A 264560-nucleotide genomic window follows, 5' to 3' on the forward strand; every position below is an offset into this window, starting at 1 on the left:
AAGCATAATTCCACTTTTTGAAAGATCCTTACTCATATATTTCTATAAATATGTAGGATAAAGCACATTTCTTGTTCATTAATGTGTGCGCAGGTTCTCAGTCATCCAGGTCATAGCTCTCTGTGAATGTTGAATTTAGGGAAACTGCACTTGGATCTGTAGATTCTTAAAGATGTTCCACCTCATTCAAAAGGCTTCATCAGTGTTTATTTAGTTTATGAATAACTTCCCTTTTAGTTACATCAAGGCACTTTACATTTTGAGCAGGTCTAAACCCAACTCTCTGAAGCAGAGTGTGAATTGCCCTTCCCTTTGTTCGCTTGACACAACAGTTTTTCTCAAACAAGTGATTTGAGATTTCAGGAAATACACTTGTTTTATTTCTTAAAGAGTTTTCTTGAAGAGTTCATTGAAACGATGTATCTCGCACTCATGTCTGTTCTTTAAATATAAGACCTGAGCTTTCAGTCAGACCGATTAACGTTGATGTAAAAACTAGGAAAACAGAGGAAACAGCTGGCCAGGCTCAGTCCAAAGAAAAGAAAAACTTCTGAATCTCACTTATTAATACAGAGGGTCTGATTTGTTTTTAAACAGTAAGTTTTGGTTGGTTAGTTGTTGACAAGATTATTTATTGTGAGGGAGCAGTGGCTTCATGGAGTCTACTGTTTATCAGACATTACAGTCACATTGGGGAAAAAAGCATTCTCCTCCTTCTCCTCAGTTTAGCAGTAAACTTTAGGACCTCTTGGTATTTTCATTTTCTCAGCATTTTCAAACATTCCTGTGTGATTTGCCTTGGAAATGGAATATTTCCTGACCAAACATAAAAATGGGAATTAATAGGGGTTGTTTTCCAGCATTGGGTTTGCAGCTGTGTTTTGCTGTGGCCAAGCCAAACAGCTGAGGAGCTACTAGGCCCAGGTGCACAACAGGGGGTTCCAGACGTAAAATGCACTCTGCTGCCTCCAAATACGAGGTGCAGACAGAAACACTGTCTGGTTGTTACTGATACAATAACACTGGGTGAGCCACTTGGAATTTCTTTCATAAGACATAACAGAAACAAATGGAGAAAACCAAGGGCTAATTAATGTCATTTTAGTTGTATATTTTTATTTTAACACACTTAACCCACTGCAGATTATGATAGTGCCAAATGAAGCAAAGTGGGAACAAGTAACCAGATTGGCCTTGGATGTCAGTGGCAGCCTGCCTGGCTGTGAGGAAAGTAGTAATCATAGAACATGTCAGTTTTCTGTCTCTCAGGACACTGCTGTTCTTTTCGTGACAGGGCATGCACAGACATCCGAACATTTTCACCCTGTAATCAGTCTGTTAAACACTCTGAGAATGTGATGGGACAAAAAATTAAATAAAAACTTGCTCATTTATACATATATGCTGGACATGCCAAGTATAACATGGTTGAAACACCCAAGCATAATTTGACTCATGAACTCACACAGAAAAAGCAACTAGGAAGCCAAGAGCAGTGCTGAATTTAACCTTTCCCTGTTTTGGGGTGACATTTGGAATATGCTAATTAAATCTTTTCAGACTAAAGTGACACTATTATTATTACTATGAAAGTGCCCTATTTGTGAAAGGGGAACATGATTTTTACACATCAAAGTCTGACGAGCCTCTTCTTTGTCTCTCCTAAAGGCTGAGTACTTAAAGTTTTGGGTGTGTTAATGATAAAAGCCGGTCATGTAGCTTAATCTTAACTTAATTTCTGGGGGTCGAGCTGCAAAGCTGGTAATGTGAGTAATTTGACCAAGAGAAAGAGTACTCCACCCAAATTGGTAAAGTACATGACATCAAAAGAGAGGTGCTTGATACAACAATCACAAAATCACAGAGCTAACTGTTCTTACATCAAACATCTCACAGCAGGATTCATCCAAAATTTAAATCAAAATGAAATCCTCAATTTCTTTTACTATTCTCTGCCATTCTTGCCCTCGATGAATGGAAAAATGCCTTGCACTGTGTGCATATCAGGAAATGACTTCACACACTTAGGTATGGGCTTTATTCATTTAATTTATTAAGATGCTACATAGTCCAACCAGGTTGGGTTGTTTTTATACACCAGAGACTACTTGACTTGGAATATTAATCTTGTTCTTAGATAGACTTATTTATTTATTTATATACATACAAAACAGTTTCCCGACTGCTTACATTGATCACGGCGATGGTCAGAGACTGCAGGACAGGTTAGTGTGTGTACAACTGGGCCTAGTTCCTTTTAATATTCACACGTAATTGGAAGTATTTTCTTTGTTCTGATACTCCAACCAGGATTCAGTGAACAAGAAGAACTTCCTCTAAGTGTTGTGTGACCCAGGCCTGATAATTTAAGATTGGACTGTAGCTCAGGTTTGCTCTGCCCTCATTCAAGGCAGCAAGTCATCCTCAATCCAGCAACTACAGAGATACAGTATAAACACACGCTCATGTTTATTTTCATCTCTTGCCTGTCAACAGCCAGATCTGTTGTCTCCGACTCAGCTTATAATGAAAAGCTGGTGGATTTTTATGTATTTTAGCAAAGTGGAATACACTCTTGCTTACTCATCTTATGTAGATGCACTGAAATAAAATGTAACCGACTGCTTTTTCTTTCAAATAATGCAAAGTAGTATGAAGGTCTTCTGTTTTTTCCCTTCAATGTGCAAATTTGGAGATGAAACAATTTGAGTATGTTTTTCCTTTTGTTTATTTTTGACACAAAAATAACCATTGGCTCTGGAACAGTACAATGCCATCATGGGATCCCCTCAAGGCTATAGCTAGGCTGTATGATTTATTTCCCTCTTGCTTGAGGAAAAATATATGTTATACGCTGCAGGAAGATCAAAGGGGAAACACACTTAGCCGTAGTGCATTAAAAATGAACACAACTTCAAATGCAGTGAGGATATATTATTAACAAGCAACAGATAAATGCTGAACAAACAGCAAAAAACTGAGCAAAGGCCTGCAGTGGAGTTCATAAAAAACAGAACGATGAACAGCAGCAGCCAGCTTTAAACATTTGCTGTACCTCAAATCAGATATTTCACACTAACACTTGTAGTACTGATGTACTGTATGAATTTCAACAGGGGAGGTCTTAAATGAAAGAGTGCCTCTATTCCTCTATTTGTCGTCCAACCAAATTTCTGGCATTTTTTTGTTTTATGTATTCTGGAAATTAGGCTCCCATTGCAGCCAGGACTTCGGACTTTTTTATTCTCTGGAAAGATTATCTGTCCATCCATTGTCTATGCCACTTATCTGTCAGGGTTTCCAGGGGGTTGAAGTCAATCCCAGCTGACATTGGGGCAAATGCAGGTTACAACCTGGACAGTCTATCAACGATTCATGCTCAGACTAATTAGTCATCAATTGACCTAGTTCGTTACACATGTGGAGGGAAACCACACAGGCACAGGAAGAACAACCAAATTCAACACAGTAAGGTTTATATCCACGACCTTGCTGTGAGGCTTTCACTTTTTATCTACTGCATCACTGTGGTGTCCTGCTGTATCAGGATTGTAAAAATTCTCAAACTTAAAGCCGTGCCTGAACCTTCCTCCACAGTTTTACAAATGCTGCAGAGGTTTTTGGCTTCTAAATCTTTGCCTGGGATTTCCTAGGTATTTTCCGATCCTGCAAACGGAAACTCTGGGTCTTTACCCCTCTGTGTCCTGAAGTAGCAACAAATACAACGGCCCATTGCTGTTTTTAATGCACTGTACATGCCCGTTGAGTGAGGCATGTGTTTTGAAGGGAAAATAGTCTGAGCTCAAACAAAAGTTCAGCCAATGATCATATTTATTTGGTCTGACCCCTAATTGATGCAGGTGTTGGGTCCTCCTTCTTGGCCTCCATTTCTTTGCCCCTCACCTACTACATGGCAGTGTAGTATGGAAGTACACGATTTGAGAAACAGCACTTGAGTTGGTGACATACATCTGACCTAACGAAAGAGAATGTCAACAAATGTATGGCTCAGTAGGAAAATATAAGACAACAAGGTCCCTTTGTTAGGACACAGCAACAGAACCTTGGAGATGCCAGGAAACCACAAAACCGTTTGCCTCTACGTGCCCCTTCTGTCCATTTGTTGTGTTTCACTATATGTATGCATGCTCTGTGTGATTGTGTACGTATATTTCTTAATGTACTGTGTGTACATATATACCTCCTTGGCCTGAGAATAACTTGCCCAAACAGGTCACAAGGCAAGACTTTCATCTGGAGAAAACTTACAGAAACAGTCTAATCTTACAAATCTCAGTTCTCATTTCAGGTAGTTGCAATATTCTTAAATGCATCAACCCTAACAACTACAAAAATCTTAAAATCATAAAAATGCAAGAAAACAGAAAAGAGCGAAACAGAAAATCAGAAAAAGTAGTTGTGCAAACCTACAGCCAAATGACATATTATTATTATAACCATTATAAAAGCAATTAAATTAGATTCAAAAGTCCAGATGCAACACTCTGTGTGAACGCATGCAATCATACATCCCCCTCTGACAACTGGGGATGTGGTGAACACCGAGTGACAGGTGGCAGTAAGGTAGACTGAAAATAAAAAGGACACAGGGAAAGAAAATACCTAAGGTATAGTTTCATACACTGATCAAAGTTTAACAATCAAAGACAAGTTGATTTTTTTCAAAGCCTCTGATTGGAGTAGTCAGTTTGATAGCCCTGTGTGAAACCCCAAGTTTGTGGATCATCTCTGGGAACTCCCTTCCTTAAAAGGGGATTTAGCTGGAAGGAACACCTGGATATATTGTACAGTTAGGGGGTGGGGAAGGGATTTCTGTATACATACGTATATATAAGATCTGGCCTCCATCATTTAGAAAAAGAAACAACAATACACTAAAATGACATTCACACAATTGCAAACTGACTCAATCACACCAACACTCCCTCGCCGGTGTTAGAAAATCCATTGGTCTGAATCACGAGCATTAAGTCATGTTTCCATTACCCCTCACCCACAGAATCAGTAATCTGTATACATGAACCTTCGGGAAGAGGGCCAGAATGATTATGTGATGATTACGTAGAGGCAAGACCTTAAACAGTAGGTTTGTTCATAAGATAATTTTTCTTTTTTTTCTCATACATTACCTTTGAATTTTTTTTAACATAAATTAGACTGAATCAAAACTTGTACCACCCCCCACCCAGCGGATATGGCGTTTTCTGATCCAAACTCCCAAAATCTATAATTAGTTTTCATCCCCCAATAACATGCTGCGGCCAACCGAACTTCTCTGAGCTCTACAAGACCAATTTGCCCACAATAACTCCCACCACAAAGAAAAGTATGATGAGGGCCACTGTGCGGGTGTTCAGCCCTTCCTCTTTCTTCATACCAACTGAGGAGTGCTGAGATGACATCACGTTACTCTTCCTCATCCGCAGACCATCGTCCTCCTGAAAGGGGGAAGGAGTGAAATGGAAATAGCGATGAAAGAAAGGAAGTGTGTGAGTAGAGGAAGAGGGGTGGTAGTGGTAGGAGATGAAATAAGAGAAGACAGACTGTCAGTTTGCCAATCAATCAACAAGATGAAACTATTTATTTATTAGCTCAAAGAAATAGGATCTGCTTAAATCTTCATCTGACCCAAACCCCTAAGGACTGCAGAAGGCGCCAGGCTTTAACGCACTTCATTTCCCAGCAGCGGGTGGGGGTGGGGGGGCTCTGTTAGTTTAATCTAAGCCGCAAGAGCAGCCAACAGTCGTTCTGCCTCTGGCAAGAACTCATGAGGGGAGGAGGTGGTGGTGTTTGAGGGGCTGTCTGTGATCTGTGTGCATGTGATTCATTTCCAACCCAACCTTAACAAAACCTAATTTTAAACCTTAATTCATTGATTGGTATGATTTACGGCACACCCATCGATCTACACAACTGCTTCATGATCAAACTCTGGTCTGACACTGATTATACTGATTATAGATATGAGCAGTTACACTTAATATGAATCTCAATCTTGAGTTAGTGCCTCTGCAAAGGGTGGAGGACGCTGCATTTGGAGCCATTTGGAAGAGCAATTTGTGTGACTCAAATTTCCACTTAACTGGCTTATCTTGATTGTGACCATCAATTGGTGCAAAAAATAATCAAGAAACACACATGAGACATGACTGATTGAACTAAACCACATGTTACAAGATTCAATATATTAGAGGGAAAATCCATTCACTTTTTTTCCCATATTTATAACATGTTGCCAACCAGAAAAATCAAATAATTAAGGAAATGAAAATAGTTCCTAATTACCACCTTAGCTGATTATCAATTATCACATATTTTTTTCAAGATTCCAACAATGTGGTAGTTTTAATCAACTTCTAGGAAATCTAAATAAAGCACACAAAATGAAAAAGGTCACTTTGTCTCCAGGCCTTTTGATTAGTCATTGTCTCTTTCTTTGAAAGGCTAGTATACATTTTGGGTCAGTGTAAAACATGCTGACCCAAAGTTACAGAGGCACAAACACGTTAGAAATATTTTTGTGTCCTCCCTCCTTTTAAATGAGATTGTACCTTTGTGTTGGGCCCTTCCGCAAGTCTGAGTTAACTCTGCTTCGACAACTGCTGCAAGGATTTGGGATCCCAAAATTGTTTGCACAGAAACAGTTGACTTTTCCAAAGCAATGAATAAATTTGAAAGGTTTTTGAAAACTTGAGTACATTACAGACCAAAACACAGTGATATCAAGGCCAGCGGGTGGGGTGGTGGGATTGATCTAGGACAGTGGGTGATTTATTGATCAGTGACAACATAAGTCACTTATTTTGTAGTAAATAAAAAAAAAAAAAAAGTTGATTTCATAATTGCTTCCTGGGCCATCTTTTATCTAACAGACTGCATATATTTGAAGATAGCTTTAACAGCTTGAACAGCTGGAATTGATTCATCAGCAGTTCACCTCCAGTAAACAAACTCTTCGGGGGAAATCCTGCATATTTCTGAGAGGGGTACACGTGTCTTTAGTCAATCACTTAAAAAAGAAAATGAAGCCAAATGAATAACAGAAAAATTAACGGACTGTTTTTTGAATTGTCCCACTTACCCTTATTTGTTTGTTTTCTTCTCGTAGCCTCTGAGCCTCCATCTGCAGCCTCTTACACTCCTCCATGATCTTCTTTACCTCCCCATCATCAAGGGTGGAACTCAGTGACTTCACAGGCAGCGCAGACGACTCAGACTTCAGCAAGCTGGACGACATCATCTTATTGGATTCCATGTCGTGCTGTAAGTGGGTTACAAGGCCACCAGTTATAATGTAAAATCTTGGACTGTTATTGCTGAAATGTTTCTATAGTATCTGAGCAACAGACTTGACTGGCACTCATACATTTGGAGACTTGCAGACTTTCCTGTACTGTAAAATCGCTTGTATAAAAAAACAACATGCTTTATACAAGAGACACATCAAAGTCCAGCATTTAAAATGCACTGAGGATCATTCAACTGCACAAGACCTCTCAAAAACCAAAGGCAGAGAACAAGCATAAAAACTGTGTGCGCAGTGATACTAATTTGAGCAGAAAAGCTTTTTTATTACCCCAGCAGGTGTCCGGACATAATATTAACGAATTATGTTTTCACCATAGCCAAGCCCTAAATGAACCCAACCAAATGTATAATTTAAGTATAAAAACTTTTCACGACACGTTTTTGTCATGTGCCATTTTAGTAACCCTGTATTTTTATATTAATACTTTCAGGGCTGTCTTCACTTGTTTTGTACATTACTCCACTTATTTGCATACTAATTTAATTCCTTATATATATATATTTTTTTTTTTTATTTTAATGGTCACCCATAATGGGTTATGCACTTATGCTGAAGATAGCATCCACTGTTTGGTGGGTTTTTAGTATTCTTGTGTTCAAAGATATATGTGCAATGCTTCCTACGTAGGATTTCATTCATCCCCCTTAAGCTTTAAATACGATGTTTTAGTCTTTGAGCTTTGAAGGATGCCTCCTGTTTGTGCCAGAACATCAGCTTATGGAAGAAAGCCTGTGCTGCATAATGATAAAATGTACCTCAATCTCTTTGCAAGGTTTTATGCTTGTTCAGTGCCTTCTATCTCTGCTTGTAGACGAGTTCATCCAGGGGTGCCTTTCATAATTGTTTTAAGCTGGTTTCTATCAGCATTATCAGTCTAACAGACTCTGTGGAGCACAGTTCTGACTGAGAGCCATGTGTACGTGTCACAGAGCACATAATGAATTGAAAACAACTACTCCAGGTACTTCTCCCTCCTGGTGTTCATGCAGCTGGTAGGCTCGGCTTATTACATGACAAAATAATGCTCCTACAGTTGAGTGGGGTATGAGAGGAATTGTTACAATAATAAACCTTATGTGAGACTGAACAAAGTGACACTGGTGGGTTGCCAGTGCCTGAGAGTCAAGAACCCAAAAGTTAAGGTGGAAGAAATTACAAGGTAGCATAGACAGGATGGAAAAGATGGAAAAATTAGGAATAAGAGAGAAAAAAGAAGATCCATGACTAAATGATTCTGTCTAAATGATGCTTAGTTTGGAAGTATTGTGTCTGTAGCTACAAGAGAAATCAGTGAGAGGAGAATGAGCATATACTTACCATTTTTTCATTTTCCACTGGCATTTCAAAAACACACCTCAGCTTGGAGTCCATCAGCTCTTCTGGCTTGGCCTCCTTCCACTGGGTTCAAGAGATCAAGTTAAAAAGGAAGAGTTCGATGTTTAGTGAAAAATTCAAAACCAAAGTGGTAGGTTGTAAAAGTTTCTGCACAGCATTTAAAATAACTGATTACAGAATTTATTGATTTATAACTGTAATATAATATTAATACTAAGAATGTTAGTATATGTACGTTTTCATTCTCAAAGGGGGAAAAGATAGCATTTCTAGATAAAATAATAATGAATTATAATAAAATTGTGGAATAATTGAAAACACCTTTTAATAGGCATGTGAGCACAAAGTGCTCTGTTCTGTTTGAATCCTGTACCAAATTGAAATTTTTATGGAGGAAAAAAAATTCTAAATGAAGGAAACAGACAGTATGCACACATGATAATAGTGACTAGTCAACTTAATATTTTTACCAACATGCACTGTCATTAGTGAGAACTGCCTTCCCCTTTGTTCTCTGGCTCTAAAATTTGGACAACAACAATGGACAGAAGTTTACAGCCAGGAAGACTACAGTCTGTTATGCTCCTCTTGAAACCCAACATCAAAAGCCTGCTTTGCTTTTAAGTCTTTTTACACAATACCCCAATGGGGCTCAGGCCCTGCTTCAGTGCAGTGTCTCTTTTTTAACCATTGCTCAGGTTGTCCATGTGCGTCATGTTGAGGTTAGTATTACGTAAAACTACTCGTACCTACTATCAGTGTCAGACCTCAGGGTTCGATGCTTGTGAAGCAGTTGCGCAGATCAATCCATGTGTCAAAGAGATAGATTAATAATGGTTTAAATTTAGGTTCATACCAAATTCTTAAGACCATTGTTAGTGACTCACTGTAAGAGGGGGGTGGGGGGTTTAGTTACTGTGTTTCAGCAATGCAATGGAGATTCTCATTCAGGCTGGAAGCTGTCCATCAATCATTTTTTTGTTACAGTTAAAGTGACCTGATAGAGTTTTCGTGATGTTGAGGGTGAATCTTGGTGTTTGCCTGTTTGAGACTCATGTGTAAGCACTTTTCAGCTACTGTAGATATCACTACTAATGGATATTAAAGGCATATAAGCAATAAAACTATTTAAAAGGCTCCTGCAGGCACAGTCCACCAGTGCGTCACTTGTTAACAGATGCGTATCATCTCTTGACAGCTGCAACCATGTACAAAAAAAGTTACAGCTAATGTTACTGATGGTGGCAGGTGAGAAAAAAAATTTAAATAGCTTTATGAATTACTTTTTAAATCCCTATAGTTTTGTCTTTCTTTTCAAAAGTTGCAGATACAGTGATAGAAAATGATCTAAAGAAAATGAGACGCACTCACCACTCCCTCCATGTCAGTCATGTCAGGAGGTGCTAACATGGACTGCACCATGAACTTGTGTTTGCTCTTCTCGTTGGGGTCGTAGTCAAAAGGCTGCAGCATAACTGAAATACAAGATGATCGATGTCAGCATAGGAAAGAAAACATATCTCTTGGACACCTGAAGTAAAGATTTTTCCAAATTTTCTCCTTTTCTTTCTCCTTTGTTTTATTGATTAGTTTTTTTTTTTCAGACTCCTCTTTAATATTTTGGGGAAAAAAAAGCTGGGAGGTAAATCATTATTTAACCAACTTGATTAAGCTACAAATTAGGAGTATTAGAAAATATGGAGATGATAAATGACAAAGATTATGCATGGTATGATCAGAAAGCCCAACCACATAATTTATATAATCTTTTTATTTTGTAATCACTCCCCCAGTCTAATTTCTCTCCATTTTAACCCTCATCATCAGGAGGCTCAGGACAAGTGTTCTTGTCATCATTAGTGCAGCAGGCACAAAGAAGCACAATGTGATTCCTGGGTGTAAACTCGAGAATAAAAAGAGATGGAACGAAAAGCCAGCAATTTGGCCCTTACTTCTTCTTTGTCACGAACTTTCCATCGTGTTCTCTTTCTCAACTATCTTTCTCTGTTGTTTATATTAGAGAAGAATTACTGAGTATGAAATACCTACGTATTTGTCAAACTGTAAACTAGGGCCTCTATAGCTACAAGAATCTTGTCTTGCCCCTGCTGTTTGGGACAAAAAAGGGGAGGAGATGATTTATTTCAATGTTCGTGTTACCATGACAGCGAAACACTGACAGATCTACAAATTCCCAAAGGGGTAATCTTGCTAACAGCTTCCAACCCTGCCCTTTTCTTTTTAACATTACATATCACTCTAACAAAAAGCAGGTGTGGAGTTGGAATACTACTTTAACCAATCACCACATCAGTCACTTCAGCCCATGGTGTGTTATTTGATGTCATTCCAATGACTGAGAAGGTATTTTAGAGCTACAATGATGATTTACGATCATTTTTTTCTCAGTGTCCAAGTCAAATGGGCTGGAAGTGCAGAGCGGCTGAAAATGTCGACTGATGGGGGATCTTTTTGTCCTCTTTGAATGACGGTGTAATTCAAAGGCATATTTTGACATCATTGCCAACTATGGTCGCAGCGCTGGCATGATTCTTTGACTCGAAACAAATGACCTCCTAATTCCAAAGCCGACGTTGCTATCAGGATAGTTTTCATATATGGCACATGCCAATTCTCCCCAGAGAGGAAAACCTCAGAAATGTAGTGCACCATTACAGCAATCAGGGCAGTTCAATATCGCAAACCAGAAACAGACGGCACGAACAGATTGAGAACGTCCTGTTTCAGTCAGACCCAATTTGCACAACCATCTACCTTAGAATCCAAGGGGACAATAATAGAGGATGGAGGCCGGAAAAGTATATACGTTCTAAGAGTAACATAAAAAGGTCCTGAGCCAAACCCAAAGGAAAAAAAACCCAACATTGCCAGAGTGGGGGAAAAATGATATAAATTATCTTTGATTTGCAGCCTTTGAACTCACCTTAACAAAAAGCTACTTCTGTTACTGTTGTGATTTAGTATTCTGACTGAGCAATTATTAATAATACTCACAAAGGATAATGGTAGTCAACATGATGGAGAAGCAGAATGGTAAATTGCCTGCTTACTTGTTGATGAATGGAATTTAGGGTGAGGAAGGGGACTAAGAAAACATTCCCTTCCTGTTACTAATTAACTATGACACATGAGACAAGACCCTCACAACAGAATTGCCACAAATTAATTACCCTGAAGAGCTCACAGAGGTTGAAGCTGCAGATTATTTATAGCGTTGTTTATTTTATTAACTGATCAGAGTGAAAAGAAATGCGGCTTTCTGTATGAAATGATTAACTGTTTAATCTATAAAATGTCAGGTCATATTATTCAGTGTCCATAACTATTTCCTAAAGCTCAAGGTGGTAAATCTATAAAAAATCTATAAAAATGCAAATGTGACAAAACATGATTACATTTAAGAATTTAGATCCACAGAAGGTCTGGTATTTTACCTCAACGTTTAATTTTAAAGATATTTTTGGATTACTATAGATTTATCTTCTATAAGGTGATTAATTGATTATTCAAAAGACTTATAAATTAATTAAATAATTTCTGGTTTTTGGAGGTGGAGGGGGGGTTGTCAAACTGAATGAACTTACTGCATTGTTATTGTGGAGTTTTTATATGCCCTCACTTTGGGAACAATAACCAGTGTTCACCATTTCACTTATATCTTCAAAGTATTATGTAACTTGGCTTTTATAACAGAATAAAGCATATAACCAGACACTTAAGCTGCGTTTGACTATAAAGACATAATAACAGGAGTTAAATTTGAGCACTGGGACACATGACATGAAATGAGACATGAAAAGACACACGACACCATGTGGCTCAGAATTTGCGACTTTTTCACACCCTTCAGAGGAGCCTTGTGCGTAAAAGGGTGTTCCCTGACTACTGTGTTTGGTATTATTCAACACAAAAAACTTGGTCAAAGATCAGCTAACCTACTGAGAAAATATAGCGTGGGAGCAGGGAAGAGAGTGAAGTCAACCATAGCTGTCAAGAGACAGACCTGGGGGGGAATACTGGAGAACATGTAAGAGCAAACAGGCTTCCCTGGGTAGAAGGACCTGCCACTCTTTGGTGTATTCCCCAGGATCCATCTTATTCAATATAATTCAAATGTAAAAAGGGACTGACTATATACCACCACGTGTATTCCGAGGTAGGAAATAGCCCATCATTGCCCAGTATGTCCCTCCATCACAAAAGGAAAGTACTACTACTTGGATATCAAATCCTGTGATAAGAATGGATGTGATAGTACACCAATTTTACTCTAGCAATCATTCATTCATTCATCTTCAACCGCTTATCTACTTCAGGGAGGTATTGGAGCCAATTCAGCTTACTATATCATGGTATAACATATTTACAGCAACAATGCCATCATCAATTTCTTTTAATCTAACCTTCAGCGCCAGCCTTCAATAAAAAGGTTTATTTTGGTCAGTGTGTTTTTAATCAGTCAAAAAGCAGGACCAGAAAACCAGGCTTCTTGTTTATCTGGTTCCAATTACTCTCCCCATGACTTGCTATGCTAACATTAGCTTATTGTTGTGCGGGTAGACAGCTCATATGTGGGTGCAGAGTCATAAATATCATTGAAACAGTGCTACAGTGTGCATGAGTGACAAGCAGACTTCCTTACACATGAGCTTCAACTGTTCATAGCCTGAAGCATTGGCAAATTCACCTTATTAAAGTCAGAGGATTAATAAAGTCAAGTACAAATGGTCAGTGCAGAGGATTCTTGGGCTCTTTGTATAGGTGCATATACAATCCGTCCAATTGTGAGCCACAAAACAAACATTTGAGCCAAATTCACTGCTCTGTTTGTTTGCTTTGATCAAATTCAAAGAAATAGTGCTTTTAAATAATTTTACAACAATTTAGCTCTAATTGTAGTATATCAGTATAGTTATCAGTTTATTGTGATGTTTCTCGCCATGGCAATTGAAAATGTAACAGCAACACAAGACCAGTTGTGAATATTGGAATAGGCCATTTACATGGCACATTTTTTAATTATTTAATTTTTAGGCGGTACAAATTTTTGCTTTCTGGCTCCAATGACAGTACGTCACAAATCTGTCAGACAAATGTCTGACAAGTTTCCAGAAGAAGCTCAATATTTGTGGACATAAGGATTTTTTTAAACATTCATGGCACATATTTTTCCACTGGATGCTGCTACATAACATCAATCCAGCTCAGCAAAATTTCTGTGGTCATGGCTAAATTCAACATATACAGTTACAGCTGGGTTGAGCTTCAAAAGCACAGTGTCTATCCTCACCCAAGCCAGCAGATGACACGTGTAGGGTTTGTAGCTATCCTGTGGCAGACAGCTGCCTCTCACCTCAGTGAGAGTGCATGTCTAAGTAGCTTTTGAGCTGCTCAAAAATCACAGGTCAGAAAGAATACAAACTGGTCTATAGCAAGTCATAGGTCTCAGTCTGACAATACTTTGGCGCAAATGCTTCAGTATGGATGTTGTTTTCTGGGATGGACAACTTGTGCTTTCAGATTATCTTTATACTGAATATTCAATTCATTTAAAATGCTGTTAAAAAGCCAAGCCAAGAGGAATTTATTTCATTCTGACATCTGTTGAAAGATTTTAATCAATTAGTAGTAGTACAAAGACCAGGAAGAAAGAACAAGACTTTTTTTGCCAAGTGGCGCTCTCTTAAAAGCATACATATCCTTGAGATTCCCCATTTCCCTCCATATAAAAAAAATCTGTTGCTTGAACACTGCATTTTGAAGCCCACTTCCTCAGTATCTATTGGCTTTCAGTCTTCTGCACAGCGTTTTCTAGTGCGTTGCTGTATTTTACCACCACCTGACAATCAGTGGACTAGTGTGAATCCATGGGCAGGATTGCAGCGTACTATGTGTGCGCACAGGCCAAACTGTGGTGCAGTCACAAAAAACATTGCTCCACTGCTCTACTAGTCATCAAAAAAACTGCACAGAGTATTTAAGTCATAAAGGGTTGTGGAAAAAAAAAAAAGGTGTCTCATGTTGTTATGATTTAAAGGCCCTGCTACGCTCATATTGGTGAGACCTCTGCTCAGATTAAAAGTGGTCAGACAAATATGAATTCATTATTCGGCTCTGCCAGTATGCTGCTTGTTTCATAGCAACAAGCCTGGGAAACAGTTGAATGTACTGCAAATAAGGTGGCAGGTATGACATTCAATTTCCATCTGTGGCTGATAATAAAACAGCAGCAGGTAGTGTGAATGTATTTTGAACAAACTCGAAGTCAAGGTAGTGTCTTCGCCAACTGTATTCAGCCACAAGTCGTATGAAATATATCTTTTTTGGTGTGTACTGTTTACATTCCCCCTGGTGCACACTGTACTGTACTTTGTGCGCCGCATAGAGCAGGTCTTACTAGATTGTATAATTTGCATATTTAACTCAATTCAGTAAAAAATATCCTAAGTTGCACAGACTTTGAAGCAATTTAATAGAGACACAATAAACGAATAGGAGATTAGATGTCAGATGCCTGCAATATAAGAACTCACAACCCTTTGTTACCATGTGAAGTGCACTTCTTTATAAATATAAGGTAGACATACTTTCATATACTCAGCGAGCACTTTTGACTACATTGTCAGAAAAACAGTCCTCTTTTGGGACTCAAATCATTGACCTTTCTCGGGTTAATTTGGATGAAAAATAGTAGCAACTGAGAGAATGGACTGTGCTGATTTGTCACCCACTGCTGACAGCAAGCCCCAATGACACAGTTTGCAGTATTTGACACCTGATAGGAGAGATTGTAAAATGAGTCTGTGGCTGTAAATGGTAGAGGAGGTGCTGGGTGGAAACATTAGACTGTAACTGTCTCCCTCCAAGTGTATAACAGAGACTAGTTCACCTTTTTTGATTACAAAGAGTCATTCTCACATATCCTTATTCTTATTCTACTTAATTAAAAAAAATCAAACCACAGATACCCACAGCAAAATCAACCAATGCTTGTCACAGTTTTTCTGATCTATAATCACATAACCTTGATGTATAAAAAAAGGATGCGCATATATAAGAAGCTGTATTAAACTAATGTTTTGTATTTAATGTGATAAAATTGATGAAGTAACTTTGATTAATGTTCTAAAAACATGCTAATTGTTTCAGCAAATCCTGATCAACAATATTTTCATACTGCAGTTTCCTCATTTATCACCTGATACATTGATTGAGGTCCCTGCATCGATGATTCCACTGTTTGGCCGTACACAGTACCGGCGCGGTGCTGTCGTCTTAACCTTGAAACACACATTCCTGTCTGTAGGGTTTGAGAGCTTGAGATTTGTGGTGACCACGTCCGAGAATGGACCTGTGAAGAGAGGAGAGAAGGTGGACACTTAAAATGTCTGTTTCTGATAAGGCTGTCTTTGGGTAAAATCACTGACTTAACAACAACTGAAATAAATAAATACACAACTTTAACTATACAAGTCACAGAAAATAGCAACCACAGTAATCACATTTAAAATTGGACGGATACTCACTCTCACTAAAGACTCTTCAAGAGCCTTGATCTCACAAAATAGTTTGAATGTCAAATGGTAAAAGAAAATGACACATAAACATGACTAATGGAAGTGCCACTGGCATATAAACTGTAAAAAGAACATAATATGTGTAACCTCTGCGCTGAGAAGATAACATACCATTCAAAGCAAATGAGTTTCCCTTAGTGAACCATCATATACTGCTGCAGAGGAAGCACCAGGAAAAACCCGGAGAAATCAAAAATTAACAGCTAACCTCGGGCAGACACAGCTCTTGACATCAACATAACAAGCAAGAACGTAGAGTAGGACTGTCACTTTATTGAGCAGATGTAACTGCAAAAAATGTATTATAGCATGTAAGAAAGGGGAACCAGTAAACTTTGCTCTTTTCTCTGGAAAGATTTATTCACTACCAAATATTTGTGATATACTTTTTGAGTGTAAAAGGTGTAGCACTTACTAACACTTTTCTGTCATGGCAGTAGATCAAAGTTAGAAAAACCTGAAAAATGATCAATACTCAAAATACTCTGGTACTGTGTGTACCAGGCTGAAAGAGGCTAATCAGTGATTTTTAAACCATGTGAATGTTAAGCTAAATTAGCTGAAATAACAGTGGGCAGGGACTATCAAAATATGGGACATGTATGCTAACACATTAAAATGTGGTCTACCATTTTTATTTTATTTTTGTTTTTACTAAATGTGACTTTAATAATGACAAATTGTGGCTTTCCAGCATTTGGATTTTCTTCCAAATATTTCTTTATTTGATCTGACATTTGGATAAACATGGTTTTACTGCCAATTCAACTACTGCAGCTTTTTAATACATTTGACTTGAAGCTGTCCTCAAGATAAACATTTCCAGTCTGTTTCTTAGATTCACATCTCAAATATTATGTCTCAGTAACATGGCTTTGTGAGGAATGGGCTTTGTAAATGTATGAAGTATGCAAACTAAGCCATCTGTTTTTTCTATTTTAATGAACTTAACTCTTGAGATTGATGTAGATAATTGATGTCTAATCTCTCCTCTTCATAAAGAAAAGCTGTTCTAGTATCATTTTATGAAGAATAACCTTTAATGCCATGAGGAGTAAACTGTAGAAACCTAAAAATCACAGACTTCACTGACTGCACGATCATGAAAAAATTAGCTGATGCAGTCCAGCTTCAGCTAATTACAGCTATCATTGGTAATGCAGGACACATCCCTGTGAGGCTCTCACAAGGCCAGATGCATTAAGCTGCTGTGCAGATTTGTCAATAATGCAGAAAACTTTTACAACATAAGCCACAGCAGAGTAACACTGTGCCAAACCTTATCCGTCCATGATGTAGGAATAGACTGTCAATGTAATTTTTTTTAATGAGCTAAGTAACTTGAAATAAATTTTAAGGGTGGCTACTTCAACCGTGACTCTAAGTCTGTATTTTGACATATTTCTATGGTTTCGCTTAAAGTCCTTAAAAAGCAATAAACCTTTGTGGACTGTAGTTACATCCAATTAGTATCTAATAATTTCTGTTGGTTTTTAAAATGATATGGTGGTCAAGGCAATGCTTGATTTTGAGTAATGTCTGAGGTTGAGGGAATAAAGAGAAATGAGGACATGAAGGAGGGGAAAGTGGGGGAGGCATGGGAATAACCGATGAATTCACATACAGTAGCTGTCTCAAATCACCCATTTGGCCCTGCTATTCATAACTATATTAAAGTCTCTCGGAACAGGATAGGAATGCACCTATGAAGTGAAGCTAGGTAAAACTGATGTAGTCTATTCAACAGTGATGGTTATAATGTCCAGTTTTTATTCAAACTGATTCAGAGCTCTGCCTGAACCGCAATAACAAATATATTTACAAGTATTCTTAATTGGGGGAGCTTACGAATTTTAACTGTCTGCCGGTCACAAATAGACACACGCACGCTAGCTCTCTCGTATGCATGTAACTTTTTCGTAACATGTAATTTGATTGGTTTGATACATAAGTTACAGCTTTGACAGCTCTCCCAGCCATGGCATAGCAACGCAGCAGTTGATGGTGGATGCTGCTTACAGTATTTTTATTTCTGCTTGGGGGGGCTTAACCCCCCCTAGCCCTCCCCTCCCGCCATCGGTGATCAATGCATGTTCCCATCTACTGCTGTTGTGTAAATGTTACAAACTAGTTCATTGAAATGAATATCCAGCATAACAGATTATCTTGCCAGCTGACATTAAAACCACAATTGTAAGAGTTACCTTCATGTTTAATTTAAGTTGCACAGTCCTATGCCACTCCAAATAGATGTGATATTTGTCTGTCTGCTGTTATTTTCAGTCTCTTCAGTGGAGCACAAACTTCAGTTAACCTACAAATGAACTTTTCCACTTAAACTAAGCGTATTACTGACCTAACTTTTACAATATTTCAATTTGAATTTCCAGCATTTCTGATTTTGTTTTTAAATTGAAGATGAAAATGACAGTTGGATAGAAACTCAATTACTGACATAGAATAATAATTTTAGTCAATATGAAAGCAGTTGCTAGGAATGGTTGTTGTTTTTCAGGCCAGTTGAATAAATATGTAGATTTTAGACTTGTTATTCCTATAAGCTGATTTAAAATAATCTATGCAGCTGATTTCAGTCTTATCCACATGTAAGCCACCAATGAGCACTGTACCAGACGCATTTGAATTGCGGAATATGATATTAGATATGGGCAGCCATTCAGAGGTCCAAAGGAACCAGATAGACCACAAAATATAGTTATTGCACTTGCATATTATATCTGCCATAAGATCAAATCAAATCAGATTTATTTATATAGCACCAAATCATAACAAAGTTACATCAAGGCACTTTACATATAAAGCAGGTCTAGACTGAACTCTTATGGAATTATTTAAAGAGATCCAACAGATCCCTCCATGAGCAAGCACTTGACGACAGTGGCAAGGAAAAACTTCCTTTGAGAGGTAGAAACCTCGGACAGAACCAAAATCGGAGGCGGGGTGGCCATCTGCCATATACCCAACCGGTCTATAGCAGCATAGCTAACGAGTAAATTAACTTTGACTTTTTAACTATAAGCTCTGTCATACAGAAAAGTTTTAAGCCTGGTCTTGAAAATTGCTAGAGTCCACCCCCCGGAATGATACTGAAAATTGGTTCCATAGAAGAAGAGCCTAATAACTGAAAGATCTGCCTCCAAATTTACTCTTGGAGACTCTAGGAACCACAGGTAAACCTCTATCTAGAGAGCGGAGTGGCCTACTATGATAGTACGGAACTATGAGCTCTCTGAGATATGTTGGGGTTTGGTCATTAAAAGCTTTATATTTTAACAGAAGGATTTTAAATTCATTTCTGAATTATACCAGCTGCCAATGAAGAGAGGTTAACACAGGAGAAATGCGATCCCTTTTTCTAGTTCCTGTTAATATTTGTGCAGCAGCATTCTGAAGAGATAAGAGAAATATAAGAGAAAACTGCACCTCAGCCAACACCAGTGTCGCCAGGACCCCTGACTCTTCTCTCACATTATCTGTATGTGACACAGATTGCCTCACTCATCACATATTCTAAGTCCTACAAATTCAACTGTATAGGTACTCCCACAGAAAACCAGTATTATGCGTCATTCATGTATTTCTGGTGTTACTGACGACAGTTTCTTTATTTACAGGCCACTACAGAGAATACATAGAGAAATGCATCCAACTGGCTAACTGGTAAGTGTTAGTCACTCCTGTCTTTTTCCACTAGCTCTTGTGAAAGCAAAGCCAATTCCTAGTTAAGTGTCGAACAACGACATATTAATGTATGACTTACAGAACTTAGAGAGCAGTGCCAATACCACACATTTTATAACAGTCAGACTTATGACTGATATTTTAAAAGGTTTCCTTTTTAGACTTTATAGTATTGTTAAAAACATACTAAATAAATATGTTTCATGAATTACACTCCAAAATTAACCCTATGTTTTTGTAACTTTCTTGCTGGATAATAAGATCTGTAGTTATTATACACACGAAAACTAGAGAGCAATATAGGCTGATTTAAGTTTTGAAATGTTGTTTGTCTGGTAATGTTTTTCAAGCTGCTGAAGCAGTGAAAATATTTTTAGGGAAAGCACAACTCCTGACTTCTTAGGTGTTGACAGCAAAGCCAACATTTGTTGAACAAATTCTATTTATCCTAATTGCATTTAAACTGGTGGTCTGATACAATATTCCAAACCTCACCGCTTAGTAAGGGCAAGTTTTCTCATCCATCATAGTTTGCTTATGAAACAAAAAACAAGGTCACAACAGCAGCTACTATATTGACGATAAAGCCTGCAGTTTAGAGAAGTACACTCATGTGCTGCATAAAAACACAGAGCTATTTTGGAATTAGCACATATACCAGATTGAAGATAAAGTTTCAGCTAAGCAAACATCCAGAGCAACTGACACTTCCTTACCCGTTGAGCAAAAACAGAGAGGAAATTCAGACGATCACAAGCTTGGCTTGACATCTAAGGGTCTTTAATGAAAGGAACTCACGCCACTGACTACTGTCCACCTGATCTACTACTTCCTGAAAGTTTCTCGGTACACTGTCCAACTCACGAAAACCACAATTGGAAGTAAAAAATACAATTTGGAAGAGTTGATATTTGAAACTGTCGTCTTTAAAGGTGGGATTTTATAAAGAGCACATAAAACAGAGGTAGCTGGGAGAATTTTGTAAAGATTTGTTAATATTACCCCAGACGAAGATGAAATTTAATAAAATGTGAAAACGTCCAGAGCCTTATATTTGACAGTACTAGGTCCACATATCGTCTAAGCCAAGGCCTGTCAAGTTGCTATTAACAGAACTACTGCTTATTTCACACTGCATGCCTCCAAATTACTTGGGGCCTAAGTATACACATGATTTGGGGTATTGTTAACTAGTTCCCGCTAGACACATAGTTCCCCAATGTCTTAATAAGACAATACATCTGATTAGATGCTTTATCTTTGGCTATGTAAAGTACTCTGTTTACAAGTCCCCTGGTTTCAAGCTAATTTTCTGGAATCTTTCTGAACAATTTCCTAAAAACTAGTTTGCATCATTCAGCTGTAAATGTATTTAACTGTTTCCAAGAAAAGCCTCACAATTTGGTCCAAATTTCAAGGGAAATGGAAAAATTCCCTGCAAAAAAAAACTGCTGCAGATATTTAGTCTCCATATATTATATTTGAGTTTATAAGTGTTAGGTAGGTAGGAAGTAGTAATATTCTGTTAAGCTAATGCAACAGGACACCTGACACATGCAGCCAGTCAAAACTTTCACCACAAGTCAGTGCACAAGATATATTAAACTTCAGGTAACCATAGCAACAGCGCTCATGCTGAGATAGCCGGTATTGTTTGGTTTTTTTTTTTTCCTACTGTCAACAAATCCCATGAGAAAAACTGAATCAACAACACACTGATCATACTGCCTGTGTATCCAGAGCCTGATATACTATAATATTCCAAATGGAAGTATATAGTTGGACATAGCTGTCCAAAAACAGTTTGCAATATATGATTGAGCCACATGCTACATCAGTCAATCCTACAGCATTATGGCATGTGAAATGTCCGCTGCACATGGATGACTTGTTTTATGTTATGCAACTCACAAGCTCTTTGTGGATTGATACAGTAACCATTTGTGTGATATAACTCAGATCGTAAATTCATCAACACACAGGCAACTTTACCAAACAACCCCTTCAGGTGTTGTAAACTGTTATAAAGGGATCTAAAACGTGCACAGGCCTGCAACTAGGGCTGGGCTATATGGAGCAAAATCCTATCACGATATATTTCATATCAGTCGATATCGGTATATCATGATATAATAACTATCAAATAACTATTTCTGTCAAATTTAAAGGTTTTTTTTTTTTATTCATAAGTGAGATGTGAAGATACCACATTAATATTATATTAATGTATATATTAAATATTATTTATTTTCTGTCAGAAGTTAAACATATGAAATGTACTACAAACCTTGTAGAACTGTATTTCAAATAAATTAAATTATTATATAATAAAGTAAAATCTTAATTCTGACCAGTCAGAGGCTTCAAGTGTTACAGGAGAACACAAATAATTCGACAACTGAATTCTTTGGTAAACTACAAAAAAATAAAATAGGGTATACAAAATAAAAAAGTCTCAATTCTGACCAGTAAAAAGCGCAACACAATTTGTAGTGCACACTACCCTGCTTCTTGTCGGACTTTAAATAGCCAAAATATCCCCACACCACCTAATTCCTTGGACCTTTACTCTCAACAATGTCCTCATCTTTTGAGCCTTGGGCTGTGTCTGTTGGGCTGTCTTCTTCAGGGATGCTGTCGTTCGTGTTCGTGTTTTCACCTATTTCGCTCCCACTCCTAATGTACTGCTGGGCAAAACATAAGCACGTGACCTTATGTTTAAGCCGGCTGCATCACCTACTCTCTCTATGTGTGTGTCAACCTAGCCTGACATGGCTGTAACTCTATTCCACCTGCGTGATTGGCCCAGCACGGCGCTCTTCTCATTATCATTGGCTGTTTGTGTTGTCTGTCAAAACATGGATGGAATGAGTTCTATCGACCATGTCTTATATTTCTATCGAGGATTAAGTTATTTTGCAATAATTGTTGTTATCGTTTATCGCCCAGCCCTACCTGCAACTATTAACCATATTTACTATCTATTAATCTGTTATTTATTTCTTCTATTAATCTTTGAATCTTTTAATATGGCAAAATTAATGCCCCCCCCACATCTACCAAAACCTGAGGTTATGTCTTTTAATGTCTTGTTATTGCAATTAATAGTTCGAAAACCCCATAATATAGACTGGTTGCTGAGCAACATCATCTGTAAGGTGTACACACAAGGCATGGGGTAGAAAATGACCCAAAGTTACTAAGAGCTTATGAGGAGATCAACATGAAAGGTTTTGTTTGTGCCTATTACTGCACTCATCCCAAAGGTGATGAGTGGAAAATGCTCATTATCTCCAGAAGGAAAATTCCAGGTTATCTCAGAAAAGCAGAATTATTTGTTAGTGCTAGTGATCCTGTCACAGCTCTGGATTTTATGGAGGCTGTAGATGGTCTCAGACTGTAACCGAAGGAATAATACCAGTTTTAAGGTAAGACTGTTCAGGCTTCAGTTACTGTATGTTGACTACACTTGTGTGTCTATGAAGTAATTTTAGATTTTCAATTTGGGGCTTACTGACACTGGTGTCACTGATTCCTATCAGAGATAGAAGATTGGCTGCTTAGGATGATAAATGTATCATGCTGTAAGGCTAATCATTTTCAAGAAAAATAAAAGTCAGGTAGAGTCTATTTTCATGATCCTGGGTGGCTGATCAATAATATTTATGAAATCTTGGTCCGGCAAGGTTTGCCAGGGGTGACGCTCTGCCTATTTACACTGCAATGATCTCTGACATGAGTCATTTATCATATACCCAGTGTCTGGCTCTCAGACAGCATGAAATCATGCAAGCGTGTCTGTAAGTTTAACCTGCGCCAATGATTTTGGACATACACAGGTTCTTTCTCTTCATATGTGGAGCTAACTGTGAATAGCAAAAAAAAAATATATATATATATTTCCCTAAGGAAATGCTGTCTTCAGATGTGTTGCCAGATAGTTTTAAATGTACAGATATTCAGTTGACAAACTGTCATCAATAGATGACAGCTTTGTTTTAGGTAAAATATAAGAGCCATTTTTGCTCTAGCACTAATAACCATAACAAGTAAATGATTACAACAACAAAAAGAGAAGTATCTGCAGATTATTTGTTGCAGTGATGTTTCCCTGACTCATTTATGATAAATAAAAGTTTACTGTCATTCAAGGCTGTCCACGAAACAATCAATAACTCCGTGATAACTATGTCACTTCTTATTCCTAAATGCAAGATAAAATATCTCAGTTTGTGTCACGATGTCTGTGAAAATCTGGTACAACTTCAATTGTTCCATTTGTGTTTATGTAACATTATTTGGGCCTTGAGCAACGTGTCATCTAGCAGCCAAATACCGAGCTGTGCCCAAATGTCCATGAGCGACCATCGAGCCCAGACGATCAACACGTCGGTGACCTGTCAGTGTAACATATTAAGCTGCAAAAGTTGCTGATCTTTCAGCTGTCGCCTGATTAAATGACAGCTGGCTGTCCAACAGAGCAGAGAGCTAATATCAGCTAGCCAAACCTGCTAGGGATGTTGCAGCTGCAGGGCAATGAGAGATTAGTAATTCACGTGGCAGGTATGTTATGACACGGTTGTTATTATTACTATTTCCCCGTGGGCACACATCCCTTTGGCGTGAATTTGGAGCCTGAGATAGAGGAGGCAAAACACATGCATGGCAGGGCCTGGATAGCTTAGCCGTGGGAAGCTAATCCTGCTAGCTAGCTAGCCAGCTAGCTAGCTGTCAGTTGACCCGCCGTCCTCTCTGAGCGGTCTCACTCTTTCCACTTCAGACTGATATTATGAAAATGTGTATTGCAGCTTCTGCACCCCCGGTTAGGTTACCGTAATATTGGCCTGCCCCCCCAGTTCTTAACCCTGCTGGGAGAGGCGGTCCCCCCCCTCCTCCTCCTCCTCCTCTCCCGGCCCTCCCCTCTCTTACCTCTGAATTTCAGTTCGTGCTGAGGCTCCAGGAGCAGAACCTGTTCCGGCCTGGCCATATCCCAACAGCTGGAGCGGGCTTATCGCGCTGCAACCAGTTCCCGTCGGCTTTCCCCCCCTCTCTGCTCTCCGACGTTTTGTTTTGAGCGCGGCAGCGTCCGCAGGAGTTATTCTATCAATGAATTAGCGGGTTGGATGTCCTGGTACTTGTCTCTCTCTCCCCCCCCCACGTTGGTCGGCGGTGCTACTCGAGCTGCTAACGGCTGTTGTGATGCAGCAGGAAGGGAGTGAGAGACAGCCCGGTGACGTCACTGCCTCTGCAGCGAGAGAGAGAGAGAGAGGGGGAGAGAGAGAGAGGGAGAGAGAGAGGGGGGGGGCTTTCAAAAGTGTACTTACTTGGGTTCATTATCATTACTCATTCACCCTAGCTCCCACTCTGTCATGTCAGGTGTAGTTATGAATCCTTAATTATTGTGTGTTTAAAGGTTAACAGCCCTATTTCCCATCAACCGTGCACATTTATTTGGAGAGTAAAAACTACCAACAGAGACAAGGAGGACAAGGGGTAGCGCATGGTTCTGCATCTCATGGATCACACTCAGAGAGGCTATATTCACCAAACTGGCAACTTATCTAAGATGTGTGGAACAAGGTATCCTGCCAAGTAATTTAAAAACACTAAGTGTACTGAGGAGAGTTGGTGATGTTTTGAAGACACATTAGCCCTACCAAATATAGATTTCATTTAAGCTTTTTCATCTTATGCACTTCGTAGAAACAATTTTACTTTCCCCACTCTTCTTACAGAAGAGGAGTGGAGAGGTTATCAAAAAAAGTACTGCCTTCTCAGCACAATTCAAAATGGAGTGAAAATCCCTCTGCCAGTCAAATGCACATCTCAAGTGTCATATTCACATATATATTTAGGTGGTTGGTGGCCAGCTGACTAACACAGCCAATCACAAACAACATTGTCACTGTATCCCCAAGGAAAAAGTTAATAATCACACACACTCTGGGGCCTAACTCCAGGCAGTGCAAAATTACACACACATACACACACTGCATGTAAGACAAGAAGAGAGGGGGCAGCTTTGTCAGCTTTTTATGAGTAAACAATTGACAATTCCCTTTTTACACATTCAGAAATACAATGCAAACAAATGTTTTCAGGCAACATAGTAAAAAGCTAAATATGGTAACTACAGTGCTGATGGTAATACTGCAAATGATGAACAAATATATTGTGGTCACACAACTGGCTTGGAATAGAATATAGTCATTGACCTGTGTGCAATTTGATGGTATTTATCTATGGTGAAAAATATACACAATATAGATTAATCACATTCCCAGGGCCAGCCCAAGACTAATGGTATTCTTCAATGCAAAACTGCTACACACATTCCATGCCTTCAAATCAGGGAAAAACATGTATCATTATAATATAACTTCAAATATTTTTAGGCATATTATGTGATTAGTACATTAAACCATTATATTACATCAACAATAAAAAAAAGGATAATAATGTATGATGTAGTTTTAACATTATTCTGCATCACATTCTCTGTAACATTAAGAACTGAGCAAACAGTCACAACCCAAAACCGCATCATGGGACATTAAGAAAGTCTGAAACATTTACAAGAATGTTTCATCAAGTTATTTCACAGAAATATTAACAGACTGCAGACAGAGTGTTAGTTAGAAATAAGAGCGGATTAATATGAACAGCCAGTCAAAGTGCAGCTGTCCAAGTACCAGAGTAATTCCCTTCTTAATATGATTGCTGAACTTTAATGAAGACGAGCTTGAGCTGGCATAATGATATTGTGCCAGGTGAATTATCCAAGACAACAGAATGAATTAAAAGTTTAGGTTTTGAGATATGATTCCACTCCAGGTTTTCCAGGGAGTTGGTTAGCCCCATTGCACTTCTCATTTTGATCATGTCTGAGCAAAACTGACATCAAATAAGCGTAAAATTATGTCAAAAGAAACCTTAGAAACCTAACCATTATTGTCTGATGGAGACTGTTGACGGAAGTGGAGGTTTCGCTGTGTGAATGTATTACTCTGTAGCTGTTTTCTCAGATTAGGTCACATTTTACCTTTGTCATAATAACTACTATTGCACTCCATTGGAAAACTCCTGAAAAATAGGCAACGCTGCTTAGCACAGTACTCATCAATAACATCTGCATTTAAGATCCTCAAAGGCAAATAAAGTTTTGCATTGACAGAAAACACACAATTCATATTTATTAATTTGCAGATGGCAGTCTAATTAAGACCACATCTGTATTTTTGGCAACTTTGAAAATAGGTCTGGAGGCTGGATAGGCTCAGCATGAATTACACCAGGTCCATAAGCCAGTTTAGGCTTGTGGATCAATTGCTAGTACAGTTCCATTAAACTATCTTAAGAAGTAAATAAGACTGCACTATGGTGGGGTAAAGATCAATGACGCATAAGTATTTTTTTTATATATATATATATATATATGGGATGTGATGCTAGAGCTTAGTGAAAGCTGTAATATACTGTATCATAATTGGAATCTGGCCCTTTAGTAACAGCTTGGAACAAGACAGAAGAAGTAAGAGGAAGGAGAGTCATAAAGCAGATCTTGGAACAATTCATAGCAGAATGGAGAGTAAGGGTCATTAAGGGGTCACCATGTCAATACAATGCCATCTCCAACTACAACAAATGATGACAAGAGATTAAAGCTCTAAAATCCGAGTTTCCCCCGAATTAGGTTGTTTTCATCACAGGCTTGGTAGTAAAAACTTCATAACTTCATATGTCTGAGCCAGTGCTGATTATATGGTGGGCGGGGAGAGGGGTTATACATGAAATAATTAAAAGAATCTGGCAAGACCTCACAAAAAAAAAAAAAAAAAACTGCCTCCCTTGTAAAACTGCTGTTAAGTAGCAGGAAAGGACTGAAGAGAGCCGAGTTCACCAGTGAGCAGTTAAAATGAGATTAGAGAAAAATGCTGCTAAAGTAATACTTGGAAACAACTGGCAGGATGCTATGTGTACTAAAGGGTTCTTTATATACCCAAGTCTGTTCATAGATCTTCTGCAATCAGTGGAAATGTGGAACACATGAGAGGAGTTGGAACTGTTCTCATGTAATCAACTTTAAGAGTACCATTAGAGTCAGCAGTTTCTGCCCTGATTGAAGCACTGACATGAGGGGATGTGGACAATTAGGTCACTCTTATGACAGAAATAATACAAGAGATTTGAGAACAGCCATGATCATAATATGTTTCTAAACAAAAAAGGGAAATAACAACAGTTTGTAATTAAAAGAATAGTTTGTGTCATATGCTTTATGTTCGAGAGTTCAATGATAACAAAACCCCTTCAAATGTGATGTGATTAAATAGGACAACCAGTAGCTGGTTATCTTGGCCTTCCATTATATACTAGGTTAGCATAACTCCGCCTTCATCTTTAGTTATGCTAACCAACTGCAGACTCCAATGATATAATTACCTTACAGACATAAGAGGCTACTTTGCAAACATGCTCTCATTCTTAGCAAAAATGCAACTATTCCATCATTATAAAGGCAGTTGATTCCCACACCTTTCATTTCCCCATATTTGACAGTGAGATTGTGATTTACCTCTAAAAATAAATTTGTTATTTTGCATTGATGACAAGCGAAATCACTCAGTGTATTTATAATCAAGCATGCACCATTCCTCGTGAGTTCATCCTTTCAACAACATTGAGATGAGCGATTGGTAGATACACTGATAATTAGCAGAAATGTATGATTAACGAGAGACACATTAGCTATAAAAGTAGAGACTTCACATACTTGATAAAGGTGAGAAGAGGTCTTCAAAAGAAAAAATGTCAATAATCAAAATAATTTGGTGAGGATTTAACAAATTGTCTGGCTTCTTTTTCGTTGAAAGAAAATCGATTTCTACCAATTTAAAGTACAAATGACTTCTGAATGAATCTGATGAATCTCTGGCTCTAAGTTCCTCTGATCATCCTTGGGCTATAATAAATGAAAGAGTGGTGTGCATTATAGAAGCAAAACTATCTGTATTGGGATCTTTCACAGACACATGAATGTATTTATAGAAGCATTTTTGCCAATGCTCAGTGAACAGGAAGCACTTCTCCTGCCTGAAACTTTCAGAGGATACAGGATGATTTGCTCAGGTGCTGTAAAAATACATTTGCTACTATTATCTGATGCACAAAGGCATCAGTGGTAGCAAAACTTTTGAGGAGGCTGAAGCTGGCCAGGGATACAGAATAAGCGAAGGTCGGGTCAGAGGTCACGTGGGGACAATCAGTGGCATCATCAGCAGCACGTCCTGCGAGACTCTGATGCCTGACGTCCCAGCTTGAAACTTTTTCCTGAAGCTCCTCCTGCTGCATCTGCAACAGGGATGCGCCTACCTGTGAGACACAAGTGCGTACATAGATAATGTTTCCAAGCCTTGAGCTTCAATTCTATCTATTTTATACCATTTTCAATATCGATATTAGAATGACATCACAATTTGTCATTGAACTGCTCATCAGTAATTCAAGACTCCAAAGAAATACTATAAACACTTGGCACAAAAGGAAATGTAACCATAGAATTTTAATGTTAACATGATTTTTGTAGACTGATTACTAAACTTACTAAAAATATACGATATGGATCAGCATGAAGCACATACTATATGCAAGTATTGTGTAATAGGAAAGGGATGGAGTTCTTGTTTTTAAAAGACAACTCAAGCCTATCAGTTGCCCCTGCTGGTGTATCGGCTGTTCATGCACCAGTCTCTGCAGATTTTTGTTCTAAACTTAAGGTCTGTGATTAAGTGCTCCAGGAATATCTGTAGTTATACCCACTAATAAAGAGTTTACCTGCAAAAGAAGAAAACAATTGTTTATGCTGAACAGTGATTAATTAGTACTGTAAAAATATCGCACAGGTCAATAGGAACCTTATGAGGTGGCGCTCAATGGCACACTCACTTATCTCTATAAAGACCTCATTGATGTTAATGGCGTTCTTGGCGCTGGTTTCTACAAAGATGGCATGGATAGAGTCAGCATAGTCCTTGGCATCTTTCTCGGTTACCTCCCTGTGAATACAAGAGGTAGTTCAAAGTTATTATGAATTATGCAGGCATAACCTGTTATCAGATTATTGTTTCTCTACAGTGATTATGTGGAAAATTACCTAATTTCACAGATGATGATGATATGGAGGATAATGAAAAACGTATTTTACGATTCATCCTTTACCACTGAATATGAAAACCTATTTTTCCAATCAACAAACTACAACTTACAGCAAGCCAATAGTCATGATGATTAAAAATTAAAAATTAAAACAAATCATCTTGAAGTTATTATTTTATGTCCTATTTTTCACCAGCTTATTTTTCACTGAATTCAACGTCTTATAAAAAAAAAAAATTTCTCAAGTTGTCAGTGAGATGGTCCAATCATACTGCTAAATATCAATATACAATTGAACTCACCTGGCATCGGACAGGTCACATTTATTGCCAGCAATAGCAACCACTATGTTTGGTGGACCATGCTGGCGCAGCTCCTTTACCCAGTTCTTCAGTGTTTGGAAGGACTCCTGGTGATACAAGGAAACAAAATTTTTCACTAAGGGCACCAAAAAACAGACAGAACATAGTCCATCTGGTGAAAGTTTAAACAAACACTTTGCAATATGGGGGTAATGCTTATTTGCTCTATTACAGAGAGTTAACTGGGAATATGAAAATCACTTCAAGAGCTTTAATGTGAACATGAATTTGAATTAATTAACCATTAACCATTTCACCTTGCTTAGAATAAAGTCTGCAATCAAGGGTAAATAGTTAGCCTGTCTATGGTCAGAAGTAATAAAATCTGCCCTCATTACTAGAGTAGTTTGTTTAATTGATACAAAAACAGATGTGTAAAATTACAATTGAGGTTATGGACAGGAATGTTTCTTTATAAACCTGTGAAATGGTTGACCTCCACTAAAAGCCCAAATTTAAAATTTTCAGCATAAGAATAAATTGTCAAACTCCAAATGCACCAAATTCAGACACGCCAAAGCCATAATCGAACAATAATAATATTAAGCAAGAACCTCAGGAGAAAAAGTAAACAATACCTCTTTTGTAATGTCATAAACAATGATGGCTGCTGCTGAACCTCTGTAGTACATCGGTGCCAGCGCACGAAACTATAAAAAGGCAGAGAAAGAAAGGAAGTGATGAGTAATGTCCTGTAGTAAATCTGCGAAAGAAGAGACACATCAGGAATTTCAAAAACACTTCCCTCAAAGACAATCTATTGTGACTCATCTTTGAAGAATGATTATCTTGATTTATTTCCAATTTGAATTTTTTGGAGAGCACTAAAATATAATCTCTGTGGAATTGCATGATATATTTTTATACTCCATAGATCAGGAAGCAGTTTCAAGGCTTTTCACAGACTGATGCTAATCCATTACTTAGACACGGACTGTGGTGATCACACGCACTGTGTTTCACTCGAGTTAATAACTGCAAATAAGCGAAACAAAAAATATGCAAAAAAAAAAAAAAGACACCAAGCACCATTTTACAAAACCAGAGGTCTGGTGTTCTGAGCCTATAAGCCATGCAGTTTTGTTTAAAAATGAAGTATGGTGAGTCTTTCCACCAAGACCTCACATGTGGGAGCCATCAAGAGAAAGATGAGCAGAATGTGTCAAAATCTGTTAGCGTTCTGATATTTATGGAAGACTATACATCTGATCTCAGCCCAATACAACACAAAGCCCAGCATAATCAGAACAATGTGTGCTAAAATGTCTGCGTCCATAGCTGCCTGGGAGGGTGGGGGCTCTCTACTTAGGCGGGTTTTGGTATTTCTTCTGGTAAAATACTTCCCATTGAACAGTGAAGGGGGCTACAACAATTAGCCTACTAAAATAGTATTTTATTATTCAAATAACCAGACCATTCTTTTAACAGTAGTGATTACTAAGACAACTGTGATTATTCACTCAAATATTCAAACACAAATATTTAAGAATTGTATATATTTTCTGCTACTTCATTGCATTTACCTGACAGTTCCAGCTACTAGTTGTTTTACCGATTTGTAAGACATTTGATCTGTATATGAACATAATATTATGAATGAGGCATTAAGGTCAGTATTTATATGATTATTATATACTATATATAATATCATAAATAAATTTATATTAATATAGCTTTTAAATAAGCCATTCTGCTGTATGATATTTATATTTGTGATACTTTCCTTTCAAAATACACATACAACTTAATGTACTTTTAAACCACAGTATGACTTTTTCTGTCTAACTCCTAATAATAACAACAAACCTTGATGCAATTTGCTTAGTTATGTCTTATTTTATTTGCTGCTTCTGAAACATATAGCATATATGCATATAGAAGGCTGAAACAGGGCTCTTAACAGGCTAATAAAACCATATTTCATGTAATAACTGATGAAACTTATTTCAAAACAATCAATCCATCTCTTGCTTTAAAATCGACCTTCACTTGGAATAACCCTGCCTTCCCGCCAACTCTATTTTCCTTTACAATACGATGGAATAAAATATCCATCTTGGAGTGACACTGTTACCTCAGGAAAACACACATTCCACATAATTATAGTTGTTACTGGCCCCAAGTCCACCAACGGGTATCCAACTTGGGATATTTGGCAGAGGCACTAAAAAGAGTCTGTTTCATTGGCCAGTGACGGGCTGCATCATCGCCAGTCCTGTGTGGTCTTGCTGTGCCTTAACCCAAAAAGCAATCACAGCAAGACCAGACATCTGGCCACACAGCAGCCGAGAAAACAGCCCTAGTGATGCCCTGTGAGTCCTGATTAATTGCTGAAACCATTAGCTGAGTTCATAAGGGGGGAAAAAACCCTTCTCTTCCAGTAGGAAGCAAGGTTTGCTTTGCTTGTTTTCAAGGAGAGAGAGAGAGAGAAGCAAAAAAAGGGGGGAGTGGGGTGGGGTGGGGTGGTTGGATGGGCCGTTGACAGCTGGGCTCAGACGTACTCGTAAGGCCTCATGTGGTCCCGAGATATGGAGTATGAAAATCACAAAGCTTTTCCTCATCGCCCTGTTCTTTCCTTCCATGTGAATCAGCTCTCTACTCCACATTCTCAACTGAGGCCAAAACTCAGTAGAAAAAAAGCCATGAAAGACTTCAAAATACCATAGCAGCTTTGTAGGAAAACACACATACACACACACACACGCACGCACGCACGCACACCCACACACAACCTAGCAAAGGAATGTTTTTACTTTTTCTCTCACAGATGTGAACCACTTGGGAGTGAAAGAAGTTGATTGATGGAATAAAAAAGGTGAAAAAAAAAACTAAAACAAAAAAACCTAATAACAGAATCACAGGGGGGGAAAAAGAGGAAAGTTTGAGGTGGTGTGGCTGTGACTCTGAGACGAGACACAGTAGCAGCACATGCCAGTGGCTTTAACCAGCTTTTGCTTCCTCCTCTCATCTTGTCTTTAAAGAGGGCAGCATTGATGTCCCCTCAAGGCCAAGAAGGAGCCATGGGTCCTGGGGTAGGACATAGAGACAAGCAGCACCTTATCACTCCTCTCTAGTGAGGACGACAGCAGGGATCAAACATTATTACCACAGGGGAATGGTTATGTGGAAAAAGAGAGGGACATGCGAGGAAAGAGATGTGGAGGGCTAATGCAAAGACAAAATGTCTGGGGCTTTATGTCGATATCACAGCCTTGAACATTAAAGCTTCATTCAGGCACCAAAATGTGTCCTGTTCCTTGCATAACATTTAATCTGTCTGAGTGTGATTTCAGTCCAAAACCTTTGTGGGTGGTTTTTCAAAAGTTTTTCAAAACAGATGTCTATAGATCTACATTCCAGATTCCAGAAAAGGGTTACCTAGACATGATAATTACTGATGAATGACACATTTAAGAGTGTATTAAACATAAAAAGTATACCAAAGAAAAGCAATGACACACATTTATGTGTGACTAATCATGTAAGAGTGCAGTGAGAAAGAGGAAACAAGATAGAAAGGAGAAGGTGACTAAAATGACAAATACGGACTCACAAATATTTCCCTACTATTTTAACACAGTAAAAGCTCTTCTGGCTATAAAGAACGAAAGTCCACCTCTCCACATGTCATCTAAACTTGTGAACTCCTGAAACAAAAGCACTAAAAGAAGTAGACTATTGACTGGAGGGGGGGGTAGTAGTTTAACTATAGAAAGGTAAATGTTGCCCCCTATCAGAAGTAATGAATAATTGCACTGTTCATCTTCCCCCTACCATCCGGGGATTGGTTAACGAACATGTCGGAAGCATTGTCACTACTTGTAATCAATGACTCACACTCATTTATTACTATATAAAAAACCTGTTAACTGTGGTAACAAAATACACATAAATCCTCCTCAAGTTTATTATCTGCCACCTCGTTAAAGACAAGGTCCAATACCTCAGTGGAGATTACTAACCCGCTCCTGTCCTGCAGTGTCCCAGATCAGGAACTTGTGTAATTCATTTTGGTATTGCACAGTCTTGGTCATGAAGGATGCTCTGGTGAAGAGAAATATTTCAAGAAAAATGACAAACCACCACCGCCTCCCCACCCCTCAAATAAACAGATTTAATTCATTTTCAAGAGTTGGAGACAGCAGCAAAAATATCACATCTTCATTTGGATCATTGGCTTAAGATTTCTTTTTAAGTGTCCCAGCTTTAGTATACCAATCCAAATTAAAAGCTGGTTTATTTATGGTCTGACATTGACTAAGGCGCATTATAACATTTGGTTTAGATTATTAAATTTGATTTTGATTTTATTATTAAAAAAAAGATTAACAAAAATATATTTGTCTGTACTCTTCTCATATCTGTCAGTGTCAGTCAGTGTAATGGTGATGTTTGCATTTTACAATATTCATAATTCTGTACTGCTAGAAAGCTAAAACTGGTCAATAATATTGGCCTGAGCTATTAGGTTTAGTGTCATATAAGACGAAAAAGGTGTAAATGAATTGCATTTGGCAATTACATTGGGGAAAAAAGTATTTCAAAGCACAAATCAAATGAGATAAAGGATATAAACATATGTCCAACATGGGAGAGAAGAAGAACTTACCCAATCGTTGGGTTGATGTTTGGGTCAAAACTGTCTTCCACAAATCTCCAGACAATACTTGACTTTCCAACACCAGTATCCTGCGGAGACAAAATACAGATTTACTCTGCAGAGAATTACTTAAGCTTATGGAACAGTCAGAAACAGTTACCAAAAATATGATCACAATGACAAAAACATACTCTCTGGAAATTAGCATAGCCATTATTGCTTTTTGTGGCTTATCTGCTTGAAATGACTTGCCAATTAAACAGGACACATATATTTACATTATATGCAACGTTTTCTTTTTAATTTCATAACAGACAGAGAAAAGGAGGTTGCTTTAGGAATCGTTCAATACACAAATGGAAGAGAAAAGGATGTCTTACTAAATTCTTATACGCAGGCCAGACATGTTTGGCTATGACAAATTTGTAAATAAAAACTTACACAAATGTCAAACTATACATGACTTTGAGCTGCTATCTCTGTTTTAATATGGCGGTTCTAGTTCAGGAAGTTTCTCCCATCTGCATTCAGGATTTTTGGAGCTCAGTGACCAAGACAGGGAAATTGGAAAAGAGGTGAACGGGATTTAAATACTTTCTACATACACTTTAGATAAGGAGTCTGTTTGTAATCTGTACATGTATGAATGTGTTAAAATGCAAAAAAAAAGACAGTCAGTTGTTTGAAAGTACGATATATTTACTGTCCTTGTCGGTGTTTTGATCTCAAGTGTGACCTTATGTAATGTAGCCCATGTAAACAAACAACCTGATGGAGGAGCAATGAGACTCCAATGATGATCCAGGGACAATCATGAATTAGAGACATTGACGTTTCGGTTAAAGTCCACACTGACTTACCCCCAGGAGACACACTTTCAGCTCTCTCAGTGCCATATCGATCTCCTCTCGGTCAAAATCAGTTTGTTGTGATGATGACCATTGACAGTTTTTTTTTTTCCCTTCTATCTTCACTATTCTTCAGGTGGGCTGTTTACACACAACTTTGTGTCATCGTGATGAAAAGCTGCCACACACACGTCACAGATTGTGTATTAATTCGCGTTGCTGGCGTTAAGACATCCAATATCCCGTCGTTTTTGCCATATTGTGAGTTACAGTGAAGAAGCTAACTAGCGAACAGCGAAGCCTGCAGATCGTTCCGTCTCCATCTTGAACTGCGTGGTCACGTGACCGCTTGGCTCCCCCCCCTCTTTTTAATGTGTGTGTGCGTGTGTGTTTGCGTGTTTGTGCGTTTCGAGGCACACAAAGCCCACGGGCTGTTATTTGTGTCCGATTTTGTCCAATTCGAGTCATCACAAGAGATAAACAGGTTTGACTGACCAAGTTGTACGCAGAATAAACGGCCGGCGAAAACCAGGAAGTGCTCTCAGGAAGTAGTTTGCTGCCGCCTTTGAGTGACAGCTGTGCGGTGACAGCCCTCACCGGGACGGCGGCCCCGCACAGCCGAGCCGAGACTCAAGATGGCAGGTAATGGCACTTTTTAAACTATGTTTTTCCTCTCTGCTTTTACGCACCTCTGGTAATCTTAAGGACATTTTATGTCAGCCGGAGTGGATACGGTGCCCGCGTCACTGCGTTTGTGCTGTTCCGAGGCGAAGTGTTAGCTTCAAGTCCGGCGAAAGGGCTGGACGAACCGTGTTAGCAGGACTTAGCACCGCTATTAGCCAGCTAGCTAACCTAAGCTACTCAGCGGTATCGAATTGGGGGGCCTTTGGGGCTACATTTAAAGTACACAACCCCCGAGTAATTGTTGTTAAATGTGTAAATCACCCCTATGTGCTGTACTTGGATAACATCGCTCGCCCTCGGTGGCGTTTATTGTCGAGCTGTTGTCATAGCCAATGCTAGCGAGGTGATCAAGCTAACGGCTAGCCAAGTTGCTAAAGTCATTTCAACCATAAGCTGGTCAAATCCTCCTTCGTACCATAACAAAGAAGAGATGTTGTTCTCTGCCAACATTTTCTTTGCTGGTGCTATTAAAGCAATCGAACCTACATTTACTCAACTCACAATTACCACGTTGAATGTAAGAAAAAATTCAAGATGGGAATTGTTTTTGTATTTGAGCCACATTGCCTTGCTTGTCCAGCTGTAAACACAGGCACTAGCCGTCCCACCACATGTTTTTCCTTGTGGGACTTATTTCTAGGCTTTTCTTCTGACTTCGTTACCATACTGCTCTATTTGGGTACAAATAATTAAAGAAGCCTTCGTTTTGTGTTGGCGTGTAATGTTATTAATCAAATTTGATGTCAAAACTTGAAATTCAGCACATCGTATATATATTTTTTTCTGTGTCACAATAATGGGGGTCATTTCAACTGCACTAGATGTGTTTAAGTGGGGCTTAGTATTTGGTATTTGCTTTGTAGTTTTCAGTTTTTTCTCCCTGTTTTCATTGACATCAGTGTTGTAATTTGCAACCCATTATTCAGTTTGAAAAGAAAAGGAATCAACAGTTACTTTACGAACAGATATTTTATAATTGTGAGCTGCTCTTCTTTCTTAGTTTATAGTTTTGTTTGGCTAGAAAAAACAACATTTGTTTTTGACATGCCTTGTAAAAATCTGATTGTGGGAAATGTGTACTTTTTTTCTTGACAGATTTTAGCCTAAAGAGGGATCTCCTTTGTGACTAATTCACATAATGAAGCAAGAATATAATTCTCTTGTGTCAAGAGGATTTTGAGGGAGATTGGCTTTTATTCTCTTTCAAGTGAACATGGAAATAAAAACACATATTAAAGGCTTAACAGCCCTCGATATCCCGGCTGGAGATCTCAGAAAATCATTGCTATATCATTTACAGTCGAGTTCCTCCTGTACACATCACCGCTATAGTGTGCTGCAATTGTGTTTAAGTTTGCATAGTGATTAATCGGCATGACCACAGTGATTTATTGTCAGTGTTATTGACAGAGACTTTGTCCTTTCTTAGTAATTGTAATCTTGCAAACCTGCAAACTCGGAGCTCCTTTCATTTTGTTGGGCAGGCTTCTATGGTGACAGAGGTATGCTGACAGATGGTCCACCTTGGGCCCTTGTCTCTCTAATTGTCTTATTATTGCAGGTCTATCTTTATACTTTGAAGATGGCCATGATGATTTGGATGACTGTAAGTATTCCATTCATTTTAATTTTCTAACAACATCAACAATACTCTGATTAAAGGATTAATTTCTTCATTATGTGGTATTAGGAGCTTTGTTTTCATTGCCTTCAGTGCGAGGGTATGTATAGCAGTGTCATCTTTCAGGGCAACCCCATTCCACCATGTGAAATTTAAACCTGTCAACAGTGTTTCAAGGTTTTATGCCATGCTATTATTAGCAGTTTCATGAACCAGCAGTCCCCGTTGTCTGCATTAACCAGGGTGATAAAACTGCATTTAGATCCAACTGAAAAGCCAGCATGTATTTATAGATGGACCATTGAATGGAATAATCAGTTAACTTTAACCTCTGTTTTATCCACATTGGAGGTTCTACACTCCTGATATTTAGTGTTCCAGTATAGTTAACATGACTATAACTACTGTTGCACATCTGTCACTAACCTTTACAAATGTTTTGTTCTCGAAGGCATTTTAAGTGTGTTTTCCTATCTCTCCCTCTTCACAGTTGGATTTGATGACTATGGTTCAGAGTGTGACGGCATCCGCATCACAGCCTTTCTTGATGCGGGACAAGACAATCTAACTCCTCTTGGGAGGCTAGAGAAGTATGCCTTCAGCGAGAATGTTTTCAACAGGTAAAAAAAACTTTTATGAGACAACTAGAGGACTGTACCTCCAAATGAGATTAGTGGGTTATTAAGTTTGTTTTGACTTTAAATCAGGTTTTATAGGATCACAAAGTTGATTCACTTTATCACAGTGTCACATGGTTAATGTGCTCCAGAACAGGTTAACCTCAGAAGGTCAAAAGATCTTTACATAGGCTGACAACAAACTGGTCCACTCAGTGGGAAAATGAATTCTTATTTTCTTTATTCTTACAGGGCCTTACAGGCACAAAAAAAGTTCAATATAAACTGGCAATGGAAAGAGCAATAGCCACTATTAGCGATGTCATCTTCTCAAACTAGTCTCTCAAACATGGCACTGAATTCACTATTTAAAAGGCCACCACAGTCACCAGATCTAAATCCAGTAGAGCACCCTTTGGATGTGGTGGAATACGAGATTAGCGCCATTGGTGTGTAGCCGACAAATCAGGTGCTGCTGCTTGAATATGGACCAAAATTTCTCTGGATAGTTTCCAGGACCTTGTTAAATCAATGTCACAAGGAATTAAGGCAGTTCTGGAGGCAAAGGGATTCAACACAGTAATAACAAGATGTGCTTCATAAAGTGATCAGTGAGCCTTTACTTGTATAGATGAGTAAATAAATTTTACTTTTCCAGTATTCATGTGTAACAGATAGGATTGGTTTATCACATGAACTACCTAAATAATAACTAAATAATTATCTCCATGATTCCTGACAATGGAGATCACTGCAACTTTGAATGAGATAAGGAAACTTTTTAAAAAGTAAACTGTGTTTTTTTTTTTTTTTTTTGGACACATAATTACAATTGTCAAACATTTTAATCTGACTAAAAATATGCTTTTCAGGGCTTGGTTCCTTTCTGAGGCTTTCCCTCTACATAAAACCCACTTCCTCAATTTAATAAAGTCATGTTTAATGTGTGCATTAGATGCCAGAGTGGTTCTTTAATAGTTTCATATTTGCTGTCAAAGCTATGTCTGCTTTGTGAAAAAAGACAATATTATACCACACCCCAGCAATTACAGCAACAAGGAAACATCTGCAACAATTTGAACTTGTAAGAAGGAAACATCTGTGAACTGGCAGAGTGGTGTCACTTGATGAGAGGCTTTAGCTGAATAATTATCAGATTAAAGTTCCATCTCATTTTAAAGGCGTTAAGTATCAGGTGGCAGCGCAGCAGCTTAGTGGTTAGCACTGTTGCCCCAAGAAGGTCACAAGTTCCCGGCCTGGAGTTTGAATGTTCTTCCTGTGCTTGTGTGGGTTTCCTCCGGGTACTTCGGTTTCCTCCAACCATCCAAAGACAACATGTTTGGGTTAATTGGTGACTATAAATTGTCTGTAGGTCTGAGTGAGGGAGAGTCTCTGTCTGTCTCTGTATGTTTTTCCTGTTATGGACTGGCAACCTCTCCAGAATGTATCCCACCTTCACCCAGTGTGAGCTGGGATGGGCTCCGGCACCCCCCACAACCATGAAACGGATAAGCAGTAGAAGACGAATGAATGAATTAATTAATGTATAAGTGTCAGGGGACCGCTTACTGAGAATATTATACAAAGGCTTAGTAAAGTTCAAATTTGTCTAGTTGATTTATTTGGTGTGTACCAGTTCTAAGCAGGAAATCTATCATTTGCACTGATTAAAGAAAGGTTGTTAGAATGTCCTTTCAGTTGCGGTTGTGTAATTCAAATTTGTCAGGTTTTTTTTTTATACATATTTGTTGATTAATTGTGTCATAAACCACAAAAGCAATTGAGATGGTAGACTGGCACAAGGCACAACCTCAAGTCATCTCTGGGCATGTTTTTCTCATCTGGACAACTGTCTGCATTCCTGTGTATTCACTAATCACATACCTGTGTTAACTCTCTAGTCTAAGAATGCAAAAAGTCTTCAGGGAAGCTGTGGGTGGATGATGTCTGCCTGAACATGGCATTAGGTTGGCAGCAGTAGTCCCTATTTACAACAGGTTTACATGAGAATTTCTGTTATGTATGGAGTTTAAATATAGTAGGTTTCTGAGCAATTAAATCAGAGTTCCTATGCAAACATTTAATGCTACTGTTACCTCCACACAAGCCCCTGTTATCATGCTTTTCATACTCAGCTTTGCAGGGATCCAGACCCCCTGTCATTCACAAGTACATTTGTGTAATGTACCTCACAGCTCTGTCGGTGTTCTGTGTTGTATTGTGTGCTCTCATAGGGAGTGGCAGGAGAGCTACTAACTTGAAGTCCCTGTTGCTTTCTAGGCAGATTGTCGCTCGTGGCCTGCTTGATGTGCTCCGAGAATTCAGTGACAATGAGAATGACTTTATCAGTGTCATGGAGACAGTTGCTAGAATGTCAGAAGATGGAGGTAGATACATTTTTGTTTTCATCTTTAGCTAAATCGTCCAACACATTTTAGTTTAATGTTTGTACTTTGAATAAGTATCATTAATCTAATTTTGGATTGAATCTCTACTTGGTTGTAAATACATTAATATTTGCACTTGCATTAATTGTATAATATGGTGTGTATACTCAGAGCCAACAGTGCGAGCAGAGTTGATGGAGCAGGTTCCCAACATTGCTATGTTTTTACACGAGAGTCGGCCCAACTTCCCAGCTGCTTTCTCAAGATATTTGGTACCAATTGTGGTCAGGTATCTCACAGATCCAAATAACCAGGTAGGCTCAAAATGACCTATTTTTTTTTATGTACTTTAAACATCTTAGATAATTTTATAAAATAAGAATATAGATAAATAAGTGTCGGGGGAAAAAGTGAAAACTAAAACTGACTTTAAATTTGCTTTCGTCTATTCAGGTGAGGAAGACGAGCCAGGCAGCACTGCTTGTGCTATTGGAGCAAGGCCTCATCTCTAAAGCTGACATGGAGACCAAAGTATGTCCAGTTCTGCTGGACCTCACAGAACCCAGGAGTGATGATGACTACAAAATCGAGGCTGTTGCTGTAAGAATATTCACTTGTATATTAATTTCTTTGTGTTTATATTTCATTATTATGACACTTAGAGGGAAATGTCTTTAAATACAAGCTGGCTTTACACTTTATCCTTAATAAGCTCAGTGTAGCAAGATAAGCACATTTTGAATTTAAAGCACATATTTTGAATTTAGTTTTCTGCAATATTTGTGTGCTACTTTACCACTAATACAATTCACCCAATTCAAATCAAGTTTTCTCAAATCCAATTAAGCCTCTTGAAACACAGAACATCCTACATCATTCTCACACACCAGTTACTACATTCACTCCCTCTCTTGCCAAAATACTCCCTGATTGGATTTTTTTGTTTTTGTTGGCCTTTTTGTTAAAAGCATAATAGTGCATATCATCAGTGCATCATAGTTCTGTATTTGAAGCACACTCTGAGCTGTAATGCCACAAAATATATGTGCTTTTCTTGCAGATCATGTGTAAAGTTGTCACCATGTTGAGCAAAGACACAGTGGAACATCTATTACTACCCCGTTTCTGTGACCTATGCAGTGATGCCAGACTCTTTCAAGTCCGCAAGGTAACAACCTCCAAACCATGTTTACATTCACCAACTTCAAGCTCAAGATGCTGTAAATAGTGTTAACTTACTTGATAATGAACCTGGAAGATGTTCTTTCAAACTGGTCACCACTGAGTCAACACTTACTTGAGCAAGAGTTTAATGGTTGTTTTGGACATTCGATGAGGATGAATTAAATAACTGTGTTTGCTTTAATTCTGTTTTGCACATCAACTTAGCCCACACCGCACTGTTGTTTTCTGAGGAATTTTAATTCTCTTGAGTAACTGGTGCAAGTTGGGGGAAAAGTTTTATTTAAAACTGCATAGGTTGTCATACATGATGACCAATTATTTTTATTTTATTTTTCATCTGGCAGCTTTTTTCCCATCAAGTAAACCCAAACTTTGAGATTCATTATTATTTTTTGTCATTCAAATAAATCTGTGAGAGAACTGTAGTGTGGTAAGAATGTACAAATACTTGTTTCATTCAGAAACCCATTATAATGTTTACAAACCATTTTTTAATGAAATAAAGAAAACGAAGATGGTTTAGAAAACATCGATTGTTCTTATATTTCTAATGCCCAAATACTAGTAAAAAAAATTGCATTTAATAAATTAATTGATTTTAAAAACAGTGACACTTGCCGAATTTGGTGCTGTACACAAAAAAATGCAAAACAGTCATGTCCTCTTGACACGCCATATAAATCTGGAACTAACTTTGGATTTTTTCTAATGTTGTAAATATATTTTGTATAAGTTTTATGAAATTAAGTTTGATAATGTTTGTATTATTTCTGTTTTACAGGTCTGCGCTGCAAATTTTGGAGAGTTTTGTTCTATTGTGGGTCAAGAGGCCACAGAAAAACTACTGGTGAGAGACTTAAGACTCATTTTCATGGTGTTTACTAATTCATTCACAGTTCAAACCCAATGCTTATGTTAAGCTCCACTCAATTTTCTTTTTATTAATTTTAAACATAGATGCCCAAATTCTTCGACCTGTGCTCGGACAGTTTGTGGGGCATCAGGAAAGCCTGTGCTGAGTGCTTCATGATGGTCTCCAATTCCACCTCTCCAGAGGTGCGACGTGCAAAATTATCCCCTCTGTTCATCAGCCTCATCAGTGACCAATCACGCTGGGTAAGACGGACATACAAATTATCAACAACGTACACAAACAGACATGCTTATCAGACCAACTTTTCTGTCTGCCTTCCTTTGTACTGTTGAAAATAGGACAGTTATTGCTCAATTCTTTAAAATTAAGTTAGTTGTCCTCCTTACTGAAAGCATCCTTTTATTCCAAGTCTTGTGCTGTTTGCTTTGCTAATGTGGCTGACAATTTCACATTTTTTATTACTGTGAAGTGAAGTGTTAAAACAAAATTTACTGGTATGGAAGAATGGAAAATCTCAAACTTTTAGCATTCAACTGGCAGAATTGCATGATTTCATACTTGTTGCAAGAATCACAAAAAAAAAATATGCTTTAATCAATGTTTTGGTCTAGAAATCTCTACAGAGAACATCTATCCATGTTCAGGAAACTCCACATGCTGAAATGAGTTATTTGTTAGCCAGTGCACTCTGACAGACATGTCTGATCTTTTACTCTACACTTTGTATAGTATCTACACAACTGTGTATGGTACCCTTATCCACATCTGGGTATTATGTAGGACGAGCTCTGTCCCTGATGACAAAATTTACCAAATCAAATTTGGCTGATTGACCTAACAGCTAATACACTTCTCTGTAGTCACTCTTCAGCTGACTTTGTATTTCCCCCTGTACTTGCAGGTGCGCCAGGCTGCCTTTCAGTCTTTAGGACGTTTCATCTCCACCTTTGCCAACCCCTCTAGCACAGGCCTTCACTTCAGAGAGGATGGTGCCCTATTGGAGGTTCCCAGGTATACATCAGAGGGGTAAGACAACTCTGCCTCCCCACCACTGCTGCAACAGATATTAGAGAAGACATGACATTTCTCTTATAGTGTGTTCAAATTAAAGTGTACATGCTCTGTGAGTATCTTGGGTCAAATTTAAGTGAACATAATATATTTAATGTGCTTTACCAGTTTAGACAATGATTACAGCAATATGCCGTGGCACTATGCAAGTTTGGCACCAACACAACTAGTGTGCAAAATTAGTTTGAACAAGACTGACCAGTTTTGTCCTTTTGTTTACAGGTGTATTTGCATAAACAAGGAAATACAAGGAATCGCAAGTTCACATTGAAGCATTTAGTGAAGCCACTTTATAGAGAGACAAATTTAACCATAAATGATTAAATTTACACTTTGAATTGCTGTGACCAATATTTACAAAGAGGCTAATAAAAAGTACATAACATCCTATTTCTTTTGTTGTGTCGAAGATATCAGTAATCATTTCTGTAAATTCTTTCACTATCATTTCAGTGACTGCTCCTTAAAGTCCCTGAACTGCTCAGACGTCAGTGGCTGTCACACAGACAGAACCATCGTTCACACACCTCCCAACCAAGATGGCCGTGCCACGCCATCCCCAGAGCATGTGTCATCAACTGATGGTGAGGACATGCATAACTTTGATGACAACCACAGTTCAGCTCCTGGAGAGATGCGTGGTCGTTTCATAACCACCAACAGTCCTACAACTACAAACAACGCTAAGAATGCAAAGGACACAGAGCAGACAGACGAGAACTTTAACTCTTTCCACTACTGGAGGTCTCCTTTACCTGACATCAGCGGGGAACTGGAGATGTTAAGTTGTCAAACATCAGAGGAAGTGATAGAGAAGGAGGAAAGGAAAGAGGAGGTGGAGGAACCTGATGATATTTGTCCCGATTCATGTCATGGCAAAGCAACAAGTGACCAGATCCAGAAGGTTTTGGACTGTTTGCAACCACACCTGGATGACCCTGATGTACAAGGTGAATACACAGTCAGAATATTAATATAATAAATATAAATAATATAATTAAATGTGATTGATTCCTTTTAATGTGTACTTAATTTTGCAATACATTAGTGTATAGATCAAGCTGTGAATGTGTGTCTACCTCCAGCTCAAGTTCAGGTGCTGTCAGCAGCTCTGAAGGCAGCTCAGCTCGACAGTCCACCAGACAACAGTCCGACTGAACCACAGCCGGAAGAGCAGCCAGAAGAGCAGCCGGAAGAGCAACCAGATAGCGACACTGAAAGCACATCTGTGGAAGGCAAATCTTTGGTGGTTCAGTCAGAAAGTGAGCAGAGCCCCACAGAAGAGGAGCCAACAACGGAAACTCCTTTAACTTCAGAGTCGAGCCCCGTCCAGGAGCAAGGAGACGAAGAGACACAGACAGAGCCCCTGGAGGACCAGGAAGAGTCTCGTCCTGACTCTCCTGTTCTAGTAGGAAACTATTCATATTATTGCAGTGTTCAACTGCTGTAAAATATATGGCTCCACAGATGCAATCGATAGCTTCATAAATTTACTCAAGATAAAACTATACTTGAGTTGTGCACTAAGTAACTACAGAGTTTGCTTTCAGTGATGACACTACAGTACTAGATGAATGTGTTGTACGTGATCAGGCAGAATCGTATTTTAAAGCCCCTGAAATTGGCTCCAATGTATTCCCAAATAAATTAAGAATCGTGCCAAGTTTATGGGAAAGAAAAGTTGATCCTAATTATTTATGAACATTTTAAGCTGGATGAAACTGAATAAAAAAAAAAAAGAAATTCCAATCAATTGTGACCTTTGCATTTGCACCTGTGATCTGTCTCTCAACTAATGGTCTGCGTTGATATTTGTATTCTCGTCAGGAGTCTGAACTGATTGAGAGTGTGGAGGAGGAAGGAAAAGAAGACTTGGCTCACAGCCCAGTGTCTGAGGATAAGCCTAAGATCCAGGTCAGTAAACACAGTGCTCACACATCCTTAAAAAAATGTATTTGGTCCTTCCCCAAGTTATTGACTCATTCGCATATGAATTGCTGGACCCTCTCTCACCATGCATCTCCCTCATTGTCATTTGGTCATCACTTCTTAATGCTCTGTCTCCAGAATGTAATTCCCCAGCAGCTGTTGGATCAGTACCTCTCCATGACGGACCCTGCCCGGGCCCAGACGGTGGATACAGAGATAGCTAAACACTGTGCCTTCAGCCTGCCGGGGGTTGCTCTCACTTTGGGACGACAGAACTGGCACTGCCTCAAAGACACATATGAAACGCTTGCTACTGATGTACAGGTAAGCAGAGAAATATACATGAATGAAACATTTCTCCTGACGTGATGCGTTAGATCCCCCCAACAACTCAGACATGAACACTGGTTAAGTTACACAATCAAACGTGTTGTAGGGGTGATGTGAGAAAAGGGAAATGTCAAGAGGGAACTGTTTCTTCACTTCAGACTGCAGCAGCGACAGCATGACGGCATTCAGTCAAACTGGTCTTAGTTGCACTAAATATCCCAGCTGGCTTGGCAATATTCCAGCAGATCACTACCAGTCACTGAGGGATCCAGATAAATGATCTGTTTCTGAAATTTAAATGCAACAAGACGATGTTGCTTTGTTCATGGTTGACACCGTAACACTTGTGTTTCTCCCCCTCCTGCTTCTCCCCTTTCAGTGGAAGGTGCGTCGTACACTGGCTTTCTCCATCCATGAGCTCGCAGTTATTCTGGGAGACCAGCTCACGGCAGCTGATCTCGTCCCCATCTTCAATGGTTTCCTCAAAGACCTGGACGAGGTCCGCATTGGTGTACTGAAACACTTGTATGACTTCCTCAAGGTATGAGTTACAGATTTGTCTACTACTGTTCCAAATGATGACAGTTTTTGGTTAAAGTTAGTTTCATTCTGTATTATCGAGCACAAAGCGAGAAATTTTGTTTCTCACACATTGTCCCTAGGAAATACAGTTGTGAATATAATAATAAAAATAGCTCAGCTGCAAAGATGACTGTGATATTTTGTAGAAAATTATGGTTGTTCTGCATTTAACAGGCACTAAATACCTATGTAATTAACTGGTTCATGTGTATCCTTTTGCTGTAGCTACTGCATGCAGACAAGAGGAGAGAATATCTGTACCAGCTGCAGGAGTTCATGGTGACAGACAACAGTCGCAACTGGAGATTTAGATACGAGCTGGCAGAGTATGTTTCCTTTTCCTCTTCCAGCCCAAAAGCAAATTGTCAATAATTAAACTAACTAGCTGTCAGTGTCCTGCTCATCAACAGAATAGCAGGACTGAATTCTTCTCTTGCATTGGTTTGACTTAACGCTGCAGTAAATTTACATTTTAAATCTGTCCATAATAGAATGTATTTGTTTCGCTTCTTATTTTGGTTGTTTGCATTAACCCTTTCAATTATGTCTGCCTTCTCTCCCTTCAGGCAGCTGATCTTGATCATAGAGTTGTACAGCCATTACGACGTGTATGACTACCTCAGACAGATAGCGCTCACACTCTGCTCTGACAAAGTCTCAGAGGTCAGGTGGATCTCATACAAACTGGTAAGTTAACAGCAGATTGTGTGATTTTTGTAATTACTGCTGTAGGGAACATCTGGAGAGGAAACAAATGTTGGCAGCTCACATCAGATGGTAGGATCAGCAAAATACACAGGGAAGCCTAAAACAAAGGGAAAGGGGCCACACAGATGGATGATAATCAGTATGTGTTATTGTGAGATAAACTAATTCCCAGGCAGGTGGTTGTGTTTGATCATCTTAGCTTGACTACAAAGGCACTGATGAATAGTTATGGCGTTACATAGAGGGCACATACTATGTTCTCATTTGTTCAAGGAGGAGTTTGCCATTTAGTTAAAATTTGTGTTCCTGGTAAAAAGAGTCATTTTTACTGAGACTGGAGGGAGCAGCTTGTCAATACAAAAATAAAAATAAGAACACTGTAGCATTTTCTTGCAGACTTCAATGCGCTACAAGTTACACCTCTGACTGTTTTACCTGCTGTGTTCCAGGTTGTAGAGATCCTCCAAAAGCTGTATGCAAGTGGTGCGGATGATCTGGGCCTGAACTTCATCAATGAGCTCACTGTCAGGTTCTGCCACTGTCCCAAATGGGTGGGGAGGCAGGCCTTTGCTTTCATCTGCCAGGTCAGCTGTGGTCATTTCATTGCTTGGCACAAATTGATGAAAGTTTAGTTTTGCATCATCTCCCAGCCTGTTTTTCTCTTCCTTAAATGTCTGATTGTGCACTATGCTCCTCTACAGCATTAAAAGATGTTTTTTCTTACAGGTTTTTTTTTTTTTCTGTAATGACCATTAGATGACAGTGACATGAAATTATGACCATTGTATTGTCTGGCATGGGAAAGCCAACCTGTATGAGTGACTGACTTGTATCCCCTAACACTTTAGGCCATAGTGGAGGAGGACTGTATGCCCATGGACCAGTTCAGCCAGCACCTCCTGCCCAGCCTGCTCAGCCTCTCTTCAGACCCAGTGGCTAATGTGCGTGTGTTAGTGGCCAAGGCACTACGACAGAGCGTCATGGAAAAAGGTAAAATGGGAATAAACTCAGAGATTGATGTATTAAAGAATATGATTGGTACTTAATTTTATTTATTTATTTAGAGGGGCGGTGCGTTAGGATGCAATTTAGCTGTTTCCCCTCTTTTTCTTGTTTTTATGCGGCCCTAAGGTAATCGCCTTCAGGCTCTAGGAACATACTTAACACAGACGTTTTCAGTGTATTTCTGGAAATGTTAAAAATATTCCCTTTAAGCAAAACAATGCAACTTCATTCTGATCAACGGCCCCTGCAACCACAGGAAGCTGTTCAGGATGTTGGTACATGCCATGGTTAGTGTATTCTTGCTTTGTTATATTTGCTCCATCCCTTTGGCACTTACACGAACCCCTTTGTTTTTGCCGATACGTTTCTATATTAACTAACAGAGTTTTGTGTTTGGTTTGCAGCATTTTTCAAGGACCCAGGCTGTGCCTACTCTGACGAGCTGGAAGAGACAGTGATGGCTCTGCAGTCTGACAAGGACCGGGACGTTCGCTTTTTTGCCAGCCTCGACCCCAACAAAGGCTTGATGGACACTGCTCCTTTGATCTAGCCTCAGTGCCCAGTACCTGTTACAGCTGCCTGTCTACCTACCTGTCTGTGTGACTGACGCACAGTCAGCGCAACCTGCAACACCAGCACCCGACCAGATCCCTAACCAATCACCTACTGGGCAGACCAACGACCACTTGAGATTCATGCCAGATTAAAATCTTAAAATATGGGCATGCTCAAACACAGCCCAGTCTCTGGTTGGGCACTACGAATAGCGCACATTACTTGCTTCCCTGTCAAGAGTTAACAGGAAACGAGGAGGACTCAAGAGGTCGGCTGCATCGCTTTGTGGGAGCTGCCGTATTTTCGCCTGAACTTTTTCCTTACCCTCCACACTAACGACATAGACTCAATCCTTTCCCAATCACAGACTTGTAAAACTACAACGGGCTCTTTCTCTCCAAAGCTCACTGTAAACTTGATTATAAAATTGCTGAATTGATTTTGATTTGTTTTGTTTTTTATTTTTATTCCTTTTTGCTTCTTTTTGTGGATTTCTTAACGAACAAGCAGGCGAGGCCTGCCAGACTCTGACGTGTGCACTAACTCAGGGGGACTCATTTGAACCTAAACAGCATTATTAGCTAACATGAAAAAGCAGCAGCTCCTGGATCCCTGGTGATATAACTACAGCTGTCTGAGCAACAGACCAGCCAAATCAAGTAGCTCTGCTCAAGTCTCTCGCCTCATTTCCTCTCAAATGCCTCTCGTCTCAGACGTCCTTTTTCTTCTGAGATGTCCTCTGGGTTATTGTCTGTTTCCCTTCTACCTTATTGTGTTTTCCTCTATATTTTTCACCTGGCCTTAATGGGCCACTGAAACCACTACTACTGCATAGAAGGAACAGTGATTCTGCCACTCAGCATAACTCTTGATTAAAACCATATCTTTGACATTTTTTTTAAATACCTTAATAAACTGTTGACCAACACCCACTCCCACCCCCCTCCCTTCCCCAAATCTGTGTCTGTTTACCAAAAATGTGACACAACGCGTCTCCCGAACTGCAGGAGACTAATGAAATACCTCTGTGTGGACATCACTGGCCAGTGTGTCCTGCATGTAGAGACGTCTTCAGTTCAAAGAGGTGCAGAATGTCCTCAATTTTGGTGATTCTGTGGTGTTGACTGAAACATCTTAACAAGGGCTCACATTGATGTGCCGTGGGGTGACGTAAAACTCAGAGACAAGGAAGAAAGCAAGCACACTGTTGGATTATGCATGCCCCCCCTGTTCTCCCTCCCCTTGTGTATAGTCTATTCCAGCTCCTTAAGGTTGACCTCCTGATATGAATTATGTGACCATGGTAGCTTTCAGTGGATCTGGCTGACCAGTTGTACAGTAGGATATAGGAATGGCTGTATGAGGAGCCTGAGAGGTGACTGATAACTCATTAATTCCCTGTATTGGTGGAATGATTAATGTATGAGGTTTCTCAATTTCTTTCTACTCTTTGTACAGCTTAAACCTGTGGAAAATGGTTTGTGTTTATTAAACCAAGGCCAGTTTAGCCATTTTTTTTTTTTTTTTTTTTTTTTACCCATCGAGATGTGTGAATATTGGGAGCAGTCACCAAGTCACTTTTTGTAGTCTTGAGCTTATTTTTTTCCTCTGTAAAGTGTGAACCCTTACACACACACCCCTTTTTTCCATAGACATAACTTGAGAACTTAAGCTGATTGTGGTGTGTGCTGTGCATCTCAAGTCTTTCTTCCTTCGAAAGGAGAGGCCACTGCGGTAATGGCAGTGTCTACTCATCTCAACTGTCTGCAATTTGTGTCCATCTCATTTTTTATGTAGTAGAACAGTTAATATATACATTTTATGAAAATTATTTTTCTTTTCAATTATGCACCATTGTTCAAAGATTTTATATCCTAACTTTACAAAATTTACAACCTTTGTAATATTCAATGGTTTCTTTAAAAAAGACATTTTATGTAATGTTATTTTTAGTATTCTGTAATTAAAATGATGAAAATTAAGATTGCTCTGCTTGCGTTTGGGTTTTCTTTTTTGCTTTATCGACCACTGGTTCAATCCCTCCAATACCGAAGGGATTTGCTGCTTCATCATGAAAAATGTTTTATCATTTAATCTGCACCGATTGTACATTCATTAAGTGAACACTTTAGTTATTTTATTTACTAAAACATTTTGTAGAGACAGATAAATCAAAGATTTTTAAGACATTTCATATTTTACCTTAAAATAGAAATAAATTGTGGTACAGGCACAATTGAAGTTACCTCTCTTTGAATTTTGACTGATTACTTTCTGACACACAGAGGGAAAGTTAAGTTATTTCAATTATAGATAATTTTTCTTTATGCATAAATTAAAAGTTGCTTACATAAAATACAATAAAAAAAAAAATAATAGTGTTTTATCTCCAGATCCCATCTTCACATCTTTAATGTGTTTTTTTTTATATATATTTAAGAATTTGAAAGCAGTCACTTAACATTTTAGCTGTTAACGTTATTTTACCAAATCGATGCAGAATAATGTCAGTCAGCTTCTTCCACGTTCCCTCACTGTAGCCCACATTTGTCTTACTGATCATCTCCCAGCAGCAGATGAACACAACACTTTCCTTCTGAAGAGCAGCAGTTTGCGGTCCCATGCAGTGCTGCCCAGACTCTGGATGAGCTCCATGCCACAGTGTTTCTCCAGGTGTTCCCTGGCATGTTCTGCAATGTCCCCGCGAATTTTAAGGGTCTTAAAATGTTCAAAGTCTGAGCGTCCCAGCTTCCTTAGCCTCCTAGCTGCAGAGCGGTAGCACTTCCAAGGCTGAGCCTCCAGCAGGAGGTGTTGGCTGATCGAGGCCAGGCGAGAGAGGAGCTGCAGCAGGCCTGAGTCTCCATGGTTTAAATGGACCCACATGGTGACAGCCAGGCAAAGACTCAGGTGGAAGTGGGAGCAGCTGTGCTGGCTGAGGTAATCGTGCAGCTGGTTAACGTCTGTGGTGATATCCAGAGGGATGAAGGAGATGTTGTCGGGCAGAGGGTTGGTCTGCTGAGCCTGCTGAATAAGGACCTCGTCCAGGTCGAAGCCCAGGAGATGAACATTGCTCCTCTCTGACCCTTCTCCACATAATGGCTTCTGCACCAGATGCTTGTAAAAGGCCACGCTCAAGTCCTGCACAGACAAAATGAGGACAGCTCTTATCACCATGGTAATTTACAGGAAATTACTGAGAAAGACTGCTATTGACACACAATGTATGTGTCTGTCTGTGAGTCTTTTAAATTTGTCCTGTCAACTCTGCTTCAGGCTTTGCTTTAATAATTATCATAAACCAATCAGAGGCTGCGTACAACAACGAACATTCTTACTGGATGAAATGCTCAATCATTTCATTTATTTATGTCTTTTTAGAGGAAAAAGAAATCAAGCCTCAAGACTGTTTTCATTCAAAAATGTTCCTTAAAAATGAAAAATCGAAACTGTTGAAATAAAGAACACCTTTCTTTTAGGGAAGGCAGGATTTAACCTTGTAGAGTGTGTATGTGTGTGTCTGTCTCTATAACGGGGTTGACAGAAGTTTCTGTCCGTTTTCAGTATAAATACGAATAATTTTACAGGTTGAAGTTCTGAAAAAAATCCAGATGTTAATGGGCCATAAACAAAAACAGTCGACTGCCAACAGAAATGTGACGAAGCTCGAAGCTCTCAGGATTGAGAAGTATTTTCTGTCAGCTGTGTCCCGGAGTCACACACCCCTGAATTACATCCCACGTCCAGGATCAGCGTCGTCCGGCCGCCGCTGGGACTTAAATCCTGAAGAAGTGTGTTCGGGATCAGACTCAGCCGGTTCTCCGGAGGATTGAAGGTGTAATAATTTATAAAGTTTCCGTAGGGAGCCGCTCCTGGATCATTTATTTCGGCGGAGTCCTCATTCATCGAACATGTTGCCATTGTAATCGGTCCGTCTTCGAAAAGCTTCCGGGTGGAAACACCGGCAGTCGTTCAACTTTGGACTACAGTGTGTGGAGCTTTTATCTGAAAAAAAGAGGCGATGAAATTAAAACTTAACCTATCAGGTATAACAACCAGAAGTTTTCCTAATTTACTAACGATAAGCGACTGCGCTCTCGGAAAATAGTCTTTTCTACCTTTTGCTATGTTTTATTTTTGTTAGTTTTGGGCAGTTAGCGGCTAATAATAATAATAATAATAATAACAATAATAATATAAATGTCTATAGATGCTGTGGATCAGCTCAATAGGTGGCGCTCTGCACTTTCATCCTCAGATTTGTGATGAGGAGAAAAGCCCCCTCCGGCTTGCCGTACCTTACGAAAGTTGAAGGCAGTTAGCTTGGGTGCTAACTTCAGATGTCGGTGTGCAGACGCTAAGGACGAACCGAGGGCCACCTTTCTTTGTTTGACGCTTTAAAATAAAAAGGTAAGACAATTCACAAGTATCGGCTCCGGCAGGAGAAGTGACGAACACCGGAGTGTTTTATAAGCCAGTGAAAGAAGGCGCTCCGTGTGCTGAAGCTGGGTGACCGCAGCTAGCTTGTAGAGCTGAAGGTGAAATGTTGAGCTAACAGAAACTGAACTCATAAAACATCCGTTTGCTCTGAAGTCTGACAGGTTAACATCAGCCTGACATATTTTAATGTTGGATCAAACAGTCTGTTTAACGGTAGACATCGTAATTGAAAAGAAGCACATTTTTTCTGATCCTCCATGAACCCACGTTTCCTAATTTAGTCGTAACATATTGGAGATGTTGTAAAATCTGTGCTGGACGTTTGAATTATTAGTCAGAGGCTTTAGACGATATTGTGTCCGTCAATAGAGAGAGGAGGGTCAGTGAAATGTGCTGAGTGGTTTATCTGTTTCTTGGTTTGATTATGATTCTGTTTAAATGTGTAAGCAGTATTTCATTACTTTTCCTACTACACGACTTCTTACTGGATCTTATGAACAACATTTAGTTTTAATGTTTAATGTTTTATTATATATATTTAAAAAAGATCTTGTAAATTTACTGTATGAAGGACGATCCCCTCTGAAATATAGTAAAGTGCAAGTAAATGAGCATAAAACATGAATGTCACCTAAATACCTAAAATATTATTTAAGTACAGTAGTACTGGTGCATGATGTGGCTCAAACATGGTTTATATATTAGCATGTTGATGTCATAAGACAGTAGAAAATTTATTTAGTTTATGGATAAAGTGACCAGACAAAATGTCTTGGCTAATCTAGCAAAACCATGTAGATTTATTTATCTATATATGAATCTTGATCTAAAGATTTTGGAATACCGAACCTGTTTTAACATCTGTTCCTGGTTCCTTCAGGTCCATCATGACGTTGGGAAAGCGCCTGGCTGACATCGGCTACCGGACATTTTCAGCCTCAATGATGCTGCTGACAGTGTACGGAGGGTACCTGGCGGTCATGCGAGGATACCGCTACATGGAGAAGCAAAAGCAGCTGAAACTGGCAGCAGAGAATCAGGATCCTGATGTTATCAAAGACTGACATCCAATTGACTGATCTCACGAGCACAGATGTGGATATTCCTCCTTTTTCGTGCATTACAGAATCACAAAGATGCTTCTTCTGTGTGTGATTTCATTGTGAAGGGCTTGTACTCTCAAAAGGATGCTTTAGGTTTTGTTTTTGTTTTTTTTTGTTGTTTTTTTTGTTTCTTTTCCCTTTTTTAAAAGTTCTGCCAGAAAATTAAAGAAGAGCATATGTAATGCATCAGTGGCCTGAGAGTAGCACTGTTTTCAGAAGTGAAGCTGTAATTAATTGTATTATTTTATTAAAATGTTATCCATCACACTGTGCAACATGTTTCTGGACAAGACTTCAACAAGAGGCATTTTTCAACATTTGAATATATTTGGAAATATATTTTTACAAGGCACTCAAGTGAGAACATGATACCACAAACTTAGTACGGTCCTCATACCTGGATTCCTCTATAGGCAGTGACATCAAATAGTTTCATAAACATTTGGTCTCAGAAGTAAAAAAAAAAATTGTAAAATAGGACAAAATACAAAGCCACAAAGTAGACAAACAATGTGGTTAAAGGTTAAATGCACAAAAAACTTTTGACAGGGTGGAAACTGCTGCTGTTGAGTTTCACATGTGCTACACTTCATTCACAGAGGAGGCAGGTGTCTTTTGATAAAACCACATTCACAGAGTTATTTCTGAACGCATTACCTGCTATGAATATTTCATTTTGAAAAAGAAGTGCAACCCACCTCAGCAGCAGTTTCCTGTCCGGGGATCCAGTGTGAATTAACCCTTACAAACAGAAATCAAGTTCATCTGACCAATAAAACTGGGAGAGAACATTGAAACCAACCAACATCTGCAGCTTAAGTTAGCAAAATAAATCCCAGCATTTGTAGAGTGAGGCTACACAAATCACTTGCTCCAACTGATTTCCACATCATTTCCCCTCATCACAGGGCTCTTCAAAGCCGATGTCAGCGTCTTCACGTCCACCATCAACACATGAATGTACACACTCACTGTTTGTGTGACTGTAAGACAGACAAAGCTCTCGGGATGTGGTGAGGGTCTAAACTGCAGGGGGCTCCCGGCATCTGGCTCCTCGTCACCAGCTGCTGTGGTTCTGTGCTTGGTCCTTGGCAGCAGCACAGTGGCCGTTAGTGCCGTTTTCTCCCTTTGGAGAAAGAGCAGAAGTCTTGAGGCCATCTGTGGGTCTGTCAGCCTCTTCTTCTGAGCTGCTCTCAATGTCGCTGCGGACATCATTGCACACCTAATAAGACAGGAAATACAGATGTCATTGTGTTTTGTCTCTTTATACTGAGAGAAAGCTCAGTATTACGATAGCCATTTAAGAGGCGGTTTACTTGTCCTGCTTTTAATCTTTGACATTTCTCCTGTCTTAAAATGTCAAGTTCATATTTTTCCAAGTCATTTGAACATAACACAGACATATCCATAAAGTGTATTTTCACCAACTATAACAACCTGATCACAAGTTCTTGAGTGCCAGGGTGAAGGAAGAAACTCTTTTTTAATGCGAGTATTATTTTAAACACTCAGACCTTTTGTTTACAGCAGTGTGGCCACAGGTTATTTGTCCATCGTCCTGTTGTGTAACAGTTAATGACTTTTTTCTGCCTGCAAATGTAATTTAACGCACTGAGAGCCACGTTGAAAGGAATTTGGATTATTGTTATTCAGCTTCCTCTGAGTTAAAGATCTTTTCCATTCAATGTTGTGAAGTCTCCATCCTCTACATCTTCTTCGAGGCTGTTTATTTTTGCATCTTATTCCAGTTACCGAGCGAGTTCATCATCACAAGTCCAGGTTATTTGGAAAATAAGATATAAAACTGAGAAACAAAGAGGGGATGAAAATTTAAATACAAATCCTCGACTGAATTACTCACTATGAATGGAGACTGAACCAATGAGTTTCTTAATATTAAAAGGTAACAAGAAAAAACCAATGTGATGCGTGATGAGTCTGTACTGTTGGTCTTTCCTTTTCACTTCTCATGTAAATGACCTGTGCTCTTCCCAACCACAGGGTGGGAGTGTGAGACAATTCTAACTGTTGACTAATGAGAAACACTTGGACATACCTGACATTCATTACTACATTAACAATCACCACCAACTTTCCTTCTACTTGTTGCCTTTGTGCGTGAGGTTGGATCTAAGCGCTGAGCTGCACAAATAAACCCGTTGTAATGCCCCCAAGCCCTGAGAGTGGTGAGGATAGATGAAATTGAGATGTGTAAAATCAATCACAACACAGGGAGTGAACAAAAACTTACAGCGAAAAACAGAAGGCAAAGTTGTCAAGCAGACAGAGCAGATGGAGAAAAAGAAGAGAGCAGGGCTCATTGGACAAATAGAGACAGAAAAACAGGATCTCCCTCTCTGAATCCAGAGGGAGAGGAAGCAAACTGCGTCTGCAGAGAGATAAGACAGAGTCAGGGACAGATGGGGGAAACCAATAGAGGCGGCAAATTCATCATCAGAAATAGCTATGGTTTCATTTCCCTGAGCATTCTGTGATCACAGGAAGGCGTCTGAATGAAGCTGGTGTTCATCATCACACTCATCCCTTTGTTCATTATCCATAGGTTATTTAAAAAGCTAACAAACGACCTTCGAACGATACAATTAATAATGAGCTCTTTGGACAAAGTTTGAGCTGCATTAAATCTCATGAAATTACACAGTACAACCTGAACACAACGGAGCAGTGAAGTGAAACTAAAGCAGGAGTTCACACCACAAAGAGAGATGGAGCCTTGAAGATACCCTGTTCCAGTGTTGCAACACAGGAAAAAAATACCTTGGGTAAAATCAAACTCCTCGGCAGCTTTTGCAATTCAGTGACAAACTAATCATTTGCTCTGCAAATTGTCACACTTTCAGAAAGCCCAACGTGGCATCATTAAATTGTCTTTTCTAAAATCTGTATTCAATTCATTATCATGTGAGGAGATGGAAAGAGCTTGTTTTCAAATCTGACAAAGCTCTGCTTTTTATTTTTTTACTTGAAAATGACCTGACCTGACCTGACCTAATGATGAATGACTCACCTTGCCACGCAGCATGGCTTTGATAGCTATACGGGCTATGAGGTAGGACCAGATTATATGCAGCAATTGAAGAACCAGCAGTAAGAAGTTGAAGAGCCACCAGGATGGGAACGGCCCGACGATGGCCCAGCTCTCAAACATAGTGGAGTTCAGGACCCTGGAAAACAAGCAGATACAAAGATACATGTCTGTGTGAGGGCACATATTTGCTTCACAGCCTCCAATCAAGAAGTCCAGCTGCCCGTTAATCATGTTAATAACCACTCTTCTAATGGGGCCCATTGAAGCAGCACTATTGGGAAGCCAACGGCAACTAAAGAGGGGAGCGACATGGATGTAGTCCAATGTTCGGGGAGCGGTTGGTGAGGCGAAGGCTTCCATCGAATCCAGCTGAGTGACAGGAGGCTGTCAGCTGACCCAACTCCCCCTGCAGAGGTATGGATTTCAGTTTAGGTAGCTGTACCAGCAACACTAGCAACTGGCTCATCCACACCAAGACACTGAATATCACTGCTCAGGTTACTTTTGGCAACTGGAGGCTCCCTATTGTCTATTTCTCTGGAGGCCTGGCTTCAACATCCAGGCTTCTGCTGAGAAACGGTCGCTATCCACAATGTTCCATTCAACAGAAATGCAATCAATCAACATAAACATCAACAGCAGCCCTGCTCCCGGGAGCTGATTTACAGGGATGCTGGCTCTGTTGGTCAGAAGCTGCAGTCATCCTGGAAATTGCCTCATCAGATTTACAAACTGGTGGAAGTTAGTTGCCCCACACGATTTTCTAAATATCAGGCATTACACTGCAGGAGTGGTGAACACACGCTGTGTATCTCTGAACACGATTAACCGCTACAAGATATGGCCCCAAAACTAGAGAGTTAAAATATCAAAGCATCATATGATTGTGTTTTTTTTATAGAAACAATAAAAACAGAGCTTAAATAAAATCTTTACAAACACACTCTAAAAACTACAGCTAAATATATTCGAGATTCAAAGATTCAGAGGAATCACACAAATTATACACAACTCATCAGTAAACGTCTCTTCAAAATGGGCATCCTTTTTTTTTTAGGATGCAGAGCAGATACAGTATTTACTCTGAGACTGCAGGTGCCACAGAGAACTCACCATACTGGATATATAACAAGTCTTGTGATGAAGAAAACCACGCTAAACACAATGAAGAGGAAGTCGCACAGACGTTGGTATTTGGCATAGTTGGCCAGCTTGGCTGCCTATTGAAAAAGAAAACACAAATGAAGCATTATGAAGAGTTCTGCAAAGTGACTTCTTTCATCCACTTATCAACTCAATCAAAATCCTTGACTCATGCTCTGAATCCATTTGGATTCCAGCCAAGTGGAAACAACTGGAAACTCTAAACAACAATCATATTCATCTTTATTGTTTCAGAAACCAACCGATGTGAAGCAATAAGGCCAGTGAGAACAATAAATATCCTCAAAGGAAACTACTATAGCCGAAGCTGCACAGTTATCAACAGCAGTCATCTCCTCCTCCATCTTTTATGCTTTTCCAATTTTTGCTTGGTATCACTTCTTTGGCCTGTTAGGGATTTTTTTTTTGTTCAATAGCTGGTGTGATGTCAGAAATTTCATAAATTAGGTCATGCAGACAGACAAAGTCACTTCCAGTTTGAGTGAATGTTATGAAGATAAGACACTTAATAAAATGCCAATCTCAAATATTGCAGCAAGCTATGACCCAAACATGGAGAGCAGTAAAGTAAAATAGAGTGTGAATGATTTACAGTTAGTTTGTCAACCCCTCCTCCCTGCTGTAACTAACTGACCTCCAGCAGGAAGTCAGACGCATCATGGACACACATCACCAGACTCCCTACTCGTGCCATGTTGTTCACGTAGGAAAAGCTGATCAGGCCGACTGTGGCCAGGTGATGGATGAACATGATGAGGAAGTCCTGGAATGAAGAAGAAGAGAAGTAGAGTCAACATAGAGTTCACTGTCTCGGACAGAAACGCATCAACAAGTGTTTGAATTGCCATGAAATTTGGAGCGCAGGCCGACGTCCCCATCAGGATTATATCACCATCATTGCACAGTGTACACACAGCGTCCTTTTTTTTTGTAATTACTTTTTATTTTACTTATTCTCTAATTAGTCTATTTACCGACCCTGTGACGGACTGGCAGTGTATTTAATTACTGTTTACGTGCATTTCATATGACTGATCAACGTCTGTTATTAGTGATATAATCTAAGCAGTTGCTGCTTCTTTACGACATGTTTATATGTGAATCAAGGGTAAAATATAAGTGTAAACTGATATTCTCTTCACCTGCTGGTTTATCTGTGTGCTTAATAACAAACAATAAGACGATCTTAAACCGAATATTTGAAGTCAATGCAAAACTGATCAGAGTGACAGTAAAAACAACTTAGTAGTTGCAAAGTAAAAAAAAAAACAAAAACAAGACACAGTCTGACACAGTCTCCAGCGTCTGGGATCACAGACACACAATCTTTACTGCCAATCAAAGACCCACTCAGGTTTATTACCAAATCCAAGGCCATACAGATATAAAGGCTATTTCTGGTGGCAGACCTTTTAATAGCTCATAACTGATACATAAAACAAAATGGTCCATGATGCACAAAATGCATGATCTGTTGTGTGTTTTCATGTGTGTGGCAGCAGCAGTGTGTATGAGGTGAAGATAAAAGAAACCTAATTTCTTATAAGTGTAACCACCACAACGTTGTGGTTGTGGCAAAAGTTTCTATCAGCCCCACATATATCCGGGCATTACAAATGTCAAAAGGATTTACTCTGGACAAGTGTGACAAGCTAGAAATTTAACTAAAAAATAAAACTGCTGAATAACACTTTGAGTATTCAGCCATACTTGGACGGAGGGAGAAAAAGCAGGTGGAAGATTAATAGTGGAAGGCAACCTAAGACAAACAAACAAGCAGAGACAAAAGGGCCGAGCTGAAGACAGAGACATGTGCACCTGACCATTAAATCACCTGGACTGACAGCAGCAGATTGCCGGAGTTTGCAAAAGCTTTTGTCCTACAATGCGTTTGCTCATGGAACAACATCTCTTGAATGGGCTGAGGCCTGAGTGCTCCATATTTCTACACCGCATCTTCGTCTTTTGTCAAAAATATAATTCAACATTCATTCAGCAGTTTTAAGTGAATGTTACGACAAAATCTCCTTGATTACCCGAGTCAGGGCTGATGTCTCCTGACGTGGAGTTCGGGAAGTGAAGTGCCTTCCGCTGTTGACTAGTTAAATTTTATTTAAATGTAAAAAGCAGTATTACTTACATATCCAGTGACTATTTCGCCTGTTTAGAAATGATCTTCAATGAGCATGTGTATTTACAGAAAAACTTCAAAATTCAATTTGGAATATTCAAAATGATTAGAACAAACGTTACACAGTGAGAAAGACTGTCAGCTTCACACACACACACATCACACACATCTAGCTCTGATATGCTCCTATTGTGTGGAATTTCTGTAATTCTTAGGCATCCTCCATCCAGCAATCACATGACTTTAGTCTGTGTGCGGAAAGTGGAAGGCATTCACTGACTGAGCAGCACCAGCTGCACCCCAGCCCTCCCTCAAAAACAAAAACATGTGATCTAAAAAATTAAGACAACTGATAAAAGCTTGCAAAGTTACAAGGCAGGTTTAGCCTTTATCTGCAGTTACCAAATGAGGATGGATAGACACATTGACAACAGGAAAAAAACAAGGAGTGGCAGCTGTGGCGTATCCAGTGTGGTTTAATCGAACAACTCTCACCTTCCTTTTTATGTCAGTGAACTGGGAGAACATTAGTGACCAGTAGAAAGCCAGTTCTGTCACATAGTAGTGGTAAAGGCCTGGAGTCATGACCTGAAGAAACAGCAAGGACGGATTAGAGAGTTTAGAGAGTCAGTAAAGAAAAGGTTTACTCACACTTTTTTAAAAATCAAACAACAGTGGAAATTACTCAGTGATGACAATAAAAGGATGACACGTGATCAGCAGCAATGTTGCAAATCATGTCACCACAGATCCTGGGCCAATGAATCACCAGGTTACTTGAGCCATAAGATGTAGCACGATCTGCTGTCCAGCGTATTGCGTCATGCCAGGTAATGTTTCATAAAATGGGTTCAGTGTACGCACATTTGTTGCAAAAAAAAAAAAAAAAAAGCAGATAACAGTCACGAACAGCCTGCATCTTGCAATGTGTGATGGCCTTAATCTCCGTCTACCTGAATGGAGCATTAACCCAGACAAAGCTTTTATGACTAATAATAAAAGAAAAGATGGCATGCAATGTATCTGAACTTTACAGATGTAATCTGGAAAGATTTGAATGTAAATCTGTAGCTGGGGCTGGTAACTATGGAAACGTGTCTGTGAAACATAAAAAAAAATAAATCCTGCCCTCCCTTCCGTTTTAGCATCAATTAGCATTACAAATGCATGAGATAATCACACTTAAGATTTTTCTTTCAGTACTATTAATAGGATTTAACCTTTCCAGTGGACAGTCTCATGACAGGAAACGAAGGCAGAAGGAGGAGGACAAAGCAGATGAGTATAAGGTTCCCTTTTAAAAATTGTACTAAAGAGAGTGAGCAGGAAATTTTACAGTTGAAAGCTTTGATTTGAGGGTTGAATGTGTTGTTGTGTGATTATAGTGCTGGCAATAGCATCTTAGTAATGTTGTTTCTAAGCAGCCATCCTGGAACTTGTGTGAACAATAAGATTAATTTCGCACACCAGCACAAATATGAACTCAAGTATTCCGAGATTTACCATCAATTATTTCATGATCCAGTCCTCTAATCAGAACTGACAGTCAAAGCTGTCCCTCCTTATTAAGTAAATAAGATGTATAATAAGGTGTTTTAATTCCAAAAATTATAGTAAAAAGTACAAAAGGTATAACATCCAATGCAACACCGCTGCAGAATGGTCCATTTCTGACTTACAGGAGGAGACGTAGAAGAGTCATACCTGATAGGGGTAACCATACCAGCAGTGCCTGGTGTCCCACATCCAAGGGGACTGAAATTAAAGATGGATTAGATCAGTTTATGTCATTATGTATGAAATTATGACCAATCAAATATTGTTGATATCACAGCTTCCGAACTCAATTTGAGTGTGCTCACCTGCCACAGAAACTGAAACCCATAGGTGAATATACCCAAATAAAATGTAAACCTCCACCTAGAAGTGCCAGAGATGAAATTATGATTCAGACATTTTGACACATTTGAGAAAACATTCCTTTGCCCCAACTCCAACATAACAAAAAATCCTGACTATATTTTAAATCTAAACAGGAATAATAACAGAAAAAAGGAAGGAAAAACCAAAAATCGTAATTATTAATTTGGCGGTTGAGTCCTGTCATCACAAAGACAGAAGCCTCAGATCACAAATACACACTCTATAGACCCACACAGAACAGCACAACTACTGTATGCACAAGCCTGCAGGGCGGTTCAGGGTGAACTAAATCAGCAGGAACCTACATGCTCTCGCAGAACTTAGTGTGCGTGCTGGGTTTATCTTGGTTCCTGCGGTGTCTGAACCAACGCTGGACCTTTCGCACCTCCCAGTCCAGCTGCTTGGACAGGCCATCCAGATGGCGGGTGTCTGGATTCTGTGCAGAGGGAGAAGAAACAACAAACAACTTCATCAAAGATCAAAGACTAAATGGAATAATTTCACTAGTTGATCAACAGAAAAATCAACTTGTGACTATTTTGTTGATGAAATTCTAATTAAAATAAATTCTTCATGACTACCGTTTTTTTATGCAGGAAATTTTCTCCAAAATGTTCACAATTTTAGTATGTTTTATCATATTAAAAATATCAGACGATGACCTGGTTTGTAATGTTGAGTCTCTGGTTGTCCTGTAGTGTGACTGAACTTAAGACTCTGTTTGTCCACACACTGTATCATAGTGAAATGCACTGATACTCCTTCACAAAGAAGCTTTTTTAAAAACGTAACGATTAAGGAATACAAACTTTTGTGATGGATCTAAACACTTTCTCCAGCACTGCATTGGGCTGAGCTCTTCTTGCAACTCCTGGTTGAAGGTGGAGAGTCCGGGCACAGGGACCAGCTATAAACCTGTGACAAAGGTCAAGATGGGTGAAACAAAAGGGTCACTTGTTGTTTTTTAATGTTTCCACACTGGCTCTGAAAGGAAGAGCATTTTTAACTTGTCAGGTTTAGCAATTATCAAATGTAATTCATAGAAACTCTCTCCCTTTCTATCCTCCTCAGGCTGCACCAACGGGCTGAGCATCAATCAGAGAGACAGATGTAGCTAATGTGTTGCATTAGCCTGGAAAGTTAATGGCTAGTGGTGGATGAAGTATAGCACAAATTCGCTGAAGGGGAGTTCCTGAAATTCCCAAATGATTCTGTGACATCTTCTTCATTGTGGGAACAGCATGACCTTGAATAACGCCGGCCTGTAGTTCTGTTCTGCATAGTAAGGGGAGCTTCGCTTCAAGCTGAGAAAAGCTTCAAGTTAACCCTGATCATTTATCTTATTAAAGATGAAAAAGCTGTGCTGTGACTGACAGGTAAGGCAGATAAATAACTTCCAATGTGAAATCTAAAAATAAACACAGAAAATGCCTTTCTAGCCTTTACAGGCCACTTGTGGTTTCTGCTGTCAGCTGTATAGCTGTGGGAGCTAATGGCTGGAAATATTTATTTGTGAGAAAGAGGTTAGGAAAGCCCAAATGCCCAAACAAGGATTAAAACCTTTCATTTAAATTTAATACAGTGAACGACAACAGAGAAAACTCAGTAGTAACCAGTGAATCACCTTCAGTCTGATCTAGTCCAAAGAGACGTGGGTACACACACAAACAGGCAGAGTAACAACAGGAAACACAGTATTAGACAACGGCAAAATTAATGAGCCTTTAAAGAAGTAGAAGTAAAGAGGCCCAATAGATCATTTTTGCACCTACAGTGTCACTTCTGCAAAAAAAAAAAACAAAAAAACAAAAAAACAAGAAAACCAACCATCCCTTTAGTCTTAACCTGTGAAATCTATCTCTATCTAATCGAATCTCTTTCACAGAAAGAGAGAAAAAGAAACTAAAGCTAACCTCACAGTGCTGTTGCTTGTAACGACATCTTGGTAGGATTCACATTGGTACTGAAATGTGTGAAACAAAGTTAATTTGCACAAACCAAGGTCTGAGCTCACAAGATCGGTCAAGGCAAGTGCAAGATGGGTGGGCTGTTGAGATAGAGCCAGCTATTCATATATTCAAAAGGAGAAATAATTAAAGAAACAAAAAGCTTCTTATACAATTTCAAGACTTTGCACTATGGCGATAAGTATTCAATAAGACAGAGCAGGGATCATCTGGTCTATTTGTACAGGAATGGTTGGAAAGCAAAGGGGCTGTATAGGCTATAAAAAAGCTCTGAGTATCTCCACTCCACAGGTCTCCACTATATTCCTGACAGGTAATAACAGCTTTATCTGATTGCAGTGTAAATTGCAATAGTTCGGGGTCAACCATCCATCTTTCTTCTGGCAATAAGACTCCAACAAGAATGCAAACTATGTGTGTGCCTGTAGAGAAAGTGTGTCGACTACTGAGGGAACTCTGTGACAAGTCAGTCGGTGCTGAGAATAAACTCCCCCGTACCCTTTTGAAATGTCATGGTATTACTTGATAATGTGACCACACAGCTCTACACAGCACCAGCTGAAAGGGTTTTCTGTCCAAATCTTAAGATTTAAATATGAGTATAAAACCTGATCATGCTGAAACATGAACTGACAGATCCCATTAAAAGAAAAAAAAAAAAAATACAAATGAAAGGTTAACCCTCAATCTCAAATTTGACACAGTTGAGGAAAGTAATGGTAACGTAAATGCACATCATGGTCACGCATTTACAAAAGCAGATGATGCAAAAAAATGTACGTGGCGCTTCTTGTTCAGACTAAAGAATTTTGTGTCTGTATATATTTCACATTGTCTTTCCACCATCAGTTTAACTAAAATATTCAAAACATTTCCTCTAAGAGTGCAATCACGCCCACAAAGAAATACTCTAAATACTGCATAAATGCAACTATCCCAAATATGGCGTCAACATAAAATCTGGTGTGTACAAGACGCCTCTTCTGTATATCAGTAACAGTAAGAGATAGCAGTAAGAAAATAAAGAGAGAAAAGAGATGAGTTTCTGGTGAATTTTATATGAACAAAGCCTTTTTCAGCTTCAATGAGCCGCAGATGGCTCCATATCAGACATGAGTCACACCTACTGCTCCTTTAAGACAACCAAGCTCCACACGATCAGGTGTTTCAAGCATTGGTTCAATAATAGTGAATCCACTTTGAACTGCAGCTAAACTCCTCCTTGACAAAACTTCTACTTCTTCCTAGTGTAGAATCTGACACTCACTCTCAGAAAGCTATTGTATTCTATTATGAGCAAAAGAGAGGGGGAAAAAAAAAAAAACACCCCACCAGGCAGCACCGCCTTTTGGCTGACGCAAATCCACTTGCACTTCTTACCCACCCTGTTTTTTTTAATGTTGTGTCTTTGAAAGAACCAGATTTTCCTCTCTTTACTCTGTTCTCTTGTGCGAGTGACGTTTAGGTAGAACAATGACGGGTATGCAGATGAAAGTGCCTGGATTATGTAACTATATGGAACTACTATGTCCAAACTAGCAAGCATTCATAATCTGTATGTGTCACACAGACAGAACAAAACTGAATGTGGAGCAGCTTGTAAGTGTGACTCACTTTAAACTGGCTGTGATGAGGTTTTTGTTGGGCACCTTGATTCCATGAAGGATCAATAATGCACAGTAATGTAATCTGTAAATCCGACTCAGCAGTGACGCTTTCCATCTCTTAATGTCTCAATTAAAACTGTTTCTCAGTCACATAGGTAAGCTAAAGGACAGCGTTTATGTGGCACCGATATAGAAAACGTTATCTTGCAGCAAAGCAGCAGAGCGATCCTCGCAGCGTGACGTTCTGTTTGACAGGCCGCTGCAACAGGAGGGTTAAACAGGCAAGAGCTACAATGTACTGATGTATGTCAAACGTCAAAACATCCCTGTTCCTCCTCAGGAGCCGAGCGCTCCAACATACACAAAGCGTGCATGGATGCTCGCAGCCTCCGCGGTGGCACGGGGAAAACCTCCCAGTGCCACGGCCTGGTCTGAGGCTCACATCTATTCATAGCACAGCACTGGATTGTTTGAATTGTTAGAGTCAAAGCTTGTCTTGAAACAGGATTGTTATTTAAGGTGGAAGACAGTTAACTGTGCCAGAGAGTGTCAAACTATGCGGTCGCTAAACAGAACCCTGTGAGCAGGACGTCTGATGTGCCCCATCAACTTTTAATTTGTGGTTCCGTCCCTCTCAGCTTTTGACAGTTTTGAGAGAGTAGCTACTTTAGAAGAAACGGTTAAAACGGGCAACAACAAATTACAAGGCAAGTCTGGCTCCTCCTAATCTCACACACATTTCAGTTTGCGGTTTGAACTCATGACACAGCTTATGAGGGCCCAGGCCCCCGCACACATAAAAACAGCCTGGCTACTCCCATTTATAAAGTCAGTGCCAACAGCAAAGCCGTGATTATGATCAAACGAGAAGAAACTGGGGCGGCTGGTTGGGGTGAGGACAGCCTTCATGTTAGTCACTAAGAGGAAATGCCTGCAGGTAAAAGAGGAATCCATCAACTGTGCGGAGTTCACACGTTCTTACTGTGGCTTTCCTCCAGGTACTCTTGCTTCCTCCCGCCATCCAAAGACATCACATTTGGTTTATTTGGTGACTCTAAATTGTCCGTAGGTCCGAGTGGGATTGTGAGTGGTTGTTGGTCACTGTCTATGTCTGCCCTGTGATGGACTGGCAACCTGTCCAGGGTGTACTCCGCCCTTGCACAATGTGAGCTGCGATTGGCTCCACAACCCCAATATACACATATGTAAACATGCACAAGTAGCAGTTTGAACACACTTCCCTATTAATTTAAATGGGAAACAGATATACAGAGAGGGATTCATTCATTCATCTTCAACCGCTTATCTGTTTCCGCGTGGCAGGTGCTGCTGGAGCCAATCCCAGCTCACATTGGGCGAGGACGGGGTACAACATAGGCAGGTCGCCAGTCCATCACAGGGCCAACACACAGAGACAGACAGAGACCAACAACCACTCACACTCAGACCTACGGACAATTTAGAGTCACCAATTAACCCAAACGTGATGTCTTTGGATGGTGGGAGGAAACCGGAGTACCCGGAGGAAAGCCACACAGGCACAGGCAGAACATGCAAAGTCTGCACAGAAAGGCCCCGGGTCAGGAACGGAACCCACAACCTTCTTATTGTGATGCAAAAGTGCTAACCACTACGCCACCACGCTGCCCGTCCAGTCTATAAATCAAGTTGACTAGCAGTCTGCTGTCAACTGAGGTCAAACTGTGATCTTTGGCGTTTGACACAGTTTGGTAGATTTTAAATGGACTATGTTGGCCACACTGCAGCCCCCCTCCCTTCTTACAATAATCACTTTAAATCATTTTCAAAGAACAAGGGTCATTGAGGAAACGCCCACTCAGGGACAAAGCGTTGGTAAGCTCTAATGGTGCATTGCCATTGATTACTCAGTCAGTCACCATCAGGGTTTTACAGCTGATGTTGCTGTCATTAAGCCAAAAATGTCACAATGGAAAAACAAATGCAGAAAAAAAACGTCATCCTACTGATGATAAAAAGACTAATTTTAGGGCCGTGTTATTATGTTTGAGAGTCTGTGTGCCTCTTAGATAAAACAGTATGACAAAGAAAAATGTGAATGTCAATGAAAAACTTTTTAAGTGTTCAATGCTGAAGCATTTAAAATGGATGAAGCAGTGGACATTAAGAGGCATTCAAATGTAAGCATTGTGAGGTGAAGTTCAAAGTTACAATAGGCAACAAAACTGAAAACAACTACATTGTACCTTTTGTTGAATTTTGTGCTTAAAGTATTCCAAATGTCTCCAGTAATTTTTTTAACCTTGAGAAATCTTACAGAGTGGGACAAATACTGCTTCCCACCATGAAGCAGTGGTGGTTGTTTAATTCCATGACCATGTGCCTCTTCACCTCACTAAACTCACACAACAGTTTCATTAAGTAGGTCTGACATGGACTCTTATTTCCATTAATATGCCAATTAGGTCAGAAAATTTAGGAAAAAAAGCTTTTATAATTTTGCAAAGCATGAGGAAATGGGTGAACGGGGAAGTGACTAATTGACTTAGTTAATCAATATCCAAAAGAGCTGTAGATTGATCTTCTGTCATTGGATTGATCATTACAGTTCTCGTTTTAGTATCAAAGTGAAAGAAGAAATATAAACTCAAGATGAATATTCTTGAAATATCTGATGACATGCAGAAGTTGAGGAAGAACACAAACTCCCAGGGTGCATTTGGGAAAGAAACATTCAGTCATGTGCTGCTAAAAGCGGAATAAAACTGGCAAATATTTATAAAGCTACAAATGATGCTGTTAAAGAAAACTATCTGTAACAGTTTTGGATTAATTCAGCTACTATGGCGGTGAAATATTAAAATGTATTCATTCATTCAAGACCGAGTGAGCTTTTCCTGATAAAACAGCATTATATTGTCGTATTTAGAGCACCTAGACAAAACTATACAAAAGCTGTGGGAATGTTACATCTTAGACAATCAAATGTGTCTATTTGAAGTAAAGATTTCATTAGTGTTTTGCCATCTAGTGCAGTGTGTGTGCATTTTAAATGAACTGTGTGCTTTGCAAACAACACAGTCTGTGTTGAGTCTCTACAGACAGACCAGCAGGAACTCAAGCTGTAGTGGGATGTTTTTCTCCGATAAATAAATGAATAAGCTGCTCAGCCAGTTGGAGTGTGGAGCAGTGACAGAATAACGCTCTCTGATAACATCATCCTGGATTCCGTTGGGCTCCGTCTCTGCTCAAGGACAGCGTTACACCAAAGGGTGACAGCCAGTCAATGTCAGCCTGTGGGACAAGCGTGCTTCTTATCACAGGCCTCAGCAGCTTCCCGACACCTGCTTTTCCTCATTTACGGCCACTTCACTCAGTCTAAAACACACTGGCGTCAGACCTGTAGGTGTGAAGCATGTCTGAGTGACAACAGTACTCACCTCATTCAGAAGGAAAGGAATATCTAACACGACACAGACTTCTATCACCTAACCTTCCTTGTTATCACCTGTGTCGTAGAGCGTTGCTCCTGATTTGCGTTTCTGTTTGTTGTCACTACAAAAATCTTTTTACTTTTACATGCAATGCAGTCTGACCAACGGTGATTCTCTCACTGTTTTTCTTATAACATTACTATTAAAAAGCGGTTTGACCTGATCGAACCGCTTTTTAATGCTATGTAGTAGAAAAACCAAGATATATCATCAACACCTGTTTTGTGTTATAGGTAATAATGATGACCATGAAATAGGCAATCACAAATATAACAGGTCTAATACGATCAGAGCTTCTGTACATCTTGTCATGGTAAGTGGAATACCTGCAAACTTAGTCACTTCAATACATTAACACAAAAATCATGTAAATATAATAAAGTCACTCAAAGATAGTAGATGAACAGCATAAAATATTGAAATTTCTACTGTCTCATGAAATCATCCTGTGCTGCCTGAAAATCTTCACTTCATCTTATTTCGAGTTGCTACTGATCCATCACACATTTATTTTCTTATCCTGTAGTGCCACACAGCACGAGTTGAGAACAATGAACTTTAATTTGTTTTAACGTCGCTTTCCTCTTTTATATTTAGACTAACAGCCTAATGGAGACGTATATTACAGGTTTGTCAGGATTTGGAAAGTGGAACAAATTATAATAATGATAAAATGAAACGTGGTGGTCTCAGGTCATTCAAGATAGTTTCAGTCACTGTATGGGTGAAAGTGGTTTTCCTGTCACGGTCAGCTGCAGATGGCAGATAACTGGTGCAGGAGTAAGATTTAGTTCAACTGACAGGAGAAAGCCACAGCTTTTTTTTTTTTTTTTTTTTTTTTTTTTAAACAACTGGCGAGTTTATCCGAACTACACTGGTTTGTCAAGCTTAATCTTTACATCCCATCACCCCTAATCTTCAGACCGACATGCTCCACCAGAAGACACTAAAACTTCCCAAGGAGAAACTCCTCAGGGGGCGTTTCAATCAGATCACTTGGCTAATCAGGTTTCACTGATGAGATAGAGAAATGGACTGACCCAGCTCTGGTCACCTAGACCGAACCTGAACTTTTCTGAAGTGGAATGCCACAAACGTTCTTTCTTGTGAATATTATAGTAGCACGCTTCCCTTTGTCTTATCTGTCTGCTCTTATCTGCAGAAGAGCGTCTTACAGCATAATAAGATATCCCAACAACATGTCAGCTTCGTGGCAGCATAAAAACGACTGCTCCTGTTTGCCAAGGCCAGATGTCTCCAGGACATCTTCACTCGGGTGTAAGAGCAGAGGCCTGCAGCTGGCTGCTTTCCAAATGTGCACCAAGCCAAAGTGTATCTCACACGATGTCATGTCATTACATTATTGCCTCATGAAGGAGTTTAACCTTTGCACAAGACAAGGTGGATAACTCCAATCATAAATTCAACATGAAGGGGGCAGTTCTTTTTGGAGAAGCAGCAGGCCCGCAGGGCATTGGAGGCACATGTTCATCACTGGAGGACAAGTATAGACACACAGGCAGTCAGGTGATTTACTAGACAGACATGTCCAGAGTTTGGGGAAGGGATGGCTGAGATTTGATTAGTTGTAGCTGCTGCATTCGCTGCAGTTGGGATATTTAATGCTAATCTAGTAGACAGGATGAAAGTAACAGCAGAGTTATTGAGTTTTTAATTAGTTTTTTTTTTTTACAGAAGTACTGACAGTGATTCAGTGGTGTTTGTTTGTTTTTAATAAAAGTTGGCGATCCCCTGAGGTAACACAGCCACAGATCCGATCCTACAGCCCCCAAAGCCATCTCTGTGTGGGGGGGGGGCGTTTTTTTATTATTATTATTATTATTTATTTTTTTAAAGTTGTTGACCTGAACTGAACTTGCCCCAAATAAACCCCCAATCTGGGGGAGTAAACACGAACCTCTCGAAGATGATCCGGACGGCGAAGATCCCCAAAGCGAGCGGCAAGGCGGCAAACAAGTGTCCGGCTTTGGGATACTCCACCCCGGGCGCTGGGTCTGCCAGATCCGCCCAGGTCACGTTGTGCGGCAGCCAGAACCTCTCGTTCCAAAACCAGGCTGAGAGAGCCGCCATGTTCGGGACCAGTTCCTGTCCCCGGCCGGGCGGACCCAAATCCGAAAAGAAAGGATGTGCGGAACTCGTCGGCGGCTGCGCTGCTTCTGCGCCACCTCAACGAAGAACTCAGACCTGCGTCAGACACTTCCGGGGGGGCCTTTCAAATTAAGACGGCGCGCTCCTGCTCGTCAGTGGCGGCAAATTTAAAACAAAAAACAAAAAACAAAAAGAACAACAACAACACACACTTCAGCATCTAATTTAAGATCAATTTATTTATTCTTTTTACTTCTAACAGACTCATCTAAAACACCGAGGTTTGTATTAGAGGGAAACTGAATTCCTCATTTCTATAAATAGCACTTAGTCTCAGTTCAGATAAATGTAGTTTGCTTACCAACATTTTCTGTTTACTTTTGAAAATGCTGATTTATCTGTCTAATAATTTGGTTTAAAATTAGTTATTTTTGTGGTGAAGAGTTGGGCTAATTACGAACGTCCTTAATTTTCATTATTTACTACTAATTTATTGACTAGCCACTTTTTATTTTATTTTATTTTATGTTTTTCTGGAGGGGGGTTCTTAAAATAGTCCATCCATTTAAAAATACACCAACTTTATCCTCGTTAAGTAATTTTTTTTTTACCCTAATTTTGAAAGGGACACCGGGCCACTTCCTGTGTGTTGCGGCTGTCAGCGGTGAACTTGACGCCCTCTGGCCGGACTGGATTGAGGAAGTGCATCGAGTCCCTCCTCCCTCTCTGCAGGGATGGGTTCAATGCACGCATGCATGGCATCCATCTGCCTGCTCTGTTGTTCTGCTGCGACCAGCCTGCAGTCACACTGTTTTAATATTTAAGTCGTGGTGGTTTATTGTGGAAGAGGTCAATAACTTCCGCTCGATAATCTGACAGATATGTTATCCGTGAAGGTGCCTTATCTCAGGAGATAAAGGGGACTGTAGGTGATAGGCCTGTGATTGATGAGATGGCTCACTCATGTGGTCAAAGGGCGTATTGCAGCTATAAATTTCTCACGAATATTATGTAACATCATGAAGCCTGATCTGTTGCTTTAAAAACTCAAACATACATCAGTGAAAGTCTGTGCATGTTACATGTGGAAACTTTGGGGAGGAATAAAAAAAAAGGATGACACATGACAGTGACATTATGATCTCAGTAGCACCACAATGGTAACCCTTCGTCTGTGTTGTTGTGCAGGGGTGAGGCAGCTGCAGTGCCACCCGCCATCTAATTATAGATGGATGCCTGCCCCTTTGCAGTGTGCTGTTATTAGAAATCTTAGAGCACACTTGACTCAATAACTATTCAAGGGATTTCATGACGGGAATCCAATATCAAATAATGTAACTTGAAGGTCTGTGATGTAACTGAGCAAATGAGCTGGTAACCATAAGAGATGAACACTAGAGGGACCAGAGGATGTGCATGGAAAGGAGTTATACTTTTGTGTTTTATAAATGAACATAGCACTGGCTGAATAAAGTATACGTATGCTACTGCATACCTTGTCTTTAATCATGCTGTTATCCTCAATGCAGTGTCAGGACTTAGCATTAATGGGACATCTTGGCATATGGGGATGGCCAGATGGCTGTTGAAGACAAGCTGGCGTCTTGCATTTCAACAGAAATCCCCAGAGATGTGTTTTAAAGAATTAACACAACACAAAACTTGTAAAAAAAAAAAAAAAAAAAGGTTGAAAAAGACCAGAAACACTTTTAAAGACGAAATTATACATAAATCTTGTTGAACTAATTACCACTTTGAATGGCACAGCCATCCCTCATGAGGACCGTCACCCGGGGAGGACGGGCTCCGACAGAAAGGTTAAAGCGGACGCTGTAGAAAATGGTAAAGGTGAAGAGTTTAGAGTGGCTGAGCTCAGGTCAAGTTACACTGAGGCTGCTGCACAGTGTCCTGCAGACAGACACCAGCAACCTAGAGACACAACTCACTGAAAAAACACATAGAGCAAGATAAATAATTTATTCCAAAATAAATCTTTTTAGGTCATCAGTTACATATTAAGAAGTCTTGCAGACAGGCAACATGGTGAGAGTTTTGTGTTCAGTACTTAGTTTAATGTACATGTCAGTGAAAGGGCAGGCAATGGCATTTTTTACCGAAGACATTATTTTCTAAATAGTCACATGAGTGTTTGTATATTCTGTAACATGAAGTCAAATTTGAAAATGTTTCAAATTTCTTTTGCAGCAGCATATATGAAGATGAGAGGAGAGATGGCGAGGTGGTAAGTTACGCTCCGGGTAAGTGATCTCATATGAGCAGGTCAGCACAGCAGCTCGGATAGATGGAGGCGTAAGACTGAAACTAGAGGAGACAGGATTTCAAGCAACCTTCATCCAACCTGTTTGGCCTATAAACACAGTAGTTCTGGTGTTAAAGTCGTTCCCCAACTTCCATCCAATGATCGGCACTCATCTCGGTCCTTCACATGTGCTCTGGATGGTTCTGCAAGCAGCTGATGAACTCCGTGACTGGCTTGCTTTCGAAGCAGATCTGGTAAACAGCAGTGAAAAGAGGAAACCTGGGGAGGTGAAGAATAATGTTAGAAGGATGGAAATTGTTAGAAGTAGAAGTCAACGCTTGTTTGCTTTTTTTGAGTAGAAAAAGATTTATACCACTCTAGCTCTGTATGGTGACATAAATACTGGAAACTTTCTCTGTCTGTGCCTCAGCTCCTATGAGATGTAATAACCAAGAAATACTCATTTTGAACATAGAAATTTGGGCTTTTATGAAATGAGTCAGCAGCTTGTAATTAAATTTTTAGCTGAGTCAAATGAGCTAATTAAGATTTCCCCCAAACGTTGAACTTGTCCCTTTCATTTCAATGAAATGTAAATATTCATAAAATGTGATTAAATTAAAATTAAAACATCCAAAAACCTGAAACCGTGGAACTCATAGGTCGTGGCATGTCATCAGTCAAAGTAGTCCGGATGAATGTGTCTCATAAGACGTAAAAAACAAACAGACTTACTTGTCCACCATGTTTTTCTGTTTGAGGACTTGATGAACTTCAATGGCAGTGGCTGGTCCTTGAAGCTTCTGGCCATTCAGCAGCTCGTTCTCCAGCTGCTCGATGGTCTGAACACACAGATGGTTTTCATAAGAGGAGAATGATAATAAAAAATTCATCATAAAACTCAGGAGAGAACTGACTGTCCCCTCGTACTTTGCCTGTCTTGGCAAAAGCTTCCCCGATTTTGCGGTTGCGTCCTCCATAGCAGGTTGTGATGAGGTCAGCAATCCCGCAGCTCTCCAGGAAGGTGCTGGGGGAGACGGGGCAGTTTGTGCAGAAGACCTTGGCGAAGGCGATCATCTCCATCAGGCCAAGACGAATTACAGAGGCCTTGGTGTTGTCTCCGAAGCCTAGGCCATCACAGAAACCTGCTCCCACAGCTACAATATTCTGTCAGGGCCAATGAGGAGGAGACGCTGCTGTTAATGTTAACGTTAGTGCTGATGAGGAGAAAGCATTATCTCCACAAGATAATCCTTTTTTCACATAATTATGCCCTCTGTGCTTTAAACAAATGCACACTAGCTGTTAAATATTATTGCCACGTAAAGAAACACCCAAACTGTTCAAAATAAAGTTTATTCCCAATTAGTTTGTAATATTCAGTGTTAAAATGTTTTGAACCATTGCCCCACATTGGCAGAGAGCAGATGAAAAATTTAAAGGTACACTTTAAACCTTTAAAAAAGATGGGTGACAGCAGATCTCAAGACCACAACTGACTTTTGAGTGAATACAGTTCAATAACGTGTAAAGATACGGAAGTGTTTTTTTTTTTTAATTAAACACATAATAGAAGCCTTAAAGAGAAATTTCAGCCAGTGCTTGTGAATAAAAAAAAGATCAGATTAATGTGGTTCGGGGTTGAATCTGACCTTGAGAGCACCGCAAATCTCCACAACATCAGACTCCTCCACCACAGTCACTCGGAAGTTGGTGGTCTGCATCAGCTCCTTCAGAATAGGCCCGAGGGTTTTATCCTTGCAACCTGTGACCAAGATGAAAAAAAAAAAATAGTATAACACTTTTTTCCCTACCATAATAGATAATAAAACATCTGCTTCAATGAAAACATGGCAAATCAAACCTTGCTGTTCTGAAAAAACTATTCTGATACAGCTTAAAGCTGGATACACACAATTTCAATTATAATACTGACTGTGAGCAATAACCTTTTACATGGATAATATATCATATCATTGAAAGGAAGTCTAAGAATGAAGAAAATGATATTTAATTAGAATATAGTCATGTTGTCCCCTGCAAACTCCAAATGATTATCCATCATAAAGGATCACATAACATAAGTTTGATCAGTGTTTTACCGTTTCACCCTCATCCTGCTGATATCTTATCAAAGAGTCGAACTCCATACCAATGGTTGTTTCACAGAACTTCTCATCAGCCACTTCACTGGCGATGTTTGCTCCCATCAGGACCGTCATGTTGATTCCCAACTTGGCCCGGATGACCTCTGAGATCAGCTTCAGACCCTCTGGACTCGCATCGACACCCTGTGGGAGACAGCTGGGCTCAGAACTCACACAAAGCAATCTGAGAGCCTTCGTCAGATCTAACACAAAGTACTGAAAAGGTCCGCAGTCTTAGCAGAGCAGAAAATGTTTTGATAAGGAAGGCGTTACCTTGATGAGAGATATTCCTACAGCGTCCTTCTTGATGTGGCCTTTGATGGTGTCACACACTCTCGGAAGGAACTGGTGAGGGACCACAAAGATCAGGATGTCGACTCCTTTCACGGACTCAGCCAAGTCTGGAACAGCCAACTGTGGAAGAGAGATGTCCTCAGACACACAATACAGCTGGAAACACACACCACATGTTTCTAACACAGACCAAGCATCTTCACTGCTCACCACATTGGGGGGTAGCTTGTGACCGGGCAGATATTTCACGTTTTCATGGTCTGTGTTGATGATTTCTGTGAGTTTACGTCCATTCACGGTCTCCTCGAACACCCACATGTTCACTGTGGTTTCAAACTTGTCATGCTTGGCTGCATTGGCACCCACAATCTTGGCAATGGCAGAGCCCCTGTGGACATGCAGAGACATGAAGATCATCCAGTGTCAGGTGTTAACGTTTTCCAGGCAAAAATAACTTTCCTCTGCTTTTAGCTGTTTGGATATTGTAGGTAAACTCTGGTGTTAAAGCCATATTGGTGGAAAGAAATAGTTTTAAAATGTCTTATATCATCCAGTTGATTTTCTGATACTGTTTGTCCAACTCTGACTTCACATAGCAAAACATTCTCGTACTGCTGACAGTAAAGGCCACAGACCTTTTCTCACAGAGAGCAGTTGGTACAAAACCTATTTTAATATATTCAAAAAAACAATTTCAGTGTCATTAATGGCTAACTGCAGTAGTTATTAACCCAGAGTAAAAACTGACAGCTGGGGCATTGGCCTGCATCAATCCGTAATGGAGAAATTCTTTTGGCCTACAAAATTTTTCTTTATGAGATCACCTTTAAATGTCACTAAGTTTGCATTTCCAGCACATATCATCTTGACTGTCACAATGAATCTCACCCATTACAAGTTAACGGTTAAGGTTTGAGGTACTTGTGCAGCACTGAAGTACTTCCATTCTCCGCAACATGCTTTCATAAAGTTTAATTTTGTCCTTAGGGTTCACCACTAATGAAAATTAGAGTTACTATACAGATTTGTTCAAAATCAGAGATAAAATGGAAAAAGCAACTGCAATAAGTTCAAATGATGCAATGATGCCAGTTTCAACCAACTGCAGCAAAGTTCACAATAGGTCAGAAATAATTCTTGAATCATTTTGATGCCGTTGTGCTTTCAGAGTAGTATTGCTGTCTCCAAAGACTTCTACCACTGAATAATGTAAAGGTCATGCTGGCAGAAGGACACCCACATGACATAAAGGCCAACTCAGCACAAACGCTGCAGAATGATCAAAGGCAGGTGTCGTTTTTTAATGTAGCATGTTGAGTCCAAAAAATAATTTGTACTCAGTCAGGGTTGGTCCTGGAGGAAATGAACTATGCAAAGAAAACTTCAGTCTGCAAATGCCCAATTAACAAGTTTGTGGATCAAAAGTTGTGCTTTATATTCTTAATTTATAAGCTTTTAAATGACAAAAAAAAAAAAAAAGCTCACCAGTTACCAGAGCCAACCACACAGACTTTCTTCGGCGCTGCCATCATGTGTTTGACCGAGACAGAGCTGCTGCTGCTGGTGTGAAGACAGACTGAAGCTGGAAGTGAGTTTATTTATACCAGGCAGCTGCTCAGACACACCCTCTATTCAGGGTTGGTCTGCTCTGTCGACCCTCAGTGACAAACTCTCTCTTCTTTATTTTTACAAACACCCACACAGAAGTAACAAGAGTTCACAGCCACTAATCTACAGTGCTGTTTAACACTGAATCATAAGGAAAAGTGATGTGTTGATTTAAGTAACAAACCTGAAAACACCAACTGTCCATCATGCATCAGAAAATTTAAGGTTCAAAAGCTGCAGATACCAAATGCTTTTATCCAAAATAGAAAACCACAACGAGCTGCTAGCAGATTCAAAGAAATCTTTCTGTGAGGCTCGAGTGTCAGATAATCTTTGTGTTCTCTATTCATTCACCTTCAACAACTTCTGTGTTTCCAGGTCGCGGGGTGCTGGAGCCAATCCCAGCTCACATTGGGTGAGTGCGGGGTCAGCCTGGACAGGTCCAGTCCATCACAGGGCCAACACACAGAGACCAACAAGCACTCAGACCTCCAGACAATTTAGAGTCACCAGTGCCAGTGAGATTTATGAAATGAAATATTGGTATTGTGTTAATAATACATGATAATATGGACATGGCAGATGTTAGGCCTAAAATATATCAGTTCTTTTCAGTTTCTGTTAAGTAATATGAAATTGTTCATTTTTAAAACCAAATTAAAATGTAATTTGTTTTTCTGTTTGAACAGACAGAAAAAAAAAGTGTGGCAGACACAGAACCTCTCAAACACAGCATGAACATTTTACATATCCTTTATTATAACATAATAAGAACATACAGAAAAATATGTTTGGTCCATGAAAAAGTCTGCAGATTCAAACAATACTGCAGTCTGACCCCCAGCCCAGTGTTTGTTTCACACCCTAAAAGTTCCTGCACCTCATTTCAAATCATGCCCTTGCCCAAACCCACATTAGTGTATTCTTGGAATTTGTTAATGAAATGCACACATGATAAGTTTCAGCTGGGACCCTGAAGCTCATCCTCAACAGGGCAACAACCGTTAAACCTGAGAGGTGTCAGGTCTTCAGCCAGTGCACAAAGAAGCTACAGCTCTTCACATCTGCTCATCCGCTTGTCAGACTGAGCTTGTTGAAGAGTTTATGGCTTCTCTGCACATAGTTAAAATACACAAAACTAAAAGCAGGATATTCAACTCTTCCCAGTCTGCAGGCAACAGGAATGCTGTGTGCATTTCACCCTGCAGAGCAGAGATTCGTCAAATGTCTGCTGACTATACGCTGCAGAGAGCTAAATCACTAGGCTCTGAGAGCGAGGGTCGTTCCATATAAATACTGGTTCAACTATCTGAGCGTAGACAAAGAGTTAAGAAAAAGATCTGCCAGGATAAGAGATACAATTATACTTCACATCCATCTTCAGTTTTTTATGCTCAGTATTTACAAAACTATATAGACTAGAGGTACTCATACTAGCTACTTCCTTGATAATCTGTACTAGCTAACAAGACAAGTACTGATATAATACATATTTTGAAACAATCCATCATTGATGACAAAAAACAAAAAAAGGAAAAAACTTCATACTAAATGGCACTCTTACCAAAAAATAACTGCTTTACCACAGCTATGTATTTTCTGACAAACTGTGGCACAAACTGTCAAAACAAAAAACGAAGACCGATGTACAGCCAAGCAGCCTGATCGATTACAAACACAATCACAACAAATATCTAACAGAAAGGGCAAGCATCAGAGCACCGATCTGCAGTAGGAAACGCAGGTTGACTTCCCAAAAAGGTGGTGGGGGATAGCTCTGCTGCATAATAAATACATTCCAAATGATTAAAGGTATTTTTAGCTGCAGGAGCAAAATACATTAAAAGTTGACAACCACAATCTGCCCTCTGCGTTTCATTTGTACACAGCCAGTTTTTTGTGTGGGCAAATGTCAAAATGACAGGGAATGCTTCCAGGCAAAGCTTAGACATGCAAGAGAAAATACATTGTGCTCAAGGAGGTCTGTTGTGAGGAAAAAGGGAAAACAAAACCCGAAAAAAGAAAAAAGGCGGCGCAACCAACAGGGAGTAGCTGCAGGGTGAAGTAAAAAAAAAATTAAAATAAAAAATAATAATAATCAAAAAACAAACAAACATCCTATTTAACAGCATAACCATCTAGCATCTATGTTTCTAAGTTTTGTCAGAAGTCAGTTTCAAAGTTTCTCATACACGCGCATACACACACACACACACACACACACACACACTAGCCGTCTACACTGGGCTGTCGTCTTGTCTGCCACTTGTGGTCCAATTTGTTTAGGTGTTCCTTATGCCGAGCGCCTGCTCCAGCTCCTGTCGCCTCTGCTGGACCTGCAAGACATTTTCACACAGATTTAATCTCCAGACAAAACTGTTAAAAACGTACCTAACTGATCAATGGATTAGTTTCAGAACTGTCGACATTTTGATAAACTGTTTGTTTTCGGTTAGTGTGTTTTCCAGCAAGAAAACTAATCTCTCAAATATGAGGAACGTTTTGTTGTCTTAAAATATGAGACAGTAAATTGATTAACTTGTGTATGAAAGTATTCTTTTACCCTCTGTCTTTTCCAGGGATTGGAAGAAATTCAAGTGGGCATTTAATTATTTTGTTATTGATAAAGAAAAAAGTTAATGTTCTAGTTAAAGGGTTTCAACACTATAACCACTTTACAATAGAAGACTGAAAAATATGTAATGAAATAGCAAACACACTCTGATATTTAAGTTGTGGTTACTTTTAAAAACAGGACATATCAAATGATCATTGGTTGCTGCTCTTAAAGATCAAAGATCAGAAGCATGAAACTATCCATTCAACAGTTGTTGAAATTATTTCTGGTTTGGGACCGAAGTGGCACTATGGAACAAATTTAACAAAAATAAAGAAAGGAAACGCAGGAAGAAGAATATGCAGAGGAAAAACAGATCACCTTGGAGTAGAAGTAGCGACAGACTGCCTCCTGGGCCCATGGCTGGTAGTAAAACTCTGCCCTTCGCTCTTCCTCTGGGTTTCCAACAACATCTGTCATCGTCTGTTCAGAGAAAAAACAAAACAATAAAAACTGCATCTTAAGTGGCTTAAGGCTGATGAAGTGAAGCAGATAAAACCCTGAAAAAAGGATAAATAACAGCCACCAAAGCAACTGAATCAAAGAATGACTGGAGCTATGATGAACATACTGTCACATTCTGCCAGCTCTTTTTCTGATAAGCTGTTGCTGGGGGCTGGCAGCAGAGTTCTGGACTGAATTCATTCAATTTCACAGAGAATCGGCTGAACAAACACTGCAGGTGTGTGACAGCTGGTCAGCACTTAATCGGCTCTCTCGGCACTCAGAAGGGAGCCTGGCACGCTCCCAGTCAGACCTGTTATTAAATGTTTCACACTATTTTGACTCTGTCCTCTTGTCTTCCACCCGAGTTCGCAGCGTGAGCCTTGAGTGACTGGTGTCCATGTACTTATGCAACTGTCTTGCCAAGGTTGAACCTTTGGCTTACATCTACGTCACTGTGAAAGCGCAAACCACACCAGGATCAAATACCCTACAACACAAAGGCAAGATGTTATCTGAATATATAATTTACTCAGGCTTAGCATTTCCAGTGCACATAATTTATTTTCTGCTATTTTCTTTAAGGGATGCATTTCGAGTAGCTGTCAAGAGTTTAAAATGCCATTCAAGCTAGTTATGTATCATCTATTGTTGATAATGACAGCTTTTTTGAGAAAGAATTTAGATGTGGAAGGAGTTTCTTTTTCTTGTACCTACTTTTACCTTGCATGCTGCTGATGGTGATTCCCTTCATCCCTCAAAATAACCCAAACATACAAATGCTTGCAGCTATTGAATTCAAATGGGTTTTCTATGTTGTCAAGCAGATTTTGTGTGCATCGCTGATTATCATTATTAGGAAAGATGGACCTGAGAGTCCCTTTTTTTTTTTTTAAACAAATCTGAGTATCAAAAGCTCTGCACTTCCACTTTTGGACTTGGACACACACACCAAAAAAAAATAATAAAATAAAAAAATCACTGCACACCAGGGATTGTCTCTCCTTCCAGGTTGCTCACAGATTTATATTCACTCTGGACTCTAGTACGGGAGCTTGGAGAAGTCTAGCTCAGAAAATGTTTAACCAACTTCACTGATTGTCAGTGCTGAAGCTGAGAGCAGACATGTCTCCATTTAGTCTTATGGTCATTCATCAAGATCTCTCCCTTAATCACATTACAATTCAAGGGAAAATGGTGTCTTTTGGCAGTTAAGTGGAGTAACAACAGCAGTGACAGTAATGCCAAGAGAATTTAGTGCTTCAAGTTGAAATTGATGACTCAGGCCTCCAACTCAAAACACTCGAAATCTGTGTGATGCCTTTGGATCCATGGAGGCTACTGTCAGTGGAGAAAGTGGATATTGCTGCTTCTCCATCTCTCTGATCCACATGGGACTTGTATCTTAATGATTCTTGAGCATTCAGGTTTAGAGGAGTACTTACTCCTCTAAATGACTTCATATTCATGCTTTTGAGTTTAGGGGGGAGAACCTTTTTCAAATATTTATAAGGAGGACCAGAAACACCTCATGTGTTCAGAGATACTGGACCATAAGTTATACAAAGAACCTATTTGAGGTCATGACGGGCAGACTGACCTTGAGGTCTCTGCACTGGGACTGCAGCCAGTCGTTGATAAAGCCCTGAGGATCTCTGGCAAAACTCAGCATGAACTCTCTCTGGGTTTTCAGCTGGTTAATGGTCTCAATGGTTTCATGGATCTGTGGAGAAACAAAAAGTGCTATCAATTTAAAGTTATTAACAAGGAATGAATGAAATATTAATTGGCTGTGATTCATTAAAGCAGCATATCACATTCAATTAATAAGCTGAGGAAAGACTGGGGTATACTTTACCAAAGCCATGGGCTCCTTTTATCAAGAACTACAAAGCTAAGCTCGACAACTTCTTTTGAAATAAAAAAATGTTCCTGCCCAAAAATCAGCAGAGCTCTTTCCATTTATTTGCATAACATTAACATCCTCAAACAAGTTCTTTGGCACTGATGCTATTGAACCAGTTTGAAAATTCTCAACTGCTTCTCAATCAAGTCTGATGCAATAGAAAGCTCTGTACAATCATTTAAGGCAAAAGAGTGTTTAAGCAGACTCTCCCTATTGGCCATTTACAGAGGAAAGCATTTTGAATAGTGTTTCTGCCCAGGCGCAGGTGAAGTAGATACAGAGTGTCCTGATTTTCCCTTCTAATGGTCTTCATGCTGCACTTTACACTTCACTTCTTCATGCTTTTCATCTTCACCGTCATCTTTATTCCTCCTCAAACTGCCTGATAACCGTAACTTCATAAAAATAATAATCCGGAACAACTTCCCTCTAACTTTCCCTTTAATTAGGATCATACCTTTAGAATTTAGAGTCACCAGTTAATGCAAACATGTCGTCTTTGGATGGTGGGAGGAAACCCACAGAAAGGCTCAAGGCAGGGAACCAAACCTGCAACCTTCTTGTTGTTGGTGGCCAACACGGCACTAGCACAGCGGCTAACCACACTATGCTGCCGTGCTGCCCCACTGATATTTAATTTTGACCATTTTCAGACAGGACTGCATATTTGAATAAGGCTGTAGACTTTAAAAGACCCACTCTGTGAATCATTGCCATAGATATAACACAAATATTCAGCATTTGTTACTGGTTCTGTACATTTTCCCAATTTAATGAATAAATATAAAAATTTTCTCCAAAATGTACAGACATGTACACACTAAAACATCACTGCAGTAACAAGACTGATTAGGTTAAGTCAACTGAAAAGCTTAGTGCTTTGCTGAACTCAATTTGCAGACTAGACAGGCTTATAAATTACATTTATTGTTGAGATAAAATGACTGCAGTCCTGAAACCAGCATAAGGTGTGACTCACGGTCACGGTTAGAGACACAGGAGAAAATGACAGGCTGATCAGTTCACATTTAATGGTCTGGGCAACCTATCTTTACACTCTAGGCATGAAAAAGGTGTTATCTTTGGTTTTACATTGATTAAGCTATCTCTAAGTCCAAAAAACTCAGTCAGGCTCAGCTTCCAATATTACACAGGAAGGAACAGGATGTAGCAATTGTCACCAAGTCCAGAATGAGGTATAAAAAAAAGAATGACACCTCCAAACTTTCAACAAGTTGACTGGTCTGTGACAAGTTAGCATTATAAATACAAAGACAACACAGGCAGCGTCTTCCCAAAGAAAGGCTGCGTGCAATATCAATATGACTGCAGCCATCCAAGCTAATGTAATGGCTGCCAGCAGGAGGTCAAGAACACCCAATTGACCTCAAAACTGGCTGGAGAATAGAGGCAATAACACACAGGCAACAATTTAACTGAGCAGATATGTATGAAACTGCCCACAGCGGGGCCCATAAAATAGGGGGGAGGGAAAAAAAAGATCTACCAAAACACAAAGACATCGACACTTTGCTCAATGAGCTGGGCTGGGATGAGAAAAAAAGAAAAGACCCATTCGCATTACTTTCAAATCGATTGTGCTTAAATGCCCTAAAGGAGTTTGAGCAAATGAAAGCTGCCAGATGAAAAGTGACTAGACGCTATAATTATAAAAAAAAAAAACAAAAACAAAAAAAAAAAACTACTTCTTGATAGAAAATGTTGCAAAAAAATTAATAAGTGCTGCTGAAACTAACTAAAAAAACCCCGATCTAATGTCTTACATTGAGGTAGGGTAAAAGATCAAAACCTCACAAAAACAGCAGGAAATGGGAAACGAGCCCCCATTGTGAACACACACAGTGCTGTTAGGTCTCTCACAGTCAAACACAAACTCTGGCATGTCCGTTAAAAGAGCAGGGGGTGGTTGCCTGTACCTTGTTGTCCAAGCCTGCTATTTCCTGCTGACTCGCTGTGGAGAGCAAGAAGGAGTTCATCTGGGTCTTCAGTGTGTCATCCACCTCCACATCAATATCATAGCAGGCTGTCTTCTTTTGGTCATTGGGGTCCACACTATTAAGAGTTAGTGTTGTTTATACAGTATTTACTTATTTTGTGTTATCTCACATTGGCAGTGGGTGATTCAATTATCAGTAAGACTGAACAGGATCCTATTTCATAGCTCCCAAACATTATTATAATTTTTTTGCCACAAAAACTGAAAGGGCCAAACACATACCAAAGGCTTAAAAAAATTGCGGATTAATGAATTCAGAAAATTGGAATCTGTTTTTGTAAGCTTTTCATTGTTTGGCGCTTCTTGGTCAAAATGCAAAATTGATTTCTCTATATGTTGGAATGGGCATCGAGGCAATGATAGGATGAAATGCAATGTGAAGACATCATCTTGGTCTCTGGAGAATTATAATTGGAAGTGACCTCTATTTTCTTTACAGACAACAAAATAGATTAATTCATCATTTTTACATCTTTGGAAACTGGGTGGGTTTCCATCGACCAGTTTTAATGCGCTTTCTCAATTTTAGTATTATGCACTGGGAACAATGAACATTTGGGGAATAAAACAAGCTAGGTCAAACATTGGTGTATGAATAAAAAGCTAAAATTTATGAAAAATTAATAAAAGAAACTGAAAAAATAAAAATCTCTGCAACACTCACTCAAACATCAAACTGTTTTGAGCAATTATAGGTCAAACATAAATTTTACTTTTCATAATGTTTTCCTCAGCAGTTGGGTTTAACTGATGGCTTTCATAAATTTTTTAAAAAGTAATTTTTTCCTGCACCTTATTTCGCAACAGCTTAATAGGACAACTGGTGCCATCATCTTTGCAATAATAATCACAATACAGTCATAAATGGGAAGTATCTAATTTTCTTTGGTAAAATCTTTTCCAAATTTAATTCAAGTTTGCCCAATATTTGGTTGCAAAACTGGCCAGTGTAGGTGCCCTGCACACTCTTTTTTAGGTTACCTGATCACATGATTGATGATGATGGGCTCTGGGGGCATCAGGAGTGCATGCAACCGCTGTGGGATCTCAGAGAACTTCATTCGCTGGGTCTCAAAAATCTGCAAATGAGGACAATCCTCAGTTACAGCAGGTAGTACTACTACACACAATATCAAGGGGGACTAATCAAATAAAAATAATTTAAAAAAGAGGCTCTTTTAAGCAGCGCAGGTGTTGAAGTGGTTTGCATGCGTGCACTTATCACAGCATAAGGCTGTTTGACAGTATAAAAATTAGACACTGGGGTGACAAAAAGAAAATCCATTGCACTGAAGAAAGTGTAAAATTATGGTTTTGAGTTTGGTAGTGGCATTCCCACAGATTTTTTTTTTTTTTTAATCAATGTGACCATTTGGATAGCATAACCACAGTGAATGATTTTCAGCATGCGTGAAAGCTGATCATCTTTCTTCTGGACTGGGAAGAAGACAAAGGTCTGAATCAGGGAGTTGGCTAGATAACCTTTATAAAGCAGTGATAAATAGGAAAGCTTACTTTTCTGATAATGTCAGAATTTATTAATCTTACAATCTTTGAGTCAAAGTCAAAGCCTTGTTTGATATTGGATTTTGGGTCTATCTCCATACACCAAATTTTCATACGGATATAAAAAATGTAATTTAACGACATACTGCAGACTTGCAGGGAAATCAGAGCAGGTGACTTTGACTTTGTTCTGCTGCACAGCATCTTATGTTTAACATATTTGTGCTCTTAACAAACTACTTTCTCCTTTGGTCCATTCCTTTTTTCTCCAAGGGTTTGTTGGTCTCTGTTCTCTGTTCAAATGTGTTATGACTTCTCATTTTTACTCATTGTGTCATTGCATTATTCAAAAAACAGCTATTAAAATCACAGCCCTGTTCAATATTTGCTTTATCCAAAATCAAAGTAGGGCATTTAAGAGTAGTAAATGTGAACATGCTGTGACATGCATGTCAAGTGAAATTTCTTCCATATGTTACGTTCGTGGGAATTCAACACTAACTTTGTGCAATATTCTGTTTATGTTGGCAGAGTGGAAAAGAATGCAACGAGAAACTCGCCAGTGACCCAGAAACAATGAGAGTTGCCATAAAAGGACAGAAAGTAAGGGCCGAGAAAGTGACTGTGCAACTTCAGGAGCAGTCATTAAGACGACAACTATGATAGCGGATCATCCCAGCTTTATGGATCAGCTACAATTTGTATTCATCAGTTAGGTTACAAGGAAATATTTCCTCTTCTAATCTATATTGAAATAAAATAATGAATTTTACAACAGGAATCCACTCACCTGCTGCAGGTACTTGTCACAGTTGATGAACTCACGCTCATGAGGGTCCTGGAGTTTGTGAGTCTTTACGTACTGCCACAGAGCCTGAATTATGACAGGTCTGGTCTGGGTGTGGATACCCAGCATACGAGCCAGTCGGGGGTCCAGCTTGAATTGGGGGGGCTGTTTGGACAAAGATAAATTTGCTGTTTGAGTATGACTCTGGGTCTCTTGCATTAACCTTTCTCAGATTAAATGTTTGAAGAGCACTTGAAGGCGACATACCACCACAGTCTACCTAGAGGCAGTTAAACCCTTTAGTGCTTACCTGGTAGTCAAGCATGAGCAGGACGGTGCAGCGAACACCCACATCACCTGGCCTCTTCACCTGAAATCCATCCGTCTCCTGGGTGGTGGCAGTCCTATGCCACTAGAATCACCAAGAACATATTAGCACCAATTACAATATTTACTAATCTGTTTGCAACCTTGCATTCATTATTCATTTGACAGAAACCATTTCAAGAGTCCGTACAGCATGTTACATGAGCATTTAATCCAGTGATCACTTTAATTGGTACACATGCATTCAATTCTATCCAAATGCTCTAAATTAAAGTGGACTTTAATTATGTATAGAGACGTTTCTGCAGTGCTTTTACAGTTGCAGGCATATTAACTGGCCATTAAGTGACAATTGAACTAACAATAGTGACGTGAGATGACACATTTAAAAATGGGTCTTAAATTTTGTGACCCACTGAATAAAATAAACTAACATAGTAAGTGGCTGGGATGACACAAAAACATAAAAATAATTACATTGGGTATGGGTAAATATATCATCATATGTATATTTAAGTACATAAAGTAAATACTCTTACCTCCACAAGGTGATTATCTGGACCGTACAGGTCCTTGTCCAACTCAATTACCAGGGACTTGAAGAAAGAGGAAAACTTCCTCTTCTGCTTGGTGGCTTCATATTTGGACACGGCTGTCTGTACAGCAGATATTGTTGTTGGAAATGAGGGGGGGGGGTTGTTCTTATAGGACTTAATTAAAAACACGCTACAGCTTAATTCATTTCATATTAGACTGGGCTGCCTGAACAAACAAAACATATATGCATTTCAACTTACATCTTCCAACAGACGCCCTTCAACACGTAGCTCCCACGATGCAACTGTGCCTTCTCCATCCTCTGCATCTGGCTTTGCAGGGTTGAAGGTGTTGGATATGAAGATCCGAAGCTTTCTCTTTTGCTAAAAACAAGCAGTCATAACACATTTACTTTTAAATTAATGTGTTATGAGTCATCTTGGAGATCAACATTGATAGACTACCTTCTTTATTGAATCCTGTGAGTAAAATAGTTTTTCATTAGATTAAGGAAATTTCATTCAGTCAATGAAATGATAGCTCCACTGTGATCCTGTGTGGTTCAATTTGAGATAAAATCAATATCTGTTGAAAACAATCACTAATAGAATGACATTGAAACGTCCGCCAGGCATGTTGTTTACCTCTAAAGCAATAATGACTTTTTACTTGTGTGTAAACAACCAATATTTACTTTCCATTAAAATAAAAAAAATGGTTTCAGCATCTTTCTTCAAAATTAAATTTGGGCTGAAGCCTAAAAACTAATCCACCATTTATATGGCAGCCTGTGAAATGTATGAACTCAATCACATACACATTTTGGATTAACAAGGTTTAACAAAATGGTAGTTAAAACCGTCCAGCTGATGAATGACCTGGAAATGTATTTCAGGTTTGAAGTGAACTGAATGAGAAAGTTGAGGAGAGTACAGTTAAATTGAATCATACCTTAATGGGCCGCTTGAGGGCCTCCTGAATGTCAAGCCTTTTTCGCATAATAGTCTGGTCCAGCTTCCTCTCAAAAGCCAGTAGATCCATGTAAGCCTGAGACTCTGGGACCAGTTCTCTGATCTGGAACAGAAGAGAAAATATTGATAACACTAATCCAACATTTAACAAATGCGTATTTCAAAGAACTCAAGTCTCAAAAAAAATAAAAAAAACTGTCAGAGCCCAAACACACCAACTATCAGATATATCTGTATACAACCTATCACAGGAATGAAAAAGCAAGCATGGCTGCAAGCTAGTTTGAAGATACATGAACTAAACAAATCAAGCTCACGGCCCAAATTATGGGTGATAAGGTGCCACATCAAAAATACTGTCACTGTATTTATTCATTTACATTTTTTCCATTTCTATCACACATAACAATAACTAATCAATCATAGAAGATTTCATGGATCTTGAGAAGGCACAGAAAATTGTCTAATAAAATAATTGAATGCCAGTGGTTGAAAAATAGTATTGGAGATTTGGTAAAAATCACAAACATATTTTTCGTAATATTACTTCCCACAGCAGGCTTGGAAAATGATTTAAGGACACTGTCAATGAGAGTTGCTTATTAAACATAAGAATTTTATACCTTTTGGAAGAAACCTAAAAACCTAAATCAATGCTTGACTTTTTTGCCCTATGGTTAGAGAGAGGGACAGGGAAACGAACTTAAGAGCTTGTTCTGGTCCACTTTGTCAGATTTTATTAAGGGGAAGAAAAAAAGTCCTATCATCATAGGCACCACCACTCCACAAGCGTGACAAAATGTCAAGTACACTCACAATGAATCCTACAGCTCTTTAAAGACCAACTCTCCTTTTTTCAGAGCCACCTGAATTAAAATCCACAAGAATTTAAATGTAATCTCTCCAATACACTCAAGGCCAGAGTGAATGCATTTTCATGCACCGGTGTTTGACTAATACTCACCCTCTGAGGTAGAATTTTATCAGCCATCTTCTTCTTTTTTGTGCTGTAAAAACAAATTATCCAAATAAAATGGGTTTTAGATTAGTCAGAGAATCTCTGAGTCTTTACAACAAGACAAAGATCCTGATGCTTTATTAAACTCTTTAGTCTGAGACTACATATACAATAACAGGGACATATGAAAACACCACGTGAAAAATGACACTGGATTAACTATCACAATAACAAACTTGCATAAGGGGTTGGGGGTGTGACTTACTGCTGATTACGGTTCTGCTGCTGCTGAACCTGCTGAATCTGTTGGGGGGCCGGCCTCTTGCGAGATGGGTCCATCACACCAGGCATCCCAGGGCGAGACACAGGGCTATTGCCGTATCCTGGGGGGCCCATGGCTGGTCCCTGTGGTGTCATACGGCTGGATGGTGGCATACCTGGTCTCTGCACAGAAACAAAGACAAAAATGATTGGTTAAACAAAACATTTTAGAGAAATACTTTTCTGGGTATTCATTTTTTCTTTCTCTTAGTCTTTGAATCTTGAGCATGAACCAATATGTCCAACAGCTTTGAGGTGTTGAAAATAAGAAGCAGACTTCTTTTGTGTTTGCCATTTTGATCACCTAATCTGTTCAGTCTGCAGGACTCTCTGTACAAGGTTTTAACTTGTGTTTGTCATTCACCATTAGTGTTGGCAACAAAAGAAAACTCTGTAGAAGGTTATCCTTTATACCATCAGCACATAGTATTGATTGGTAATTATTTTTCATAATCAATTAATCAAGCTTTCAATAGCAAAAAATGCCTAATGACGATAGTTTTAAATGACAATACACATAAGGCGTAATGCAACTATGATTTCCATTCTCTGAGTTATAGACAAAATTAGATTGATTAATAATAATAATAATACAAAAAAACATATTTGATTGGAGCCCCAAAAGTGTATATATTTTTAGCTAAGGTATATTCTACGTAAACCAAACTGTGTACCGATGTTCCGACCAAAAGTGTGCTGAAGGTCACAAGGACACTTGTATGACTAATTGTGCTCCCTCTGACAATGCTTCTAAGGTAATAATGTAACGCAGGCTGTAATCCATGTCAAAAAACTGAAAAGAAAAAAAAAAAGAAAAAGAAAAAGAAAGGGCAGTTTAGTAACATCATGCATATAATCAGACTACACATCTGTCTGTGGTGGGAAACACCCTGCACCATCAACTGCTGAAACCAGATTTAATGAAACCCTCAGACATCATCATGCTTTTTAATCTATGGGGGTTAGGGTTAGATTAATAAATAAATAAATACATAAATTATGATAATAAAAAGAGAAAAACGAGAAAAAGCACCTGCAATGTAAAGCCATCTGTGTTTCTAAGGTATGTGTGTGAGGTTAAAGCTTTGAAATAGCTTTTGAGGGAAATAAAAAGCTGATCAACCTCTTAAACCTGACATCATTCTGTGTTAATTTGTAGGGATATTGTCTGATAAAACACCTAATCGATCAGTGCTAAAAGCTCAACGCTACTTGGACAATCAGCATATCATGGTGTATGTGTTATTATTACCTCAGACAAATCTACGCATTAAAAAACTGAAAGCACACTCAAGAGCTTTGTACCAAGAAAATACATGCATTACTTTTCATCATTAAATGGTAGTCCCTCAACAAGAGGTCAGAACAACTGGCATGCCAACTTCTTCAAACAAGCAAACACAGAATAAACACAGTAACCAACTCACCAAACCATGTGCTAAAAACTCAAAAAGCCGACTTCGAGTATCTGACTGCATGAGTGTAGATGAGAACAGCAGACAAATGACAAACCAGCTTGCAGCTTCCCCTCCAGTCGTCAATACACCAAATGAGACAGTTGAAGGGACTCTCTCCTCAGCCTTTGCCGTTGGGTAGAAGTGAGGAAGAGTAACGAACACTGACTTATCAACAATATAGACTAGATGAATGTACTCTGCCTTTTCCACAAAGCGCAGTGTGGGCAGAAAGGGACTGTATGTCGATCATTCAGTGCTTTTTACTCTATACATTAGCACAACCTTGGATTAGCTGAGAACAAGTGGATTTCTGAGTATTTTTTTCTGAATATGAAGCCTCTTTCACTCTGTTGTGAAAGGCTGCTTGTATGAGTGAAAGCAGTCAAGGGCATCAGGAAAAAAAAAGCTGTACCAACTGTTCACTGAACTGTTTCAGCCTCCCAGTAGCTAGCACCAAACAATTTTGTTTTTCATCATGGCTCTAAAACAGACGATATTAGCTGGAAATGACCAATGATTCAATATAATTCTGCTCGGGAAAAAAAAACACTGGAGCAAAGATCAGGGTATGAAAATTTTAACTCTAATTCTATAGGACACCGTTTTGCAAGACATACTGGAAAGGGAAGCTGTAACACGTCTAACACAACAGTAACCTCTCTGATTAACTGAAAAAATAATCCACAGATTAATGAAAGAAGGTAAAGTGCCTCTGTGTTCTGGAGTGGCGACCAAATGTGTTGTGAGAACTTGAAACCTGCAGTTCATATATTCTGAAAATGAATATGTAAAGTTGACAACACCCTGTATTAAACTTGAAGAAACATTATTTGCATACCTGTGTCTGTGTGTTTCAACAGTGACAATTTTTTGTGCAACACAAAAATGTAATAAATCTGTTTAGTGAGGAATCAGCGCCATTACTTTTATATGAAGGCGCATAACTGATGTACAACAATAATATTAGTTACTTTTTATGTGTCCATGAGGACTAATTCATGGGAAACCTGAACAGGGAGCAATGCATACTTTCAGATGACTTAACACTGCTCTTTATAGAAAAAGTCATCGTTGTAGACAGACACACTGAAATCTATTCCTTACATAGAGCAAAAACAAAAGGCAGGACGACGTGCAACAGATAGACAGCAGCATTTCCAGAACTTAATATCACCAGTGCAACAGATTACACGAAAACAATTCCTTTCAGTCTCAGTCAATCTGCTGTTTATTTTTAGTATTTTATTAAAACTTGTTTTGTCTGAGAGATGAGTCCCTGAGGTGAAGATGACATCTCCAAATGTTCTTTTTCTTCATCACTCCAACAAAAAGATCATTTTAACACATTAGAAGGGACAAATCATGGATTTTCTAACTCACCTAATCTGACCATGACTAATTTAAACCCATTTTATAAGTGAATCGTTATGATTGTATCTGTAACCAAGTCGAACAGCTGCAGCGAGAGTTTGAAAAGCTCAAACTTTCTTACTTTAAAACCTTGACAGAGCAGGTCAGCAGGTTTACCACATGCAGGGAATGATGTGAGCTGTGTGACCTGGATAACACCAGCTATAAAACACAGCAGGCAGGCAGGTCCTGGTTTGAGCTCGTCCTCAGTTTCTCTGCTCGATGTGGGCAATTTTGCATTTCACTGAAATTGCAGGCTTGTCGCTCACTAGCACAAATGTGTGCTTCTTGTTTTTGCAGCTTTTAAAACGTTAGCGTTAACAAAACCTTGGACCTTTTCATGGAGAGTGAAAGCTGTTTGTTGAAAGTTTGCCACTGTTGACGCTTTCTATTCTCGCCTCATTTGTGTTTTCTGCGAGGTTGGCGGCCGGTGCTAGCAGCTAGCATCGTTAGCGGGCTAAGCTAATTGGCTACCGTGCCCAAGTAGCTTTCTTCCCGTTAGCGGGCGGGAGGGTTAGTGAATTCAAACTACAACCAAACTCTCCCGGTTCGGCCAAAGTGCTCGGTGAAAAGAAACAAAAGAAACAAACAAAAAAAAAAAAACTAAACAAACTTCATCGGGTTTTCAGCCGTGCTGCAGCCGCGTCAGTCGGAGCCGGGGCCCGCACCGCCGGCGGTGCTTCACGCCTGCTCCCAGTGACAAAGCAACGGCAGGACGCTTTGTTCTAGCGGACGGGCTAACGAGTCAGGAGCCAAGATGGAGCGATATCTTACCGGGTACCCAGGCCCAGGCATCGGGGAGCGGTACATGTGGTTCTGGGCGGCTGACGACGGTCCCATCCTTCCGGACGGCGTCCCCGGCCCCATGCCCGGTCCTGCGCCCGGTACCGGTGGCCCCGGTCCCATTGCTCCGCCGCCACCACCCGTCGGTGCCGTCTGAAACCCCCCTCTGGCCGCCATCTCCTCTCTGAATGTCGCCGCCGGTGGAAGCACGGAGCTATCGCGAGAACAGAGTTTGGGGTGATGGGGTCGAAGCCTGGACGGCCTCTGCTGGAGGGTGGAGGTACTGATGGTGGTGGTGATGGTGGTGATGGTGGAGGTACTGATGGTGGTGATGGTGGTGATGGTGATGACGATGATGGTGGAGGTACTGATGGTGGTGATGGTGGTGATGGTGATGATGGTGGAGTTACTGATGGTGATGACGGTGATGGTGGTGGTGATGGTGATGATGATGGAGGTACTGATGGTGATGATGATGGAGGTACTGATGGTGATGACGGTGATGGTCATGGTGATGATGATGGAGGTACTGATGGTGGTGACGGTGATGATGGTGGAGTTACTGATGGTGATGGTAGTGGTGATGGTGATGATGATGGAGGTACTGATGGTGATGGTGGTGGTGATGGTGATGATGATGGAGGTACTGATGGTGGTGATGGTGATGATGGTGATGATGGTGGAGTTACTGATGGTGATGGTGGTGGTGATGGTGATGATGATGGAGGTACTGATGGTGATGATGATGGAGGTACTGATGGTGATGGTGATGGTAGTGGTGATGGTGATGATGATGGAGGTACTGATGGTGGTGATGGTGATGATGGTGGAGTTACTGATGGTGATGATGGTGATGATGATGGAGGTACTGATGGTGGTGATGGTGATGATGATGGAGGTACTGATGGTGATGGTGGTGGTGATGGTGATGATGGTGGAGTTACTGATGGTGATGATGATGGAGGTACTGATGGTGATGGTGATGGTGGTGGTGATGGTGATGATGATGGAGGTACTGATGGTGGTGATGGTGGTGATGGTGATGATGATGGAGGTACTGATGGTGGTGATGGTGATGATGGTGGAGTTGATGATGGTGGTGATGGTGATGATGATGGAGGTACTGATGGTGATGGTGGTGGTGATGGTGATGATGATGGAGGTACTGATGGTGGTGGTGGTGATGATGGTGGAGTTGATGATGGTGGTGATGGTGATGATGATGGAGGTACTGATGGTGATGGTGGTGGTGATGGTGATGATGATGGAGGTACTGATGGTGCCACTCCCAGCCAGTCCATCGCAGAGCCATTTTCAGCATTCAAAAATCAAAATACAGCACCGGACTGATGCTGACTTATGCTAACAGAGACATGCTGCCTCACTTTTACACTACAATGTGCTTTACTTCCCAACAGGACGGACAAACAGCTCATTTTTGGAGCGTTTCCAAACACAACATAGGCTCAGCAATGGGCAACTGTGTTGAAATGCATGTTGGTACTCGTGTCACATGATATATTGTGCTAAAACAACAAAAGAGCTGAATAAAGCCGGTCCACGTGTTCAACTAGCCCGGACTTCTAGTTACCATGGTTACCAGCGTCAACAAGCCAAGCTAAGGTGAAAGGAGACTTAGCTTTATAGCTAGCTACACTAGCTTAAGCTGAGCTAGCTAAAGTGTGGAGTCGCGTATAAAAAAACGATAAAATGGTTAAAAAAAAATGTCAAAACTACTTAAATCAATATTTGGCATTTTGTGCCAGCTTCCCTTTGTGCCCCTGTGTCCAGTTTTTCATTGTGCTGGTTGTTCCAAGTATCTCAGAGAAGTTGCTAAATTTTTCAGTCTCCATCTTTACTGCCTCTTCATTTGATCCATGAGGGACTCCATGATATTGTGTCAGGACTTCGTCAGGGCCAGACTATGCTCTGCTGATGCAGTAGCTCTTTATGACCCAATCACACATCTGAAAGTGTAGTATGCTTTTTGTGAATGAATTTTAACCTGCAGAATGTAAGCAATCAATTGAAATAACCAAATTGGCATATTTAAAGTAAACTTCACGCCTGCAAATAATATAACTTTTTTTTTTTTTTTTTTTTGAAAGATTGGAAAGACACAACCAAAATGCTAAAAGAAGAATTATTCTTTGGCTATTTTTGGCTTTTTTCAATATTTTTTTTCTTTTTTCATTTTTAGTTTCTCAAAGGCTAATTTGAACTCCAAGTCTCATGTTCTGCTGAATGTCCACAATGGGAAAGAGTTATCACAAAATTGATTACATTCAAGTAAATCTAGATCAAAATATTTTCATTCCCCTCATCAGAGCAGTACTTTATAATTCAGTAAATCAGTCCCTTTGTAAATCACTTGCATCTCTGTGTCAGAATGGTTTCTGAGGAGAAACTTTTTTACATGACCTTCTTTGAATCAATATCTTCATCATTATGTTATATTATCATCTACAGAGACACAGTAAGATGGGATTTCAAACCTCTGAAGTGGTTTCTTAATTGGCAAGTAAACAACAAGCTCAGTAAGGAGCGAATGGGGCTCCGTAAATCAGCTACAAAAGAACACTTGCTTTTTTCCAAACATTGATGTCATTACACTTCCCCCCAATTAGTATGGAGCTACAACAGTACAAAACATGGCATCCCATCTATTTGCATAGCCCATTTGTGTTTGATCAGAGAGTGCCTCTGCATGCGTATGCGAGAGAGGAGGGGGAATAAATTATGTTTTTGGAATGATGTGCAGCCAAATCCTCATTTATAGGACTCAAAAGTATCTGATATGCTGCATTGTGCTTAAAATCTCCAGAGAGGATTTTACAACCATGTGTGTAAGATGATAGACTATTAGCTTATCCTTTGCTGGCTTCCTGACAGCCTCATTTTAAACAAATGAGTCAGGGTTCATGCTGTAAACAAATGAAAGGACAAATCAGGCGGACCCAAGTCTGAAATATGATATGTGTTCCAGTGCGGAGGAACTCAGTGCTGCTATGATTATTAATTCTCCTAACGAGCTGCTGTGAAGTGGAGCCCCGAGGAGCCAGGCTTCTGTCTGATCTATGACAAAACACTGAGCATCCTAATTGCACTCAGAGATCCGACAGGTTAGATTGATACCATTGACATGACTCATCTGACATGCAGGCAGGGGAGAGAGCACGGAGACATGATGGAGCATCAGCAACACTTGTAATATTTATTCCTGCGTGGTACCGATCCAGCAATATGAACTAGGCTAAAGCATACTAATAATCTCTTCTGTGTTTGGGTCAGTAATGGTTCAGTTTGGTTTTACCCAGTGTTTGTGTTTTTTATAATACCATGGCACAGTGGAGGAAGTAGCATCATTTAAGCAAAATTATAAAAATATTTAAATAGCAAATAAAAATGTGTTACTTGAGTAAAATTAGAAAAGTATGAGCATCAAAATATAGTTAAATAACAAAGAGTTTTTATGAAAAATAATGGCCAGTTTTTAATTCGTTTCAGATCAATAGATGATGATAAAATTGGTGTAAATTCAAACTATTTTTTATTCTTGCAGACACTTAATGCATTCTTTGATATGACATCATCATTTACTGATAGATAATAGTTTAAATGAATAGTCCATAATGCAGTGGGGCAGAAATACAAATAATTACTATTTATCATGACACTATGTCAAAAGTTACTGTCATATAATTTCTCAACTGAACAGATTTAAGTATATTTTACTATTTGTTGGTAATAATAAATAATATGTGTAAACAATGTACAACTGGTAATAGTCTGTGACAGTCTTGAGATAAAACCTGAGTGTGCTGTAACACTGGGTCAAAACAACCCATTTGTGTTGGTGAAATTCAACCAGTATCGCATTAGTGTTATATTTACCCCAAATTGAGTAAATGTTGTGTGTGTGTGTTCATATAGTGATTGAAAACAGTCTGCCACTCGGAGGAGTTGTGCAACAGGAGTGTAATATCCTTGTTGATGTCGATAATCAGATGTGATAATACGATTAGGAGGAAATTAGCTCTGGCTTAAAAAGATCCAGAGTCTGTTTAGTGACAACCAAAAGCATGATTAAATTGACAGATGTGGTTGAAGGCACGTGCCCAGCAACTCTCATTAAAATATAACAGCAAGCTTTAGAAGTTCCCTTCATGACAAACGTCTCTCCTCCACACCCCCCGTAAATTACAGCCAACTGCCTGGAGTGATTAGCTAAGGGGGAAGTCTTTTAGGGGCAGTTTGGTCCAGATTCTATTACAAGACAATCACTTTTATAGTATCCGGAGTGGCTGTGTGTCAGCTAACAAGGTAAAAGCAAGGAGAGAAAACAGCTCTGATCTTTTTCTCAAGGAGTGATAGAGGGCATATAGTGATGCCACCTCATTTGGTGCAAAGAGATGGGCTTTCCCCAAATTACTGGATCTGCTGAAAGCAATTAAGGCGGCAAGACTACAGGAACTCACTCATCCACATAAAAAAAAAAAAAAATCTACATCAACATTTCCAGTTTGTCTAAACTCCTGCTGGTATTGCTACCTCTCAAAAAACCCGGCCCTCTTAGCTGAGGAGCCTTATCAGGATGCAGCAAGCATCTTCTGCAGGGTTTCTGTCAATGGCAGGCAGCTCTGCTGTATTCTGACCCGCAGCCGAAGACAAAGACATAGATGCCAGCAGGAAATGAACAGCATTATCTTTTATTTCTTGATTAATTTGTCTTCTTGGCATGTACAACATAAAATCAGGGTTCAAAGTCGTGTTTCAGACATTCAATCAAAATAAAAATAAAAATCTTCATCAGATGTTGGAACTGGTTCCTGGGAGCTTTAACACTTGTATATTAATGCAAGACTACCAGCTGAGGTTTCTCCTCTGAATAATGAAAAATGAATGCAGTGCGCTCACATTTGATAAACAATGTTGAAGTTTGGTTTCCCGCTAAAAAGAAATCATGAAAAAATTATTAGGAAAAAGTAAAGTTCTCATCCTAAAATAAACTTTTGTGGTTGGTGGCAGTGGACAGATGTGCAGCCGTCTGAACAACAAACATGATTTTCTAGGCCCATCATGATTAAGGCTGTATAACTGCGCTGTAATATTCTGAGTCATGCATCACCAATCTGCGTTCTAATATAAGTCGGGCAGTTGGCGGCACCAGATGTACAGTAGCACAAGAGAGAAGCCTGCCCAGAACGCATGGCAACTGGGTGACTGACAATCTCGATAACATTTGTATCGTCTTTGCAAAATATTTCCCATCCATCCTTTTGTCATTCAGCTGAAACTGTTATTACATTTCAAGAGAACCCGACTCTGAGAAGCCGGCGTTGCCGCTTGCAGCTGTTAAACTGTTGCCTAAATTAGTGGTTGAAGCAGATAAGCAATATCTGGTTTAATACCAAGTTTTTGCCCCCAAACCCTTCACTAAATGCAGATTTAATTCCAAGAAGATGTTGCATGAAGCAAAACAACAAAGATAACATGTTGATTGGAGAAAACAGAGATAGTAAAATGTCTTAGATGAGGCTCAGATTCCTTAATCAGATTTTCTGAGAGCTACGTATTTTTGCACATTACGTGGATATGTTTTGCCAATTTAACTGTTCAGCTGAGAGGAGAAACAAAGACTTTAGAGAGGAAACTCATTGATAGGAATAAAACCTCAGAAGAGTAACAATTTCCAAAAATGGTATTTACACTTTATTTATGCTTTGATAACTGAATAGAATAGCCTATTACCTCGAAGATGGAGACAGGATTATCAGAAAGAAAAAACAGTTGGATCAACACGCTATTAATAAATGACAATATATCAAGAAGAATAGTACATTTTCTTTTACATCACCTCTACATACTGGTGGTATTGTGCTTTGATAAGACTTTTGCAACTAGAACACAGATACAGAAAGAATTGAACAGCCCCACACAACTCCAAGGATTTCAGTAATCAACTCTCCCAGAAAAATAAGAAAAGAAAAACTGAATTAAGTTCGCCTCATCCCAGAGTCGAGATACAAGTAAATGAAGTTGAATGAAAAACTCCTCAACTCATCTGGCACGTGTGGAAATGGGAAGAAAGACCCGAACAGAGGAGAAATTAAATTAGGTGAAGCTCATCCATTTGAAACCTCAACAATCAGTCATACATACTCAAGTACTGATCGAGCACTGCTGTTCGCATTTGTGAACTAGTGTGAGCTGAAACACACACGCACGCACACACACGCACACACACACACACACACACACACACACACACTGCTTAGCCTCACAGATACACAGCAATATATGGGCTGTATCTTCTTGCTTTTCCTGTATATCACTGAGGCAAACTTGGCAATTATAATATCTATATATATATCTATATATAAATGAAAAAAATTATAAATGAAATGAATAACATGCACTGGACATATACAAGCATGCATTTACTTGATGAGACCTGAAACCATCACTGGTACATCTCAAATGGTAGACCACTCCCACTGCAGAACTGCACAACCCACCCCTTGAAGATTTCCCCACGCACTCGACGACACTCACTGTGAACATAGATACATTCTCATACAAACTACACATAATCCAGCTGTGATGTTACGGATTGCTGCAACAGTTACAGATGTTGCTGCGTGTACAGTGGAGTAAGCGGCATGGATATTTGTCCCACTAACAGGCCGATGTGTGAAACTGTTGTGTTTTGCTGTGTTATATAAAGGCATGGGGGCTCGTCTTTTTTTGGTCACCTGTTTATGGTGACATAGCTGTACATTCTCTCTTATTTCGTTTTACTTTTTTTTTCCTTTCTTGTCTTTTGAAAGAGAGGTCCATGTTGGCAAGGTTTCTCCATGAGAATCCTTTGCGGCAGTATTCCAGAGGAAATGGAAGAGTTTAGAGGATTGTTCTCCGGTAAATGATCAGATATTTATATTTGGGATTTCCTCTCCACTTGGCCTCAGGTGAAAGTTCTTTGTCGTTTTTGATTTGTCTTCTGTTCCTATGAAAAAAAGTGTCTCAGTTAAACTTAGTATCAGTTCCTCACACTCCTCGTGTTGAATAGTTCTCGTTGTATGGTTGGCTTTGGTTGCATAACGCACACTTTGATGCTTCACCCGGGTCTGTTCAGCAAGTGAAATCTTCAAAGTTACCCTGGCCTGGGTGATGAGGTAGCATGTTGCCAGGATATGTTGATGGTGTACGCAGGTTCTCACAAGGAGCCTGACAGCAAAACAAAGAGAGAGAGAGAGAGAGAGAGAGAAGGCAAAAAAAAGAAAAAAAGCTGGTAAGATGAAGTACAGAGGCGACAGGCGAGAGAAATGATCAGTTGAAAAGGAAGCTAACAGATAGAGGAAAGGCAAATATACCAAGAGTTGGAGTTGTCACATCTAGAATAAAATAAATTTGAAAAAAATCCTAAATTTGTAAAATACACGAAGAAAAAAATCATGCCAGGAGGAGAAGTGGAAAGAGATTAATAGGAAATACTGTGAAGAATAATGAAAATAACGGCGGTGGATGGAATGTCAAGACAACCAAGTAAGGCATGAGACCAAATCAGAGGAGGACATCTTTTCCTGTTTCTCTTCCCAGAGTCTGACTTACAATTATAGTGAACTGGCTTCATTTACACTTAAGTTAGCTGTCACACTATCAGAAGCTCTAATTCTGGCCTGTCCCTGCTGGTCCTGTCCCCAAGCTTTGATTAAATTCAAGCCACTTTCCGCTCTCCTACTCCTCCCTCTCAAATTTCTCCCCCTCACATCCCAATCTCCTTTTTTCTTGCTTCCTTTCGTGTCTCTCAAGCCTTTTCCTCCTCTATCCATCCTCCACCTCTATCTCCTCACTCTTTCCTTTGCTCCCCCTCCTTCACACTGATGGCTGTTGAAACCAGTGAAGATTAAAGAAGAGAGAGTGCTTCTGTCAAAGTGATGCAGTCTGAAGAAGTAAAAGTACTTAGCAGCAGCCTACTGACATGGCGTTTCACATCATCCAGGCTCAGCACAGCTCCTCGGTCATTGTTGTTGCGGCCTTTGTGTTTCTTCTTCATGCATCGGCACAGCTTGTACTTGATCACCTGAAAATAGACAAGGACATCCATTACTAACCTTTCACGATCAAAACACATTGTTCAATCTTTTATTTTCTGTGCCTCCAGTGCATTCAAATGCTCTCCTCTTAGTTGTGTCTTCCATAGCTCATGCCTACAAACATGGCAATTAGAAGGGAGAGGGAGAATGAGGCTCTCTCTCTCTCTCTCTCTCTCTCTCTCTCTCTCTATATATATATATATATATATATATATATATATATATGGGGGTGATTCTGCACATGAGCACACGTTCATAATCTTAATCAAGGACACAAGAAAAAAAAAAGCTATGCAACCTAGAGATACTCTAATGAGAACGGACAGAAACATCCTGACTAATCTAAAACATAATACATCTAAAATGTCAGCTTCTTCACTGTTGCTGCTGCTGTGTGCGCGCGTGTGTGTCTGTGCGTGGCGTATATAGAGATGGGCTGCAGGGTTTTGAGGGACAGAGCGCTCGTCATGGTCACTAAAACACATCCTTATGCAGATGGCAAAATTGTGTGAAAGACTCGATTTTGTGAGCGAGTAATTCCATAATACAGGAGCAGCAGTAATTTCCATATGAAACACTCTGCACAGCATGTTTGATCCAAGAGAGAGACTCCAGAGGATGGGAAGATATTTTACCTCATATAGATAGTCAAAGAGTTCAAGAATGGTGAGGATGCTGGCTCCAATGAAAAGGCCCATCTGACCTCCAATATCACCTGGAGAAACAGGCAAAGTGAAAAATTTTACCCTCATACATAACACATATAGAGAAAACTGCAGTGTGTTCGTCTGGAAAAGAGGTCATCTTGGGAACACAGTTTTCATCTTAAAGGTGGGAAATGTTAAGAGATATTTGTCTTCTGGGACCTGAACACATACTATAAAAATGCAAGCACTTGGATTACTGTCACTTTCAATAAAATGCATCTGTCATTTTGCATAGTGCATATTATCTCTTCTCAAGAAAACACTTGACAGACATTTCCTCACCCAGAAGGCCTGCCAATTCGTAAGCTTTCTTTTGTTCAATGGTCTCGTAGTTCAGCGCTTCAAAGTAGATATCCAGAACCAGAATGTTATCACTGCAAACAGAGAAGGAAGCACAGTCACAAAATCAAATGTCTCTTTCTGTATTGTATAGATTTTATTTATTTTATTTTATTTTATTTTTTAAATCAGAGTCCTCAGGCGGAGAAAGATGACTGGTGAGTCTGCTACTTGCTGCAGATAACAGAAAAAATGCATCAAGTTAAGCAAATAACCTGTCTTTTCTGACTAATTTCCCCAAGGTGGGCCTGATCATTGAGGAGTACAAGAGAAATGATGACAGCTGTTTGATTTAGCACCACTTAATGTATGAACTGCTTGGTTTTAGCAAAGAGAAAAAGAAAGGGGATTAGAATAAAGGCCCAGGACAGAGCAGACTATTATTTTCAATCTTCAATATCCTCCCTGTGGGCTGAATCAGACTTCATATCCCAATGGAGTTGAGATCAAAACCACCAGTCGACTTTGCAGTTTCTTTTCTCTGTGCCTGTTGTGCTGTTCTATTACTTAACTTTAAGTCAAGACAACTGACGACCAGTCAGTCTTAAAAAAAACAAAACAAACCCAAAGCAGTAACAACTAGATGCAAAAGCAGCTGATAATGGAGGAATGAAGCTCTATGTATCCATCATTTTACCAAAGTGAAAGATAGGTGTCAATTATTTTGATACTTTTAGCTGTTTCAACTGTTGAGCCGTTACTTAATTTACCAAACTATTTTAAGTATCTATCAATTTTACCAAGCGCTTTAAAGTAATTATCTCTGCAGCCTGTTAACTAGATTTTAATTAACATTTTTTTTTTATCATTTTTTAATCAGTATTTTTTATAGTAGTTAATCAGTTGAGCTCGTCAGCAGCCTGTCTCTTTAGTGCCTGGCAGCACATAGTGACACTCTGGGGTACGAGTGGCCCTGGATTTGAATCACTGAAGTAGCTCATGGCTCGTTGGTGTTGACATTCCCGCGTGTTCTCTCCTGATTTGTAGGCGGTGCCATCTGTGTGTGGTGCCATCTCGCAGCGTGAATGATGCTTCCTCGCTGTCGGGAGTGCTTATTGTGAGTAAGTAACCTCCAATACATCTGATCAGAGCTACAATCTACAGACCATGGAGATGCGGACAGCATTTTGCTGTCTTAAGATTTCAGTTTGGAGTTTCATATGGAAATATGGTCAGCCTAAAAACGTACTGGATGGACTTACAGCTATCTACGGGGAGTTAAAGGAAAATTCCAGAAGGGAGAAGTGAAAGGTTTTTTTTGTAGTGTCTACAAATGGCGTATATCTTGTCTTCAATGGCTCTGCTGGGAACGATGGATCAAAGATTCAACAGTTATTGTACCCTCTCCTCATTTCCTTGAACTACTTTTGATCTTTTCTGCACATTTGGCAAAGAAACACTCAATACTTGGCTGATTAATCAAGTTAAGCTCTGAATGGAAGCACATCTTTTATTTTTCCAAGTCTAAATGTGAAAATGCAGGTTTGAGAAACTGAGTTATAGCAGTCATTGGGCAACCTTTGAGTGAAATCAGTCTTGAAAGACTTCAGTTCTATTATTCAACATTAATGACTTTGATAAAAAAAATTTTAAAAGACATGGATTTTGCGACCTTGTATCAAGAAATATTGTACAATGCAGCTTCAATTGTGTTTCTGTATCTTAGCGCTTTGACACCATGTTTTAATCTCAGTTCTTCACAATCAGGGCCACAAGCTACATTTGAATTTGGCAGCACTGTGTGGAAGAAATCCAGCATAAAAGCAGAAACATTTGCTCCAGCTTTCACAGTATATTCACTGCTGTTATACATTCTTCAAACCTGAAAACAACATGCAGTCCATTTCAAATTTTGCCCCTTAATTATATGGTGATTTTAGGGCTGTGCTTTTGATAAAATGTCAACGCTTCTGACAAGCTCTGTTGGGTGTATGATTATAAAATACCAGAGTGGTGTATTGGGCAGCAATTGGACCTGTTTTGGTGAAATTAAATAAAAAATTATTATTATTTTTTTAAGAATTTCTCAAATTGCCTCCTTGCTCTTGTACACCTCTTCTAACCAGCCTAGCTGCAGGAAAAACTGTAACCTCAGTTTTCAGCTACAGCGTTGAACAATGGCCTGCAGTGTTTTTCTTGATTAATACGACACACGATCGTTTGGATGTAAAATGTTATTACTTCCTCACATTTATCACAGTATTCATTTGTTGTAAGCGGTGTCATAGTTAGTGTATGAAATCTTGAGTTACGGAGTGATGTTTTTGTGAGGTCCATGTATTATACATCTTTGTATAATGAAATTGAGTCCAACCAAACTATGAGCCACATCCTCTAAAACTACAGTAAAGCTGAATCATCACTTCAATAAAAAACTTAATATTATAACCTTCATAAAATTAGAATCTACTGTAGGCCTGCACAATTTCCAGCCAGGTGTACCTGATAAATGTGGCAAATTGAAAGTAACACAAAAAAATAAAAACCCAAAAAATCCAAGTTGATGATAAAGGCAATGAATGTTCTCGATTACATCAGACAAAACATTTCTTCACATCTTCCTAATAACTGTCAATTATTTGGACATCTCTTAAAAAGGAACATAGGATAACAAACCAAAACAGGACTCACGCTATGTACTGCTCTGTCTTGTTGAATTTCTTAGCAAGATACTTGGCCGATGCTTTGCTGGGTATCTTGACAAAGGACATCTCTTTGCCGTAGCGTGTCAAGTTGCACGGTGTCTCGCACACACAGTAGTCATTATCTCTCTCGACAAGGAAGTCTTGAAAAATGAAGGAGACATATGGACAGATAGGCTCATTGTCACCCCATGATGACAAACAATATGCCAGCAGAGTGAAATGCGTTAAAGTAAACTTTTTAAAAGATGCCATGAGGAGAGGCACCCGGAGACACAAAGGATGGAAGAGACATGCTGCGGCAGCAGCCACAGGCAAACATGTGAGGCTGTGTCATGAAAGAGCAAGAGATTACAAGTCAATAAGAAAACAAGCAACACACATGAATGATATCAGTCGATGGAGAGACAGGGGAGTGTGAATAGGAGAGCCTCAGCGCCAAGCCTGAGGTTTGCTATTTGAGAATGGCTGCCATCAAGCTGAGGGAACACTATTATCTGTTATCATCTTGGATCACGGTCTTCAAACAGTGCGACATACACAGTGAAATGTGTATAACACACAAGGCACAGGCAGCGTGCTGGGTTATCTCCTTACCCAAGGCAGGATCTGCACACTCTTTGTATTGCTCCGGGGTGCAATATGGGGCATCTCCTAAGGACAGGCAGAAGAAAGACAATGTCCACAGGAAAGAAGAGAGCGTTTCAAATACATACAAAGGATGATGAGACTTGAGCTTAGTATTCATTTTGTCCTTACATATACTGTGTGTTACTCTGTCTGGATATTGGTTGCGAACTCAGAATTGCTTTCTTCAATCTTATCGTAATTTGGCTTTTTATCATCAGTGCCTGTTTCCTCCCCCATCTTTCAGGACAATGCAGGGAAAGACATGTCCTAGATTTTGAGGAAATTATGTCTGAGCTGCAATTATTCTCTCCATTTTGGCTCATTCTATTCAAAATAATTCTACTGACAGGGGAGATAGAGGAGACAAACATGAGCAGAGCAGAATTCACGGTGCAGAAGAGTTTAACAGTTCTCTGTAGGATTACATCAATCAACCCTACAATCACTTTAACATAGTAGCTAACCCAGATTAACACAGAGACACACATTAGTCTGATTCTCAGGAGAGAGAGGGTTAACCAAGGCCAGATCCCAGATCTGAGCCAAACTTCTTTTCAATTTGCTGTCTCAGATACTACACAGTGATTAAATGCAGGAGGTAGACAGCAAATGCCAGCTGTAATCACTGCACAAACACAAAGTGAGAATAGTTGAGTTTTCCAATTCACCGGAGTGTGAAAGTATTTGATTATCTGTGGTCGCTGGCAAAAAAGCTTAGCAGTTGTTTTTGTCACAATTTTCAAATGAAATTAAAGAACATCCAGCCACAAGAGACACTATAGTGAGTTCGACTATTTAATTATAATAATAATTAGATTATAAAGAAATACCGGGGAAAAAAGAGTGTATATATATATATATATATATGTATGTGTGTGTGTGTGTGTGACCAATTTCTCTTATCCCTACCTGGCATATGGACCATCCTGCAATTACAATTCTCCACCAGGTATCGTGTCTCGCAGTCAATCCGACAAGCCGTGATGCTGTAAGTGTTGAAGAAATCTGAGTCCATCGGCGTGGCCTTGCAGTCCCCCCATGGTGGAGGGAGGTACGTCAGCTGAGAGGGAGTGAGAGAGAGAAGCAACGGTGCAGAACCACTTGAGTAATACAGCAGGATGCTGAATGTGGCACATTTTGTCTTGATCCATTTGACCTTGCACTTTCTGTCAACACGACAATAAAGTTAAAGTTAATTTGTCTATTTGAGAAGTCATTACGTATTTTATGTATTTGGCACAGAGTCTGAATCCCCATGGTGAATTCATGTTTACAGTTGTGCCTATTGCAGGAGCTTTGCTCCTACGCCTCTCCAATTCCTCCTCTTTCTTTCTGCTTTCATTGTGCTGCCCACTCTTCTTACTGAATAGTGTACGCTGTGTTGTAGAGCTATGATGTTGTAAGAGTTTCACACTGAACGGCTTTGCTGCGGGGAAAAACACGGCTCCATCTTCCTTGTTCTTTGTATCTCAAATAGGCATTTTCTATCGCTTATGTCGCCCCAAATGTTGTAATATGCATATTTCTGTGGCTAATAGTCCAGCAGAGGAGGATGCAGAACTAACGTCTTCCCTCAGGCCTTCCGATGTAAACTCTGACCTTCGTCTGTCCTCAGCCTCATCTGGTCTTTTAATTCAATTTTTTGTGCTGCTCGTCTAATTTACATAAATACACTCATTTGCATAAATCAACAAACTAGTGTTGTATAGTATAGTATGTGCTAATTTCAAATGCATTTTATATGTTTTTCATTTTTGCACTTTATTTTCATAATTTACTCTGATTACTAAAATATATATACACCTACTTGGAACCAAACCTCAGTGAAACTGCAAAAATGAGGGTTGATAATTTAACAATAAAGGCAAACTGAAAATTATCCCCATAGACCACATTTTCCAGTTTGCATATTATATTAAAAATAGTAGCATTGTTTAATTAAATTTCAGCTGCCCTTATTTCAAAAAAGAAGACGAGGGCTTGCACTTTGCTATATTAAAAATAGAGTAGAAATCTATAAAACAGCCAGTATGTTTCTGTCTCATCAGTTCCAGTGGTGCCTTGCTGAGTGCTCACATAGCAATAAATTAAAGGCCACTGGTGTGATTTAGGAACCTTCAATTTAAAATTTGTACTGGAGTGCAAGAGTCAGCCGCCTGTGTCGTGTACTGGATTCGCTTACTAATATCTCAAGACGACAGTCAACAGGTATATACAACAGACACACATGCAGCTATACAGTATGGGGCACTCAGAGAAACCTGAGAGCTCAACTCTAATCTGGAGTTTAAAATGATTCCTTTGATGATTTTCATGTAGGATGTATCCCAAAGTCAAACAGAGCATACAAGCCATCAGAGTAATCAGAGCAAAATGTGGTAATCATTAAGTACTTGTGCGTTTATTCACCTCATCACATGGGTTAGACCTTCTGGAGGAGCCATTTCACATCATCCTCAGAGATTTGCTACTTAGAATTTCTCTGCACTTTTCAGAAGCTCTACTTTGCCGTGTGAAAATACTTTATGGCAACATTACTTTTCCCCGGTTAAGCTCGTGTTAAAGCTCAACTCTGGCAGGACAAAAGCGAATCTGGTGTGAAAGATATAAGGATGTTATAGTGCACTGTTGGCTGTTTAACGACCATGAGGAAGAAAACAAATCATGCTAAGATTGTGACCTCAATTCCCCCTTGAATAACTGAGTGAGGCAGCGCAAGCAAAAGGGTAAAAGGTAGAAAAAAGTAAGTAAGCAAGGTGAAGAAAGATGAGGGTGAGGTAAGGCTGGAAGAAGAAACATTTGGAAGTTTTTACTCAAAGCATTAAGTAAAGGTAGGAGATAGCAGATTTCTTTTTTGCGGGATCAGGGTGAGTGATGGTTTGGCCAGCTGAAAAATCTACCAACAGTTGTACATCATGAGAAAACTGGGAGAGGAGGGAGCAGGGAGCTGAATGGATGTGAGCACACTGCATTAGATTAATGAGGATTGAGCCTGAAAGCCAATGAAATAAATGAATAAATACAGAAAGAAAGAGGAAGCATAATAGAGGGGGGAGAATCATATTAAAGCGAGAGTAATTGTATTAGAGGGATTGTAATGACTGTTGGAGACGGGAAAAGTAAAGGACCTAGTGAGAAAGACAGAAAAACAAAGAGCAACAGTCTCCTGCAGACGCGACATTGGCAGCATGCAAAATCCTGCTGCAGCCTGCCGACACTGGAAGGCACTCAGCAGTTGTGTGGACGTGGAAGGACTGAGATCTCTCCCCAAATTCTTCCCTTTTCCTCTCCCATTCATTATGCATGGTTCTGTATCGTATGAGGTGCCAGGGTATATGATTTGTCTAGCCGCTCGCTTGCAATCTCACTCTGGAGAATTATTCACAGTTCAGAGGAATAACTAACACATCCTTCATTTCACTGAGAAAGATGCTTCTACAAGCTGCGTTTATTAACGATGTTTGGCCACCGAGGTTTCAGACTGGAACTGTATCTTCAACTGTACTATGGGACTGCAGGTTTAGCGCTCAGTGTTGAACTACTATTTATGAAAGCTTTTTTTTTCAAGCTTCATCACAGGAAAAGAATAAAAAGAAGTTGTCCTTTCAACTGTCAGGTTACTGATGGATCTGTGCCAGACATTTTACCTTTTATGTGCGCAGGATTGATTCCCCAGCCAAAATTAGTTTTTCTTGTGCGAAAGAAGGGTAAAATTTGCCCTTCAAATCACAGCATACTGCTGACTTTGCAGTGCTTACCATGTGGAATGCCTCATTTCAGCTCCCTGGGGTCCAACCTAAGCCTTGAACAAGGTAACAGGGTGCCAGAAACAAGCATGCTATGCTAATGGTTGGCTCATCCACTGAAGCACATAAACAGGGAATTATGATTGACGTTCAGATCCAGTAAACTTTATTTTTAGTGTGGGAAGAAGTTTTCAAATCATCTGCTAATGCAACAGAACCAAAAAAAGAATAAAGAATGTTAATTCTTTCTTCTTGAAGAACAAGTATGATATCAGCAAAATGCACTTAAACTATAAAAATAGTTGTTGTAGATCAGCAGATAACGGTTCCCTGCAATTAATACATCCTCATATGTTAATGTGGGGTATAAATACTGATGCAATAATGTGTAAATAGCATCTGACTCTTGCAGCTTGTTATACGGTTGAGTTCAGTGGCTCCCTCCTTCCGTTCTGGGATTTGGCCTCCAAAATACTAACAAGATAAATCTGGGGAGCAGTGAGATGATTAACGAGGTAGGAAAAAAGGAAAAAGGAAAAAAGCTCTGATAAATTCCATTTTTGTCTTTTCTGTGATCTTGTTTTTTGTGAAAATTTAATTATACTTTTGACCATTTTGGATCTTAAGAAAGTAATTTAAATTAAAACTATCTGAGAGGTTTAAATGGGAAATGTCTCTGATGGAGACGTGAAGGACTCAGAGATTTGATGGCACAATCACACACTACTTTTCTACGATTTGAAAGCAACCTATCCAATCTTTAACACTGCATGACATTTTATAAAGTCAGGTCTGTTTTTATGTTCATTCTCATTGGCTCTAAAATGCAGTGCCTGAGAAGATTGAACTAATAACACAGAAAATACCTGAAAAAGTTTTTCTTCTCATGGATTAAGTAAATGTACAGCGATTAGTGTGGAAGTATTCGTATTTGATGAAAAGAGGGAATTTGAAATAGCACTAAGTACAGAAATTACCAAATCAGATCAGTTCAAATTTGACTGTGTAGAAGGGTTAGGGTTAGGTTCACCACCTTTCACATTACCATTAATATTACACAGAGACTTTGTTGAAGGGACAATGAGACTTTTGGATAGGCTCTGAAACGGAATAGCTTGTGTTCACAGTCTAAATTTCAAATCAGTAAAATACTTACTTGGTCAAGAAAGTTTAGTGAAGCTCTCTGTCTCTCTACTGGGAGAGAGACGGGAGCAGACAAGGGCAGTGCCCTCAGCAGAGCCAAAGAGCCAGCACAAAGATCCTGGAAATGGCTGTGCATGAAGGGGAGTGAGCAGTTAAGCGTGAGTGCTGCTTGGACAGCCTTTGATCAGTCCTGGCACGGCCAAATGGGTCATGCAGGGAGTTGAAAGCCCCAAATCCCAGGATAGATGATCGATTGCGAGACCAGTTCATCAGGTGAGGCACAGTACGCTCAGACCAGACAAATATGTGGTCAACTCAAGGTTTTGCACAATATACTGTGATTAGCATCTGGCACTAAAACAAAACAAAAAGTTTAGCTTGGACGATGAAAAAATAATATTATTCATACTAGCCAGCCTGATATAGATTTTAGCTGTCTGTGCGTAGGTGACACTAACAGGAGAGACCGGCTGCATTGCTGTTGAGGTGGATGTTTACACTGCCAGGTGCAAGACCTGCTAAGCAGACAGTGATGTAAAGGCCTGGCTGAGAGCCAAATAACATAACACCTGTTGTGTGGATTATTTAAAACATTAGAATTTAAAGCCGATCCATGTTTGACTTATTTTACCCTCTCTAAGATCCAGTGGGCATTTGTGAGCGTTTGGTTCCATGTATCCCTGCAGCAGACCCCAGTTGTGAATTTTTCTGTCAAGGCTCACAAACTCTTAAACAGCCCTGCTGTTTGAATTCACCTTCCTACGTCAATGACTCCCTTTCTACCCCAATTCACTTTTAAAGCTCACGTTTACCTTCAACATTTGATTGCACCTCACTTTTGCCACACTCATGCATAACTCTTCTGCATATAGTTCTCGTTCTTGAGTTTGAAACATTTTTTCAAAAATCTATAGAAATCTATCTTGACCAGTACTAAAGTTGAAATGGCCTGTTTTCAAATCACAAAGTCAAATATTAATTTGCACACTCTTCTTAACAAGATGTCTTGTGTTGTCTGTATTTCATTTTTGTTATCTTTCCCAAGACATACCCGTTGCTCCTGACAGGACACAAAGGTCTGGAACCCGGGCGCCACGCCAAAGCCCAGCTGGTCTATGAACGGTGGCTCTTCCTGGGTGTGGATCTGAACTTTGATTCCCGCTTCGAATGAAGTCTCGTCTGTTGACAAGAAGAGGTTACGACATTTACAGCGGGGATGATGATTTGTATTCACACATGGGCTTGTCTAATCTAACCAGCAGCAGTTGTTACTAATCAAATTGAGACACAGCTTCGCAGAGGTGGACTCAAAAAGCAAAACAAACAAAACTGCGAGCTGGAAAGAACTGTTCCTTGGGCAGAGACGAAAAACACACTGTGCCGGCAAGAGGAGTGAAATGATAAAGGAAATAAGACTTCATAAGCAGAGGCAAGACAAGCAATTGATGACAATAGCTTCCCCACAGGAGACTTATTTACTACAATGGAGTGAGTAAATGGATGAATTGATAAATAAATGATGGTGAGGATAAAAGGAAAATCCATACAGCTGACAGCCTTCTTCACTGCAGCACTCTGCTGTATAGATTTTAAATGAAGCAGATGGGCCTCTCTGACACTGTGATCTGGGGAACATCATAATGTCGTGGTGGCTCAATCTATTCTCGTGCAAACATATTTATATAACATTTGCAGCGAGCTGGCATTGCTTATCACAGCGATGACAGGCTGGATTCAAAAGATTGAGTTCCTTAGAGCACGGGCTGGGGTTTAAGGTGGGTTGTCTATTTCCTGCTGCCTTTCTCCTCGGTTGTCACTCGGTATCGTCTTCTATGTGCCAGGCGTTCTCACTGTTTTCTATTAAGGAGCTCCGGGATGCGACTGGAATTCAGCTTCAACAAAGTGTCAGACTTTAACTGTTACGTATTGCTCTACTGAGACGTTCCCGCTGTTGTTAATAAAGATGCCCAAGGCTCGGAGACTCACAAATACATAAGTAGACCTGAGCCCCTGCTTGCAAAGTGGCCATATCACGACCATCTGCCATCCTGAAACAATGGGTAGAATAAATTTTGAATTTGATTGAAAATGAAGCTCTATCACACTCGACACTATACAAGCTTGTTTAGCTGTCTCCAATTTATTTCACTATCTTTGGTTTGCTGTGAATGGATGAGGTATTCAACTATTTCCCAGCAAGCTCCGTAACACAGCTGTCATTAGAAGCAATGTAGGTTTTTAACACCCTGTCAGAATCACCAACACACATTTTCTTGGAGTTCTCTTGCATCTGCCTGTTTTAACAATGATTTCACCCTCACTAAAGCAGGAAAAGGGGGCTCAGGGGTGATCTGTAAACCAGTCTGGTTCCTGTGTGACGTTTGTGTGCTCTCCCTGGGTCTTGCCTGACTTTCCTTTGAGAGCTAACATTTCCTCCCACAGCCCCGAGATAAGCAGGTCAGGTGAGGCTAAGACTCTCAATTCCCCGTAGGTGTGTTCATAGTGTTCATAGGTGTTAGACTGACACTTTCATGTGCTGGCATCCTGTTGCTAATGTAACCTGTCTTTCACCTAATGCATGCTGGGACATATACTAGAGCTCTTTGCAACCCCATCGAGGATAAGTGGGCATAAAAATAGATAGATGAATATTTCAGGTTTTTTTTTTTTCTACTGCGCGGAACTAGAACTAGATTTATCGTTTTCTTCTTATGCTTAAAGAGGCATATACATTTAGAAACTTGCCAATAAACATACTGGTTTGCGGTGTGTGTTTGCGGCCTCACAACAAGATGAAGGAATTAATCAGCTTGCCAAGAAACAGTGAACAATACGCAGACATAATCTCAAGTAACATTACACATTACAAGGAATCATTCATGTAAAAATGAGCATCTGTCATCTGTTCATGACATTATCAGTTGTACAGTACTGTGATCAACTGAACTGGTATTTTTGACTGATTGAACTACGTCTGTTCTACTTTCTCTGCTGAAACAGTTAAGAAAGCAACAACTACAAAGCTAATTTAGAGCAAAAATGTAATCTCAATTTGAAATCTGAATAAAGATTAATGAATCCTGCAGAAATCCCGTCACAATAGTCTCAACTGAAAGTCCAAGGTTTAGCATCGTTTCTCCTGATGATTGCTGCTGTCAGGTTCTCAGCCTCGAAACATTTAAGGAGAGGAAGTTCGACATTTTGCAATCTAAAGGTGACTTCTTCCCTTTAAGAATTACACAAACCACTGTGCCCTTGGGGAGCTTCAGTACAGCAGAAATGTTTTTAGACCCTACCCCAGATCTGAGCCTCCATCTCTGAGCTCTGCCGGAAGCTCTTTACTCTTGGCTTGGCTTCAGCGGTGATATTCATTGTCAGCTATCAGATCTCATATCTCATATAGACAGTTCCACTCAACTGAACTTACCACAGGTGAAGTCCAATGAAGTTCATTTTGTCATTGTGTGTTTTGTCTAGATCGCTGAGGGTAAAGAGAATTTTGGGGGGATTTTAGCTGAAATCTTCCACATAAGAAAATGTGAAAAAAGGGAATACTCTCTGAATTGACTGCTTGTTAATTAATCAGTTGCATTTGATACTTTAGTCCACAAGTGACTCTATGTTTAGGATACTGGGAGGTGGGTTTGCTTTCTGGGGGTTGATACTTCATGTAAATTACGTTCACAACCCGATAGATGGAGAACATGGGCGATTCATCACTGTTCACTATGTGCATGCACATGTTTGATAAACACCATTTAATTGTTCTTAGAGGTAATTCTTACACACGCATTTTAGACATGCTTTACCCACATTTTGACAAATGAGGCCCCAGGTGTTCTAATGGCACATTATACACCGTAAGGCATCCAGACAGATTAATAAATGCTGTTTTAATAGGATTGATGGAGAGCCAATTTATCTCATCTTTATCTCACACCATCAAAGATAATCATCTCAAGTCTAAGGGGAAAAACAATTACATGTGATAATCGGGGAGATGGTCGGCTGATATTTTTTCCACTAGTACTACTCTACTGCTACTACTCCAGTAATTTTACCGTAAAGCAGACAGTATTAATAAAGATCTCTGCCACCTTACATGGTGTGACAGTCACATGGCCAGAGCTGCAGCCTGGCATGTGATTTAGTGGACAATATAAGAGATTACAGTATGTCCTCTGTGCAGTATTATGTCCCAAAGGCACACTGGCTGTCCAGGCTGAGACAGCATGCTAACTTCAGTAGGAGTGAAGAAATGACAGAAAGACAGGCTAAAAAAAAAAAAGAGTTAACGCTGATGTCACTCTCCACCACTGACACAGCTCTTGTTTGGCACAAGGACTGAAGTGTGATGTTGGACTTGCAACATTTCTTTTCTCTTCATGGTAACATTGGTGATGTGGTGATGGCAAAACGTACACGTCGTCCCTTTAAACTTGAATGTTAGAAAGATATAAAAAAAAAAAAATACATACCACTCTACTGGGAAGATTTGAATTGCAGTCCTTACAGACAATTACATAAACAATTATGACATATGGCTAAAATAAAATAAAATACTCTGAATAATAAAAAGCATGGGACTTGAGTACATAACAGACGCACTGTGTTTACTGCATCCTTTAGCTTTCACTAAACCTCCACTTATAAAAGCCTTAAATTATTTATCAATCTTGCATAAAGCAAATCTAATATTAATATTATTGTAGGCATTTAGGTGCAGAGTGGAAACAGCTCTGTATTTAAACATAACATTCAGATCATGGCTCTCTGCTGTGTAATTCATGTTTAATGATGATTGTGAGCACAGTGTTTCTGTGGACACACTCAACTCTCTTTACATTCATTTCCAGCAGATATAAAATATTGATACAAACACACAGCAGCATGTGCTGCTGCACTCAGTTCAGAATTGCAAGGTCTCTTTGGGTGTTACAGAGGAGACGCAACTCTGTTAATGAGGGGTCGACCCTGAATGGAGGCACTTCTCGCCCCGGCTGATTTTATAATGAGCAAATGGTTCTATGGCTGTTCGTGTGGAATTGAAGCCTGAAGTGACAAGTGATGCAATTATAGTACAATGAAGTACTATTCTCTTACACAATGTCCATCTGTCTTTAAATTGCTCTGTCGATATTATCCATGGACACAGCAAGGGTATTTGAAATCAGTTGATCCGAGCAGGTATGTTCCAGATCATTACTTATGATTAATGACAGTGGAGGGGAACGTTAGGAAGATCTTCATGATTCAGGGAATTTACTGAGTGTGAATTTGCTGCAGATAAAACAAAAGTCTATCTGCCCAAAAATAAGTACATGTTCACTACACTAAATGGAATTGAATGGGTTTGTGGTGATCACAATATAGCCCAGTCTGGCCTCCAGCTCAGAGATTAGGGAAGAACCCCTGTGAAAACTTTATCTCCAGAGATTTTTCAGAACACCGACACTGAAAACGAAGAGGCCCATTCGGTGTTTAATTGATTTAAAATATTACTTTTTTTAAACTCAATTTCTCACTTCAGCCCAAAGATAAACAATATCTTGTGCTTTTAGCTGAGGTCATCAGAATGGAGGATGGCATGTTTGGTGTGATGTATTTTCCAGGTAATCTTACCAGTCTCCCCCCATACAGGCAAGTATTCATCCTGCTGGATATCCAGCATCAGTTCCAGGCCATTTCCCATTCCACCCTTCATCGTCACCAACAGGGGTCGTCCATCTTTGCCTGAATTAAAGGTGTAGCATTTTCCGTAGCGTGTGAAAATCTATCAAAAAACAAAACAAAACAAAAACACACACAAAAAGAGACAGGGATTTTAGTGATTTCTGCCACATCCCATAACCTGGAAGAAAAGGAATACTCAGGCCACATCCTAACGTATTTATTGACCCATAGGTAAACCCTCTGTTTCTAGCTGTATGTGTGTAATCCTTGAGGGGTGGAGATAAAAGTAGGGAGAAGCAGTGGATTGTTTCAAAAGCAGCACTCACAGTTAGCAGTCTTTGCTACGCTGTCAAATGCAGACCTCAGAAGTCCTTGTTTTGAGATGCTGTTAATAAACTGTGCTTTCACCCCTCTCAGGGCAGTCTGATACAGTATATGCTTCAGTGAATTTGACATGGCTTTTATTTCATAGTAGGATCTCCTCTGCGTGAGAAATCCCATACACCACAACACCAGTGACTCTAGGCATCAAGGCAAATCTTTCAAAATCTCTGAAGTCTCTGAAGTCCTTGCCTGCTACAGATACAGGTTGTTAACCCTTTAAAAATGGAATGCTTCACATTTTACAAAGGCCATTATTAAAGCGGAGGCAATTATTAAATGAATCAGGAACAGAAGAATTCAATAATTTGTTGAGAAAAGATTTGTGGAGCACACATTCACTGGTCCTGTTTTAACATATTCCCATCTGCTCTGTGATATAATGAAGGCAGTTTGTTACACTGGAGCATTTTAATGGTCCACTTCTGCTTTCATCTATTTGACACACTAGCTGCAGATTTAACTTGGGCTTCAATGAACACAGGGCTCTTTGGTCAAAAACCTAACTGTACCTGTCAGACATGATAAAGATTGCCGCCTTAATGGTTGATCAGGCATACACTCTGCCATTCCAAGATTTGGAGATCTGCTGAAGAGTTACAGGAGAGCACAGCGTGGGCCTGAGACCTGCTGGCAAAGATATGATTGCCAGTAAACTAATGGATGCATAATTGAATCTAAGACATTAGGAAATGGAAAACCATGGCCAGGATCCAAAATGAAATCTTCTTTGTCTCTACTTTGTTGTTGAGCAGTGTGATTGCAAGCCGTGCATCAGAGCATCCTAATATTAACCTTCAATATAGTGACATTTGTAGGAGAAAAATGGAACAGAGAGACAAAGGAGGGGTTCATGTTGAAGAAGTGGAAAAAATGGCAGCAGAGAAGAAATAAGTGAAATCTCGTATTTCCACTCTGTCTTTGTCTAAACACAATGCTCACAACATACACTGATGATAAGGCTCCGCTCAGATAACGGTACAAATAAGTCCATGAAAAGCCTTTCTTTTCTGCTGAGAATACTTAAAAATGTTGCAGCTACATATCTTGTGAATGCATTGTGAGGGCCTTGGAAACATACTGGGAGGCGATTATTACATGGATGATTTATGAGTCAGACATTAGCACTTCATGACGAATTGTTCAAATGACACAAACACCAGATACATAAAGCAGGAAAGGTTGCAGCCAAGTCTCACAAAGGCAGTGTTGGTATAATGTGAATCCAGTGCATCGAAGTGTGCGGAAAAGAATGGTATGTGAATCACGATGGATTCCCTTGCAGGGCATTGTTATATAGGAACCTTTAAGGCACAAAGTGATGAAATGTAATAAAAAGCTGCGTGATAGTCGGCCACAATATGGGATGTGACCTTTCAAGTGGCAAAACTGAGTCAGAGGCAGTGACAGTCATTGCCTATGTGCACTGACTCTAGAGCAGGATACAAACATCAATAACCCCCCTCTGAAATCCATCTTAGTCCCAGAGTAAAGGAAGGGAAATCTAAAGATATCACAGTGGCCCCTGAATCAGCCAGACAAATTATCTGATAATAACAACGGGCAAAAGCTGCAGGGAGCAAAGGGCCTTGCTTTTTGGCCTCAGACTATTGTAAGCTGATTCCTGCCCATATTGGATCCTCCAAAAAGCCAAATAAACCAAATTTTTTGTTGATAAAAAAAATCTCAAACAGATCATTTTGTCAGAACAGCTTTCCAAGGTTGAACCCTTTCTAGCTCTCAAAGACTGATTTTGCAGGAGACAAATTCAAACCTTCAAGGGCAGAGGCACAGTTGCTCACATAAAAATGAGAAAAGCATTTGGCAGATCAAGAAGATAGTTAGAAGATCGTTCGTGATTGTGTGGAAGTGAATGCGTCTGTTCATTATTGTCTGCATGCCAGAGTGACATGTAGACATCAGAAGGAGAACCTGAATGGGCATGCAAATGTGTGTGACAGCATCTGCGTGGACGCGTCCAGCCACCCCAGCTTGCCATCTGCGTGTTATGTGTTGATAATATGGTGAGTGGCTGCAGGAGGCCTGTAGTCAGAGTTGCTGTGGTAACCAGGAGATTTTGCTGACTGCACTGAGTGAGGCGCAGCAGCAGTGGGTGCTGTTGGTGACCTTGGGGAGTCTTCATGATGTTCTGTAGCTTTGAGGTTTCCACTCGTGTGTGTCTTCTATCAAACAGCTTTTCTTGGCTTTCTCTGGCAGAGACTGCGTAGCATGTACATTACCAGTCAAAAGTTTGGACGCGCTTTCCAAATCAGATGAATAGGAAGGTCTGCCCAAACTTTTGCCTGGAAGTGTAAAACCCTAATTACGAAAAGAAAGAAGTTAATTCAGGCAGCACGGCAGCACAGCGGTCAGCGCTGTTGCTTCACAATAAGAAAGTCATGGGTTCGGTTCCCCAGCTTGGGGCCTTTCTGTGTGGAGTTTGCATGTGCTTGCGTGGGATTCCTCTCGGTACTCTGGTTTCCTCACCCCATCCAAAGACATGCATTTTAGTTGTTTCTAATAACCTTGTTATCTAAATATATTTAAGGATTGACAAGTGTTTGTGATTCCTAAGCAGCTTTTCCTTGAGGTGAATTCCAGTTGTTTCTTGTCTGGCTGGTTTTAAGAAGAGAACCTCTTCACTCCGTACCTTGTAAACACAGAAATCAAACATTAAATTTGGCTCCACCTGTTCTATAGAAATGCTGAGAGAGACATCATCCCCTCACTTCTTCTCGCAGGATGTTGAAATGTCACTGTCTCTCTTGGATAAATAATTCACAGACGGACAGCCTGAGACTGTTGAGATGGCCCTCAGCTATCCTTCACATGACAATGTGACAAAGATGCACAAGCTGCTCCCTAAAGTTGCCATGGAACCACTTTCCCTGCTCTCCACTGATTTCACGATCAGCGTTAAATACGAAGGTGCAGTGTGTTATGACAGCTACAAAAACAAACCTCTGAAAGATGTCTGGGCTTCAACAACACAGCACTGCGTCAGCTCAGACATAAGCAGGATTCGTTTGTGATTGCACTGTTCTGTCATATAATAGGCAATCATTTAGTATCATCAAATTAAAGTGCCAATGAGCAGGTACTAAAGTGTGACAGCTTTTTATTGTTGTATACGCTACATCTATATGAGGAGGATGTGTTGGAGAATACAAAAGATATGTTACAATATAACACAGCTCAATACAAAGCAGCAGACAAAAAATACAGCACAGATTCAAATCAACACTTTAACACCATCAGAATGAGCTTTCAAGCAGCAGATGAGAATTGACAGCAGCTAGGCAGGACCTTGAGGCGAGGCTGTTGTGCCCACTGCCGTTTCCAAGGTTGAGGATAAATATAACTCCACAAGAGTGGATAAGTAATTCTACAGGTGTCCAAGGAAAACAAAACTTTTATTTACAGTCATGTGGCAATTAATAAAACTATCTACTGCTGGAGACAATGTGATGTAAAAGCTCAAGAAAAACAACCACATGGATAAAAATGAAGGTTTTCACCTCAGAAAGCAGAGCGTTTTCATGAGACTGCTAAAAATAATGACACTGCTGTTGGCTGATAAAATGGAGACAGTGGATTTCCGTCTCACAAGACAGAACCTGCAAAGTTCAAATCAAATCAAATCAATCAAAGTTTTACTCTGCAGAACTTTGCTAGTTTAGACCAATTAATCTATGTCTGAAGTCAGCGTCTGGTCTGCTACTTATAAAGCACCAATATTGTTGAGCCCACAAAGCCAAAGTCGCTGCATGGCTTAAGAGACGGGAGGATTTTACTCTCAAATGTGATCTAGATTCATACAAAGAGAGCAAAAAGAGTATTAATTCTACTAATATACCAGACAAGAAAAATAGAGAGCAAATCCACCTTCAGTCTGACTTCCCATTAAGAGAGACACAATAAGTCAGGAGGGTGCAAAACTGGAGCAGAGGCTGATTGTATGTTGTCCGTTGGAAGAGTAACTGAAATCAATGTCTGAGCCTGAGAAGAGGTCACCCTAATGAGAATTACACGTGTGTGGTATTAATCACAGACGGAACAAGGGTTAAACAGATGCATGGAGGGGAGGACGAATGAGGAGAGGAGAAAATGTACGGTTACACCAAACATCCGGCAACATGGGGTGGGCTGGCCTGGTGAAAAGTCACACAACCTGGAACCTTTTGTAGGTAGGCGGACTCAGCTTCCTCCTCCACACATCACTTCTCAAGTGTGACCGATTCTATTGGTCTGACTCATGCCGACAGCTCATCTCCACACCCTGAGGCCAAGCAAGGCTATCATTGATTATCGATACACTACCACATAACCCAGGCAGCACACAGCAAGAGGGTTGCATGTTCGGTTCCTGGGCCTGGGGCCTTTCTGTGAGGAGTTTGCATGTTTTCCCTGGGTTTCCTCCATCTACCCATCACGTTTGGGTTAACTGGTGATTCTAAATTGTCCGTAGGTCTGAGTGTGAGCGGTTGTTTGTCTCTGTATGTTGGCCCAGCGATAGACTGGCGAAATGTCCAGGCTGTACAACACCCTCGCCCAGTGTGTGCTGGGACTGGCTCCAGAAACAGATAAGTGGTAGAAGATGAATGAATGAATACATCATATCCCCAAAACCCAGTCATTGTGTTTATCTGTGAATATTCTCTTTAAAATACACTATACAACATGAAGCGGCTTTGAAGGTGTTGGTGAGAAGAAATGTTTTTGACTCTGATAACTTCTTTTGTGCTTCCAGATCAGTTGCATAAATAAAAGAAATAAAAAGCTGCTTTTTGGTGCATTAGTTGGGCATATGTTTTGATGCTTGAGACTGAAGGCAAGAGCTACTGAGGCAAGCAAGTTTCAAATTATATATTTCCCTCAAAACAAAATAATCCTGCAGCCTGATGCCCGCTGCAAGTGGAAATATAACCCCCACCCCCCCAGGGAAAAAAAAAATAAATCAGGCTGTGTTTCAAAGAAGAAAGAATCTACTTAACTGAAAACAAATTTGGGTAATGAGGTGGGGAAGAGACAAACACTGGCTTTCACATTCTTCTCCACACGATGATGAAGTACAATCAATGGGGCTGCAGTTTACCAGTGAGACCAGCACTAACTGTTCTCTGTCACAGAGTCGGGGAACATTGTAAAGCGCAGCTAAATGAATCAAAAGTCTTCATTAGAGTGAGATTGGTCTCTGGTGAGGATAGTATTGTGTGCAAACATTGATCCAGCAGTGATGGACGACGGGGGGGGGGGGGACCAATTTGGACAATATACTGAATGCAAAGGCCTGCTGGAGTTTTGCTGGATCTTCTCCAATTTCATTATTAAACATTTGATATTAATGTAGTGTGAAATATACAATGTTAGTATCCGCAGTGTCTGTAGGTGCAAACAGTGGGGTGAAAAAGAGATTTGGATTAAATAAGTATGTGAAGGAGAGAAAGAGTGAAGACTGAAAGAAAGGCTGAGTGAAATGTAAATACACCACATTTCAGGCGTTGAGTGGAGGGAAATTATAGGACATTATGGGAATATTAGAGCAGTAATATGGATGTATAAGATAAACCACCGTAAACGCTCTGTGAAGTACAGGACAGCATAACTCTATGCATAAATATTACCGTGGCATTTCCAAGACAGGAGCTGAAGAGGGAGGGAGAGTTAATTGAACCTCTGAGGCACATTACTAAGCAACAGTGCAGGGGAATGCACAGTGTGTACGAACAAATGAATTACAGTCACTGGATGGGCATCTGCCCACCCAACACATCACCATCACACAGCAAAGTGCAAGCAGTTCAACTTCTGGCCATGTCCAATAACTGAACAAGCTGCCTCAACCTGTTGGTGGATGGGGGGGTTAAACTCTGGGGTCACTCACGGTGCTGAAGTTGCGCGGCCCGCAGAGCTCCCCCTGGTACCGGCAGTACAGCAGCATCTCCTCCAGCTGGTGTCCCAGGCGGTCCAGCAGCTGTCTCATGGACGGCTGGGACTCCCGGGGAGGAGGGAGGAAGTGGTGGAAGTCCAAAATCCGGGACAGCGGGGACCAGGGCGGCTCTCCTCTGGCGCTGCCTCCGCCGTCGCCCCTCAGAGGGGCGAGCGCTTCTCTGGCAGCCGGAGAGACCTGCCAGTTCCTCCCCAGGAGCCCCAGCCACCTCCCGGCGCTGAAGATGTCCGTCTTCTTCATGCGCCGCGGCAACAGGAGGTTCTGGTTGCAGATGGTGACGGCGGGGAACACCAGCCGCTTGGCGTACACCATGTGCGCCTTGGTGTAGACGGGCGAGGAGAGCAGGTACCGGACTCTGTTGGAGGACCAGGTGAAGAGCAGCGCCAGAGCCGCCAGGAAAGCCAGCAGCCACGCTACTCTCCGCGGGTAGGAGCCGCTGAGGAAGATGTGCCTCAAGCCGTGCAAGGTGGTGTGTTTTAGGAAAAGCTTTCCGGCTTCAGCCAGCGAGCCCGGGCTCGGTTTGGATCCAGATGAGTCGCTCTGGCACATTTTGGAGGATCGCTGACGCGCGGCGCGCTTCCAACATCGGCCCCGCTGTGGAGACAGTGACGGAGCCGAAAGTCAGCTCCGCGCTCCCGGACTGCTGCTGATTTTTTCGAGGAGTAGATGGTGGTGGGGGTGAGAGAGAGAGACACATAGAGAGAGAGGAGGGGGGGTAGAAAGAGAGAGGGGAGAGAGAGAGAGAGGGGGAGACAGAGAGGGAGAGGGAGAAAGAGAGTGGGGAGGAGAGAGAGAAAGGGAGAGGGGGAGAGAGAGAGAAAGAGAGAGGGGAGAGAGAGGGGGGGGAGGAGAGAGGGAGAGGGAGAAAGAGAGGGGGGAGGAGAGAGAGAAAGGGAGAGGGGGAGAGAGAGAGAAAGAGAGAGGGGAGAGCGAGAGGGAGAGGGAGAAAGAGAGGGGGGAGGAGAGAGGGAGAGGGAGAGAAAGAGAGAGGGGAGAGAGAGGGGGGGGGGAGAGAGGGAGAGAAAGAGAGAGGGGAGAGAGAGGGAGAGGGGGGAGAGAGAGAGAGAGGGGAGAGAGAAAGAGAGTAAGGGTGAGAGAAGGGGGAGGAGAGAGAGAGAGGGAAGAGAAAGAGACAGAGGGGGAGGGAGGAGAGAGAATGAGAGGGAGAGAGAGAGAAAGGGTGGGAGGGGGAGAGAGAGAGAAAGAGAGGGGGGAGGAGAGAGGGAGAAAGAGAGGGGGCAAGAGAGAGAGAGGGAGAGGGGGAGAAAGAGAGAAAGGGGGGAGAGAGAGAAAGAGAGAGGGAGACAGAGGGGGAGGGGGGAGAGAGAATGAGAGGGAGAGAGAGAGAAAGGGGGGGAGGGGGAACTCAGCCCCTCTCGGTCCTCCGAGCAGCAGCTTCCGGCTCTGATGGAGGAGTATTTTGTCAGTCGCGATGAGCTCCCTGAGTTTGGGAGGGAGGGATTGGCCGAGTTATTCAGATTGAGCAGAAAGATCCAGTGCGCAGCAACCTGAGTCCAAAAGATCATTTCATCTAAATTTCAAGTAGTCGGTCTGAATGTCTGCAGAAATCCCCCAGAGACAGGGATTTGGTGAAAATCGTGCAATGGTGTTGTAATTACACTTTTCCTCTGTCTGTTGATTCACACTTTTCCATCTGAGTCTCTCCGTCCACCTCCACCCCCCCACCTCTCTCCCTCACACACACACACACACACACACCTTTCAGACTAAGCAGAGTGCTGTTTGCTGAATGAAATCACTGGCTTCAGTAGCTACAGACCATTTATCTTCCTTTTCAAGACCATCAAACACTCACTCTCACACACACACACACACACACACACACACACACACACACACAGAGGCGCAGTGGACACAAGCAACAAACAATACACAAATTGACAACCCCACACATATGCAGCATAATCCTTCCTGGCTCACAAATTGGATTCTTCCTTCAAATTGAACGTGGTATTATAGAAAGTAATGCTGTAGAGGCTCTGGTCCCTTTCATTAGGGTTCCACCAGTTGAATTTTAAATGATGTGGATCCAAAGCCAGAGGAGAAAGAACGGCATCACATTTTGGTGGAACTCAGGTGTTAAGAAAACTGGCTGACATGAGTTGATAGCACGTAGGCTGGATTCTTTCTCCGTTCCGACTTTTGGTATTTGTTGCGTTTGAGTAGTTAAAGCCTGCTGGGAGGAACAAAGTGAGCAGCACATGGTGTGAACATGTGGGGAAAGGTAGTGTGAATGGGGTTAACTTTTGTCTTGTCATCCTGCGTAGTAACAGAGAAATTACAACCTGCCTGCAATCTGGCAAAACGCTGCTTGAGGTTGGTGAGGGCACGCTCCATGGATGAATTATTTCAGTATTTGACTTGCTTTTCCAATCACCTCATTTAACAAGGTGCCATACTTAGAGCTTTAATCATCAGCTAAGTTCAGCCACTTCTAAACAGCACATTGGTAACGACCTAAATGTGAGTTCCTGGACACAGCAGTGGGGCTGTTTGGTGGAGCGACACAAAGAGTTTTGTGAGTCCTCCACCTGAATAAACAGCAGGCCGTTCGCAGGTCCGCAGACCTGCCTGCAGACAGGAAAACAAGAAGCAGGACAAGCAGGGATAATGGCTGAACTTTCAAAATAAAACAGGCATGAAAGCGCATTGGCCTCAGGTGAATACTCCAAATAAGCAAAACAAAGCGTGTATTCAACTGTGACACAATTTGTGAAAAGAAGTCAGTTTGTGTGTGAAATTAAACTCTGGCCATCCTCTCTTTGCCTGATTGTGTTTGTTCTCCATTGGGTCTGACTCTGTTTCCTGCTCCAGTGCTGTTGCCTCCCTGCTGTTTTACCATCACCTGCCACGCCACCCACCAGTTACCTGAACATCCTCCTACGTTCCCCGAAGACTCTCCCCATTCAACTTAGACTGCCGGTATACAATAAAGTCTTTTTATTGCACCACTTTGTTAGATTGTCTCTGCTCTGTGGTCCCAAAACCAAATCTTTAGCTGAACTGTGACTTAAATGCCACAGCGAACAGACAAGCATCTTCAAGAAGTGCCAAAACAATTTAAGTTCAGATGGTGGATTGTAATTTTCGGTGTTATTTTGGATAATGGGCTGTTTTGAGAAAAAAAACAATGCATACCATAATACCTCCACTCCAACCGTCACATAGTTGGCATATAAAAAGTCAACATGACACAAGATTCAAGCACTTCAGGGAGCAGAAGATGAGATTGGGCATCTAGCAGCAGTTTAATCTCTGTGTTTCAGGGTTCTTCCAGAACATTGCTTGCTTACTCATACTTTTCTCTCTCACACTCTTCCAGATGTTGTGCTGCGGGCACGTCATAATGTCAATTGTGAGGACAATCGAGTCTTCTGCCTGTGCAATTAATAATGTTTAAGCTGGGATCACGGTGGATTGGCTGCGTCACTGTGGATCTGTGACAGTAGCTGAGTGTAATCATTGTATATGTAAGAGTCGTCCCATGAGTGGTCAGACTGCCATTCACGGAATGATGACATGCATGTGAAAGTGGGAAACCAAAGAGGGTGCTGCACAAACTGAAAGTAACTGAAGTGTAGGAATAAACTTTAGGGTGTGATTTTAGATTATTTGGAATATATGTGTAAAATCTTGGTGGGCGGTGCATCTGCATTCACCTGAGATGGAGCCTGGAGCTTCTGGCATTTAGCAGCGTTTGTTCAACCTCAGTTTCCACAGCCAGCTCATCAACAGGGAGACTCTGTGCAACAAGCTAATCCGTCTGGGTGAAGGGATAATGATGCACTTGCTTGACAGAGAAACACAATCCTACTACAAGTGTAACAACAACAGAATAGCAAATACACACTGCTCAGGAACTGCAGTTGGAGAGTTTCACTAATGAGCCCATTGTGAAAGCAAATTATGTTGTTTATTCAGAGTAATATATTTAGTCTATTAAAACCTAAGAATCTGTGGCATAAATAAATGTCATGTTTACATACTGGATTAAATAAAACACTATGAATATACTAATGCATAAAAAAGTTCTGTTCAAATACACCTTCTTCTGAATTATGAGTGAATGAAGAGAAATCCCATTTAAACAACAATTTAGCTCACAGAAAAATACAGACTTGGGCTAAAAAGCTATAGATTTTTCAACCTAGCTGTATCTCCATAGCAGAAGTATGATTCTATAAAAATGCCTGCACACTTATTTTTTCAAAGAACAATGAGTTCAGACATCCCACAGCTGTTGCTTTAAAAGGGAATGCACATATGGCCCTTTTATAATCACTGTCAGTTCAATCCTCATCTGAGTGCCAATCTGTCTCCTGGAAAGTGATTTTTAGAACATAAAACTTTTAATGATGGCGACTATCGTTAACACACTGACTGCAAGGTAAGTTTATGGACACATTTTGGGGCTCAGACCAGTCTACAATGAAACAAAAAGGGAAGTAATTACAGAAACATTCTCAGTTCACAAATGCCTGTATGCATTGCAGACTGATGTCATGAATTTCCATCGCAGGCAATTTAACACCACAGAGTATTAGTTGCTTCATCGCTAGGAGCTAATGTGAATGAAGGTTATCAGCAGATGGCTGTTTTTAGACAGTTTTTTTTTTTTTATTATTTACTTTGACAGTTTCTCCAAATGAGGAAAGACCTCAGCTTCACACAGTGAGGCTAGTGAAGCAGTGAATGTTTAAAAGCCAACTGAAGATAAATGAAAGCGGCACAGATGAGCACAAAAAAAGTTTTTTCTGCATGCAGTTTTTGCCGACTACATGTAGTCTTCTTATTTATCAAATTTTTTTAGCATTCAAATACACAGCAGACATTACAAGATAATGTACATCGGAGAACTGTGTGGCAAATAGCTCTGATCTGTAATTATATATACCTCCAAACATATTGAAGACACCTGCCTCCGTTATTGTTAGTGGGTTTTCTGTTTGCATTATGTTTTTATGGACTTGTAATGTTTATCTTTTTTTATCCCAAGGGCTTCTGGTGTACACGCACAAATGCCTGCTTGAGCGGATGTGCTGGGAATAATACATGATATAATAAATTGTTCTATATTGTACATATAATCCAGACACTGCAGACTTTTGTATGGGACCATTAATGGGGCATGCCATAAAATGGGTTTGTCTTTCTTTTCCTGCAGACGCTGGGTGCCATAGTGCATGTATGTTTATTTGTATTTTTCTGTTTCTTTTTTCATTGTTGGCAGGGGGGCTTTTTGTGCGCCTTTATAGAGACACTGAGTGGCAGAGAGACTGCAGAATAGGCCTGCAGGTTGGAGGTGAACTTGATTCACTGTGAAACATGGCACTAATCGCTGGACTACCCATCCTGCTGCGTGCTTGGATTTTTGGTTGTCAAGGTAATAAATCTGTGGCTATTGAAAAGATAAGCAAGTCTGTATATTGCATCAATTATTTGTAGAAAGAAGGGTTTGGAAATTAGGTTGAGGCACTGTTTAGTCTGATTGTGAAAAAGAAATCTGCTGTTCAACTCTGCATGCAAATATATAGTACATCCAAATTAATTGTAATGGCTCTACTTGTGGATAATCTGGGATAAGAGATAATTGTAGATCATTGCCAGATTAGTCAGTGGATTCAGGTTGCAGCTACTGAGACATTACAAGTGAATGAAAAAGCTCCTCCTTTATCTGCAAAGGGAGTGACTGCTACCATGGATCCAGATTTGGGCTGAGCTGGCCACCCTGGATCTTGACACATTTAGCGTCAAACTACATGTCAAAAGGCAAACGCAGTCCTCCTTCCAGACCTCCCTTGTCATTACGGCCATGTATTTAATCCACTTGACTGTACATACTGTACCTGTCATTGTCGCTCTTCTCTCGGCTTACCGTCAGTTCAGTTCAACTCCCCGCCAACCCCTTCCTGTTTGTTTGTGTAAACACCCTACATTTTCCCTTCTTTCCTCCATCTCCTCACACACGTCTTTGTACTTTACTCCACCCCTCTCTTTCCCCGCTTTCTGTGATCTCCATATTCTCTCAGCCTCTCTTGGTTGCTGCTGTCTCTTCTGTCTCCTGCTGGGAATTTTTGATGCCAAGTCATACACAAGGGAGCAGCCAAAGAGACAGGGAGAGGGAGGGAGGCAGTAAATGATGGAGAAAAGGAAGAGAAATGGCGTGGAGGTGCAGAAGCAGTCAGGGTTTTATAGTTGCAGGTGCTGACAGAGCAGCAGGTGGTGATTTACAGAGACAATTCTGAAGATAATTGTGTACATGATTTGCTATATGGGACAAATGTCAGGAAGACAACTTTTCCAGTACCCTCTCAATCTGCCAGGGCATTAGGTTATATTCAATTCTTGTCAGTTAAGTGTTTCTCTCCTGTAAACCAATGTCAGACGAGTGTCGGTGTAAACTGCTCAGGAGCTCACTGCGAGCCTGCGAATGCAAAGAGCCTCGGGCTGTGAGACCGAAACAAAGATGAATATTGTGTGACAGTGTCAAAAGCACTCTGCACATAAAAATAATTAAGAGTTACATTGTGTGAAAAGATGTCCTTGGTTTGTGAACTGTTACAATTTCATTTGGCTGCTCTGAATAGAGATTTGTCAAAATTGAGAAGAATACAACAGTGTTGGCTGCTGAAACACAAACAGTAATTATGCTGCATAGCTCACATTGCAAAAGGCAATGTGAGTTGACAAAAACAATTAGAATTAGAGATTTAAATTTGATTTTTACTCTGATTTAAAGTGTCACTCTGGAAATCAACATGACATCAAAACATTTTAAGCCTCTTTCAGAGTTACAAAAGTCCATCCTTACAACTACCCATACTGCAAAAACACGGAGACATCTTTCTGTTATTAATAAACTAGCACGAACAAAAAACTAAAAAACTATTTTGTAAAGGATAAGTGTCTTTAAATGCATTTGATCAGACTGAATGAAGAATGTTCTTGGCATGACTATAGTCAGAATTCAAAACCACCAAATATAGATTGACGTATTGGACATGAGTGTGCTTGGTGTAAAAATACTGAAAGAGCTGAGAGTCTTTAGAAGCCCATGTTGACCTATTTACAGTGATTGTACGCTGGGAGCTATAGGGCTCCTTAAGGCACAGTGTGAAGCCTTTCAGCTGTTAAAAGCTGCTCCTCTGCCTCAGATCAGATGTTTAAGCACTGAATAGCCGATGTGTGCTCAGAATTCATTTAATACCAAGGTCTGGTAATCAAACATCACTGAGGTCTGAAACCACCAAGTGTGACAGCCCCACCATCAATGGTGAGTTATGAGACATCAATGCATTAATCTGAAAATTGATTCATGGGTCTTATTTTATGGGTATTGTTGCTGAATGGAGCAGATTTATATTTACAGCCTGAGGGGTAGTAAGAGTATCCATGCCTGCACAGGGAAACACGGGATGACACAGCTAATTTATCTCGGCAGCATCATGACAGCTGGGCTGGGAAGAGTTTGGGGAAAGGGGAAATGCCTCTGATGAATGACTTTCAGAGTACGACCGCTAGCAACAGCAAACACTCTCCCAGTCCCCACAGGCCTGATGCCTCCTATTTGCCGCTCAGAGAGGAATGAATGAATGGCCCTTTGTGAAATAAATGGTCCCTTTCTGCCTGACATTTACAAATGAATCCTTCTAGTAAAACAAAATCCTTCCATTTGTTTTATTAGTTGTGGAGGTGATTTTCCTGCGCTAGTGCTCAATATTGTGTGGTTATCAAAGGCACACATAAATGTCGTATTTTAAGAAATGAACAAATTGTTCAACATTTTTTTGCAAACATTCTTATGTGCTTTTTGTTGTGGCAGTGAGAAAAGACAGCTGATAGCAGTCTTGTCTGGGTGGTTGGCACAGAGCTGGAGTCAGGACTTTCTTAACAGGAGATACTATGTTCAGCAAACAAATGGGTGCAGCTACTGCATTTAGTTTTTTGCCACAGAGGAATTGGCAGGTGTGCTGCTGTAGTATAACTCATGTATGAATTCCCAGCCTATGATGTATTCATTTATGAGCTTTGGAGATGTTTGAAGGCCAATATTTTCATGGTGAAGAGAGTCAGTTGGGCTGTTTCCCTTTTGCTTTCTGCCCTTTTTCATTAAATCAATCTTAGCCCACCCAAATTCACCTAATATTTTAGAAATGTACAACACTAAATTATTTTATTGCATACATTTTTTGAATTATCATATAATTTTTCATGGTTAATAAAGTACTGCAAACACAAGATGCAGTAAACGTGATGTTAAACTGGTGAAAAATGAATCTGTTCTCTATGGTGAATAAATAATATGATTATAATGCTGCTTTTAATTTTATCTTTTTCTTTTGTCTTTTTTCTAGCTCAACAGCTGACATACATTTGCATGATTATGCATCGCTGATGTCCGCATCTCAATCACACCATTTATTATAGGCTCTATTTGAGCTCAATCTTCTAACTCGTTGTGACATAAAAGCAAAGGATATTTCTTTGATTCTTTCCATCACTTTCAAGGACAGAAATGAAATCTTAGATGATGAAAGCTAATTAAAATATTCAGTCTCTTCAATGTTCCGACAAACTTATATTGGCTCTTACAAGGACTTGGCAACACGTCACCATAAGTCACAGACATGCATGGGCCTTCGTCCACAAGCTATCAAAAAAAGACGCAAACCAAATATGAAGTGAAATGGTGAAAAAGATTCCGTCTCCCTTGGAAATGATATCCTCTTCAAATGCAGTTTGTTTAAAGAGCAACACAAACGTCTGCCCACCTAAACATGCACATGCGCGCACACACACACACACACACACACACAATGACAGAGAAGTTTAACCCTTAAAGTCTAGCCCTTTCAAAATTCAATTCAAAATTCAAAAGTCTATTTCTGATTTTCAATTCAGCCATCGGTACAATCAGCAAATTCTCAACTGCTGAGCTCGTCAGAAAATATCCCTTCACATCCTATTAATCTCAGTCTCTATCCATTCTAAAAGGATCTTACAATCACTGGCTTATCAACTGCTATAAATCAACACATTCTTTCAGTAGATGAAAAACAGAGAAGAAAACTAATTCTTTCATTTTCTTTCCTTTTTTGCCTGAATGCATTTATTTGAGCTCCACCAGAATTGATAAAAGTTGAGAAATTTGGTATTTGTTCAGCTTGTTTGTTCTTCCTGTTTTGCACCAAATACTCTGGCAGCTTGTTAAAGTGCTGGCAAGAGGTTAGTGTGTGTGTGTGTGTGTGTGTGTGTGTGTGTGTGTGTGTGTGTCTGTGTGTGTTGTACTTTATGACTGGGGGATGTCAGACATGCAGTGAAACCAATGCTAATGATGGAGGGCCAATGGTCATCCAACTGGCTGAGAATACCTAGTACACGCACATATAGACGTGTGTGTGTGTGTGTGTGTGTACACATGCATACACACACACACACACAGATCAGACTACCATACAGTCCAAAGCCAATCTCTCATTTTGATTTGGTCTGATATGTGATGCCCCCTCTGGAGATACATTTACTTTAATATGACGGCTAAATTCTTCCATAAGCATGCAATATGTATGCAGGCGTATGAGGTGGTCGCTAATCACTATCGTGATTTATTTCTTTTTTAGTCCCCGAATAGTTGCTGACCTGAAACTGGGTGAACGATGACACCGTGTGATACAGGCCTACCTGCCCAGCTGGTATCTGTAATTCTTTCACCATAGGTTCCTTGGGTGACATTCATGGTTTGCAGATTTGCATCAGCTATCCTTATTAGGTTGAGGTGATGAATAATAGAACGAGCCCCTGCTCTGTTAGTGCCCAACGGCAACAGCAACAGACCCATAGGGACTCACTTGGAGATCCTGGAATGAAGCAATGACCACTAAATCAATAGATGTCACGCTTCTCACAAAACAACCCATGAGAAGATGTAGGAGGCAGGTTTAATATTAAAGAGACTTTACTCCTTAAAAAATAAAAAGAAACAAAAAAGCAAGCATACAAAGCCAAATACAAAGGCTAAGACTGAGGCAAAATCATAAATAAGAAAAAAAGAACCAAGGTCCAAGTCCAATAAATAAGATCACCTAATTATTTGTTAAAGAGATGTTATTAATTAATTAATATTACAGAGCTAAGAGTCAACTACTGAGCTACAACAGATGCTCAAAATTAATTCAGTTATTAACACACTCCCTAGCACAAAGTAGACTGACAAATAATTTAAACCCCTGCAAATATCTTTACTCCTGTGTCTCTAAAAAATGCAGACATACGCTGACTGTAAGGTCAGGCTTACTGCGGGTTCTATACACACAGACACACACCTCTGATTCCATACGTTCATCTTCTACTGCTTTTTCTGTTTCTGGGTCATGTGGTGCTGGAGCCAATCCCAGCTCACTTTGGATGAGGGCAGGGTCACCCTGGACAGGTCACCAGTCCATCACAGGGCCAACACACAGAGACAGACAGAGACCAACAACCACTCACACTCAAACCTACGGACGCTTTAGAGTCACCAGTTAACCCAAACATGATGTCTCTGGACAGTGGGAGGAAACCTATGCAGTGGGGAGAACATGCAAACTCCACACAGAAAGGCCCCAGGCCAGGAACTGAACCCACAACCTTCTTATCGTGGGGCAACAGAGCTAACCACTACGGCGCCGTGCTGCTGTACTTCAACATAATAAAATTAAATATTTTATCAGCACAGATAACCAGTTATACATTATTTTCTAAATGTGACGGACTGTCTAGACCCACACTCACACAGGCACACATTCAGAAACCAGGGAAAAGATATACACAGAAAAAGAATGAGTGTGCCAGTGCTCTAAAACAGATAGCACCTTTCTCCTAACAGTTTGTACGTCCTGTCATTTGGAGTCAAAGGTTTTATTTCAGCTCTGATATGAAGCACGGTCCTGTAGGAAACCATTAAGGACCACTCATCAGCTAATTAGCTACTTGTAAGTGGCTATTGGCCCTGTATGAGACACTTGTCATATGTCTTGTTCATATACAATTGCTCCGACAGGGCTGCACTATCCCTCATTTTCACATCATTAGGAGTCATTCGTCTTAGTCAGGGAGGAAACTAGAAACTTTTATTTAAGCCACTTTAAAGATTGATTTGCATTTGTGTTATGAGGCATTGTCTGATACCAAAGAAAGGTATCTGTCCAATTTAAACAATGCAGGCTTTCTATCCTATTAGATTCATCTTAAAAGGGTGATAAGTGCTGATGCACTTCTTGTCACCAGCCTCCAAAGAAGACTGATGAGAGGTTTAATTAAAGTGGGAGGGATCTGAGGAGCGACAGAGAGAGAGATGGAGTGACATAGAGAATGAGTGAAGGTTGGTTTTCCACCAAGGCCATCCACAGCAAACCTCAGCTCATGTGTGATTTGTTTATTTATATTTAATCCCCACAGCACAGAAATAGAGTTTAATCCCTCAGGGGGAAAAAAACAACTGCTAGTTTCCACTGGCAGCTGCTCTGCGTCTGGATGGTGGTCATTGCTGCAGAGGCTCTGATACTGCACTGTGGAGGGAATCAAAAGGCCCTTTAGAGATTGGATTAAGTATATTTCTGAGTGATTTCACAAAAACAAAAAAGCAAAAAGAATAGGCGCTTCAGTGCCAAGAGCTCCATGAGATTCAGCTTGCTTCTAAAAATCATTGTAGCACACTGCCCCCTTGTGATCATCAAATATATGCCAGCGACTGTAGAATTATACAAACTGCATGCAAAATGAATCACTGGAAAGAATTTGGGGGAAAAAAGCAGAAAGTCCATGAAGATCACACCAATTTCACTAATTAGATCATCAGGCTGTGTCACTTTGGATATGGAAATATTTATTGACGAGTGGATCTCAAATTCAGTGTGAATCTATTTATTTTAACCTCTGTACCTCAGCGTCACACCGGAATGCAAATGTGATCATCTACGACTGTGCTTAAAAGAAGTCACTTCTGAAATTTTCTTCTGAAAACGACCAATAATGGCCGAGAAGATGAGAGAAAGCCACAGCCAGCAATCTGCATCTCCATGTCATCGTAAATATTTAATGGTCTTGTGCTGTCACTTCTCAGAGGGGAAGAGGCAGTTCAGCAGGGCACACATTTTCAATCTCAGAGAGTGTAATGGCCACTTTCCGACTGAACCCGTAGTTGTGCTTAATCAAACACTTTTCCATAACCTGAAATTTGAAATCCATTATTTCAGTTCCCTGCACTCTCACAGGGGTCAGAGGAAGAAAGCAACTGCAAAACATTTTAGCAAACAAGTATGCTGCACAGAAGAGGCTGCTTGCTGCTCCGCACAGATGACGGTGCTGTACATCAACTAAGCTCATGTGTTGGTGTGCTAATTTTACCTGTGGGAATTGAATTTCAAACTGACTGATTAAGCAGTAACAACTGAATGTAACACAACAATGGCAAATAACATACATCACAAAATAACTTCTTATTACAAACAGAGGTGCTAAATTAAATTTCCACTTGAACAATGTGACAGTTTAATCAGCCTAATTGCGCAAGGTGTAGAGTAACCATAGCTCCACAAGTGATGAGAACGAATTGGATCTAATACACACAGCACATTGGCAGCGCCATATTAAGTTGATGTTTGATATTTTTGGTGGAACAATTATTACAATCTGTTGTGCTTCATTTAAATAGAAAAGTAAATTTACTAAAATCAAATTTTTCATTGCATATGTTTGACAATAACTATATTACACTTTCCCCTGATGTAATCTCGTCCCAGTGGTATCTTATAAGAAATGGTGGACCCTAACAAGTGTTAAGACTCAGATCCAGATGAATGGGCCAAGTCTGGCGTTTCATTTCCTTCTCCCAGAAAATAAAATATTCCTGTCTGCTCATCTGTCTGTCTAAGCCCGGGGTACATAGACTGATGCTCTTGATGAGACAGGAGAAGGGCGTAACCAGAGCTACTGGCTGATTCTGATTCTGAGCTAATGGGCTGAGGCAGGAACAGGAAGCCCGGGTTTGGATTGCTTTACTGAGGGGGGCTCACATTCTGCTCCGAGACAGAACTGCTGCAACCTGAACCGACTGTCTGCAAGGCGTTAGCCAAGCTTCCCCAATGACCCAGCCCCTGGCCGAGAGCTCATCATGGTGTGGACACACACACCTTGATCCATACATTCCCATGCACAGACTCCAGATGGAGTCGATGGACAAAGAGACAGAGAGCGGCAGGGAATGGCCAGAAACCTCTTGAGAGTGAACGAGACAGAAAGCAATCAATCTGCTCACCGTGCTTTCCCATGTGTTCTCACTACACCAAACAATGGAGTCTGCAGGACCATTAGTGGCTCTTTAGCAGATATAATAAACAAGTGTTGGCAGGAGTTCAGGTTTCTAACCACTGGAAACAATGGCATTGCCAATTGCCACATTACACAAAATAAATACATTCTATTGATTTGCTGTTCAGAAGAAAAAGACAACGGTAATACATTATGCATGCTATTCAGTGAGCTAGCCTGTTCTATAAATGTGACTGGGCTGCTATTACATGCCACAAAAGTTTAGCTAACCTGTTAGTGATCCTGCTGATCCCTTTTTTCTCCACGCAAACGTTAGATTTGCATTTGTACAACTGGCTGAAACGTTGTTGTTTGAAAAGCAAGTTGACACTGGTAGAAACATGCAGCCAGAATGGACGCAGAGTTGGCTGGTTAGAGTTAGTTGGCATGCTGGTGATAATGTCAGAAAAACGTATTGCAGGCAGTTGAGTGTGTGGGAGCAGGGGAAGAGTGAAGTGGTTGAATGACACTGGATGACACTGCTCAGCATAATTTTTTTGGTCAGACAGTTTGATGGCCATAGGCTGCTAGGCCAGCCACTGCAGCTTAACTGGGTCATCCTGTTAGTATCTGCTCTTTGTTTCATCAAGGAGAGGATTCAAGAATACTATAGATATAAGTTTTAACTACTAGTAGTTGGAGCTTGAGAAATGGAGATGATGGCTGGATTTCTGAGTGATATAAAGTTGATACTGCCAGTTGGACAGGTAGCAGCAGCCGCGGTTCAGCTTGAACAAATACACAGGTGAGAGCAGGAGGTAGTTTAAGTTTAAACATACATTATATTAGGGCCAGAGAGTAGCATTTCCTATAACGGAGCACAGCAGATTTATGACAGCAAAGACAAATACTCACTGTGGGAGCTATTGATTGGCCAAAACACAATTTAATTTAAAGGCTAGGCCTCAACAGGAATGCTCATTCAACCTTTGACACATTTAATTCAGTATTAATACCCATTAGGTGTAGATGCTTTGACTCAGATGTTCGAATAAAGACTTCCTTGCATCACTGAGCCCTGCTGAAATAAATTGTTTTGGAAATAAAGTGGCCATGTACAGTCGTAAATAAAGGCAAACCATTAATAAAGGTGCATGGATTTCTCAATTTTTATCGAGCCATTAGCAAAAAGCCATTAAGGTTTGTGTATCTACAGGCACATCCATGGCCTGCACTCAAAATGAAAAACATTGTGGTTCCATTACATCTACCTCCTACATACTAAATGTAGAAACTGTAACACCACAAATAACATATGACATGCAAGTTCACCTAAAAATATCTCAGCAGTATATTCATAAAGCTTTGTTATGACTTTTATCTGTCCTAAAATGTATCACAGAACAAAACATTGAGCACATAAAAACACTAAGCAGTAGCTAAGTGTCTTACAAGAGAGTTTTTTGTTTTCATAGCTGGTTAGCAAATCTCTTCTACGCATTATTAAATCAACAAAGACTGCATTTTGAGTTTGTTATAGAAAAAAACAAACAGAAAGCAAGTGTTCGTAATTGCTGTGAGGAGGCGCATGAGCGCAAGGAACAATCAATGATTATAATAGTGGGAGGATGTAGTACAGAACGGTTCAAGTTCAACACAAAAACTATAATTAGTCCCATTAGACTTGATGAAAAAAATGATTGTGTCATCTGTGTTGTCAGATGTTCAGCCTGGAGTAGATACTACAGCTGACACCTGCATGCACACATCCTTTGACTTAAAAAATTGTATAATGAAGAATAACAAATCAACTATCCACACACCACAGCAACCACATCTCACAAAGGCAGAGCTTCATCGAATTCATCGTTTAGCAAGTGCTCATATGCAGCAATGCCGTTGACACCGGGTCATGGAATTTATTTCCAGATTCCTATTAATATTTCACCCATCTTTAATGTCAAGAGTTTAGGTCATTCATAAATATATTTGGGGGAGGACTTGGAATAGCTTCATGTAGTTTGTTCTGGAATCAATTATTTCACAACGACATCTGACTCTTCCTTATTGCCTTCAGTTTACAGAGACAGTGTATGATATTATACTAAATGGTGGAATGTGTGTCTTACTCATCACAAACTGCAGTGTCAAGCATAACTAAAATTACGCTCCTAACACATGTAGCACATTTGAAACTATGAAAAACACAGAATAACCATTCATAACTTCAATCTTTGATCTAATGATTTATTATTTAGATATTACGAACTTGCTCAGTCGGTGAGTGATAATAGTTTTTGCAAGGGCAAAAGTACCACTTATTTAAATGAAAGAATTACAGCATCATGATAATGACATCCAAGAAGCCTCCCATCTAATTCAAAGTAAGCCATTATGAAAGCAAGAATGGGTTTTAAACTGCACCATAGCAGTAATGCCTGTCATTCAATAAAGCCGGGTCACTGACTCCCTCTCATGCTAATAAAATGGCAGACTGCTCTGCTGTCGCAGTACTTTGTCTTTTAAAGAGCATATCAACAGAGGACGACAGCTGGCCCTATTTCACCTCAAGGACATTGGCTCCATCCCACACATTTTTCCGCTGATTGTGCAACCCATGGCATCTTTAAATTTTCGCTTTGATAAGAAACTAACAACTGAATGAAAATATGGAAAGCACGATCTATATGAAGCTACCAAAGCAACATTTTGCTCCTTTTTTTGTGCTAATACTAAGTCATGCTGCCTGTCTGTGTATATGGCCTCATAGGACATGTAAATTCATAAACTCTAAGTTTGCAAAAGAATTCCTTCCATGAAAAAAATCTCTGTGATGAAGAGACTATTTTTAATGCTTTTTTAGAGCTCTTCTTGTTCTATTCTAAATCATATCCTTCACTGCGGCAATGACTCTGCGTCACTGCAGGATCATTAATTTCATCTGGCTTGCACACACTGTACTGCACAAATACAGGGACCGGCTTTAATAGTTTTTTCTTGTTGAGGGTCTGCCACTGGTCAATAAAACATTCTCACACCTCGTTTACATTAAACCCCAGACCTTCATTTCACATTGGCTCTTTTGTATTCCCCTGCCTCAAAGGTCTGTGTGAAGACGCACCACTGTATAGCTCTCAAGATCTGAGCCACCCAACTTCATAATATCGGACATACTTTCAGATGTGATGCTGTGAAATCCCAAAAGATAAATAATTGGTTAAGACGGGCTTTCAGTGTTTAATGTAATGTCACTCTGCTTGTTTGCTTTTTCATCTTCCCCATGACATGCAAATAAATTAGTTGCTACGGACAAGATTCTGATTGTAGGGAAGTAAAGTTTTTTTCTCATGCATGATCACAACATTGATTTTATTGATTATTTCATGCTTTTAACAAAGTTACTCATTATTTTCATCATTGGTTGGGCTGTATTATCTTTTCCCAATCGATTAATCACTTACTGAAAAGATCCCAACCTCCAAAATATTCAATCAACAGTCAAACCTAGCAAATAATCACATTTAAAACGCTTCGACCAGTGAATTCATGCTAAAAAAATGATTAAAGGTTTCTCAAAAAACTGCTGAGCTGTTGTTTGAGGAACAAATGGATGGAGTAATCATTCAGCTGGAATGTTTACACTTTCCTTTCACTAGTGCTATTTTAATTGCTATACTACCAAATAATAAACAAGAAATATACATCAATACAGAAAAAAGAAAAACAAATATCATGTTATCACGTTTAAAATGGGAATAGTGTCTCATGTAGATGCATTTACGCAGACATAATTGTAGCTCATAGTAACTCTAGTACATCCATTAGCAGTCAACCAATACCTATCTGTAACTGTCCAAAGGTCAAGCAAATCAATAGACTGATAGCTGGATATTGTCAACACGGCTTGGTAATTCAGTATTCCTCTTGAATGCTGTCTGGAGTGCACAATCAAGAAATGTGAATCTCGAAAGAGGCCTTTTGATCCGAGCTGGTTAATTCAATGCAACAGCTGTATGCCAAGTATGCCACTTTAAGTAATGGAAGTTGCAGATACACTGACTTAGAGAGACATTTTTATTTACAGCAGTGACTCAGGATTGTAAGAAACTGAATTGAATCAAATTACCTCACAGCTATAAACTACAATTTTCTACAGTATCAGTGATTTTCTGCAAAGTCCTTTTCTTCTATTTTTCTTATTGGGATTTCCATTTCAGCTTTAGCCAGCTTTACAGCATATTTTTGTTTTATTATAATGGAAACTGACCAAAGCACTTGGAGAAATCCAAGCAGCCACCCTCACTGCCTTATTTGGACCCCATTCAAATTTTAGATCCACGCATAAAATATTACTGATGAATCATAACCATCAAACCTTCCAGATGCATATAAACTACTTCTTTAATATGTGAAACGCAAACTTACCCTGATGATTGTTTTTTCTTTTTTTTAAATTAAATTCTGCCAATACTAAAGATCAAATATATGGAAATTGATTTCTCGCTGTGAGGTTTTGGTATGACTTACCTCTCTGAAGTTCTCGGGGCCACACTCTAACCCTCTGAAGTTACACTCTAGTAGCATGTCCTCTATGCGGTGCCTTGTTCGGTTGTAGAACTCATCCAGGGAGAAACGAGAGCCCGGAGGGCGGTCGGGCTCTGTGGCGAGCGGGAACCCCGGTGCCATGCCTTCTTCGAAGCCCAGCAGGGGGCCCATGAAAATCAAGTCACTGTAGCTAATCTGAGATTTCCTAATAAAATTGTAGTTACACATGGTGACAGCTGGAAAGGTCACGTTTTTGGCCACTTTTTCATCCAGCATGGTGATGTGGTCATATTGAAGATAGTATATGACCCTGTCAACTACCTGGAACAAGAAAGCAGATAGGGCCATGGTGAAGACCAGCGCCCACAAACCCTGACGAAAACCGAACTTCTTGTTCTCCACAAACACATGGTTGGCACCATGTAGCGAGCAACCGCTGAAGAAAGTGGCCAGGTCGTCCACCTCGCTGAGGTCTTCTTCCTCGTCATTGTAATCATCTACCTGACTACACCTGTCGAGGTAGTCCTGCGAATCCCCATCACCGTAACTCTTCTTCACACGCCTGTAGTGGTCATCAAAACCATCTTTGCCATATGCTCTGCCGGGCTCGTCATCAGCAGAAAAGGAGATGGTGCACATGATACGGACCGGCATGGTGGCAGAATGGATAAGCTAATAATGCTTGTAAATAAAAATAAAAGAAATCAGATGTCCACTCATTAAAAGGTCCAAAGAGGCAAAGAAATCATTCAGGTGACAGAAAGGTGGTGACACAAAACCATCAGCTGAAGAAATCCCGGAATTCACAGAGAAAAACTATGAATAAAGACCAAAGTGTTCTGTTGACTCCAAAGGAGAGATGTCACTCAACTGTGGAACAAATCAAACGTGAACTGTCCCAGACGAAGTGAAGACAGAAGTGAAGAGTCACCAGAGAACACCAGATCAAACTGACCAGAGAGCCTCCATTAATGTCTACTGAACTGAGATGCTTTGCCTGGGTTTGTCCTGGCACCTCAGGGACAGATCCAGCCCTTGGTGCAAATTTGAAAGAGGGAAGAAGGAGGAGGGGGAAAAAGAGAAGAAGATAAGGAGTAGGAGGGGGAAGAGGGGAAAGAAAGTGAGGCCATGGAGAGGATAGGAAAGAGAATACTCCCACGGGGCCCAGCCACAGGTGACTGTGGAGGGGCTGAATGTCGCAGTTTACAGGAAAAAACAAAAGGCTGACTATTTCGCTGATTTCACCGTTTATGGTGACGGCTCCTGAAACAGAATGATCTCAGCACCGTTGTGTAAATGCAAAGAATACTGAGACTAAAATGACAAGAGACAAATATTCTCACACTGGAATATATGATTCAACCTTATACTCTTTGTAAGATCTGATATGGCATATAGTTTTGGAAAAAAAAGGCACAACACAGAGTCATTTTCAGGGATTAGGAATTATTTTAGGAAACATTAAGTGCATTTGTGATGTCTCATCACGAAACAAGCTGTAGTGGTGGCAAAGTGAAGAAATTGAATCAACACTTCCATTATCTCATTATTATTTCAATCTAATGGATCATTTTACCAACAACTTTCTTCCGAATTACAAACCCCCACAAAACGGCAAGCATTCATATGGATGGGAGATTAACTGAAAGCAGATATGTACAAATAGTGAAGAGATAGATAGATAGAGAGAGAGAGAGAGAGAGAGAGAGAGCACAGGGTCTTAAATGTATCCTCTCATGATTGAATATGGAGATAAATTCAGATTCCCAGAGGTGGTGTTGGTTGTTATGAAAAGGAAATGTAAGAAGCCAATCTATCTGTATCGATCCACCTCCATTAGACTGCTGGGATGATTTTCAGAAACATGATGGTGCCAGAAAATGAAACATGAGATGCATTTAGGGGCATGAAAGCACTCTTTACAGCAAAATTCTCCAGCTAATGATATCACAGATACCTCTAAGAATCAGCCACATTAAACCTGCGAACCAATAGTGAGCACATTACCCCAGAGCCATAAAAGCCTGTGTTGTCATCAGGTGATAACTCTAATTTCATAAAAACAAGATGAGAAAGGCAGCATATTTGGCCAATGTTTGTTTCATGACGATAAGTGAGCAAACAGAGGAGTTGGGGTTTGGCCTTGATCGAGCTTAATCTTGGAGCCTGCTTACCAGGGAAGCCTGATAGCGCCTGTGGCTCATGAATATGTATTAGTGATCAGTAGATAGCCTCTGGCAATCAGCCTGACCTAACAAGAAGGTCATAGAGCTCCCTCAGCTGCAGTCCCGAGGCCTTCTGAGGGTACTGCCATATGAATATTCAGGCATGCTAACACTGCAGATTTGGTACAAGATGGCAGGTTGTGAAACTGCTGTTGAGGAAATTAAACTGTACAAAATAGTTCACTGACCCTCTGACTAAAATCAGACAATTAGGTTCAGGTCCTTTCTGCCAAAATATCTTAATTGCAATGTCAGCACTGAGGTTATTTATGCATACCAGACTGCAATAAATCTGTTCTTGTTTTGGCATCTATGTTTTTTTTTTTTTTTTTAGAGGTGATAAATTAAAAAACAAATGTGATTGTCTTGCTCAATCCCCCCCCTATTTATCTATTTCTATTCATCCTTTGCCATCACTCATCTCTTACAGCCATGTTCACAGTGCCTCAGCATGCAAGCTGACGGCCACTAGGGGGCAGCAGCAGCACATCAAATCCTCCTGCCTCTCCTCAGGCCTGGAACTGTCATAAAAAAACTTGATAGGCATTCTTTAGATAGAGGGCAAACTATGACGATGAGTACTTTCTACTTCTACTTGTTGCATGTGTCAAGCATCTGCTTCTCATCTATCATGGCAATTTCATTCTGTAACAGAAGGAGTAACCAGAGGCAAACACCAAAATGCTGCTTGATGAAACTGCTTTTTAACTGCAAAGGGCAAGAAGAGCTGCAGTTTACAATGAAACAGATATTGATTTTTTTTTTTAACTGACAAAACAGCTTAGAGCTGTAAAAATAACAGTATGTTTTTCCAAAGAATACTTTTCATCTAAACATGAATGTAATTGTTCAACCAGTTGGGTAATCAATCCCTAATTTAAGTGATTTAAATCTGCTGGGGACCTTTGTTGCTTTTCACCATCTCCTTCTGCATTCATTTCCTGCCATCACAACACTCTATTAGAAAAAATAAAACATCATCCTGGAAAAAATAAAGATTTCAGAGAAAATGTGTTTTTCTGAGAAAAACAGGAAATATAAAACAATATGACAATGTTTTGCTTGGAAATGTTTTGCATGGGGTCAAAGTGTTGAGACGTGAGGGTCCACAGTCAAAGTAAAGTATATACCCCTGGGCCAGAGATTTCAACAAGGCCATGCATTTTGCCATGGTCACACTGAGCAGAGCACAGGGCAGATGTGAGGAGAGATTTAACGCTCCCTTTCAAGTCCCTCTTACCAGCTCCGCTTTCAGCTAGGATCGACCTGGCGTTGCCATGGATACTTCCTGGCCGTCAGCAAGAGAGGATGCACAAAGCCCATTACTCAGAACATGCATATAGTCACACATACACACACATATGAGGACAAACAGACAGACTTGCAAACACTTCGAAATAGAAAAAATGTGGCAGTACTGCTTTCTCTTGAACATTAACACCCGCACGCACGCACACACACACACACTCTCTCTCTCAGAGTGAAAGGACACTTGATGCTTCAAGATAATTTATGCGCTACTCATAAATCAGATTTTAGTCAAAATGTGAAGGGAGGACAGAGAGAAATGAGATAACAAGATAAAGATATCACAAGGAAGAGCTGGCACTGAAACAATGATATTACTTTCTCAAAGGAAAAGCTTAATCAATAGTCCTGCATTCAAATTCTTAGGATATTGTGGGATCCTGCCTGTGCAGTAAAAACAAAGAGTGAGCAAACAAGCAACAGGCTCAATCCATTCCCAGAAGATATGCTGGCAGAATGAGGCAGAGGCCTGAGGCAGAGGCCAAAGGCACCAATACCGTTCTGCAAAACACAATATGTCTGCCTTCACCTTTCAACAGGGGCCGGTGTTATTTGATGCAGAGTATTAGACACACGAGCTCCCCTGCTGGGAACAAACAATATGGAGCGTACACTGACCTTATTTTTATTTATTTTTTTTTAAGTGAGCTGTTGTGGCCAAGCAACACATTTCTCATTTAAGAAGCGTGAAGGAAACACAGAACTTCATGACTGATGCAACAATGTGGTCCATAAGAAGAAAGTCACTCTTGTGTTTACGACAGAGAGAGAGAGCTTTCCCTGGTAATAGATGGCTGCTGAATTGTGTTTTAGGAAAATAAGTTTTTAAACTTCTCGAGGGGCTCCTCAGGCTGGTGGTGAAACATCTGGCCACACTGTAATCATGTAGGCTTAGACTGTGACAAAGAAAAACCAATTATCATGATTGATATTAGAGCCTTGCAAAATATTTGGTTTCTCCTGTTAACTATAAAAGAATTAATTTCTACCTGCAGGAAAAGCTTCATCACTTAAAACACTGTCATGTCTCTTGCTATTAGTGTCAAGAGTGACAGGTTGACAAGAGATGGTTGTCAAGTGACTTTTTGATTTTGGTTTGATTTGACATCTTTCCATTTCTTCAAAATTAATCACTAATCTGAGTAGCGCTCTTAAAAGAGATATTTGAGCATTACTGTCTGTGAAGCTTATTTCCAACTTTTCCCATTATGTAAATTAAAATGTGGACGCAAATGGAGCGCAGTTTAGCAGATATTGTTATCACAGGCGAAATAAAAGTCAAAACGAACACACTAAAAGCACTAAGTGAGAGGTTTAAAGTATAGCTCTGCAAGGAGTTAAGAGGTATACAGAGAAAAAGCAGCAGCATCAGAGCATCTCCTTTAGACCTGACCTTGTCTAATAGATTCTGGGACAATGACAAAATGACAGACTGGCTGCAGCAGGTTTGCTGATGGGCTCACAGTTGTGTGTTGGCTCATAAAGCTTTCATCCCTCGAGTCTGCCACCACAGGACCCGATTGTGCATTCAGCACATAGAGGTATGGCTGAAAATCAATCTCACTGTCACATAGTTATGGTGAGTATGATATCAGTAAATGACTCAGGTCAGGTCATGTTACTTTATTCGTACCCATAGGTAGATTTGTGTTGCAGTGTGTTACTCACAATTCACAGGATGGGACTCATCATTTAAAATAGAAGAAGCAATCTTCTGTAGGTGTCTGGATTACAGGGATGCTGGGAAAAGCAGAGACTACTGATCAATCGAGAGGACCTTTTGACTATTTGTTCAAAGCATTCCTCTCTTTTAAGTAAGTGAGACAGAACCATGACACACACACAAAAAAAAGTTTTATCACTGTCTCAATAAGAGCATGATAAAACATGGTCATGATAGTTTGATCAATATGAAAGTGCGAGAGTTTCCTAAAAAAAAAAAAAAAAATGCAGGCGCTGTTGACCATTCTTGCACACAGCTTCACAGTTGGCTCAGTTCAATTGGTCACCAATGACTGTCCCCAGATATTTGCAGTATAAGATTGCACCACCTGGATAGTCTGCCTTTTAATAATAGTGTCTACGTGGATGCGGGTGCTCCTCTGAAATGTAATCACCATATCTTTAGTTTTTGATATGTTAAGTTGGAGGTAAGAATGCTCACACCAGTGCAGGAAATCCTCCACCACTGAGAATAACGGAATCGTCCGCATATTTAATAATGAATCTATTGTCATGTCTGCTTTGGCACATGTTTGTGTACAGAATGAATAATAATGGTGACAAAACACTACCTTGAGGTGAACCAGTAGTTAAGTTTCGGTCTGAGAGAACACCATGTGTCCCTTTAAAATCCAAGCACTTAAAAAGCGTATTTAGCAGAGTGAGTATGACATCATCCACTCCTCTGTGAGACCTATGTGGGAATTACATAGGGTCAAGGATGTGCTCAGTCCGCCTTAAAATCTCACACCTGACCAAGATTTTCATGAGAATGGTCATCAGAGTGAAGGGCCTGAAACTACTACTGTGTCTTTCCAGGTAGTAGGTACATGCTGTATCTGTAGTGACTTATTATCAGCTCTTTGGAACTGTGGCACTATCAGGACCAGGGTCTCTTTGTGGTTTTATGTAAACAAAAAGCCCTATTGACATCCCGCAACGATGATAAAGTACTCTGCCCTTGAATTTCTACCATCAAAGGCATGAAACTGACAATAAAAACAATTAAGGCCATTTCCACGTCAGAATTAAATTTAGAGTGAGCCGGGTGCTGCTCTTTGGGTTCTCAAGGCCTGCAATGGCTTTCATATTCGCCCAGGCTGAGCCCAAGTTCATTTGCTGCCAATTTTCTCTTCAAATCTAATTTAGAATTTTGCTCTGTCAGAAAAATTTTAATTTTTAGTTACTTAGTGGCAGAATTCAGATCAGAAACAATTGCCTTTTGAAAGCAAGTGACTTCCTTTGAAGACATGATTTTACTGACTTTAACTGATTTGTTAACCAATGGTTTGTTTATGGGATATCTTTTTAACCCGTTTACATGGAATAATCATGTCCTTGCAGAAGGTGATGTTTGAGCATGTTACATCAACCAATGAATCCAAATCATCCCCACGGGACTACATAAAAATGTCCTGTAGTGTCTGCACCACCTCAAAGACAGTGCTGGAGGCAGCGGCAGGATCTGCTTTCGGGTGGATGTACAGAATGGTAACAAAAAGTTGAGGGAACTCACGGGCTAGATAAGAAGGGAGTAGCTGCAGTAACATGTTTCTGGTGCACTTGATCCTCATCGCCTGGCATACTGCCTCGTTAACGTTGCTGGCAAAAGGACAGATGAGAAGAAACCACAGCATGGCAGAAGAAAAGAAATCAATTTCGAATTGGTGAAGACCCAGGAGCAGTTATTTGATGCGATTAAAACGCTTACAAACTTTAAGAAGAACTTTAAAAGACAAGAGCACGAGCACCCCAAACCCTCTCTAACTACCGGTTGCTGTGTGTGCAAATTTTTTAGCTGAACCCAGAACCTCCTTAAAACAAAAAGGTTTGAATCCCTGGCTTGTTACATTTTTATGTGGAGCATATTATCCCTGCCCCTTTTTCAGTTCCCTGTGTACAGTAGTTTAGGTGTGTTTTCAACACCAAATTGCTGTTTGCCCCTAAATGTCATGGACTGGTGACCCGTCCAGGTGTACCTTGCCCTTACCCAATGTCAGATGGGATTGTCTTTAGCCATTTGTGACGCCATCCACAGATTATTAAAATATTTTTATGCTTGGATATGGTTATTTCCCTTAACACAATCTTCCCTCCCTGCTTCTTTAGCAAAAAAAAAAAATCAATGAAAGCATGGAGCAGTTCAAGGATGAACAAGAGAAACTCCCAAACATACTTGTATTGCAGGTCTTTACGGGGTGCAACTAACTAATCAGTATTGATAATCTGCTCAGTGATTTCTAGTCTAAGCATTAACTAATCTCAGATCTGAAGGTTATATTGCTCCAATAACACAGAAATATCCAGCGAAGTATCACATGAGATATTAAATGTCAGGTACTGCGGATAAATTTTCCACAAAATTAGAGAATTTGTTTGATTTTTTTTTTTTTTTTTCAGCTCTACTCTCTCCTCTGTGGTGAAACCATGTTTTTATAATCACTTTGGTTAGATTTGCTTGAGCCAGAAGCCAGTTACCACTGAAAAAAAAAAAAAAAAAAAAGACTTCTCAGCTGCACATGACAGAACAACATAGCAGCAAAGTCAAAAATTGAAGTGCATATTTTACCCCCACTCACTGAGCTGGCCCTCTTCACTCTGCAAAAAAAAGGACGGGGGCTTAAATGCCAGACAAAAATCTTGAGAACAAACCAAGATTACTCATCATAAAAATTACTGATCATGGAAATCAACCATAATGTCAAACAGATTATGGGTGGTTTATTTATAAAAAGGCAACCGCCAAATGGTGTTAAATGACTCCCTGAAGCAGTTGGTTGATGTCACAGTATGAAGCAGATCTCGATCTCAACACACTGCCACTGCCGACTAAGGACTTTAAAAAAAGATCTCTCTTCTCTGGGTTTTTGCTCTATGCTGACTGCGGAACTTGTACGCGGCAAAATGCAACAATACGCAGCAGATGACAACACCAAAATGTTGGAAGCAGCTCAGTGGACAGGAAATGGTCTTCAGAACGACTTCATTGTGATGCTGACTGAACACAACAAAACTGTGACAAATATTTGTCTATATGAGAGAGTGCTACAGGAAGCAAGCAAATATACTGCATATCAAGTGGTTTAATATTTATGACACGCTTGAAATTCACACTATGTAGTGATGGGTGTCTAATGATGATATGCAGCTGGCAGCTGCTTTGACCATTAAAAAAAACAAAAACAAAAACAATAAATGTCTGGACTGATACAGACATGGGTCAGTGCTGTTAAGGTCAGTGTAATTAGCACTGCATTTTGACTGGAGAGGGGCATTAAAGCGGATTAAGATAACTGCAATCAACATGAGATTTCATGACTAATTTTAAAATCACTGGAATCCGATGAAACACTCGCCTCTTCAGATCAGTCAGGAACATTAGTGTCTCTCCCTTTCTCTTGCTCTGATTGACATGTGAAATGTGAACACAACTGAGTCAGAGAGCAATAATGGCTGCTCTTAGATTGGCTCTCTGTCATGCTGCATTACATAGTGACTCCCCTCATTGTGACTGAGTCCAACCTATTACCTTGATGGTGAGGTCCCCTCTGTCTCCCATCTTCCTTTTCACCTTTTTCAAATCAGCTTTCACTTGTCAAGTCTTTGTTTGATTCACCCTGACTTTATCTCTTGCTAGTACACTCCTCTCTCTACCTTATTCTCCATCCCTTCCCTCTTTGACTAAAAGGAATACTACTCGTCCAGGGGTTGGCTTTTAACAGGAGAGCCAAGAGGGACACGGGTATCAAGCTGAGTAGCGTAAATATGTCATTGGGTGGCACTTTCATAAAGCCAATTCATCAGGGCAGGCCTGGAGTCATTCAGCTTGGGGATCTCAACACTAATATCAGTGATTACTGTGCCTGCTTTCAGAACCTCCATCTGCATCATTTCATACATACCAATAAATGCTCAGAACACTCACTCAATATGCAGCCGCTTATTCAGTCGGAAGCCTTAAAGTTGACAATGAAGCTTATTTTCTGCAGGTTTTAATAGTCATCTCGCGTAAACCTTAAAATACACAGAGAGGCTGAAATGTTTTTCTTTTGTCATTATTTCTGTCTGACACCAATGCAAATGACACAAAGGAATTATGTGACAATCATGACAATTCCTGTTTTGTTCCTTCTGGCAAATACCCAATTTCATTTTGTCTCTTAAATGCATTGTTATAAAGTCTGCTACAAACTATAATTTCCATTATAGCTGCCAAAAATGAATGGCATGCTCGTCAGCTATCTTAAACTAAGAACTGTGGGAGGTGAAACTTAAATAATAGTGTAGTCACTACAAGTGGATAATTATCCGTATTTTATATTTTACAATAACGGAAAGTGTTGTCAGTGATGAAAATTTATGATGTCTTTGACAATGATTAAAAAGCAACCCCTTCAAAAATACATTTCCTATTGCAAATTAGTAAGACATAAAGACATATGTAGGAGACAGTACTGACTGCTGACTAATGATTACAAAGAAGCACCATTATGCCAGCTGCTGAAATGATCATGACAGGATTAATCTGAGCTCAGCAGGGACAGACTCATATCTGCAACTGCTTTAATCAATTATAAGCTATGAGGCAGATTGCTGTTTGACCCAAGACCACAGGCCTAACAGGGTGGGAAACTTGCACTGTGGGATACATCAGAGGTGAACTGTATACGATATGCTACAAAATGTTTTTTTGTCCCTTAGTCCTCCAGTCATTTGTACACACCTAAACACATGCCCACAGATGCACATAATCCTTTCAGGTGACAAACTAACCATTTTTCTAGTCCCAGGCTGATATTCCTCAACATACAGTGGATGGTTGACTGAGCCAGGTTTACCAGACAAATGTCAGAGCAAGAGCACCTGGTACATGCATGTTCCTGCTTCAGTATTCACCAGTGCTACTTCCAAACAACCCTCAAGAGAGTTGGCAGGGGAAGGGAAAATGAAGGAAAGAAAAGGTGGAAGGGGTGGGGGGTGGGGGGTAAAAAGACTGTAGGGACCAAAAAAGGGGGAAAGGAAAGAGGGTGGGAGCCACAGATAACTGAGTTGGGGTCTATTTGTCATGTCAGGTAATATGACAAGCACTCCAAAGGGGAGCTTATAAGTAGATTATTGAGAGTGCCTCAATTTATTTGCAGGACTAAGAGAGCCAACTCACACGGGAGCCTGACACACTCATCACTTTTTAAAACAAGATTAGATTTTGTTCATTTGCTAACTGGATTATATCGTATCCTAAAGTAACACTAAAGATTTTTCAGAGATGTGGATAGTTTGGGTAATTAGGGAAGCATCAGCCATGGTTGTTGATCTCTCCAATTTCACTGTGATGGCTGCTTAACAACCAAAGTCCTTAAGGTTTTTATAATACATTCCTTCAGTCGCCCAGCTATTCATCCATCCATCCATGTATTGATGTCACATATCGGTCTGCCGCATTTTACACACTTGCGTGACAGCATTTATTATGGTTGAGGTCTAAGGAAGGTTTAAGTCACACTTCGCTCAGCAAACCCTCTGCATCCGATAAGTTCATAATGAGACGGTCCCCGTGTGCCTGTTTGTTTCTTAATATGTACCCACCTGGTCTGACTCAGATACCAAGCTTAAAGTGATAAAGAAATGTGATTGTGAAATTCACATACAGTGCGATCTTCAACCAGAAACTACAAGCGAAGAGAAGAAAATACGGGAGACGATATTCTACACAATATTTAGACACATTAAAAGGGGTCAATGCACATTATTCTCTACCCATAACAAGACTAGGTCTGTAACGCAGTACATGGCTTGACCTGGCTGCTGGAGAACTGCTAGAATCTAGAGATGTTTGTCCATTACGGTGAATAAAGTGCATATATTAAATGTACCATTATTTCTAAAGCAGCTGAAGGATTTTTAAACCACTCAGACCGAGCTGGAACCGGAGAATGGGTTGCAGAGAGACAGACTATCTGTGACTGCTCAGCTAAAGTACCCAGTTGATCTCAAAAGTACTTAAACAACAGAAATGCTAGTAAACAGTTGAGACAGTAAACTTACTGTTTCACACCAGCACGGTGAATAAAGACCTGCTAAGAAAGAGTGTTGCATTTGTTTTAAGACCTAATGCAATAATTTCATCAGAAAAAAAAATGTTGAGGATCAAATGAGGCGTCACACTAATAGCTGTGTAAGATTTGGTCCAGTGGGGGAAGAAGATGGAAATATCTCTTGGCTAGTGCTTTTTATTTATATCAGGTGCAAAGTGCATTAGTGTCTAATTAAGTGTGCATGAAACTCTTAAGCACGAAAGTCTTCCAACTATTATAAGATAATAGTTAAAAAAAAAAAAGAGAATGTATGCCTCACAACCGGAGCTACCCCTCTGTCCTGACTGACACATGGTACAGTCTATGCTGCCCACCCCCCCGGACTAAAGATAACACTAATGAGGAAGTGCAAAAACCATGTCCATCCAACACCAATAGCAACAACCCCATCAGACGGCCAGATGGAAAAGAGGGCTGGCTGTCCACTTGGCTGTGTGCAGGAACTTCTTAGAAAAGCATGGGGCCTTCAGTCTGTGTCATACCCTGTGATCAAAGTTTTCTTTTATTAAGTTCCTGAGAATGTCCTAAGAATTAATGTGATGTTTAACACTTTACATTTACTTTCTCAGCCTCTAATGAGTAGATCGCAGCGAGATTAGAGCGAACATCAACTAGTGAAGATTAGCATCTGGACAGGTCCTGACAGAAGCTCACTATATGAGATTTACCATTTCCTTATCCTAAATAAGGGCCTGGCTGCTGATGAGAAGGGGCAAAATCAATACAGCCCGCTCATTCCCATGCTCAGTTGGAGAATGAGGTACCAAAAGAGGGTCAATTTAGCGCAACTCTCACTGAAGGAAATTAATAAACATGAGGCTGCGGGGTTGTGTTGTTGCATGAATACCGTTGACATCACAAGTGTGAGAATGATCCAGAAAGTTAAGTCAGCTTGATAAGACAGCTCAGGAGATAGGGGCCACTTAAATTTTTTCTTTACTAACATTTAATTTGTTTTTCCTGGCAGCAGCTCAGAATTCAAATTATTTGTTTGGATTTTTGCTACACTTTCTTGCTACATTTCCAGTGTTTGTCCATGATTTAATTTTATCCAAAGTGCAACTTTCCATTTCACATCTGAAGATCTGCAGCATCTTGAGGAAGATAAAAAGATGAAAGAATAATCATGATATGTTAGGATTTGCATTGGAAAGAAGGAATACAATCAAATTTGTGTTTTCATAACAGCAGCACATGCAGATTAAACCCACATGGCATCTACATCAACGCACAGCAGTCATTAAACCATGTCCCGAGGAGGTGCAGTGACAGCATCAAGTAGTTTGCTATTATACCACCATGCCCAATTTACAAGCCAGATGATATTTGCATCAGAGGCAGAAAAACTGCTCAGTGAAAACACAGCTTAGGGATCCAAAGCATCTTCTGTTATCTGACTGATAAGGACAGCGCTGCTTACATCTTTGTTATCTTATTTATTTAATGTTTTGGGAGTATTCCTTCTGCCTCTAGAGTAAGCACATTATACAGTATGTTGTTCACCAAATAATGGACCCAGAGAGCTAAAACTGGTAATGTGCCAGTGCTTTATTTCATTGATTTAACTGATTCAGGCATTATGTAGCTTTGAATTTATCCTAGGAAGGTTTGCTTTAACTATTCTTGAATACTTTTCTACACTATATTACTTATGTAAGGAAGTGAACTCGCTGCACTCTTCCTTCTCAAATAACTTTACGACACTTCACTTAAGGGAATGAATTCCTGCCTAGAAGGGATGGCCTCAGTCCTCTTTGATAAATGCTGCAAGCAGCTACCTGGCTGGATGATTTAAATTCAAAGAGAAGAAAGGGCCGTACTGTACTGAGAGTTTTGGTTCATTAGGGCTCTGTACTGAATAAGCTGAATATCATAGAGAGAAGCTAACTGCAGCTGGCGGAAATATAAAGTCACCCAAATGAAAACCCAAGCATGTTTTCCATCAGAGAGCATATAGCTAACCAGGAATTTTCAAGTGAATTATTCTTTAAAGCTACTTTGATGTAGCTGACAAGGGGCCAGTAATGAGGAGGTTGACTTTTCTCTTCAATGGAGCCAACCTGCCCAAGCACTTTATTTTCAATTGATATGACTGCAAGTCTGTATGCTGATAATGCACGTCTGTCCATTTGTTGATACTGCTCTCCCCCCACCAAATACCAGATGCAGTGAAAGTATAAACACCATCCAGGCACTGTAACTTCACCCTTCTCTCGGGCTGGGCACTTAACCTTGTGCTGCTCCTGCTGCTCAGATGTTGGGGAATGGATTATGTTTCAGTGTACATTTCACATTTTAGATTTTAGATGATGCTTAAACTGAAAAAAATGCCACACATGCCTGTAGCTCTATCTTTAATCAGGTCCTTGGACTGCAACTAAGGATTATTTTTATAGTCAATTAATCTTCTTATTATTTTTTTATTAATATCTAAATTTGCTTATGCAGGTTATAGGGGAAAATTGTGAGGAAGAATATTCGACTGTTACGCCGTCCCATTGCTTGATTAGACTGGTCAACAGCCTCAAAGCAAGAATTAACAATGATGTAAAAGAGAGAAAAGATGTAAATCCTCACAGCAGAGAAGCCGGAACTGGATCATGTCTGACTTTCTTTGAATACATAAGACTTAAATTATTCATTCATTATTAGAATAATTGCTGTCGTTGCTAATGGCTGTCATTTTCTGTCAAGCAACTCGCCAATTAATCCGGTAATTGTTTCAGCTCTACTACTTCCACACTGTAAAGGGCTTAATAATTTTTTTTAAACCTTATATTTACATCTTTTGATAAATGCAAAACAGCAAAAACCTTCTGATTTCATTTTCAGATTTGCATTGATAATTTATCTGCACTGGAATGAAAATATCTAAATCTTGCATTTTCTCCGTTTTGGTTACCATGGCAGTTTGATGGAGTCGGCTTTGCAGTGAAGACAATGAGACACAGCGATGGGAAAAGAGGAGGAAGGGCACACTTGATTTTAGCAGAGTATCCTGAATTCAAAACAAAAAAGAACATGCACAGTTACTGAAATGTGTTTGATTGGAGATGCACAAAAGGCTCACAAAACAGATTATGATATATCTATTATGGTCACTTTTATTTTCTATTTTCTTTTTTTTTTTTTTATTTATGTCAGTTTAAATGGCACAACATTTGGGTCACATCCTAGAATAGGTACAGTCAGTCATCTAAAAGAAGAAAAAGACAGGCAAACATGAGCAGCAGCTCAGAATTGAGCATGAAAGTCACGAAAGTCTCCAAAGTGAATGCAGCTTCTGTAACGCATAGCAATTGTGTCAGTAAATATTTTAAGGACTGCTCAGCTTGTTACAGTACTTAACAAATTCAACAAGACAATTTATCATTACTTGCAAGACTACTCTTCACAAAAGGGCTATGAAAGCCCTTTGGTCTCGTCTGGTTTAATAGTGGTTTTGACAAGAAACAAAATAAAACAACAAACACCTCAACAACAAAACTTCTCTCTGCCTGCCTAAAAGTGGTGTTGTGAGAGGAAGTGAAAAACTGTGATTACACAGGAACAAAATAATTGATATTCCTCGCAGGACCCTAGGGCTCTGCCAAAACAGAGATGGGGGAAGACGGAGACGAGGGGAAAAAACGGAAATGTATTACTCAACGTCAGTAATGACCATAAACATATAAATCACAGAGAACTGAGGCTCTTACTGGGAAAATGAATCAGGCACTGCTATAAGGGGGAAGGCTGAATGGAGTGAATGAGAAATGAAGGAAGGGGTGGAGGAGCAGAAGAAGTGGGGAAAAAAGGGGGAAAGTTGCTGGCTTGCACAATACTGCACTGCAGGGTGTCTACTGGTGTTATATCATAACTCACTTTCAATTACTGACACATCTGAGCGTAAGATTTCTTTAGATAACTGATGTTCAATGCATTAAGTATTAAAACCTAACTTAACGATATACTAAAATTCAACGGGTCATTTCTTTGCCTTAAAATACTGTCACACATCCAGACAGATCCAATAGTAGTCCAACTGCGTGAGGATACTCACCTCACCTTTTATCTCCTGTTTGTCTTTATCAAACAGGAAACACCAGCTGGGACAGATCACCCTCACTGATGTCAGTGTAACCAATCAGGTGACCCGCAGCAAATCAATATTGATTAGCTGACTTTAAAAAAAGGTCAGTGGAGTTAATGACCACTGTGACTTTGTCCCAGTCCACATATGAAAACAGAGAAATGTCCATGCAGGGCAGCACATTTACACAGCACGTACTGGATAAACTAACTACAAGTACCGAATTCCATTAGTGATGCAACTACTGAATGTTTTCTAAATTAAGTGAGCCATAATTTTGTCTTTAAGATCTCTTATGATTGTTAAAATTGCAATGTTTGATGCAATTTTTATGAAGCTTGATAAATCATGAATTTGCAGATGATTAGTGTAGTAGTGTAGTGTTAGTGTAGTAATCATTAGTGGAAGCTCTATATTTGATGATGACAACTACATATGAATCTTGTAATTCTGCCACCTGCTAGATAAAGTCATATTATCAAAATAATAAAATGAAATAATGAAAGAAACCCATTATAATAAAAAAATTCTTGTGTGTTTCAAAACTGATTGAAATAGTTGACTGATAAAATAGTAAAATTGTCAACATTTTAATTGTCTTTTCTGCTCTTCCTTTGTTTCCTAATCGATGAGGCTGCCATGCAGACAACGTTATGACTGAGGACTTTGCTTTTTCCAAAAAACTTGGAACTGCAACTGTCTGAAGTTCCACAGATTTTAGCTTTGTTCAGTTTTATGATTGACACTGGACTTTGAAAGTATCTCACAATTTATGTTTATGCCTTACAACCTCATTTAGCAATGGCTCATTTACAGGACAGCTGCAAACATCCATCTGTCCCGACACTGATCAATTTTCTGATTAGCATAGGACCATCTGCTTATGTATAATAGATGGCAACCGCATAAGATGAATTACCGTAATTTCCGGATTATAAGAGGCTACTTTTTTCACACGCTTTGAACCCTATGGTTTAAACAATGATGCGTTAATTTATGGATTTTTACAGGTAACGAGCTTCATGGCGCCAATACATTTAGCGTCACATCAGACCAATGAAATTACCCAACAAGTCACAGTGGACCAATGAAATTGTCCAAATTAAATTAAATGCACCCACACTAAATTCTTCAGATCAGTCATTTATTTTGCGCTTCATGCACACACCCTTATCCTGGAAAACACACAAAGCAATGCATATGATGCAGCTTTCAAGTTTAAGTCAATCAATCTGGCAAAAAGGGGAAATCTGTCTGTGTAACATAATTCCTGCCAGATGCCATTTCCTCTCATATTTCTGACACCTGCGGTTTATAAACAAGTTAGGCCTATATATGTACAAAACAGTTTTCTCTATAGTCTGGAAATTACGGTAGAAAATAACAACAATGACACTAATGACAATGGTCCTGTCAGGCACCTACCACAAAAAACTACCACATTAATCTTTTTTCTTGTAAAATTATGACTTTTTTTCTTGCATTTTTCCCCCACAAAGTGGGCCTAAAACTGAGACTAGACATGGCGGGTAAAATGAAATGCAGCAGTTACTCGACCAATCCACAGTGTTAAGGCCCACAGACTGCGCCCCTGGGCCTTTAGAAACTTTAGCACTAGCAGGGACTGTTTTGGGGGCAATTGACATCCTTGGAATTTCTTTTTTCCAGAACACAAATGCAGACAGAATGCAGCTTTAGTGGAGTGACACAGTGATTTCAGACTTCTCAGTAGAGAATAACTCCTCAGGGAAGAACTGCCATAGATGAAATAATGCCAACAGCAAGACAGAGAGGAGAGAGAGAGAGAGAGAGAGAGAGAGAAAAAAATCTGTTTCTGACATACTTATATGAGGTTGACAGCTGTTGCGACAAGTTGCCAAGAAACAGATTTTGCAAGCATCATGTTTCTGTAGCAGCGTTAGGAGAGCCGCAGTGAACAAACAACTAAAGTGAACCAGTGATTGTCTCCAACAGGCCGCCAGATTGCTTGAGCTTCATCAGAAACATTATATGTGAAATACCTGCATGTCAGGTATGGAGGTAGTTTTGCATGCTGCCAATAGCTCATGGACTCTCCGGAGTTATCAGTAGTGTTTTCGCTGTTTGTTGGCGATACTGCTGCCTACTCATCTACATCTTATTTTCTTCTTGGCACCATTCAGCACATTTAATGATAATGAGGTTGAAAAGTAAATTCACTGACTCAGTTGTTTTATATTAGTTGATTAGTTGACAGTGTGGATGTGCAGACTGACAAAGAGATAAACAAACTGCATTTTGTGTATGATATTGTTGAACAGTAAAAGTGTAAAAAAGCTTCATTATGTTAGTTCTGTTAACAGCTTGGAGTGTCAGTGCGATGTTAAACCCTCCAGTGAGCAGCTGCAGTTTTCACACCACACTTGTGTTTTAAACTACACAGTGATCCAGAAAGCAGGCCAACACATCACTTCGAAAATTTGTACAAAATGTTAAATGCAACTACCATCTTTGGATTAAGCATAAACTGTTGCTGAGGAAGAAACGTATAAGTGAGAACATTAGAGGGAGAAGCCAAGCGGAAATAGCAGAGAGGTGGAGAGACAATATATAGTACATATTAAAGTTTTTTTTATCTGACAATAACAGCTATAAAGTCTTAATCTGAAACATCTTTCTAAGGCGCATACACAGAAGCAATTTCATTCTTGACATCGATTTTAATCCCGAGGCAACATTTTAAGACTTGTTTTTGTCTTTGAAACTCCCCTAATGTGATTGCCTTGGCTTTATCTAACACATTTTTCCTGTTAAGTCTCATATTTCTGCCAGAGGCTGGTATTACTAATATACAACCACCCCCAAAATATTTCAGATTTGTTATTTGTCTCTTTTTTGCACTTGTATATGTGCCAAATTCAACAAAGGATAACTGTAATATTTAAAAAAAAAGATTACTTACTGCTTACTTACTAATCACATGGGAATTGACTCAAGTAATTCTGATTTTAGAAACAAAACTCTCTTTGGTGTAGCTTTATATAAAAGATAAGCTGAAGCAAAACATTGTAGAGATGATTGTAAAAAATATATGACTGTTTTCTACAACACTGACCCCAAAGGTTTAGGTGGCCTTGATTTATAGGAATTGACACCAAGTCAAGATTGAGCTGTTGTATTGTTTTTTTTTTCACCCCCACCAAGCCTCCAATAATTTCAACCAGAGTGCAGCCTGACTTCTGGAAAGCTTCTGAGGAAATTCTCCTGGAAGGAAATCTTTCATTCTCTCTTTTTTGCCCCCGCCTCTCTTTTTTCCCCTTCTCACTATTTTTTGACTCTTATGTCTGTATTCATTCCTTTGCCTTCTTTCACTTCCTACTACAACTCCTTCCTACCCCACCTACACCACCACCCTCCACAGCTGTTTCTCCCCTACCATTTTTCTTTCCATCCACCTACACTTCCCTTTCGTCTTCCCCTTACACTCCCACTTCTATTTTCGAACACACCCCAGGGACGGATCTGTCCAATTTGATTGAAAACTGGCCGTTCAAGGTGTTTTTTTTTTCTTTGCAGAGACTGAGATCAGATCTGTTTTTTTCCTCCCTTTCTACCCCTTGCACTTGTTGTTTTTAATAGAAAGACCCCTGTGGCTAAACTTCCTCATTAGCCATCCTGTGGAGTAGCGCAGCAGAACTATACCTGCACCAATATGTCTCCATTTAGCTCCTTCCCTGCCTGTGAGCCTTGGAGCTAACCCATCAGTCTGTTTCACTTCAATAAGCACAGGTATGTTTTGTTCACTTTTGCTGGTCTGCAAAATGTATACACAAAACAAAACACACACGGATAATATATATATATATATCTATATATATATATATATATATATAGATATATATATAAACTGCTCAGCTATAAGGCAGCTGATGCGTTCCATATTTTAAACTTACTATTTGAATCTGACACTGAAATCCCAACAAACTAAGTCGGATATCTTTATATGGCTCTGCTCCACAATAGTGACACGAGCAGGTTACTAATCAAAATGTGCAGATGTACTTTTAACAGGATAGCTGATGGTTCACCAGAGAACTTAATGTTCTCCATGTTCACACTGTAAACCAGAGGTCGCAAAAAGTCCATCTGCTTCCAATAGAGGGGTTGACGAGCTTGTTAACTGAACAGTGCACCGTGGAAAAGATATTAATAGGCATCCACTTTATTGTTACTTTTTTTTTTTTTTATGTGGGGCCCAAAGTGGACATGATGCTGATTCAAGGCAAGTAACACTCCCCACTGCTCTACACCATTAGTTTGACAGCCTAAATGAACAAAGGAGAAATAAATCTCAAACAGCAGTTGTTTCAGTAATATTGCATGTCTGAAATAAGACATTAAACGTTTATAACATACATACAGATTAATATGAACTCAAGGCAGAAATCACAAACTTTGCACATGTACAGAGCAGTGTTGAAGGAGCATCTAGAGATTCCTGGGGAGTTGCTTAACCTCATTTTATATCATTGGAGAATATAAACACAACTGATTAAGTTGAAGTGAGAACAGACTATTTTTGACTTCACAAGCCATGAACAACTTTCTTTTCTCTGGAGCTGACACCACTGTCAGCCAGTAAAGTCGCTGATTGCCAGAAAATTAATCTCCAGCATGCAAGAGTGATTTTTTTGTTTTTCTCTGTTCTCTGTTCTCCGTGTCATTTCTGGTTTCTGAAGATATTACTATAGACCAAGAGATTATATATAAATATAGTATAGTATAACTATAATTTGCTGCATTTGCTCCCTTTCTTTACAATAGTAATAATAATAATATAAATATTCTATTTAAAAAAATGTATCAAAGCTAACATACAAAATAATGTCTTCAAGGATTTAAAAGACACTAATGACACTGCCTGTCTGATCTTTGTATCAGGACTATTCAAACAGCAGCAAGTGGTGCATGTGGTGTTTATGAATCCTTGATTTAATTTGATTGTGTTAAAGTTACTTCCAAACATTTAGACCTTTTTCACAGTTCATATGTCAAGTTTTACAGAATAAAGCAGACAACTAACAAGCTGAAGGCATTTTGTGCTCTTTGGATGAACATCACAAAGTTGTTTCATTTGCCGTTCTCAGTCTCCCGATGCATTACATGAAACAATCAACTTCTTGAAGCATTAATCAAATCAAGCTCTAAATGAAGCTCCAGAGCATTGACTCATTCCCAACTTTGTATTGCTCTAATGATGACTGTTACAATTGGTGCAGAAGAATATGTAAATAAGTCCCTGTGCTACTTTACCCACTCAGTCTTTGATGTGATATCGCAAACAAGTCTGACTGTGTTTTATTACAAGGCAAGCAGAGCGGAGGGAGTGATGGAGGAATATGCTCAGATGAAGTCTTTCTTGGTCGCCATTAAGCATTACGTGTTCGTGTGTCCCTTTATGCTTTCTCAGAGGGGAACTCGTTGCACATTTCAACATGTTTTTATTATGGCAGGATGATTTGTGGGCGAGACAAATTTTCCTTTTCATGGGGTAAATGTAGAGAGCTAACTGTCCTTAACCACCTTCTCCACATATTCCAGAAGTACTGGATCAGGTTAATATGCTTCATCAAATCCTCATGAACACCTGTTTTCTGTCTGCACACTGCATCAGTGACATCAGTGAAACACGGTGCGATTCAGAACAGACAGATTTATTGCTCAGCTAAGGCCAATTAAACAGCAAAGTGAAACACCCCCCGTCCACCCGCTTACTGTATTACTTGACTTATCCTGAAGTGCTTCACATTGCATGTCTTTATCAATTAAATACTGTGAGCAGAGCCACCAGTGACTGCCAGAATATTTCATATAAAAAAAGAAAGAAAGAAAATAAAGGGGGGGGGGTGAAATAAACGCTGATCCAGCATATGCCCTTGGTAACCAAACCTCCTGGGGAGATAGCATCAGAGTGAGAGGGAGAGAAAGAGAGTGAGGGAATCAGGAGAGAATGACAGGAAGAGGAAAGGGGTCAGAGAAAAATACACCTCGATGTTTAAAATCTGCATCAACAGCTTTTTCCCTTTGAAGTTCATTATGCTGGTCGCAATTCGTGTCCCACTCTTGTGTATTCTCAATGTGATCATCACCTTGAACTACGAAAACGCAGCATTCATTTCAGGTAAATGTCTTACGTGTGATTATGTTTGGAGACAAAAAAAAAGACAACCTCAGGAGTATTACTGTGAGCAGGAGGAAGGCTCAAATCCTTTTGCTAGTATAAGCTTCCCTAAAGCCCCAAACCTCCTATTTGGGAAGCTGAATTCTGTCCGTGAAAATGGCTTAAGAGTCCTATAAGGCTTGTAGGTTATGCAAACCACAGCACAGAACTATCTTGGTAAACAGGGTGAGCGGAAATTCATTACTTTGACCGGCATGTCCTTTAACAGCAACTTCACAACTCAATTTCAGAATACAATGGTGAGAATATGCTGTGATTTAAATGGGAAACCTCACGTGGGAGCACAGGTGGCCATGAAGGAGATGTTAATGACTTCACTTTGGAAAATTCTCCCCAAATCTTTAATTTCATATGAATTTTACAGCGATGGAAGATAAGCAGAAGCAGCTCAAGTGGCATCTCTGAGGACTACACTCAACAAATGCACAATTAGTGAATGTGGAGATTACTTTCTCTCAGTTATGGGCTGTCATTTACGCAAACAGATATAGTGAATTGCTTCATACAGCAGAGATTTTACATTAGGGGGAAAACTGTCACCTCAATAACTCCCAGCTTTTTGAGACTATATAGCCATATATAACTGTTTATGTACTTAATTTTGACATGTTTATATGAGATGTTATGAAACAGTAACTACAACAGTTTCAATTAGATTTTCACAAACAAGGACATTCATTTGGTGAGTGATCATTCTAAGATATATTTAAATAAAATCAATTGACAATGTGATTGGTGAATGAAAACAAATTTTCCATTTTAGGTAACTAAGCACATTTAAATTAGAGGCACTACTCAAAATAATCTAACAAAAATAATAAAAGAATGTGATATATTCAAATTTCAAATGGTCGGTTTTTTTGCATAAATAAAGGACCAGAGCATCTTGGATACATTTTGTACATATATTTATATATAACTTAATGGACAACAAACAAGAGAATATTTGGCTGGCAAATTGATTCATTAATTTCCTCATGTGTAACAAGTGCAAAAATTCAGTAAGTCAATGTTTATATTGTTACTGTGGTATTACAGTGCATGTTGCGCAGAATATAAAAGTTAATCTAAAAAACCAAATATATTATTGGGAGACTTTCTTCTTAAGAAGAAAGAAACTGACAGTTATTTGAAGTAGTGCTCAAAAATGGTGTTTAAGTGTCAGAGCCCAAAGTGGTTTTATTAAATATGACAGAAGCAAAACAGCAAAATCAGGGGATGAAAATAGAGGGGTGACTGAGCTTTGGTAGCTGGCTGGGGCCGATAGAAGAATCAACTAACCATTATACTTTAATACAGGAGATGGTTGTTCAACAGGGTTTATTTTCTTGATACGTCAAAGAAATTGTAAGTGTGACAATGAAGGCCCCCAGTCCTTCACAAAAAAATAATTTAATCCAAATCTGAGTATGTTATCTTAACCGTGCCATCGTCTTTTTCAGTGAAGACCAGAATTTTTTCTGAAACTAAACCAGTGTCGTTTGTGTGCCTGAGAAAATCCTTGACCATGGCATTATTACATCACAAAGCAGGTTCATTTTTCAAAGCAAACAGAGAAAGCGCACAGGTAACAGATCTGAAAAAGCTTATATTTACTGGTCTGGTGCACATGGACAAATAACCTTCTCTTTGAAATTGATTTTAAATGACTTGTTATTTCTCATGCTGGACACACCTAGGCCAAATGTAAATAACAATGATGCCAGCACCTGCTTTGCAAAAGTATAAGATTACATGTTACGCTACATGACTCAAGTGTTCAATTGTTGGGGCAGACGATCGGAGGCACGATAACAATTCCCTGTCTGTGGCATGTCTGCACGCATGCGTACACAAATCAGTCTGCACATGTGCTTCAGTATTTTATATTTATGTGTCTGTCTATGTGTTGCCCTTTCAAAGCATGTGAAGCTGCCAGGGAGTGGGAGCTGGTGTGACATGGGATAAAAGGGATCCAGCATATGAAAGGAGGAGGAGCAGAGATGGTGGTTGATTCTGTGGGCGGCTTGTGTTGCACAGAGATATAGAGGGAGCGACACACTGCCACAACATACGGTGCTCTATCACTCTGTCAAAATGTGATGCTGATAAAAACACACAAGTTTAACAACATGCTACTGTGACTTTTCGTCTTTGTACCAGATCAAAGAGCTGCTACAACTCACACAAGGAAGTGAACTCTGTAGTTATTGTAAATGAATAACATCTATGGTGACATTTGTGCATATCCTCTGTATTCAGCAGGTTTCAGTTAGTAAAATTGACACCTATAGAGGAGCGTTTGCAAAGCATAAGATTAAAAGATTCAGCATGTCATTCTCATAACAGGTTTTCAGCGAAACAATGACATAATTGCAAGAAAAGTATTTCCCTTAAATAGCAGAGGCAATCGTTTGAAGCTGAAAATGGGTGAAGCAGGCTAGGAAGTTTAAAACGCACTTCCAAATATCAAATTCTAAATGGTAGACCTGGGTGGGTTTTATTTTTTTTATTTTTTGCAAAGGAGAGAAAAAGGCAGTGGAACATATAAGAATTGAAAGAAATACATAAAGGACAACATGACACAGAGTAAAAAGAAGAAAGAAGCCATAAAAAGAGGATCGCTTGAGGAATGGGTTTCAGACAGGTGGCCTGTAAGGACGTGAGTTTGATGTCTGGATTACAAATGCTGTCAAGTGCATCAATCTCAGAAAAAGTTGACACACCTTGTGGTGGTAAACTATGAGGACAAAAAAACAAAAAAAAAAAACAACAACAACCCAAAAACGAATCCAGTGTGTGTGTGATTTGCAGAGCATTGCAGATGAGATCAATGGAAATAACACTCGTATGATCCAGTCATGCAGCTGTAGACTGCCTCCAGTCCAGCCGGGGACTGAGCCTCGTCTCCCAGTGAGCCGTGATTGAAGGCAGCTCCGGCAGATATGCTGCTAAAGGTCATTATACTCATCAACTGCCCACTGCCTCACAGTTTGATGGAGTGCAGTCTAAAGATCAAATGTCTGACTGTTGGGGTGGCTGTTCTAATCCCCAATGGTGTAGCGCTTCTTATTGGGCTAAAAACGCTACCTGAAAGGTGTATAGATGGGTGTGAGCTGTTTGCTCTTATTTAGTGAGGCAATAAACTGATGATGTATGATATGAACGATTGGAACTATTTTTTAAAGAGTCAGTCCAGCTATAAAGAGATGTGTTGGTGTGTGTGTGTGGGGAAAAGGTTTGTCTGCAGGTATTAAGGAGCTATTTGTAAGACTATACTTCCAGTAGTTGCTGCGCTGCTACAGACACAATCAGTAAGTAAGAGCTTCCAGTTAAAGCATCCAGTAGGAGATGCTTAAGTGGACTGAACACCAAACATCGACTCCATCTTTTAATTTTTCATTTAAAAGAATAAAAAATTGCTTTATAGATAGAGAAAAAGTGCAGAGGAGGATGAGGTGGGGAGAGAGAGACAGGAGAAGGCAGAGATAAGCAAATGCCAACAGGTCAGCAGTGGACAGCCTGAAGCTGAGAGCCACAGACACAAAGCCCATTAAGAACAGACTGATTTTCCTGAGCAGGAGGAACCCAATGTCACTGATCTCTTCTGTGAAGGAGAACGATGGAAAAAGAAACAGACAAAACGAGAGAGAAAAGAGATGAATGGAGAATGTGGTGCAGAAACACAGCCCAGTGAATGTAATTCCCTCACTCTCAAAAAGATGAAGGGCTGAGGATGGAAAGAAAACCTTTAGGAAAGGAGAGAGCCAAAGTGAATGTTTAAAATCAGTGGGTCCAATAGCGCAGTTGACAAGAGTTTTTCCCTGTCTCCGTCATCAGCTACACCACAACAATGAGCTGATAGATTCTAACTGTGCAAGAGGCAGACAATGCTGCTGCTCCCATCTGCTACTCTTTTATTATTGATTGAATGAAAAAAGCATTTTTCCAGTCTGTACCAAGAATTCATGACAATTTTTACAAGGGCTACAAAAATTTTACCTAAAAGGCAAACATAAATCTGTCACAACAGCCTTCAGATAGTAAAAATAAGCAAAGAGCTCTCTTTCTCCAGCATTCTGACTTCAGCTCATTTTTCTTTTAACTTTGCAACTTTACTTTTTTCTCCATACAATCTACATGCCCTCAAACTGTTTTGAATTCTTGTGAAGGTGTCATGTGTGGAGCCCTTCGCAGCACCAAGACAAGCATACAAGTTGGAGTTAGCGGCCTGTCAGGTATCCAGGTGAGCTTGTCAGGTAGGTACGCTGAAGGTTAAGATGGTGATTAGAGTGGGAGGATGACTCCTTGGCCTTTGGCCCTCTGCCTCTCTATTGATCTCTCCACCCCTTCACAATTGTTTAAATGAGCCTTTCTTTTCTCTCTCTCTTTAATGACCACAAGGCCAGGCTGGTGGAATTTTTTTCCAGTACAGCTCATTGGTAAAGGTTCCAACATAAACAACACTGAACATACAACGTAACAGACAGACAAACACATTTCCCAATACATAAGGTTTTTCTTAACTCTCAGTGTGATGGGCACTGTCCAGCATACAGGATGTCAATTGCATCGGGAATGAAACTGTTTCTGAGGCGGTTTGTTCTGCGCTTCCCAGAGGGCAGTAACTGGAAGGCATAATGCGCAGGGTGAGTGGGGTCAGAGATAATTTTGCAGGCTCTGTTCAGTGTCTGTTTGTGGTGAAGGGACTCAAGGGGATGTTTGGTGTGAGACAATAATTTTGGATGCTCTGTTAATGATGCGTTGTAATTTCTTCGGGGAGAGAGTGTCTAGACTGCCGTGCCAGACTGTAATGGATGTGGTGAGAATGTTTTCAACGATGGCTGTGTAGAAGCAGAGCAGGAGATTAAATTTTACTCTGAACTTCTGGAGCTGTCGAAGATGGAAAAGTCTTTGCTGGGCTTTTTTGTAGATGTGGTCTGTGTATATTTTCTATTTGAGGTTGTTGCTGTTTGTGAGTTCCAAAGAGTTTGAATGTGTCAGTGATGGAGATGGAGTCACCTTTGATCAGCACAGATGTTTAGAGGGGTGGCTAGTGTCTTAGGTTGACGATGAGTTTATTTTCCTTTTGATGTGCTGAGTTGGAGAGCATTATCTGCGGACCTGGTCACTACTTGGTCGATCTCTACACGGTAGTCTGTTTCTTGGTTGTTGGTGACGAATCCTGTAATGTTTGTATCATCTGTGTACTTGTACAGGTTGACAGAACTGTGGTGGGATGTGCGCTGGTTTGTGTAGAGGGAGAATAGTCAGGGTGACAGAACATAGCCCGGGTCGTGGCTGTACTGAGGAACAGATGGGAGGATGTGTTGTTGTTGATCTTCACCTTCTGTTGTCCGGTCCAAAAAAACTGCAGATCCAGGGAACGATGCACGGGTCAATATTCATGTGAGGTAATTTATTCAACAATCAGATTTATTGTGCTATATATGTGTTTGCATATGTGCAGACTCCAGGTGGTTCAGTATGTGCTGCATCGCTGGCTTGGCTCTGTATCTGTATTAGTTGGGGTCTATGAGGGGGAAGGTGACAGTTTTCAGGTGCTTGAGTATCAGTGCTCAAATGATCTCATGGCCGCAGATGTCAAGGCAATGGGTCTGTACTCATTTAGGCAGGAGATGTTCTTGGTCTTGGGAGCTGGGATGATAATGGCCTCTTTAAAGCATTTGGGTACTGAGCAAAAACAGAGGGTGATGTTAGTGAAAATGCCGGCCAGCTCTGCAGCACAGTGGTAGAGAGTGGTGGGGGTGATGTTACGAGGGCCAGCTACTTTATTCCCCTTAAGTACCCTGAAGGTGCTCCCTACCTCCTCGTACATGAAAGGTGGTGGGGCTGGTGTCTGCTCAAACCCTCCATAGAAAATCTGTTGTGACTTTGTGTGTCCTAGAATTTATTGAGTTTACGGATTCGTCGCCATTTCAGTATGTGTATTCTACAGTAGTAGTGTAATGTATGCTCAAACATCTTAAGAAGGGGGGAGATGACGTATAGTCACGAGCACAGGAACTATATTTTGGTGCTACATAGGGTGAAAGGTGACTTCCTGTTGGTGAATGTACCATGCACTCACTCACTCATCTTCCATCGTTTATCTGTCAACGGGTCACAGGGGGTGCTGGAGCCAATGCCAGATCACTTCAGGCGAGGGTGGGGCACATCCATCGCAGGGCCAAGACATTGAGACAGACAGAGACCAACAACCACTCACACTCACACTCAGACCTACAGACAATTTAGAGGCACCAATTAACCCAAACATGATGTCTTTGGATGGTGGGAGGAAACCTGCACAGGCACAGGGAGAACATTCAAACTCCACACAAAGGTCCCGGGAGCCAAACCCGTGACCTTCTTAGTGTGGGGCAACAGCGCTAACCACCATGCCACCATGCTGCCCCTGTACAATGCAGCATGCGCTAATAAAGCGCTGTGCTCAATCAAGTCACCGTCCAGTCCTCCTTGAACTTCCACATTGAGTGTGTCAGGCAGCTGATTATCGTTAACAGGAGTGAGGGGGGTTTGTAGTTTGCCATGTTTTGGATATTTTTCCAGATGAACGTGATGAATTTCCAGATGTGTGCCATTAGTTGTGATTGGTTCTTCTAATTTGGTGGCACAGTTGGAATTATCTCTCTTTATTGCACATCTCATTTTGTATTTGGCAGGAATATACTGTTTCTTTGTTTATTTGCTCATTTGCTTGTCGATGTCCGCAGACAATATGCACAGATACAAAATACACAAACACACAAACAACACGATGTATATATCCACATCCCAGGGGTATACTTAGTTTTGTTTTTTATGTCTGTGTGTTGGTGCACAGCGCCTAAATATAGAAGATGGAATAACTAAAGGATGCTTTTCTGGCATCATGATTATGTATTTGTTTCTCTGCTGTTTGTTTTTGTGTGGTTGAGTTCATCCGCTTGCTTTCATCACACACAAGGTGCTGTGGGAAAATCTCTCAACAATGACAACTCCTTAGATAATTAGATGAGCATGATCTTCACTTTTTATTGGGACGAAATGCACTGAGAAAAATGATAAAGAAAAACAATAGAGTGTGAAAGAAAAATTACTTTTTTCTGCAAAATTTTCTGCAATAATAATCCTTGTATAATAATTAGCACTTTCTTTTCTATTGAGGACATCTATACATCTGCTTATTCCTCAAATACAACTCAACCAGTCACCTGACCGGAGAATATGGGTAAATTCACGCAGATACAGACGAGGAGTTTACTTTAATGTTTGCATCAAACATCAGAATGAGGACAAAATATGATATCAGTAATCTTAACCAGCAAGTTTTCTGCAACTTCTGATCTCCTGTGGGTTTCACTAACCAGTCTACATTTCACTCCAAATCGTATGGAAAAAGAAACAGCATGGGCTGCTCTGCAGTCAGAAACATTTTGCTGATGAGACAAGTCGGAATGAAAATCATCGGAAAGACTCTCAGGACGCACTGCCTTATGTCAAACCCTGCTAAAAAAGGACCCCACCAACATGATAATGCACCTTTAGGATGTGGTAGAGCGGGAGACTGGCAGCGTTAATGTGCAGCTCATAAATCTGCAGAAATGTTGTGACAGCATTGAGGCTGTTTTGAAGGGAAAAGGGAGGCCCTCGTCTGTGTCAGTATGCTGTTCCTAATTAAGTGCCCAGTGAGTGTACACTAGAGGTGACACATCAGTGGCGCATAAGCATCCATCCATCTGATCCAGACTGACTCTGGACACCACTACAGCTGACAGAACCAGCTGTCCTGTCTGCAGCACAGAGATTCAGCTGCTGCCACACCTCATGTCATATCAGGAGAGGATCGGCTCCTGCCCCTCATATGAGGTCATTCTATGCATAAATATACGCAAAAATGCCAATGCAGGTTGCAAAGTAGATTATTGATACAAGTGATAATATTCTAGGTTTACAGCATCAGGTTAGAATATAGACGTGTAATATGATTAATTGCAGGAAAAAATTTTTTTGAGTAGGGTAATTCACTTAAAACCGATTAGCAGATTTTTTTACACTGTCTGTAAACCTGCCTACTTAAAAAACGCTAAGAGAAAATATAAATAGATGAAAACCGCGCAATGAATTTTATTAGAGTCAAAAGCGGCTATATCTTTGCATTAATCTACAAATAACCGAGTTTCATGTAATTTGAGCATGAACACTCAAATTATAATTGGGGTAAACACAGGGTTTGATTTGTTTTTACACACAGAATTTGAAAGGTGCCATCATCTGACTAAGTGAACACTAAGTGGTCAATTATGATGTAGAAAACATGTTTACGTGAACAAACTTAACCATCAAAACAATCCCTCTGAAAACAGAAGGGTATGGGTATTACAGCAGTTGCAAGTATTACAAAGACTGAAATAGTTCCCGACAGTATGGACTGTGTGCTTTCTTGCAACACTGATGCATTTTCGGAGGAAAGAAAAGTGAAATTAAGAGCAGCTGAGAGCTTACATCTATCATACATCTATCATCATACATGTCTTTCATATTTACACACTATCGGCAAATTTAAGTTTGTTTCATGTCAGATATAATGCATTTTTATGGTGTGGTGTTGCGTTAAAATGGTGATTTAGTTAAGTGTAGAGAGCTGATCCTCATATTAAGCTGTTGAGCACATGATAACCTGGAGGAAATGCATCCAACAAGTACATTGGCAATACGTCAACAGTGTCATTATCATTAGCTCAAACAAAGACACACTGGCAACACCAGTTTTGTGAACATGATCATTTATGCCAAAACAGTTCATTTAATAAAAACCCACAGCAATGTCCTTGTTTTAGTTGGTTGGATTTCTTGATTTGTATCTAATAAGGCACTATTCTGTCACAGCCAGTCTAACGTTCTCATTGATAAAAATAACATTAATAACAGCTCATTTATGCACTTAATTAGGGGTAGTTATAACTGCACTGATTACAGCAGTTGGATGAAAAATAGACCTGCAAGGATGTGCAGATTAATCATTTAGTATACTGACAGACAAACTACAAACAACTCACAATTATCGAATTAATGATTTAATAATTTTTACAGCCACTTTAAAGTGAGGATTTGCTGCCTTTCTCTGTATAACATCAGATCACGTGTCTGCTTGAATTTGTTTTATAGGTAATCATTTGAAAACACTATCTTCATGCACTATGCTGACCATCCTCACCATATTCTCATGATATAGCTTCTTTCACCCAATATTGTCAACCTGTGGTGGAAAGTAATGTATTACATTTACTCTCGTTACTATAATTGAGTAGCATTTCTGTGTAATTTGTACTTTTTGGGGTAATTTTAAAAATCAGTAATTTTACTTTTACTTGAATACACTTTCTTCTGAATATTGTAATTTGCTACATTTGACGTAACTCCCGTTACAGAGTAAAAATAAGCATATGAAATAAAATAAAAAAATCTCTACACCTTGCGCACCTTTATAGACATCCACTTCACTCTAATCTCTTGTAGATTTGTGCAAAACCCACACGGCTATTTTGCATGCGGTATTTATGTATTATGTAATTTTTCCTATTCTATTTTATTATTCCTGCTTATTGGGGTCCTTGAACAGTATTAGAGTATTACAGTTGGATAAACTGAGGTGTGACTTGTGGAGTCAGTAAGCTATTCATGTGTGTCAGTGTGTGCCATGTGTTTATACTCTTTACACTCCTCATAATAGTCATACCAAACGAAGCCAGATAGACTCTGTTAACTTGGAGAACCAGCTCCTACTGAAACTGATCAAAAGGTTCAGAAAGTGAAGTGTGATAGAAATGGTATTATGTCTAAGAGTTAAAGAGACCTGCCTGTTGTTCACAGTGTATTTGGAAAGGTTTAAACTGTTCTGTGCAGGTTCAAAAACATTTTTGTCGAACAGAATTCCTGCTTCATATCTACATTTGTTTACAAATGTAATTTTTCAATACATTGTTTGTCAGACAAATGTGCTTTGAATGTAGATATTTTGTACAGATGAATCAAATCTACAGTATTGACGATGCAATAAAACATCCATCGGTTAAAAAGTAATTAATACTCTGAGTAGTTTTTGAGAAGAGTACTTTCTACTTTTGCTTAAGTATTTTTTTAACACCAGTACTTTTACTTGTAATTGTAATTTTCAGTACTCTTTCCACTTCTGGTGGCGACCCATTCTTGCCCATATTGAGACTTCACACAGTTGTTATCAGCATGAGCAAAGTGTTACCAGTGCAATCACACTATCCAGATTCTCTGTTGGGATAAAATGTCTCTGTAATTACACCATTCACAAAAAGTGTGTGTCACTTCTACTTCTAATGCGTTCTGGGGCCAACAAATAATGTGGTAGGTGCCAGTTAAAGGTGTCAGACACATACAGTAGAACTGATGTGCACTGAGAAGAAGGCAGCCATAATTTTTCCTTTTTCTGGTGTTGATGTGACAAAGCAATATTATGAGTTTCTATACTCACACTTAAAAGTAGCACAAATATCGCCAGTTTTCAGTTTGTACTTGGCTGAAGTCACATAAAAAAGGGTGTAAATGCATCTCAAAATTCCCTTGTTTTGGTGTGAAAAGGACAAATGGAGTTGACTTCAGCTCTCTGTTATGTTAGTCATTAAATAGAATGAAAATGTACTTTCCAATGACTTGCTTTTTTCAGTGTTAAAGTGTCTGCTGCTCCTGGAACAGCAGACAAAGTACCAAGTTAGTGCCATCAAAGATTTAGTGCATTTTCACCATTTTCTCCCTTTTCACCTTGAATAATATCATTAGTTCTATGATGTTAGTCTTTAAGGCAAACTTCACTCCATTCAAAGTACTTGATTTTTAATAAATCTCCAAACCATTAAACAAAATTAATACACTTACTCTGAGCCAACGGCACCATCCATAATAGTGAAAAAAATACCTTATAAATTGAGGCAAAGCAAAGCACCTTTGAATGAAATGCCTTGGTGAAGTCATTAAATTTATCTTAAAGTAAGCTGCTGCAACAAATCAACCTACTTTACTCAATAGCTATTAAATTAAAATTAAGTTTTTTTCTCTAAATCTTATTCATGCATGGTGTCAACACCTGTGTATTCAGTGCTGCACTTCACTGCCTTGCTTCAATTTTCAATTATCTTCAAAAACAGAATGTCTCATTTATCAGCAGAAGTGACGCTATTAATCATAACCTGGCTCTGTGGGAAATGACAAACCTGTTTTTCATCGAGTAGTTGGGAGGTTTTATTTGACAAATTAATTTGCATGTAATCAGTTCAGCCCATTGCCTGAGCTGTAAATCATTGCGCTGATCCAAGAGTGACCTTTCCATTGCAAAAGACAAATTACACTGACACGTTTCACTATGGATAACCTGTAATGCAAACCTATGCTCAAAAAAAAACAAATTTTTAAAAGAGACGGAAGGATGATGAGCAAAAGGGAACCACGAATGTCTGCAGAAAATCCAACAGCAATCCATCCAGAGAGATGTCAAGATATTTCACCAAATAAGTGAAAACTTTGACCAACTGATCTTTATTGACTGAGGAAAGTGGCTGATTTTCAAATGGACCAAAAAGGACTGATCGACTTCCATTTAACAACGTGCCAATACTCCGGAGCCACAGCAGTCGTTTCAGCCAAAATGTAAATACAAAGAACAGCTAAGGCCAATATATTTAGCTATGAGCTAAATATCTAAAATATCCTTTAAGTGCCAGACAACGGGGGCAAAGTCAAAGAGATAGTTGTTGCTTGGTTTTAAAAACAAACAAACAAAAAAAAAAGTCGAGCTTCATTTGGCATCTTTCCATCCTACTTCACCAACTTTTATGTCAATGTCATCTCTGACTTGCGTTGCAATGATTAGCTGAATTACCAGCGTCATTATGACTATGAAATCTCTGATGTTAATAGTAGAAAGACAATTTCAAAATGTAACAGTTGTCATTGAACTAATTCAGTGGGGCAAAACCATTAGCATTTTTCCTCTGGGCCTATTGACGTGTCGTTGGCCTATTCGAGTACTAATGTCACTCTTCTTACATCTCACAAGTTTGAGTAATTTGATCAAATCAAATCATTTTTATATCAGTGATTAAAAAAGTATATTTTATTTTTAGTGTGCCCTTTTGAAAATAGGCCCTTCAATTCCTTGACCTGCCAAAAACATAACTAGAAAACATCTGCATACTCTGGCTGTGCAGAAATATCAAAAACAACGCACAAGGACAAAGGCTCTTGTATGCCAGCATCAATAGTGTAGCCAGCGGGGAAAAGACCTCCTGTTGAGATTTTTTTTTCTTTTTCCCAAATGTTAAGCTGAGCTGAGCTGACAGCCTGTGGCTGTGGTTCGTCATCTGGTGTCTGTCTCACTGCTGCAACTCTAAGGTGTGTGACAGATATTGTTTTAGTGCAAAGCTGTGATGTGCTGCGTTGTCAATCACATCCAGAATGCCGGTATCTGCTGTGGTTATCAATTTTTCTAAAAAGTGAGGAGGCTTTCTAAAATGGAGTGGGCTGCTACAGTACTCGAATATTGGAGACAAAGGGAAATTACACAGCTCATAGCAATGAAAAGATTTTCTTTGCAACTCTATAATGAAACATAAAGCATCTTTTTCATTGAGAAGGGAGCTCCAAGCATCTTTCCAGAGAGGATTCAAACTCCTGTCATAAAAGGGCAACTATTAAAGCAGAAAGGGAGTTTTGCCTCTGCAATGTACTTATATCCCACTCAAGCTGTTGAGGAAAGAGCTTTCTTATTGCTTTAAGCCTATAGAGCATACGCCATACAGCCTCCATCACAGAATAGTTTTAATTTGCTCATTGATGACACTGAAGTCAAGGCCACATTGAAATTGAGCCATAGAGAGGGACTATCAACGTTGTGCAGCTGTTGCAGCAGATGAATATAAGATTAATGGAAAGTCTGACTGGGAATTCACACTGTAGCCAGACTTGAGAGATGAGTAGGCGCTATTGAAGCATTCAGTCCATTCAATATCCACTGACTTCAACCTCCACTCTGCATTTCTCAGCAATGCAACCAGCGCAGCAGCACACAGCAGCGGGACAAATTGTCTCCACCAGGCTGACTGAAAACAGAACTTCAACACAAATAGCTTCCATGAGAACTTAACACAGACAAATCAGAAATTATTTTATGTAAAGATTTATTGATTTATTTGTGTTCACCAGTATACTATTGAGACTGGGAACATTGGACCTGTTCGTCTTTATCATAGACATTGTCATTAGGATTTCAACACATAAATCGTGGCATATTTATTTAGTAAACAAATGGCATTTTCCCTTTTAATGGTAAGACAGACAAGTGACCAGAAATATATCCCTTGTATCAAAATCATCAGGGGCGGGAACATATTAATTTGCATTTCTTCTGGATTGACTGTTGGTCCACCTTCTTTTTCTTTTGGTGGTCAGAAAATCTGATTTGAAATGCATCCATCATAGGCAAATGAAATATTTAATAGCAACTTCAACAGGAAATAAAATAATAGTGGAACAGCTAAGATTAATCATTACAAAAAGATTATTTACAGATTTTTAGAGTCAAAAAGAAGGTGCCAGGTCCAGGTGCTGGTAAGAGCTGACACAGATGAAGTCCTGTTCTCTGTGGTCCTTGAATATTTGTAAGAAGCTTCAGTCTGGAAAGTTTTGGCTTTCGGAAATGAGTTGCTGCTATCTGTAAAATCCAACCAGGAGCTGCACTCTCAGCCACAAATGTCAACCTAATGGTGGCCCTAGATAACAAGTTTGTGCACTTGTCTCTTGTGAGTGATAGTAAATACAGTTTAATGATGAACATACTTCAATCAATATAGACAAAAGACGTAGTCTGATGTACACACACACACACACACATATATATATATATATATATATATATAGCACTTATCCATCCAACAACCTGCTAGATCACAGTGTATATGAGCTTTTTCTTAAATGGTGCTGCAACTAATACCTTTTAACCATGCTGCAGTGTGCAAAGATGGAGTAGTCAGGTCATTCCTCCTTGCTGTCACTGCAGTGTCTGAGACTAGTGTGATCTAAAGCCGAGTCCTCATACACAGCAATATTAGCGCAGAATCAATGATATATGAGGGCTAAGCATGGGCAGACACAGTGGAGGGGTCAGAGAACAACGCGTCAGACTACAACCATAACAGCAGAGCTCCTTGACTTATTGGTTTGGCTGACATCACCTACTGCACTGAGGACCAATATAAGAATCATGGTGGGCAGTGACAGGATGGTGGGTGCGTCCTAGCTGCGATAGAAATATTCATTGTAAATCATAATGTTAAGGTAGATATGCATACAGCATTCTTCATAAATGGTCGACATTCGTCGAATAATGAGGTTTTATAATATGCAAGTATCTTATTCTTCTATATTCTTGTCACTATTTCCCCCTTAAGACAACAATCACACACCTCTATTGCCTCATTGTGTTGATGTCTTTAAATCATGGCTCATTATTTTTTCTTTGATGCGGGTGATTTTGCAGGGCTACAGCCAGAATACATCATCTGACGAAGGTGCCTCATTTGGCCTCCAACAGCATATTTAATGGCGTTGCTTCTCAAATGTAGGTTGTATATTTTATATTCAAATTAGGAAACAAATAAATAAATGAACAAATAAAAAAGGATCACCGCTGCTTCTTCTGCTGATTACTTTTTGGCAAAATGCCCAAAGCCATGCTATGAATAACTTAGCTCAGTACAAACTCTGCACCTGCATTGTTTCTGAATCTTCTCACTGCTGAATAGGTGAACGCACAGGGCTTGCTGGTAATGAGTACAGTTGCTATGGACTGTAACCCTGGATGTATATTTATGCCTTAATTATGGTGGTGGAAAGCAAATGACAAATCTGTACATAACATTCATATTAGAAATAATGACTGCTTGTGATTAGCTCTTGTTCGGTTTTTGCTTGTTGACTTTGAAACCTCTCAGAGAAGCTAATTTAGAACCACAATTTTTTTTATTTGTCCTTCCTTCATTTCACCCTTTTATGAGTCGACAAGTAACTACTGTTCTGAAGAGAGTAATAGACATAAAGTTAAATTAATTACTTACTTGTCAGTATCTACTTCACATTCACCATGTTTCACATACTCACACATGCTGTAGGCTATCTGCAATCCTTTGTTGCTGCCTTGTAAATATCTTCAGTGAGGAAATGTAAATCTAATTGCCTTGCTCAAGGGCAACTATGCCCTCATTGCTTGGGGATCAGAGTGCATTAGTCCTACATATTTTCTGCTCAAAGCATCTTGTAGTCTATGAAATCAAACCAGCTGCTCTGACTTTCAGAACACTGAATCCTCTTTTTGGTTTTTACATTTAAGTGTGATGGTGGTATATCCAGATAATGAGATGCTGCATGGAAGAGTGGATGCTATTTAAATATCACCAAGCACATTTCTTTGTGTGATAAAAATGAAAACAGCATTTTAGTCATGGCTCATGAGCTTCGTAACTCCTCACCTGGGCTGAGCACCCTGACTTTTACAGATGTGTTGCTCTATCATCATTGAAGCACGATGAGAGGTATTATTGCTGTTCTCCAGTTGCCCTTTTCACAAACAAATAAAGATAATTTTTCCCCATCGACATCTCCATTTCATAAGGTCAACGCTGGGATTAGCTTTGAAAGGTGTGTCTCATCACATTAATACACTCTAAATTCAAATGTGGCTGTCTCCACTCAACAGCACAATATCTCTGACTATATCTGAGCATCACACATTATTATGTGTACGATCTTGTTAAAACTGATGACCACAAGTCAAAATGTGACTGTTCTCTCTCTCTTTGTCTCCATATATATAAATGGAGACAGAGAGTGAAAGAGAAAATTTATTAACCGCAATAATTAATTTTTGTTTTGCATATGTATAGTACAGTAATTCCACTTCGACAGACACACATTAATACAAAAGCATAAATGTCTGGAAAGACTTAGTTCATTAATGGAACAAACCAGAGAGTTTGAATCTCTCTGAAATCTGTGGGAAAAATAATCTGAACTATCTGTCCATAATTGTGAACAGCTTGATTGGTTTTGCTTGCATACACTAACATAATTTAGGAAGGACTTTCTGAAAGAGTTTTCCTGTATAAAAATATTTAAGCAATGAAAAATATTGCACAATTTACAACATTTATAATTTGTTTGCACCACCTTCTAATTGGTTTCACTGAGAGCAGTGTTGAATATTACAGGCAGGGTGTTGAAGTGTGGGTGGGAATAGACAAGGCCAAAAAAATGAAAAATAAAAGAAATCAATAATAAATGGAAATATCCAACTGCATGCTGTCAAGTGAAGAGTTTTTTTTTTTCCTTTGTTTCATTGGGTTTTTTTTTTTTTTCCTTGTCCCACATTTTAGGCCTCTGCTCTATCGGCATCTGGTTCTCTACTCTGGTTCTTCCTTTCATCACCTGTTCATTTATCTGGTTCTTCCCTCCCAGCAAGATCAGAGCAGCGCCAGAAGCTGTGGGTCTACCACCATCTGCCACAAACAGGCTGGCATGGTTAAGGGCATTTTGCTTGAGTGTGTGTGTCAGAGTGTGTCGGTGTGTAGGGCCACCTCTGCTGTGGGTAAAGAAATGGAGTGAAAGGGTTGCTTTAGTCACTTTTATTTGTATACTGTGGGAGCTCTCCTGCTGGCACTGAAGTGGGAATTTAGGATGATGCAACACACAGCGAAAATGAATAAAGCGCGCTCTGCTCTGAGTGTGTATGAAAGAGAGAAGGGGAAGGGAGGAGGAGGAGAGGCAGGGAGTGTGATGCTAATGCTGTGGCAGATTGATGTGAAAAGCAGTGGTGCATCTCCGCCTCTGCACAGGATAAACAATGATGTGAGAGCAGCTAATGAAGGCTTGCGTTTGTATGTCAGTGTGCACATTTGTGTTTGTGTGTGTGTGTGTGTGTGTGTGTGTGTATCTGACTGTGTTTAAGCCATCACATATATTTAGGTCCATGCATAACAACGTGTGAATCTGCCAAAATCAGCACGAGTGTCAGGGGGATGGTGAGGAAATAATTTTTCTTTACCATTTAACTCTCTGTATTGGTATTTACATTATCTCCAACACTAAGTCTACATACCATCGCCATCCATGCTGAAATTTCATGACCTTTTCAACCATTCACCCAAACACATGAAATCATGAGCGACTTTTACAGTAATCATTCAAGCAACTAAAATTAATTTCAAGAACAATGAGCCAGGGCATGTTTTGATTAACTGGACCAGTCAATATAAAATATTAGGTTACAGATTACATTAGCAATCCGGCTTATCGTTATTTCAAATTTTTTATTATTCTATTATTATATCTATATTATTTTTTATTATTCATAAAAGAGCCTTTGGTGGGGTAGCTAGGTGTTAGATATGATACAGTAAAATAGAGAAAATGTATATCATCATGGTAAATACTAGGAGTGTGCCAAAGTGTGCCATCACGATTCAGAATTGAAAATAAATTTCCAAAAACAATAAATAAAAAAAAAAAAAAAGTAAACAAATCTGCAGGCTGTATGCAGGATATCCTGACGTCACCACAGGGTCGGTTCTGGAACATACACATGTGCAGTAAGCACCAAAACAAGGAGGAAACTACAATATTGGAGGAAAGAGAGATTCAACCAGCCCCATCCTCGTTGAAGCCAAAAATTTTGACTTATTTTTGGTTTTTACCTAGAGCCCAATAAATTCTGTTTTATTTTTTTCCATATTTGTTTCTTTTTTTTTTTGGTTTTTAATTTTTGAGAATTCTGTTTTTACCATTTTACACAAATTTAACCCTGAGACTGTTTTAAGTAATGAAATATAGGGAATTTCTTCAATCATAACTGAAAACTTTAATGCTTCCACACATTTAAGCAAAAACATAACAATAAAACAATGAAACATACATTCCACAACTTTGGTGGAATATACCAAATGTCAAATCCACTGCAAACTTTTACATTTCTTCTATCCCCATGCCCTTTGGTTTTCCACTGATTCATGGGTATTATTGGAGCCCTTGGAGCATTTTCCAACAGATACGTTCCTTTTTATTCTGAAAAAACCCCAAAAACCCCAAAAACTTTTATATAAATGTCCAGTTCCGTTATTTCATGTTTATAATGAATTCCGTTTTTAATGTCTAACTCCGTGATTCCGTGATCACAGCTTTTACAGGGCCTTATTTACCAAACGTCCGGGAAGAGCAAGCTTGTGCAAGGTTTGCAACATGAGGATTAAGCACGTTGGGAAACCGAGTTTAACTGCACTTTTCTTTTTTTTTTTATGAAGAGACATTTATTTGCATAACTTAAGCAATATCTGATATTGCTTTTATGCAACAATTCCATCTAAGCATGGATAAATGTTTAAAACTTAAATGTGAAAAAGACACTTTAATATCTCCATTTGTCATTCTTCCTTGAAAAGCAGTCTGGAGTAGATCATGAGGATCCATTGCACACCTACAGATTGAAGCAGAAATCATTATGAATCAAATCGTTTTGAATCAAAAAACTATTTTGAATCGAGTCGTAGCCCCAAAATGTGAATCGAATTGAATCGTGAGACAGTAAAAGATTCCCACCCCTGGTAAATGCTATATTTTGTAAGCATCTCCTTGTAAACAGTTGGACTATTCTTATTCCTCTGTGGGTGTTCAGTGTTAATTGACTTTTAATAGATTTTAATTGTTTTCTTCCCCTCAAAGTCTAATGTGTGGTAGAGGACACAGCATTACAGTTTGGCTTGAGTCATAAAAGCAAAACCAACACAGTAAAGTTATGCATGTAAGAAAAACTAAAAGCTATGCTGGGTGACCTGAGAGTTTAGTACTAGTAGTTTGGCTGTGTGCCACATGAGGGTAGAAGCCCTGAGCAGCAGGTGCCTGTATGACTCTGTCCAGGCCTTTAACTGCATGTCATTCCCCTACTCTCTCCCTGACCTTTGACTCTGCTGTCACTGCTGCTGTCATACCTAAGTCATAAAAGTACCCCAGAAAAACAACTTTAAAAGACCAAAGTACATGTATTCCACACAGCTAGAGAGGGTTAGCCAACTATACCAACTATACAGAGCAGTGTCCTCTAATAAGACACAAATAATTCTCCTTTCATCTGTGATTTCTCACTGGACATCAGCCTAATATCTGCGAACAGCTAAGTGAAGCATCTCCAGCCTGCTCAGTCAAATGGAGCGGCTGTGACAGCTAATTACAAAAGACAAGCTCATAGATCGATGTGTTAAATTACAGTGAATGAGCACAAACAGTGCTTGTGTGTGAGTGTGTGTGTGTGTGTTCGGTATGCTTTGATAACAGCCAAGAAATTATTTACTCTGTTATTACAACATGAGCAGGCCGCCCATACAGACATTGAAACCACATGAAAAAAGTAGGTGAGATTTTTTTTGCCACCTGTTAAAAACACACATCTGCCTTGTAAAATGATCATAATGACAAATTTGAAATCACCGGCTAGCTTGGTGCTTAGCCACCATGACTGAATGGAACAATGTCAATATAAAACTCATTTATGCTCAGACTGTTTTCTCAATTTTAATATGTATATTTTCTCATTTGTTCAAACTTTTTGTGGAAACACACTGTGCCTTTTCTCATCTTAGTAAATTAGATAATCTTAGCGAGCCTTCTGGTTTGCTGCCTGTCTGGTTTAGAAGACACATGACTAATTGACTTTGTTTTAGTAACATGATGTATGTGCTGCTCATAAAGCCTTACAGTAACTGGTTTGCCTGCTTGGTGGACTGCATATCTTTACAAATAAAATCACAGTGGGAATAAAAAAAATAAATGGCTGGCTGATCTGTGACCAAGTGATTCTCTCTGATAAGACTGTGTTTGTACTGTGTTTGTACTATGTAGCAGTTCATGTTTTTACACATTTCCTTACATGACAGGCCTTTGCTCCCCTTGAAATGCCATATTCCACCAAAATGAGGAAGTATCCACCAAACAAGTGGTCTCTAAACACTGTTAAAAGAAACAAATAGGCCCAGATTAATGAGCAGACTGAAGGAGAAGGGAATGTGTATTTGACTCCAGCTAAACGGCCTGTTTGGATCCCACCAGACTGAATCAAACTTAGAAAAATAAATTGCATTAAAGAGGCATCTGAAGTGGAAACTATCCAGCCCCACTATCCTCCCCTGCTACTCCAAATGTGTCTCGGCCTGCTCTTACAAAAGCTGCTGCCAGCACTTCCTTTTTCAGGGCAAACACTGATTTGAAGACACTTGCCATCATCATCAACGCATAACCATCTGATCTTCGCAGCTGCCATTCATTCATTTGAGGACATTCACATGTGAGGTGAGCCAAATATCCCTCTACAACAGCCATTTGGCATTATTCGCGGTGGCATTTCAATTAAAATAAGTGCAAGCAGTGAGGTTGGACGAGGCAATGAACGCTATAACATGAATAGAGAGACTAATAAATATAGTCAGTACAGCTATAAATACAACTCAGTAGCTGTACTGAGAGGAAGTCAGACATTTGAGTGTTTTCCCGTGGAACTCAAAATAAAATGCACAACTTCCACATATTCTGTATGTTTTAAATACGTACACACACACACACACACACACACACACACACACACACACACACACACACACACACACACAGTCACATGCCCGCAGAGATGATACCTTCTATTTTACAGTCTACAGATGCCTGAAACAAGTAGGGCAAACAGTCCATGTGAAAGCAGCTGACAGCTTTGCTGAGTCCAGATTCTTCCAACATGAGCTTTCAAAGAGTTTGTTACAGATGGGAAAAAAGAAGCTTTTTTCTCTTTGATGAAAAGACTTTGCTTTGTGAAACTGCTTGTATGCTTTAAATGTGAGGTTAACTTTTATCGGCATTCCTCTGAATTCTAAACAAGACAGAAACAGACACATCACTGGCTCTGTGTGAGAATATATAAGAGATCAGCATCTGACTTTGGATTGTTTTGAGAATACAAAGCAATCAAACAATGAAAGTTTTATACATCAGCGGTGATACTGGTGATGATGACGCACGCTTCAAGTCTTCTTTATAAAAAGTTAGCATTCTTAGATGTCATAATTTGCTGTTGAACCTCAACAGCCTCAAAATCGACTGTTGAGGCTGATGAAAGTGTCCCAGTGTTGTCAAAGCAGTGAATAAATTAAAATGATTATTAACCTGATCATGGTTCTGGTTGAAGCATCAGAGAATAAACATTGCTTTTGAATAAACTTCAATAAACATGAAGATATAAACCAGCGGCAATGACCTTATGGAGTTTGGCTGACTCTAAAAACACCTTACAACTATTCTGTAGCTGTCAGTGTAACACTTTGTTTCGACTAAGTAATTTAGGAGATTAATCAATAAAAGCCAATCAAATTGATTAAAAACCTGTCATGTTTATCAGTCTCACTTCTTTGAGACAGGTTTGCGGCACCTCCCACTTTTATTGATGTCAAAGTAGCAGACATAAAGAAACCTTTCCCACCAATTTTCTCTTCTCAGCAACTATATGCAGTCAAGACCTGAAAAAAAAAAAAAAGGTTACAAACACGAGTGATCACCAACTCTGCTGTTTTACACATTTCTAAAAGCGGTATCAGATCTTGTTTACCCAAAGGCCATCAACAGCTCAGTAGGATGTTGGCTTGTCATGCTCCTGAGGTCATGACAAAAGGCTGGAGGAAGTTTAAAAAGGTCACAAACGCAGCCAGAAAGAATAGGAGCAGTGTGTCTGTAACAGCAGCACATTGCCACACTGGATAGAGCGTGAAAACACACACGTGGAAAGAATTTCTATGTGTGTGTTCTGTAGTTGGGGAATGTTGGCGAAACATTTTACAAATTGGAATTCAAGATATGTTGCAACAAAGCCAGAGCTGAACACTGTGCAGATGCCTACAAATTATTACCAGACATCACCTCACATTTTCCTGTTTTTGATACACAAAAAATCTAAAAAAACAGAAACAATATGCATGTGGGAAGAAGAAATATGGTTGCTCCCCCCCCCCATGATCTTGTTTCCTTTGGGCTCACTGATACTTCGCCCACCATGGTCAGACACTGACTACTGACAGACCTGCAACTTACTCACTATCAGACATGGTTGTGTCTAGTAAAGTGTAAAGCTTGTGATGAATCGCAGTCTCAGCTGGAAATATCTTTCTGGCCTTTATCACTGTTCATCATACTGGCGATGATTTTGTGAAGAAACATAAACCATATCTGGTCATCACTACTAAAAAAAAAATTTTGTGTGTGTGTATGTTGATATACAGTGCAGGCCAAAAGTTTGGACACACTTTCCTATTCATATGAATGAGAAGGTGTGTCCAAACTTTTGGCCTGTACTGTACATATATGATATCCTCTTTTATATATATATAAAACAGGAAGGCACAAAGGACTGACAACAGGGCACCTTAACTTACAGTACTTGACATTGAACTGAAGAGTTATTATTATAAAGCACTTTGAGCCAGATCTCTGCTGGGCTTGTGTGTTGCCTACTTCTATGTGATCTCTGATATTGAAACGGGAAAAACTTGTACAAGAAGACAGACTAATAAACAGCAGTGTTTGTATATGTCATGTAACTACACATTGCAGTCATAAGTAATATAAACACATGAATAATCATGTTACACAATTGTAAGATCTTGCTTGAATAACTTTAAGCACCCGTGGACCGTTGAGGGGTTACAAGCACAGCCCAGGCCCTCCCAAACCCTAAAAAGTTAAGCAGCATGGATAATGAATGAGTGGCTGTCTAAAAGGCACATATATTTGACAGCTACTAACTTGTGCAGCTGTTAAAACATCAATCACAATTTCTTGTTATCAGGACTGGGATCATTTCTGCAACTTAAGCAAGATTTTGTCTCATAGTAGTATAAAGTGCTTTACAAAGTCTCCCAAAGATGGTAGAAGACCTGTCCTCACCCTTTCCTCTGCTAAATACACTAAATAACACCAGAAATGTATTTAATTTAAGGAACTGTGTGCAGGACGTATGGGGATCAATTAGTGGAATCAGAACATGACAATAAATTGAGGTTAGTTTTTTTGTTCATATTACTAAAAGCCACTGTAGGTTGTCCTAAAAGCTTGGAAAGGAAGGGGGGGTGATAGGATTTTTAGAAGTTTTCAATAAGGTTCAGCTCAGACCTGGGACTAAAACTTGCACTGTCAGTACTCCGACTGTAAGGCGTCAATTGAAACTTCGTAATAATTTTCCCAACGTTTAAAATGTAAGTTCTTCTCCTAATCAGATCTCACTTCCCCACTTAATATGCAAAGCAACTCCTGTGGAGTGTTGGGGGGGTTGGGAAAATCAATCCACTGTACACAGCTTTACAATAAAATACGATTTTAGCTATTGAAATAGACAAAATCTGTCTTCTTGGTTAATTATAAAACTGTGGTGGGACTAATTAGACTCTGGTAGAGGAGGTCAGGTGAGTAGATGGTCCTTCTGCTAAAGGGAAATGCCCATATGTTACCCAGGTGGAGTCCACTTGAGATCGTTTCACTCATAATGGTTGTAAATGCAAGTTCTGAAGGAGGCACTAATGCTACACACTGCTCTTTAATTGTTTAGATAATGAACAATGAGCTCAGACCTCAGGCTTGCCTAACAAATCAGTTAAAATTGGGTAATGCTTGCCATTGAGGCACAACCCGAGATTAAAATGCAACATTTGTATTCAGTGCAGCGGTTTAATTTATAGTGATGGAACAATGCAGTTGAGAGAGAGAGGAGAAAAAAAAAAACAAACACTACGAAAAAAACGAATTTATCTGCCAAGAAAACTCTACGAAAACGCAGCCGGGAGGGATGTTGCTCCCAAAAACCTGTCTTCCTCCCCAGAGTCACCTCTTCCGACATAATGAGGCGCCCAGTGAAATGGGAAATACGCCCACACGGAAGGGGTTCATAGGTCAATTCACTTACAGAGCCGAACCAGTACAGGAGATCCAGCAGAGGTGAGCTAGAGACACATGGATGCATGTGTTTAAATGACTGCCTGCAGGGGGACATGAAACCAAAAAATAAGCCAAGCTGAGATGCAAGTGCAACATGCAGAGAACAGATGGGCAGGGGGAACTCAGGCTGCATAATTTCAAGTGTGTCTTTGCATGCATGCGCACACAAACACACACACACACACACACACACACACAATCAAATACTATCAGCTACAGAGCTCTCGATAACAACCCTCTCTATCCGTATAAATGTTGCAGACCTCAGAACTCAACGCTGCCAACTTCAAGGAAAAAGAGTACTGGTTAAAGTGAATGAGGGATACTACAAAATTAACCAACCAAAGCTTTCTGTGGAAAACACTCTCAGTTCATTTTCCCCCTCCATCTCCATCACGTCTTCCTCTCTTACCATCCACTCTCCTTTCGATTCCCCACCATGCCTTGTTACTGATCCATTCCTCAACTTTCCTCTACTACCTGATCCTGCAGCCAGCCTCCTCCCCTCACTATGCCAACCTCCCCACCCCATCTCTCCTCCTAAGTTCTCCACAGAGAACAGTTCATTTGTTATTGTATGTTGGCAGGATGCAATCTACCAAGGGTCTCATCTAATGAATCTATCTGGGGGATACTCACTCTCACAAACACTCTCTCTCTCTCTCTCTCTCTCTCTCAAGCACACACACATCAGAAAATCAGTAAGCATTAACTCATCAAAATAAAATTTTTGCAACAGTCAAAAGTCTGGACACACTTTCTCATTCAAATAAATAGGAAAGTGTGTCCAAACTTTTGACTAGCAGTGTACATTCTTCAGTTCGTACAGCAATTAATATATGATGACATTTCACCATCACAAAGGCCTGGTGAACACTGTCTGATAAAAGTCCTTGTGATGTCTCTCAGTACTTAAAACACCATAAATATATAACAGCGCTTTCTCTCCTGAAATGTCAGCTTGGACTTGGTTGATACAGAGTTTCATGGTATTCAAAATGGCAAAAGACATAGTGGGTTCTTAATCAAATGTTACAGAAAAGCAATTCTCACCAAGGTGACCTGCATTGCTTTGCACACAGCCACAGTAATGAGCATTTTAAAGACAAAAAGAGAAACAGGGAACCCTAATTCTTCCCTTCAGCTCTGCATCCTTCACCAACACATTCATCTTATTCTAGACAACAAATTGGAAATAATCAAGTCAATCTTCATCCGCAAATACATTCAACTTAATTCCTGTTAGTTATTCCATAATAGGCTAATTGAAGTGTAAAATTATATAGCTGAAAATATCAAAAGCACCAAGTTTATTCTTCCTGTTCATATGTGGTCCACAGGAAAAGCACCAAAGCTCTCATCTTGGAAGAAGCCTGAGGATGTTTACCAAGTAAACAAACAGAGTGAATTCGCCTGTCATACAGAATAATGGTCATTAGTTAGCCAATGAATAACCAAATCACATTCAGCTGCCTTCAAGCCTGTTTTGATTTATAGGGTATATCAACGCTAAACTGTCTTGGTGTTGCCATTGCAATGATCATTGGGGAGCTCTTTCCCAGATATCAAACAAACATGACCTGGAATCCTTTGGATGCATTTGTCTTTTCTCCCTTTCTCTTGCACACCTGCCGAATCCTTATTGAATAAATGTTAAGGGGATCAAGCCAGAGATGACAAATTGCAGTCTCCAAAGCAGGGCCTTAATTGAAGCCTATTTATCACTAAGGGCAGCTGTGTTGCTGATGTGAGAAAGAGAGGGCGAGTGGGAGGAAAGCAAGCCACCAAATTGAGGCAATGACTACCATGAACGACACCACTATGCTCATAGCTTTTTATTGCAGTTATTACCGTGAGGTTTTGTACATAAAAATGTGTGTGTGTTACCTTAACGTTCGTCAGCTCTGCATGCGTTAGCAGTGGTGGGATGAGCTGGTTCACTGTCATATTTTTACAGGCCTATGGTTGAGTTGTTCTATGCCAATGTTAGCAAATATGTATTCAGCTGGCGTGTACCTCGTGACATCGACCTGGAGTGTAATTAATCAGACTTGCTAGAGAGGCAGTGCATCGATCACAGCTGTCCTGTGACACGGTCATACTCTCACACGGAGAAACACACCAACACTAAACAGACACGCACAAAGCTGAGGCCCCATATTTCGGGCATATTTGCCAAACCCTCAAACACCTCTCTACAGTGTTGAAAAAACAGGACAGAAAGGCAGAGGGACAGCCTGAGGGAAGACCATCCCAGGGAACGGCTGACGACCTGTCCAGAGACCACCTGTAGAACATATGGGCATCTCAGGACTTATCGAGCAGGGCAGAAGATACAAACCTGGTCTGCCTGCTTCCTCCAAATTCTTTTAATTTGGTATATACAAGGTAGAAAACGTTTTAGATTCAGCCTTGTTGTTTTCTAATAAAACATTATTTTCTTCAGGACTCATATTTTGTTTTAGTGTTAAAACGGATAAGCAATGTCCTAAAACAGCTGCGCCTGGTTGGTTTCTCAAAAAGGAGTAAACAGTGTACTTGTACTTTGTGCGCTAATACACTTTTGCAGATTACTCACAGCATCAGGGTAGCAAAGAAAATGAAAATACACATGTTCACCGTAATAAAGGAACATGTTTTCTACTTTTTCTTATTGATGTGTTTTTAGTGGTTTTTGGACAGAGGTGCAGTTCTATGGCACAAAGGGATAAGGTATAGCAGACTTTGGCAAAACAATAACAGTTGTGCATTAAGATGAACTCATTGCTGGATTTTGCCTTTTTTTTTTTTTAGACAGTTTTCAAAACTCCACCAGTTGATTTTTAATAATCCCACAAACCAGGCCCAAAGTAGTGTGCATGTTTTCCCAACTATGAGGAATTATTAAGGGTTATGTAAATGACCATCACTGCCCCTAAGTGTTGCACTCGATCACAAGTATCTCGGACCACTACAATTAGTTTGTGTTAGCATCGCTGTGATATCCACAGCAGTTCTGACACAACTACAATCAATTAATTATTGATTTTATTTTTATTTTTATTTTTTTTTGTCGTCATGCATTATATATTATGCACAAACAAGCAAACAATATAGTGAATTTATAAAGAATCCTTTGTCTGTGTCTAAGGCAGTGACTGAACAGGGTTCAGCCAAAGCAAAAAGCTGATATCAATGCCTCTATCAAGTCTTATTTGTTGAAACAAAGCAAAAGCCACATCTGAATCAAGCAGCTTCTACATCTCAGTAAAGCCAGATTGGTTTTGGTTTCACAACATGAATGACCGACCCAGACAGACTGAGTTTCCCTGTGCTTTGGTCTCAGAGGCCTTATTTAGAAGAAAGCATGGTTCCTCCAGAGAGGGATCTTCTGGGAGTGCACTTTCACCTGAATGCTGCCTTACAGTCAGTACTATCTTACATTTTTTCTAGCACCCACATACATATGCAATAAGATGTTCAGAATCCCAAGCAAAAAACTCAGATTGCAAAACACACTGAGGAGGTTTGACTTTGTTCTCTGCTCATGACTCTATTACTCCACCATATCTGTACAAAATAATTTGTTGTTGTTAAATATCTAGTTTACAGAGCCATTAAAGGAAACCACTGTGCCACAAGTTGTTACCCTGCACATGAATGTTTCAGACGGAAAATGATAAAGAGGCAGAGAGAATGACAACTGCTGAGTGTGTTGTCACCAGGCCATGTTTGTATGTGTCTCAGAGAGAAGTAGAAGGACAGACTGAGGAGGGTACAAAAAGAGAGGAGGGGAGGATATGTGAATCAGGAAATCAGTAAGACACTGAGGCAGAACTGCAGGCAGAAGCTGACAAACAGCCCAAAGATGGCCCGGCTCTCAGGCACATGGCAGTGATGGAGATAATACCCAGCAGTGGGCCACCATGCAGCCAGTGTGGCTGAAGGCAGGGGGGGCAGACAACTCTGGGCTGCTAGTGAAAAGAGCTGTTGGATTTTATGTGCTGTTTATGTGGATGTTTCACAGTTTTAGCAGCGACAAAAAAAGTGCGACAACAGTAAATCGCTGTCAAAGCAGACAGCACTGGGAATATCAAATTGTGGAAGTTGGGCCTAATGTGCAAATGTAAAATCTAAATTCAAAATGTCTTCATATTCAGCTACCTTCTAACAACGCTTCACAAATCAACTAAAATTGTAGTTCATATACCAAGCCGTACCCCCCCGCCCCCCAAAAAATGCGGAAAAAAAAAAAAAAGCAAAACAAAACAAATGTGCCACAGTTGGACAATTTTCAGCTTTTCAGTTCTGATGATAAGACTGCTGAGGTAAATGCAGCAAATGCTCCTGTAGATGTGAAAATTGTACCTTATGCCTTTGCTGCCTGTGTACACAATGTACAACTTTTACAAATTTTACAAACAACAGTGCAGCCTGCATGTTTACTTAAAGCCAATAACATGAAGGTAAGGCAACCTGTCAAGATGTGTAACATGATTACATTTCACTAATCACAAAGTTGATTAAGTGTTAATCGCAGCATATGCCTTTGGTCAAGTCTTCAACTTGCAAGAATTCAGTAAAAAAAAACAAAAAAAAACAAAGAAGTTGACTGAATCTTCTCTTATCTACGTTGCATCTGACTTCATCAAACAACTTAGAGCTTTATCATTGTTTTCAATCACAAGTTTAGTGGCCTTAGGTAATACACAGTAGAGATTCACCCAATTTCAAACTGAGGTCTAATCAGCCAGAATAATTTGAAATATGTGTGCAGGTGTGCAGGGCCTCGCTGGTCTTACTGTTCCGTCAATAAAGACCCTTGGAGGTTTGCTCAAGCAGAGCCACTGGCATCCTGACATATTACTCCACCACTAACAGAGTCTTGGGACAAGATTGGTGTTTCACAACAACCCACTAGTGAATTGTCGATAGACTTACTGCAGGGTAATAGGGAATTGACTATATATTCCAGAAGTGCAATTTCTTGTGAGGTCCTTTCCTTTCTCTACTCACATTATCAGAGACATCTCTGAACATTGGAGATTAAAAACAGTTAATCTCTGAATTAAAGTAGTGCTCTGAAGACTTTTCACACATTGACACAATTGAGTTCATTCATTTTCTTTGTGTTACAAGTTGTCTTTCTAAACAGCACGTATTTGTATTCAATGCATAAACATCTCTCCTAGTAGTGTTATGCAATTGTCTCATACCTCATCCCACAAACAGAAGTGCGATCTAGATCAGATCAGATCTGCACAGCCAAGAAGACAAAAAGACAAGAAACAATTGTATCGCTTTGAAGTTGTACAATTTTGCATCCTAAAAGTAAAGCAGAGAATGGGTATATTTGCTAAATTTGTGTTACACATTCTGTAACCTGTTTACTTTTCTATTAAAATACATATTAAACCAAACCATTATAGGTATCTGCTCTGTGAGTTTTTAGACATGAACACTGAAACATACTGATACACTGTCCTCAACAGATCTTGCATTTGTTTTTCTTTTATTGCTAAAACACTCTCAATCATCTCTCATTCTTGTCACTGTGCTGTCATTTTTCCCTCTGAAAAGGTTGAGACATTAAGTATTTGATCATTTACACCCCCCCCCAAAAAAATCAGACCTTTTCAACTGCTGCTTTGGTTAATTGCCATTGCGGAGTGGAGTGAATAACTTTAATGATGGGTCTGTCTCAGCAATTATAGAAGCAAAACACGAGGCATTATTGATGCTCCTTTACTCCTATGTGTCCACTTATGTTCAAAAGGTCAGAATGCTTGCTGCGTTTTAGGTTAATTCAACTCCAGAGCCTCCAATTGGAGGACCACTACCAAAATGAATGACACCAGGAATTGGATGAAAGCTTAAATTACTGAAACAAAGACACTTACCGTGCTCATGTGAAGCCTATATTGCAAAAAAGATATGCAAGCAATTAACACGAGAAAAATATATTGTCTTTAGAATTATATCAACCACAGCTAATTTTTTAATCAGATGTGACGATAGCACCATGTTTCATTGTCACATACTGGCATAAACATGTTGGTGATGAGGTGGAATGATGAAGATGATAAAACTACATTTGCATCGCTGTGAGAAAGCTTCCAGCAGTAACTGCAGATAAGCTGGCACACACGACAGGAAACACACCTGCATACACGCTGCTACTTCTTCGAGAGACATCGCAAGACACCCACAAGCACAGATAAACAAATGCTAGAAGCTGGGGACACTGTACATCAATACAATCATTAACATATAGGTACACAGACGTACAGATACACACAGGAGATGTCTTTCACATAGAACCACAGCAGGTGGAATGCCCCTGATGCCTCTTTGCCTTTCCATCAGTCCCTCTGGTTTCCTCTGTCTGCCCCCATGTCTGTGCTTGTACGTTCTTGTCTGATTACTTTCAAACTGTCTGTGTCTTTCCCTCTCCTCATTGCCCTGCTCGCCCTTTGTCTGTTTATGTCTAAATCTGTGTACCCGTCTTCCTCTGAGACTTCTGCTCAGAGTCAGTGTTTGGATAGAATGGTTTGCGAGTTTTTGACTGCTGACATGATCTTCTTCGGTCCCATGATGATGATGTAAAACTACATGTTACATATACTTGGATACTAATGGAAATTAACAGATTGGCTGGTTGTGTGTCTCCCTTGCCATCAATCTGTTCATCTCTCTCTTCTGTCCGTCTCCATGCTCGGCTCCCACCCTTTCTCTCTACAGTCATTTGTTTCTTTCCTTGTCTGCCTATCTTATTTTCCTATTTCCTTTGCTGGCTTTTCTCCTGCTTCCCTGTCCTAACAGCTGTTATTTCTGTTGGTCTGCCGTGCTATTTCTCACATGCTGGCCCTGGCTGTTCATAATGCCATTAGTCCTCCTAAATTTTCTGTTTTTCAGAAGTCATCTGCTTCATCATCAGACTTAAAAGCTCCTGTAGTGCTGAGCGCAACATAAAAAAATAGAGTCTGGGGGTGAGATGTCTTTGTCTTTCCTCAGATAAAAGGCACTGAAACTACTGTTGAGACAAGTAACAGTGCCACAAACCCAGCTTGTTCTCTTCTGATTGTGGCCACTTGATAATTTGGCTATGGCACTTGATTTTGAAACAACAGAGCAAGAAAATGTTGCGTATCTCAGAAACATGAACAAATGACAGTGACAGTCAGAGCGGATGCCAAAGAGGAGCCAAAAGTAAAAAGCTATTTTACTATAACACTCACAGTTTTGAGAGAGATCCACTGATTGTAAATGATGAATACAGCATAGCTTGCAAAATCATTCAGTGGTCAATATCATGAATAGTAATTCTGTTCCTTTAAGCAGTTGGCATGCAGCACTAGACAGGTTTTACTCTACTGAGCTGGATTTAAGCCAGTCTTAAATATGCACAAGTGGCTAGTGGTCTCAGGACTTGAAAAAGCAGATGAGATGGCCTCATGTCTCAGTGAATTTGTAATTCATTTGACAGAAGATGACATCCACACACCATTTTGATAGAACAGCACTCTTTACCGTCCATTAGTATTACATGGTCTAATGTCAAGCGGTATTTAAAGTTTGATGCACGGTTGTGTGAGATAATCATCTACGATCTGTGTAATTCCTGCAGTAGATTCAGATCAGTGAGCTGGCAGAGGAGCAGACAATAACAACTGTAACACTTTGCCATCCGTAAAAACACTACTAACAGTTTATGTGTGTGGCAAGATGATATTTTGACAGTTCACATACCATCATTCCAAAGGAAACAGCAATCTAAAACAGTGGAACTATACAGAATACAGGATGCACTAAGACTGGTATTGTCATTTTTCTTGGGGCATTTTTTAAGTAGCCTCCTCCACAACAGTATAGCAGCAATCTGACCAACTGCTTTTCCTAACTACTTAGCTCGACCTGAATCTAATGCAAGTAATACACTGACTTTAGATCAGTATCTCATGCAACACCACGTTAAATATCTTGGATAATTTTTAAAGCAGTTGCTTGGGTGAAACTTGATCTAGACAAACTTTATTTTTATCGGGATAAAAGCTGATTGACGGTAACTCAAACTGAGCTGAAACATGCAGAATTCTGGTAAACTAAAAACAGTTTTGTTTTGTTTTTTTTGTAGAAAAAAACTGACAAAATATATTAAGGATGAAATGAACTAAATTTGACATTTTGGCCACAAAATCAGAAGATTTCTGCCAGAGTGAACATTTTTTGACCAAAAACTGAAAGGAAATCTGAGACACCAGTCATGAATTTTGCATAATTTCATATATCTGCATGAATCTACTGCCACTCTTCAAAAATATGAATGCATTTACATAATTTATTAATATGACAATGAATACTTCATGTAGCTTTAAGATTAAAATTAAAAATTAAAATCATGTTAATTTAAATCTTTCAGTTTGCAATATATTTTAATTTAGATCTATAATCAATTTAGGAGCAAATTTTGAATGTAAAATATAGGATCCTATTGAATGTTGGTATTTGCAAGCAATTACAGATCGTGTTGCATATGCAGCTGATTTTTTTCCAGCCTCCAATTACAACATTCAAAATCAGCTGGGAACTGTTGACCCTCTTTTGGCTTCATGAAGATGTTGTGCTCCCCTTGTTTGTCAGCTTCCACTTTTTTAACAGGGCTGTCTCTCTGCCTCTTGTCTTTTATTTCAATCCTTCCTGGTCAGTTCATCTCACCACTGACTCTTTCCATGTCTACCTAATCTGAAGTGTTTTCTCCTCCTTTTCATCCGTTTCTCTGTGCTGTCTCTTACGTCAGTCTTCCTGTGACAGTGACTGAGAGATGAGGGTCAGCTTGCTGATGTTGGTGTCAGTAAAATCTTATCGGTTCAACGCAGCTTTGGAAAAGTCACAGCAGAACATCTGTAAAGTTCCATCTCCTGCCATCCCTAGACTACAATTTGGAAGCTACGCATATGTGAAAGTGAAAGATCAGCTCAGTCTGCATCTACCCTTCAGTTCCATTCTACTGTAATTTTGACTGATATACAAGCAGTTAAAATAAATTCTGTGTAAATGTATGTATGTTTCAGTTATATGGTGTTTGTTTGGTATTTTAACAGCCCAACTTAAATTACCATGAAACTCATAAAACCTTGAAAAACATCATTACTGGCACCAACATTCCCAGCTTTAGTTAGCCCATACTGGTGGGAACTGTGCAAAGCATTTGCAATACTACAAAATGGTACAACAGAAGAACAGGCTTCCAATTAAGATAAAGCTTTGAAAGTTTTCTGCAACAGCAGATCAAAGTAAAAGCCTTTTGGGAAATCACTCAATTCGTGTGACTGAAAAACCAAAGGTTCTCTTCACAAGACTAAACAACTAGACAGCGCTCTTACCTTTCACACATAGTTGCAACAGATGATTATCTCTTCTGCCTACGTACCACTTAAAAATCCTATGTCTCTGCTTCGTCTAGGATTGTGTATCATTTTGACAGCATGAGCAATATCCCTAGTATTGCTATGGCTCCAACTTCGGAGGACTGCATCCAGTCTACTTCTGATCTACTTCTGGAGTCAGTAAGGTGCTGGAAACATGGTAAGTTGACGCTAATGCATGCTGAAATATTATTATGCAATACTATTGTCGTAAAATGTGCTTATTTGAGTCCATACAGCATGAACTCCTATGGCAAGCTTTTGGTAAGCTTGGGGTCTCAACAGCCTCAGTGGTTCACTTTCACACCTGTGCATTTAGTCCGGATAAAAATGACACAGTTCAGTTCTGAGCCCTGAAAGCGTCTGATGGCCTTTTACAAGGCTTCTTAATCTCAGAGGTGTCCTGTAAAAATCATAACTGAGGACATTCAGAGCTGCTTATTCTCCAGCAGAATGCAGTTGACAGCCTTTGACCAGCTTTTTGTTTGTAACCTGTACCCTAAACTGCTAAACCTCTTGATCATGTCATTCAGTTGCCTTCGTGTAACTGGCTGATTATGCATTTGTATATCAATTTTACCTAAAGCATTAGTAATGAATTTTAAAACTATAAATTCGCTTCATTTATGTATTGGCCAAATCTTAAGGGCGGTTGGGAGCTACAATAACGTTCCTGCAGCTTGAAGGAACTTATAAACAACAAATGCTCATCATTAAAAGAGGTTGAACTCTGCTTGCTGTAAACATTTCCATTAACTGTGGATAACTGTCATCTCTAGATGTGGCTGACAGTGCCAGCATCACAGCTCCTTGGAAAATGCAGCAGAGCCGTTTCAAATAGTCCCATTGCTGCTCTGGTCCTGATGTTATGACACTGATACATTGTAATGGAGACGCTTGCTAACCATTATCCTTCTCTGTACTCTGTCCCCAAGCTGGACATGCTTTTTCAAAATACTCCCTTGTTCTTTATCTCTCCTTAAACATTCTTACTCCCTCCTCCTTTTGTTCTCTGGCTTATTTCGCTTTCTACCTTCTTACGGACATCTCCCCAGAGACATGTGACAGACTGTAATGGAATTCCTCCATCCTCACTCTATGGTGATGCATCGCTCCAATTTCCCTCTGCAGGAGACACCTGAGTGGACAGCTGAATGACTGTTGGGTCCGGCAATGGTGCAAGATGGCCTTGAGACTCAACGAAAGAGACAATGGAACATATAAGAGGAGGTAAAAATGAAAGGGAGTGCATTTGTTGGGGGAGAGCAAGACTGAGATAGAGAAAGTGCAAGGGTGAAAATGAGAGAGTAAAAGCAGAAGACAAAAGGAACAGTAAGTGCATTTAAGGAGGAGTAAGAGAGGGATAAGAAAAGGTAGAAGGAGAGAAAAGCATATGCAAGGAGGGCAGAGAAGGAAAAAGGAAGAAGAAAGGAAGGAGAGAGACAGCAAAATATGGACAATAGGAAGTGGAAGGGGAAGGACGGATAGGAAGTGCATTTCAGAGGGAAAGAAATCGACACAAAAGAAGTAAAGAGTTAACAAGAGGGATGGAGACAGCAAAAAAAAAAGAAAGGTTATTATACTCCCCCTGCGCACTCCCCATCGTATGAGTATAAAGACAAACACGTATGGAGAGACAATTTCTTCTCACCAAGGTGGAACTGAGATATGCTGTCTATTACCAGCCCTGCTGAGCCGACGGCACACTGACTTTATATCATTCACCATTCCTCTGTTACTTTGGTTTCATCCGGCCTCACAATCACCTCTCTCTGCCCCAAAATTTGGTGTTCAGTTTAAGAGGCATGGAAAATGGGCCAGATTTAATGGAGCTGTTGCAGGCCAGCCAAGATTAACACAAAATTGGACACACAACTCAACAAAATCAAAGTGCCTGTTTAAAGCGTAAGGGGGTAAGAGAGTGAGCAAGACGGTGAGGCAGATGAAGAATCTACCACCTGTGGACTACTATTACTGCTTTACTTACAGAGAGAGCCTTTATTAGCCTGTCAGTGTGACTGATTGACCAACCCTGCGGAGGGGCCTTCTGCACTGTACTGTTAACACTGCATCAAGTTTCACCATCTAAGATTTGCCATTGGATCACAACTACAGCGGGTTGTTCTCAGAGAAAAACAATGCTGGAGGCTATCAATGACACAATGGGAGGTTGAGTTTAAGATAAACTGAGCATTTTTGTTAGAGTAAGGTTGAAGAGGGATACATATGCTGCGGTCTTATCATAAACAGAGCTCCAGAGGAGGCAAGGCACACACAGGGAACAGGGAAAACAGAGAGGATCTGTAAGGAGAGAAGGTGTTATAGGCCTAAGGAAAGAGAAATGTGGAAATTATTCATGAATTAAACCGACACAATCTTAACTGGGACATTCAGGATTTCAAATAACCAATTCATTATGTATATGGATGTTGAAGAGACACCTCCAAGGATGGGGAAGGCAGCTATACACACTAAGCACAAATTAAAATTAAAGTCCCTGCAGTAAAACATAGTGGGCAAGTGTATCCTCACTCTGATGCTATGTGTATGTAAGTATCAAACATGAAGCAGTATCCTGTGCTTTCTATTGGATAGCTTCTACAATACAATTACATTTGGTAGCGAGATGTCTTTCTTCCAAGTATCTATTTATCATACCCGAGGTTAAAAGAGGTTTTCTCTTTGCCTATTGCCAGACATTCAGGTGGAAAGAAAAATAGAAATGCTGTACTGATAACTTTGTCTGTTTGTCTGAGTAGCTGGGTCACTCGCACCGGCATGCAGCATTTTCTTTAAAACTATGTTCAAATATATTAGGTTTTCCGTTATTTTACTTTTCTCTGATGTCTCTTGTCCTCGTTAACATTTCACTCCAGGCCAGAGAACGCTTTGCATGCCTTATGCATACTAATAAGTGCAGGAGAAAAGATCACAAAAACAGCATAGCGCTTTCAAGTGTTTTTATTTTTCTTTGAGTCTGGATGGTGAAAGATTGAGAATTGTAACTAAAGTTTGAACAAAATAGCAGTACTGTTTTTTTTGGTTGAAGCTTACCACAATTACTAATTTCTAATCTGGTAAAGTTCGCTCCTGGAACATTTACTTAATAGTTTTGTGTGTTATTCTTTGTAACAAAATGCACCTGGATAATCTGTTTCTCTACAGTTGAAAGAGCCACTTATAGAATATGTGGGCTTTTGAGTGCTAGTTTTTGGAAGCTACAGGAGTGGTAATTTTTCATAAGAATTGGAAAGATTAAGTTTGGAAAAATATAGCCTTTAGTTACATGTTGATTAATGCAACTAGAGCTGGGCAGTATTATCAAAATTCTATATCACAGTATTCTTCTGAATTACTCCGGTTTCACGGTATTTGACAGGTTTTTGTTATGTTTTGTTTTGGTTTTATTTTTTCATGCATGATTCAGTGTTGACCACATTGTCCACTGATTGAGAGAAGATTTACTGCACATTGGCTAAGAATAGCCTATTCCAATCTATGGTCATGACTATTAATGACTAAGTATTAATAGCCTTAAGGTTTGCATAGCCCCACAAAGTGCAACGGTTTTCAAGGGGCACTGTGAAGGGAGAGAATCACATGCATTGCTGGCGGCAGTCAAAATCCAACAACATTCATCTGATTAGTCTGACCTTTAGCTTTGTCGGTTTTACCTGATGGTGTGGAAGGTGCAGATTTTAGTTTCATACATTCTTCGAACACCAATGTTATGTTTGCGGCTAAGATGGTGCAACAAATTGCTCGTGTTACCACCTCCGGCGACAACTTTAGCTCAACAGCTTTTGCAGCAAATGGTTGTTTGGTCCACGTCCAACCTTTTAAACCCAAAGTACCTCCTGACAACTGACACGGCTCCTTTTTCAGCAAAGGTTCTTCTTCTGTTACAGCTGCTGGTTCAGAGCTTCCTCTATCCATGTCCACCACGCTCAGCAACTCCACTATTATTTCCACTGTGTTCACGTGTTTAGCAGCACAGCAATGAAAACGGTCCCCTGTGAAACAATTTACCACCGCGCTACGCTCCGGGCATGTTTAGGCTATTTAAACTTGTGTTGCTAGCATATGAAATATTCATATAATAATGAATATAAAAACCGGATTTCGGTATAAACCGGTATACCACCCAGCACTAATTATAATTATTAAAAAGTTGGCTCAAGTTGACTCAAGATTTAGCTGCTATTAAAAACATAATCCTGACACCACCGATGTCACCACAGCTGTCTCTGAGCACTGAACACCAAACCAATGTGTTTACATGCTGTGTTATTTGCTATGTGCTATTTCTGCTGAAAAATGTTTTCATGAACTGAGAAACCATAAATATACAGCATAAGATGTGTCGATGAACTGTGGAGTCAACACGGTTCATAAACTACTGAAACTGTTTCTTTCAGCAGCATCTGTGTCTGTCTTAATAAGGAAATATAAGAAATCAAACTGTCAAAAACACTCAGCTTTATTAAAGCAAAGATGGGAGGTTGTAAAAATGCCAGCGATGTGAAAGAAATTTTTTGGAGATCAGTGTCCATTAAAAAACATTGAGCACATCAGCTCTCCAAATTACACTGCAGTCAAAACGTGGAATGATTTCCGCTGTTTTTTCCAATATAGAAATGACTTAGACTTAAACTTAGACTTCATTGTCCCCTTGGGGAAATTCTCTTTCACAGCATCTACTACATTTAATGTACATCATCAACAAAACTCAAAATCCCAACAAGAACAAAAGCACACGTTTGGCATGCAATAAAAGACAAGCAAGCAAGTCCAAACTCTGGCCTGTTCAGCTAGTACTTTTGTTCAGGCCCACTACCGTAGCAGGGATTGGGTTTTTCTCGAAGCAGAAAAGTCTGATCTGCATGAGTTGAAATTCCCACAAATAATATTGTTATTAGGTGAACAACAGAGAGTTTTTTAAGATGAGAAATTTGATGGTTGACCCTGTATTTGGCTTGTAATTACTCTCATGATAGCTCTTCAGGAGATCATGGCCTGTGTTGGGACCTGAGTTCTTTGACAGACAGAAACCATGGCAACAGTAAAATGTATAATTTCCTTTCTCAGCCATTATAGTTGCTCAAGTTGACCACACACACACACACACACACACACACACACACACACACACACACACACACACACACACACACACAAAACCATGTCCTTGACCTTGTCCTCTTATATTTTGTGACCTATTATGGGCATAATGCATTTCTTAGCCCTTAACCATTAATTTCAATTTCCCCATGTCCCCAGAATCAGTTGGATCTGACCATCAGTATAGTCTGTTCAAACCGTCCACAACACACACGCGCCACTGCTCACCTTGACTGATAATGATAAGGCAGTGCCAAAAAACAAGACAGATACCGTAACTCGTCGTTCCTTCACTCTTTCCTATCTTTTGTATTCTCAAATCTATCCACATCTGAGTGAAAGAAATAAAAGGTAACCTGTTGGAAAACATCCAGCTCTTGCATATTTTATCATGGTGATCTTCTCTGCTCTGTCCAGGGCTTGTTTATTCATGGCCTCCTCAGACTACCATAGCTCATTTGCATGAAAATATCAAAAATTCTGCACACTGGGGTGCTGACATGAATTTCCACACAACCATACACAAACACTCCAAATGGGAAGAGCCGCCTATCCTCAGTCTACAGTTCCACAAGGTGAGAAACAATCTCCTGGTTAATGGAGCGTATATAAATGAATTGAGAAGGTCATCACATGTTTTTCTCCACAGGCTACAATAAAGGTAAAACTAACAGAGATAGCTACCTAACTTAAAAATTGGTTTGAATAGATTGAATTCTTTCTCTTAAGAAATATTTCTTTCAAATTAAAGTAATGAGGCAGATGTTATTTTTTTTCTCATCCTCTAGCAGAAACCAGTTGGATCTACAGACTCCCAAATGTGGCATTAAGGTTAATAAACATTCAAATGTTGTGGGTTTTTTTCCCCCATTAAATTGGTGCTGTTAAGGCAACAGCCATTTTGTGTTTTCATTTCCCTTTCATTTCCCACCGTTTTACAAAATCTTTGGTTGTAGATCAATCAATGTCATTTGTTCATTGATTGATTGTGCAACCTGTTAGTTTTAACATTTTCTTAAACAGATCCCTGTATGGCCAAGAGTACAAGCTCAAGCATATATTTGGCAAAAGTCATATGTGTACTTTTGCTTTAAGAAAAATAAAATAAAAATAAAAATAAATAAAAAACACTTGTGATCAAACAAAGTCAAGAAATTTCTTGAGTTACAAGAAAACAGGTTGTTTTAATTATATCTGAGATTCAGTGGGCACAAAACAATAAGGGTAGTTTTGAGTTTGCCTGCAGGACATACATGAGTACATGTCATCCCAAACCTATGACACACACACACACACATACACACACACATACACACACACACACACACACTAGTGAACTAGGAGTTCAGATGGATATAATCCCCAGCTCTTTGTCTTCAGAACCTCCTCCTTTTTTGCATCTGTCTTTTTAATAAGAAACTTTCACCACTTTCCCTGCTCACATTTTTTTGATTTTATATTTATTCTCTGCCGTCGGGACACCAGTTCAGTGTGTCGAGTGAAAAAGCATCAAGGAGAGAAGGGGCTCAGTGATCCCTGTCCGGTGCAATCTTCTGCACTCTAATGAAGTCCAATCTCTGAACGCACTGTGGTCGTGTGCCCTAAAGCGATCATCTCCCGTCTGCGACACAGTGGAACACATAATAAACGAACAGCTGCACTGATGGCTCGATTGAGTTTGAACGCCTTTGAAACGTTCCAGCTTTACGTACATGAAAGAGAGTCGACTTGTTTCATATTCTTTTATGTAAAATAACACAGTTTGTCTTCAAAGGTGGAAATTTTCTTAGAGCCGAACACAAACAAAACCAAATAATTAATCATGGTCTTAAGGTACATCTTTTGTAGTTGAACAGTTTCTTGTCTGACGCAGTATTTTCTATGACAAAATATCATAACTGTAACTCAACTCACTAGAGACCTGCTGGATTGCTATGCTGTGTCCTCATCACTCTATTTGTTGCTACTGGAGCCTGTCAAATAAAAACAATGTTCAACTTAGGCGGCTGTATCGTTCAAATATCTGTATAGTAGAAGGCTTTATTGGAGCATTTATGGATCAACTATAAATTGTGCTTTTTTTTTGGCTGCACTGATCTCCTGAAAGGACGTAAATGGATTTCCTCACTCATAGTGCATGCGAAAATTCTCAAGCCAGCATTCATAAATACCAACCCATCATCCACCAAAATATTGAAATCAACTGAATGAAATCTTTTTTATCTGTAGTTTCGAACATCTATAACTCTGTAGTGGCTCATTGTTTTTTAATACCCCCCGACTCTAGCTAGACTGGAGCTTTAAAAAGTTCCCTGAGTACATCTCTTCCATCAAGTTATACCCCATACTTTTTTCCAGTGGTCATATCATTCTGTATATTTTTAGCACTATTAATCCACAGTAGATCTCAGTGAATTGAATGTGTTAATGTGACTTCCTTTTTATCTGCTTGGACTGTAAGTTGGGATTGTTATTTCATTCATTAATTTTTGTGATACCACACTGATTATGTGTAAAATATTCATGAAGACCAACAGCACTAGAAACAGTCTTTTGACAAAATTTAAATTGACCTATGGCTGTCAATACAAGGAGCAATGAACGAGCTGACTTTTGAAGAAATTCCAATTTATGCTCCAGGCAATGCAACATAGGAAAACGCATCCAAATAAGCAATACACAACAAAATTCAGGAAACATCTTCATCAATTTGACAATGTTCAAAATCTAATCTGACGGCACAACCAAATGCACAGCAAATAATCACTACACAGTTTAAGGGTGTATATCCAGCAAACCATAAAAAAAAGAGATTAGAGGACACAACTACAGCTCATCATGAAGAAAAAGTCCTAACTGCAACAAGCCAGCATCGGATTATGGGCCCAGTTAAAATCAACAGGTTAGGAATAGCAATTCTGGCATTAGCTTTAGCATTTAGCTCAAAGCACTACTTCGCTTAAGCACAACCTCAAATCCAAATCATGGTTTCTACCTGTTAACTACAAGAGCACCAACTGTACTTGCTCCATCCTCACAACTATTCTCAATTTTTCCATCAAAATTCAACAAAAAAAACTTGTTGTTAGAGATCCATGTATCTATACATCTCAATTATAGTACGCATAGTTTGTGTGCACCCATGTGCAAGGAACTGTTTGGCTGTCTGTATGGCTGTAGTCTTGCGCTTCATGAAAAGCTCAAGAATCCATGTTTGGCACTGGATGGAAAATGACTGTCGCACAACTCTGGCGCGTCTCGTCATGCTTTATCCCAGTTCTAAAATATGGCTTATGAAGAACAACCCTGAATCCTTGTTTCATCAAGCAAATTCAATCAAAAAATTGCTGACCATTTGGCCACATTTCATCAGCCAAATGAAATAATGTCTGTCCTCCCATTGAGAGCACAAAGACACCAGAATAACTATTGTCAATATTTACTGTCTGTGGAAAGCAAGTGGCGAGTATTTACAGCGCATTGATATGTTTTAAATTAAGAATAAATTAGCATGAGTGAACACACGGGTATGTTTGCACTGACTTGTATGCTTGAAGCAAAGTGTGTGTTTGTACTAATGATTTGCTCAAAGTCAACTAAAAAAAAAAAAACGAAAAACAAACTCACAACCTTCATATAGTGAGACAATTTGATCAGGTAAGAGCATGTGTATGGTTTCTTGTGTGTGGTGGTCCACACGGGCAGGGTTTTTTGGCTGATTTGATGCTAATGCTAAAATACTCTTCTGGGGTATATTTGGCAAGAGAGATTTTCAGACACACACACATACACACCATCTGGAGAAATGCCTACAATAATTTATCAAGGCAGTATCATACATGGGACATTTTCCAAAAAATTATTTGGAACATCTACAGAACAGTGACATGTGATCATGTTGCCTTCTCAATAAATCTTTTCAATCTTTACTGCAATGGTGGACTAGAAATCCTTCAACAGCCATTTGTTGGAATAAAAAACGTGAAGAGTTTCTTGTGCTCCAAAAACATACTGTATCCCTCTGCAGTTATCACTTGGCTTTCACAGACACATTTGGAAAGATGGTACAGTGCACCTAACCCTTCCCACATCTTTTTTCCTTTTTGCTGCAATGCAAAAAATAAAAAGATGTGAGCATGTACGAGATCTAATGGAATTCCCTTCAGCTTTCATCTCTGTTTGGTTATAAAATTGTAGGAAAAGATAGCAAGAATACAGAGAGTAAAAAAGAGGTAGGATGTAATGTCAGATAGGAGAAAAAACAGGGGGTGTGGGGGAATGCGGGGGAATGAGAAGAGAGGAGAAGAGTAGAAAGAAAATCTCTACACTATCAGCGACGGCAGCAGCAGCAGCAGCAGCAACTCCCTGCCATTTCTCGAGTGGCTATCTGCTGCCCCAAGGCCTTAAAAACAAGGAATCAAGCAGAAGAACATTTCCCTTCCAACAATGATTTAAGACCTGAGTACATTAAGTAACAAAAAAGGGCAAAAAGTCAAAAATCATTCAGGCATGATTAAAAAAAAAACTAAAAAATAAAAAATTTTAATTTATTACATTGTATTGAAATGTCTGACAGATTGCATTACAGGGGAATATGGCTTCAACTTCGCTCCCGGGACTAAATGCAGAGGTTGAGCCTGGTTGCAGATAGCTGTTGAGCTTTTCTCTCCTCCAATCAGAGGCATCGACTAGAACAATGTCATTCCATGCAGCAAGAGATGGCATGACATAGTCTCTAATACCACTACACCAGCGTTTTAAGAGTTTTAAAGCAGATTCAACCACTGCTCAAAATAACATTAATTTGGGGCTCTTGAGGATGAGCAATTAAATGACAATTTCATTTCTAATTTTTATGAACCTCAGTGGATACTTGTGTTGCTGATGGCAGGTGACATCTTTCTTCTTTTATTCCTTCAGTTTGGGGAGGGCAAAACCAGATGGCTAACAGAAAATACACCACAGAATTGTCAGCAGCCAGCAACCAACCGAAAAATCTGGACTTTTTTTTTTTTATTTTTCCAGATTTCCTGACATTAATGAATAAGTGAAGGAGTTCAACTCTTTGCAGGTGATGTTGAAGTCACCTGCCAGATGGCAGTGGCAACGAGAGCTTGAGAGCACTTTCACTTTATACCAAAAGTCTCATTTAAAACATGATGAAACCACAAACGCACATAAATATTTATGTGTAAAAATGTCACTCCAAAGCCTTCCCTTTGAAAAACTTTGGGATGTTTATCTGCTCTCAGTGAGTAGGAGTTTGCGGGAGGGATGCATTTTCTCTTGCTGACCTCACAGTGTGTCGGCACAACCCTTGGTGGGGTGTACTGTGGGCAAAGAGCCATAGGTCCACATCCTCCAAAACCCATTCCCGCCCCCCTCTACCTCCTGCTTCCTTCCTCTGCCAGTCCTGCTAGCTGTAACACAAAGACAGCAGGGTTTCAGCCCACAAGATATAGCCTTCTTGTCGAACAACAGCCAACTGACCACTGTGCTGCTCTTCTGTTTTACCATTTTCAGCGGCTGCAGCGTTGCGGTGTCCAACTGTATTTCAGAGGTCTAACGTGAAGCAGAGACATGGTACAAGCCACAAGTAACTTCTTAATGCTGATCTCTGTCCAGTACTGTTGTGTCTGCGGTGTTTCTCTGTGCATGCTGGGGATGTGACAGTGGCTCACAACTGATGAGGGGAAACGTCCACAGCATCCCTCCAGGGCTCAGTCCTCCAACTTTATCTTTGCCTTGGGCAGCACGGTTCAACCGATAGGATGTACCCAAGCAGCCAAATTAAATAAATCACTTGATATTGGCTTTACAAACGTGGCTGAGAGCAAGTGTGCCTATCTGAAAAGGTCACTGATGCAAATGCTGTAGTGTGTTTTGGCCGTGGGGGGGCTAACACGTTTCAGAGATATGTACTGCTTGTCCTCCCACAAATATAAGGATCTAGGGATTAAAAGGCCACAGCTGAATTGTACTTAATGAGCACGGCATAATGTGAATATCTGCTTGAGTATGAAAATATGAATGGCCATGTTTGTGTGTGGGATGTAATCCTGGCACTGTGAGTGTAAACTTAGCAGTGTGAGACAGGAATTAAACAAAATTTTTCAAAATTTCTGGATTTATCACAGTTTTTTTACTGTCATTAAAATAAAAATGAACAAACAAATATGGCAAATGGAACAAAAGGGGCATTTTGCATTATCCCCTTACTGACACAAAGAAGCAAAAGAGGGTGAAGGTTCAATTTAGTTCAGTCAGCAGGAAGAAATCACAAATCCACAGAAAAGCCGGATCAAGTGGCTTCATCCCACTTTTTTCTCAAATGTGTTCTTTTCTCAGAGGGTTAAAACTTTCTTCCAGCTTCACATAACTTCAGGAATTAGAAGTAGCTTTAACTCATCTTGAAAGCCAAATTACTAACTCTTTACACCCAATCAGAAGTGGCTAATAGCCAGAATGTTTTCATAACCTGACCAGTGAAGGAGCTTTGAATTAGCCCAAAAGAAACACCACAGAGCAGGAATGTGTCTGGATGGTATCTTATAGATAGTGGGATGTTACACCAAGGATGCAAAGTGTGTAAAGGTACAAGAGTAAGTTGACTTTTCTTCCCCTATTTCCCTCATTTCTTGTTCCTTTTCTTCTGTCTTTCCTTCCTCCATCAAACTGAAGCTGACCCAAGGGAGCCATGTGGTCAAAATTTGTGATTTTATGTGACTCAAACTAAAATGATACTGTGATGAAGGAATGTAAACTCAAAGAAGCAGCATAGATTGAATCAGGACAGGAGAGGAATGTGCTAGAGGTGAGAAGGAAACAGACAAGCAGAGGAAGATGACCTCGGACCTTGCAACTATCTCTTCTGCATCTCAATCATGCTGTTAGATGAATTTCAAAGCAGAGCTCTTGATGGACAACCAAGATGAAACAAGAAAGCGAGAGGGGAGATCTCTAAGGAAATGATTAGTCAGGGGGGAAAGGAAATCATTGCACATGCATCTTTTTTTAAAGCTCAAGAAAGCAGGAGATGAGCAGCCTTCTGAATGCTTCACTGCTTCCATATAAATGTGCATGATGATGCTACTGGGAACATGTAGGAAACATGTTATGGTTATGATGCCTCTTAAGCAATAAATGATTGAAATAGATACATCTTGCATTGATCAACATGGTCAAAAGACAACGGATCTGAATACGCCAAGGCTGTTCTGTGTTTCAAATGTGCTTTTGTTTGAGAGAACAAGAAAAGCTGACTGAGGATGCAGATTCCTTCTTGCAAAACCTTCTGTTTTATGCAGTAACACATATGCACACTCACAAACTTGCTAATGCAACAACAGCCTTATGCTAGTGGGCAGCTCTGTTGGATTAATTAAGTTTACTGCCTTGAGGCATCACAGTGGTAGCTGATCAACAAATGGAGAGTGCAACTTTCTCAGCCAGACTCAAACATCTCCCAAGATACCATAGCCTATCTGTACCTCTTGGCTACTGTTGGCTTATTATTTTTGTTAGAAAATGAACATCCCCATTGAAACTAACAGATTTTTCCAAAGGGAGTCTTTATATGCAAGTGCAACCAAAGTTAAATATCAGTGACTGAATGTTGGAAGGAGATGAAAATCCACTTACACCAGTAATAACAGCATTAAATTAGTGATGGCATGAGAGACTTGTCATTTCAGTTCACCTTTCCTCATTCAGCCGTCCTTGCATGACCCATCATCCTTTTAATAGTAAAACCAGCCTCATCATTCTCTTTTTCTTTCAGAAAAAGATGAATAAAAACGAGCGCAAAGGGCCAGTAAATATTCTCACAAATGAGATTTGATTTTGCTCTCCCCTTCCCTCATTCTTCTCTGTTAATTAACATTAACTTCTTCTCCCTTTTCTTCCCATTCCTATCTCACAGTGTCAGCTCTGTCTGGCCCACATGGCACAAAAGGACACTATAAAAAGTCCAGAGTGCTCGCACCAGCGCGTTTCAAAGATCATATCAGGCCGCACCATAAAGAAAGGCACCAGCACCCGGCTGTCGCCACTGTAACACTACAGCCCAACGCAATTATCAGTCAGCAGTGATAATAGAACTCATAGGGAGGTGTAATGGCTTTTAGATTTGTACCTCATCATCATAATCATCCCAGGCAGAGCTACAGGCAAACTCGATGCATCACCATATTCCCCTGCATGTATATACAATATAGGCTCCTCCAACAAAAATGTTTCTTTTTTTGACAGCTGATATACATACAGAAAAGTTGGGGCAGAATCCCTCTCTAATCCAAGCAATGTGTCTATAGAGATATAATCATCCAGCTAGTATCCATAGGCTTCAGTGTGCTTGAGTGATAAATGCTGAAAACAGAAAATAAATTGTACTACATGCAAGATGCTGTGGGACACATCTAGAATTGGAGCAGAGCGGAGAATTAACAGGTTCTTACAATAGATTTATTGTTTAGCCTGTGTTCATTATTTGTTCATTTTGCAACATACTGCATTAACTGTAATGTGGAAAATAGAAGAAAAGCCATTTGTCCGAGCAAAAGTCATAATCCCTGCAAAGAAAGGAGGGATTATCATTTATGTTTGTCCTGCTGCTCCTTTCAATTACAGTATGTGATGGAAATGATGTAGACGAAATTGCACATATACGCTGATCTAATGATGCTTTTGTACTCATCCATAATCTGTTCAAAAATAAAATTGCATATTTGCACATATATGTGTCACACTCCCATTCACAAAGAGGTTTTCAGAAACATTTAAGGTATAAACATTGTACATTAGTGGTAGTTTTGGTAAAATAATAGAGCTGAAGTAAAAGAGATAGCTGTGAAAGATACAGTTAATGGAACAATACTGCAAACTCCCATTATCAGTGACAGTAAGTGTGCTACAGTGTGCCAAATAACTATCACAAAAAGAGTCAGAAAATGTGAAATTAAAGGTAATTTTCTGCAGAAAAGTAGGAAAGAGCAGCTGAAGGAGTGTAACCTATAAGAAGATTGTTGACACATTTAAGAAAAAACAGAATAAATGGACGAAACAAATGGAACAACCAAGATGAAAGTAGGCAAGGCCAGAAAGGGATGTAAACTTGGAGGATAAGAAATTAAGCACTGCAAAGAGCAGAAGAAAAAGCAAGGATGGAAGTCAGGAAAGAAGGAGATAAAGAATATAATAAAACAACAGATGGAGGAAGTGATGCTTCAACTCTGGTAATGGGGGATAAAAAGGAGAAGTAAGGAACAGGATATAAAAGAACGTAATGCATAGAGAGGTGTGGTTTAGCTACACTAATGCCACTAATAATGAATTAAAAGCTCCATGCATATAAAGATTTGAAATAAAAAGAGCTGTCAGTTTTGTTTTTTTTTAATAAGCCAAAGGAGATTTTTTATGTGCTATTACATAACTTTCTAAATGTAGTAATACTTGGAAATGCTGATTCTAAGTTTACAGTTCTCAAAAGCTGAAATAAATAATGTAGACAAGACTTCCTTTGATAAACTTCTATTTTAAATGAGAAGGCGAAAAGTTTAATTATGAAACTAGATTTCACTGACCATTCAGCAATCACTTGCCATACCAGTTTAAGAACTGCTTCTCAGCAGAAAACACAACCCGACTTGCATCATCTTGCACTCGATCACCTTTAACACTGTGGACTCTGCAGCGTATTAGTCTTGAGGACTTCTGAGAAAATAAGGTGTTAATTTCTCTCTAGGAGCAACCTTACCTCTTCATTACACTGCAGAATGTCAAGAACCTTCACACCCAGAAATCAACCTGCGACAGATTTGTTTTTTGCTCTAATTAATTTGACCTGACCCTGAAGTGGCCCATTCTTTGCTGTATGTAGGTTGATTTAGTGTGTGTGGGCTGAAGAAAAAAAATTCCCTATATTTCAGGTTTGTGTAAAGCGATTCATCTTACACTGTCTAAAAGTATGTAGGGCGGGTTGGATGGGTAAGCTATAGTTTTACACAAAAGCAACTAGGAGGCGCTTGATGAATGAAGATGTCTGTGGGATTTTATTCCAGGCTATTCTTTGTTTTTTTTTGGTTTTTTTTACTTTGTAACATGTGCAACCTTTTCCCGAGTTTAACTTAAATCTTATATAGATGTCTTATACTGCTTATGTCACACTCAGCCTTTCCAAATACACAAAAAAAAGACTCACATAACTCACAGTATTTCATGAGGCCTTGGGCTTGTTTGGCCTGACCTATTGGGAAACCTATTTCCTGCAAGTCAGACATGTAATAACATGTAAAGCACACCAAGAACACTATTATTAGGATACATCACTGCTCTCTTCAGCCTCAGAAACTTCATTACGTGCACAAACACAACATGATTTACAACAACAATGGAAGCGGGTTCAATGAAATCTGATACAAGCCACTTTTTCACAGCTCCATCCATACTACTGCTTGTCAGCTACCAGAGTTCAATACACAGGAAGGAGAAACATGACATTGGCTCCATTCCAGATCGAGTATTAATAAGCTAACCCATAAATGCGCCATTCCTTTTCACCAACCTTGTTTTGCTTTGACCAGATTAGGTGTTTAATTGCCTATTATGATGTCTTTTCCGAAAATGGGTGGCTCATATTTCCCCCCTAGTGTATTGGGTGAAGTACTATTGATGTGCACATTGGGTGTGAGAGTGCTGGATCACATTTTCCCCACCTGACGCTCAATATTAGCAGCAGACGTTGGGATATTAATGACACGTGTGTGCCGTGCTATCTCACACATGCTTTCCGCAGTCGTGGGCCTGTGGTCTTTATCGTCCCAGTGTAGAAAAACAATGAAAAACGATGGAATGGGAACTGATGCATCCCTGCAGCACATCTCCCTGCACCTATTATCCTATGCTCAACGCAGACACATACTTAAGCAACTGTCTATGTTGAGCAATCACTGCAGTTAAAAAAACATTGATTGATTTCATGTGTGTGTGTTTTGTTTTGTTTTTTCAAAAACAATGACAGCAAGCGTTGGAAGAAAATTAAGTCAAATAAACCAAGTCATTAATCCCACCAATCAGCTGTGGTGTTTCAAGGGCTATAAACTGGTCCACAGCCAAATATGGGCAAAAAGCTATCTTCTTTTGGCAACTAAGCATGGGAGCACCAATAAGAGAACACAATTCAACACTATGCATATCATCAGCAGCTGAAGAGGGAATATTCAATCACTCTTCCCTTTGCTGCCAGACAGATCCATTCATTCTGCTTACTTAGTTTCAGTGTCCCACCAAAATTTCTCATTCTTCAGAAATCATCACCACATTTTCTGACACTGTGAGCACAGAAAAAGTCTTTAGAACCTTGTAGCACTTTCTCAAAAGCACAAATGATAGAAGAAATATATTGAAAACACTCTATGCCTAACATCAATATGTCACTACATTAGATTATATATTCAGCAAGGAAAGTAATTCTTCCCTTATATGACAATATCTACAAAATGCTGAATGGCTACACAAAAGGTTTATAATTAATTCATCCACAAAACATTCATGTTAATGTCTCTCGTTTCCTCTATAATTTCAGTTCCTGAAAACTAAGTTATGAATAACGTTTGTACTTAGGCTTATGGCTCCTCTGGTGGCCAAATGTTTTGTTTTGCATGCCTAACCTTCCATTCATTTATTTTTATTGGTTCCATGCCATATGGGTAGTGTGTATGATGTTGTCTGGGTGACAGGTGTGTATTTGATGTATTTGATGACTCTGCTGCTTATGTACATGTATGTATTTATTTATTTCTGTGAATTTAACTACTGCACGGGCACTTGAGTCCATGACAAATATTATCAAGGGGACGATAAAGTATATTCTCATCTATTTTATTCTATTCTATCCTGAGTGCTTTCACTGGGTAAAAAATAACCCATTACACTCTCCAAATTAAAAAAAAACAAAAACAAAAAACATATATTACTGATGCAAAATCAGATGAAGGTGGGTCTCTCACAGTTTTACTTGATACAGTGGAGTACAGTAAGATGCAGAGTCAGTGATATGCATCTGGATCTCTCCACCCTGTTTTGACAGCACAATTACATATCTTTTTACTCATCCTGTTTCCGCAGTTCATTTAATTTCACCAACACTTTGCAACTGCTCACAACCAAATTTTTGCTTATTCTTTGTTATTCTCCTGTGTGTGTTCTTCCAGATACATATCTGCTGTCTCCTCTGAAGAAAATGATAATGAATTTCTGCTAGTGTTGATCTCTTTTCATTATTCCTCTTCCTCAAAGTCAGATCAAAGATGACCTGAAGTAAACAGAGGTTATCTATCAAACAAAATGAGAATGCCTGCACAGTACTTTTATATGGAAGTAAGACTGTTGCAGTTTTAGCTTTATACAAAATGTTGAACCACAATGATACTGTATACGCAAACACTGGGCAGTGTAACTACACAGTCTTTAAGTCTTTTAAAACATTGGAAAAAAGATCAAGAGATGCATTTGAAGCAGGCGAACAAATTCATGTTTGAAACAAATGTGTCATGAAAATAGAAGCTCTCAACTGCCAAAACGAGTTGTGATGCCCGTGAGGGTCTTATGCAGAACTATTCCAGAGAGGACTGCGTGTGACTTGCTGTTTCAGAGATAACACTCGTCTGTTATTACAAATTCACAATTATCATTTGATTGCTAATGCTATGCGAGAGAATGGCTACATTGAGTTCTTAAATATCTATGAAAGTTGAGTAACGTTGCCCGGAGCTTTTAGAAATATAGATCACCTTGGAGAGAACACTGATTTAGGTAAAACTTGGATTTACTTCCCTAGATTGCTCATAGCCTCAGATGTAATTAGATAGTGACAAAACCATCCTAGTCTTAATCGGCAAAAGAACATTTACTACAAATCCATCAACACAGGCCTCACAGCCATAGTATTGATAGTATTTTTGGTTTGAAAATCTGTCTGTTTGTCAGGCTTGATTTATAAAGCAAGTCTAAGAATTGAGACATGTTACAAGGTATTTGGTGTTAAATTAGCTCACTTCGTGTCTTTTGTGTGTTGAGCCTCTGCTCAACCATCAGTGCAAAAACTCAAATGAAATGAAGATCTTTTGTAACAATGCCATGTACAAAAGAAAGTATTAATAGCCTGAACACAACAAGGTAGATGTGTGTGTGTCTCAGGGAGGAGACATCTATATAGCACTTTATTCAAAATCCACCACATGGATAACAATCTGACAAGTGACTGCATCATTATTAAAAAGTGCAGGAGGTAAAACAAAAAATTGTAAAATTTTATTTCCATTTGAACCCTTACTGGAGGCAAAAATATGCACTTTAAAATAGTCTGAGGGCGATGCCATTCCGGCATCACTGATCACGTTTTCAATGCAAATGATAAAACCTTTTCATCAGCTAAAGAAACTTGTCTCTTCCCCCCTTTTTTTTTTTTTTGGTTTTGTTTTTTTTCCATTTTCTTATTCACTTACACTTTTCCCACCACTGTCCATTTACTAAGCCAGTCTTTCACCCACTAGCCATACTCTAACCTTCAATCCACCTACCACAATTCAATGCCTGGTTAAAGACCAAATATCTGACAGGAAGCGAGTGTAATGGTTTATATATTCCACTGGAGTGTTAGTGACATGAAATGGAGAAAGCTTCCATCTTTTTCAGCCGATGTGAAAGACAGTGTGTCATATTGTCTCCTAAGCTGATGGGTAGACAGCAATGATACATGTATCTAATGCATGTCACTGTGTATCTCATTATGGTCAATGATTCATTCATTTAGTTACACATGCTGTTCCTAATAGCTTAAACCATAGTAATGAGCTATTATGTAGCTTCATACAGTAATTAATGTATTCGAACAATTTGGATGCCAGTTAGGGAGAGACTGTAGTGTACTGGGGGCTCGTTTGTGCTGGATTATGTCTTTTGGCAAGAGAAATATAATATGTGTCTCTCGTGATTTTGGTCACCCTATGCAATACTCATGTGAGAGATAAGGAGGAAGGAGTAATATTAGGTTTAATACCAGGAAATTAAGTCTTTTTGCAGTGACAGACAGGGAAGGTTTAGTGACAAAGTGGGCTCACCAAGCACTGCCGTTTGCCATGTTTGCTATTGTTCCTCTCTACTTCATTGCTTGCCACCTCATTACACAAATGGTTCATTAAGACCTGTTTAACTGCAAGAAAACTAAGCCTTTTTGGTATCTCACATTTTATTAAATGACACTAATGGCCAAGCAGATCTGCTTGGACCACAAGACAGGCGATAATTGTAACGTGGGTCCAGAATGTGAGGGTGCATATTAATAGCTGTTTACTGCTGCTCTCTTCACTCCTGATTAATGTGCTCGGTTTGGTCTCTTCTAGAAAATCTGAGGCTCACCTCAGGTTAAAGTGAACTGCCCTGTGTTGCTCCTACTGACAGCTTTCGGAATAAGCATACATGGAATCATGCATATGAGTGCACACACATTTTACATTCACACAATCATTCTCATATCTACTCAACCATGCACACTCAGGGTGACCAATACAGCATAAACACCATCTCAATGTGTTTGATATCAGTGTGACATTCCTTTGTTTCTTTTTGTCTGTTTGCTTGCTTGCTTGCATGCTATTGACAACAATTTATGTGTTATTTCTACTAGTTACTAGCTGGCACTATAGGCATTCTACAACAATCCAGGTGAAAACACAGTCCAGTATGACTATATAATAATAACAACATCAGGCATTACAAACCACAGATCACAAGCTTCTGACATGAACACAACAGCCCAACACACAGATAAATTATGTTATAATTTATAAGTAAAAATAAATAAAAATCTTAATTTTGCTGATTTCAACAAACAGATGCGAAGGCAAGCTGACCCATCTCATCGAAACACTGACCCATCTTTCAGTCAGCTGAAGCTATACAATGAAGTCATGCACAGCAGTGTTAAATAGAAGCTTTTTATTTCTTTGACACGTAAAGTGATGCTCTGCTCCCCAACTAAACCAGGCTTTGAACCAGAAAACTAAGAATGTCTACATTTTGTGCCTCACACAAAAAGAAGCCATCAAACCCAGACATGACAAGAATAAAATGGGAATAAAAACAAACAAATAAATAAGTAAATAAAGAGGCTTCTCTTAGTACTGAGCATTCATCTCTTGAAGCTTGCTGGACAAAGACTGTGTGAAGTGTCCAACCAAGAACCAAGAACCAAGAACCAAGAAAAACACAGAGGCTTTGGTGTCAGCTGTGTAGGTTAAGTGTTGATACTAATGTCAATTAGCATGCTGGTTTTAAGAACCTCGGGCCAATAACTATCAAGGAAATGTTGCAAAAAAAAAAAAAAATAATTGTAGAATTCTAATTGGTTGAGCTCACATTGACCTGGCATAATCTGTCTTTTAGTTGCTTTGACCTGCTATTGAAGCTAAAAAGCTTGCTCTCCCGTGACATTGATTTTCATATACCCCAAGGAATTCTACTCTATTTTCAAGCTGACACTCACTGACACTTTGGATCATAATCAACAACTAAATGTTGTTTTTTGGTTTGGGTTTTTTTTTTTCTTTCTTTCTTTCTTTCTTTCTTTCTTTCTTTCCAAGAGTTTCTGTGCACCAAGAGCACAATCGGTTTATACACACACACACAGGACCAAATTCAGGCTCTATAAATCCAGTGCCAACTGAGTGAAAATAATACACATGATCAAATCAGACATATACTGCCGAACATATATGGCCAACTTGGGAAATGACTCCTAATACTATACTATAAGCATATTGTGAATTTTTATATATGGTCAAATTCCAATCTACCAATGCTGAAAGTAACAGTCTGTTTACATGAGCATGAAGTCAAGAGCCTCTGCTGAGTTGGGAAGAAAAATTAACTCAATTAATGTGCATGCTTGTTACGATAAAAACTATTGCATAGTCATTTTCAATAACATCTCCATACATGCCAACATGACACCAATTGAAAGCTGCTGAAAACAACACTGGCTTCATCTATTACAACAGGCAACATTTCTTCAAATTGCAAATTCTGACCTTTCATTATAAGGCTGTTATATCACTGAACACTTAAAGTTAAACCTTTATACCAATTGGCAGGAAATAATTGTTTTTTGCTAAAACACTGAAGCAAGGGTACACCACTTGTTGGACTGCGCAACAAATAACCTTGGAGTTTCAAACAGTCACAGAGAGCTAATGAAATATTCCTATGCTAAACGTCACAATGGCTGGCGGGTGTATTAAGGTGATTGAAACAAAATAGAGGGGTAAGAGGGTAAAATGAAGGCAAAACAAAGGAGCCCAAGAAAATGAACAAGCTGGAAAAATCACCTGTTGCCAAGCCAATACAAAAAGACCCCACCCCAAGGCTGCACGAGCGGATGGAGACCTTGTTAGACCCCATCTCTGTTGCTTCATGTGGTAGTTATAGCTCCTCTTACCACCTTCCTTCTGCCGTCCATAAACAATAATCTCAGTGCTTATCTGGCCAGCTGTTTGCCTCTCAGGTAAGCAGGGGCATAAAATCAAAGACAAAATAAGAGTGCAGCAGCAGAATATTAGGTGGGTCCATTGCAACAGCCTCCCATCTACTGATTTGTTACCAAGGCTTGGCAAATGCATTGTAACTGACAGTCTGGCATTAGAACAAAATTACTTTCCCATATTAAAAAAGAAATGCAGCAGCCACAGTTGCAGCTTACATAAATGCATTTTCCTTTCCCACATGCAGCAAATACAACCAGCTCAAAAATATCAGTAAGTAAAAGGACAGTGTCTGCATAAATATGTTTTTTTTTATAATTCAAAACCAAAAGCACATATACTAGAGCAGCCGAGGTGAATCTGCCCCTCTTTCGTAAATTACAACCTGAGAAACTTTTTTGATAACTGTACCAAAGGCCTAAATAGATTAAAAAAAAAAAACATGAACTTCACTTCTGGGAGATTCAACCAAAGTTGCAGGTCAGCATCTTACTGTACAGCGGGAATTCTCAAATCTGGAAATGTAATTTTCCGCTTTTACAGTGTGTAACCTGTTTGCATGTGCAAATGGGTTCACACACACAAAGACAACCTTAAACACAAATTTAATACTGAATAGGGCTAGAAATTAAATGACCTGTATGAACATGCTGCCAGCACCTCTTGTGATCTGCACACACTGGACTGGGCTGGTGCAAAGTGTACACTCAGCAATCTGTAAGTGATTTCTGTTGCTTTTAAATTCCATCAGCATCCTCCACTGCTGTTAAAAAAAGAAGAGGAATGAAAGAAAAGAAAAAATCCTTCACAAGGGAATAGTGAGATAAAGAGACTGTGAACAGAGGAAACCTGACATGAGACGATGATGGCTGACAGTCTATAGCAAAGAAGAAAGGGTTAGGAAAGAGGATGCTGTAGTCCCAGGGTTACAGTGGTTGAATATATTTATATAATCAATCACACAATATGGTTAATTAAACATCAAACAAAGGGGTGACATTGAGACAGTGCAGAAATGAAGATTAGAATGAGATCCTGCAGGCAGAAGCTGAATATTCAAACACTGCTGGAAGACATGCAGATTTGCTCTGATCCAGCAGCTGCATGCACCTGTCCAGCTGTCCAGGCATACTGAGCCAGGTCTTCACTCAGGACACATCTGACATACAAACTGTCCCAGTAATTAAGGTCTTTTTTCTTGCAGAACACTAGGCCCTAAAGCAGCTCTCTAGTTCTTGATGGTGTTACTCTGTGGGGTCCACTAAGTCCAAGTGCAACACAAAAGAAGCGTTTTTTGTTTTCGTGCTGCTGCATGTAGGAAACTGACTCTGATTTTGCTTTTTGGGCCAATACAGATTATTACTCAAAGTCATTTGATCAAGGTAGTGCGTTATGTTGGCCAATACTTAAGACATGGGTGCTCAGTCAAGCTGAAATTATGCGATTATGTGATCTTGTGTTAATAAATTCAATACTTGAAATACAAAAAAGACAAAAACTATGTCTTTAGCTACAAACAAAAATGTTCCTGAAATTTAGAACCATTTTTTTTCATTTCCACACAATTTCTGAATCATGTCTCTTCATGAGACTTGTCTTTGCCTTCAGTTATATTCCCGATGCCCTGTTTTGACAGTCACATCTCCAAAACTTTATATCAAAACATTGAAGACAAATGTGATAAACAATGGATGAGCTGTTGCCTTCAGGCCTTGGTGAGCGAGCTGGCATAACAAGGACAAATGGAGGTTGCTTGAGCCTTGAGTGACAAGTCTCTATTTTCTACCAGGAAGGAATCACAGGCATCTTTTATTAATTCACTCAGCAACTGTTGACTGACTAACTAACTGACTGACTCGCTGACAAACTGGGACAGTGTAGAAGTGTGAGTGCAGGTATGTCAAACGCATCAAAACCAGATCATCACATCACTTCTGGGTATGAAATTGTATTAAACGAGTGTAAAAACATCAACCAAAAGGACTTAACGCTACAGGAGATTGTTCTCAGTCTCATGTTTGTCTGCTCTGTCACATTTCCTTTCACATCACACAAATTAATGCTTTATTCATTTATATACTAAAAAGATGACATGTTTTTTGAGGCATCATGACCCAACGTTCTTCCCCAAGTTAAAGAGGATAATCATTGATTACATCTTGTTCATTAAAGGTTATGGGGAAAGGTCATCAATTTTCCAAGTCACTACAGTTTATTAATGTCATTCTAAATACACAAATCTTCCACCACAGGTACTATGGCAACCATTTTAAAACTGATTACAACAATAAATCATCACTAAAAATCATTGTGAAAATAATGGCATCTTCATTTATATGGTACATGTAAAACAAAGATTGCCAAGTGCTTTGACAATTTATGCAAAAAAAAAAAAAAAAACATCTGAGTAAATAGCACGTTCATCTACTTTGTAACAAGAACACAACTAACGAATGGTGTTCCTTACTTTGAATTCTTATTGACTAAAAAAACAAACAAAACAAAAAAAAAAAGCACTGCAGTCGAAAGGAAATTTTGAGGTACTGTATGTGCCCAACAGTGAAAGGAGAAAAAAAGAAAAATCCAAACTATAGCTGGTAAGATGAATTTTCAGCATCCCAAGGGACGTAGTTGTGATCCAAATCTGCTCTATCCATCCACGGTTGCTGGAAAAGAAGATGACAGTACCTGTTCCCTGCCATCTGTGGCATGAAGAAACATCTTTTTCACCTGTCTTTTGCTCACTTTCTCAACAACCACATTTGATTAAATTGTTACGACAGAATCTCCATCCTTTCATCACAACACCTATGCATACTGCCAGTCATCAATCAGCTGCTGTAATTACCAAAGTCAATTTTAAATGCCACAACCATTAATCATGTTTCTAGGCAATTTTCTTTCATGATGTCAAAGGTTTTAATGGACTAGAGGGAAGAGAATAATGTACCAAATGTAATGTATCTAGGCAGATTTTACAGGTTTCTTATGGAGCAGCAGTAAATTACAAAAATATTTGGGAAAAAAGGGAGAGGAGGTGCAAACAGTCTGCCCTGCTCATATGACTTGGGATGCTAATTAGTTGGCTAATGCAGCAGAGTGCCACCTGCCAGTGCCATGTGAATAATCACTCAGACTGTCAGCAGAATCTGAACCATACATCCGCTGTTTGTGCAGTGGAGTGGAACAAACTGAGAGCTTTACACATGGCGTGAATACAGGGAGTACCTCAGCACAGGGAGCTCAGAATTCTCTGCTTCTCATTCAGCTAGTGTGCTGCTGGTCTCCCTCGATGTTTGTCAATCCCCACCTTTTCCCTCCTTCCTTCTATTCCCACTTGTGGCCCACCACCACTGACCAAGATTCAAACAGAGCTTCCCCCCGCTGGTACACACAGACACTCTCATATCAGGACAGTTTCCTGCCCCCTCTGCCTTTTCTTCTTCTCTTTCCCTCCAAAGCCCTGTGCAGCCATCATTTGCCTCTGATCTCAGCCAAAGTGTTTATAATTGATTCTTTAAAGGGATAAGTTCTCTGTCTTTCTTACCCCTTCACCCCGTTGTGGATCTCCCCTACCTAATTCGTTTCCAGAAATCGTTTTTGGAAAGGGTTGGAGCAATGACAAGGTCACATGCAAGAAATGGATTTTCAGATCTCTTCATGCTCTGAGTTTTGCTTTATCTGTGTCTCTCCTCTCTCCTCACCAACTGTCCACCCTGCACCACACATTTAGAAAAATATTTTGTCAAAAGCGTCTCCATTACCTCAATAGTAAAAAAAATACAAGAAGCGCATGTGAAAGTAGCTTTCCTGTGTATGTGTGCAAGAGCTTAAGGTATATACTTCGGTCTTTTAAAAGCAGGATGACAGAACACCAAAGCGTTGAATCACATCCTTCCTTCCTTGTTAGACAAGACAACAAAAACTACAGTGAGGCAAGATGCTGTAAAACAACTGAACAACTTCTCTGAGAGGACACCTACTAATATTAGCCATCATCTTATTTCCTGTTATAACATATTGTCTATGTATATAATTACATATTTACAAATCACGTAAAAAAATAATCATATCACAATCACCTTTCCATTTTATTTTAGCTATGGATACTGTGGGGTTTGTCTGAAAACTTTGTCAGAGACAGCCAAAGGCCTCATTACACTCAAAGGAGAAATTGTTTTCATTAAGGATGCATCCATTACTCAGCAACAACCTAATTGATCCACGTGTCTGGGTGCTACAGTAATAGCCAATTGAGTGATTTATCCTCAAGAGGGGAAGGTGGTGGGAAAGTGTCTAGCCAAAAAGAAGGGCAGAATCATTGGCTTTGAGCTGATGGATGAGACTGGAATAGCAATGAATAAAAAAAAAAAATGGGGGAACAAAGATGAGGCGTGTCAAAAACAGTTGATGACAAATGGGAGATTAAAGTATGTTTGACTACCTTGTATCACAAATGGCAGGTATCTGAAAAGACTCTCATTTTCAGTAGTCATCATATTTTATAGCCCCTATGATTAAATTAGATCACATCATTTTTTAAAGCGAGGAAATCAGAAGCCAAGCTGCCCCAGCGAGAAACCTACAAAAGTATCCTTCCGGTAAGGCTCAGCAATGATATAAAGCCTCTATAAACACAGAGGAGGGAACTTCAGAGGTAAAAGAAGAAGTCTTTAAGTACTGTATAGAGAGGGAGAATGCTTGCTTTCACTGATTAATTAAAAGGGGTTTGAAAATCTGCATTGATTCAAAGGGTGTTTTTGATATATGATCCATGAGCAGGTGTCTCTAAAAGATGTTTTCTCTATTGATCACATCTCATTAATAGCATTTCCCTCTACCACCAAGGTAGGTGAGGGTCAAGGGACAGCTGAAAAGGAGCCAATACATCAATAGATTGATCATGGTAATTATACAAAAGCACAAAGGTGTAAGATAGGAGTACTTGTGGTGAACTTTGAATTGATGGGGTGACTTGACTAAATGGGCTGATGGAAACTACCAAAAGTCAAATCAAATATGTGGTCTAACATGCCAATAGTGCATCATCAATAAAGTCCATCAACCAAGTTGTCTGGTAAATTAATTGTAACCTAATTAACTTATCTGCACAACAGCCAAACATTAATAATTGTCACAGTATCATATGATGCAGCAAGAGATAAATAATGAAGGTATTTCTATTGTACTTGCGTTATGTGGCCCTAAGAAACACTAGAGAGTTTTGCCCTGGTTGATGCGAGGACAGTTGGTCGAGTTTTCTCCCAAGAAAAGCCCACAACCTGCCTTTTAGATCCAATTTCCACATCACTTAAATCATGGATTCTCTGAGGAACAGATTTAAATATATATAATATATAATATGCCCCAATGGTCAGTTTTAGGCCCAATTCTTTTTAATCTGTACATGCTTCCCTTGGGGGACGTCATCAGGAGACATGGCAACAGCTTCCACAGCTATGCCGTTGATAAACAGTTGTACATTGCCGTGTCTCCTGATGACTCGGGGCCAATTAATGCCCTTTTTAACTGTATTTTAGATTTAAAGTCATGGGTGGCAGAGAATTTCCTACAACTCAACCAGGACAAAACAGAGGTTTTAGTCATTGGTCCTGAAAGCCTGAGGGTGAAACTTTTACCAAAACTGCAAGATTTAAACCCTCACAATACGTAAAGAACCTGGGCATTATTTTTGACTCTGAGCATTCTTTTGTTCGCCCATTTCTCTCTCAGGCTAGCACGGAGGTGCTGATGCATGCTTTTATCTCCTGTGAGTTAGATTATTGTAATGCCCGCACTCTAGTCTGCCCAAAAAGAATATTAATAATTAATAAAAAATAAATATATTATAATAAAATATATTACAAAACTCAGCTGCACGCGTGCTGACGAGGACCAGAGGGCAGGAGCACATTACACCAGTATAAAAAGATCACTGAATTTGCTCCCCATACACTTCAGGATCGATTTTAAGGTTCTCTAATTATTTTTTAAATGTCCAAATGGTCTAGGGCCATCTGATTGATCTGACCTGCTTTTATCATATCAGCCCTTGCGGACCCTGAGGTCCCAGAGAACCTCAGGGCTGCAGAGACTGTTGATATTTTTAAAAGGAAGCTCAAGACTCACCTTTTTAATTTGGCTTTTAACTTATTTCTTTTACTCTCTTATTTCTGTTATTTCACTATTAAGATGATTTAATTGTTTTAATGTTCTATTTATTTTATTTTAAGTCTTGTGCATTATATAACTTTTTTTTCTATTATTAGTTTTACACCTTCACATTTCTAGTAATTTCTTTTTACTTTTAGTCTTTTTACTGTTGTTAGAGTGTGGGCGTGTGTAGGGGGGGTCAGGTCTATACATAGGGGTGGGAGGGATGGGCTTTCATTTTTTTATTGTTGTATGTTTTACATGTTGTTTTATTCTGTGAAGCACTTTGGGTTGCATCTTCATGTATGAAAAGTGCTACATAAATAAAGTTTAAGTTAAGTTTAAGTTTAACCCAGGTATTGTACATGTTATGAAGTTATTAAGAGACATTTAATGTCTTGATGATAATTAGTCGCAACTTGGTGACTGGCGGTTCTTAATCTTTTAGATGAAAGCAGGACGAACTATGCTGCTAATGATGAAACAGAACATCGTAGGAGCTGGATAGAAGTTTAATCCATGTCTTGCACAGGTAGACTGTACAAACATTGAGTGAACAGGCTCTTGTCAGGGGCACAGAGAAAACGACCACTACCATCATCCTATTCATTCAAGACAGCCTGAGATTTTGTCTCAACACAACTATTAAACTTTAAATTATTTAAAATATTATTACTTAGTGTGCATTCCGATAGACATTTAGTTTTTCACAAAAAAAAATAAGAGAGGAGGAACCTATTGAGCTGCCATAATTCATTGTTTCTTGGCAGCGAACTGGACAGCTGGAAAAAGGAGATACAGTGCAGCTCTCCTGTCTCAGAGAGGTTAAATAAGCACAACCCAGTATGCCTCCTGATAGTACTCCTACTGCTGCTGCTGTGGCAGCTGCTATTTTGTGCCTTTCTGCCACACTTGACCATTGTGTACAGATTCATCCCATGGATTTACCTGGGCTTTGGTCTATGTCTTTTAGTCCCCCTTTCTCTTTTTTGCTTGTTCTTATTTTGTCACATACCATCGTTTCTTTCATATGCTCTCTGTTAGCCCCATGGGCTTCAGTTTTGAGTCTTGCAAAGTTTTAAGTCTTGTCAGAGTTTCCCCTGGTGACTGAAGTTATACGTGAGTGTCTGGAAGTGTTCAACAGAGAATAGCATAGACAATGTGACATCAATCACCCATCAATGGATTATCTCCAGAGGATCCAGTAGAGATGGATCGCTCAGGGATGCAGTGAAAGAGAGTGAGACTATGTATTCAACAATTTTCTCTCCCATATACATTTATTATTTCTTCATGTGTCGGTATGCATGTCTCCTTAATTCAACACAAAGTTGGAAATGAAAAGAATTTAAATTTGAATTTCCCTCCCTTTTTTAGTCTTTTCTTAAAGTCTCCTGCAGCTATGGTTCAGAAGCTATGGCCCACCTATTAATATTAATTGAAGTAAATTTTTCTCTCCCTATGTTCTTTAATATCAGCTGGCTAAAAGATGACAGGCCAGTCTTCTGCATGCTTAATTAGCAAAAGTCTTTCCAAAGAGAAAGAGGAGGCAGGGATATAACAAGTGGAACTGGGACAGAGAGACTAACTAATCTGTAACACTTTGAGCATTAATTACAGAAAAGTGGTTACAGGATACAATGTCCCATTGGGTATTGGAACCACTCATCAGTACGTGATGGCACTATGGACCTCTGACAAACTCTACCTCTGATTGGATCATGGAGGCTTTAATCATTGAATTTGAACCTGAAAACTGTTAAATCAGTTCTTACACAGTAGAAACAATGAAATCCATTCATTGGGAGATTAGGTAGTATTACATTCTGGAGAATCCAGAATGAATCAGAAATAGGCTATTAATCCCTAAAGGTAAAGTCTGCAGTTTGGTAGCTTATCTTCTAATACAGTAGTTAAGGAGTTGTAAAATTTGATGGCAGTGGGTATATGAAATATTATCTCATCTGGATTGTCTGGAAGGTAATTCTTCCCATTGGACACAACCAGCATTTAATTTTTTCCATTGCTGTGGACTGACTGTTTTATTTTCATTAATAGCACACTGAAAACGATACGTTGCAACTGGAAGCTTCAAGGCCATATGCAGCTGAGACCATTTGTTTCTGGCTATCTTCCACAGCGAGCAGCTAGCAAGGCACAGTGCAGATGCCGGGGTAAACAAGCAGAAGCTTCCGACGGTGTTAATCACAGTTTTACTGCTTCCATGCGCTGAGCGTTGGAGGTAGTGGCTGGTGGGAGTGTTCAACTAGCTTTTGTCTATCACACTGAAGATACTGTCCACAGCATTAGTGCTCTCTGCTGAGCTGTCCCATTCAGGTTCACTACTGTACATTACAGCAGAGCCCTGTGCAGCACCATCTGCCACAGGCGCAACTAACTACAGTAAATGTGCACGTTAGAGAAGCACCATGCACCATGTGCCGTGATGTAGCCCATTCCTGTGCTGCGTGATTTTACTGGGTATGAGGGAGGAAATTTGCTCAAAGCATGAGATTTGTCCCTGCAGAAGAGAGTGTAAGACTCAGACAGACACTACAGAATATTTACTTGGACACACTGTTATACATATTCTTTGCCTGCAGACATGAATGCTATTTATTACACAGTAGCACTGGTCACTTGTTACATGAAGGACACTTGCAGTATATTGAGTGAAAAAGAGGGAAGTTGTAAATTTTTATTGTGAATAGCTATGCACTTGACTTATGTAGCAATAAACTGACCTATTATGAAAAGCACCAGCCATTTGAGGATGGCTGTGGCATGTATGGCTAGTTTTACAATATTTTGCAAAGGAGAAGAACCAAGTAAATTTAAAGAAACAAAAGGAAAAAGTACCACTTTCTCAGAAAGAAGAATGTAGTTTCTGCTAATAAATGCACGGAGCAGCAGATATTCAGTGATCTGTAGCAAAAGGACTCATTATGAGACTAAAACTTTCAATTTGCAATAAATATGGGATTTTAAGGAGACGTCAAGTGTATCAGTACAGTGTCACCATCACTGCCTTTGGCTCTGCCAGGAGCAACTACCGGATCATATTTCGACACAGGTTGTCACTAGTTGCTATTCAACATTTTTTATGAGACAATTTTCATTGTGTGTGTCAATTTGCATTATGGTGTCTTTTTTATTTATCTTTTTATCTAATAATTTTGTGATACCTATCCCTTAGTCATTTCTGTTGGAGTTGGATCAATTTAAGCATGTTAATTCACTGATAAAGACAATGGATTGTATATATGAATAGAACATTAACACTAGGACTTATAATTAACCCCAAAGCTGAAGTGCCTTGATCCTGCATTCTCCAACTCCACTGGTTGAAACAGGAACTCAGTTTGTGTTGATATCTATGAGGAAATGGCCCAACTTCTCACTTGATTTATTAAGTTAGTTTTCCCACTGACTAGCTAGTTTCAAATCTCCTTTAGTTACACAATATATATATTTTTTAATTACAGTTTAATTTAGCAGAAAATAATAAGACAGGGTACACATGAGGGTGTGGTTACTGTGGAATTGACAGACTGTACCATACACAACGACCTGCTAATCAGGACAGAAAACGAAGCCAGTCTGGTTCATCTCTTACTGCTGTCCAGCTTTACTTTCCTCTCCAAATATGGCTTCTTCTGGCTTCAAACTACGCCAAACTTTTCATGACATCATTTACAATTCCCTGACAAAATGCAACAAGATACTGACTTTACTATTGGCAAAATTGCAATCACTTAACAGATGCCTTTACTCGGACAGTAGGAAATGAAGAAAACCTTAAAAAGGCTATGAAATGTGAAATACAGCTCTTAAAGTCACAAGCATAAATGAATTCCATTGCTTCCCTTAATGCAAAATTAAGAAATAATAGTCAAAAAATAATATCTTTGCTTAATTTATGTGCACAAATTTGCTGGTGTGATACCATATGCATTTCTGAGCCCCTCCCCAGACACACAGCAGAGTGGAGCAGAGGGGGGACAGGCTGAAAACTCATTACGATAAGTGCTAAAAGCCTTCCTACAAGTGGTATAAATCCCTCTAAAATCAAAGATGGAGAGTTGTCACCCTCAAATATTGTTGAAAATGAGTGCATTTATTAGCTCAATTTCCAAGAGCTTTGAGTAGCAGCTGTCAACCAAAAAGCTATGATCAATATACTGCAGTACTCCAAAACACAAATGATTATTGATTTCTGGATTAGCGTTAATCTGCATTAAATTAGGAATACATTGTTTAGGCCTGGTGGGGGTGCTTGTTGGCTTGGTAGCCAATCTATCATGTACAACTGTAGGGGAAATATGCTACCTGACCGGCTTTAAACTGCTGAAAGTTGTGAGTTAGAGAAGGCAGTCAAAGCATTTAGAAAATCTAAAAAATTTTTTTCCTGTTGTGCTTTTCACATTTTGCAAGAAGTATCGCTCATTTTCATACAGCAAAATAGACTTTACCAAACAACTTCTTGAAACAACGCAGTCGTCATCCCTATAGACAGGTACTCTGATAATTATTAGACAGCCATGACTGGGTGTACCATCAACCACAGTTACAATGACAGGCCAAATGCCATATGCTTCAGGCAGCCAGGTGGTTCTTATTTCAGCAAGATCTGATAAATCCATACACTGAACTAAAGCAGCAGATATAAAGAGCACATAAGTTCCAGGTAATGACCAGATCTCTGTAACCACTCCTTAGATGAGAAAACAAACACTATCAAAAAATTGCCAGAGCAAAACATTTTTAACTCCCTACACATAAAGGCAACGTAATGGCACTGACCCAGAGTTCAGAATAACACCACGTTTCAATCTTTTATGAGAGCTTTGCTCAACCTTTCAGAGTCCAAACAATCACACCAAGGCTAGCACACAGGGTGCTGCAGTAGAGCAGGTACACTGGGACTTTTACCATACTAAGATGTACTCTGGCCAAGGAGTCAGTCTCAGTGTACACACATGATTCCCAAATCCATCCTGAGGGGGAACAGGGGGTTCTGGCTTGATGTAGTTCCAGCGTGAATGAAGGATAAAAACCGGCCATTGAAATACACCACTTTCTATATCCTAATTTCTCAAAAGCAAACTAAGCAATCATTGCTCAACAGAACACAACATCCTATTTTATAGATGCTATAATAAACCATATCAGCACCTGACCTTGTATTAAAAAACTGTAGTCTGGTCAGACCTGAGCTGGCCCTGAAGAGGCCATTTAGCTGTAGATATGCCGAGACTCACCACTTTGAAGTTTTCAGCGCTGCATTCCATGCCCCGATAGAAGCAGGAAAGCAGCATATCCTTGATGTCGTGGCCCGTTCGGTCGTAGAATTCGCGCATGTTGAAGGGGCGGGGCTTGTAGTTATCAAAGTCGGCCCTCTCCTTCAGGACCTGCAGGACATGTTCCTCCACCAGATGTGGGTCCCGGATCTCATACCTAGAGAAAAAGGTTCTTGTCTTACTTCATGTCAACACAAGGAAGCACATTTGTAAATACACATATATCCACTGATAAAGTGCTCGTCCAGTCTCTGAAATCATTTTGTTTAGCCATAACCCCCACTTTACACCATCATATCATACTAACCGTCATACTAAATAACAGAAGACATCAAAAAAGTAAAAACGATTTTCACAAATTGCGATTCTCAACAGACAATTCATCAACCACAGTAAGTTAAGCTCCACATAAAACTGTAAAAACTGAAGCTATCAAAGCAAGAAATAGAAATTTCCACAGACAACAAAGCATTATACAAAATTAGCTGTACCTCAATTGGTCTGGGAGGAAAACAAGCCTCTTTGGCAGGTAAATGGGGATTACCATGTAAAAATTAAATAGAGAAGTAGCAAAAATAATATATTCAGCCTCAAATTTAACTAAAGAAACATGCACAGACCTGCAGTTAGAAAATTCGCAACATTAAACACATGCTGTCCAAAAACAATTTCTTCTCAAGGTATCATATTAATCACTCTGATAAATAATTAGAATCATCTGTGACAGCAGACAGTTTAAACACTGTGCTTAACAATCCTCTGTGGTGCAAGCTGAGGATGCTGAACACTCTGAGACAACATACCATGATAATATAAAGCTTAAATCAAAGGAAGACACTTCAACTAACAACTCCTTTATGTTTTGTTCCCCCAAGTGCAAAATGTAATCAGGTGTATCACGCTGACTACGTCTTGTTCCGTCCGTCTCCTCTCCTCGCAAACACATAAAACACATTGAATTACCATTAATTTGTGTGTACCAATTTGCCAAGCTGAAATTCAAGCACCACATTCACAGAAGGAAAACGCTGGGGAAGTCATTTATGGCATGCCTCTATTTGACAAGTACCATCAACCTCCAGCACCTGCTCACAGTCGTTTGGAGATACAAATTAACCTCAATTAACTAATGTGGCCCTGCTCCGAGAAAGGACAGCCCATTGATGGCCACTGCTGTGCGGCGGGCCATCAGTGGTACAAGCATCCAAATTATGGAGTGCTACAATTAAGCACTACAGACAGACACTTATGAGAATAATTTGTTAGGGGACAGTCTATCAGAGGTAGCGTCACGGTAAAATAATGCATACGATTTTTGGAATTAACTAACAAGGTAGGTCATTCTCTCCATCTCCTCACAATAACAGTATTGCAGAAGTGAACAGTTTTTAATGGTACTTCTCGCATTTATGTGTAATGTGAGAAAGCAGCAGCCAACACAGTTCATGTATTGGGTTTTTGTAAAAATCTCGGTTGTCTTCCCCATGGTGGAAAAACCAGATTTAAAATTGAAAACAATGAGACAGAGTGAGACAAAGGCATGCCCTTCTCCTCTGACAATAAATCTGAGAATGACTTTGTGGATGTTGACAGCAGAGTTATTTCTCATGGATATAGGCACTATTTCAAACTACAATTGGTGTTAAATCTTGATGGATTTTTTTTTCCCCTTAATTCCACAAGGTCAAGGTTTGTCAGTGTTCACGAACACAATTTTGTCTCTTGACAATGGGAATAATGTAATTTGATCCATGAATAAAAGTGAAATATTGCACTGTTTCTTTTGTGAGCACTGCCTTAATATTCAACTGACGATAAATTTTCAACTCATGTTCCATGCAAAACGCAAGATATGTAATATGTTCCACTACAGCCACAGTGCAGTGTTTACCTCCCACAAACAGAATGAAATAAAATATTCACATGAAACAGCATGTGCTGTAATTTGAAATGATGTTTTTCTGTATCTCCCTCTCTGAACTGATTGTGAAAACTGTCACACTTCATGTTAAAAAGAAGGCCAAAAATATTGTCACCAAACTCAACATTCAAAATCTGGTGTAACATCTAAGACCAATAAAAGCTGGCAAAATAGGAATGTTATTTCTCCAACTGATTACCATCACAATATATCTGACAACTACCTCAACAGTCATTATCACACCTATGAAACAATAACATCAGAGAGGAAAAAGTCAGTGTTTTAAGTCTGCTTTCAAGTTATAATACATGAACAACAAATGAAGCCTAGCTGAGTATTTTTTCATTTACAATTTCATTAAGAGTAACAGCTGCCATCTTTCTATTTCTCGCAGAATGTAAGTGGAATTAACATAAGCAATAGAAACTATATAATATAAAAGACTAAAGGGAAAAAAACTGGTGCAGAAGAGCACATTACCCATATATTAGTGATGAACCTAAGTGAGGCCATTCATTAGCTGCTACTTTGTCCTTAATACATCTGGCTGTTGTTTAAACTATATCAAAGCAAATTAAGGTTATGTAAGGTTAATGAGCAACTGCAGCTGTGTATGAATGGGTGAACAGATCATAGACTGTAAATGTGTGACCCAGCTGACTCCAGGCTATTCATTGTATCGTTTTTAACAAATTACATTGCCAAGGGAGATGCTTGGGATTCGGGAAGAGTGACAGCAGCTTTAAACAGAGCTTGAGTAGATTTGCCAGTCACATTTGAAAGCAGGCTAACCTCAATCACTAATGGCCCACATTTATTGGGAATACAATACACATTTTTTCCTGTTTACATTATTGCAACAGGGGCCAGAGAGATCACATGAGGCATAACATAAATCACCCTACATGTTAGAGAATAATATAGTTGGTTTAAATATTGTGTTTCTGAATAATTGTGAAACTTATTTATATCAATTGTTAAAATCCTGCCACTAATCCTCATATTTATTTAAATGCATTTGTCTTTAATGTTTCTAATATTTTAGTTGGGCTGTATTGTTTCTCCAATGGCTGATTTGTGCAAATAAAGTTAATAAACTGTTAACAAAAAATAAGCTCTAAGTCAAGCAGTAAGAGATGATAGCTCCCATATGAGCTACATTCGGTCCTTGTGGTCCAATAAATTGTGAATGTGAATGGTTACAGTCTGTGGATTTGCTACAGTTTCGGGGCTGTTATGACTCAGGGTGGTTAGGTGTCTCTGGGTCATATCTCATAGCAGGTCTACAGATTGCATCTACAAGACAGATAGGCTAAAAAAAAATAAAAAAAAAACAGAACATCTATCTTTGTGTTTGCTGAGGACACGTTATCGCTGGCTGAGAGTCGAAGCTGTCTTAATACTGTTTGGATCCCACCTACTCTGGTAGGTCATTAATTTATGGCTAACACTAGCTAGCAGCTGTCTGCAGATATCAGGCTGATGTCTTGTCAACACAAAGAGTACCAATAAATTAGTTGGCAAGCATTCAGTTTTTGCACCTACTGTGAACAATTTGATAATTAAACGTGGATGCCTGCATATAGATTAAGCACTTGGTGGCAGGCCATGCGTAGCCGCAATGGATGTTTTGCCTTTTTTTTTTTTATTATTATACATAACAATATATTATTTGTTCTATTGTTCTGCACCTTGCTGTTATTTAGCGTTTACAAAAGGAAATTAATCTCTAGTCCAAAGTTTTATAACATTTATAATTTAACCTGAATAAACACAAAATTTTCATTCCCAGGATGAATTCTGAGTGATTAGTATTTATTTAATGTAACAGCTGGATTTCAACATCAAATCAAATGGTGAGATCTGCTATCCAGTCTTATATAGAACAGCATGTTTAAGTTGTAAAATGAAATCACTGTAGCAGAAAAATGTCAACAAATAGTTACATAACAATGGGCTAGAGGCTAAGAGCGGAGGGTAGCTGGAGTAGAGAGGTTTGCTTTTGAGTCTAACATTATTGCTAGATTGAGCTCCAGAACTTGAACTCGTAGCCTTGTAGTACATCTTGTATACCGTTTTTAACTGACAGTAATTGTAATTGTTGGAAAAAGCTCATCTGAAGCCCTGAAAGGGACTGGTTAAATTGCACAGACCAGCCAAATCCCACCTGAAAATTACCTCAGTACCCAAGCCCACAGGGGAACTACATCACAATACTGTCATGCTTTATTCTAATGAGAAGATAGTCTGCTGTGCTATATTCTTATATTAACTGAATTTTATCATGAGCCTGTGTATGTCTTATAAGCAACACAAAGCTGCCAGGAGAGCACTTAAGACGTTGTGCTCAGAACCCCAAGTCAGTAGGCTTTAGTTGAAGCGCATACAATCACAATCATATGAGTAGATTTTTAATATTGCCCTGCCACTGCTCCCTAAAGCAATCACAGCAAACTCCCTACATTGGGGTGGGGAGACTAAATTGGATTATGGGCCACAAGCACTTTAATTTTCTTGTGGGGACTAAAACGAATGAAGGAGCATCTGCATCATTTTGCCACCTCATGAGAGGAGTGAGTAAATAGAAGTAACCGCTGATTTTCAGAGTGAACTTTCAAACATAAAAAGCTGTACCTTCTCAGGTCACTAAATGTTTAGTTATATGAAAAAAAAAACATCTTGGTCTACAGCTTCTCATGCAACCATTGAATTAAGATGATACATAAGGCAACAGTGAACACAGAATTTTAAGAATTTGGTGGGTGGTGGCCTAAATATTAACTTGAACAGCAACTTTCTTACATCCTGCTCCAAAGCAAATATTTTACTTACTTGTGGACAAATAAATTACTGATCAATATACGCAACTCTGCTGCTACACATTATTTCACAAGTAGCAAAATGGTATTAGATTGGCCAGTCCTGGTCAACATGCACAGAGCATGCTTTTAGGAGCGTAGACACAGCAGAGATGGAAAGTTAAGAGACAGACAGGAACAGTAAAAACTGGATTTCTACTGAAGCTCCCAATGGCTAAAGTGACTCAGAGAAATGGATCTGTGATCAATGTATTTGTGCGTGTGAGAGAGAAAGAGAGAGCAAGAAAGACGAGGGGTTGAGCAAATCAATGTGCTGTGCACAGCTCTACAATTAAATAAGATTTTACTCATTTGAAAAAAAGAATAGAAAATCAATAAGCAGCGGTCAATGTTATTATTGTGTATGGGTAACACTGCGTCTTGATATAATACCAGGTAATTATCCCATTACAAATAATTGAACTCCTACACCACAGAGGACAGTGTTGGTTTTTGTGTGGTGTCCTTGAAAGGGAATGAGTAAAATGATTTTCCTTGACAATAACATCTTAATCATGGTACACCTGCAGCATACACTTATCATGCAATATTAATCACATATGATCTGTTAAAAAAACTAAAACAATCCTATATTACCTACTTATGTATCCTAGTGGTAATCCTCTCTTTGGTAGACACTCACTAGAAAAACAATACAAATTCAATACACAACTGGAAAATAAGCTTTAAAGGCAACAAGGCAACTCTTTGATTTTGTTTCCTGCCTAATGACCTCCTGTCCTTACCTAAGCATTTTTTCAAATCCTGATTAAGACCAGTGATGTTGCTGAGCCAGATAACAGTCACGGCTATAGAGCATTACATTTTGTGACACTTCACACGCCATGTACGTGACTTTGTTCAGTGTAGTCTCAGGAGACATGCTAAAGCTTGACATCTGTGTAAGCAGTGGACTCGCTTCTCTGACTTTCATGAGCTTATTCAGCGTTTTTTGGCAGCATACACTATATTAGCAATACCTATTCTAGAATGACCTTTCTTCTGTTAATTATCATATAATTGCATCTGCGACATAAAAATAAAACTGAGCAATTTACTTGTAATGTTCTGCACTGCTGCACAGCACTGATTGTTGTTGGGTTTGGGTTTTTTTTTTTTTTTCAGCAGAAGCTTCTTAAGTGCAGCAAGTTCAAGTGAAGTCATTGCAGCTCAGTAATGAATTTCCTAGCAGCTAAGACAATCTAGCATCAGTGACGTGACTGCTACCTACTTCATACTATGATGCACACAAACCTAGGGCAACACAACATTTTCTTTTTCTGCTGCCCTTTACCAATAAAAAAGTATACCAATAACTAACTTCAGCTCCAGTCAATGCTTACTTAAAAATTGTCTCAACAAGAACCTTCTGTGTCTTAGAGTAACGTTACTTCAGAGGCTAACCCAACAACAAAGCCTTTCCTGATTTTAAGAAAAAGATGCAACCACTGTACTAATCTCTAAAAAGTAAGCGAGTGCCTGAGAGAGTGTTAATCAGCAAGACAACTCTGTAGCTTAACAAACAGCACTAATTACACAGGGATAAAGACTTGTTCATCATACAGCTTACGAGACACAAGTTAATTGCCTCTGCATGTACTCCCTTCCTTCCATCAAAAGTCAGCTTGTTCCAAAGTCACTTGGAGCAAGTGCCACTACTTTCACTTTTCTGTTTGCTCTTGCTCCTCGTTTGCACATTTAACTTCTTCCAGGAAATCTGGCTAAACCTGCTCAAACAAATCAAATGCATTTTAGCCTTTCTGTTGATATTTTAATGATTTGCCCTTACAGCTGACAGCACAAACACAGAGATACAAATCTATGTAGGCTATAGGACATGGGTATTCTGTTTGACATCTATACCATCCAAGAACTACAGCCAGCAATGGAATCGAGTGCTTTCCTGTAAGGTTATCACCTGTAATATCAGTTATAGAGGTCATGAAGCAAAGATATTCTTTATGAAAACAGGGAATTGAATTTATGTCATTGTAGCTTATACAACTCTCCGACTATGCCTTGGGCTGCAGGGTTGTGTGGATCAATACACTAAAAATACCCAGAGGAATGTGTTCAAAAACAACCTTTACATATATATATTCGTGTGTATTCGATCTTATATTTTACAAAAGAGCAGAAAGCTGTAAAGGTTTGAATTCTACCGCTTCATCTCTGAGTACAAACTGGAAGATGGTCATCTGCATTGTGCTACCACACATGACCAGAATACATTGGGTGGCACAGGAAAGAAAAAGTAATGAAATTTTAATCCCAAATATTCAACATCAATGGCACGCTTGTCATAGCTGGTGAAAGACTAAATGATCAAAGCTGAACAGAAAACAATGAGACAATGACACACACACACACACACACACACACACACACACACACACACACACACACACACACACCTACCTATCTGCATTTTGTCAGTAGGGGGATTTAAAATTGTATTCCTCTACTTATCCAATATTGAGATATTCATATCACATGAAATGTAAAATGATGAGGCAAGGAATTGCACTTGCGGCATTTTTCCCTTCATCATTTCATATTAACCATTTAGAAATAGCTCATCCATTACCTGTTACCTGGGGGACTCAAATGATCTGCAATGGAATATCTTCTTTATATATGTGTATTTTTTTTAATCAGAAAGTGTCTCCATCCATTAACTGATTTATGTTCAGCATATTCATGATGTTCCATAGGTAACAATACATAAAGCAGCTTATGGACATTTTCTAACTTAATATGATAAGACCTGATATGATCTGTAAGGTCTATACATTATTAAAGAACCAATCCTAATGCTGCTTTCCCTCTTTTCATGAAAACCACCTTTTAATCCTTATCTCTTTTTTCTCGATTACCTCTGGCTAAGGTCATTCCAAGTTCACATTCCTAAGACCCCTTGAATGATTTAGCATACTTGCCCATGTTGTTTAAACATCTCAAAATGGCTAAATCAATAAACACTAAACCCGCTGTTAAACATTACATTACAAACATTTCCCAATTTAGACATTAAATTTAATTTCCATCAGGTAGAGACCATTTAAAATTATTATCATAACTTCTAATCTAATGTCAACATTCACTATTAGTACAGATTTCATCTGCTAGGCCATGGCAGCATCACCCATGCTTCCTTATAGAGAACATCTAAAGAGGGAGTTGCGTTGTCTAGACTGTTAATTCAGGGATTTGGTTATTTAATGGTCCTCAGTTAATTTTCTTTGAGTAAGGTTTAATTCAGGTTCATAATAACTGCTATAGAAAGTAATCACATTAAAAATGTACGGTTTCAGCCAAATGTTTGAGTTATTTCATTATCTGATGTCACAATCAAATCCTGAATCAACAAAGACTAAGTCCCACGGATGAATTTCTCTCAACAGCTGGTACTTCAGTTTGGTGTGCTGAGGGCTGGTTTGTTTTAGCCTACTTTATGGAAAAAAGAGGCTATCAGAAATAGGGATGATTACTAAATGACAAGAAATGAAAGATTAGGGGATATCTGCTTTAAAAGAAGTTTGGAGGGTTTTTTTTCACTGTCAGACTTGCCTCTGACATCATGCATACCAACAGGTAGGGCCTGCTGTCTGCTGTGGTGCAGGCAGTCCTTAAATACACAGGTGAGATACATAGGAATCACACACACAAACACACACCTGCCGTTGAGCAGGGCAAGGAGCTCTCCGGCGTGGTACAGGTCGTTGCGCGTCACCCGGCTGAAGCGGAAGGAGTTAAGGTTGCAGAAGGTGACCGCAGGGAACGTCATCTTCGGAGCCGCCACCTCGTCCAGTTTGGTGACATGGGGGTACTGAAAGTAGAACTGCACCCGGTCCACGCACACCATCACCAGCACTCCTACGGAGCCCAGGAAGAACAAGATCCACAGGCTACGCTTGATACACATCCGCTCATAAGTGAACATGTGCGAAATGCCATGCAGCGTGGACCTGCTGGCAAAAACTTCAATGGGAGCTGGTGTCTTGTAGTCCATGTCCTCGGAGTCCGCTTTGAGATCCATTACGTCCTCGGGATGAGTTTGGATGAGTCAAGGTCGCACCAAAAAAAAAATGCCTTTATAGATAAGTAGATGCTTTATTAATGGGAAGGAGGTTAGTGTCTGCAAGTTCACGCCCTTCTACGCATGTGTTTCTCATGCAGTCTGTGTGAGGTGTTGCGTCACTGACAGGCAGTCCGACAGTCAGAGCATTTTACCCCACGTATCCTCAAAATACCCCGTGCTTACATGAAAACACTTGGAAAAAGTGTATGTAAGGAAAGCATGTGCTGTTGCTTGGCTGGGTCACAGCTCCATAATACACGGCCCGGTGGGGAGCGCGCCTGGACAGATGCCAACGCTGTCCTCTCCTCTCCGCTCACTTCTGGGATATTACCGAGTTGATATTTGGCTTCCACGCTCTTAACAAAATGTACAACCACTGTGTCGGTCAGTGGGTGGCGAGGAAAAACAAAAACACTGATCGCGACTGAAAAAAAAGATAAAAAGATAAATCACATCGGCGAGGGAAAAATATGTGATTTAGAAGAAAAGAATAAAAAAAACCCAAAGCAAACAAATACACAAAAAAATGCTGATAATAAAATTGAGCGGTGGTTTATTCTGTGTGTAAGACAGAGAGAGTAGACTGGCTACATGGCTTTTTCTCCTGCTCTCCAAACGCAAAATCCCAACACGTGCAGGAAAACAACCAGCGGCTGATTTCTGACGTCTCGTTTAGTGTTTTAAAAGCTGTCGTCCGGATGTCCTGTGTTTCCCACAGCCAGGGTAAACAGCTGCATCACAGAGGAGCCGGATCTGTCAGAGAGCTGCCTCGGTGCGCCTCTCCTCCTCCTCCTGCCTGCTTCCATCCCCTCCTCCGAGCTGCCTCCACAACAATGCGGGGACAATTACTCCAGTCTCATTTACATTCCCACTCGTTCATCCTTCACTAACAAATTCCTGGTTGTAAAAAATTAAAACAACCACATAAATAAATGGTGGGGAAAAAAAAAAAAGCGGATCCCAGCCGAAATGCTTCGCTTAGTGAACTGAAGGGAAGCCACCTCAGAGGCGGACACGGTTTAGCCTGGATCAATTAAATTCGCCCCAAACAGGAGAGAGCAAGGATAGGACGGCGTGTGACGAAGTCCAACGTCGCTGCCATGCCAGAAAATAAGCCCACACGGCAGGCAGGAGAGAGACACTGTACTGAGCACACAGTTTAAACGGTGGTGACATCCAATGCCTGAAAAATTAGCCATTACCTTGACCGCCGGCCGTTCACTCTCTCCGGTGTTTCCATGGAGATAGCCCAGCTAGCTAGCATGGCGACAAAACCATCTTGCGCAAAGTTTGGACTTTCAACAAAACTGCTGTTTTTGTTGTAGTTTAAAGAAGGTCCAATTTAAAGGACTTGTATAGTTTGTTAATTCAGTCGTTAGTTTTTTTTTTGGTTTGCTTTGAAGTTAAAATTGCTCCGGTATTTGGAAAGTTACGAAGCGTTCAATCATCATGTCTGGTGTGTAGCTCAAGTATGGAAGCTTTTTAGGGCAAAATTCATCAACATCTCGGAAGGCAAACAAACAAAAAAAAAAAAGTAAAACCCTAACCCTCCTCAATGTGAAGTTGAACAAATGGTTGTTTTTTCATATATATATAATTACATAATTAGAATGACGATCAGTTCCGAGTTTGAAGTTTGTTCTTTTACTGGTGAAACCTTGTCTAATGTTGGATTTTGTGAGTAAAATGCTGACAAAATCATGTAGGAAATCAACTGGTTTAATGTATGTTTTTAAGTTAACCAAATTATTTAAATATAATATCAGAGAGCAAATGGAGAGAAAGAACAACAATCTCGTAAAAAAAAAATAATAATAAAAACACACAAACTTAGCTACAACTGGGAAAATATGAAGTTGTTTTTTTAACAAATACAAATACAAATCTTACATAAGTAGGCTAAAGTATGATTGACAAACATTTTTATTCATGAATGTCTCTTGAATTTAATTTCAACTAAGATCAGGGATATATGTTGTGTAGTATTGGTAGCTAAAATAGTCTCAAACATGGCTTTGTCATGTGCTCATGTATAATTTATTAAAGGGAAAGGTGAGTATCTGATACATCTCTTACCTCATCAACACGCTGCATTGGTAAATTCAAAACAGTAAACATTTAGGGTATTAGTATTCTCTATGTAGCAGGATTAAAAAATGTAAATGGAAGCCATGTATAATTACCATCCAGAGTTTTGCATGATTGTTCAGTTTTCCAAGATCGACAGATTGCCATATCGGTCACTTCCACTAAAAGCTGGCCAAGTGCCCCTCTAGTCAGTAGGCCAAGATACATTTTGTTGTTTTTTTTTTACCAGCAAATGTGACTCGGAGGCAATCATAACCAATTACAAAATGATAAATGGCATTAAATTAGCATTAGAAATAATGCAAACATTAGACAGTTGTTTTCAACTAAAAATACATAAAGAGTGTGAAAGCGCAGAAAGAAATCTGTTTCAGGTTCATTAACCGCCAATTCAAGGTTGGAAACACAGTCAGACATATATGAGCACAAATGCACAAAGACTGATTTCAGAAGCAATGATTTCCATAATTTACCAACATGCGCATATGCAAAAATATACAGTGCTGCACACAAAAAGTACTTGCAGATATGTTGCCAAGCATTAATAAATTTTTTGCTGTATGTGTGAATGTATGAATACACACAGTTCACAGCTCATAAAAATCCCTGAAGAAATGTATTTTCTCCCCTGACCAATTCCATGTAGTCAACTGAATGGAACATCCAACTATGTCAGCATGAATGAGTGAGCCAAACACAGGCAATAAGGCAGATGTGTCGCAAGACTGCCAATGCCAAATCTGTCATAGAAACCATATTGCCAAGAGGCAAGGAGTAGCTCACCCATGAAATTGTTCATAATGCGTCCATAATTGCCATTTGCCATAGTATTGACTGTGACAATGTGGTAGTCATCTATAAAGCCTGCATCTTATATTGATGAGTGCAGTGCTCGGAAAATGAGCCATGCTCCATTCCAGTGGTGTGGTGTGAATTCTGGGTAGGCGCCGTGCAGCAGTGCCACACATGGGTTTGATGTTACAGTAGATATTGAATTACTGAGGTGAATTTTGATAGCAGGTACTGGGCTGTACACTTACCCAAATTTAGCTTTTATGGTAGTTGTCCATGCTACAGTGATGCCAGAGAATCTTACTGATAGGAAACTTGAGTCCACTTACATTATTCTGAGGACTATGATAGCATAATGCCCCTCAGAGATACCTGCATGAATAGGTCTTTCATTTTTTGGTGCAGGCTTTTCTGTTGTTCAGCTAAGCATAGACTTCCCGGCTGTCTGGCCCTGCTCATGAATATTTTTCCACCCTCTGACAGTATAAAAGTGGGTCTTCTTTATAAAGGACATTTTGACAACCCGGTAGTTGAAAAGAGCGTTGGATTTATTGGTAGCACTTGTGGTGGTGGACAACACCACCAGATTATCAAGTAAAAGATGTAAAAGAAAGTAAAAGAAAAATGAAGCCACTCTTCATGCCCAATCATTCTGAATAGTAGTACCCCAGTAAGATTAGGTTGTGTATATTTGATCATGACATCTTAACATGACATGATGAATCCCTTTCATAGAAAGTACAGAGCTGAATGCCATCATTCCTAAATTGGCAGTACGGTTCTTGAATGCTTTTTAGTAAAATGATAACCTTGACAGCTAAGCTCTTTTGTACGGTTCAACATAAACATATGAATATAAACGGTGAGAAATTCTGGTTCCCACTTTTGTCCTGTCAATAACTCTTGGGGCGTTATTCTAAAAGCCTTTCTAATGTCTGAAACATGAACATTAATGTAATTTTTCATGTAATGTAATGTAAATTTCACCCAACAAAAGCAAGCTCCTTTGAGTAGAATAGAAATTGCTTCTTTTGCTGATTTCCTTAATAAAGATTGCTTAAAAAATTTACATGTACTGAGTTTTAAATCTGCTACCGTCATCAATATGAATGTACACTGTAGCAACAATAATTAAACCTAGAAGTTTATTGTTTTCTGTTTCACTCATTGGTGCTTAACTTTTTTTCTTTTTTTTTTAAACATGGACAACACCAAGCGCTCGACTTCAACAAAAGGTCATCTCTGAATGTAAATAAATAAAAATGTCATTGTCAAGGCTGTTGTGAGCCTGTGACTCATAACCAGCACAGGTGTCATATACGAAGCTAAAGGGTCCTTCTGACCAAACCGGTTTAGTATTTGCACTGGGGACAATTTGTATTTTTGAAAAGTTCCCGAAGGCTTACTTCTTTTCCAAAATACCTAGCAATGTACTCTGTGCATTGCTTCAGTGAAAGATGTGCTCGGTAGATGTGCTAAGCACTGGAATAAACATCAAAATAACTGTCTGCCATCCCTGCATGAACGTATAAGAACAGAACCACAGTGAGAATAAGAAAATATGGTCACCATAGGCTAAGATAATAAGATAAGAGGTTATCATTACTATAGATACTGCATGTATCAGTGAATGACAAAACATACCATTACTCTCTCCTCAATACATATTAGTTAACAGATAAATAATACAGCTCTGCGTGTTTTTAGAACTATTGCAGATTGTGTTCATGAGTATAGTAGAGCTCTTGCATGGAAAACTGGCTCATATTGGCACTAGGGAAAGATTCGTCCACATAGCGCTTTGTTCTTTCAAGTTTCCTTTTAATATTTCATTTGGATTAAACTGATGGTGAGAGAAAGCTACTTATGGGAAGATGATCTAGTCTGGGCTCTCCTCTCTCTTGTGTCCTCCCTCATTTCAGTGTGCTCCATGCAGACTGGCTTTTACTGTGGCCAAGTCTATGTGGTGTGCCAAGCAACTCAGATGGAGCTGGCAGGAATTTTGAATATCCTCTGGGGCCCCATTCACAAGTCTCTTTAGTTATCATTGGGCAAAGAGAACACAGAGGGCGCAAGAGGCTGTTGACCCTTATGATCTGAATCAGTTTCAGAACCACACTCAGGATCTGATTCCAAGCAAATGTTGTTTTGGCACTGATCTGTCATCAAAAGGGTGATGGACAAGGTCCTCATAGACAGATGGTTGTAGGATCTAATAATGAGTGTGTGCAGGGTCCATCCCAGACAAATGCACACTCCTCTACTTGGTAATGATCATTAACAGTCAAGGGCGACTTTATTGAAAGCCATGGAATCCATCAACATAAAACCTTGTTACCATGTGACACTCCTTCCTCAGTTGACATTATATTTATTCATGGAGAATTTTCCAGGCCCTGTAGCCTATTATTATGCTCCTACTACTTGTTTTCAGATTATCATCCAAATCCTGCCAGAGTAATGTTCAGGAGAAGGTTTACAACCCTCCCTGCATCTATTTTTCATGTAGGCAATTGCTAAATCAGGCCCTTGAGGAAATTGCCTATAGAAATATTTCACACATTTATAGAGCCCCTGTAACTTGGGTAGAATATGATCAATCCTACTTTGGTTCTTCATTTTGACATCCATCTGTACAGTGACTCTATAGTTGGAATTCAGAGTTATCATTGAAAAACCTAGCCATTATGACTCAAATTACCTTGATATCAGCGTCTGGCCGGCGCAGATGAAGGACATTGTAGAATGCAATTTGTGGATGAGCAGGCATTGTCGTCATCATTCCGGTTAGAGTGGTTAATTGTGTCTGAACATGAGTAATTCATCTGTGTCACAAGTTCAATACAGCATCACGTCTCTCCACTGCAAGACTGATTCTCTGGTTGTGGAAGAAAAGTTTTAGAATCATGATGAAAAACAAACTTTGAGCCGTCACAGCCTCAGGCTTGATCCAAGATAAGCATCATGAGATATTTGGAGAGCCGGTGATTTGAGACCTTAGCACTTATTTTACACTTTGTCTTTTGACATTTTAACAGATCGAGGCACTGAGCAAAACCAGTGGAATGATGCAGTTAGCGTGCTGTTGAAAGAATTCTGGTTCACAGGCAGATCCTGTTCCAACACTGACATCTAGAACAACACGGCTTCATTTAGGTTCATTTAGGTAAGTTGATGATTGTACTACTTCCTTATGTTTCTTACGAGCAAAACAAACTGGTCTGAATTGCTGCTAATTGCATATTTGGTGATGACTTGTGAGCTCATCACTGCTGCACAGTTTTGAGTGATTGGCTATTGTCCACAGCTGAAGACCCATTAAGGGACAGCACGGAATCTCAACGTCAGTCCAACCTCTGCTGTCCTGAGAGGTGCTAAGGAACATTTAAATTAGCGTTAAGGAGGAATTAATCCTAATGACTTCTATTCATTAACAAGCGATTAAATATTCACATGCAGGCCTTATTCCTGCCCCCCAACACCACCTTTTTGCCTGTGTATTTCATTGGTGGTCTGCTGCACAGTATTCTACTTTACTTTAGAAAAGCAAAAGTAATTGCATTGTGCCACTGCATTTGTGAGATATGGATTCAGCAAAATGAGCACCTAGTCAATAAAATGACATGAAAGGCATTAGTTTTCACTGAAGCGATAATTGAAAATTAAATCGCCGGCAATTACTTTTCACTGCTGACCATGAATAGTACTTATATTTGTACTTATTGTGAGTGAGTTCACATTGATTTTGAATAAAATGTAAAATACAGGATTGTCAAGAGCTATTTAAAAATGTTCATGTATGAAATGTGAATAAATGTATAAATTATTCAAAATAAAATTATGAAAGAAATGTGTTTTTTGCTCAACAGTGGTTTTGAGAGAGGAGAGACGCAGAGAATGTGATATAGACATGTCTATGATTTACCAAGCAGCTGGCTGGCCACATGGGCCCCAATCAATAGCTTTAACTCACATTGTTAGCCCTGTTGGACAGAATGAAATACAGAGGCAAGACATGAGTAAAGCCCTGCACTGCTATTAAGGATGGATCAGCATGTATTTTCACTGACACCAGACGGATTAACTGAATGCACCAGTGAAGGGGGCAGAAGAGGGAAACCCATTGCATACTAGCAAACATTGTCAGTTTGTTTAAGTTTTGGTGCAGGTTCATTGCATTACAACAAGTTTAAATAACACATAATTGGAATTAGAGCCAAAGGTAGTTTTATCGTATAGTTTGATAAGAAACTATAAATAAATTTTTTTAATGTCACACGCATGAGATTTTTTTATTTTTTATTTTATCTCAATGATGTTTACACAAGCCATTGACAGCATGTTTTGATTGTGTGTGTTACACAACAAGAGCAACACTGTGGCCATCTATTCTTGTGCAATTCTAACTTCATTTCCTCTGCCTATTTAAAATTACTGAGGTCCAAGTTAATTTTCTCCTCTCATAATGCAGACAGTAGTCATGCATGAAAGTAATATTGCACAGACCACTGACGGTCTGAGATTGCATTTTCTGTCTCTCTGTGCTTACAATTGTCAGAAGTAGGAAGTGACTGACAGAATACAAAAAAGATTTGGAAATCAAACATTTGTTTAATGTCAGAACTTTGTTGTTGCACTTGTATCATCTTAAAATATCCAACAGTAAAATTTTACACGTTAATCAATTACTGTTACACATGTGACTTTATTTTTGCTTTGATGGTTTATCATGTTGTGAAAAAATTGGTGAATTTTGTATAAAAGAATTTAAGGATTCGTACAGTGACAAAGTCCGCAAATTAACAAGTATACTATTATCATAGCATACTTAGTTAAACTGACTGAAACTCCCTCATTTAAATTGTGCTAATTGACATATTGCTATTTTCTCCTTCTCCTTCTCTCCTTCGGGGCATAATTATCTTGACAGCTAGTGACAGGTATGAATGTGCACTACAATGAAAAAAACAAAACAAAACATGCTTTACACAACAGCTGCGCCACCTCCGCTCACTCTTGGATGGTGTCGCTTTAATTAAAATTCCATGCAACATTAATGTCACAATAAGTGCTGATTTTAACTTATTGCATTGTACTATTTTGAAATATTATATTAAATGTCCATACCAAAGCTAATATTGATGGATGATACTTCTCACTTAGGAATTTTAATGAACAGTTCCAGTTGAAGAGTAGATAATGAATTTCTAAGACCAACTAACAACCAACAACTGGCACTTATAGAGTGAGGAGGATGAAGCAACATGGCAAGCCAGTTTTTAAACAACTTCGCAACTCCCTTTATCACCCAGTGAGGGAGGCTAGGAGCAGCATCCTCCTTTTCCACTCCAGTAGACCCTATCACTGCAGTAGCCAAAGGCTGGTTCCCAGCAGCATGGCGGCAGCTGAGACCAAGGCAGAGGGGGAACAGGGAGTAGAGACAGGCATGCAGCTCGAGGTGAAAGCAGCCAAAGCCACTGGAGGATGGAGATGGATGAACAGTGCTCTGCAGGAATCAATCAGGCACAGATAGCACAGCAGATCATCTTTCTCCAGGAGCTTGTTACTGCTGCTACACCACTTCGTCTTTGCTCCCCCTTCCCCCAAAACCACATGACCCCACTGCCTATATAGTGCCTACATATAGACAGAGATAGACTGAAACAGGAGAGAGGAAGGAAACACGAGAGGGAAAGTTTGCTGGTGTAGCTTCCTCAGAGAGAGAGAGAGAGAGAGAGAGGGGTGGTGGTAAGAGGAGGGAAGTAGTAGTAGTAGAACATATTGATTGTTTTCACTCTGATATAATTGCAATTAAAGGTTACAAACACCTCAGTGGATCAATTTGTCTGCTGTCACCCAGCAGGAAGGATGGCAACACTGATGCATCCTTACTCACTTCCTAAGCCAGCAGGGAAAAGTGCTAATACACTGCTGGTCCCTGTAGACTATCTGTGGATTACTGCCACAGTGTTGAGTAGCTCCATACTAACAAAATATTTTCCTGAAAAGTGACACCACAGCCTCTAAGTGATGAAAGGTGAAGTGGTTGATGTTATACTACACTCACACGTTTGGACTCTAAATCATAGCATAAGTATGTTCTTTGTTTTCATGTTAACATAAAAAATGCCCCGTTGCCTTTTTGTCTTTGATCCGTGGTTCCTGTTTTACCCACCAACTGCTCATCGAGGGCAGGAGAATATGAACATTCACAGAGAGTCTCCTATCAGGAGTTTCAAAGCATGCTGTTCATTTAGGACTGGACTCTTTCATGGGATGTTGGTTCATGAAGAAAATAAAGCCAAAACAAAGCTTGTATTGTAAGTTACAAAACCTTTCATTCATAGTTGTAATGAGAAACAGACTCAAAGTTTCCTTTCAGTTCAGAGACCCAAAAAAATGGAGTAGTCTAAATGCGAAAAAATGTTGTCTACAAACTATAATGTAAATACATCAAATATCCATACTGCTCAAACTGTATTTGTTAATATTCTCAAATTAAATGGCTTAATTAATGTGAATGGCTGTTCCTAATGATAAACCCAAAGAGAATTACCACCTCGATCTGCCCTTCAACTCTACTGTGATTAAGTGTTGAGTGGGTGTATTTGTATGCATTGTTTTGCAGTTGATGGTTCACTCTCACTGCTTTCATCAACCTAATTTTCAGTTGCAGGAAGCAGCTCTTTTCTGTGCAAAGGCTCTAAAAACCAAGCATACCTTTCCTGTCCAGCAATAATTTGTGTATTTCTCAAAGTATCCCCCCAGCATGTCTTTGTGGTCACATTTCCCAGAAACAGTTCTACATTTGTAGTCTGGACGGGATGACAAGCCAGTATGAATAAAAGCTCCACTGTGATTAAATGTTGAGCACACTGGAATGAATGACTTGGAAAAGTGATTCAGTGAAGTCAGAATTTCACAGATCATCTCTGACAAGAGTTTGAACTTTTCAAATAGTGTCACATTGGCATAATCAAGTTACCCCCTGATAGCCCTGCCTGTTTTTCTATCACAGCTCCAATCAGGGCATCCCATTATAATTTTTTTTTTTTTTTTTTTTTTTTTTGGAACCTCAATTTCCTGCCTGCATGCATGAGACATCTTTATGGGAACCAAATTGACTGTTCATTAACGAGAGGAAGCTGTATCAAGAACAAACATCTTTAATTAACACATCCCCAGCACTTCCTGTCTTTGATCTCCCTATTTGATTTATGCCTCTGCAAGAAAAGGTTGGGGGGGGGCGAAGGAGTTCGGCGGGGACACAGATGCTCTATGAGAAAATTGTGAAAATTGTTCAGCCCCTGTTGTCCTGGACGTCTTGCAGCATTAGGACAGCTTCTCTGTGTGTCATGGGGCCAGCTCAATTACCAGCCTGCAGAGCTATCTCTATAATGGCCTGATAAGGCAATAATCCAAAACCCATACAGTCTTAATGACTTTCTGTCTAATTAAAGACTGTTTTATAAAAGACAGACACATCACAGTTCTTCCCATTGTCCAGAAATCTGTTGTCGGAAATATTAACGCTACCCATTAAGAACTACTAAATGGCTTATAAAAGTATTATTATATATATTTTACTTAGAGATCACTAAGTAATCCATCTGTGATTCTGCTGCACAGTATCAGAGAGGTCAGAGCAAAGTAGAGGAGAGAAATCTTCTGAAACTTAGTTCTCACACCGGATTTAAATCTTATCTGTGAGGAATATGGATTTTTACTTTGTCCTCAAATGTTTTTCTTATCGCCTTTTAGTAGTACACCAGAATCTGAAACAAATTGGAAATGGTTTGTATGACGTTTGACATGGAACTCCCAGGACTACCTGTCACCTGTTGGTCTCTTGTGAAGTGCAGATGGCACACTGCACTTTTGTGTGTGTGTGTGTGTGTGTGTGTGTGTGTGTGTGTGTGTGTGTGTGTGTGTGTATACTGGTCTTTAGCCCCCTCTAGTGTTGAGTAACTTCTCTGTTTGACATCATTGCAACAGTTGAAGAAATAACCCGTGACATCACCATTGGACTGAAATGACACCTTTTTTCAGCTCAAACAAAAATGCCACAGCTCCAAATGTGTTGCTTTATTCAGAAGTTACTTGAGATCATTATAGAATATGGTGTTCTGGGAATATCGCAGGATATATTCATATGTTGTAATTTCCAGAATGTAGTCAATCATAATAGTGAGACTGTACTTTTGTTTCTGTGGTATTTAGAAGAGACTTTCAGTCCCTACAAATGGTAAAATAACAAACAAAAGAATCCAGTGTATAGTAAGCTGGCTGACTTCACATGCCACTGAAGGACCAAGGTAGATTTGTGTGTAGTTGAGAGTGTGTAGATGTGTTTTATAACAGAATGCCTGGATGAGCAGACTCTGTATCAGTGAGCCAGCATGGTTGTTTTCAATTTCTTGACTTCTTCACTTTGGATAGAAGATGGCATGGCAACAAGTATTTTCATGCTTACATCACAGCTTGTGCTGATTTAAACCGGCACAAGATTATTTTCTGATGTAAACGTTCACAACAACTTGCAGTATAATTCCTCAGAAAACTTATTTTAAGCGTGCAAACATGCAAATTTCAGAGACCGTTTCAAGATCGACCTGCAATGAGCTTTTCTACTGGCCACAACAGGAAGTATGTGATAAGAAACTGTGATTACACGGTGTGAGAAAAGCCACAGGTGCGTACATGGAGTTGGTCAAAGTGGAAAAAACAGCCAAACCTTTCCATACCAGCTGAAGGTCAAATAAAGGTATAAAAATAGGAGAGAGGCATCCATTCTTTGCAGAAACATTCAGACATACTGCAGACATGTTCAGGCTTCTGGTGTTGACAACTATCGTGGCCTTGGGTAAGAAAAATGACAGCACAAAGTGTTATGAAGTGGTTCCTTGTTGATCCTATTCCTGTCTGTCTATCAGTCACTCACAGGAGTTGACACAGCAGTTTGAGGAAGCCAAATCTGGCCATCCTAATTCCTTTCCCCTCTTAACTGTCTGTCTAGTTAGACAGTAAATGACAACATTAGCTTCCTGGTGCACCATGTTTTTCTGTATTTTTCACCAGCGCTGGCTGAGCTGCAGCCCCAGCCCAGGTACCTGGAGGACAGCCTTGAGAGGGTTGTGGGAGGTGAAGTGGCTGTACCCAATTCCTGGCCCTGGCAGGTAATATTCTGCAACACAAAGTTACATTTATATTTAAACACCTGCATTGTTGCAGCACAAAATATTAATAATTATCACAAACTGTGAGTTAAGCTATTTTCATCCATTCTTAATAGTGTTTTTTCCCCCTCAGATCTCTCTTCAGTACAGATCTGGCAGCAGATACTACCACACATGTGGAGGAAGCCTGATTGAGAGACGCTGGGTTATGACTGCTGCTCACTGTGTGGACACGTAAGGTTCCCCCCCCCCTCTTTTCTCCAAATTGTTTTGTCTTAAACACAAAAATAATTGCACTTGCTCAAAATGCATTGCTTACTCTTATCTTGAAACTTGCTGATGATTTATTTCACAGGTTTTAAATGTCACCAGCATCAGGACACGTTTCACAAAGTAATTTATAACTGTCACACTGAAGGGAAGTCATGTATTTGATTAAAAAGAAAAGTCTCCACCATAAACTGCAAACAAAAACAAATCCAGAATCCAGTTCATGGTCCATTGTGGTCCTTTACCTTTCTTTACTCTTTTAGCCTTTTTTTTTTTTTTTTTAATTTGTATTTAAAACAGTTGTACCTGTCTTGCAGTTGTTTATGTGGTCGATAACTATTGTGACTCAGCTTCTTGTTAATGATATTACAGTGCCAGGACTTGGCGTGTTGTTCTTGGTGAACATGACCTGAACACCAACAGTGTCACAGAGCAGATCGCGACAGTTGCCAATGTTTACATCCACCCTGGATGGAACTCCGGCAGTGTGGCTAACGGGTGAGGAGGGCATTTTTCTGTTTGTTTAATCACATATCGGTCAACGTGCTTTTGTCTGTTGAGGTTTCCTTTGATTTAAAAGCAGTTTTGTCTAAAGGTAAATAATTTTTATATCATATGATTTAAATTATGGGGTAAAAATGTCCCCTCATTGAGGTGGTGGTTTCACCAAAAGTCTATCTGATAGTGAATACATGGATCATTTGCTTCCTCTCCTTAATTCACAAACGTCTGTCTTAGGTATGACATTGCCCTGCTGCGTCTTTCCTCTGAGGTCACCCTGAACTCCTACGTCCAGCTGGCCTCTCTGCCCCCCTCCGGCCAGATTCTGCCCCACAACAACTTCTGCTACATCACCGGATGGGGGCGCACATCCAGTGAGTCGACAGCAGATTTCTTTGAGAACTTGCCAGCTTCAGTGAGGTGGTTGGGTTCCTTAACGTATCTAATATTTGACATTTCACCGTGTCTAGCTGGCGGTAGCCTGTCTGCCACCCTTAAGCAGGCCCATCTTCCCCTGATTGACCACGCCACCTGCTCCAGCTCTTCCTGGTGGGGCAGCACTGTCAAGACCACCATGGTGTGCGCTGGCGGAGCTGCTGAGGCTGGGTGCAATGTGAGTCTCTAACCCTAAACGTTCTCATGTAAAAACTAAAACCACATTAACATGAAGTGATACTCTACATTTTACTTCAGCTCTATTAATTGTACCCGAGTGCAGTGGCAGAATGAAGCAATGTTAATGAAAGAAGGGCATTTTAATCCCAAATGAAAGTAGTCTCCTCTCTGTTATCTCACTACTTTACATGCACCAATGAATCATTATATCCATAATACTGGAGAACCTGTTTTAATCCAATTCCTCTCAGGGTGACTCTGGTGGCCCTCTGAACTGCCTGGTTAATGGAAAATACTACGTCCATGGTATTGCCAGCTTTGTGTCTGGTTATGGATGCAATTACCCCAAGAAGCCCACCGTGTTCACCCGTGTGTCTGCCTACATCGAATGGATGGACTCGGTTAGTATGAAAGATATTTGATAGAGTAAAATATTTAAAAACCTGTAAAATACCTAATTGGTTGATGGATGCCAGAATGGGTATACATTTATTGGAATTTAATATTCTTCAGATATAATTTAGATTCAGAGGGAATAAAGCGTTCTCTCTTGCAGCTCCTAAATTATGGAATGAGCTACCGTTGCACATTAGACAAACCTACCCACCCAAAATACAAACTTGTCTTAAAATCTATTTTCATTCCTTGGCTTTCAACTCCACATGAGACTCTGCTCTTGTTTTAGCGTTTTATGATTTGCTTTTATTTATTTTTTAACTGTAGAAAAAAAAAATTATAATTATTTTAGTGTTTATTCCTGTTTCATTTTATTTGCTTAATTTTTTTGCCAATTTATATACACGGCTATGTTTCAGCTATGGTTGTTTTTAAAGTCCTTTATAAAGTTGAATTGAGATTATATAGGAGGTCTGATCAGTGCTCCTCTTTTCCAGATCATATTCTAAACAGAAGAGTCATCCATGTGGCATGGTATGAAGACATGATACGGCTACACTCTATCTTCACTTGTCTGGCTGTGTTCTACAAAATAAACTCAATTTAATTGTCGTCATCAGAAAGTTTATTCAACTGCAGCTGTGATGTTGCAACATGTTACCACACACTAACCAGAGCTCTAATAAAGCCTGAGACAGACACCAGGTGCATGACTGACCACTGCCAAATTCAGCAGAGGCTCCACATGAAATCAGCTGAAAGAACAAGATGTGCATTGAAAAACGAAGCAAGCCATATTAAGCGGTGTTTCGATGAGTCCCTCCAGAGCTTCAGTGCTGGCTGAGTTGGAGTTTAGCAACAGCAGCACAGCAGGAAGATTAGTGGGAGGTGACGAAGAGCCATATCTGAAAATCCTGGCTCTGGCAGGTGCACTAGCACGCAGCCATGCAGAACATGGTAAACAAGGCTTTTATTCCAGCCAACGAACAAACCCCCCCAAAAAGAAAGAGATATGTAAACATATAATGTAATGTACACTGAACTGTGGAGGTGCTGCAAGGTGGACTTCATTACTTCATTGATACTTTGGTATAAATTAGCATCAACTCTCCCATATAAGAACACAATAAACAAAAATGGGTTATAGAAACAGTAATAACTTTCTATTTACTGAAATGTTGTGCACTTATTTACCTCAGGTCATAAATAATTTTAATTTCAAATAAGCATTGCTGTTTTGTCTTGTTATACATCTCCCACACAGAGGCTGTGCAGGTTCAGTTGGTGTCTTGACGCCTTCGCTATCTTATAAGCTCTCACTGTGGAAATAAATCAATCGATCGACCCTAAAAAACTTACAGCTCTTGGCTCCCACCTGTAAAAGGAGTTATTGAGGTTTTAGGATCTGTCTAATGCTCATGAATCACATTATTTTAGCAGCTTACCTTTGCAGAGCTCTAACCTTATAGAGTTTTCCTTTGGTGTAAAATTTTCATGGGTCTGATAAAGTGAATCTCTTTGAATAAAATTCTGATCGCAGGATCTTTTGTTCAAAGTTGCCAGATATTTGTAACATGGTCAGGATGTTTCCGGCGATTGTATTTGCAGTAGAGGAATTTCAAGCATTTCTATCTGATCGCTCTGACCCCTTCCATGAGTCCAGCTGCTCTGCTGCCTTTTGATGAGATCCTGACCTATAGCAGCATCTGTTATTTCACTGGTATGTCCGCTGGGTCAGACCTAACTCCTCACCTGTAAACTATGAGAGTGAGGGACTCAGTATGTAACACATGTCTGCCAGGATGAGACAGGCTTATCCTCCTGTTGACCCCCAGACCTGCAGAGCTCTGGCAGGCGAGGTAGCACCACAAAGACTATCAAAATCTGTGCTGGTGAGGTAATCAGACAGGATGCAATGAGAGTCTGCTTTTATGAGAGTAAATAAATGGACTTCTCAATTGAATCAAAACAAGCGTGATAATGCAGGATCGTTATATCTGCTAAATATGAATCCACTGTACGACTAGGAGAGTAAACCTGCTTTGTGCTCGCTAACAAAATCCAAAATACTATTTTCCACATGGACTGAACAGTCATATGTTGTTGCTAATAGTTTTTATTTGTTAAATAACGTTCACTACGCCTTTTTATGGCTTTAATTTGAGGGAGGAAAAAGGAGGAAATTTAGTCGATACAAGGGACAATGTCTTTGTTTTTCTTCTTGGTTTGAAAAACCTGAGATAGCAACTGAGTTCAGCCCTCAGTGGTTTATTTGATTTATGTTTGACAGGCTGAAACTTGGCGGGATTGCTGAGGCACATCAGCCAAAAACTGAGATCCGAGTCACCAGCATGTCTCCAGCTGGGAGAGGGTATCAAATGCCAGGGCTGCAAGCTGCAAGCAAATACACCCTTAAAGGAGCCAACCACTGTTTTGCCCTTACTGTTAGATTTTGCATGATGTAAGTCTCTGTTGTTGACAGGCCATTTATCATTTTTCTGCTTTAAGAGGGCGATGAGTTATAGGATAACCATTTAGTGTGATCTGCCACCCCTTCTTGCCACAACTTGACAATTTGCTGTGTGGTGTGCGACAGGTGTGCGGTGCAGGGCCGTTTATAAATTGCCTGTATGTGATAACAAATGTACCTTTCTACTATTGCTGTCTACTATCTCCCCGGAAGGAGCAGTTACAGCCAAATTGGTCCTCTTTGTTAATTTGATAGTCCTGTGTTCTTACCCAAAGGTCCTTTGATTTCTGCTTTATTTCAGCTGACATTTAGGCCCTCTCTAGATTTGTTCTATATTTTATGCTGACTGAATAAACAATATATTTTTGATACAGCAATTCCTGCTTTCAATTTATTCTGGGTTTGGTATGCTTTAACATTGCCAGGTCACATTTCAGTTTGGGGTTGATGTCTCATGACATAAAATGAAAATGAAATTGGACGGGGAAGAATCTAAGCATCTAAAATAGAATGACTATCATAGGTCCACCCAGACGTATTACTCTGCTGTGAAAAGAAAAACCTAACTGACGTGTGTATATATTAATGTATATGTGCAAATTGATCAAAAAAGTCTCTTACCTGAATGGTTAACAGCAAAATGGGTGTCTATTGTAGATGTGTGTCTGCTGTTCTCGGATGCCGTTCTCTTCACCCACGTTTTCCCCCGACAAGACAGGGATCAAATCAGTCACTACATCAGTTGCTATAAGCTGTTGTACATCAAATAAAGACACATTAGATACAATACTCACCTTGTACTTGAATCACAATATTCTTTTCACGCTGCCATGAACTAACTACTGCGGTTTAGCAGGTCAAATCATTTGAAAGCAGGGTGTAATTAACATCAAGCTGGAAATGTGGATTTTTCTTTTTTTAAGGTCATAAAAGTGGAAATGGAGAGCATTTCTGCAGCAGAAATGACCTTCAATAGAATTTCTTCTCTACCTGATCGACTGTTAACATCAATGTCCGTGTTTTAACCAATTTTCTCTCCATAACTGGCTGAAGTACTGGATTTTCCCGGTAGTGTCAACTCTGGCTGATATGTGATGTGTCATTCTCCACCATCGAGATGAGACTTTTAGTTTAGACACACAGCTAACAACCACTGCCTTGTGCTGAAATTTAATGTGCTCTGAGTGGCATAGGAATATCAGCAAGTTACCTATGTGACAGAGACAGGACTGACATATAGACGAGCAGATGGTGCACCGTGGGGCTTCGCCAGAGACACGAGGATACACTTTTGTGTTTTTGACATAATGCAAATGTATTCTATTTCTGAGCTCTGACAACCAGCAGCCCAGAGTAGATTCTGGCACTCATTGCGCTGTTATTTTTCAAATTGAAGTTTTTTTCATTGTTTATTTTGTTTTTTGTTTTGTTTTTTTTTTGGGGGGGGGGGTTCCCATCACAAACTGGTCTAGTTGCTGTTTATAAAACAGAAGGTTTGTGTTACCCTTTCTGTTGCCTCTGGTGGTTTTGTGACATTTTAAAAGAAAAAGGTTGCAGTGAGCTCTGAGGCAGGCCTAGAATAGTGCATGCATGATAAGTGTCTGTCTATACTGAGAACCACACACATGCCACCGCGGTTTAATCAGACTGACTGACTGTCTCAGCAGAGAAACATGTGACACTTTGTCTATAAAATTGTATCTGCATTTCATCACACTTCCATTTTCCCAAGCCTTTTTATGCTTCATCTTAAAAGCTTCACTTTATTCTAGGTTTCATTTTGACCTTGAAACAGCTCAGTATCCTCAAAAAAAAAAAAAAAAAAAAGGCAGAACATAGCCTAAGGGGAGGTGATATCATTTATGTGCAAGGTATTCGTTACATGCTTCCAGCTATTCCTTTTATTATTACAGGGTTGAAATAATGGATGTTTCTAACAAGATTCTTTAATGCTGACTTTTAAACATTTCACAGTTGAATGTAACCTACTAACTAATCAATGCTCTGTTTATTGCATTATTGCAATTGCAGTTATCTTTAATCAGACAAGCAGTGCAATTGATTTTTCAGTTCCAGGTTAAACATTACGGAATAAATATTTTAAAAACTGATCACTTTGTTCAGGAAAAATTTGAGCAGAAAAACAACTATTATGTGTCAGATCATTTCTTGGCCAGGAATAGAGGCCAAGTTCCCCGTAAAACTGATTTATTATTTTTACACTTAAGTTTCGGTGTAGATTAAAAATAGAAATATAACACGTTATCTAGTGAGTTTCATGAAGTGTACTTGGACAGAACCAGGCTAGCATATCTGCCAGCCAACACGCAGACATGACGATCGTCTCATCAGTTGAGCCCTCAAATTAAAGTGAATGAATACATTTCTCAAAATGCTGAATTACTCATTTAATTTAGGAAATCTTAACGTTCTTCCTGGGTTATGTGACAAGTATATCCAGTAGGATTGACTGTGAAGCAGTCATCTGAGGGACACGGGCCTAGTAATCCTCACTTGTCGGAGAAGAGCAGATAACAGAGCTCAGGTTGTAGCCTGGAGCACATCATTGATGAGCTGCCTAAGTGTGGCTCAGTAGCTCCAGGATGTCTGGTTGGTAGTTGCAGTACAGAGCAACTCTGTCTAAATGTTTCTGTGTCCGGAGGCCTCGGTCGAACTTTTGATATAAAGCTCAACATTATTATACCTGTTGCCAGAAACATTTGAATTTAAAATGTCTATATGAGTATTTGTCTCTAATTAATGTGATTAAAGAGACTGACAGGTGTCAATTTTGTTCACCACAGTCTCTCTGCCCTTCAATAAAGCATGCAGCATTATGCACACGCTATAATGTCAGATGCACACAACCTCAAGAAAACTCGAAGTGGAACACTGCATTTTAGCCTCAGGCTAGTTACACTTTCAAAACAATCTTGATCTAAACTGATCATCATCCCTGAACATGGAAGAATATATACAGTTCAGAGTCCTCTGCCTCTCGATATTCCCATCTACCTCCTATGTACGTGGAGCTCAGCTGTGTGTTCTCAGACAACAGTCTGCTGTTGACTTTACAGCAGCTTTGGCCTGAGTGTGAATTTCTCTGATAATGCAGATTCTCATGTTTCATGTCTCATGAGTCTGTGGCCTTTGAACAGCTTACAGCGAAACACTCCACAACCTAATTTAAACATTTAACACGTTTTCTACACATTACACATGGAGCTAATTCTGCAATAACCCTTGCTCACTCATACTTTAACCTTGTTTGAAACTATTATTAAAGTAGCTTCAAGCACCTTCAGCTTGTGTAAAAAAACACACTCCGCGCAAAGATGAATATATACTGTAGGTCTAAATGCACCTCTAGGAAATTCAAATGACTCACAGACTGTGAGGCTTTTTTATATACAAATTTTCTGATGACAACCAGCAGGAGAGCCAAGTTGTCCCCTCAGACTGTACAGAGTCAAATTCATGTGAAGGAGGATTTTTAGTGGAGGGGTGCACTTGCAGAAGATGTCAGTAGGTATTTGTGTTTGCTGTCGGAAGCGCCTTTCTATCTCTGGCAAGTGGTAAGATGTTTTTAAAGTAGTAAACACCGACTTAAGGGTAGAGGCTACAGGATGACATTTCATGTGTAGACAGTTAAGATGCCTGAGGAAAATTTGTGATTTGCAAATTTGGGACTTAAATATAAATTGCATGCAGTCCAAACTGTGGCTGCTGCTAAAAGTTGAAGCCCCCCCTCCAAAAAAAAAAAAAAAAAAAGTGGAAAAAATTGATTCATATCTGTTCCAGGAATGAACTAGCGATAACTGTGAGTCCGATACAGGTGGGCATGTGCTGCAACTGAACAAACACAGAGACTATACCAGGATAGGAGACCCTCAGGGTATAAAAGCGTAGTGGACAGAAGTGTGCAGAAAGCTTCAGGAGACTGCAGACATGCTCAGGTTTCTTGTGTTGACCTCTCTCGCAGCCCTCGGTAACAGCTCTCTGATTCCTCCCATATTTTGACTTTCTGCACATAACACAGCTTAAAACGCACTTAAGAGCATGATGTGTGATTTATGTGCTTGCCTTGTTTGTGTTTTTCCTCAGTGCTGGCTGAGCTGGAGCCCCAGCCCAGGTACCTGGAGGATGACAGTATTGAGGAGAAAGTCGTGGGAGGAGAGGTGGCTCAACCTAACTCCTGGCCCTGGCAGGTACAGTACAATGCCTTCTTTGAGTTCACCTAAACAATAACAGAATACTCTGGTCACACTGGTGTTGTGACAGAATTAATCCCCCTGCTGTGAAAATCGCCCCTTAAGGTTTGGTATAGCTGTTTGAGTTAAAGGAAATTCATAATATTTGGAGTCCGTCTTCTTTTCTGTCTTATCGCGGATACATTTCCCCCTCGTAACATGATTTATCGTCTCATCAGATCTCCCTGCAGTATAAATCTGGTTCCAGCTTCTACCACACCTGTGGAGGAACCCTGATCAGGAGAGGATGGGTCCTGACTGCTGCTCACTGTGTGGACAGGTGAGAGTTTCCTCCATCACAGAGCAGCTGCTGAGCCCAAATCTAATCAGCATGCGTGTTTGCACAGAACTGAATCTCTACATAAATGTATTACATAATATTTCCTGCTGGCATTGGGGCAGAGGTAAGATGCTGTAGATGTGCTCTTGACTGGCTATATTTCAGTTTTCCACAAAAAACTAACACGTCGTTTGCTAAAATATTGATTTTCAACAGATATCTAACCAAAACAGCAGAAGAATTATTATTTATTTGCATCTTCTCGCATGTCTTCAGGTCCAGGACTTGGCGTGTCGTTCTTGGAGATCACAACATCAATGTGCATGAGGGCAAGGAGCAGTATATGAGCGTGAGCCGTGTCTACATCCACCCCAATTGGAACTCCAACAACGTTGCTGGAGGGTTAGTGATTACTGGGCTAACCCTGCTTTACAATATTGTAAATTTCAGGTTCAGATAGAACAAGTGAATTCCAACCAACTTTGGGCTTAAAGAAACTGATAAACCAACCAATTAGTGGATGATTAATTAAGAGTGGGATAACTATTATTTATCCCTCAGTAAGTATGGCTTCTTATGAAGCCATCACAGTGAAATGACTTCTACTTCACCGACCTCTGACTCTCAGGTGGGACATTGCTCTCCTGCGTCTGTCCTCTGATGCTTCCCTGAACAATTACGTCCAGCTCGGCGCCCTGCCTCCTTCTGGTCAGGTCCTGCCCCACAACAACAACTGCTACATCACCGGATGGGGACGCACCAAGAGTATGTGGCTGCAAGGATACAGTGCATGTTAAATCTGCAGTACAGCGATGCCTGATGACAGTTGTGAGAAAAAGTTCTTGTGTTGCCTCCAGCTGGCGGTCAGCTGTCTGCCCAGCTGAAGCAGGCCTACCTGCCCGTTGTCGACTACAGGACCTGCTCCAGCTATGGATGGTGGGGCAGCACTGTGAAGGACTCCATGGTCTGCGCTGGTGGTGGCAGTGAGTCTGGTTGCCAGGTGAGAGAGGACTTTACAATCCGTTCACACAATCTTAGCATTTGTTAACTTGAGCCAGAACTTGAAGACACTTTCTCTCAAGGATGACAGTATTTCAGTTCTACATCAGCCTTTATGACGGGTACTAATGCAGTATTCATGGTTAATAAGTTAGTTGCTTCTTGCTTGTGGATTGATTTTAGACAATTGATTAGAAAATCTCCTAGACCATATTCCCAATCACATAAAATACACGCGGAGGATTTAAGCCATGATCCATTTATCAACATTTAGAATCCAATCTTTAGAAAAGGATAAACTCTGACCAAAGCCTCAAAAACCAAATCATATACCTAATTAATATTTACAATCAATCATAGAGCATTAGAAGTATTTACAAAGCTGTTCAGTTTTTGTCATGTCACCAGGACAGATTCTTCCCGGTTCAGATTTTGAACTCAGTTTCTCATCCATTTGTTTCCTAAAATATGGAAGTTCTCCGGTATGTCAGAGTAGGCAGAGTGGGACAAACTCTGGGAAGAACCCCCCCCCATGATGATAAAATGAGACTCCCCCTGAGCTGGGGCCTGACCCGTCTTGTCAAGAAAGATATTTTGGAGGACGCACATGGGATTATGTGCTGCATCAGCAGGGGCATAGAGTCAGTTACAAAGATCCAGGCTAGTGCTTAAAATGCACAAAGTGTCAAAGTCTGCCAAACGTGTTCTGTGGAAACTTGCTCAAGGTAGTGTGAGATTTAAGGGCATATGTGAAGCTAAAGGGAAGATGCTGCTCTTTGAGAAACTTGGCATTCTTCTTGTAGAGAGATGAAGCCTTCAGTTATTTGGCTCTGAGGTCTTTGTCTTTGGGTGATGTTTTCTCTGAATCCAGGGTGACTCCGGCGGCCCCCTGAACTGCAATGTCAGCGGCCGTTGGGTTGTCCACGGAGTGACCAGCTTCGTGTCCTCCTCTGGCTGCAACACCTACAAGAAGCCCACCGTCTTCACCCGTGTCTCTGCCTACATCAGCTGGATGAACAGCGTGAGTATTTAACACGAAGCAACAGAAATCAAAGCGGCAGATGTTAACATAAACAGCCACTACATGCAGCATTTCATTAACTGATTTGCACATTCAGTTGTCCTTATGAATTCATGTATTTGTCTAGTGCATGGTTTGCATTCTTGAGAATAAGCACATAATGATTAATTTGTCCTTGCTTTAACAGATCATGGGTTAAGAATAACAACCATCTCCATGGATACCAGTGAAGATTTCAAGCTGTTTCTGTGCACCTGCATCAGAATAAAACATCCTGTTTTTCACATTTTGCCTCACCTCATTTTCCAAAAGGAACTGGTCATCTTGAGAGTTTATAAATGTATAAATAACGGGAGATATAATTTCATTTGGATTCAAGTGGGTTCTCTCTAAAAAAAAAAAAAAAAGATCAGTATTTATCTATTGAAATGTTTTTTATTAAGTGACCAGTGAAAATTCTGTAAAAGTACTCTTTTAATATATGTGGTAAAGCTATTCTACTATACTCCAGAATTTCAAGGACATCAAAATGAACTTCGGCTTTAAGACAGTTTAAAACAGTTGGTAAATAAACGAACAAATAACAATTAATAAAAGATAATTTGGTTCAATAAAAAACTCGATTTAATATTATTCTATGTAAGATAGCAATAGTGGGTAGCAAACTTTGTATTTCCTTGACAATGTCAGCAGCATATTAATAATTCATTTATCTGCCTGACAAAGTAAACAACAACTCACTAATAAGCTTGGTGAATTGAGTTAAATTAAATCATTGTAATTACAAACAGCAAGCACATCGGTGCGTGTGATGCTGATATTTCAGACATGCAAATAGCTGTCTCATTCATACTTGCATTAAAACACACCAAGAGCATCTTAATGTGAATTTATGTATGGCTATATGGATTCACATTCAGATGCCCTTCACTGTGAAACCAGATGGACAAAGCTAGCCTTGGAACTTATCAAATCAAAAATTAGCAAATCAGAAAAATGCTGTTGACTCGCACTTTTGTTACATAATGTAATAGCAGTCACAGACTTGGGAAATAGTTCAACAGGCAAGGCGATGGAAAAACAAATAAAAAGTATCAAAAGCAGGACAAGAAGCAGGTAAAACTAATAGTGGCCTTGACTGATTGATAAGTATGAGATGGAAAACATCTGTGTTACAAAGAACAGAACAGCCTGTATTGCTTACTGCAGCGTAAGTCCCGCTCTTTGATAGCAAGAGGTACGCAGACTGAATCTATGAAGACAGGCAGACTCATCTGCAAGCCCTGACATGTACAAAGCATTCTGCTACTGCTGACAGCTCTGTAAGCTTTAGGGACCCAAGTTAACGTCATTCCTCATTATCTACTTCAAGGTTTAGTTTGGCACGGTCAGAAGTATTTATGGAGGATCTGAAGGTGAAGAAAGACTAAACGCTGAGTCAGTCATTCTGTTGTCTTCAGCACAGACACTAAAACATGGATGGAGGGGCAGAGACCGGCTCCTGCCCGTATAACTCCCCGTAACAGGACACAACAGACTCACTGGTCAGATGGTAAACAGCCATTTTGCCTGTTTGCTTTTTTGGGTGTAGGAAACATTTTGTTGTGTGTCTCCAGACGGGTTGCCATATGGTGGCTGATGATGGCCCTACACTTTCCCGTAAATGCATGTCACATTGTCCTGCTGTGCGGCTTGGATCTGGGGTAAATCTAAGTGGGGCACCAACTGCTCTAACAAGTCAGAGGTAGATTCAGCCTTATCTGGTTGATGCTGGGGGGAAACATTTAGGATTCGGCTTTTAGAATATCATTGAATTTTTACTGACATATGGGAGTGGTAGGAGACACTCCAGGTTTTAATAGCTTTGGGTGGAGGTTGTTTTTTTTTTTTTTTTTTAAGTACTTTATATACTTCGATATGTGCTGTAGAGAAGTGTAAAGTATTCAGGAACATTTTAATGTAAATTCTCACAATTATCAAATACTCTGCAAATACTGAACTGCTTCATGCTTTTGTAACAGCTACATCATCTCAGCACATCCTTTTCAGAAACAAAAGAAAGGATTGTACTCTATCTAATACATACTTGTGGGATTTGTTTATATCACATTTTCATCTGATGGGACTGAACTCGAAGGTCAGTGCTTCTGTATTATCTCTGTGTGGGGGTTGTGTTCCTTACAGTAATGAGAAACTGTCAAACTAATTATACTCTAATCATCACCTTTTCTGCTTGATTAATTTTTGGGGTGAAAAATACGCACTTCTCTTTTGAATACATCGTCAGTGGTAAACTTCTGTACGATAACCGAGACCCTCTAATATTATAGAACGCAGCAGATCGATACTCAGTATAACTTTAGATTTGGGTCTCTACAGGTCGGTCCAGAGGACACCCTGACACTCAGTAACCTACTCAGCTGCCTGCCAATGTTTTGGGCACTTCCTAACCTCTGCTAAATAGCTGTAAACACCCCTGTGCTGCTGATTTAATTATACCATTCCAGGGTGGGAGGGGAATGCAAACTAGCAGACAAATGCTAATGAGTTTTTTGCTGTTTTGTAGATTTTTGCTGCTTGATTACCCGTCACTTTGGAAGATAAGTGGCAAGTAATTGTAAATCTTTATTTCTGTTGGAAGCGAGAGTTTTTTTCTCATTAATGTAA

General features: G+C 39.6%; 11 protein-coding genes across 16 annotated transcripts; 4 read left to right on the forward strand and 7 right to left on the reverse strand.

Annotated features, from left to right (window-relative positions):
• Positions 1–5090: 5090 nt before the first annotated feature.
• LOC115044118 (vesicle-associated membrane protein-associated protein B/C-like) lies at positions 5091–25166 on the reverse strand. Its single transcript, XM_029502968.1, has 6 exons — positions 24895–25166; positions 15885–16037; positions 10037–10140; positions 8648–8728; positions 7103–7282; positions 5091–5459 (listed from the first exon to the last, which is right to left on the reverse strand). Exons 1-6 carry the CDS (start codon positions 24950–24952, stop codon positions 5304–5306), a joined length of 732 nt encoding a protein of 243 aa, XP_029358828.1. The 5' UTR covers positions 24953–25166; the 3' UTR covers positions 5091–5303.
• Positions 25167–27387: 2221 nt separating this feature from the next.
• rab22a (RAB22A, member RAS oncogene family) lies at positions 27388–36242 on the reverse strand. 2 transcript variants are annotated; one of them, XM_029502906.1, is made up of 7 exons: positions 35943–36242; positions 35092–35171; positions 34445–34526; positions 31061–31132; positions 30423–30529; positions 29911–30020; positions 27388–29337 (listed from the first exon to the last, which is right to left on the reverse strand). In XM_029502906.1, exons 1-7 carry the CDS (start codon positions 35976–35978, stop codon positions 29240–29242), a joined length of 585 nt encoding a protein of 194 aa, XP_029358766.1. In that variant the 5' UTR covers positions 35979–36242; the 3' UTR covers positions 27388–29239. The 2 variants fall into 2 exon arrangements, with proteins under 2 accessions (XP_029358766.1, XP_029358767.1); XM_029502907.1 differs by having other exon boundaries at positions 27388–29333; positions 29907–30020.
• A 105-nt stretch (positions 36243–36347) lies between these two features.
• On the forward strand, positions 36348–51454 carry ppp4r1l (protein phosphatase 4, regulatory subunit 1-like). Of its 2 annotated transcripts, none has more exons than XM_029503146.1 (20): positions 36348–36572; positions 38176–38220; positions 38726–38855; positions 41133–41239; positions 41411–41553; positions 41693–41839; positions 42300–42407; positions 43206–43271; positions 43382–43540; positions 44200–44324; positions 44823–45319; positions 45455–45777; positions 46197–46283; positions 46437–46622; positions 47008–47169; positions 47436–47536; positions 47777–47897; positions 48368–48502; positions 48767–48908; positions 49328–51454. In XM_029503146.1, exons 1-20 carry the CDS (start codon positions 36566–36568, stop codon positions 49471–49473), a joined length of 2937 nt encoding a protein of 978 aa, XP_029359006.1. In that variant the 5' UTR covers positions 36348–36565; the 3' UTR covers positions 49474–51454. The 2 variants fall into 2 exon arrangements, with proteins under 2 accessions (XP_029359006.1, XP_029359007.1); XM_029503147.1 differs by having other exon boundaries at positions 44200–44309.
• A 226-nt stretch (positions 51455–51680) lies between these two features.
• Positions 51681–55169, reverse strand: bcdin3d (BCDIN3 domain containing). The gene is made up of 3 exons (XM_029501512.1): positions 54765–55169; positions 53199–53480; positions 51681–52616 (listed from the first exon to the last, which is right to left on the reverse strand). The coding sequence occupies exons 2-3, from the start codon at positions 53394–53396 to the stop codon at positions 52038–52040; spliced, it is 777 nt and encodes a 258-aa protein (XP_029357372.1). The 5' UTR covers positions 53397–53480; positions 54765–55169; the 3' UTR covers positions 51681–52037.
• On the forward strand, positions 53752–55277 carry cox14 (cytochrome c oxidase assembly factor COX14). Its single transcript, XM_029501513.1, has 2 exons — positions 53752–53885; positions 54796–55277. The coding sequence occupies exon 2, from the start codon at positions 54803–54805 to the stop codon at positions 54977–54979; it is 177 nt and encodes a 58-aa protein (XP_029357373.1). The 5' UTR covers positions 53752–53885; positions 54796–54802; the 3' UTR covers positions 54980–55277.
• cers5 (ceramide synthase 5) lies at positions 55244–72517 on the reverse strand. Its single transcript, XM_029501511.1, has 10 exons — positions 72251–72517; positions 64095–64200; positions 63591–63721; positions 63225–63282; positions 63067–63117; positions 61858–61950; positions 59866–59994; positions 59181–59287; positions 58047–58203; positions 55244–56240 (listed from the first exon to the last, which is right to left on the reverse strand). The coding sequence occupies exons 1-10, from the start codon at positions 72421–72423 to the stop codon at positions 56076–56078; spliced, it is 1170 nt and encodes a 389-aa protein (XP_029357371.1). The 5' UTR covers positions 72424–72517; the 3' UTR covers positions 55244–56075.
• A 1882-nt stretch (positions 72518–74399) lies between these two features.
• LOC115043556 (glycerol-3-phosphate dehydrogenase [NAD(+)], cytoplasmic) lies at positions 74400–78708 on the reverse strand. 2 transcript variants are annotated; one of them, XM_029502118.1, is made up of 8 exons: positions 78628–78708; positions 77353–77530; positions 77122–77193; positions 76854–76992; positions 76354–76466; positions 75632–75868; positions 75437–75543; positions 74400–74980 (listed from the first exon to the last, which is right to left on the reverse strand). In XM_029502118.1, the coding sequence occupies exons 1-8, from the start codon at positions 78672–78674 to the stop codon at positions 74884–74886; spliced, it is 990 nt and encodes a 329-aa protein (XP_029357978.1). In that variant the 5' UTR covers positions 78675–78708; the 3' UTR covers positions 74400–74883. The 2 variants fall into 2 exon arrangements, with proteins under 2 accessions (XP_029357978.1, XP_029357977.1); XM_029502117.1 differs by having other exon boundaries at positions 77122–77262.
• Positions 78709–79508: 800 nt separating this feature from the next.
• smarcd1 (SWI/SNF related BAF chromatin remodeling complex subunit D1) lies at positions 79509–94982 on the reverse strand. 2 transcript variants are annotated; one of them, XM_029501775.1, is made up of 13 exons: positions 94783–94982; positions 91086–91264; positions 90827–90869; positions 89843–89965; positions 89152–89274; positions 88894–89010; positions 88338–88439; positions 88031–88192; positions 86716–86813; positions 85655–85790; positions 83412–83534; positions 81689–81790; positions 79510–81086 (listed from the first exon to the last, which is right to left on the reverse strand). In XM_029501775.1, exons 1-13 carry the CDS (start codon positions 94966–94968, stop codon positions 81033–81035), a joined length of 1548 nt encoding a protein of 515 aa, XP_029357635.1. In that variant the 5' UTR covers positions 94969–94982; the 3' UTR covers positions 79510–81032. The 2 variants fall into 2 exon arrangements, with proteins under 2 accessions (XP_029357636.1, XP_029357635.1); XM_029501776.1 differs by lacking the exon at positions 83412–83534 and having other exon boundaries at positions 79509–81086.
• Positions 94983–101328: 6346 nt separating this feature from the next.
• Positions 101329–238993, reverse strand: asic1b (acid-sensing (proton-gated) ion channel 1b). 2 transcript variants are annotated; one of them, XM_029502026.1, is made up of 11 exons: positions 238632–238993; positions 230137–230332; positions 117717–117867; positions 113146–113273; positions 108115–108265; positions 107173–107229; positions 106565–106718; positions 103877–103968; positions 103523–103602; positions 102773–102874; positions 101329–102018 (listed from the first exon to the last, which is right to left on the reverse strand). In XM_029502026.1, the coding sequence occupies exons 1-11, from the start codon at positions 238991–238993 to the stop codon at positions 101923–101925; spliced, it is 1569 nt and encodes a 522-aa protein (XP_029357886.1). In that variant the 3' UTR covers positions 101329–101922. The 2 variants fall into 2 exon arrangements, with proteins under 2 accessions (XP_029357886.1, XP_029357885.1); XM_029502025.1 differs by lacking the exons at positions 230137–230332; positions 238632–238993 and adding an exon at positions 141934–142605.
• An 11745-nt stretch (positions 238994–250738) lies between these two features.
• On the forward strand, positions 250739–252899 carry LOC115044020 (elastase-1-like). The gene is made up of 7 exons (XM_029502843.1): positions 250739–250778; positions 250994–251091; positions 251225–251325; positions 251734–251859; positions 252100–252236; positions 252333–252475; positions 252729–252899. The coding sequence occupies exons 1-7, from the start codon at positions 250739–250741 to the stop codon at positions 252897–252899; spliced, it is 816 nt and encodes a 271-aa protein (XP_029358703.1).
• A 6383-nt stretch (positions 252900–259282) lies between these two features.
• Positions 259283–261905, forward strand: LOC115044307 (elastase-1-like). The gene is made up of 7 exons (XM_029503312.1): positions 259283–259331; positions 259448–259551; positions 259773–259873; positions 260150–260275; positions 260502–260638; positions 260731–260873; positions 261744–261905. The coding sequence occupies exons 1-7, from the start codon at positions 259292–259294 to the stop codon at positions 261903–261905; spliced, it is 813 nt and encodes a 270-aa protein (XP_029359172.1). The 5' UTR covers positions 259283–259291.
• Positions 261906–264560: the final 2655 nt, after the last annotated feature.

This window comes from Echeneis naucrates, chromosome 5, assembly GCF_900963305.1.
Source record: "Echeneis naucrates chromosome 5, fEcheNa1.1, whole genome shotgun sequence".
Classification (NCBI taxonomy): domain Eukaryota; kingdom Metazoa; phylum Chordata; class Actinopteri; order Carangiformes; family Echeneidae; genus Echeneis; species Echeneis naucrates.

Bases quoted from the DNA above. Each gene is read 5' to 3' on its own strand.
- LOC115044118 (XM_029502968.1), bottom strand. From the start codon at position 24,952: ATGGCCAGGCCGGAACAGGTTCTGCTCCTGGAGCCTCAGCACGAACTG. The intron at 16,038-24,894 runs GTAAGAGAGGGG...CTCTCTTCACAG, and splicing joins GCACGAACTGAAATTCAGAG to GTCCATTCTCGGACGTGGTC. The intron at 5,460-7,102 runs GTAAGTGGGACA...TCCCCCTTTCAG, and splicing joins AAGAAAACAAACAAATAAGG to GAGGACGATGGTCTGCGGAT.
- rab22a (XM_029502906.1), bottom strand. From the start codon at position 35,978: ATGGCACTGAGAGAGCTGAAAGTGTGTCTCCTGGGG. The intron at 34,527-35,091 runs GTAAGTTCTTCT...TCTCTTCACCAG, and splicing joins AACATCAACCCAACGATTGG to AGCATCCTTCATGACCAAGA. The intron at 30,021-30,422 runs GTGAGTTCAATT...TTGTATTCACAG, and splicing joins TGTGACCTGTCCGATGCCAG to GGAGGTAACCGAGAAAGATG.
- ppp4r1l (XM_029503146.1), top strand. The intron at 43,541-44,199 runs GTAAGACGGACA...CTGTACTTGCAG, and splicing joins TCAGTGACCAATCACGCTGG to GTGCGCCAGGCTGCCTTTCA. The intron at 47,170-47,435 runs GTATGAGTTACA...CTTTTGCTGTAG, and splicing joins ACTTGTATGACTTCCTCAAG to CTACTGCATGCAGACAAGAG.
- bcdin3d (XM_029501512.1), bottom strand. From the start codon at position 53,396: ATGGCAACATGTTCGATGAATGAGGACTCCGCCGAAATAAATGATCCA. The intron at 52,617-53,198 runs GTGTGTGACTCC...TTGTCTGTGCAG, and splicing joins ACGTGGGATGTAATTCAGGG to GACTTGAGCGTGGCCTTTTA.
- cox14 (XM_029501513.1), top strand. From the start codon at position 54,803: ATGACGTTGGGAAAGCGCCTGGCTGACATCGGCTACCGGACATTTTCA.
- cers5 (XM_029501511.1), bottom strand. From the start codon at position 72,423: ATGGCGGCTCTCTCAGCCTGGTTTTGGAACGAGAGGTTCTGGCTGCCG. The intron at 64,201-72,250 runs GTTCGTGTTTAC...CCTTTGTCACAG, and splicing joins GTCCGGATCATCTTCGAGAG to GTTTATAGCTGGTCCCTGTG. The intron at 63,283-63,590 runs GTAGGTTCCTGC...TGGCACTTCTAG, and splicing joins ACTAAGTTCTGCGAGAGCAT to GTGGAGGTTTACATTTTATT.
- LOC115043556 (XM_029502117.1), bottom strand. From the start codon at position 78,674: ATGATGGCAGCGCCGAAGAAAGTCTGTGTGGTTGGCTCTGGTAACTG. The intron at 77,531-78,627 runs GTGAGCTTTTTT...GCATGTCCACAG, and splicing joins GTGGTTGGCTCTGGTAACTG to GGGCTCTGCCATTGCCAAGA. The intron at 75,544-75,631 runs GTACGAGGGGAC...CTGTGTGTTCAG, and splicing joins CTTTTGCCAAGACAGGCAAA to ACCATCGAGCAGCTGGAGAA.
- smarcd1 (XM_029501775.1), bottom strand. From the start codon at position 94,968: ATGGCGGCCAGAGGGGGGTTTCAGACGGCACCGACGGGTGGTGGCGGC. The intron at 89,966-90,826 runs GTGAGTATTAGT...CTTCTGTTCCAG, and splicing joins ATAAAATTCTACCTCAGAGG to ATCAGAGAACTGGTCCCAGA. The intron at 81,791-83,411 runs GTCAGTCTGCCC...TTCTCTGAACAG, and splicing joins CCCAGTGCAGAGACCTCAAG to ACGATGACAGATGTTGTTGG.
- asic1b (XM_029502025.1), bottom strand. From the start codon at position 142,605: ATGCCGGTCCGTATCATGTGCACCATCTCCTTTTCTGCTGATGACGAG. The intron at 108,266-113,145 runs GTATGTCTTGGG...ACTCCCTCTCAG, and splicing joins TGTCCTGTCAGGAGCAACGG to CTGACGTACCTCCCTCCACC. The intron at 102,019-102,772 runs GTCAGTAGGCTG...TTTTGCTGTCAG, and splicing joins TGGATGATGTGAAACGCCAT to GCTCCTTGTGAGAACCTGCG.
- LOC115044020 (XM_029502843.1), top strand. From the start codon at position 250,739: ATGTTCAGGCTTCTGGTGTTGACAACTATCGTGGCCTTGG. The intron at 251,326-251,733 runs GTAAGGTTCCCC...ATGATATTACAG, and splicing joins GCTGCTCACTGTGTGGACAC to TGCCAGGACTTGGCGTGTTG. The intron at 251,860-252,099 runs GTGAGGAGGGCA...CGTCTGTCTTAG, and splicing joins TCCGGCAGTGTGGCTAACGG to GTATGACATTGCCCTGCTGC.
- LOC115044307 (XM_029503312.1), top strand. From the start codon at position 259,292: ATGCTCAGGTTTCTTGTGTTGACCTCTCTCGCAGCCCTCG. The intron at 259,332-259,447 runs GTAACAGCTCTC...GTTTTTCCTCAG, and splicing joins GACCTCTCTCGCAGCCCTCG to TGCTGGCTGAGCTGGAGCCC. The intron at 259,874-260,149 runs GTGAGAGTTTCC...GCATGTCTTCAG, and splicing joins GCTGCTCACTGTGTGGACAG to GTCCAGGACTTGGCGTGTCG.